The 284,551-nt window shown below is 43.6% G+C and overlaps 5 protein-coding genes and 2 long non-coding RNA genes across 26 annotated transcripts; 4 read left to right on the forward strand and 3 right to left on the reverse strand.

Annotated features, from left to right (window-relative positions):
• Window positions 1-12,891: 12,891 nt before the first annotated feature.
• On the reverse strand, window positions 12,892-29,215 carry EXD2 (exonuclease 3'-5' domain containing 2). Of its 8 annotated transcripts, none has more exons than XM_036385042.2 (9): window positions 29,148-29,215; window positions 27,406-27,810; window positions 26,199-26,455; window positions 25,009-25,135; window positions 23,932-24,257; window positions 21,711-21,817; window positions 21,331-21,466; window positions 20,260-20,616; window positions 12,892-19,512 (listed from the first exon to the last, which is right to left on the reverse strand). In XM_036385042.2, exons 2-9 carry the CDS (start codon window positions 27,742-27,744, stop codon window positions 19,296-19,298), a joined length of 1,866 nt encoding a protein of 621 aa, XP_036240935.1. In that variant the 5' UTR covers window positions 27,745-27,810; window positions 29,148-29,215; the 3' UTR covers window positions 12,892-19,295. The 8 variants fall into 8 exon arrangements, with proteins under 8 accessions (XP_036240935.1, XP_036240937.1, XP_036240934.1 ...); XM_036385044.2 differs by lacking the exon at window positions 29,148-29,215 and adding an exon at window positions 29,068-29,128; XM_036385041.2 differs by lacking the exon at window positions 29,148-29,215 and adding an exon at window positions 28,973-29,063.
• A 2,048-nt stretch (window positions 29,216-31,263) lies between these two features.
• LOC118687119 (uncharacterized) lies at window positions 31,264-38,035 on the reverse strand. Of its 4 annotated transcripts, XR_004980295.2 has the most exons (4): window positions 37,952-38,035; window positions 37,388-37,751; window positions 36,575-36,730; window positions 31,264-35,320 (listed from the first exon to the last, which is right to left on the reverse strand). It is a non-coding gene; the product is annotated as an uncharacterized LOC118687119 (long non-coding RNA). The 4 variants fall into 4 exon arrangements; XR_008508434.1 differs by lacking the exon at window positions 37,952-38,035 and having other exon boundaries at window positions 37,388-37,910; XR_004980297.2 differs by lacking the exons at window positions 37,388-37,751; window positions 37,952-38,035 and having other exon boundaries at window positions 31,264-32,903; window positions 32,989-35,320; window positions 36,575-37,365.
• Window positions 37,863-105,060, forward strand: DCAF5 (DDB1 and CUL4 associated factor 5). The gene is made up of 9 exons (XM_036383857.1): window positions 37,863-38,076; window positions 47,535-47,678; window positions 51,887-51,923; window positions 54,363-54,502; window positions 56,593-56,722; window positions 71,817-72,030; window positions 87,367-87,433; window positions 96,825-96,952; window positions 103,003-105,060. Exons 1-9 carry the CDS (start codon window positions 37,863-37,865, stop codon window positions 104,806-104,808), a joined length of 2,880 nt encoding a protein of 959 aa, XP_036239750.1. The 3' UTR covers window positions 104,809-105,060.
• On the reverse strand, window positions 89,974-128,285 carry LOC118687121 (uncharacterized). Of its 2 annotated transcripts, none has more exons than XR_004980298.1 (4): window positions 128,158-128,285; window positions 109,160-109,226; window positions 98,504-98,668; window positions 89,974-91,223 (listed from the first exon to the last, which is right to left on the reverse strand). It is a non-coding gene; the product is annotated as an uncharacterized LOC118687121 (long non-coding RNA). The 2 variants fall into 2 exon arrangements; XR_004980299.1 differs by lacking the exon at window positions 89,974-91,223 and adding an exon at window positions 97,273-97,375.
• A 9,869-nt stretch (window positions 128,286-138,154) lies between these two features.
• ACTN1 (actinin alpha 1) lies at window positions 138,155-224,287 on the forward strand. 7 transcript variants are annotated; one of them, XM_036383468.2, is made up of 22 exons: window positions 138,156-138,374; window positions 178,727-178,841; window positions 183,855-183,974; window positions 190,650-190,736; window positions 191,262-191,349; window positions 192,253-192,331; window positions 198,173-198,254; window positions 199,897-199,982; window positions 206,707-206,799; window positions 207,921-208,151; window positions 208,703-208,850; window positions 209,442-209,592; window positions 211,897-212,005; window positions 212,494-212,634; window positions 214,589-214,771; window positions 215,502-215,636; window positions 216,451-216,630; window positions 217,530-217,676; window positions 219,221-219,301; window positions 219,849-219,914; window positions 221,397-221,555; window positions 223,395-224,287. In XM_036383468.2, the coding sequence occupies exons 1-22, from the start codon at window positions 138,276-138,278 to the stop codon at window positions 223,551-223,553; spliced, it is 2,739 nt and encodes a 912-aa protein (XP_036239361.1). In that variant the 5' UTR covers window positions 138,156-138,275; the 3' UTR covers window positions 223,554-224,287. The 7 variants fall into 7 exon arrangements, with proteins under 7 accessions (XP_054371018.1, XP_036239361.1, XP_054371017.1 ...); XM_054515042.1 differs by lacking the exon at window positions 199,897-199,982 and adding an exon at window positions 201,336-201,421; XM_054515044.1 differs by lacking the exons at window positions 138,156-138,374; window positions 199,897-199,982 and adding exons at window positions 151,248-151,312; window positions 201,336-201,421.
• A 7,544-nt stretch (window positions 224,288-231,831) lies between these two features.
• LOC118686897 (serine/arginine-rich splicing factor 5-like) lies at window positions 231,832-247,353 on the forward strand. 3 transcript variants are annotated; one of them, XM_036383414.2, is made up of 8 exons: window positions 231,832-231,926; window positions 234,053-234,191; window positions 237,642-237,712; window positions 238,481-238,567; window positions 240,051-240,123; window positions 243,915-243,988; window positions 244,900-245,010; window positions 245,884-247,353. In XM_036383414.2, exons 2-8 carry the CDS (start codon window positions 234,066-234,068, stop codon window positions 246,173-246,175), a joined length of 834 nt encoding a protein of 277 aa, XP_036239307.1. In that variant the 5' UTR covers window positions 231,832-231,926; window positions 234,053-234,065; the 3' UTR covers window positions 246,176-247,353. The 3 variants fall into 3 exon arrangements, with proteins under 3 accessions (XP_036239307.1, XP_036239308.1, XP_036239306.1); XM_036383415.2 differs by lacking the exon at window positions 231,832-231,926 and adding an exon at window positions 232,257-232,481; XM_036383413.2 differs by lacking the exon at window positions 231,832-231,926 and adding an exon at window positions 232,532-232,550.
• A 28,615-nt stretch (window positions 247,354-275,968) lies between these two features.
• ZFP36L1 (ZFP36 ring finger protein like 1) lies at window positions 275,969-279,524 on the forward strand. The gene is made up of 2 exons (XM_036384772.1): window positions 275,969-276,177; window positions 277,001-279,524. Exons 1-2 carry the CDS (start codon window positions 276,121-276,123, stop codon window positions 277,949-277,951), a joined length of 1,008 nt encoding a protein of 335 aa, XP_036240665.1. The 5' UTR covers window positions 275,969-276,120; the 3' UTR covers window positions 277,952-279,524.
• Window positions 279,525-284,551: the final 5,027 nt, after the last annotated feature.

Consider the following 284,551-nt stretch of genomic DNA (forward strand, 5'->3'; position numbering starts at 1 on the left):
GCCCAGGAGATGGCACCAGCGTGCCCTCCTGCACCGCTGCCCCTGAGGGACTCGTGTCCGTACTGCCCTGGTCGTGCCCGTAAGGCAGGCGGCCAGCGAACGCACCGTGACAGCCCATGGCACACGGGATCTAGGCATCCGTGGAGATGAGCCCATCTCCCACTAAAGCTGTGGTGGTTGACGGGAGCAAGGCCCTTGGGCGGACAATGGAGCTGCCCAAGCACCCGCTCCCATCGCTGCCACGCGCAACAGTCACACACTGGCACTAGGGCTGGGCGCCTGGGCCACCGCCTCAGCCTCGAGGCCTTTCAAGCCCTGCGGCAGGACAAGCATGGCAGTGGAGAGGCGACGATGATACAATTTCACATTACCGGGCACTGCTAAAGCTGTAGCGGTAAAAGGCTCACTGAATCCAGCCCTGCGGGCAGCTTAAACACCAGAGCACGCAGCTTGTGAAACCAAGTGACATTTAGGCACAGTGCAGCTGCTGAGCAACCATGGCTTTAAGGTTTGTGGGAGGTACCGAGAAAACTTACAGGGAAAATAAATGTTTAGAAAACAAAGGTGGTTCCAAGGCACCTGATAACAGGGCTAGATAGAAAATGTGGGTGCTTCCAAGGCACCTGATGAGGGGATTCGAGTTTTTGCATTACAGTATGGAAAACGTCATCAGGGCTTCTAAATAACGTTTTGCCCTACTTTCCTCCTGACCACATGCCTCTAAGTGTAATTGCAACCTGCCCCGCTAAATTGCCCTTTGAGATTTACCTGCACACTGCTTGTTTCTTGAAGTACAGCACAGTACAAAATTCATTCGTCAGACTCATTCTGTGGGCACTCAGGGCAGAATGCTGTTTCCAGAACCAGCACCTCCCAGGGCTGCAGCACAGCTCCACATCAACCTCCTTGCAAAGCACAATTCATGCCCGATGTAGAAAATGTTAGAAAGCATCTCACATCCTCCTAGGTACATTTCCCAATGACCTGTCAACCACATGCAGCTTCCCAGGCTGACTAGTCATAGTCAGTGGCAAGGGGAAGGTTGAGACATTTAAAAACCAAAGTCTTCCAAGGGATCATCAAAAACATAATTAGTCTAAGCTGCCCAGTCCACATCCTGTGGAAACTGGACTACTCCCACTATTTTCAATCTCTTTCATAGTCTTACTGGAAAAAGAGCATCTGCTCTCCTGTGTGGGTTTGGATCCAGCAGCTGCCTGGGCTGCAGAGGCACATGAAGAGAGGCAGAGGAGCTGTACCAAGGAATCAGAAAAGAGGAAGACAGGAAGTAAGATGTATTCATATCCATGTGACAGCAGAGCCAGGCAGAGTGTCTTCTTTTTCACCACTGTGCAGATCACACCAGACTATGCTTGATTCCTTCTTAGTCTTTTCTCACCTTTTGGTGGGATTCACTACAGAAAAGCAAATCATAAACAGCAATGGAGACTTTTGTCTGAAATAGGAGAAAATCCTCTGCCCCAAGACTTGAACTAAACAGACTGCCTTCTCCTGCTTTTCCAAGCACGCTGCTTCCCTTTTCCACTGCAGCCATTCATTTTCTTCCTGTGTTGCCCCCCTCACCCCGCTAGCACACCCTATAAGCTGCCATGCAATCACCATTGCCTCTTAAGGGGTGCTGTGTAGGGAAGTCTCAGAAACTAGCAGGGTGCTCTGTAGGCAAGCTTCAGCAGGGCCCCAGACAGAAGCCAGGTCAAGAGGTCTTTCTTTCTCTATGGGGGCAGTTGTTTTCACTCCCCTCTCCCTGCAGGAATCAGCAGTAGAAAGCAAGGTCTGTTCCTGCAGAAGCACATTCAGAGTGCTGGGCAGGGAAGCTCTGCTCTAGCCCATAATCACAGTGAAGGGTACAGAAAAGCTGTGTTACCCACCCTCTGAGCTGGTGGCAGAGCAGCTCCCCATGCCAGCAGATCCAGTTCAGCACAGACAACCCAGATTTGCAGGGGTCCTTTATTTATGTTGCCTAAGCTTTGGGACCAATTTGAGCGGAAGAGTGTTAGGAGGTGGTTGGGGCACTAGAGCTAGATGACCTGAAGGAGACAGGACCTTCAACACAGCTCCAGCAGAAAAAGCATGTACTTACATATCACCAAGCTTCCACATGCTTTAAAAGAATGCAGCAATATTTCATCTCCAGGGCCCAGATACCTCACTGTAGGATTACCAGCTTGCAGGTCCAAGCTATTGGTACTGAAGGTTCCATTTTCTGCAGCCAAAACTTGCAATGATTTAATCTCTGACCACTGAGCTTTGCTCCAGAATATCATATTTCTTTTAAAAGACAGCACACTTCTAACCTTATATTCTGCAGGGATCTCTGACAATATAAATTGTTCTGTTCAGGTATAGCTATACTGTAATCTGCAATGCTGCAGGCAGATATTAGCACCAGCCCATCAGAGAAAAGAATACCAGAAGCAGTCTGGCATGGAGATCTCTACACCACACAACTGGCAAACTAGACATACAATGAATATTAACAGTGATAATAAATACTTCAGTGATGATCATTGCAAAAGCATCAACTAATTCAGTACATGCCCTAAGAGAAGTGACCTGAGAAACATAGTATAATAAACTAAACAAATCAAGATTATTCAAACTCCATAGCAGAATTATGGGATCTTATCACCACATTTGTTCTTTTTCAATTCCATCATAGAGATGTTAAATCTTTTCTTATTTTGTGACAAACTTTGTACAGTGGAATAAGGTGGCTGGTTTTCACAAGCTAAGTATTTGGTGAATAATAAAGATAGAGAACAAGAGGAGGAATATAACCAACCAAAAGGAAAATTTTGTGTGGGGTTTGAGAACTTTTTTTTTTTTTTTTACAAACACCAAGGCCCTAGCCAGCATCACCTTCAATGGAAAGAGATCTCCTAAGGCTATGAATATTAAAAGGTGCTCTTGAGAAGCCGGTTTTGTCTTTGGCTGACAGATTAGGTCACTCATCTAGGAGAACACACATGGTGTTTGAAATTGCCCAGATACAATTGAGATGATCATTACTGCAGCAGAAAAGACAAGCATCATCCAGATTTGTCTTCAGAAAAATGAAGTGTGGCTGCTTTATAGTTGTGGCGAGACACAGTGCATGTTTTTGCAGTCATCTGACTTAAAACGTGGCTGAGCTTTCAACTATGAAACATCTGGAGAACACCAAAAGGTTTTTTCTTAGCACTACTCTGATCTGAGAAATCAGGTCTGCTAGATTTGTGGCCTCCAGGCAAGGAAGTGCCATCTGAAATATCAACATAAGGTCTGTCTGGACTCTTGAAACTGTTTAAGTAAATTCATCCAGAGTTTAGTTAAGAGCATTTGAGGAAAATTAGCATTAGAGTTCAGGGGCTGAAGCAGGTCATGCTCCAGAGAGAAACAAGAGTAACCTGTTATGATGATGAGGTGGGATGAGAAGACTTGCTCAGAGAGAGGCAGCTCTGCCTCCCCACAGCCAGCCAGGAGCTGAGCTCCACCCTGCATCCAGAGAAGAGCACCCCCAGTTTAGGGACTTTTCAGGGATTTTTCACAAAAGATCACTCTTCAAAGAGCTCCTCCTGCATAGCCAGAGCAGGGTGTAAAGGAGAGGAGACATCTTAGGATAGTTTTCTCTGAACTTGCTGCTACCCAGTGACTCCTTCCTCTGGCCCACCCTTAGGCTGGAGACTCACCCTCCTTGGTGAAGCTCCTGATCTTTCCCAAGCAGGGGCAGTGGTTTGCTTCCAGGTCAGGAAGAGGTTGGTAGGAGTGGGTGAAAACAACTGAAGGGAGAGGACTCAAAGCTCATCCCTGATTTCAATTCAAGAAAAAGAGGGACAAGGGAAAATATTTGTTTCAATGGACAGAAAGAGCTGAAGTTCTTGCCCCATAATGGATGATAGGCACCTCCTACAGTCTGACCATGACATCTCACCATGCTCTTCATCCAGATCCAGATCCTACCCTTATAAAACCTCTGAGACACATTCACCCATACTCTAATGCCAAGATGACAGTGTGCACCATCATCCCTCACCACACAGCTGTCGAAAAGAAAAAGAAAAATGTTACCTTCATGACTCATCTACATTAGCCGAATTTCTACACTGCCTGGAGTACTCTCCTTGTCTGAAAAAACTTTCTTATACTGGTCAGAGGGCATGAGTGTGCGTGTGGGCTTCTGAAAATCCATATTGCTGTCATATATCATCCTCCTCATGCCTGGCCTCAGACACCACTGGGAAACCACAAGGTGCACCAGAAGTCCAAAAGCTTGTCTTGATCATGCCCTGCCTAGAGCTAGACACTGTTGAAGTAGTGTCCAGCCCTCTACTGCCACAGGTGTCATAAAAAGGCCAGTCAGATAAATTACTCCCCTAGGAGTGCCTCAATTTATCCTGATGCCCAGTCAGAATAGGTACACATGGTAGACGCCAGTTAGTTCTGCATTTAACTGAAGATAAGGTGTCTGGGGTGTCATATATGCTGACCAGGACACAAATGTGTTCTGGGCCCTTGTCTCTGGCCAGCATGTAAACGAGTAAGGTGGTGGAGGGCAGCAACTCAGACCCAAGTTAAGGCAAATAGTACAGAGTTAACTGGGAACCAGGATTTCAGTTGCTTTAAGTTGTACAATTAAAAATTGTCTTAAGTGCTTTTAAGGTCACTGTAATCTTAACATACTTCCATGAGCATGTTTTTTAAAGGAAAATGAGAGAATAAAGAAGACTTCACAATAAGCTGTAATTAACAGTTAGTTGCACTTGTACTCTTCAAGTATGAAGAGAAAAAATCTGCTAAAAGGCTAACAGTGGCAACATGAATCTGCTTTGACAGTGTTTAAGAGCCAGGAAAGCCTTCAGAGTGTTTGGCTGGGATTCAGGATGGGAGGTGGTGCCATTAATCCCCTCTAAGCCAGGTAACTCCCCTGCCTGTCACCACCAGACAAGGTGGGCCTCAGTGAGGAGTGGAGTTATGGTAGAATCAGGCAGGAGTGATCAACAGCCCAGAAAAATGCTCAAAGTTCATATAACCTTTTAAAAATGTAGAAACAAAATACATATTTAAGTAGTAATAATTACATATGAATACAACTTTTGAACTTGAAGATCCACATAGAATCAACCTGATTTATTTTATGAGCCTGATACAAATTTTTGCTCTCCCTCCTACCTACTTTTCTTCTTTCCTTTTCTTACCGCAAGTCATTTGCTTCACTCCCTTGCTGCATCTTTTCTAGGACAGAGATTTATTTCCCCCCTTCATGGTAAAGCACGTAGCACATTTTCTGGTGCTCAGAATTAATTAACAATAAAAATCTTTTTATTATGATCTGAGGACAATTTGCTCTCCTTTACTGGCATCCCATCACAGCCTTGACTGTGACTTGAACTGCAATTTAATCCTCATAGAAATTCAAAGATTTTACAGCTCAGTGTAGCTCCCAGGTTAGTGCTTGCAACAGTCCTCTTGGCTGCAAAGGAGAAGCAGTTTGAAATGCTCATCTGGCAAAATTATGAAACTCCTGTCTTCCACTACAGAGGAATTTCATGTGAAAACACAACAATCTGGGAAATAATCTGTGAAAAACATCCAACCCAGTTTCTCACACATCCCATAAAAGGAGCTTGCACCCTGCACAGCCGACTGGGTTTGAATAGAGTGCAATGAGAAATGTTTCGCTTTCCTAAAAATCAGAGCAATATGTTTATTTTTGAAGCTCTATCACTGAAAATAGATTGGATAATTAATGGAAAAGTTTCCAAAACATTCCAGCCCTGGCACTAAGCATGAGAAACTCCAGGCTGAAGGATGGCCAGAAATAGGAGCCACGGATCAGTCAACTCCAGAGGCACTGCAGTGAACCTGATGCCATAATCTGCCTACTGGGATCCAGTCCATCTCCAGGTGGAACCTGGAATCTGTAAAAAAGCCAGGAAAGGGGTTGGAGTTCAGAGGACATCAGATATCCCTGAAATGTCAGGAGCACAGTCCAGGCAGATCAATGTAATATTAAATATTTATAAGTTTCTACCATTTCCATTTGTGTTCTGTTGGAACATCTTTACTTCCAGGAAGGTGGGTGAAGCAGACATCAAGGATGGCAAAAGTATTTCTTGAAATGACAGCTGTGGTGGAATTGCAACCATTAAGAACTGCTGACCTGCATCAGGCCAGCAAGCAGCTATGTCAATCTGGAAGGCTTCATGGGGCAGCACACAGACAACTCTCTCAGTCTGACACCACTTCTGGTTGAAGAATAAGGTACACAGTCTGAACCTTGCAGCATTCCTCTCTATAAACAGCAATCCAGGTATTGCTAAACTTACACAAGCATGCTGCTAAATTCTTTTGAAGCTCTTGCAGAAATGGAGCTGCTGTCCTTTTCCTGACTTTAGAAAATACTTCTTTAAATATTCACATTTTAGGACAAATATTTTTATCCCCCCCAAAGGTAAATGCTTTAGATGTGCTGAACAAAATGGCCTCTACCACTTTGGCATAGAAGGGGGGATGGGAATTATGAAGTAAAAAATTTTACTCTTTAAAAAATTACCCCTAATTTTTCCTTGTAATTATCTTCAGTACCTGAATGTATGGTTTGGCAATGAAGAGCTGTCACTGTGGAGCACAGCAGCCAAAAAAAGGAGTGAGAAATGGCAGAAAATGCTTAAGCCACTGTGAATGGAAGTGGTACTCTGATTTGAACACTTGCATGTCAGCATATCACTGCAGCATTTTCAGATGCAGAGATACATCCTGACATGCATATACAGGCATGCACATGTGTTCCACACCCTTAGATTTGTTTCAAGTCTTAACTCAAGTTTGCAGCAGATACCACTTTCTCTGGTGCTGGCTGAAGATGAGGAAAATATCTCCCCCAGGAGCTAAGAACTATTGCAAGCCTAACCATTGCTGTTTGAAGGTTACAGCAAGGTCCAAGAATTGTGCCATATCTAGCAAACAAATAACTCATTCCTTTACAAATGTGTCCACTGCAGCATACCTTTCCCCATGGACAGAGGATGAAAAAGGCTCTGTGCAACAATTATAACCGTATTGCTTAATGGCATACTGAAGTACACTTAATGGTTATTTTACTGCAGTAAAATCTATGCACACAAAAATAACCATATCAATAGGTCAAAGTTTTAAAGCCCCATGTACAACACACGCAGTCTCAGCCTGCCAACAGTTATGCTACCATGCATACATGTCATACTGGTCTTTCGGGCTTTGCTGCCTGGCTTTGTTTCTGCTCCAAGCAGCCAGCTCAGCCAGGCAAGGCTTTGTCTGAACTCCAGCACAGACCAAGCTCAGACTCCACCATCACAGCACTCCATGGGCTCTTATACACCCTGTTCCTGCCTCAGCTGGACAGCATCAGCCCTTGTACCTGTGTCTCTAGAGATGGGAGGCAACTGTTCTCTGCTTGGCAGCCCCAGGGGCAGCTGAGTGCACCAGGTTCTCTTTATCATGTACAGGGAGGAGCTCAACAGGACAGATGTGATTCACAGGGATGTTTGGCCCCCAACAAACTCTGAAGGATGAGTTTTCTTTGATACCTTTCCAGCCCTCAGGAACTTCTGCAACCTCCCTAAGCAGGAAGAAACACATGCTCCATGTCTTTCCATCTCCCTCTGCCTGCCTTATCCTTCCTCATATTCTTTGTAAAAAAAAAAAAGCTTAGAATAATCCAAGTGAAAGAGTGATCAACAGTAAAGGAAGAGATGTGTTTTCTGCTTGCTAGCAGAAAACCAGCCCTAGATAGAAAACTTACATATCACAGGTGGAAGGCCCTCTGTGATACAAGGAAGTGGGAAATCAAAGCTCTGAACCAGTAAAGCTGAGAATGTCAAATGGGAATCACAATGAAAAATATCAGCTGGATCTGGAAATTAAAGTCCAGCCTCACAGAGTCTCAGAGGGAGGTGCAAAAAGAAACTGCTCACCAGAGGAATGATTTGGAGAAAACTAGAAATTCCTCAGTGAGGTGTCCTGTAGTTTGCAAGGAAAATTTAGGAGGCTGTTCCTCTCCACTCAGTACTGCATTGGCTGCTTCAGAACAAGTCTGCTGTAAAGAGGAAGGAGTCCAGTTACAAAAGCGAATAAGTTTAGTTGTATGGTAAGGAAGAAGAGGGAGAGCAGAAAGTGGATTGCTCTTACTGCAGATAAAACAGAATAAAGTACCTTACAAAAACTTGGTGAATCTGGGGTCGTATGGGAGAAGAAAAATAATGACAGACCATCTGTTATCTGGGGTGCAACTAGCACCATATTCATCTAAATCTGAAGTTGTTTTAAATCATCTGCAACAGAAATTATTTGTGATGACATCAGACTATTAGGTCATTGTCCATTCATCATGAGCTGGGACTCACCCAAATTTCCATCCATAGTCAGACCACCAGCCACTACAGTATAAATAACAAAACCTGTATTTCATTTTTGGCTCATATGCAGTTCTTTCACTAATAAAACATTGAAATCAGTGACCTGGCACTGTCCTGTTCAGTCCTGTTCCATGGACTGAACTGAGCAGACTGTGCATATTCATTTTTTGCCCCCAGACTGAGCAGAAGTCAATAAATGAGCTATAGCCAGTGCATTGAGATTTAGAAGAGTTTGATGGTACTTTTACTTTTACACCTCTGCCCTACCACCACCCCACCTGCTGAAGTATGAGCTCAGCTACTGAGGTGGCACCTCTTTCCAAGAACTTGAGGTTTTAGAAATGACAAGAACAGACTTTCCCATGGGAGCTGCCTGAAGGAGCAGTGATACATTTCCTGCATTCATTGTGTGTGTTTTGGGTCTCCTCGATATGAAATTAACAGGGAACAGGAGCAACAGCTGAAATTGTGAGGTCTGCAATGACTGAAGAGGTCCATTCCCTGCTGCTGCCTCTTACTCCTCTGCTCCTGCTGGCCCCCGGTGATGTGACAACCTTCCACCTCAGTTCAGTGACACTCCAGTGCCCAGTTCCCTAGCAGGCTCCTTTGTACCAGGCTGCTGTGTCTCAGCAGGAATCCAGGCTGCCAGCAGTGAAAATGCACATAGCCCAGAGCCTGAGGTGGAGACACACAGATGTAATGCCTTTTATTCTCTTTTGTCAGAAAAATGTAATTTATTTACTACTACTATACACTGTTAAAAGAGAGGAGCTTGTCAATACAAAAGTAATGCTGCTTTAGTACACTGATAGCATTAAACCAGCGCAGTTTCCTCAGGATGGACCCAGCTGCTGAATTCAAGGTGTTTATAGCACAACATTGCCAGGGGAATTAGCCATAAACACATAACAGGCCTTTGCAGCCCCCTTGACAGCATCAGGTGACATTTCAGTTAGATAAACAAAAGGACCATCCAGAACTCCACCTCCAATCAAAATAATAATGCTATGCAAGCAGGTCTGAATTTCTGCCTATACAGAAATACAGAGATAGATGCATCCAGAGGGTCCTCTCCAGATGGTCTGTACTAGCTCAGAAAATAGGTCCCTCAGTGCATCTCAGTGGGCATTAACAGGCCATAGGCAGTGAAGACCACTGACATTTAAGTACTTCACTGCTGAAGACACAGCCATGATGTTCCTCAAGCCTGAACAAATGGTACCTGTTCATCTGTCTCCTTGCCACTAATGTCCAGCTGACTCATCATCTGGCTACCTTGCAAGTGTCTCTACCTTGCAAGTGTCTCGTTCACACAGCGCTGCTGTTGATAGGCAGGCAGTTTCAGCAGGGGCAATAAGGACCACAAAAGCAGATCTAATGCCTTTTTTGTCTCCTTCATGTCAAATCTGCAGAGCAGTGAGTTAGCATGCATAGAATGAGTTTCTACTCCTCTGCCACACATTGAAATTGGGAAGTCCAGCTATGAGTTTCTGACAATGTTCCCCAACATCTTTTTATGTCACTATCACCACAATTCACTGATAAATACAGGAAGGAGGATGCAGAAGCCCCTTTCTTCCTTATCAAATCAACACACCTAGAGCACTGAATCTTTGGGGTTAAAACATGCAAAATAGCTTGTTACCACCCAATCTGCCTGAACACCATCATTTCATCCACAGACTGTACATTCACCATTAGTCTCTGCATTCCCCCCATCCTTGAAAGAAACAAAGTGTCAGCTAGAGCATAGAATACTTCAAAGTTCACTCTGCCTGAAGACTTTGAAGTTCTGCCTTGTAAAACTCTGTTAACTGACCCACAGTTCCTCTGTGCATGAGCATTTCTGAAGCAAACTGAAGCAGTATTGTATCATCAGGGACTTTCTCCTCCCTCATCAAACCCTAAATGCAGTTTGGGAATTCATGTTGGCAGAAAAAGTGCAGTCACTTTAGCTGACATTTTTCAGACAGGCAACTCATTGAGAGTCTACTCACTGCTGGGTGTTTAGAGAGGGGAAGGTGAAATTAAATCCTGCTGGCCATATACAGCTCAGCCCCACCAAATCAGGCACTGCCCCATATCTTGGTGATAGGAGGTTTGTTAAAAAAATTCTGCCTAGGTGTCCTCAAACTACCACAGGAACTATCAATCAGTTTTCACCCTGAAAACATGAAGTGTGAAAAACAAACTACCAGGGGAGAACCAAGCTCACACCACTGACTAGTAAGGTCAGTGAAACTGTCTGGAACTAACTAGACTTTGGCTTCAGTCCAGCACAGTAATTCCTACACATCTATCCTTGCCCTCAGGGATCATATGGGGTGCTTTTCTTGTAGTGTGCCTAGCACACAGCACCCCATGGCTTTTGGAATTCCCTTCAAGTTGATTGGATTTTTCAGGCTTTCTCCTTCATCTTCGTTCAGGATGCAAGTGAGAAAATCATGCTGGTTTTACTGGCATGTATTTCCCATCTTGATTCCAGTTCAATTTGTTTCTTTGTACAGCAGTTCCATTTAACTTCATGGGGTGGGGGTGGTGGTGAAATCTCCCCAGAAAACTCTCGGGAATTTTATAGAAAAATAAGGCTGGTGAGGTTACTGACTCCATTGTCTCCCCTAAGTGAAGTTCTGAGATTTTAAAAAAATGAGCACATACTTGGAAGAGAAAGTTTATTTAGGTCTGGAGTTCTGTTTTTGTAATTTTTCTCAAGGAAGCAGGGATTTTTTGAAAGCTACTAAGCTGCATTAAAAAAATCCTCATTTGACTTGTGTCCTTTTTTTGAAGTGTTTGACTGGAAGTGCCAAGTGTGGTGTTAACACATAGCGTGAGGAGTGAAGGGGAGGGAACATGTGCCAAGGTCACCTCCTCAGCAGTAGCCATGGCAAGCTTCACAGCAGTGATATAAAAACTCCCTCTGATACAAGATACCACTCACAGCTACTTTTTAAGAGCTATAAAAATACAGAGCAGGCACATATTAATTAAAGTAGTTCAGAGAGAAGCTCTGCATGTCTGTCTTGGCAGCGGGTGACTGAAGGGCAAATAGCACGTAGGGGAGCAGGATGTCCATGCACAGAGTTAGCAAAAATATTTTTGTTTTTATCACCTCCAGGTTTGTCAGTGGGCAGCACTGACAGATGGTTTGCAGCTGGGGAGCCAGTCAGCGTGCTGCTAAGAAAGCAATGTGACCTGTGTCGTGAAGCAGTGCATACTGTAAGGAAGCTTTTCTTCGTGACTAGCACAAATCTCTTTTGTTGACATTTAAGTCCATTACCTCCTGTCCTAGCTAGACTAGAAAGCACACCACAAAAATCCCCCTCCTCTTCAGAATGTTTCTTATTTACCTCTTTGTCCCTCCATTGTTCCCCCTAAACAAGACAAACTCAGTTCTTCTAGACTTTGCTCATAAGCCACACTTCCACACTGATGTTCCCTGCAGAGCACAGGACTCACCTTCAGAGTGGCAAGTTTTCAGCAAAAGAGGCAGTGATGAGAACAAGAACCCATTCTGGCTTCCCTCTGCTCCTTTCCCTTCGAGGTTAGGGCAAGGCAGGTCAAAAGACAACCAAGATTACTAGCTGAGTGCCAACCCACTAGCTATGGCCATCTCTTCCTTGTCCCTACTACAGCCCACCATGAGAATAAGCTTTTGCTGTAAACTCACTGACTGGACACAGCTGGCAGTGAAACACACCCACCAAAAGGTTGGTGGCTAGCAGGAAGTCTTTCTGGCTCTAATTGGTGATTATTCCAATTCAGATGAAAGGTGGGTGAAATACAGATAACCCACCTTTTTTAGTTCTTACGTTTATCTACCTCTATCTACCTCACCTGCTGGCTTCTTTGTCCAAAACTGGAGCAGGCCTTACACACTCCAGTATTTCACTATACACTGGAAACCTTGAAAGCAGCAGAGCATAACAGGGGCATGGAGCCAATGTGGCCAGACCTCAGTGACATTAAGAGTCCCAATGCCCATTTGCAAGGCAGGGAAAAAAGGGGCATTTGGGTATTCTTGAGGATCTAACATTCACCATCACTTATGGTGCACAAAAGATGCACTTGAAGGCAGTTTTCTCCCCTGTAAACACTTTGTCAAGAAACAGGCAGTCTAGTCTGATGTTTTCCAGAGCTCTGTAAGGATTTCTTAAGTTACAATTTTACTGCTTGGACCGACTCTACTTCTAGTGTGTAAAATGGAGCTGGTCTTCAAAACACCACAGTGCTTTGAGACATGCAGCTGAACAACATCTAGTCTTGCTACTCATATATCACAGGAGTACCAGAGGGGGACAGAAGATAGCATAAAGCTTTGAAAACATATGGAAAACATTATCTAAATAGCAAAAATATGACCTAAAACTATATACACATGCTTACAGCTCAGATGTGAACTCTCAATAGCCCTTGCTAGATAAGTAGGGATAATGATTTTTTTTATTCATAGTGCACTGAAAGGGAGTCCCACTCATATTTTCACACGCCCCAGCAGTCAGACAGTCTCCCTGCTTTTATTTACGGCTACAAGTCCTGGACAGAGTCGTGGCACAGAGGAAAAAGGAAAAGCAACTGGCAGATCTCAGCTAATGCAAAGTACTGTCTGACATTTTTCAAAGAACAATCAATTGCAAAGGACTTGCTGTTAATCACTGTGAAACAGATACATTTCAGATCCCCAGAGAGCATGATACAATGTGAAGCAGCTTCTTAGAGCAGCAGGGTTTTTTGTGAAGGGAGTTTTTCTCTTAAGCCTGCATTTCTGACAGCTGCCTAGTACCCTTTTCACAGGCTTGTCACATTTGTACTGAGATATATAAATGCCTTCTCCTTTTTTCCTTCTTTTTTGCAAAATCTTTCACTTTTTTAAGAAAAGAAAGACAGAAGCCATATTTTCTACCATCTATAGATGAAGCCAAATTTTTCCTGTACAAGGAAATGGCATCTTGTTATCTGAAGATGACATCTCTATTTTACAGTAAAAGCCTCCATCCTCTTTTTTTTCTGTTCTACTTACTCCCCCCGTCTCAAAGCTGAACTTATCCAATAGCTTGCAAAGGAAAGTAATAAGAGAAAGATGGTTCTGCTTTGTTTCCTGGTGACCAACACCACTGAGACCCCAGGTAGCATCGCACTGGCTAATTCAAGACAGATACAAGTTCCATTACAGTTAAGTGGCAAGGGATGACGCAGCACTAACCGTGGCACAGAAAATCCTTGCCAGAGCTGCCTGCTCTTCTTGGTAGAATTCACAGTGATAGAGGAATATGTTTTGATTAAGAGAAATTATGCTCCATGCATGTTTATTTGGCTTTTGGGGTTTTTTTTCCCTCTACTAAGCTTAACCATGTTGGCTCACTTGCATTATCCTCTTTACCTGTAAAAGCATTTAACAAAACCCCCTTGATGCAGGGCTAATACAAGAGGGCTCACTGTGGCTCCTTTAATAAGTCCCAGGGAAAGCTGGATATATCTTCTTTGCATTTAGCTCAAACTGCCTCTGCCTTTCTCCAGAACAATGTACCCCTCAGGGTGAGGAAAAGTCCTTATAACAACAGTATGGTATGGAGTAGAAGAGAGAGAAAATTCTTTGTAATGGCCCCTACTCCCAAAAAACATCAAAGGGGATGGCTGCCTGTGGGAATGAAGAAGGTCTTACAGGTCTGGACAACTGTGGGGGCCCAAAAGAAGGAGATGAAGGAGCGGTGATGAGAATAGACTTTCTGGTTCAGGCTAGAGGTGCCTCTAAATCCATACAGAACACTGCAGACAGGCAGGTGAGTCCCTGTTACAGAGTCCTAGTTCCTCCAAGACATTCAGGCACGGGGCCAAGGCAGTGAGGTGTTTCTCAAGGCAACCACATTGCCTTCATGGAAAAACTCACACCAAAACCATGTTACAGACAGTGCAGAGTCCAGATACTCCCTAAGGAGCCAGAGCAATAGAAATGCAACAGGAAGAGAGCTTCCCATGCCTGCCATTACTGAATACCAAACAGAGAATGCAAGCCCACAGGGATATGTTGTCTTCTGTCCTGTCAGTCACAGATGTGACAGCTGGGACCTTTAGCGACTGTCAAAAGAGGAAAACCAAGGCACTCCAAATGCCAAGACTGTCAGCAGCATAATTAACATGTCATGTATGGTCTGCTCAAAAGTGCAACACCTACTGCACCTCCAACAGACAATGTTGCCCAGCTGGTAAATCCTGCACCTTGCAATAATGTCTAAGTTACTGAAGAAATTAAGAAAAACACAAACTGTAGTGTTTAGAAAGACAGAAAACAGTTTGTAGCCCACGGAGGAAGGGTTTCAAGGGCATTGCTTCTCTCACTCCTGAGGCATGTCTTTGGAAATTCATACCCAGTCATATTCTTACAGAACATCTGTTTCACATGGGCAGAACATATGAAACAAAAAGGATGGAAGCAAGTTCTGCAGGAAATTTATAAGCCAAGACACGTTTGGGGATCTCAGCAGATGTGGTGTGCTCCCTGCTAACCTGCAAGAACCAGGCAGGTGGCACCAAGCACCAGGTAAAAGGGAAAATTTCTCTCCCCCATCTCTGGCAGCATACTTTGGACAGACTTAAAACTTAATGTGAAGTGACAAACAACAGAAAGAAAAACCCCATGTTGTGAAAGCCAGCCCATACAGAGAGGATTGCCAATTCTCCCCCTGCACAGATAAAATGGATGTGTGTGGTTAAGTGCAGGACTGTCCCATTTAAGGTAAAATACTTGGTGCAACCTAGATGAATGCTCAGCCTGAGAAAAATCTAAGGTTTCATTTGAACAAATGCAGACCTGTAGCCATGACTGACCAAAATGACCAGGCCAAGGACAGCACCTGAACCCACTATTCAAACATACCTGAGCAAGCTCACTATCCCACTGCTTAGAAGTACAGAATTGGTGCCAGCATGGGCTCTGCCACAGCTGATCTCTGACATACCAATCAGGGGAGGCACTGGAAAGGGAAACTTGGAGGGTGAGGTCCAGGTGTTACTGTAAGGAACAGTGGACCTGTAAGGCCGGGGTAAGACACAAGGAAAGAAGAGAAAAAGCAAGCATGCAAGAAAGGTACAAGAGAACTTCAAAAGTGATAAGTCTGGTAAAAGAGTAAATTTTTATAGAATGTAACAATTAGCAATGGAGACATACAAAGAAGTTTTATCTATAGACTAGTAGAAAATTTAAAATCATAATAAAATAAAGCCAATCTATTTCTGCATAATAAATATATTGCTCCCCCTCTTCTTTCAGATTGAATTAAAATTATGCAAGTTAAGGATATCTTACAAACAACAAAGAATCTTAGTTTAGAAAATATTTGTGAAGGAAGTTCTCCTCGCTAGTTTCTGTTTCTGAACAAATGATTTGGAAAAAACCCACTTCAATGATACCACTGGCTCCTCAAAAATAGAGGATCTGCAGTCCAGTTCTTGTCTCCACATTACTTTCTTGTCTCACAAACAGAAAAGACCTGACCCTGTGGTCAGCCAATCGGTTCCATTAAAGAGTTTGATCAGGAGTTCCTATATCAGAACAAATGGAGAAAAAACAAAGCAGAACAAAGAGGTGAAATGGACACCTTGCACTCCTGATGACAGAAAAGGAGTTTCTGAGTCACGCAGAGAGCTCTCAACACCCCGATCAGATGGAGACAGGATATAGCACTATCTGAACACATGCTCAAAATGCTTTGGAGAGAAGAAGTTATATCCAAACTGCTGCTGTAGGCAGGAAGGTCATGCTGGGATTATAATCAGCTGTGTGAATGAGCACAGAGACATACCACATTTGGCTAGATGATTTTTTTGTTAAGACTTGCCAGTGGTACAGGGGAAAAAATTGCCCTTATAATGAAAATTATCTCATTTGCAGCTCTGTGATAAATAGTATTTATCATGAATCTTTGATTCCTCATGCTGCTATTGCAGCTCCTCTGGGATGGCATTAATGTACCATTTCTCTCCATGGCTCCTACTTATCTCAAACAGCCTCTGCTACAAACAGGGTTTTTACCCCTGGCCTGTGAAATTTCTTGAATTATCTGATAAGGGCCAGTTTCAGCCACAGTCACAGCAGGTCCAGGATTCTGCCCAAATGTTATGAAAAAATTTGGGTCAACTGCACTATACACAGCAGTGTGAAGATAAGGGTTTTACTGAAACTTCTTTGCAGAGGCATATAAAAATTGAGCATAGCTTCATCATTCAGTAGAAGCACACTCATCTCATGCAATCAAAATCATCAAAAGGGATTGTACAGAAAGGAGTGTGTATTTTTAAAAAGTTATCTTTACCTAAGGTCTAGCACCAGACAAAAAAAGTGAATATTTAAGGAAGTTAGACAGCAGCACATCTTAAAAAACAATAATTAGCACACACTAGCTTATATTTTCAAAGCATTTTACAAAAACATGAATTAATTAAGCCTCACAACACCCTTGTGAGATAGTTAAGTATTATTAGTCCCATTTTAGAGACAGACAAACAGGCATGAAGAGAGTATAACCTGCTCACCACCACACATGTCAAATCCAGGTACAGAACATCAGATTTTCCATTTTTTGCCATGTGTAGTCAGATCTCTTAAAAGCTTCTGGTCTTTAATTTAAATGGTTTCCTCTCATCCCTTTTAAGACACCTGTACTTATTTCAGTCTGATATGAAAAGGTACTCACCAAGTGCTATTCAAAGAATCACTGAAGGGTTTGGGTTGGAAGGGACTCTAAAGAACATCCAGTTCCAACATCCCTGCCATGGACTGGGACACCTTCCACTAGACCAGGTTGCTCATAGCTCCATCCAACCTGGCTTTGAACACTTCCAGGGATGAGGCATTCACAGTTTCTCTGGCAAGCTGTTCCAGTGCCTCACCACCCTCACAGTAAGGAATTTCTTCCCAATATCTATTTTAAACCTAGCCTCTTCCAGTTTAAAGCCATTAACCCTTGTTCTATCACTACACACTCTTGTAAAAAGTCATAGGAGAGGTGCTCCAGCCATCTGATAATCTTTGTAGTCCTCCTCTGGACTTGCTCTATTATGCTGGGGGCCACAAGAGCTGGACACAGTACTCCAGGTGGTCTCACAAGAGCAGAATAGAGGGGAAGAATCACCTCCCTTGACCTGCTGGTCATGCCTCTTTTGATGCAGCCCATGATGCAGTTGGCTTTCTGGAAAAGTAATCAACTCATTCCAGGAACCTCCTGAATTGCTTATGCCCTGCTGTGTTGCCTCTTCAACAGATATGAGGTGGCTGAAGTCCCCCATGAAGACTAGGCCTTGTGAACACAAGGCTGAGGGCTTCATCTACTGTCTTCCTGGCTGGGTTACATGTAGCAGATCCCCTCTGTCACCTGTCCCTGCCCTCCCTTTAATCCTGACCCATAAGCTCTTGATGGGCTCCTCATCCATCCCTAGGCTGAGCTCCATGCACTCGGGATGGCGCTCCGTGCTCTCCAACCAATGACTGACATAGAAGTGACAGCTCCTCCTTGCCTCCAGTGCCTGCTCTCCCTAAAGGGCCTCCATCCTTCCATTCCAACACTCCAGCCACAGGAGTTATGCCACCCTGTCTCTGTAACAGCCCTGCATGCCTGAGCACACTGCTCACAACAAACAAGCAGAATTAGGAAAAACATTTTTTATAAACTCTGTGTTACTGGAAGCTGTTTAACAAAAGACTTGTCATCGGTATTTCCATACTGCCAGTGTCACTTCTCATCAGGCACCTGCCATCTGGAAACTTGCTGAGGCCTATCTGCAATGCTGGGACAGCTCAGAATCTGAAAAAAAAAAAGGTTTCTTTGCTTCTTCCCTACAAGGAATCTCTCTCTGGCAAGGAGTCTTCTCTAGAAAGAACTCATGAATACAACTGCACTGAAAGCAAAGAAAGATTTTTATCAAGAAGACCCTCACCAAATCACTAGGCTGGAAGAGACCTTCAAGATCATCAAGTCCAACCCAGCCCTAACACCTCAACTAGACCATGGCACTGAGTGCCACATCCAGTCTTTTTTTAAACATATCCAGGGATGGTGACTCCACCACCACCCCAGGCAAAGTATTTCAATACTTTATCACCCTTTATGTAAAAAACTTTTTCCTAATATCCAACCTACATTTCCCTTGAGGCAGCTTAGGACTGTGACCTCTGGTTCTGTCAGTTGCTGCCTGGTGAAAGAGACCAACCTCCACCAGACTACAACCACCTTTCATGGAGCTGTAAAGAGTGATAAGGTCACCTCTGAGCCTCCTTTTCTCCAGGCTAAACACCCCCAGCTCTCTCAGTTGTTCCTCACAGGGCTTGTGTTCCAAGCCCCTCACCAGCCTCGTTGCCCTCCCCTGGATGTGCTCAAGCATCTCAATGTCCTTCCCGAACTGAGGGGCCCAGAACTGGACACAACACTCAAGGTGCCTCACCAGTGCCGAGTACAGAGGAAGGATGACCTCCCTGCTCCTGCTGGCCTCAAGGTAAAGCTAAGGGCACAAATGTATGTCAGAAAAATCTAGAAACATTCATCTATTGTACTTTTGTTGCCTTTCTCTGAACTCACTTTATATGAGAAATGGTCTGGAGGCATCAGACATCCTGGGAGCAAGAAAATGATTCTTTATAGTCACTTTGAGAAGACAAGTTCCTTTATCATATCACTCTTGCCCTGAACTAGTAAGTGACAGAGTAGGATTAAACTTCCAAACTACCTGAAAGTTCAAAGATTTAACTCTACAAACCACCAAATTTAATTTTAACTGGCAAATCTGGCAGATCTACTGCTGCCTTTTTGCAAACCCAGGCCCCAGGTGTTAGTGGAGATGTAGAAATAAAAATAGTCTTTCTATCTTCAGTTACATATGTCCATTAGACACTATCCAGAGTCCAGGATGTTAGTTTCATGACAGCTTGATCTGAAGATCCTCCCCATACTTTTGGATCAACTTCACATGGTTATGGTCCACTGACCATTGCTCTGGGAGGTGTTTGGGCTTCATGCTGTCCAAGAAATGCTGCCGCCAGCGTCTTTCCAGCTGCATGAGAGAGCGCAGGCCTCCTTTAGCACAACACTGCACCACCTTCAGTCCATGTGGCACGTAGCTCTCATTGCAGATCCTGCCAGGACACAAGCACAATTTATTTTCGCACAAGCCCGCTGTCAGACTCCAGATCTGTCTCCAGTGAACAGCAAGACACTGAAGATACTTTCAGCTGCAGAGTTTAATTACAGAAAAAGGGTAAGCTAACCAAGAGGGAGAGTTTTAAGCTTTGCTTCAATGCCAGACTGGTTTCTGGAACACAGTTACACTGTAAAGCTGGTTTCTCTGACTGGAGAAAATGTTCTTCTTTACAGCAACACTAAACAAAGCTCTTAAGGTCCATTACAAGCTCCTCAGGAGACTGAAAATTTCTCAAGGCAGGAATTATATGACCCTTCAGAGTGCTGAGCCTGTCACTGAACTCCCTGCCTGGATGAGTTCTGAGTTACAACATCTGCACTTTACAAACAACAGCGAGCATAACAAGGAGAAGATACTCATTTCAAACAGAGACTAGACACTTGTTAAGAAAAGATATTTGGGGAGACTTTGAGAAAGTGAAGAAGACTTCTGATATGACTGTCCTTCAGACTCTTTTCCTGATCTGTCCTTCAAAAGAAGTATAAAAATGTTGGAGGAGAAGATGGAGAGCAAGAACAGAAGACTGGTGAGGAGGAAGAGAAAGAGGGAAAGAAACAAGAGCTGCAGTTCAGAGACCAATGGTGGGTTGAGGGGAGATGGGTATAAACAAAAACAAAACCAGTAAGAAATGCAATACAAACAACTAAAAACCTTACACTCAGCCTACATGGGCTTGCTATACCTGGTTTCCAGATCAGCTGCTGCCTGGAGCATCTCTGGAGTGACTGTGTCTGTGTTATAGAAGTCCTTGATGCCTTGCAGCAGCTCTGCCCTGCGGGGGTCAGGCAGGCTGTCTGCATTCAGCAGGGCGCGCGCCCCCGAGCGCACTTGCCTGCGCAGAGGGTCCTCCAGGAGACGCACGCCTTCCTCGGAGCCAATGGGAGCCCCAAACTCCTGGGCCAGCTGCTGCTTCAGGTGGTTGTCATAGTAATTGGAGATGGCATGGCAGGATGTGCAGAGGAGGAGCACATCGTGTGAGTTGTGGTCTTTCATCTGGATGGGGAAGTGTCTTCGGTATTCATGAGGAACAACATTCTTCCTAGAGAAGACAAAACAGGCAGCTCATTGCATTTGTCTGGAGCTGCTGCTACCCAGTTCCTCCTCTTCCTGCCCCAGAAAGGGTCAGCTAAAACTAGAAGTCCAGGTAAGCAAAGATTACCAGGACATGTAGTACAGAAAGTGATTATTTCTATTATTTTCTGCATTTCTCTTTTTTCTTTTCCAAAAATTCATCACTTTCAATTAAAGATCCCTACTGTAAAAAAAGAAAACCTAAAAATCGAGTAATGCACTATGAGAAGTATACTTCTCAACTAATCAGTAGCAGACAAAAAGACAAAGAGAAAACTCTTGTTTTTTTTGACCTCATCAGCTTTAGGCTCACCTAAACCTTTCAAAAGTAAAGGATTAAGTAGTGGAAGGAATAGTACAGCTCTTTTCGGATGGGTATGCCACCCACCCAGTGTGTGTCAGCACACAGCTGCCCCTGTCACTCAAACTGCAGCACATACATGTTCCACAGGCTTTGATCTCTCCTAGGATCAGTATCTCCTGCCTCTGTAAGAGGAAAGGCTGGTCCCTTCAGTGTCTCACACAGCCAAACAACTGCAGAGCACCCAAACAGTGTCCCATCCAGGACATGAAGAAGCATAATGTTTCAGGCCACTAACCAAGCCTCTGGATGCCAAAGTTGATGCAGACCTCAGCCCTGTTTTAGAAGATGCAATTTCCTCCTACCCACTAAACAACTCACCGGATATAGGATTCTCGCTTGCCACACACAACACAGAGGTTTTCTTTCACTGTCAGATAATAATCAACCTGGGACTCGGGACGTCCTGAAGGCTCAAAACGCAGCTTCACAACAAAAGGGTCTGTGCTAACTAGCTCTAAAAGGATAAAGGCAAAGAGAAAATATTCAAGACAAATTGTATTGGAGAGCTAAAATAACAATGCTACAATGTAAGACTCATCCTAGTGAATCCCCAACAGTACTTCCAATAAGAAAGGATACCAAAAAAATCATGCTCCATTAGGAAGATGAGAGAGAGGGGAGAGAGAGGAGAGAGAGAGGGGAGAGAAAGAAGAGAGAGAGGAGCATTTCAAATACCAACAGGAAAATGGTATGCCTACCTCCAATCCCCTTGTCCAAATACCACTGAGCCTTCTTGCGATCACAAGTGCACAGGGGCTGTCCATCTGGTGCATGCAGGAAGCAGTTGTCATACAGTGGAGATTTTCTATGAAACAAGGCCAGTATTACAGCGGCTATAATAGCATGCAAAAAACCCCAGAGCTTTCTATAGCCCTGTGTGCCACACTGCAGTTCAGGCAGCTTCCTCTGAATCACAGGAGTACCCCTAAACACAAACTTGAGGCTGCTGAGACTCCATAGTCTGCTGCTTAGGGAAGCAGTACATCTGAAAATTTATCCAGGGTTCACCAACTGACTCTAAGATATCTTTGCTCTCCTGCTGCCAACAGAATTGTAACTCTTGAAACCAAATTTTCAAGAGATGCCATCACTGAAGACAGCATTTAAAAAAAAATTGAAATAGAAAACAAAAGAGAATTGAAGTTACAAAAGATGATGAGCTAAGAGTAAGCTCAAAGAGAGCATTAACTTACAGGCAAGGCACTTTCAAGGATCAGCTTTGATTGGATTTTAGTGTTTTTTAATGAAAACTTTTCTAAAATTTAATGTGAATAGCAATTACTTTATTCACTCAAGAGAAATGCTCCAAAAACACTCCTGCACTGGGAACCTGAACACATGAGTTCAGCACTGGGAACTTGAACATATGAGTTCAGGAGAATAACATAGCTGAGCTTATGCCCTCAAACACAATCTTTGGCAGTGACAAGAAGTCCTGTGTGAGCAGTCTCTGGCAGATTGTGGCAGTGTGTGGAAGGGCTCTGTTTTGCAGAAAACATTCCTTACTCTGCCAACCTCCTTCAAACAAAATTGAAGCATGGAGCAGGCTGGGCTCAGAGAGGACCTGGGAGGAGCTGGCCAGAGATGTCACAATACACTGCAGAAAAGTTTCCTTTCCTCTCTACAGCAAGATTGTACAAATTAGTTCTCAGCAGAGCTCTACCAGTTAAAAAGGTTGATTCATAGGCTATCTCCTTCCACTGAGCATCCACAGCTCAACTCAGCCACAATGATAATTTCAGTACTTCCCAACTCCAAATGAATAAACATTAAAACTTAACAGACTTAAACAGAAAGGAAGAGTGAAAAAGGACTTTTGAAACGACATCCAGTGTTATCACAGACTAGAGCCAATTGCAGTAAATACTGTAAAAAGCAGTGAGTCTACAGATCTCTCATGAAGTCAAGCACAGTTAAAAACAAAAACTATACAAACATATATGGAGAGATCTTAATTTATCTTGGAATGTAATTTTGTTTAAATTTTAATCCTCCCATGAGATGCAGTCCTCCTGTTTTGTATTACACAGCCTCAAAAAAAAATTAAAATAAATATGAGGGTCTTGCTCTGTAAAACAGAATACTGTTAATTACTGCTAATGAAATCAATACTATTGACTACACTAAAATTTCTCCACTGCCAATCCAATAAACTGAAAAAAAGAAAACAAATACAAAAATTTATTTGTTTCCCAAAGATATTTTCATGTAATTTTAGTTATGTCCAATCACAAATTTTATTAGATTGTATCCTAACAAAAGCAAACATACAGATACCCCAGATCTTCCACTGCACTGAGCTTAAAGCAACTTTTCCAACTTGTTTTTAATTTAAAAACAACTGAACTCTTGCTAGTAAAAGCTCCTAAGAATTTAGGATTCACTCCAAAAAATCACCTGCAAGGATGGTAATCCTGAATCCAGCAATAGCCGTCTCTGCAAGGCTAAAGCATCACTTTTCTTTCCTCTTGCCCCCTGGCCAACAGATAAGGGCACTGCTTTGCTGCTACCGCAGGCTGTTCCTCCCTGTACCCTCTGGCTCCTCACATAACATGTCTTACCGCTGCTAACCTCAGCTTTCAGCCCTGCTATCTCTGTGGCTATGGTGACATGGGACAGCAAAGGAAAAACAACAGTCCACGAGGCAGATCCTGATGAAAGGACAAGCTCTGTGCAGTTGTCACATTTTCCTTGGAGAAGACAGGGCACAGCTGTTTGAGCAGCAGACTCACAGAACATGGCAAGTTGGAAGGGACCCCCCAGGATCATTGAGTCCAACTCCTAGCCCAGCTAAGGACATCCAAGAACAACACCTGGGAAGCCAACTGCCTCCTGCTAGGATTGTGCTCTCTTGCTAATGCTTCCACATGGGAGGGAGGGAGGGAGGGAGGAAGGAAGGAAGGATGCTCATACACTCACCTTGCAGAATATCCCACACCCAGAGGCTTTCGCTTCTGCCTCCGTGGATCTCTCATTTGCTGATTGCCAGAGGGTTGGCCGTTCACCCAAGACTTCCGATTCTTTGTTTTCTGAGGGGAACGTCCCTCTCCACTCTTCTCCTCTCCTGTGCTGCCACTCTTTCTTCCTCTAAACGGGATATCCACCAAGCCCTGGCATTTACCCCGGGCTTTCTCCCAAGCAGTGACAGAGTTTTCACCTTCAGATGTAGCAGGGAAGCTGGTAAATCCCAGCAAACAGAAGAACAGAGCCACTGAGACCTGGGCATCCCTAGCAGCATAGAGAACCTGAAGAAAAGCACAGAAATTAAGATACTGACAAACAGTAAATACTCCCAACATTATCAGTCTTTAGCACAAGGTACAGTAAAACCAGAAGCTGGATTCATTTCCTTTTGAAGTTCACATGAAGTTTTGCCAGTTGAGTGGCACTTTCATAACAACACCACATCCCACTACCTTGGGGTAGTGCCCCCAGGAACTGCAAGGGACTGAAAATGTATTTAGGTCAGACATCTTCACATCCCACCAATCCCTCCTTCATAAAAGTTCCCTTCTGGCACACTGGCTAAGAGTATTCAGCACGGTTTTTTGTCCTGTCACTCCCTCTGCTGGTCATTGCTTCTGCAGGCATGTGCAGCTTGACTAAAGAAACTGGGCAGTCGGGGAAAACTCAGTGCTCTAAAGAAGGTGAACAAGATTTCCAGGGTCTCTCTAATATTGCACTGACTGCTACAGACTGAAGAAAATAATAAAGAGGTGAGGTTTTGGAAACACTTCTTCAAGATATCTTGTCTCATAGATCTTTCAGGACTAAAGGAAAACAGGGTAAAGAATCCAGGGAGAATAGCAGAAAATGATCTTAAAGGAAAAGGAGAGGAATGCAGGCAGTGAGTCTGAAATTAACTTTAGGCGCTGTCACACATAAGGGTTTGAGGAATAATTTGAAAAGGCTCAGATCTCCCTGTTGTAAAGCCTCTTTTGCAACTAAGAAGGTTACTTTTCTTCCCAAAACAGTAAGTTGAAGTGGGGAACACACCTGATCTTGTGTCAGTTCTTCTGCTTCCCAGTTGCTGCAACGCACATGGGGAGATTTGTCAAGTGGGAAGTTCAGGACTTTTTCAGCTAAAGACTTAAGGCTAAGGCAGTTGTGAAGTAGATCCTTCCTTCAATTCAACAAAGAAACAAATATATTAAAAATGAAACTATACACTCATGCAAATTCAGATGGCCTCTGAAGAGAGCCTGTGAGAACACAATGCATATGATGCATGACTCAAACAGCACACAGCTGCCTCTCAGCTTTACAGGCCCTCTCATCCCCTCTACTAAAATGTTCTTTCTAGATTTAGTAATTATCTTGTGTCTGCAATATGCAAAGCAGGCAAGGCTGGAGTTAGTAACATTTAAGGCTGAAGTGTTTGGCTCTGAACTACTCCCTTCTGAACTAAAGAGGCCCATCATTCAGTGATGGACCACTTGTCCGAGGGATTCATGAGAAGCCCAAGAACCAGGAAGAATCCCGGCCACTGGAGACAAGAAGTCCATCCTCAGTGTTAAAAAGGCACCAATAGGTCAGCAAACGTGTGGCCCAGATCACTAATACCACATCCAGGCACACATATAATTGTACATGAAGAATATTTGCAAGTAAAACATCTTGTTTCAGGAAGAGTAAAAGATAAGAAAATGGCATCCATCACAAGTGTAACCTTTCCATAGAAGAATTGTTATTAAAAGAGAAAATTGGAACTGGTTTATTTAGTAACATTTCAAGAAATCTTGAAATTCAACAGTTCCATTTACATGCCCTGTGCACATTTAACTCACACTTCTTTTCAGTGTATTCAAACATCTGCTGACACAGTGTTCATTCTTACTGCATTAAATCACTGTGCCTGGACTTCTTAAAAGCTGAAGCATGGTACACAGAGAAGTCCACAAAGGTATCAGTCTGTGAGAGAAGACTAACGGACACAATTAGCAAATGAAATCCTCATTAAGATTTCATTTCCCTTAAGATCACAGAATAGAAGCATGACAGGCTCTTGGGCTACAGCTATCAATGCCCATTTTCTAAAGCCACCCTAAGAATTCCAGACATACCAGCCTGATATCATTCAGCTTATGCAAATCACCTAAGATACATTTCCAACTTTCCAACAAATGAGGCCTCAAGCAGACCTACCTCAGTGTTCAGGCACTTAACCTCTGTGTTCAGGCACTTACCGCTGTCTCATGGCTAAATACCGGAGATCCATGCTCCCTTTGACTGGAAGACCATAATCATGAAGCAATTTGCAAGCATCTTCCCAGCATCCTACCCCAACTTTCAACACAGCACTATCTGCCATGATGTCCACCAGGGTCTTTGGAAGAGTCTGGCCACCGGCAACAAGCCTGGGCAACCGAAGAAGAATGCAGAGGCCACTGGAAGAAGCCATCTGCAACAGGGATACAGGATTTGCTTTTCCCTCCACAGATACCTGTAATGAAATAAAAAATGAAAGTCCAGGTTATTGTATTATTAGTAATACCAGAGCTGAATCAAATTGCAAAAAAGGCCACTGAAAGCAGGAAATACTTATCAGTTTACACAGTATTGTATTACACAGTATTGTCTACACAGTAAAGTATTGTTACATGTCTCTAAAAATTCATGGCAAATTGTGTGCTCTTTTTCACAGTATTACTGTGCCCAAGCTACTTCTTGCCACATTCCCACATGACGATCTTTCCCCCTTTCACCCTTCCCCTTCATAGCTGAGCTGGTAGAAGAAATCAGAAACATTTCTGAATCCACATTAACACAAAGCCACCCACTATATAAATGCGTATGGCAAATACATTGCTTAGCTGTGGCTTCTACTAATGACTGTGGGGTGAGTAAATTTCCAGTCAAAACAATGGCAAAGCCAGGCTTTATAAATTACTTTAAGCCTGTTTGAGATATCACACATACAAATGTACAAGCAGAAGAGGAACTTTGTTTTCTGGTTGTCCCAGTGAGTTTTATCTATGTATCAGCATTATCCTCCTTTTCGGACTTAACATTCTTAAGATATTGTTTCTCAAATACGTAGCTAGATTTAAAATAGCGTAAGCCAAGCTACTTCTAGTAAATCACCTTTAAAGAGACATTACACCAAACACATAATGCTATATTTAGCCATACAACTGTTACTATATTTAGTAAAGTCGACTTATCACGGAACTCAGGAAACAAATACAACTGGTGAATCAAAAACTTAGCATATTTAAACGTTAAGAAGAAACAAAATTAGCATCTGCTTCACTGCCATCATGACAGACAATCACAGTTTCAATAGTCAACACACCGTGGTATCTGTTTAAGCAAAGAAATTGCTCCACCTTCAATGATTTCCCCATGCAATTTGCAATCTAAAGGAAGGAGAGGCGCTTCTTGATCACTCACCCATTCACAATCAATTCCAAGAACCGGCCACTTCTCCAGCTCCTTCTTCAGCAATGGTTCAGCATGATCCCACTCCTCCTGCTCTGAAACTATCACTATGTCTGCACCAAGGGTCCTCTCTACCCAGCAAAAGGTGGGAGATCTGAAGAAGGAAAGCACTTTCTTATCCTCTGCTTTAATGAGTTTCTCATCTCCTGACTTTCCTGCTGCTTCCTCTTGCTGACTACTGCAGCGTGTTTTTCCTTTCCGACGCTGGGTCGCTTTCCACAAAACCAGGCCCCCCAGTGCAACACCCAGCAGGGTCGCCAAAGTAATCGTCACAGCTGTTTGCTTGGCCATTTTTTATTGCCCTTTCTCCTCTTCACCTCATCCTCTCAAAACAGCATCGTGAGATTTCATCATGGCCTGCAGTGAAAAATAAGAGAGGAAGAAATTAAAGACAACTTAATAAAATGTGTTTAGAGATATTAAACACATGCAATGCTATCACAACAAGGTTCTAGCCATAACTTGTAATCCTGACAGAAAAAAGTTCCGGGTCCCACTTTGATAGACTGGGGGCCTGGGGACAGACTGCTGCAGTGATGCATTCGGCAGGAAGAGGAGACCGAACGCTGCTGTTGATCACACCACTAAAAACTTTAAAGGGAATCCATTCCATTAAACTGGTGCAACTTCCACAAACTCTGCTATTCCAAAAATAACCTAGTCACGGTTATTATCAACACCTTTAAGTTCAGTTTGTAAGTAGATCAACCTAAACAAGGCCAAAATGAAATTGCTGCAGAAAAAGCATGTCAGTTAACGCATTAGTAAATAAGAGGCATTTATTTGTCCATCACATTCACATCCATACTAGGGTCAAATGGTCTTTAGGCACTGAAAAGCCCTAAAACAGCAGCATCTTACTTAGCTGTCCCTCTATCATACAGAAGCTTAGTACCCCTTCAATAAACTGAAATCAGTCCTGCTCCTCCATCCCAGCCCATCACGTTGTTTCTAAAGGGCTGTCCTTGCGCTCGCTTCCCCACAAGAAGTTCGGGTGTCGATGCTACTCCAGCATCGATGCTGCACAGCCACTCCCAGCACCCCGAGCACGGCCCGGGCACCTTTCCGAGCACCCCCGAAGCAACAGGTCGTCCACGGCCACCCCATAAACTGAGTGCCAACACCGGGGGCATCGAGCCCGCCCGCAGCCCTCTCCCTCTCCCTCGGTCCAACAAGCCACTGCCCCTCTGGGAACCGGGGGTGCCTCTGATCCTTGTGCGGGTCCCCCGCCGAGGCAGGAGAAGCCCCGGTAAGACGCCCCGGCCCCCGCTGAGCCCCGGCGGCAGCGGCGCGCCGAGGCCCGGGGGCGGGCCCAGGATCCCAGCCGAGCGCTCCTCCGGGCCGCTGCCAGGCCCGCCGGGATGGGGCAGGCGGGGGCGTCCGCGGCTCCCCTCGGCATCAGGGGGAACGCGCTGCCCGCTTTAGGTTCGGTCGCGGTTATCTACCCCGGGAAGAGGCCCGAACGCCAGGAGCGAGCATGCGGGAGGCCGCGGGCGCACCGGACCGCGCACCGGGGCACCTGCAGCCGCAGCCGCGGCCTCTCCGGGATGCGCGCAGCAGCCTCTCCCCCGCGGCCGGCCCTGCCGCCCGCCCGCGGCCCCGCCGGGCGCCCACCGATCCGCCCGCTGCCTGCGTCCCGCGGAACGGCTGCGTCCGGCCGCAGGAACGCCCCGCGGGGCAGTCGCCACACACACCGGGATCCTTAGAGTGGCGGACGCTTCCTCTGTGGCGGCGGTGCGAGTGGGCGGCGGGCGCCGCCATGTTGTACGGCAGCTAGTGGCGGGGCGGCTGGGCAGGCGCCAGCGTGCCTTCAGACGGGCAAAATGCTGGCAGGAATACTGCAAAGCCGGCTCTTTTTAAAGCGGGTTTTGGAGTGAAAAGTGCGGTGTGTTGTCTGCGACTAGGGAGGGCTTGAGGAGCGAGCCGCAGCGGGCGTGAAGTCGCCCACATGTAGAGCACCGCGAAACCCCTGGGGCAGGAGGGACCAGATAGAGTGGGAAGTAAAGAACAAAGGCAGCCGGGAAAATAAATAGCAAAAAAAATAGCAAATAAATAGCAGCCACCTCCAAAGTGGCAAACTGGAAGAAAACAAAGAGGGAACAAATCAAATGGAGACTGTTAAGAAATTAACAGAGGAACATGTCACTTAATCATGACAAGTGATTGTTCCCCCGTGTGTATGGAAAAATATGAATGTTAGAAGAGTGACACCACAAAACCTGGACAGTGAGTATACAGGCAGATGCTGTATCCAGAGTTACGATCGTCAAGGCTTGAGGTCATCCCTGTTAAAAAGCAAACGAGTTTCTAGCACAAACTCCTTTCCAAAGAGGAGGATCTGAGCACCCAATTTCTTCGATCTGAGAGGATCTGAGCACCCAATTTCTTTGAATTCCTTTGCAATTCTCAGTAGGTCCCAGATTTTGTGCCACCGAGCTGCATCTATTTGAAGTAGAGACTGAACCCACAGAAAATACTGTGCTAAATCAATTTAACGGCATCAAACTCTGTTTTGTTTTAACTTTGCCACTTGTAGTCATCACAGTAGGAGGATCTCCCAAGCAGAGATTTGGTATTTAGCAGACCTGTTGTCCAAAGAGTGCAACAAAGTGGCTAATGGTTGGCACTGGCAAAAATCTTCTATAGAAGCAGTATTTTTCTCAGTCTGTAACTCATCTTTATTTCCCCCCTTCTTTTTTTTCTTAACTCAGGAATGAGGTACTCAGACATCCTGATAGCTCACAAGGAAAACAGGTGATTTTCAGAACACTTTTCTGAGCAAATAAGGGCCTCTCCTTATCAGGAATAAGATATCAAGGCTAATAAAGGTTAAGCAGCTACTTGTTCTAATGACCTGATCTATGCCAGCATGGTGTGGCTGTATCAGGTCTCACTGGTGCTGGGGTAGGATCAGAGTTTTGTTTTCCATTGACTTGCATCTGTATTTTGAATGTACAAATACAACATGTACAAATGTACAAACTCAAAGTTCAAATGTACAAATACAAAAACATTAAGTGTTTCTGCAAAGCCTCTCAGTCTTGCTCTACAGTGACAAGACATGGATCCATTTTCATATTAATTCACTGAGTTACGAAGCATTGCAATCTCACTGCAGTAACTCACACCTTCTCTCTCCTTCATTCTCCTCTAGAGGGAAGGTCTGCATCTCCCTTTCAGTCACACCCTGGCCCCAGCTTCTCCATCCATCCCTGTGCTCCAATGCACCATGCACAGCTGACCAGCTGAACTGCAGGTCACCATGCAGGAGCCAGCACGACTCTGAAGTTGCTCACATGACTTGTGCTCAGAAGAAAGGTGCATCATGTGCATGCTCAGGAGAGAAAGCTGGAGGGGTCTGGCAGTACCTGAGTTCCCACAGTCAGATGGACATGTTTTGCCAGTTTATCTCCCTCTCTCTTCCCTTCACACATATCCCTTAAGGTATAGTGCTTTGTTTTGCATGGTCATTGGAATCTAGCATAAACCTGGATTGCCACTTGGATGGATAGTCCCATGTTTCCTGTTGTACCTGTGACTGACTGCTCACTCCCTGCTCCCTTGCTCCAGCACCCGCATATCTGTAATGAGAGGGTCAGAAAATCATGGAACTGATCCATCTGTAAACTAGTTCAAGGACAAAAGGTGACACCTGCGGGCACAACAGACATTTCAAGGCCCAAGTGATTGGAAAGAGAACCAAGATGATGCAGCTGGGCTCCGGGATCCAACTGCCCTACTGTGGGGTAGGCAAGGCATCCTTAAGACAACTCTGTCAGAGCTCAAGATAAGCACAAAATACTGAACAAATCTGCAAATAAATTGTTTATTTTCATTTCTAAAGTAATTGAAGTGTAAAGTTACAATAGAAAAAAATTAAAATACCCCAATATTTATTTTATATAAAAGAAATAATATTTCTATAAAATAATTTCTATTTTATTACAAAGTGAAAACCTCACAGAGAAGATGCTAGCTTTTCTCCAAGTAAGAGGAATGTATCCCTGGTTGCATTTAAAGCCTTTATTTTTCATGGCATCACTGACATTGCAGAGTCCTGTAAGCCATAAGTCTCTTTAACACCTTGTCTTAAATCTACATAGCCATTTATTCAAGTATAAAGATTAAATTAAAAATAAGTAAAAGCAACTGATGCATGAATGCACTCTGGCAAAAAACCAAACCAAAATCAAACCAAAACCCAAAAAATCAACAAACCAACCAACCAACCAAAAAACACCCAAAACCAAACCAAACAAAAACAAAAACCCCAAACAAACAAACAAAAAAAACCAAACCAAAAAACCCCAAAAAACTAACAAAACAACAACGACAAAAAAACCCACCAAACAAACCAAAAAAGCCAAACCAAAACCAAACAAACCAAAAGTTCCCAAAACCTGATAGGGACGTTGCTGAAGATGACAAGATAACCAAGTGAGTAAACACCAACTGCTGGCTTAGCCTTACTTATAAGAAATCTGTTACAGCAGGTAAAGGGAAGCCTTTGTATGGTAAACAGCAACATTTACTTTTCTGTGTCTGTAGCCTGATGTGAGGTCTCTGTCAAAAGACTAATTTTTAGCCTGATTTCCTAAGGAAAGAAGGGTTATGAAATTACTCTATGTTGGTGTTTCTGCCTCTCGGTCCCATTACTTCCCCCACTTTCCTTGCCAAAAAAGCATGTTTAAACCATTGCTAAATTCCATCTAAATTTGTACAAAGGTAACAAGTGAAATGTAAAGCCAAATGGATGAAAAAGGTCCTAAAAAAGCTGTCACTGATAAAATGGTAAGCATGTGTAGACGCTGCTTAGTATACGTATGAGAATCCACACAGCAGTACCACATCAGGACAAATCCATAGGAAACCAGGCTTCACTTGTTCTGCTGATCACAGAAAAAAGAATTATTTTTATAATGACATTAGCTCATCCTTTAGGAGGGAGAAGACTAGGGTAAATGACTCAGTGTTCAAAGGAAAATCAATGATCGTGGAATATCAAAGGAGAGAGGCTCCAGTGAAGACTTAAATTGCTGGTAGCAGACAATAAGCAGAGAGCTGCATGTAGTCCCCACTAGATCATTAATAACACTCTCTTTGGGGCCCCATCCCAAGCTACAGAAAAAAGCCAAACTCCCATTTCAACTTCTAATGTGATTTATCTTCCTTCTGTCGATGCTGGTAACACCATGACTATATATGCAAACAAGCCATTTTGAGCAGGGTTTGTTTTAACAGGGTTGATACCAGGAAAGCAGTAGGGTTTCTTTCCTCAAGAAGTCAGAATGAGAGCAGTTTCAATCAACTGTGAAGCCCCATCCTAAAGATGGAGTCTCATACTGCAACCAGGTGGATAGAAGGTTTAGCTTCTGTTCAAAAGGCAGTTCTGCTTCCCCCTTCTCCCTGTCAACATTCTTCTCCAGCCTCAATTCTGCAAATACTGGTGCCTGCTTGATTCAAGGAATTAAGTGAGCAGAAAGCTAGCACAGCAAAAAACTGGGTTTTCTTCTGGTTTAAATTCCTTGTACTAACCCATCATACAGCCAGATCTCAGTGAAACTACGTCTTTAGCCAAAAGATGAGTCAGTGGTAGCTCACTGAAGGGATCTGAGTTTGCAGGTTTTGCAAAGAATCTGAAAAAAACTCAGAGGTGTAAAATGTCAGATAATCCCATGAGGATGAGTTGTATTATCATCAATCATCATCATCAATGTATTTCTTCCTTAATTGCCAACTCTTTTCATTGCTTATATAGAAAGAGAGATTAATTTCACAATTCCATTTCTTGAAGAGCTTACCCCAGTAGTTCAGTCCAGAAGGCACACTGAGTCAGCCTCACTGTTTATGGCAGCTAAGAATATGACATCCCCCATCTCCAAAACTCATCTCCCAGCTGGGCACTCCAGACTAGTTTGTGCTGATTTTGGCACTCATTGGGACGCTTCCATGAGCCAAATAAACACATGGCAGACAAGCAGGTCCAGTAAGTAGCAGCATCAGCACAAAGAAAGGGACAGAACACAGAGCCACAGAAAAATAAAGCCACCTTTAAGTGGCCACAAATCATTAGATTGGCTTAGCTGCATGTTAAAGCTACATAGCAGAATGGCAAGCCCCAAGGGGAGACATTTGAGAAAAAAGTCCTAGTTTTTCCTACCTTTCTGGTGTATTAACGTAAGCAAAGGGAGAAAAGCCCAGAAGCCACCAAATTCTTACTAGAGGGAATAAATTACAAAACCAAAATTATTAAAAAACAAATGATGTGGCTAAAATATGATGTAGTCTTCTTGGTTTACCCTTTCTTTCTATTGCCCCTCAAAAATAAAAAATATTGGTATAAATAAACAAATGAATAAAAGTCTTGACTCAGCTTCACTTTCCTAGTCATGCATTCATTCTCTCTGACTCACTCCATAGACATCCAACTATCAGTGTCCAAACTTCTCAGTTTCCACTCTGGATTAACCAAAGCAAATCAAAGGTTCAACAGAACCCCAAAAAGAGTATTTAAATATCATCCTTTCTCGCCTGACACAATCAATCATGCTTCACTTAAATCCTTGGTCTTCTGTTACCCTCCTACATTATCTCTGAGTTAGCTCTGGGGAAAGGAGCAGATCCATAAATCATCTGCAGAGAGATATTAATTTATTTGTATTTCAGATGAGATACCTCCCCCTGTCCAAACTCAAAACAGAATCTTCTCTCTTCTGTGAATGACTAACAGGAAATTAGAGCTCAGCAGAGCTAGAACTATTCCCTGAAAGCCCTCTTATTATCTTCTTTGTGAGTGTCCGTGGATAGCATCACCAGTTTACCTGCCACTCAAGCTTATTTGTCAACTGTCAGGTCTGACTGAAATGTCTTTGTAGATCCTACAACCCAGGGTATATACCACTTTGGCAGCTCCAAAACAGCCCTCCAAAACATCCTTGCAGCTAAGACCCTTGTTCTCTTATTGATATACAAAGACTGCCCTAATACCTCTCCCTTCAGTATTAACCAACACAGCTCCTAATACAACAGCCATTGACCAGTGGAAATGCCACAGGCTGACAACAGAGCAAAGCTGACCGTAGGCCTCCTATTAATGATCAAATACACCCCAGCCATCAAATGGAAACAACTAATGCAATTTAACTGATTCTCCTAATTCAAATTTGTTCAGAAAAATGTTGAAGGGATAACTTTGTACCAGTAGACAGTAAACACCAATCAGTTATTGTCAGTCCTTCCAGAGGCAGGACAAAAAATCTGTAGCATGGACAGAAGCTAATGTGAGTGTAAGGTGACACCATGGCCATACCTCATACAGATCAATTTAGTACTTCTGAGAGACTGAGCTCTGCACAACCTTAGAATTAACAACTCTGAAACTGCAACCCAAGATTTTTTACATAGATCATTAACCACATCACTTTTCTATTTTAAGGATTCTCCTAGTTCCCTGTTCTGTATTGCATCAAACATTACTTACTTACCTTCATTTCCAAGGGCATCTACAAGTCACCCTCCTGTTCATTATCTCCCATTTCCTTTCCAGTTGACTCCTCCACTCTGTTGCCTACTTGTTGAAATTCCAGGCAAAACATTTGTTGTGCTTGATTTCATGCTGTTTTTGAGACATGGAGGAGACTATGAACATGCTACAGAATTAAGCAGCTCAAGCAGGGTGTACAGACAGACTCTGGCTTCCTGTGCCCTTTGAGTCTGGCCACGTTCAATCCAATTTGGTCTGTGACAACCAGTCTCAGTACAGCACCCCCATGGTAACATGTCCCCCAGAACAGCAACTCGATGAAGTTTGATCTGTTTGACTAACTCCTGTCAGTACATTGATTCCATTGCAAGCTGCAGAATGTTCCTGTTAAAGGAGACAAAGATGCTTCATTGATGCTACTTCAGTATGACTCAGGACAACAGTCTATGTGCTTTGGAGAGATAACAGCACTCTGGCTTTATTAACATAGACACCAGTCATTTTCCAAGGAAGATATCACCCTGTATAGGCCATGGTAACTTCCTTAGGTGTTATATTCAAAATTAATTCAAAGAAAGGAATCAAGAGAGTGAAAAGAATGCTTATCAGTACAGTTTTTTAACCTATATGGCCATGTCATTGAGCAGAACAGATTGACAGTCTGCTATAATTTTTCTTTTAAATTCTGACTGCTTAGAAATGTGATTTAAAAAACACCACAAAAACAAACAAGCAGAAAAACCCCAACAAAACAAAGCTTTCCGAGAGACTGAATCCAGAATGTGGAGAAAAAGCACTGGAGATTTTATTATATTGCATATTTCTTTCAGTACAGAAACCAAAGGTACTCAAAGATATTAAACCTGAACAATACTTTAGGAAAGGGCAAAAAGTGAAATCTTGCTGAGTGAGCAACAGTTTCTGATATAATTGTAATGGTGCAGAATATCATGGCATGCAAGCAACAAAGATAAATGATTTTATAGCAATGTCTGAAGCTAAGGTAATAAACACAAACCATGATGGACAGTGTCTTTGCCTCTATATTGAGGGTAGGATAGACATGCTACATGGCAGTAGTTGGCCATCAACAACTGTAACTAGAAAACATCCTTATGTATAGTTCAGATTAGAAGAGATTAACTGCTTTGTTTTCACTTCAGTTGTGAAGCATTGTTAATTGTTAATGTTAACACTGTTAATGTAACTTCTTACATTCTTTTTTTACTCCCAATTAGAAGAGAAAGTTTTTTATTTACTTTTGTTATGTGTTAAAATAAGGGCAATACTGTTGTCAAATAAAAAGCTTGGTCTATGCAGGATTTGATGCTCTTTCTATAATCTTAACCAAGAAGAAACCCAAAGCACTTAACTGACTTTTTATAATGAAATAATTTCTATTTCTATGGAAAAGCTGTCACCAGAATATGGCAGCAGTCTAAGAGTACTCAGTCATCTTGCCACATCACAGTTTATGTCAGGGCGGGTTTTCCCCATTGCTTATTTTAAAGTTTCAAGACTCTTAATTCCCAGCAGATGCAGTGCTACACAAAGATGGCCAGGATGGTTAGGCTAATTCCTCTCAGCTTCTGAAAACTGTATCTTCCCAAGGTACTGGAGCCATGGGGAAATACAGACCTGAAAGTTCCAAGCTGCTCATTTTGTGCACAGACAGCATGCAGTCAGCTGCAAGGTGGGACTGGGGGTCTGTGCAGCACCTCAGGGACATCACCCTTTGAATGACACTCCTGTTGCCTGACATGGTATCAGATGTTACCTGAGAAGTACAGGGTCCTGTGAAAGAGAAAAGATATTCTTATTCCAGTAAGGTAAAGGTTGGGGTATTGTTAAACAGTGAAGGACGACACAGGTCACTTCCACCTGGTTAGTCCAGCTGCGTTTTAGGGGTTAGTTGACACTGCAGGGTAAGAGAAGAAAATTTATCTGTACTTCGAGCAGTCTTCCAAGGGCTGCAGGAAGGTCTACTGACTCACTTGTGATGGGGCAGCCCTCCTGTTTTCAGTGTTGCTCGGGAAGGAGCAGCAGAACGCAAGCTATGAAACCCATAATAACTATCATAGAGAAAACAACCACAACAACAACAAAAACCCCTTCAAACTAAATTCTAAAGCCATAATGCTTTGAATTCCCGTCGAAATCACTCAGCATTTACAGAGGACAAGCCCCACTGCAAACCGCCCCCGCACTTGAGCTGTTTTTCCCCTCATCCTCCCTCCGGTGCGTTGCCCGCCCGTTGCCCCCAGGCGGGCCGGCCGCGGCTCCGGAGCGCTCCCTTCCATTCCCCGCTCCGCGGGAGCACCTGCCTGCCCGCCCGCCCGCCGCCACCTCCGCGCCGGCCGCGGGGCTGCAGCCGGCACGGGTCACTCAGCCGGGCCGGCCGAGCGGCGGCGGGACGCGTCCTCCCGCGGCTCCTCCGAGAGACGGGCGTACCCGTTCCCCCGCAGCTCCTCCGAGTGGCGAACAGGTCCTTCCCCAAAAAGGTCCCCGGAGCGGCGAGTGTGTTCGGCCCCCTGGAAGTTCCCGCAGCAGTGAATGTGTCCTTGCCCCAGGAGGTCCTTGGAGTGGCGAACGTGTCCGTCCGTCCCCGGAGTGGCGAACGTTACCGTCCCCCCGCAGGGGCGAGGGTGTCTGTCCCCCGCGCCGCTCCAGCAGCGAGTTAACCGGCGGCGGCGCCACGCTAGAGCCGGGCCGGGAGGCGCGGGCTGCAGCTGAGGATCAGCTGCTGAGGGAAGCGGGGAGGAGCCAGCGGGATCAGGAAGCGGCGGAGTGTCTAACACCTCTCTGCCATGGCTGGCTAAAGAAAAATCATCATAACCATAACAAGGGGGGAAGCGGGGGAGGGGAGGCGGCGGCGGGGGAAGGGGCGGCGGGGGAAGGAGCGGCGGGGAGCGGCGCAGGCGGCAGCATGAGGAGGAGAGGCAGCCGGGGGGGCAGCATGCGGTCGGTGGTGGGGTTCCTGTCCCAGCGGGGCTTGGAGGGGGACCCCCTGCTCACCCACGACTTCCAGCGAAGACGCCTGCGGGGCTGCAGGAACCTCTACAAGAAGGACCTCCTGGGCCACTTCGGCTGTGTCAATGCCATTGAATTCTCCAACAATGGAGGCCAGTGGCTGGTCTCAGGTAAAGCGAACGCTCTCGTCCCTCGCCCCCTCCCGCCACCCCCTCCCCAGGAAGCATCTTCCTCCCCGGCCGCCTCCCCTGCGGCCCGGGGAGGGAAGCCGCGGCAGCGCTGCTCAGAGCCGTTTGCCAAATCCACCGGTGCCCGGGAATGATGTTTTCTCAAGTAGGGATCTAAAATGGTTGACAGGTTTTAAATTCTACTATTATCGGGGGGGGAGCCCTGGTCAAAGTTTTTACGAGAGTGTTTCCCGGGCGCTGGGGGTGGGAGCTAGGGGTGCCCCTTTATTTGATGGCTCGCGTGTCTTTCCTCTTAAAAGAGGATTTTCTTATTTTGGGGGGATGACGACGGGGAGAAGAAGCATCCCCGCGGCGCTCATTGTGGGCACAGAGTGACATTTGTCAACGCCGTGCCCTGGGCCGGGGGTCAGCAATCGCTGCCGGGGGCGGGCGGCGGCCCCGAGTTTGGCCGGGGGGGCTGCAGTACCACTCGGCATCGGGCGGGAACAGGATCGGTTTAATCGAGGGACTGGTCACTTTGGGGCCACCCCCACCCCATCTTGTTTTGGGGGAGGGGAGTCGGGTTTTGTTTTGTTCCTCCTCCCTCTCCTTGCAGGGCGCGTTTGTGAAAGAGGGGGATATATTTGTGGTGATGGTTTTTGGCTTAAGGTCCCCTCTGTTGCCTGCCCGGGGCTGAGGGAGCCATAGGGGTGGGGGATGCTGTCAGGTAGGAGGGAGGCGAGGGCTTGACATCAGCTGCGACACCGAGGACGGGGAAAAGCTCTGCACCCCTAGCCAGGGAGAGGCTGCGGGGCTCGGCGGCCGGCTGACCGCCTCCCCCCACCCCAGCAGCGCTTGGTGCAGGTGCCTCTTCCTGCTTCCCCGCCTCCGGGCTCCGAGGGGCGGCAGGGGAAGGAGGCAACTTGAGGCCGGGGCCTGGCCGGGCGCTGCAGGCCGCGGTCTCCTCGGGCGGCTCTTAGCGACAGGCCGGGGAATCGCGGGCCGATCCCGCCCGCGGCGCCCCGGGGGCTCGGCCGCTCAGGGGTCGCGGCGCTCTTCTCCCGCCAAGCCCTCGGACCCCGCGCTACTCTGCGAGGGGACAGAGACCATCGAGCGGCGGGGAGGGAGCTGCCGGCCCCGGAGGGACCGCTCGTATCGCGCCCCCCCGGGCAGGGCAGGGCAGGGCCGCCGAGCGCGGTGTCCATTGCAGGCCGCGGTCGGGGGGCGTTGTGTCCCGGCCGCCCTCGCCCCCGGGGACAGCGGGCTGCAGGGAGCGGCCTCCCCTGCCCTGCTCTCCCGCGGCTGGGGCTGCCCACAGGGGCCGGGCAGCAGCGGGAAAGGCCCGTTCCCCGTCGTGTGGGGCAGCTGCCCTCGGGGGAATCGCAGAGGTCCTTGGCAGCTCTGTGGAGAGTGGTCTCGCTTGCCAGGGGGTTGCTGACCTGGTTATTAACCGAGGGCCTCGGTTTTGCCTGTCTACCTTGTGAGCAGCGACAGGGCTACTGAGGAATGTGATGGGGGCATGGCTGAGCAGTACTGCCTTACCGTGGTGTCTGGGCAGAGGTGAAGTGTATCACACAATGGTATCAGTAATAACTTCAAAGAGCATTCAATAAAAAGTTTTTGTGACTGGTTACTTTTAAGCAAGGGCAGAATAGAAACCCTGTATAAACATGGAGTGGAAGCTGATACACTGAAACCTTCCTAAATTTAACATTTCTTACCTGAAGAAACTTCAAGCATATTTCCAGTGATTTCTGAGTGTCCATGAAGGATCTTAGTGTTACTGTTAGGGATTCTTTTATCTTTATGCACATGCTGCTTCTGAGATATGCATCCATTTAGCTTGTGAATATATGTGTGTATACATACATACATACACACACATATATATAAACATGAGTGTGTATTGGAAAGGGAATGCTGATTCACCCATTCTAAAGTTCCCGATTGTCCCAGTTGTTATATTGGTTTGTACTGGTCCTTCTTCAGTAGAAAGCAGAGTGATATATTTTTACTTATTAAGTGCTACAGAGAGCTCAAGTGTGTTTGCTTTTTTTTTTTTTTTAATTATTTTCCATAATAAGTGATGGAAACACCACTAGTATTTTCTGTTCTTCTTGCTCAAGAAGGCCTCAGGATGTACTTTAGGTCTTGCCATATCATCAATGCACTTACCTATATTGACATCCATTCTTTAGGCATAAGCATAAACAGTTCAGGGCTGAAATGGACTTTTAAGAATTAATTTTGTTCAAATTGCCTGAATCAAGGTAGTTGCAGTGAAAGAATGAAGGCAGAGTTCACATCTAGTGGATATCTTAAAAGTGTATGTAAAAGGAAGGCTTTCAAGCAATGTTCAGTTTTCTATTTCCTAGCTTTTCATAGAACTTCAGGATGTTCAAAGAGGGTAAGGTTTTCCTCCATATGTAGTATTTACATGGTGCTGGAGTTCTACCCTCCTAAAAAAAAAAAAAAAGATTACATGTGCTAGCAGTGCACAACTTTGGGACAACCAAGAACAGATGACCTTAAGTCTGACCTTGTACTGATGCCCTGAGAAAATGAAGAGCTCTAATTATGCTAACTTTCTTTTTTAAAAGCTTCATGCGATCCATGATGACCATAATATCTAGAATGCTTTATGGGCCATAGCAACAGCATGCAGGTGCTTTGTGCTTCAGTCAATAACAAGAAATTAAAAGGCAAAATATTTCTGGATACTCTGTTAAATTGGACACCATTATAAGACTAAGCTTCATTAAAATTATACTCAAAGCACTCCTCCATACTTGATCCTGAAGCTCTGAGAAATAGCAACAGCAGGAAGAAAAGTGATGAGGAAAGGAAGGGTGTAAGCAACCTCTACTCTGAAGTTTTGTAGAATACTTCCTTCTAAAGACTTCCATATAGAGATAAAGCCTTAGAATTGGTGGCATGAGGGTCTCTCATCCCTCCAAATAGTCAGCATAGAGAAGTAAGGATGAGCTGTTGGATGCTCCTAACCGTATATATTACAGCTGAGAGAGTCAACAGCTATATTGGAGTGCATGAAAAGGGAGAGTGCAAGCAGTCTTTTCAGTTGTTCAATCTTAAGTAATATGTATATTCTGAACCTAGAGAGTCTCCTTTGGCTGATTGACTAGTTAACAACATAAACCTTGTTAGAGCTGTTTGAAGTACAACTGGTACTGTGCATTCATAGTGGCTATACCAATGCCATTGAAATACTAGCCTGCATCCAAGTTAGTGCTGTTCTCATCACTCAGCTGGAATACTTTCCTTGGGTAGGTGTCCCACTTGTTTGGTTTTTTTCTTTGTTTTTTTAATGTGTCTCCCAGAAGCAAGTCTGTAAGGCTAATGATTACTGTTTCAGTAAACAATTCAAACTGCTTAAACAGGGTTTGTTATTGCAGTTACAGATAATTTTCCTGTTAGGATTATTGAGAGAACTTTGGTGTGGACAAGCCTCAGCAGGCCCTCCAAAAGCATGTTTGAAACTTTTTAGTATCTTAACTTCTTTAAATCTTGTATTGGAAAGTACATGTTTAATAGTATTTATTTTTGTTCTTAACCATGTTTCAAAGTAAAAATTTGAGGTCCACAGATTGAATTGGAGGCCAGTCTAGAGGTTCTTTCTGTGCCTGTGTGACACCTCAACAGTGTCACTTTATAGAGGGGAGGAGGGGCAGAGATTAATGTTTTGGAACAGGGGTGCTAGAAGAAGGGACTGACATAAGGACAAGAATTTTTAATAATTGAAATAATTGAAAGGAGAAGGTAGACAAACAGGAGAAGATGTAGTGTGACAAGCATAAAAAAACTACCTGTAGAATGACACAGGGGAAGAAGAAAGCTTAACATACAAACAATGTCAAAGTGGGTTGAAATTGGTTAAAACTTGCTTCTGGATGGAGTTGAATGATTCTATTGGGTAAAACGTGTCTTTGCAACACTTTACATACTAGGTAGTGTTTTTAACAGCTTGAGAAACGTGTGACTGTCCATGCATGGAAATTAAAATTACTGTGCAGTGGTATGCACAGTACCACACATTTGCCAAGCATCTCCTGCAATTTGACTTCTTAAAACTCAGCTTTACTTGGTCTGTGTAATAGTCTTCCATCCTTAGGTTTGGTGGATATGTTTTCCTGTTTGTTTATCTGACTGTCATTTTTCATGCCTGCTATCTTTTATAAACATGAGTATCTTTATCAGAGCCTCCCACTTTTTTTTTTTTTTTCATACTTTAAACTGCATGTTCAAGATAACTTCTGGGAAGTACTGTAATTTTCTTTTGGCTTTTTTTTTTTCCTCCTACCAGATAATGCAAAAGTTAATAGCTGCTCTAAGATCCTAAATTTCTGAGGGTGCTAGAAAGTATTGGCAATGCATCTGCAATTTAGTTTTTACATAAATCTGAAGGAACATGAGCCTAAAATGGGAATGAGGTGACTTTAGCAAAAGTTGTGGAGTTTTACTTCTGAATAAGGAGATTGTGTATCAAGTATGTTTTAAGGAGGAATGCTCTGATCTTTGTTTGTATGAAACAGAATTCTGTGTGAGGAGGAATATTAGGTTCAGTTACTACATCATGTTTTAATTAATGTCTGAGGAATTATAAAATTTCTCATGAATGATAGGATCAGGCAGCAATAATTTCAGGAGATAGGAGTTGAAATTCAAGTTAATTAAGATACATTACATGGGGAAAAAATGTCATGTGTTTTGAGAGGGACAAGTGCAACCTAAAGCACGTGAATAAAAATGGTTGACTCTACAAATACACCATGGAGACTAGCCCATAGTCATGTAGAAAAGGATCCAAATGTATAAATATCACAACATAAATATGATCAGACATGACAAAGCATGTGAAGTAAACCTGCTGTGGTGCTGTTGGGGCCTTAAATGGAGTGCTGTGCTCAGTTTTGGGCACTGTACTTTGAGAAAGATTTGCCCAGACTGAGAAAATTCAGAAGAGGGCATGAATAATGATCAGAGGCCCAGAAAAATGAAATGGTGAAAGAAAGGGGTCCATTTAGTCTGCAGAAAGAACAGCTGAGTAGAAATGCAAGTCCTGAGCTGCATAAAAGTGGTTTTAATTATTAATATGTGAAGTTGTAAACTCTTTTTTTTTGTCTAGTGGGAATAGGATGAAGAAATTCAAATTGGTCTCAAATTGTAGGAAGAAAGATTTTAGGATGCTGTTTGATCTTGCACTTTCTCTTCATCCTGTAACTCATTCACTTATTTCTCCTCTTCATTGTTTGCACTGTGGCACTTTCGTAATTTAAAGCCTGAAACTGGTATGATGGAAGCATCTGATCAGGGGGACAGAATAGGTAGGGAGACGTTGTTTGTCTGTCTGCTGCTTTTCTGTCAGGTCAGCTTCTTTAGTTTACCCTGTGCGTGAATGGCCGCTGAATCTGATGGAGGGGAAAGTAGCAGGAGCACATGGCAAGGGGGAGTGGGATTAAATGTAATGTCAAACTGCCCCCTTAGGCTTGGTATTATAATAGGCTAATCTGCCTAATGGCAGGGATAATGAAAAACTGAAAAAGGCTGCCTGAGGAAGGTATGAAATCTACCTCAGCAGTGTTTTTCTAAGAGCAAACTAGAGACTTTTCTTCTGGGAATAATTCTGACAGAGCCTGGCCTTTTGCCTTTGGCTAAGGCCAACTAAGTGATCAGCTTCTTGAAATACTGTCCAGTCCTGTTTTCTGTGGTTCATGCAACTTCTGAATTAGTCTTACAAGCAGTAAGACTAATCTTTTATGTTATGGTTTAGAAGTATTGCCCACTTGCCATGAAGGTTCTTTTAGCAAGTGGACCTGGTATATAGGAGATAAAGGGGTGTTGTGGTCTTGAGCTTTGTCCTCAATCAGCAAGGTTAATGCAATTAAAACCTGCAGTTTTTCAGTACTGACTGGTATGATTTTGAAGTGCTTCTGTTGGCACACAGGAGCTCAAGTGTGTTTCATGAGCTATGCAGATACTGTTTGGACTAGATTTACCTTTGGCAAGGGTATGCTCTGTCCCCCTTCAAACTATTCTAGGTCTAAAACGAGTAGATTTCTCTTACTGTGTCTCTGGTTTTGAAAGTTTCTACAGGTTTGACCCTGCTCCTGTAATGAGCACTGAAGTACTTGACTAATTAAATACTTTTAAATGTGGTTCCTTTCTGTAAAATAACTGTACAATGGCATTGTGTAGTTCTTAGCTGGGTCACACAAACTTTTACTTTTCAAATTGTCAGTCATACAGTCCTAAAACCATTGTCAGTCATACAGTCCCAAACAGAAGCTGCAAATAAGGCGAAAGTGAAGCTATTTCCACATTATAGATGTTGAACTTACTGTTTCTTGCACCATGGACTGAAAAATTACAAATTCTCTGTGGATCTTCAATTTCCAGAAAATCTACATGTGGAGCCTTGCTAAGGTATTTGAACATGAAGCCATATATCCAGGTGTTCCAGATATGATCATTGTCTATGCTCTATATTATTTTAAGAATGTGGCTTCCACTTCAGTTGTAGAGTTGATGTACATGCACAATAAATTCACCATAAATTGAGGGCACTTTAATTAACCAGCATTTGCCAATCTACTGCACAGAACAAATGCTACAGACTTGAAGTTTCCTATAATTCTCAGACTTGTAACTTATGTTGCATAATATGTATGTAGTTTGTGTCTGATGAATCATAGTTCCTTTCTACAGAGCATAAAAACTATATATTCACATTTTCTTTACTTTCTCCCTGTATACCTGCCCATACATGTACACCTCCCTCCTTTCTTCCCTCTTATGGTAAGAGTCAGGTTTGGGTGATGGAGATTGCATTTGCTGGTTTCTGTCACTTGAGACTTGCCTTTTCTTAGGTATTATTTGTCAGTGACTTAACACAGATTGTTCTCTTGTGTGAGGCTGTAGGGATTGCTGAAGTGTCTTGTTTGCCACAAATCCTCTGTGGCCCAACACATTGGGTAACTTTTTCTTTCTGGTGGAACTGGCCTTGAGTCAGAAGTATTTCTAGAATAGCTAAATTGGAATTAGAAGGGAACACACTTTCAACACAGTAATGTTATTATTTTGTTAAACTTTTATGTCTCAGTGGAATATGAGAGGAATAAAACTGAGCAGTGAGTAGGTGTAGAAGTTCCCAAAGACAATACGTAGAGAATACATAGATGGAGGAGGGACAACACTGCATGAGTGTGGAGAGCATTTAAAAGCTCCTAAGATATGGAATGTGCCACCACCAAAGTTTCATGGAAATCTAGATGTTTGGTAGAGGGAGACATTTGTATTCAATAGGAAAAGTAGTTTCCAAGGCAAACACGTACTAAGGTATAGGACTTATAAAATAGTTGGTAGTGGCAACTTTTCACACTATCAAACACTTTTTCTGCACAGGTTGCAAATTATCCTACACCTACCATGCTGTATGTGTGCTGGGAACCACAGTAATGCTTGTTTTATATAGATATCTTAATTATTTTATTTTTATCTGGACAGCGGTTGGTGGAAATGATTATGAGTTTTCTGTTAAAGTGAGACACCAAGATGGCTATGCTGTTAGGTAGGAAGATGCATAGACTTTCTGCAGTGGTTTTGCAAATTAGTTTGCTATAGTAACAAATAACAACAATATGTTACTATGTTTTGCCCTGAAATGTCTTTTATAGAAGGCAATAAATGAAGTCTGATAGAAGCAGTGTTGGCGTTCACCTGTGGTAAATGTTGCTTAAATATTTTTTCAGGTAGTGATAACAAAATGATGTGATGGTGGGCAGCTTTGGGAAGTAGTTACGTTCAGTGTGACAGTTATTTCTTGATCTTAACTCAAATATTGTGGTCATATGTTTCAACACTCATGTATTTCTATGTCTCCTTATTATAAGCTCATCTGCAATCACTAGAGTGCAAATACAACTTTCTCTCCTATTTCTAGACAGAAAGGAATATAAGTTTCCAACATTTAGTTGACCATAAATTACTGTGAGATTTTTGGATCCATCAAATTTGACTCGTTCTTAGTAGCTATCAAATGCACCACAAATCTTTGTATCATGTACTCTTGTTTGATGTGTGAAGTACAAAATCAGGAGGAGGAATGCACAATTTCATGGAGCATGGGTAATCATAACATGCTGCTGTACTGTCTATCAAAGTGTCATAAAATCTGTTAGGAGACTCAAAGGCTGAGAGACTGTTTACTTGTAGGATGTTTGACATAACTCAGTTCCACAGGAAAATTTCTTAATAGCAACATATGATGTGAAAATTCTAAGAAACCTGATTAACGGTAGTAATGAAATCTATTTATGCATTTACTTGTTTTGTAAGTAAACAGCAGGCCAAGTAATTTTGGTTTGTTTTTTTTTTCTTTCTTTTTGATGCCTTTGTCCTCTGGATAGCAGCTCAAAAGGCTCTGAGTTTAGGCTTTTGCTTGTGCAAAGAATAAGTAAAACGTTTTAACTGTAATCAGCATGTTTCTGGTGTCACTTTTCAATTCTGATGCCATTCTCTTTCATTTGTTATAAAAAACAGATACAAAAAATATTTTGAGTCTGACTTGGAGAAACCTTATTCAGATTTTGCATGTATTCAAAATTGCTGCTGAGAATGCTGACCAGTACAATAGTATCTTGATTTTTTTTTCTTTTACTAATAAATAATAACTTAATGCAGTTGAAGCACAAACAGTCTGATAGTTATTTTATATATAACTGTTTGCCATACAGAGAAGGAAGCACTTAGAGCTCTGAACTGAAACTGCATATAGGCAAACAATTAGGAGTACAGCAAGATGCAAAGCAAGAGATTTGAACTTCCTTTCCAGGTACTCTCTTTGTCAGGATTTCACCTCAGAAATAGCTGTCTTAACCTTTACAGGTCAGAAAACTGGTGTAACTGTGTGTGCTGAAGACTTCTGAATGCTTCAGTAATTTTTTTTATCTTTTATCAGTCCTGAGCCAACCTATGCTATGAAAGGTTTGCAAAGACTGCTGGAGGATATATAGTTGTCAGTGAAAGGGAGAAAAAGTTCATGTTTTGTGAATAACATAAGCAATGCTGGCAACAAGGAGTTGGTGTAGAAGCATATGTGGATTTGGCATGTAATTCATCTACAGCTTGCCATGGAATTTTACATAGCAGTAAGTTTCTGAGTTTCCAGGTTGCTATAGGTTGTCACTATGTGTTGGCAGAATGGCAACTGTTTAATTCAAACTTTTCCTGCTGATTGCTCTGTTGTCATTAATTTTAATTGAATACCTGACTGCATGACATCTTAATGTAAATGTGTGCCTATATATCCAAGAAGGCATATATTTTTTATGCTAATTAAGGTGTTAGCAAAGCTTTCTATGAATAGCTGCAGAGTTAAATAATTTGTCTATAATCAATTTACACATGGCTCAGGCAGTAATGTACATTTCCTTTATTTCTTCCAGGAGGGGATGACCGCCGAGTCTTACTTTGGCATATGGAAGAAGCCATCCACTCAAGAGTCAAACCAGTTCAGCTGAAAGGGGAGCATCACTCTAACATCTTCTGCCTAGCTTTTAACAGTGGCAATACTAAAGTGTTCTCTGGAGGTAAGGAAGGAAGAGCACCCCGATTTCACATGAATATGTATTCTGAATGCCTTGGAGTAGATGCCATGAGGGAATGAGTGAGATCTTGCCCCACATGAGATCTGGAAGGTGTTCTTAATCAGCAATTGTAATTTTTTTGGGAACAGGGAATCCTTTAGCTAGCTGAACATTTTCAATTTTGTCATGTGTTTTTTCAAACCCTGATGTAAGCTCATCCCGTCTTGAACCATCATCAGAATCCTGGGTCCAGTCTTCCTCTACTTGTGCTAAAGACTGTGGAAAACATTGTCTTTGTTACTCCCTCTTAACTGTACTTAGAGCAGACCCTGCATTCTCTCTGGCACTCAAGCCTGATGCTTGAAAATCTTTTCTGCTGATGTCTGATTTCAATGCACCCTTAGATGGCTCATGAAGGACTATTGCCATCTATTGGTGGCTGATATTTTCTTAGACCCTGTTTCAGTTCTTACTGGTAAGCCTCTGCCTTTTAGAGCTGTTGGCACATTGGGCTCTGATAACCCTTGATGTTCTCATTTCTTTTTAATATAAATCTACTTTTTAATAGAAAATATAATTCGGTCTGAAAACTTAGGTAAGGGAAGTGGACATATACTTGTTCTGGGGAAATAATTTCTGTAATTTAGATCCATTTCACCACTTGATTTTTAAAGTGTTGTGATAGGCAGGAAAATTGAATTGAGAAGAAAAAGGCACAAAAGTGTCAATGCAGTTGAGTGCCATTTTCTGCTGTACTTCATTTCCATGATCTAACATGGTCACAGAATAGGTGAGAATTTGTATCTTTTGTCAGTATGTCCATTAACATACAGCTAGACTTACTTTGGGTACTATGAGACTCCTGGGTCAAAGCCTTTCATTACCTTTTTGACCTAATATTTGTGAACTGTAAATCAATGCTAGAGATTGATTCTGAGTGCATGTGAATGGTGGAAGCTTCTCAATGTTGTGTTAAAATTATAATATCCCTTAGAAAAAGACATGACAAAGCTTAAGCTGGTGTCAAATTTCAGGGATGAAATTATTCAGTTATACTTCTCAGGTGGAATAAACCCCTAGACTCTCAAATAGCGATGCCTATCTTCTTATTCTGCGGTCTTGTGTTTGTTTTATGAGAAAAATAGCAGTACATGCTGTCTTCAAATGAATAATTCTGCACAAGTGATTCCAGGGAATTCTGGGCCAGAGTCTCTTACTTTAGTTTGAATTCAGAAAAATGGAACCTTACATGAATATTCAAGGAATGAAGAGTGCCAAATCTTGCTTGACCAGCTGGAGTGGTATTTTTTCATGTCCAACTCAGCCCTCTGTCCATTGGGCTTCGCTGTCAGAGGCTGCTGTTTTCACAGGAAAGGCAGAAGAGTGTCGTGATTGTACCTTGTTACTGAAGTTAACACCTGCAGTTAAAGATTTATATAATTGATTATGGTGGATTTTTGCTAAGATGCCAGGTTAGATGAGCTGTGACAGCTGATGCACAGAGAAACTGGCCGTTCTCATATCTTTTTCCTCCTCCAGTTTGCATAAAAACACTGTGCCTCTGCCAGAAATTATTTCCATTGGAGGAGTCAGGAACTCTTTCAGTTCCTCCATCAAGATTCAGTGAGCTCATCTGCAAGGGCTAAGAGTCTGACTCTTGGATCCCTTGCAAAGAGTCATTTTGCTGCATGGCTTAGATGTACCATCTGTTTTATGTCTGCTGGTAAAATGGGGCTATCTATATTTATTCTCTCGATGTTCTGGGAGATTCTTAAAAAGTCTAAAAGAATTGTGGGTTCTAAGATCTACTGATTGTCACACAGTCACCTGAGTTTGGAGTTGTATTTAAATCATCAAAGTTGGAATACTTAAAAAATAATACTTAAAAATCCCCAAAATTAAAAATTGGCATATGTAAACTAGCACAAGTCACATGGAACTCAATTTATTCTGTAAATAAATGACTGCCAATGATTAATGACTGAGGATCTGATGACCTTTCTCTAAAGCAACTCTTGATAATAGAGGAGAAGGGATTTTCCACTTCAGTACAAATTGGATTGTATCCAAGGAATTTCAGAGCTCTTTGCTTTGAAGGAGCAAGCACCCCATGTAGCCATTACAAAAAATGGAAGGCAGGAAGTGAGTGGACAATATTTTGCATGTAATCTCTGGAGGAAAAAACTGTCCCAAAAAAGTTCTCCTCTCTGGAGAATTTTTTTGCCCTTCTCTGTCCACACACACTGAGAGTACAGCAACATTTGAAATGTAAGATCCCTTCCTAGTAAACTGCATGGACTTTTTTTTTTTTATTTGCACTTAATGTTAGGTATATGAAAAGCTGAAATTAACCTACAGGAAATTGAATTTGTTTTTTTAGTGCTTATATGATAGATACGGGCTTTTAGGCCACCTTAACTGTGCTCCTCTGTATGTGCTCTGTGGTATTTCACTCTTACAAGTTTAACTGAAGGGAATGGCAGATTCTTCCTGTCTTTCTGATTGTTTTAACTGCAGTTATCAAAACAAGAGAGATTATAAATGACACAGTTGTGTACACAATTATGACCCAGTTAGTCTCAATAAAGAATGAATTCTCCAGTGTTAAAGTAAAAACAGTGTAAGTGGGAATCCCCCTCTGGGTTGAACAGCAGTGGTGTTTTCTGCAGGGATGAATCCTTACCAGAAGCATCCAGTTTGTTGCTAGATTTTTGTCACCACTTTCTCCTCCCACACACAGAACAGAGGAAAATAATGGTTATTCCACTCTCATTCTTTCTTTCCCATTTTGGAGCTTGTGATGGAAGGGAATTTGATCCCATGATGACTGGATGCCTGAAACCAAACAACTGGAATGATTCTTTTGTTCATACTGGGTGGAGACTGAAGAGTGTCTGCTGGAGGAAGTTTTGTCATTGGAGAAACTGAGCTGTGTTTTTCGCTGGTGAAATATGTAGGCACTAGAGTAGTTTTACTAGGGATAAGCAGTGTGTAATAAATATAATGGGCAGTTCTAAATACAATTAATGACCAAAGGACACTTGCACTTAAATGACTTGTTTATTGTACCTTGGAAAAGATGAGCTACTGCAGTAATCTAAGGCTGGCACGATTTTACTAGGAGCCTGGGCAAAGAGGAAATGGTTGTAGAAAATCTCATACCTCACTTGTCAAAGAGAAACTTTCTCATATTTCTCTGTTGAGACAGAATACAACTGAAATATGTATGGGACAAATGAAAATTGAGTCCATTGAACATTTAAGAATGCTCATAACATGAAATCTTGCTCCTTCTGAACCTCTTTCTTTAGTGTGCATTAGGAAAGCTTCGCAACTACAAAGATATACAGAGCATAAAAATATGACTTTGCTTTCTGGTTATGTTTTTTTTTTTCTGAATTAAATATAAAAGTGTGTGTGTCCTTAAATATTTCTAAAGAGGAGGTGCCAAATTTAGGTAATGAAATATTCAGCACATAGACTAAAAAAAAATATCTGTTGTTATAGCTTGAAAAACTCTGCATGAGCTATTGGAATTACCTGGTGGCTGTGACCCTCTTAGCCTGTGCACATGTGGTTAGTTTCCATTGTATTCAATTGGTGTGATCAAAGTGATATGATTGTCTGGTTACTTGGTTTGGTTTTTGTTACTTGGTTTTGGTTTTTTGTTTTGTTACAGAAAAAATTACATTGCCTGCCACGTTCATGCCTTCTCAATGGTTGCAAAACCCTGAGTGCTGGCAGTGTTATCTGGCAATATTTGATCGGGGAGCCATATGCATTTCATTTATGACATCCCTTTTCACTTTTCACAATCTTTTTATTAAGCATCCTTTGAGCAGGAAGAAAGATGTATTTTGATCAGAGTTTAAAGTCTTCCGTTGCTTTATGTAATGGTCTTTATTTCAAATCTCAAAACTTAAGCTCAAACTGGACAAAGAATGACAAGTAACATATTTAAATAGAATTATTTGTTGAGCAGTAGCAGATGAAACAGGTTGGTGCATTTGATCGTGACTGGCGATATCACATAGAACCTTTCATATAACTGAGCAGGGGTTAACCACATAGGTACTGAGCTGGTCTTCTCTGTTTCAATATTGGTTTTGAAATTGTAAATTTTTTTTTTAAAAAGTGGTTTGGGGTTTTTTCACAATAATGCTTTTTAACCACTAGAACATGGTGTTAATTGCTTATATTTCTCTTTTCAGGCAATGATGAACAAGTTATACTCCATGATGTTGAAAGGTAAATACACTGTTTCCACTGCTTCAAGAACTCCTTTAATGTCAACTCACTGGAGGCATTTTCTGTTTTAAATTAATGGTTTAGGAGAACTGTGTTTTAATACTGAAATTTGTTTTTTATTTATCTAAATTCATAACTGGAATGAAGTATTTCCTATCACCCCATTTTCTTTTTCAGCAGTTGGGTTCTGTATTATTTTGACCTCGGGAAAGAGAATGATTATTAAATATATATGCTCTCCTGCAGACAGCACAGTAGATTCTGAGTAGATTATTCTGGCACATAAACAACTGTTGGCACATACAGACTTCTTGTTTTTCAACAGACTCACCTGACCTGTGTTTAAGATGGCTAATGCTAGGCCTATCTAACTTCCTTTTTAAACTTTGGGTGCAGCTGCCTGATTCTCCACACTGACATGCAGAATATTGCTTTTGGCACTTACTTTCTACCAAAACTGTAAAACAGTTGGGAATTGGGCTTTGTAGTGCTACATCAAGATTAGGCTGTTATTCAAAGTATAATTAATACAGTAGTGGTAATATATTGAATTGGACTTCTCTAGACATCGTGTCTGCTGAGCTTACTGCTTTTGAAGTAAAAAAACTTTAGAATTTTGGTCCGTACTAATAACTTCTACAGATTTAAGTGTTGACTGTTGATTTAACATGAACTCAAGAAAATAAAGAAAAAGCAGGAAGAGATATATGCAAGAATGGAGGTATAAAACCTTACATTTCTTTGAGTTTCCTGAGTAACATAATGTGGACTTATTTCTTGATGTGTTTGTCGAAAGCCCTTTGCATTGAATTGTTCAGTGTATATCTGCCTTCCATCCATCATGCCTTATGTCTGCATCTTGCATAAGTCTTACATGCAAGCTGGGCAAAAGTAATTTTGTCTTCTGTTCTGATGGTTTGTCAGGAATATCATTGTTTAGGGTTTGGTTTGTTTGGTTTTTTTGGTTTGGTTTGGTTGTTTTTGGTTGTTTTTGGTTGTTTTGGGGTTTGTTGGGGTTTTTTTGTTTGGTTGTTTTGGGGTTTTTTGTTGTTGTTTTTAACTTTTTAGGCCTTTTGGGAGAGGTGTTTTGTTTGGTTTTTTTGGGGGGGTGTGTGTTTGGTTTTGGGAGAGTTTTTTTGTTTGGTGTTCTGTTTTTCTTGTTTTAATTAAGCGTGGAAATGTCAGTTTTAGAAGCTGGCGTTTATTGTGTTCTGACTTTTTAAGATTCTACAAGATCTTTGTAATTTTTGCTTTTCTATATAACACATTTTTTCCTGCTGTGTCTTGTTTAGATGTTTTGATAAGTCTTTTTGATATGTGCATATTTTTAATGTGCTTTTGTTATCAGTTTGTTTTTTTTTTAAATATGCTAAGTCCAGTTGTAATCCATACAGAATTCCTTCCTCTAAGGCTATTTTGTATGATCTTTCTAAAGAAACCTTAGTAGACCAAATTCTGATTGATTTCTATGGAAAGTTAATCTCTTTTTCATGATAACACTTGATCTGTCAACTGCTTTTTTGTAACTTTAAATGGCTTTTTCTGTTACTGCTTTCTTCCCCTTTTTTATTAATGGTCCCTGAGATAGAGTTAGTAGATCTGCCACTAGAAACATCATTTGCCATGTGAGCAAAATGCTGATTTTATGTGGGATCTCTTTGGTGCTGTTTCCATGAGATATAGGGATAGTATATATAGTTTTTTCCCTAAAGAAATAAAGGGACTTTTTAAAGGAAATGAAGCAGTCCCAGAATCTTCTGATTTAGTATTTCAGTTTTTGACCTCTCCATACCACTATTCCAGCTTTTTAGATGATCTGAAACATTGGGAAAAGACTGGAGAATGTGCATTTTCTTTTTTAATAGCTGTGGAACAGCTGAAATCTAGATATACTTTTGGGGGAATTATTTTTATTTTATTGGTTTTGTTGCTGTTCTTTCTACATGGAAAAATATAGGTCTGGTAAATCCTGAAAACCAAAAAAAAACTTACTGAAAAAGCCATCTGGAAAGTTGCTCTTATGCGAGCTTCAATTGAACTTTAGGACAAAACAAAAAGCTGTATTAAAGAATGAACTTCTGTCTTTTCCTTTTTACATTAAGTAGTAAAAATTTACTCCAGAGGTCCCAAGACTTCTTTCCCTTTCCTATTACATCCTCCCAAACTTAAATCTAATGCATCATGTGTTCTGTAGCCTCTTGCAGTATAGGAAAATTTAATGCTTGGGTTTTATTTTGAGATTTTTTTCCCCTCATAGCATGAAGTCACTATACATGGGTATTTTGTTTGGTTTTTACTCTAATTGAACACAAGGGTCTTCTTGTAAAATTACAGAAACTTTGTCACAAAGTATTACTAGGTAGATAAAGCAGTAAATGCTTTGCTTTCTAAAACAATAGCAAAAGAAGGAAGAATCACTATGTTGTGTCTCTCTTCCAGCACGGAGACCTTGGATGTGTTTGCCCATGAGGATGCAGTGTACGGCCTTTCAGTGAGCCCAGTAAATGACAACATCTTTGCTAGCTCATCTGATGATGGCCGGGTCCTGATCTGGGACATCCGAGAGTCTTCCCATGGAGGTAAGATCTCTAGAAGGAAAATAGAATTGATGTAGGAAGAATTCAGGTAAGGCAAGGAAGAGAGAAGTTATGTTTATCTGGGACAGTTGATACAGTGAGTCTTGGAGAAGGGTGAAAGTGAAGCATAATTCTTTTGGCCAGTGACTGGCAAGCCCTAGTCTTTACAGTTCTGTTACTGTCTTAAATTATAATTTTTATTAAATTATAAAAATTTATATACTTATAATTTTTATTAAAAATAGTGTTGAGCTGCTCCCTTCAGAAAAATGTTCATACTCCAGTGTATAAGAGCTACAATAGTGAATGAGCAAAAGGAACAATAGAAAAGCAATCCCCCCACTTTTCGTTAAAATGACTTAGTGCCTCATTAGTTTAGCTCCTGTAATCTTTCTTTGACAGGCTGAAAGGCAACTTTTGATATCTTAGAAGAAAACCATGGTGCCAATCTATTTATAATAAAGGTAGGAAGGAAAGCACCAGTAATTAGTGACTGATTAGTGAATGATTTGACTAAGGAAATATACACAAATTTAAAGTTTATTTTAAAACCCAGCCCCTTTGGCAATCTGATGTTTGTCTCTCCACTCAGCTGATGTAGGCCTTTACTTCTCAGTGGGGGCTGCCATTTTAATAACGCAGCCTTTTATGTCCCAGCAGGATTCTGATTTGATGATGCAAACATAGAAGGTCACTTTTGGTGTTAAACCTTATTTGGAGCTCCTGGCAGACCAGCAGCAATTTCTAAAGCCTTTGGGCAGACTGGCAGGACAGAAGTTGGCTTCTTTTCTTGTTTTTACTTTTGACTTATGTCTATGAATAACACCATGGAGCTTCATCTGTGGTCAGAGACCTTTGTTTTCATCACTGCTAAAGAAACACTAAGACAGAAAATGCCTGATGAAAAAACTTGTAATAGAGCATGGAAGGAGGGTACAGACAAGACAAGTAAATGTTAATTCTGTCTCATTTGCTTCATAGGCAGTGGTTTCATAAGGTATTGGGAATTTGAGAGGGTTGCCTGTTTAACCATGTTTCATATGTGGTAATGAGGAAAATGAGGAAAGAAAATCACATAGCTCTGGAAGTGCTTGTGGGGCTAAGGGTGCTGCACTGGTGGCTCAGACAGGGACAAGAACTGTCTCCCTAGCATGTGAATGACACAGGAATTGCACCAAAGCAAACAGTGAATGGGAAAGTCTGGCCAAATCCCTGGCTCAAAATAGAAATTGATTCTGGTTTCTTAGTTGATTTAAAGAGTGGCAGCATGCCACAGAAGATACAAACAAGAAAGAGAATTAGACTGTGCTTAAAGCTGTAAAGCGCACAGAAGCAGAGAGAGGGTAACAGAGTCAAGGCTTTTCCCCACTCTTCATGGAGACGGTATTTTGATGGAATAAATAAGGCAGAGTAGCAGCCCAAACACAGTCTTATGAGCGGAAGAGTCTGAATGAGCAGGTTTTCTACTCTGTATGTGAACAGCAAGAGCTAGCTGTTAACTTTTTTTTATGCAAGAGGAGCACTCTTCTTGTCTGCTAGTACAGCACTTAAGAGGTGGTAGGCTTCTTTTCCCCAGGGTTAGCAGCTTGCTTTAAGCTGAGTTTCATACAAATTTATTTCACTTCTTGTAATATTATTCTCCCTTAGAAACAATTGCTGCTACATTTATGGTTTGGGTAATCAGCAGGTGCTGTGGAAACTCTCAGGCATATATTACTAGGAAGCTTTCAGAAGCTCCTCCATGTATAGTCCTTATCAGATGAGCATTTGGTAATGAACCTTAAAAAGATTCAAGTATTTGATCTTTGAATAGCTAGTTTTAAACTCTGATAACCTTCCATAAAGAAAATGGTGTCTTGAAATTCAGTGTGTGTCCTTTTCCATATTTAGACAGAATTAATGTACACGTGGGTGGATTTTAAAACTTCAGGTTTTATATTGCTTTGGATGTGTCAGCTTGAGAAGTGGTTTGAACATGTCTCCATATCTTCAGATCTTGTTATGCTGTTTCCATATTCAGCTGCCAAACTCCTTGCATGAACAGTTGAATGCATTGTTTGTTCTTATGTCTGAAATTTCAACTTTTTCAACAGAGCCCTTCTGCTTGGCACACTACCCATCAGCCTTTCACAGTGTGATGTTTAATCCAGTAGAACCCAGATTACTGGCTACTGCCAACTCTAAGGAAGGTGTGGGACTCTGGGATATTCGTAAGCCTCAGAGGTACGGCTGGCTGACCTTCTTTTATGCTGTGTTATTTCTTTCCCTTGGGAGGTGATGACATGCTGCTTTTTTTTTAAATTTAAGTCAGTATATATGTTAGTAAGAAAATATGCACAACAAAGTTAATAGCAGTGTTGTTAATCAATTATTTTGCATAATTAATATTCTTCCTCATACTTTTGATCTAAGTTGATTTAAAATTGAGCTAGATTTTCAGTGTTAAGGTAAGTCATTTTTAAGGTAAGTCAAGGCTCCAAAGCCTGCTTGGCTTCACCACTGCAGATTAGCTTGGATTGCTGTGTCAAGTTCTCATCATTATATTTAGCACTGTCTTGGTACTACTGGAAGAAGCTGTGATGCCACTGCCTGGTTTACAGTTTGTTTTTCATGCCCAGCTCAGTTTTTATTGGCTGACTAGAAAGTGTGGTCAAGGCAGCTTTTTACTCAGCGCTTATGAGTTTAACATGGCTTCCTCAGAGATACAGACATCTGTATAATCATTTGGCTGTCTAATGTGCTTCCAGATATACTCAGAGTTTAAAATAAGTTAAGAGAATTAGGTTGCAGTTTGAAATATGGTTAGACTGGGTTCTAAAGTGGATGTATACAATGTCTGGTACCAGACTTTGGCATGCATGAGAGATTAAGCTTTTTCAGTCTTTCAGATTGTGAATGTTCATTTTTCCATCATAAAAATCTGTGGTGGGTTAAGTCTGGCTGCATGCCAGCTGTAACATAAATGAATGCAGGTGTTAAGTCTGCTTTCAGCTACCATTTTTCTGGGACAGCCGTTAGGTCTCCTCCTTTGCTTGATCAGAGATGTGTCCAAAACACAATGAGAAGGGTGTATGCTTGGCTTGGGAAAAGAAAATGGCTCTAAATCACTCTGCTGCCACTGCAGATTTTTTCCCCATGAAACTCTCAGGAAAGAGGACTCTTCAGAATAATATGTGTCCTGCTAGTGGGCTGCCAAAGTCAGAGTCTCTCATATTTAAATAAATTACGCTGGATTTTTAGTCTATTTAAAGTAACAGAGCATTTGACAAAACTTGTACTTGTCTCTGTAGAGCTAATTTGCTAATCTAGAAAGCTGGAATTTGTTTTTTAATGTATTTGTGGCCAATTCACTTTGTCATATGAGGAAAAAGAAATTAATTTTAGCTCAGTAAAGATACAATCCTCATTCTGGTGAGGAAGTGGAAGCCAGAATTTACACATCTATCTGTGTATTTCAGTTTGTTACAGTCTTTTCTGGAGAAAATACACTTAATTATCAGGGGGTAAAACTAGTTCTTGTTAAAGATAAAGTAATCCACATAATTCTGTAAGTACTTGTGGTAGACTGCATAAAACTGAAGTTGGTATATGTGGGAGTTTGTGAATATTTTCCGTATTTGTATTAATAATAAAGGATGCTGTAGTTGCAGGTAAGATCGGCCAAAAACACTTTGGTTGGTTACTTTTATAGGAAGAATGGGTTAAAGAGCCCTGAAATTCTCCATGATCTAGGCATAAACAGGAAACTGCCTTTGTAAGCATGCCACTAGCACAGCAAAGGAAGACTACTGTATCAGATGCTTTCCTCACTGTCAAAAAGGTCTGCTAATGGTAAAAATTCTTGCTTCCCTACATGTATGTAGCTCTCCTTTATACTGTCTTTGGTATCCAAGAGAATGTATTTCTTCCTGAGGTGTAGGAAAGATGAAGGAATAGAAGTTTTTGAGGGACAAGTATTTGTTTGATTGTTGAATCTTTGCTGGGATTGTTGAATAGCATAATGTATAAATAACTCTAGGGGGATAGGATATAGGAAGGTGAAGGTAGTGTAAAAAGCAATCTTACCCCCTAAAGAGTTGCAGCTGGGTTAATTATTAAAGATTAGGAGTAGGCCTGACTTTAACAGGCCACAGCTGTAGCCAATAAGAAGAGTGTTATAAAAGAGTGAATTGGTTGGTTGAGGGGACGCTGGACTCCATTGGCTACTGTGAGAAGAGTCAGTGCTTGGAGGAGCTGCCTACGAGAAACATTGAGGAGGTATGAGACCTTGTTGTCTCCTCTTGCACTAAGGAGACAACAATATGAAACCTTTGCAATAAAATGACAACAAATAACAACAGTAAACAATTGCTAGGTCTGTCTGTTTCTTCCCTAGTCTACTTTTTCATCTACATTGCTGCATATGATGTTCACCTGTGAGGGATTTTTATGCCTTAAGCCATCAAGGGAAATTCTTCCAGTCCTTCGGTATTGATGTAGTCCATCATAACACTGAGGCCACTGTGGAAGATTTTCACTCCTATCATTCTCCCATTGTGCCAATAGAAAGTACCAGATCAGTTCAACTTTGGCTGCTTTGTCACATTCTGTGGTAGCGCAGTTTTGATTAGAGGTTGAATAGGTAGTAAGAAAGGGAAGAAGTTTAAATACTTTTAAATGTTTACTGTGGATTGCCAAAATTTTAACTCCCAGTGGGCTAGGCTGGACCACAGCACTCTTCCAATATGGGACATGGTTACATGTAGTTAATAATTTGCTGCTGGTATAACACTTTCCGTAAAACTCATGGTCCCAACTACTGTCTGCTCTCAGATGGAGGCAGAGTTAGATAATGCAGTCACTACTTTTTCCTTCATAACTGGAGGCTGCTCTGGGGAATTTTGCTGCTGCTTGTCTGCAAAATCCAGCAAGTGAGAAGCTTGGAATTCCAAAGACTAGCTGTTTGTGGCCAGTAGCACTACTGTAGTTAGCAATACCTTCACATTGTAGTTAGCAATATTTTCACACAACACGTATTGCAGCCAACAGCACTGTGTGTGTTGAGGCTTTTTACAGAGATAGGTGAGGTTTGATAAAACACACAGGAATTGGGGGGCCTTTACTCATTTGAAGGGGATCAGGCTTGATGTTGAATATCTGATTTTAATCAGCAAAGACTTCTCAGAGGAAGTATAGTTTTTCTTTGATGCTGTTCAGCTTGATAATGGACTATCAGAAAAGGGGAGATTTCCTATTAACTTCTAAACTTGTGCGTCAGTGACTGGAATATGGCTAATTGTATAGTTTTAAGGTAATAGCTCTACATTTTAAAACATTGAATAGAGCAGTCATATCCTTGTAGGTTAGAGAATTCAGATATAGATTCCATTGCTTGACAGGAACAAATGAGCTGTATTTCCTTATTTATCCAGAAAATCTGAGAAGTTTTACAGCAGTATATTTTTCTCTGAAATACATGGCTCTTCTCCAATGGAGTTATGGGAGAATTTGTCTCAGCTTGCTGTTGTATGCCTCCAGCCAGGAAAATCAGTTTTGTCCACTTCTTTAGACAACATTAAACACCCCTAAAAATTTTAAATGGAATACTTTTAGGGCTAGGAAAGAAGTCCTGATTTTGAGTAGATTTTATTAATGTACCGTGGAATTGGTTAACTGTCTAATAGGAGGCTGGGTGTGCTTTATGCTTGGCTGCCACAGTGAAGGAGGTGATTGAAAAGCCAGCATTTCTTGGCATGCATGGAGAAATTTAGAGACAGTTGCACAGTCTGAATTGTGGAAAGTTTAGCTCACTTCAAATAATCATAATTTGATTAGTCTTGCTGACTGAGTCAGGATACAGAGGCGGATTCATTTTGCTTTTTCCCAAAGTTCATTCACAGCTTGATATCTCTGCTGTCTCAGATTTAGTGCAGCAATTGAGATTCCTCCTCTCCCAGTATACTAATAAGATCTGGATGTGGTGGATTGGCTCCTCAGAAATAGCATATGAAGTGTTATAAATATAGAACTAATATAATTCTACAATTATAAGCTGACTAGTGATTCTGGAAATCTTATTTTTCTATTTTTAGAATGTGTAAGTATTTCTATTCCTTCAGGTGGACGTTAAACTGAAACCATCTGTATTGTTTTTTCTTTAAAAAGAGTGAGTTGAAAAGCTTTAAATGTGGTTTTGATTGAGGAGACTGCTGTAAGGCATTCACACCACTAGATGGGGTCTGGAAGCTGTGCCTTTTTAAAAGAAACTCAAGAGGGAGGTCTGTGCTTCTTAAACTATTTACAATAAAATATGTATTAAAAATATTGTTACAGGATTGCTGGGGGAAACTCAGCAAGTTGGAGTACCTATATATCTCAAGCAAAGACTGTGTAATTTCAGCTGTTGTTAGGTACTCATGTTCTCCCTTCTCTTTTTCCATGCAGCTCCATGACCATCTCATTCTTTTTACTGAAATGAAAAGACTGCATTTTCCCTTAAGAAAATATTATCATTGTCCCCTTAATGCTTTCTTTTCCTATGTTCCCCTCTGACCCACCACTTACATCAACATATGTGGAAGTTTTTGAGATCAAAATTATATTGATTTGTCCTATTAATGACCATCACATGTTTTTAAACTGATCTTCATGCTTCAATAAGGCTGAGAATCTAGAGAAGCAAACTCCTAAGCTGTGGACAAGGAACACATGTTGTTAGCTATTAGTGAATCATCTAGTGATTAGCTCATTAAACAGTAAGCAAAATATAGAGGTATAGAAATTTCTTCCCTGTAGTAAACAAATTATGTTCAGGGGATCTTGAGAGAGGACTCACCTTAGCAGGTTTATGAATGTTGAGGTGTGTTGATCTTACCAATGTGTGGACGACTTTGAAGGTGTGGCTGCACTGTGCTGCTGGTCTTGAACTGACTGTATTTCCTAAAGCCTTGTCTTGAACAGAGCTTTTCTGCCAAGTGCTAATTACTAGGTGTTGAGCTTACTCATTGTACTGCAAGTAAACACAATCCAACTCTTAAAGCAATCTATGACGTCCATAACTTCTGGTCCACATGTATTGGAGATCATAGGTACTTTTGAAAATCCAGTTCTTGGCTCCTGATTGCTTTGACTGGTAGTTTATCTTACTTCATTGAGTTCCCAGCCTTTCAAAGACCTGATGAGTATTACCTTTTTTGGTTTTGTATCAGTGGTCTGGTAGCAAGAGGAAAATACAGATGGACATTGAAATCTTGCAGGTGGTATTAGATTGATATGTAGCTGGAAAAGCTAGGTTTAAGGTTTAGGAGGCCTCTCTCAGTATCAAAATAGGAGTGGTAGCTACCAGAACTACAGGAAATTTGAGAGCAGTTCTTCATAGTTTAGTTAAATGCATGTCAAGTAGATCAGCTTTGCAAGAGAGGACTGAATATTACCTCTGAATAATGGCATGGTTAAATCTGTTTGGTTTTTTTTTTTTTTTTTTGATAAGTGGATGTGCAAGGGAAAGGGAGATGAGTATTTGCAGCTCTGTCTGTACCACAGGTGATATTTGTAACCTGTTGCATAGAGAGGACTTTAGAAAATCTCTGTGGTGATGTTGAAGGTCATAAACACAGCATCATAACTGAGTACAAGTCCATAGATTGAGGTCTCCAGTGGTTGCCAATTTTAGTTTCTAGGGTCATACCTTCAAGGTATTTGATCCTTAGAGATCCCACAAGAAGAACAGAGATGGCAGTTATTTTCTGAGTAATGCTCACACATGTGCGGAATTTTTATCTGTCTAGCTTTCCTTCCTGAGTTCACTCTACAAAGTAACTGTTGCCTTTTTTTAATCTGTGTGTTACCAAGATGTCTGGTATGTTGGATTAAATACTGAGCTTCTGCAAGTGTGAGGGATCAGTATTGTTTGTGATTGTGTTGGGGATAGTAATTCAGGGACCAGACACAGGATTTGCTTCTGACAGTGAGCTTACTAAGGTTCAGGGCTCTTTCCTTAAAAGCTAGTGCTGGTCAATTGGGAATTTTCTTCATGTAGAATCTGTAGGTGATACATGATGGCAGGAATAGTATGAGGATATTTAAAATTTTACTTTGACTGTCTTACATTTTGACTTTTCATGTGAAGGAAAGAAGCTTCTGACTCATCACTTCCAGTGTGAGTGCCTTGGGATTCACAAAGTCCCTGCAGGAGGAACAGTTCACTACATCGTTGAATTGGCAAATACCTGTTTCAATTATTTCAGTGCAATAGAAGCGTGCTGCATATTTCTGTTTGGAGACCTTTATCAGTCCTGCTCTGAGCAGAGCACTGTATTAAGGACTGCAGGAGAAATGTGTGTATCTTGGCAACCACTTGATCATTGTCAGGCTTATAATTTCTTTCTCTTCCTAGTAGTGTGAATAATTTGGTGTGAATTTTGACTGATTTGATGTTGCTTAAAGTAATCCATTTAGGCTACAGTTTAACAGATTTTAAATGCTGTTTTGGAACTCACTAATATGGGTCAACCAAACCATCTCAAATAGTTCAAATAACTATTTGTCTTCTCTTGCAGTTCAGAAAATAGAACTCATCCCACACATGTACCATCCTCACATGTTATACTTCTGTGCTACTGAGGCAGCTCAACTGATCAGTTTCTCAACCTAGAATTTAAAGATCTAACCAGATCCAACTTGGCATATTTGCCCCAAATTACACAAAACCTAAACGTAGATGCTTTCCCTCCCTATTTGTGTTCCATTATTTATTAAAAATTCCCTTTTGAACTTTTAGAAAGTGAACTAATTATTGCTTAAATTCATGGGATGGAATTTTTCTGGGAATCTTTGGGATGTATTGAAAGAACATTTGAATAGTAAAGGCATATGGGGGAGCAGTAGTTTTTGGATGACTTTTGGCTTTGATTTCCTTACTGTAAACATAAATCTCAAAAATGTTTGCCACAAATTTAGCCAAATTCAACGACTTAATTTAAAGTTAGAAATATATAAGTATCTCTGCCTTTCCTTCTTTCTTCTCACTGAGGGGAAAAAAGGGAATACTTGCAAATGAGCCTTTTTTGTCTTTGGGCAAGGAGAGATGGTAACAATCATCAAGGCTTTAGTCATGTTGATGACTTTCCTGCCTGAGGAGCCTTTTTTTTTGTCGTTGCCATCTTCAGTCATTTGGTGCTTTTTTTTGCCTTTTTTTTTCTTTAAAGACAGGAGTGCAGCCTAAAGTTTTGAACTATGTAGATCAGTGAATTTATTATTAAACAATTTTTTTATTCTGAAGCAGTAATTTCTGTTGCTGGTGTAAGCATCACCTAATAGTCTGGAAATACTTAACTTTGCAAGTCTGCCAAATACTGCCTGGTATTTAAGTGTGTGAACCAGGTACTGTAGTCTCTTTTTCCCACCCTTATGCCTTGTCCTTATTGTGGAGTTTCCTGGGATGGTAACGTAGGAAGGGCCCTCTCACTTAGCTATATTCTAGATATACACACTCCATATTTCATTTGCAGTCCTGCTTTATGCATGATCTTGTCAGCCCTCTCGGGATAGAGGGTTTAGCTTAGGTTTCTCTGTTTAGTCTGGTGTCCTTCCTGGAGTGGAGTGTATTTAGAAAGATTTTTAGCTTTCCTCTAGGATCCCTGGACTTGTTGATCAGACACAACTGAATTGTGGAGAACTGAGGTTTAAATTGTATAATAGAAAGAGTGTTCTTAGTAGCTCAGCTTTTAATTCTTTGTTGTTCTCAGATAGGGCTATGGTCATTCTTCTGTTCGGCCTCTCCTGTCTTGATTGTGCTCTATCATATGCACTGGGATTTTCTGATTTGAAGATGAAACTTTTTCACACCTATCAGCATCCTCACATTAGCACTCTTGGTTCTGGCAGGCACTTAAACTCAATACTGTCCCTTTGCTCTGTTATTCAGGTTTTAGATATTCAACACTATGTGTAACTGTAAACAAGAAGTCAGGAAACCTGGTTTTGTTTCAGAGTGTTGGTTAGGTCTGTTGGTTGACCTTTCTTGCCCTCAGTTTTTCCTGTACCAAGAAAAGGGAAAACTACCTACTTCAAAAGCCTCATGGTGCTTAATCTTTTTGTTAGCTTTGAAATACTTTAGCACCCAGGTCTTTCTAAAGCAAGAATTTTAAGTGCAAGGTATTGTCCTTGTAATGCAAATTTTGAAAGTATAATCTGTTGCTCAAAAGAACCTCAGATTGAATGGGGTTTTGTAGAGGGCTTTCTTAAATAGTAATAGCAGTAATAGCAGTAATCATTGTAAATCTTGCCCTAATCACATCTATACCATCTATATCCAATTTAATATGGAGGGAATTAAAAGAGAAACTTTTTTTGTCTAAAAAGGAAAAAAGGAGAAAGGAAAATAAAAAAAATTGTTGACTGAAATTAAAGGCCTCTTAGTACATTTACTAGGAGAACATATGAAAAATTAGTTTAACCCTATTGTAAGAGAAGGGAATTAGTCTTTGAAACATCAGTCCAGGGGAAACTGTGGTAGAACCAACCTGTTGAATCCAAAGGTATGCCTGCAGTTATATTCACTTAGCTTTAGGTGAAAGTTTATATTCATCTTTTACCTACTAGAGGCAAAAGCTTTACTAGTTCAAGACTGGACTCTTCTACTGCAGGAGCATTTTGGATCTTGCCACTCTTCCTGTCAAAAGAAAGTCCTACTTTCTTCTTGCTGCTATTTTCTTTAATAAGTACTTGTGTAGTTTTTGTAAATTAAAAATTCTTGCAGCTTCACTAGAGGAAAGCAGGGAAGGGAGTGTGTGTGTGTGTATATATATATATTTTTTATTGGATAAGAGAACAAATCCGTGGCTGATGTTACTCATAAGCTTTCCTAATGCAAGACAACAATTGCAGCACAGAAATGTGCAGGAAAAAATCTATTGTAAGACTGCAGTATTGACATGTGACTGATTTTGCATAAGGTATGAAAATGGCTTCATTCTTCAGGAGGAATTGCCAACTTGTACACTCAGATTATTTTTCGAAGGTAACATTCTCTGATATCCATGTTCTTTGTGTTGTAAGGACTTTGGTGAGTGCTTGGTTTTGGGAACAAATCCTGCTCCTTTTTTTGGCCTAAAGGTCATTTTCCCATGCCATGTCTGACTGTATGTGTATCTTCTCTATCTGGTTATCTGATGGAACCTGTTGTTTTGTGTTTTGCTGGATTTAGCTGAGCAGTGTTCCCTGTCACAGTCTGTACTCCATCCTACAAGGTGCTATTTCTGAACAGGCTGCATAATGGACTCTGATCAGAGAATTTAGGGATTAGAAAAGGATGGAAAAGATCAGGTGTTTCAGCTAGTTTGTGGTTGTTGGACAGTTGCTTTTTACATTGTATTCTCAAGTTTTTGTTTTTGTTTTTTTTTAAATTGAGCTGAATTTTATTGTTGTTTGGTTAGGTTTTTGGTGTTTTTTCCCTGAAAAACTAATTGTCTGCTTACTAGATCTCATTTATTGCTTACATTACAGTAACACCTACATGATTCTAGCCTACATGAGAATAGGACACTCTTGTGCCTGGTGACCCACAGATCTGTGATGAGGGGAAACCTAGGACAGGAGAATGTGAACAGATGCGTAATAAGACCTAAACAAACCTTGGCTAGGGCTGGAGGAGGATGTGAAGCATTCAAACAAACAGGTTTTTTTTTCCCTGCTTGTTGTCTTTTGCTACTGTTCACTCTTTGCAATGGCAGATGTAACCTTAACTCCTGAAAGGATAAAAGTCATACAGATGAGGAGGAGAATTTAGCATTCTTTACTCTGCCCTTGCCATCTTCCTCAGAATACTGACATTCTTGAGCTGTTTTCCTGTGAATAAAGGCAGAATGCAGGGAATTACAATGCTTTCTGAAGAGCTGCCTGAGATCACTGATGTAGCAACATTTTCATTCAGTGATGCAGTTAGGTCATAAGGGCCAAACTAGGCAAGCCTGTGCTGTTACATTGTCGGGTACATAAATGGTGATGTTTGATGTTTTTAAGGCTCCAGTTTCTGAAGTCTGTTATCAGATAAGAATCTCAGTTATTTAAAAAAATTAAAACATTGCCCTCATGGTTTGGAGGGAACAGCAAAACTTCTATTCACCTTTGAGTTTGCCATGCAGGAAAGTTCATTAATGATGGGGAGATTCCATTTTGAACTAGTTTATATGTTTCTGACCTTAACAGTAAACAGCAAAGAAATGTCACATTCTTGAACACCCTGACTTCTGTACTTTTCTTATCTTGGTGGATGGAGTTAATTTTCATTGTACTTTCTTTTTGAAGGAAAGCAAAGATATTAGTTTTGCTAATAATACACAACCTTTATTTTATTTGGTTATTGTTTAATGTCTGAGCAAATACCCTTTACTCCTGGTAAGGATTCTTGGAGACAGTTCTTGTGAAGGTAGTAAGATAATCAGAAGTAGTGATGATAGAATTTAGAAAAATTAGCTTGTTTCTGAAAATAATAAAATCTTGAGTACAGCTTGTATACCTTCAGACATAGATGGACTTCCTTCACATTTGTTAACACTTAGAATACTTAAAATGAAATGTACGCTTAGACACAATTTATCTGTTTTTCAAAGAAACTGTCTTGAGATTTCTGAGACTTATAATCTACTTTTAAAAGGTCTGCATGATTATTGAGCAGACTGTGCTCAATATTGTGCTGACTTTTCTGTTATTGGTTAATTTGGCTCTTAAATGTTTATTTCAGACTCTATGTTAATTGTGTCCTTTTAAACACACAATAATTTTCTTGCAAATAAACCCCCAAACTTTTCTGCAGTTTTCTAGGCCAAAATTCTGTCTGCCAAGTTTCATTCCAGTTATTTTTTTGCACAGTTAGAAGTTTCTCAATTTTGTGGTTACAGAATTGCTGACAAACACAGTTGTATGCAATGGTGTATTAGTTACAAGCATTCAGTTCATTCTTTCCTTTTAAGGTCATTCTTTCATTAACTTAGTCTCACTCACTGCTGTTTATGATACCAACACTTTTCCCTTGCTTAATTAATTTCTTTTCTTAAAGGACACTCTTGTCCCAAGGACAGTGTCTGTACTGCAATGCAGTGATACTGCTCCTTCCCTTGCTCCACTAACTGCCAGTTAACCAAATTATTTACATTAGTGGTGCTGCTGGTGGATTCAAAGCCTTCCATTGTTTGGCTCAGCTGTGTTTAGTCAGCCCTTGCCTGCTGCCTGCGTGCTGCATATCCAGCTACGGAAATGACCATATTGCATAGAATCGTCCATTCTCTCTCCTCAGCCTCCCTCCAGCTCCAGCATGTGTGTTTGGATTGCAATGTTCCATCTGTGGACTAAATATTTCTCTTAATCATACAATATGACTTTTTAAAAAACTCAGAAGTGCATGTGTCTCTCTATATTGCTTCCAGAGCTGGTAGGCAACATCAGCATTCCACAGCTGTCTGGGTGAGCCAAATTTGGAAGCAGAGTAAATCTGAGTAGTCTGGCTTTGGATTCATAAAAATAATGCCTCTGGCAGAAAGAGCACTCATCTTGTTCAGAAGTGTCCTTTTAGTACTGCCTTCAGATTTCTCACTAGCTGTGGTGGTCTGTGTCTTCAAGATGAGAGTATTGTTTCTGGAGTGCTGCATCAGTAAACTTTTAGTAACTGCAACAAGGTGGTGCCTCTGAAACTCCTTTGTTAGTGCATGCAGGAAGTGGCAGTTCTAACATGAGCAACATATCCAAACATGTCTACCCTGCCCCACGTAATCCTCTGTGAAAAAATCCAAAAGTAACACTGACTAAAAGTACAGCACAACACCCTGGTGCATATAGTCATTGGAACATGCTTAAACACAGCACTTCTCTTCCTCTCCCCTTCACACTCTCCAAAAAAGAAGTGCAAAAGCTCTCATTCTGATTAATTCAAAGGTCTTTAGAGCTCCTTGATTCAGACATTCTCTTTAGTACTAATGAGTATCAGTATTGTAAAAAATAACTTCTGCTGGCTTCTTTCTTGGAAAGGGCTGACTGCTTTTTTCCTGCAATTTTGATGGAGATGGATACTCTAGAAGGCATCTCGGGCAATTATTATTTTTTTCCTAAAATTATCATGATTGTTCTAAAATCACCAAAATTGCATGATGCAAATTACTGAAGTCTTAGGGCTCCTCAGTTCTCAGTACTGCTACCATGTGCACTGCCTGCAGTATGAGGCAGAGAAAGAGAGATTTCTCAAATCCTTTATATGTCCTCTGTTTAGAACTAGGTGAGCAGCTTTGCCACCAAGATAGAGCCATGAGCTGCACTCCCTCCATACACATCCCCCCCTCTTGTTTGTGAACATATCTTAGATGTTCTGTCCTAGGAGGAGAGAGAGAGAGAGCAAATATTTTTCCTCTGTTCGATCAGGAAGTGGATGTTTGGTGGGGGTTTGTGTCAGTTTGTTCACCTCATCCCCACCTGACTACTTGCTGCCTCTTTTCAGTTTCTTAAAGGAAAACACTGTGCAGTTAATTTAATAAGTCCTTTCAAAGAGGCAGAGAGGAAGCAATCAGGACACAGCAGGTTGGGGAAAACAGAAAACTACTGTCTTGTGATTAGTAACACAAAATGCTGCACTTGGAGCTATAGTGTCAGGCTTTTGGGGCCAGAATTAGGGCAAATGGGGGAAGTCGTTGCTCTTACATTATAAATGAATGGCAAACAGCTATTTTAGTATTTCTTTCTGTATCAGCCAAACTAGCTCACTGCTTTTTTTGTTATTGAGGGGGTTTCATTTTTGTTTGGTTTTCTTTTTTTTGAGCCAAATGTTAAAAAAAACTGCAGCAGGAACTGTATTTCCATCACATGTGTGGCTGAATTGTGCAGAGTGAGGGTCTGAGGCAGGCAAAACTGTGTATCTTTTGAGAAGTATTAACTGTGCAGCTCCATAATTCTAGACTTTTCACGTGTGGATATTTTTTTCTGAAGTTCTAGTCTCTCTTGCTTCCTTTAATCTCTGAAGTCAAACATTCTTTTGGAGCTTTGTCACACTGAAGTTACTGCAGCACAATACAGAATTCAATTCCAAGTTTTGCTTTGGTACCTTTGACTGCTGTAGGCGCTTAATGAAACATCTGTAAGCAGAATGGAAGCCAGTTTAATATTGCACTCCTATTGCTATAAAATATAAGCTCAAATGATATCAGGCAAGGCATAATACTAGCAATGATGGAAACTTTGCTTGAAGACTTGAAAGGATGGGGCATCTGGTAGGCTCACTCATGTGCAGGCAGGAGAGAATTCTGGGCTGTGATTTGGATTAAGGGGGAGAACTGGTAATGAGGGGAGAAACTTAATCTTGATGCAGCGATGGTTGCACCTAAACATTAAGTCTGGTTGGTGCATGTTTGTTATGACCTTCTTATTCATGTTGCACAACTCATATTTTTTATTAAAAATTAACTTTTCATAGCCAAAAAAAATCTGGAATTGTTCTTCTGCCTGTTTTTTGTGTTAAGTCTTGGTTGGGTTGGGGTTTTGGGGGATTTACAATGTTTTAGCTTACTTATTTGTCCTTTTTGAAGAAAGTGGAAAATTCCATAGAAAAAGAAATGGCTTGCTAAGACCTATCAGAAAAGAGGAGGCAAAAATATCATATATGTTTTGGTTATCTTGTTTTGTTTTGATTTTTAATGCCTGAGTATTTTGAGGTGAGTACTTTATTGATCTCAATTAACAGAAAAAAGGGCTGATGAGAGGAATCCTAAATCCTTGTCTCTAAGCTTACAGTTTCTACTATTAAATTCTCTCTGGTTTTAATTAAATACCTTGAACATGATTAATAAAAGCTTTGCCTTGGAGGAGGAGAACATGAGACACCAGGACTGTTCACGCTGATAAAAGTGTTGTGAAGTTTTGGTGCCCAGCCTTAAGAACTTACTAGTTAGTTGGCTTAGAAAATGTGACTTCTGGTGGGTTTGTGGCACCCTGGCTTTGACTGCTCAGTGCACAAAGAGTGTGTGTATGAGAGAGCAGCATATTTCTAGGGCATTCGTTATGCAGAATCTTATATTTCGTGTTGGTTTTGTTTAACTCTGGCTTAGGAACAATGTTTTTTTAACTCCATGGTATCTCAGGCAATGATGCATGTTTCAACCTGCATGGAATGTGGCTTCCCATCCATGTGGAGTGACTCAGTCTTCACAGTTGTTGGGGCAAAGGCCTATATCAAAAGGTGTTATGCACTTAAATCTATGAATAAACTTCCCTCTAGAATTTACAGATTCTGAGCTGGCATGCTCTTTCTGGTCCAGAAGGGGCATAAAGGTTACAGCTCTCAACAAGATTTGATGGCTATTGCTCAAAACAGAAGTGTTCACAAAAAAACTGAGCTCTAGTCCTGTTTAGGAAGTGATCACTGAACAAAAAAAGAGATGATGAAATGTCTTCCATCTTTGGCTCGCTTTCCATATACGCAATCATTTCAAGTATGCAGATTGAATGAAGTCCTTGAAAAGAACAGAAAATCTGTAAAAGTTGCATTTAAGGTGTGCTTTGATTAACTGTAGGTTGCTTTATGGAACAAATTCCATATTTGTTACTTTTTTAAAGACAGTCTGGAGACTTGTGAACCTTTGGTTTTGTTTTGTATATGTCAATAAGAATGGATACAAATACTCCAGCTCTGAATATACAGCCTTATATGGGACAAGGAAACCAGCTAATCCTGCCACATGAGAGTTTTAGGTAATAATGTCATGTGATAACATAATTGTCTTGCCTACTTGGCAGTATTTTTAGATTAAGCTAGTTGAAGATTAGCTAAGTAACTTATTTTAGCATTTCTTGCAATAACATGTTAGTAAGATGTCCTTTTATTTAAGACATCTGGAACTGATTGTGGAGTTTAAACATCCTCTGATGCCCTGTAGAGATATAAATAGAAGCAGGAGAGAGAGAATGGCCATCCTGTCTAGATTTGGAGAAAATGTCATCTGCTGCCAAAGCAAGGGAAAAGACTGCTTGGTTCAAGAACCAGCTAACAAAAGTAAAACGACAGCCTTTTTAAGGCAAAGTGCTCTGTCCGACTTTGCTAATGTATTTTTTATTAACAAAACTACTCAGAGTCTTTAACTTCTCTCTTCTGAAGACTTTATAAACATAGCATTTTGATAGCTTGTCATTCAGGTTTCATATTAAGATTTTTCAGGAATTGAAAGTAGAAACTAAATAAGATTATAGTTTCCTGGACTTGTTTGTTTGAAAAGCCTCAGTAAGATTAAAGAGAGTTCTATCTCTAAGTAGTTGAGTTGGTATGTGCAGCCCATCTCACTTAGTCCCACCTGTCTTTTCCCAGTTCCCTGCTCCGCTACGGTGGGAACCTTTCCCTTCAGAGCGCCATGAGCGTCCGGTTCAACAGCAACGGCACGCAGCTGCTGGCGCTGCGGCGGCGCCTGCCCCCCGTGCTCTATGACATCCACTGCCGCCTGCCCGTCTTCCAGTTCGACAACCAGGGCTACTTCAACTCCTGCACCATGAAGAGCTGCTGCTTTGCAGGTGATCGGGATCAGGTAATAAGCAAGCAATGCTGCCCTGAGTCTCCAGAGTTTCCATGACTGTTTGGGAACACCGTTGTGAGGGTGGCTTCTTTCTGATTCAGCAGATAATGCAGGAAGCGGGACACGTACAGGCTTATTCAGAACTGTTTTGCAATGCGGGCTCTGAAAGAAGGAAAACATATACCAGAACACATGAGAAGTTTTACCTGTTGTTTGATGTGATCTTATACTTACTTGGAAGATTACATGCAGAAGAAAATATTTGCTGTTTTTTTAGGTCCTATTAATACAATCTTATCTACTCATCTACATATGATAAGGAAGCATCTTCCTTGCATTTCAGTTTTGTTACAGAGTGGCGTAGAGGCAATTCCACAAAATGTAAATATTGTGTATTTATAGAGTTATTAATTCTTATTTCAAATTATAATGTTTCTCTTTTAATACTTGACTACTAGATCAGGTAGAATAGGACTTTGTAGTCACTGATCTGTAAGTGATGATGACAGGTGGTTAGAAAGGAATAGTCCATTACTTCACTGAGGCAGGGCTCTGTCCCTACTATTGATCACAAAGAAATAGGTCACACATAAAGTGGCTAACAGAAGTTCATATGATTCTAGAGCCAGATATTGTCTTTGGACAGCTGTATTTAATAATCACAAGCACTGTTTAAGGACAAAATATGTATTTTCAAGCTATGATAGTATCAAACTATGATCTGAAAATTTCTTAACTGTCATCAGCAAAATTCCTGCGGTCAGAACTTGATCACTAGTTCTATCGCTGCTGCTGCAGGAGGCAGAGTTGAGCTTCTTTCAGATTGCAAGAAGGAAATACATTCATGTCACTGAATTTGAGCAGTGTTCCTTAGTTCTGAATATTTTTTGACAAGAGTGTGAAAATGTGATAATGAAACTCATTTAAAATAATTGAGTGGCTTACTTTAAAGCATTGGAAAAACACAAGTGTTGGTTAAGAAGAAAACTACTGACAATTTGTGGTCCATTATTTAGTCAGCCTAAAGATAATACACTTTTCTCTTCTGGAACTCAGTGTAGAGCTTAATTTATGTGTACACTCTGACACATAATTTGGCTTCTCATTTGTTACTAAAGATGTAGAGAAAAGTCTTAGTATATGCTGCTCTGCTTTCTAAGGCATTTTCTGATGGGTATGGTGTTATTTTAAGAGGAGGAGTATGTCTGTTCTGTATCAGGCTGATGCGATACTTCAGGAGCCTGCATTTAAAAAAACCTTTATATTCTTGTGGCTTGACAGACCTTCTGTTCAGATAAATAGCAGCAGGTAATGCTGCTAATGAGTTGGAAATCAGCAAAAGACTATTATAGTCTCTCGTAAAACTATATGAAGCTAATAGAGAAGATGAACTTTTCTATGGAATGTTAGAGAGATGTGGAATTTGACATTTAGATACAAGCTCATACCCATCTTCTAACTGGAAGGAAAAATGATAATGAATTCAGAAAATGCCAACACATGCTCCAACTCTGTCTGAAACTGTCCAGTCATGTTCAAATTCAGTGGCTAAGATTGTCAACACTAGGGATAGCCTTTATAGGGACTGCCTTTTGCAGGGAACCCAATTGCAGTTGCAGGTATATCTAGAAAAGAAGATTAGAGTTGGAACCTACTTTAAGATAGACAAAGTGAACAAAATAATAATTTTTTTGAGTTTCACCCTTCTATACAATGAGTATGCTTTTGTATAACGTATGCAAGTCTTCACCCCTGCAAATCAGAATTCATCAAAAGAACAAATAGTTCTGTATCCAGTTTAATCTGGCTCCAGTTGCCTCACCCTTTTAATATTGCTGTTCTTAGCATTTACAAAGAATGTCTCATTTGAGATCCATGCAAAGTAAGCTTTACAGAATACCTTGCTTGTATTTCCTCAGGATCAAAATTTTGTGTGGGCTAAGGCTCATTTGAAGGGACTTGTGGCTTAGCAAGTTGCTTTCCAATTGTGAGTGGCACTTGTGGTAGGAAGGCTTCTTTAGCAATTTTTTCACATTGAACCTCTGATTTTGTCTTCGATTCTTCTTTTCATCTTTATTAAACTGCCAACTTGATATTTTTTTCTGTTTTAAGCTTTCTTAAATAGTTAGGTTGTGCCTTTCTTACAGAGCACAGTAAATTAAAAATGGAGTCTCCTGTGTTCAAAAACTATTATGTGTTGTCTGCACAGGTAATTCATTTCATAAAGTTGCATTTTTATACTATATTCTAACTCTGATAAGAAAGGATTCTCCTTAACTCATCACTGTTTAGAATGCAATTGCATTGGGAAAAAAGTGAACTGCTGAAAGGGGGAGGCCTTGTCCAGCAGAGGTAATGCAAGACCTTTCACTGATACCACTTCCTTACTTGGCAGCAGCATTTACTTATTTTCCTGGGTTAATGACTTGTACTGACACTCAGGGTTCTGACAAGCATTTGGATGTGATATAGGGATCAGAAGATAGATGGGAGATGGAGAGATGGCCTTTCAGCTCTGTAAGACTCAGCTCCTCACAGAACTGTAGCCTTTGCTAATCTTCCTCTGAAGTTTGTACATAGCAAACCGTTTGCTCACAGGAAGTTTTTTTGTAAATTTTGGCCATCAGGGTTTAAAACCCTGTAACTGCTAGTTTTGGGTTGCCTTTGGAAATTTGTTTTGATACAGTGGTGAAAATCTACAGTAAAGGTAAATAACACCCTGTTCCAAATGGATTGCATTCTGATATGGCAGAAATGAGTAGATTCTGAGCTGCAAGCACACAACTTAAGAGTTTTCTTGGAGATTGCCTTTATATCTTAAGAAGCCAAATGCTTAAGTTCTCAAAATGACCAGAAGTGTTCTTACTTGGACAAGGTATGTGTATTAAAATGATGATATTTTTTTGCAGAAACAAAACACAGACTACTAGTTGGGGAACAGTTTGATTGGTTTGTCTGTTGATGGGGGTTAGATTTTCTAATATTTTCTCAGTATTGTTTTTTTAGTGCTCACAGATGGTGATAGGTACTCAAAAGGACTTGGAGCTAGAGCTCCTGATGTGTCACTCTAGAGGGAAGCCTGCTACCAGCCGGTGTGCAGTGATCTGTATACCACCTCCTTTTACTGGAGCATCTGAGATGCAAGTAGATTGAAACCTCTTAGCAAAGAATGATATATCATTAATGCTTTAAGGTACCAAATGCAGAAAGACTCACTTGTTAACTACAATGTTTTTGTTTTGTTTTCTTCTTTTTTAAGAATACATTCTGAAATGCTTATGTGATTTTGAGTTGTTGCAGGTATTGTGGGTTGCAGCACAAGCTAAGTGATGGGGATCTTAGAGGATGAACAGCTTTTTTTCTCTTTGTGGCCTTGCCAACTATTGTTTGCCTCCAAAAGCATTATTGTCCTAGTCCTTGTGAGCCTGATTTCAAAGTCAATGAGCAGTGTGTGTGTGTGTATATATATATATATATATATATATATACATGAGCAATTTTCCTAGAAATGCCACATCATGCTTTTCTTGTTTCTTGCAACTACCAAAGCATGAGAGGCATTATTTACCTCATATTTTATTTGCACCCATTTAAACTTACCTTTGTGTGCTCCTCTCAGAATTTTTTCTTTCGTCCTTGTCATTGGTGTAATGACCTATTCACATGACACCAATTTTTCTACTTTTTGAGGAAGAGCTCTGATGTTGAGTCATAAACAGGTTCAAAATGATGTGGTGTTTGCATTATCCAGGAGCTCACTTCAATCATACAGCTGTGAAAGAGAGGAAGGGTAAGATAGGCTGGATGGATCAAGCATGACTCTCAGCTTCCCACTGCCTTTGTTGGCTACAGAGATTTGTGTGAGAACATAATTTATCCATTCTTCTGGGCATCCAGGTCCACAATTTTAAAAACAGTTTATTTATACACTCAAGTCCCACTGACTTTAGTATGCACAAGTGTTTAATTATATACAAATATTAAATGTGTGAGACTGTCTAGTCATGTCACAGTGCTGGGTGAGTTTCTATTCTTCTTGTCAGCATTAGAATTTTGGAAATATTGATCAAATACTAAGGATTTTTAGTTGCTAGACTGGTATAGAAACTATCTTATATCTGAGGATACAGAAAGTATTGCAGGACTTTAGGTACCCAACAAAATGTGTATTTAAGTGTAGGAGCCTCAGGGCTATAGTGATGGGCAACAGCAAAAAAAAAAGGCCCAGAAAGAAACCACAAAACACTACCACTCTCCAAACTAAAATAGTCCAAAAGGTTTTCTTGCTCAAGAATTGTTGCCTGTGTCACAACGATGAATGCTATCGGTTCATTCCTGTTTCTCCCTGTGTAGATAATGTGAGGCTCTATAAGGCTTGTGGCTGTAAAATCAACTGCATATTGCCTGTTTTAAAAAGGCGGGGGTGGGGAGAAATAACTTGTACCCTGTGAATCAAACAAAAAGCGTCTTGACTCTGGCATGCCCTCAGACATTACATCACCACTCAGCCTTTTCTGTTGACATTACACTGGTAAAGGAGAGTTTCAGGAATGCACTGCTCATGGTACTGCAAGGCTGCTCCAACTCCCTATAAAGTTACAGTCCTCATTATGCTGAAATTTGTGTTCTGAATAGCCCTGGTTAGGGACAAGCCAGCTTTTTGCAGTACAGAATTATTACATGAATGCAACTCTTCCAAAAACAAGGTTAGCTGTACAGATGCTGGGGGTCTTGTATGGTTGTATATTGCCTTTATAAAGAAAGAGAACTTTTCTTCAGTGGTGTTCTTTGTGTCATCTAATTTGAAGGTCATTTATCACAGGAAGTAATGCTTATCAATGTCTAGGTTTAAGAACTAGCAAGAAGAAATGCAATTATTCTTTTAGAGAATACATTTTAAGTTTCCTGTGCATTGAAGACTTCCTAATGAATAGTAGCTTATTGCAGTCAGCATTTCTTAATATATGAAAAGCATTCAGTGTGCAAATATGTTGCTGTGCTTGGATAAAAAGAAAATTGATGTCTTACTTGGTCTTAAATTTGGTTTCTTCCAAGAATTACTGATGACGCTGTATTTTGGTGTTTGCTTTATCTAAATAGCAGTTTAAATTCTATCTATATGCGTAATACATACATATAAAGTCCATGCATGAGATTTATCTAGCAGTGAAATTGCTTATTCATTTTCCCCCATTTTTTTGGTAATTGACATTGGGAGGGTCATACTGAAAATGCCTCTTTGGAGTCAAGGTGTCAACAGCAGGAGCTATGAGTTTTCTTTAGCCATTCTTTTTCTGATTGCCTCTTCCCCCATTCCTGGTGCATCCTGCCAGCCCCATTTCCTGTCTCCCTTTTCTGAGTTCCTATAAGCCCTAGGGGGAGGATTTTAGACATCTGCACAGCAATACATAAGCCCAAAAGGACCCATATTGAAATTAAATTCTGGTGGAGTAGAACTCAAGACTCAGGAGACTTTGAATTTTGCAGGCTTTGTGTTCCTCATAGTACATCATGGGAGATCTGTAGTTAGTAGCATTTCTCATATGCTCAGATAAACTTGTTGATTTCTTTGTAATGTAATAGAAGTATTTTCCCTGCCATAGAAATACTCGGTAAGGATTTTTAAGTTGCTTTTGTTAATTAATAAAATTCCTGTTTTGGCCTTTCTGCATTACAAAAAGGCAGCTCTAAAAATGTTGATGGATTATTCTCAATGATGCTTCTGCAAGCATTTGAAACTGTCCCACACAGAGTTGGCTGCTTCTAAGAGTAGGGATTTAGGGAGTGAGAATGCAAATTTTTGGCTTTGAAATTTATGTACTAGAAGCAATTTGTATTTCTCCAGTCTGCTGTGTCTCACTGCTTTACTTTTTCCAGTTCATGAGATAGGCATGCCTCTTACTGAGGAACAAAGCTTCTGTTGTTAAAAAGCCTTTTGGACTCACCTGTTTGATTCTCAGGCTGAGATGGAAAACTTTTAAGCTCTGTTTTGTGCCAGTCTCAGCCTCTTGAAAAGCAGTCTCAAGGAGTACAGGGTAGTATGTAAAGAGTACAGGCTGTCCCGGCTGTTGTGAAAAAAGATGTCTGTTTTAACAGTGTTGTGAGCCTTCTTTGAATTTGTTAAGTATTGAAAAAAAAAAAGCAAAAACCGAACTGTAATTTGTGCCCCAGAATTTATTATCAAGTAGAAGATAAAAGGTTGTGTGTGTAGATACTTTGTAGGCAAATTATTTTCTTAGCTGTAAGTTCTCCAAAACACATCTCAGAGAGAGCTTTCACAGTTGTCTCCTCTTACTTTAGGTTTTTTCTTTGAAAGAAGGTAATAAGAGGTTAGTGGCTTGCACAGGTGACTGCTCATTATTTTGTCATCTCCTGGTTAACTGCTGTGGAGAGAAGAATCTCTAGTTGGTGACAGTGAGAGCTGCTACAAGGAGGCAGCCACTCTACCTGGGGCTGCAGTTTGAGGTACCAACAAGGCAGTGTGCCCTTCAGGGGACATCCTGTACTTCCCCTGGGCTCTGCTGGCACCCATCTGACCCTACAGGATCTGGCTGAAATACAGAAATGGCAATACTATATTGAATGACTCATGACAATTTGTATGAGGTTTTACTGCTGCAGCTACTGAATCAGACCACTGCTGTTAGGGGTTCCAATGTTAGCAGAAGACATGTGGGTGGGAACAGACCTGCTGGGGAAGTCAGCCAGTGATGAATACAGCAGTCTTTCAAGCTGTACTCAGTGGGAATTCTATACTAAAAACCTAGATTTATCAACACCTAGATTCATCAACATAAAAATACCAGCCTTGACAGATCAGGGATCTCAAAGAAATGGAAATACTTGACTAATTGACTGTTGTCCTTAATTGTTTTGCCCTGTTGTTTTCTTGCTTATTTCTTTTTTGATTCTTTTGGAATAGGAAAATGTTTTTTCCTCCTCCATAGTTGTGTCCCTACCTTGTTTCCTATCTGGTTAGTAGATACTCTAACAATAAAAATGAATTGAAAGTAAACCTGTGGGTTTTCTACCTGCAGAAAATGCAGACAACATGAAATTAGGATCAAATTGTAAATTGTCAGTCATTTTTTAAAATGGAAAAATAGCAGGGGAAGCTTTTTTTTATAAGATGTGTAGAGCAGTCTTGACACCACAAAAGGTCTAGAATCAGCTCTAAAAAAATTTTGTTTGTGTTCTGTCAAACACCTCTCATACAAAATGTAACATATAACAAGACTGGTGTTCATGGTTGTGGTTTTTTTGCACATACATTTATATATACACACATAAAAATCACACACAGATATACATGTGTCTATGAGGGCAGCTTTCTTATTATTTGCTTCTTTTTGTTTATAGCTTGCTTATCCCCCTTGAAATAGCTCCATGAGAAGCAGATTGTCATGTTCACTCGGGGATTTTCTTTGGTTCAACCCTTTGGGGTTTCCTGATGTTTAGTTAGTGGGATGTGTCTATGATACTGCTTAGTTTTCAGTGGCTACTTACAGGGCATCTCTCTCCTGTCTGTGTGACCGCTGCCCTTTTGTAAAAGAATATTTCTGTAAGGTCCATAATTCCAGAAACTTCAGCTTCTTCATTAAATTTGAAACTGGCTGTTGGCCTTAGAAGTTCTTGGAGACAGAGAGCTGTCACAAAGAACAAAATGGCATAAGCCCTGTTTACTTAGGAACCCTTTCCTCCTTGGATAAATACACCCTTTCCTCCTTGGATAAATACACAGTTTTTATATTCTTCATGTAAATGGATTCCTTTTCCACAGCTGATTGCTGTGAATTCCAGTCTATTTTGGACAAACAATGTTTTTCAGATTTCAGTGATGCTTCATGTCAAACTGTGTTTTCCTCAATGCTTATCAGTGTATATTCCACCACAGAAGTGATGTGGGAGTCTCGAGGAATTAAGACTTGAGCCTAGCAGACTGCCCCAAACCAGATTCTTTATTTGTTATCTTAGGAAAAGAACCAAAAGTATACACCCGGCTAATTAATTATGTTATGTTACAGGTAAAATAAAGGGTCTATACATCCTGTCTCTTAAAGGACATATGCAAAGCACCAGCCGAACTGTTTCAAATTTGGGTGCCTCTGTGCTTCTCTCCCAGCATGTGGGTTTTGCACTACTTGAGGAAACCAAGGGGCAGCTCACTAAAACCCTGAGAAAAATTCTGTCTGCTCTTATCTTTTCTGCACCAAGTTTCATTGGCCCCTCTGAAGAAAGGGCAGACATGCCCAAGTGAGTGGAATTGAGATTTAAGAAGTTTAGTCTCTTTCAAAGCTGTAAACAGCAGCATGAAACTCAAATCTGACAAGCATTTTCCTGCTAGTAACTTAGCAGTACTTGCTTTTAAAATGGTTATAATTTCTGTGCCTTTATCTGTTGTTTGTGCATGCATATATATATAATATATATATAATTAGATGATGATAGTGCTTTTTGATTTGTGCATTTAAGACAGGCTTCTATATTCTTCTTGTTCTCCCCTACATTAGGAGGGCCATTCAAGAGACTTGAAAAAATTATCCATGTCTGTTAGTCCTTTATCTAGGGCCAAAAGCTCGAAAATCTGATATAGGTCATAAGCAATATGATATTTTATGGGAGCAGAAAGTGTGGATATTGGAGACTGAAATAAGATGCAATTTAGATAACATTTTATTGAAATAATCCATATTTAGTAGCACTGAGGAAATGTAGCTTGTGGGATTTTGAAAGCTTTCAAACTGGCAGTGCTATGAACAAAAAATAAATTCCCTAGAGTGGTAGTACTCTGCAAAATGCAATGCTAATGCTACTGTTACTAGACTACAGAAGCAGATTAGATCTTCATTTATTTATATCAACTGCTGTAATTTCCTTAGGGAGAGAGAAAATGAGAAGAGTTACAGTGGAATGAGTGGGGAGTGCTAGTCCAATGTAATTCTTTCAGATTCCTGATGGTGCTTCATTTTAAGCATTTTATGTGTACTTGAAACCCAGATTGAATTGGTGTTTTCTCCCAGGAGCAGACTCTAACCATGCCTGAGAGTTTTCTTCCTTCTAAGGCAAACTTCTGAATCAGCAGCTCATAGTCATCTGGAAGCCTTTTCCTGTCATAGTTGCTAACAGCTAGGCATAGAAGCTGACTCTGTCCTTCAAAAAAAAATTCCAGTATTAACAGCAAGCATTTTTTCTGTCTAATCTTGTGGTTGCATGAATATTGTAAATGTTGATTTCTGAAGTCCTGGTCAGATACAGCAGCAAAAAGGCAGACAATTAATCAAGTGGGTTTAATATTGGTCTGTTCCCCCCAGACATCTGAGCTCCCGGTGCAGGGTCTGGTTTGATTCCTAATTCAGCACTGCAGTGGTTCTTGAGGTTATGTTCAGCTTGAGTCTGTCTTTAGGGGGGGGGAGGGTGGAAGGAGGACAGTGCTTGATGTCTGAGCTATTTAGTTGTCTCTGTGAATGCACGTTTTTGCCTCCCCCTGGCTTGCCTCTGTGATTTGATTATCTGGGCTTTTGTTCTTCAAGTGACTGAATAGAAGGTACTCTGCTAGAGATCTATCCCCTCAGGACCAAAAATCCTTGTTCACAATTAAAGTGGAGCCTAACCATATGCAGGATGACATTCTTTCATCTACCCTTCCTCAAGCCCTTCTTTTTTTTTTTTCCTTTCTGTTCCTTCATTTTAAGAAGTCTACTCCATTCTCTCAGGATTTGAGCCTTATTAACTAGAGTTTGGTGAACTTAATAGTAATTATTTCTTTTTCTAGTAATAGGGACTGACTTCTTAGTTTTCTTAATTCTTATTCTACAGCTGTGAACTAGTGCAGTGAAATATTGGTTTATTGTTATATTAGTAATGAATATATCAAAGAAAACTTTTCACAAATGGTCCTGTAAATGTCCCAGTAACATCAGTCCAGCTGTGCTCTCTAGAGGCCTTAGGTTCTGATTGTCTTGTGCAGGGAGTACTAATTGGAATTGAGGATTGTTCTCCAAATGTCATGCGTTTTGTGACTTTGGCAGCTTGGGTGTTCACCCTTGAAGCTTCATGTGCACATTGTTCTTGCAATGGCTGCAGTCTTGGGGTTCTTCTGGCAATCTCTTAGTCTTGACCAGAAAAACTGCTTTCTACTTTTCAGACCCATATCACCTAGTCTTACAGGAAAAGACAAATGCATTTGGGAATTCAATCCTATGTTGTGAGAACAGCAGGAAAACATGTACCCCAAAGGTATCCTTACAGGGAAAGAGAGCAGAAAACAATGCTGGCTGCTACAGTGGTGGCAGTGTAATGGCAGATACAAAATACTTGGATATTTTGTGGAATATGATCAATTTCTGCTGATTATTGGCAGACCTAACCATCAAAATGAAATTTAATTTTATATTAAAAGTTCACTACTCATAGCACTTTGCTTACAACATGAAACTTGTGTACATGACTTTATCAGTTAATGCTTTTGGCATTTACTAATGGCTGTTTTGTGTCAAGATTAAAGACATAAGTAGTTTTTCAGCTCAGATCCTGAGCTGAGCTTGTTCTGTGGCTGGACATAATTGCATTGCAGATGTTTAATTCATTCCTATTTGCTTTCTCTTAATTCACTCCAGAGTACTTTACTGTCATAGACAGGTAGAAGAATTGTAAAGGAAAGCCCCCTCCCCCCCTTTTTTTTAAGTTATTTTAGGACTTCAATTCTTGATACAAATATACAAGACATCTCTGCTGCTAGACTTAGAGGAACAAAAAAAAGTAAGGAGAGCAAAAAACAAACAACCCACCTCTCAAAACCATTTTGTTTTCAAAAACATTTGAGAAAAAGAAATTCTGGGAGATATGTTGTAAATATGCAGTTGAATCAAAGATAACCACCAGATAAGCAAGGCCTCCAAGCATAGAGGTTAATTCAAGCCATGTAATACTGCTGAAACAGACCAAAGTAAAATACTACAGGAGTTAAAACAAGGGTTTAATCTAGAACACTTCCATTGACAAAAACATTTCAAATAAATTGAAAGATACATCCTTGTTACCACCTGTGTACATCCAAGGGCTCCAATCACTGCACCCCACTGCACTGATGCCTGTGTATAACACAGGAGAAAAAGAAGCAAGGCACTTAGCTCTTCACCATGTGTTTCAGTGGACTGAAGATCAGACCCTCCTATCCCTGTTGCTTTGTACCTCAGTGGCAATCGGCTTGCTCTAAAGTAACTGAAGCCCATCCATATTAAATTACAAACTCTTTTACAAAGTATTTACGTCTGGTTTGAATCACAAACCAAACTCAACTGTTTTGAGGAAAAACCTAAATCTAAAAAACTTGTGGAAAAATAATGAAGTGGACAGTCCTGGATCTTAAAACAGGAATTCGGGAGTTCCTTCATTTTTCCTACTGGTGCTAGTAGCTTGTTAAAGGTTTTTCCCAAGCTACATGATCCTATAATTAATAAAAATAAATGGAAATTAAAAAATCATACTTATTGGCATTAGGTAACAAAACCATCCCATGGGATCCTTTGGCTCGTCTGATTCAAAGCGAGCGCAGAGCACTGACATGTCTAATATTCCCTGCCTGTTCCTGCCTTGTAGCCTTTCTCTATACAGGGATTCCTTGTAGATGGTAAACAAACCATCCAAGAAAATCTGATGAAAATAAATCTATTTCCTCAACACAAATAAATCCACTCCTGATGCTTGGCCCTGTTGGGTGAAAGGTGCTGCAGCACCTGCAGCTTTTTTTTAATTCACAACTGGACTGGGTTAGCTGCCATGTAGTGCAAGCTATGGTGTACAGCGCAAATGAAGCATTATTTTTCCTCTTTGCCTTTAGTCTTTCTGTAGACCATCTCTCGAAAGCTTGCAAGGATTTAATTCTCTCGTTTCCTCCTCTCCTCCTGGTTGGAGGATGCCAGAGCGCTCCTTTCATCTGCGCTGTAGGTCTGGTTCTCTATACACACGTGCGCAGCTTCCATGCAGCGCTGTCTGCTGCCCCTCATGACATAACCAGAGCTCTCAAACAATGCAATCTCTTCACTTGTCAAGCTGATTTCACCTCTGTGGGGAATGCATTTCCCTGCTGTTAGGTACTCTGCCATGGCTGCACCTTCACTGGGCAGGAGGGCATGTCCATACTTCAAAGGCCTGTCATCCTGAGATGCATGAGTCCTGGCAAGTCAGCTCCTAGGTGGCCCTGCCTGAACAGGTAGACTGGACCAGATGACTTCCAAAGTTCCCTTCCAGCCTCATCCCTTCTATGATTCTGTAAAACATTTTAAGGTGCTTCATCAATTTCTTCCTTTAAGTTCCCCAGATTGTGATCACTTTAAATTATGCAAGTCCATGTGCTGAGCTGCAGATCCCATCGCTGTGGCCTGTCTTGCCGTTAGTACTTTCATGATGGAGCGTAAAGGTTTCAGGCGGGTGTTTTCCTGACACTGTTCATTTCTCATCTCCTCCTTCCTCTCCCCCCTGTAACCCAAAGCCCAAGCCTAGTCCACCAAGACAATTATTTCCCTTTTCATTTTGGCAATCTTTGAAAAAAAAACAGTCAGAAGAGAGCTCTGGAGATCACCTGACTTTAGTTGCTTCTCAGATCCGATTGCTCAGGGAATTGTTCAGGTAAATTTTGGATTTGCAAGAGTGGAGATTCCACCATCTCTCTGGGGCTGAGTTGCAGTGTTTGTTATGCTCCTGAACTTGCTGTTCCTTTGTGCTCAGCTGGAATTTCCCTTGCTGTGACTTGTGACTGTTGATTGCTGAGTATCCACTGCTGCATGCCTCTGAGGAGAGTCTGTCCCTGGCTGCTCAGTATTCCTTTGAAGAATGGGAAACTGTTGAGGTCCACTCTGTCCCTTCCCTTTCTCCTGGCTAAACAAAAGCAGTTCTCTTACGTTTTCCCTGCAGGGCACAGGCCTTCAGCTGCAGCGGCCCTCTTGTCCGCTCTCTGTCCAATTTGTTAATATCACTCCTGTACTGGGGGACCCAAGCCAGACACAATACCCCAGGTGTGGCCTCAAAAATGCCAGATAGGGGAAACAATCACTTGTCTTGTCCTCCTGTTTGCACCCTTGACAGTGCATCAAGTATATTGGTTTCTGAGAGCAGTGACACATGACATTTCCTGCACAATTGGTCATTGAGTCTTATGGGACATAAAGAGTGCTCCTCTGCAAATAATTTTGGAAGCGGGTTTGAAGGGTCTCACAGACACTCCATTCCTGGCATGTACATAACATGTTTTTTCTGTCCTGTGTGCCTCATGCAGGATAGCTGAAATCTGTCACTTTGGGGCCCTGTCATTGTTAGTTTATGATATGTGGGGAAAGAAGAAGAAAAAAAAAGATGTGGTCATAAATTCAAGATACTGACTTTTCCAGGTGTTTTAATTGCAAGTCTGTTTTTAGTCATGTGTCCTTGGCAAATTAGTTGCTGCTTCAACAACACAATTTGTAATAAATAGTAACAATTTGCAACATTTCTATACAAATGAGACTTTTTTTTCCATGTAGCATTTCTTTAACAAAACATATTAGAGGGGCTTTCTTTCTAATTGCTGGGATGTTTCCTATATAAACCCTAATCCTTGCAGTTTTGGCACAGCAGCTCAGCCTGCTGTGGGCTAACATTTTATGAGCAGTCAAATGAAAGGGGAAGCACATATTCCTGGCACTATCAGGTCAGCTTGGAAGGTAAATTGCCTAAGTGCTTGAACATGTTGGCTTGTAGAAATAACTTTCTGGCTTGGAAAGTATGGGTTTATGAGTGATTCTGAACTAGTGTGCACAAGCTTTTAAAGGAGCTTTTGTTTGATCAGTGCTTCTTACCTGTCAGAAAATGAGCAGAATTGCATTCATAAGTGCTTACTCACATCCTGCACTCTTAAAGATGAGGGGGAAAAGAATGGTTGGATTATGATAGCAGGAAACCAGAGAAAGGATTTTAGTGGTTCGTTACTGCATTTTTGTGATAGGAAACATCCAAACAATGCACTAATGTAATTAGCATTGCAAACAGAATATGCAAACAAATTGCAAACAAATTGATAGCCATTTTTTCTGTGGTAGTGTATATTTTGTGTTTATTTGCTTCTGAGTCCTGTGTTATTCCAGAACTTGTCTCTTCACTGCTTGGTGTTACTTTGCCTGATGATTTTATGTTTCCCTGGAGAATGAAAGGCAGAAACCAGTTATATTTGAGCCAAGCAAAACAGAATTTGTCTCCCATCAAAGGTTAGAAAAGGGACAAACTGGGTCTATTTCTTTATTTTTCTCCCTTTTCCCTTACCTAATAATAATTAAATGAAAAACCCAGCTTCTTGGCTGTATTGATTAAACTGCAGCCTAACATTAGTGGAGAAATAGAGTTTTATTTACACTGTCTACACCAGTATAACTGGAATTGGAATCTGCCATTGGTTCCACTGTGTGTCATTTAATCTCTAATTTGGGAGAGAAATAAACTGTACTCCCTCTCATTTATGGGAGAGTAAGTATTTGGAGACAAGGCACAATTTGTGGCCTCTCAGAGCTGCGAGGCGTAAGCTTTTCGCCACGTCAAATGTCACCTGTCATTCCAGTGCCTGCTTGTAGTATGTTAAGCTACTTTAAATTGCATATTGCCTGAAGTTCTGCACAATAAAGACATTGTTAATCATTTGTGTACTGCTGAAAAAGGTCAGCCTCCCATCTCTTCAGAGTAACTATGACCAGGAAAAAAATAAATAGTGTGATAAATGGGGCGGAGGGCCATGGCTTTAAACCACTTGAGACTTGCTGACAGTGAATGTTTAGCTTTGTTTTTTGTTTGGTGTTCAAGATTATTCTTAGTGACTGAGTTTTGATGGTCTTGGTAGACGTGTCTGGATTAATGAGTAATAGACATGCCAGTGTGTAATGGACATGGCAGCTCCCTTCTTAGGTAGGTGTTTGATGGAGTTTTCGTTGGTAGTTCGGGACATGAGGAAAGAAGCTATCAAAGGCTTCAACATCAAAAAAAGACCAGAGTTACAGGTTGAAAAATAGAGAGTATGATCTGGACATAGACATGCTTATATTAAAGCTAACCAAAATTCATAGCATTATTTAGCAAAGCAAACATATACTTTGGGCAGTAGATATTAGATATATGAAGTATGCTTTTCAATTTTGGTCCATTTATGCAGGCAACGTTTTTGTGCTGGTACTTCATCCCCATTTAAATGTAAACTGATCAATGAGGTGCAAAGAATTATGCAAATTATTCTTTTTTGCTCATTTTTGGTTTGGAGGAAGTAGATCAATTGTATAATAGCATCATTCAGGTGATACTTTGATAAACTGCTTTTATTTTTGTTCTTAACAGTACATCCTTTCGGGCTCTGATGACTTCAATTTGTATATGTGGAGGATTCCTCCAGATCCAGAAGCAGGTAAGTGTTGATGTTGTTTTAAATGGGGAAGGAAGAGTGGGGGGGCAGGTGTCTGACAAATACTAAACTGGTATTTCAAAATAATTGCTGTTCTCACATTGTGAATCTAGAGCAGCTCTGAGGAAAGCTGGATAGGGAGAGTTTACAAATGCCTGATCCAATGTCTGGATAACAGAGGTCAATGCCATTTGAATGTTTTCTCATAATGATTTTCTATTTTTTTCCCTTCTCATGTAATGATCATTCCTCCCATAATAAAGCTTGCAGCATAAAATGGTGCTGGGTTCACAGGGTGCTCCTTACAGCTCCACTGCATTGACCTCTTTTCCCCTCTCATTCCTCTTATACCAAAATCTTCCCACTGATTTCTAATGCAGAGGAATTATGCTTTTTTACTTTCTGGGTGGAGGAGCACTATCAGCTGGTGGAAAAGGCCCCTTTTGACTAATTTCTGACCCATTCCCCTGCTGGGGCAGACATGGTAAGCAAACAGCAGTAGCACAGCTCTGTATGGAAATACAGGAGAAGGATGTTAAAGGAAAGCCAGCAGTCTGGGGGCAGTGTAACAATCCCATTGTGAATGCCACTGTTGGTCAGTGTCTCTTTGATGTGGTCTGCTCAGGTATAGGGTTTGGCAATATGACATTCTAAGCCATACAACATCAGCATCTCTCTTCTGTTGAAACAGATCACTGCACTTCTAGAAGGGTGTTAAGTTTTAATTGAAAGAGTCAAGACTTTCAAAACTGCATTAGTGTTTTCATTTTTAGTGGCTCTGGCTCTTGAAACTGTACACTTTAGTGATATTAAGAACAACTGAAGGCTATCCTGTGGTCTCAGACACTTTAGCAATAGTGAGAGAAAATTACAAGCTATGTTAGAGGTAAGATGAAAATATTTTGTTTCATTTTCAAAGGTTGTTATTAACAGCTGTGTAATCCACAGCTGAGAGGATGAATAGCCTTCAGTTAATGGCAGGGTTTTGAGGAAAATGACATTCTAATTTTGGGGTTTTTGCTTAGTTAATCAACATTTCATGTTGCAGTCCACAAACCCTGAAGATGGTCCTGCTAAATGCCAGTAGCTTGGCCTTCTATCTTTGCATAGAGTTTATAGAGATATCTCCCTGCTTTTCTTTTTATTTGTGTGATTTTCTTGTACATTTGACACTGATTTACTACTACTTATGGATTTTTTTGCCTTAGTTAAAACAAAGATTACATACATTAAAATTAGTTATTTATTTGTAAGTTTTATTGTGTGGACTGTAGAATTATATTTTCTGCATATATCACCACACTGTCCTGACTTCCTTTGTAAAATCTGGATTTGAGATTTCTGTTTATATGGCTGTGATGCTCTTGAAAACTTTTTTCCCAGGCATCTGCACTTAACTAACTTTTTATCTGGGGCTTTTGCACAAGGATGAGAGCTAGTATTTGTTGCACCTGTAAGCAAAATAATTACTAAGTAAAATAATCTGTTTCAGAGTAGTTGTTAAGGATGCCCCTCTGTAAAAAGATATATGCTTGCAAAAATAGTTGCTATTTACAAATAGGTGATACATTTTGATCAAACAAATTTAAAATTTATTTTGTGATTTACCACACAACAATATCATATCTGGTTTTGTCAGGTTTCTTGTCTCTGGTTCTTGTAACTTCAGGAAGGGTGTTAGTACACTTGCAACATTTCAGTTACAAAATTAATTACTTAATATCAATTGCCCTCAGTGGTTGCCTAACGAATCAGAAGATCCAGGAGTAGTAATGTGTATGTCTTAATGTCTTGTAACTTGAGCAGTTCTCTTTTTGAAATATTTTAGCAAAACTCACAAGCTTGGTTTTGTTAGACCCAGAGGTCTGATTCTGTGGAAATAACTAACTGGGCATCCAGATCGCCTGTGATAGCCTTATTGAAGCTTTGCTTTTCTTCATTCAGCTCTTCTTGAAGGGTTGTGCCCATTTTGAATGTGATGAAATGCCCTTTCTTAAATCTTATCCTGCTGTTCAGAATAATTGCCAGAGAGATGTTGCTGTGCTTCCTCCTTGGAGAAATAGTCTTGCCATAGGGATGTATAGGAAAACGTTTGCTTCGGTGGAAAACTCCTTGTTCTTATGTTCTAGCTAAAATAAGAGTGCCTTTGGGTTTGTGATCTGAGAGAGTGGAATATGGTCTTTCACTTAAAATAGTGTGCAAGCTAGACAGGATGATGTAATGTCCTGTACTGTTGGTTGGTATTTTAAATAAAAATATCTCTCTAACTGATTTCTGCCTTCCGGTTGAACTCGGACATTGTGTTGCTATAAATATTTATGATAAAACTCCCTTAAATTGTATCAATTATTTGAAAATAGGGAAGTTTTTTTTTAAGCTTCTATCTTTTTTAACAGCTGCATCCTCAACAACAGCTCTGAAATTATTTTGTTATAGGTGCACCAAGTACTGATTATCCAATGGTTAGCAACATTAGTGAACAAAAGATGAAGAAAGGTGAGAAGGAACATACCAGTCATTGCAAACATATTTAAAGTTGGAGAAATGTGGTTGCCTGTACTGGTATTTTGCCAGGAGAATAGAACAAATTCTGCTGGATTTTTTTACAGATAGTCATAGTTTAGAAGTGTCCTTCCAGTAGGTTGCTTTAAATCTTTCCCATAATCAGCTGGAATCTGCAAGCAGTTTTGTTTGGTCCAATAATTAGGCAAGATTTTTGCCCCCTTTGGGGCAGGGAGATTTGTGGAAAAAAGTTATTTCCTATATTGCTTAAGAAGCCTCTCTGTTGAAGAATTTTACTGACTGTGTCCTTCTATAGTCTTAGATTACTCTGAATAGGCTGGGATTTCCTATGCCAGAAGGTTGGTTGCTTTTTTACCACCTTTTGTGGTTTCTTAAAGATGGAATAGTTTGCTCATTTTTCCACTTTCATCTCCATCCAAGTACTATCCAGCTTTCCACTGTGCTTTAGAAATAATTGCCAAATGTTTCATGAATTTTTTTAGCCAGTTTCTTCTTTAAAGTAATCCATGGAAGTATCACAGTTTTTTTCAGAGGCAGCTTCTAGCAAAGCTAATATATTAAGTTTGGCAGAAGAAAAGCAGTCCTGAGTTTCCACAGCCTTTACTTGACTCCAATGCAAGCTGGAAGTGAGAAGAGACATCAGTCCTACATGACTTGTCCAGCAAGCCTATTAACATATGAGCACTTAAGATGTTATTAAACCTAAACATGGTCTATTAGCTGGTAAAGAACCCCTGTTCAAGACAGAACCTGACCTGTCTTGTGGAGTAACAGGGTTTAGTAGACTAAAAGTTTTCAAAATGGAGTTTACATTCCTCGCTCATTACTCTGAATCATCTATGCAACTTTGCTTTTGGAATATTGCTCAAAGCTGGTGTGTGAAGGGTATGGTATTATTTGTGATTGAGAAGACAGCTGGGGATCCTTCAGTTCATGTGAGCAAGCTGTCACCAGGTTCTGCAAAACTTTACTAAATCAGAACAGCAAACTGCATTTCAAAACTTCTTTTTAATTCTGCCTTTGACTGTAACTGCAAGCAAGAAAGGGCTGGTCATTGTGGTCCAGTTACTAAACTAATTGCACAAATTTCCAGCAGAACTGAGGCAATTTTTCTTCCTTTTTTCCTTTTCTTCCTTTTCTTCCTCCTTGGTCTTTGTAAATGCTGGCACTTCTTTGGGCTTGAAGAATACAGGAACAGCTCTTTTCAGAATATTTGAACAGGGCTATCTCATTGGAAACAGCTTGTAGTTTAAATTCTCAAAGTTCTGGGCTGAAAAATGAAGATGAATAAAAAAATTATTAAGGGTTTCTTATTATCTTTAGCTATTTTGGAGATATTTTATATATGGGTACATATGCATATATGCATACCAGTTAGTTGGGGCAGGGGAAAGCCATCTTGACCCAGTGGGGAGCATACTCTGGAAGGTTTATGTTTTTTAAAAAATTATTTTTCTGAGGTGTGGTCTTGGGATATAAACTGTTTTACATTTAGGACTGTAGTTTGTCTCTTTCTTCAGGTCAGTCAGTGTTGACCAAATGGTGCTATGGAACAGTTGTTAGATTAACACAGCAAGTAAGTGCTGGGTAATTGTAGAAAAGGTTTTGTATTCAGGGGAATTGGGACTGGTTTCTGTGGCATTTTGCTTGTGATAATACCATGGGCCTGTGGAATCTATCACCAGGTGGCCAAGTGGCATCTATCAGAAAACAAGGTACTGTTGGGTGCTTTGTAGTGCTGTAGACAAATGAAAGAAGATTCAGCATCCAGGAGTGTTTCTGTCATCAGCCTTAGTATGTTAAATGTCTAATTTGGGAATAGAAAGCTGAAGATAACACTGAGCACTGGGAGAGGCTGGAGAAGCTTTAGTTCCTAGCAACTGGCCATCTAATTGTACCAAAGCTCCTTTCTCTTGTCGTATTGAAAATGTTTGCAGTCAGCCGTGCAAAGAAATGCACAGCCAAGTAGTTTACAAAAAAAAACCCAACCACAAAAAAGCAAACAAAAACCCCCAGTAGACAGCTATTGGTTGTGAGATAATTTCACTTATTTTATATCTATTACACTCAGAAAGCATAGTTGTTGGTGGTAATTTGCATAGTTCCAATAACATTGTGAAACCTGTTGCAACCTATGCCATTAAGTACAGCAAAAAAGCAGTGTCTCTCAGACCAGGAGGGGGAACAGAGTGTGAAGGTGTGCTAAAGTTTATTTCTATAGTAATTTTTCTTAGCTTTCATAGTGTTGTTCAGCTATACTAGTGATAACAATAGTGGGAGAGTTGGGATAGATAAGGTGTATGGCAGATATTTAGAACCAAAAAAAGAAGGGAGAAAATATGCATCCAAAAATAGCCACTACCACTACAATTTTATGCATAGTCTTTACATGTTTAATATTACTTTTCTCTTTGGCTTTTGGAACCTCCACAGAGGTACAAGACCACTGTGGGGCTGGTTCTAGGCATAGGCCAGGCAAAGGAGTTGATTGCCTGAAAGAGCAAGAACAAGAGTTGTCTGAGGCAGAGGCTGCTACCAGCTGACTGCTCCCTGTGCTTTCACTAAAGCTCTGCAAGGCCCTGCTGATCCTTTCACCTCACCTGGAAGCTGGAGGGGGGATTCACAGGTGTCAAAGGAAGCATTCTGCAAATGGAGTTGAAACTGCTTTCTTATGAGGGGGCACTTGGAACTTCAATGTCTCCTTTTACCATGCTAGGAGGAGAAGGAATCTTGGCCACCCCTTCCTGTTCTCACTCCATATTTAATGGGACCAAAGTCAGCTGTGCTTGTGCTGCTGAGAAACCTTCAGTAAGTCTGGCTGCTGCCACAGCTGGAGTCAATTCCTGACCCCAGAAGAAGGGATGCTGCAGGACCCTGTGCTTTTAGGGAGAAAGTGCTTGTGTTAAACCTAGCTTCTCTGCAGATGGGTCTCTGAGGAGCAAAACCAACTACCTGCATCCACTCTATGAAACAAATACAGGTGTGTGAATGACCAGAGAGGCTTTTAAGGTACCTGAACATAATCTGCTGCACTGAAGGCAGAGGCCCCATATGCTATGCACATTTGCTTGTATTGTGCTGTGCATTTGCTTTCCAAACTATGGTATCTCTCTTTGTTAACGCATTATGATCTCATAGGATTCAAATGCAAAGTAGTACCCATGTCTAAATGTACCCTGGATTATTACTAATGAAAACTAAATGAAATTTAAATGAGCTACTACTGTAGTGCCAAGTACTGCAGTGGAGTGGTATGCTATGGCACACTGGCACACAGCTGCAAATATCTGGTTCTTCTCAGGAGTTTTCAGCACTTTGAGTAATTCACAAGGCTTGTATGAAGTTATGCTTTAGTCTGTGGCATGTCTTTCTACCTTATATGAACAAACAGTGGGATTTCTTTTCCAGTGTCCTAGATAGAAAAGGCTTCTGAATGAGGTCATTTAACTCCTCTGTTACAGTGGAGGATAGTTCCTTATCCCAACAAGTTCTCTGGCATTTTGACAGGTTTTTTTAATGTTTGGAACAATGCAGCTCCCATTAGTTTGGAGACTGTTCTACATTCCTACAGGATTTCTGCACTAGAACACTTTTCTCAGTAATCTATCACTTTCACTTTTTCTTTAGCCTTCAAATAATTTATTCTGGCTTTTTCTAAACATTGCTTCTTGTTGTAAAACTCATGCAGAGGAAGTCAGGTTAATGTCTAAATCTGTCACTCTCCTTTGTTACAATTTACTAGAGTTTTTAAAACTTATTGGGATGGGGATTTCAGCATGTTTGAAATATGTCAAATCATTCACATCAGTATTTACAAAACCACATAATTAAGAAGTAGTTCATTAGCCTAACATTTAAAACATAAATTTATAAAGCAAACCAAGAAGAAATCACTTTGGCAACTTAGAAGACATCAACTACTTCAAAACATTGTATTATTCTTTCCTCTGTACAGGAGCCTGTAGAGAGGCCTTGTGATGCAAAAGTATTCTTGTCAAACATGTACAGGAAATCTGTTTTAAAATGTGCACATTAGATTTAGCCTTTACTAAGCTATGTCTTTAAGCTGATCAGATATCATAGTAGGATATTATTTAAAGGACTTTTTGAGATTTTGTATTGCTCTTCTTTGGAACACTTATTTGCAGGGTATAAATTAAGGGCGATTTTCTTGATATTTCACTTTGAGTATCAAATAAAAGAAGACCAAAAAAACCCATTGACCAGCACAGCTAGAACACTAAACCACTACTCAGGACTGTCTTAAAGCATGACAATTTTTGGGTAGTATTGCAAAATCAGCTAGAACATACCCATCTCTTCCCTCCAGTACTTAGAGGTTATAAAATTATAAACCTTCTAAAATTGGCGTAGTCAGCCTCTGAAGACTTTAGGATTTACTTTTTTATACATGATTAATAACAGATATGTAAGCTAATGACTTCTGTATGAACACTGCCTATACATGTTGGAGCTAGCTAAGAATAAAGAAGTTGCCATACTTAAAGAGTTGCAGAACTCATGCATGCTACTAAATTTAAAAGGAAAAAAAAAATAACACCCCTGTCCACTAAAAAACCCCAAAACTCAAAAGAAAAATTTGAGTGGTTTTAGGATAGCAGAAGTCAATTCTGATGAAACAATACAAATAAAAGTACTATTTCAAGGGGAGACAGCAAAAGGAAATGGAATTCATTACATGGAAAAAAGGAAGATATCGTCAGGAATTTGAGCAGTTTATGGCTAGCCTCCACTTAATAAACAGATGCACTTTTTGTTGGTTTTTTTTTTTTTGCTAGCAGAGATGAGTAAACTTAATTCACACTCTGAGAAGGCTAAAGGCTTTATGGCTGCAGCTAAGCCTCTGCTGAGAGACATGGGGGATTCCAGACAAGTCTGGACACAGGCAGTTTCTGCCGTGCAGATGCTAAAGTAATTGTAGTGGTTTTGGTGAATGCCTCTCAAGCAAAACTACCTCATTAATATGATGACAGCTGTGATGGGCTACTATAAAATAGGGGGGCTGCTCTCAAGATAAGGATGTAGAAGACTTTGTATTAAGAGCTTATTTAAAGGTGTCACTTAAACACAAAGGAGTTGGTAGACTAAAATTGCATCAAGCAAGGGTTTGCCCAAAAATGAGGTTCTGGGACAGTCTGTTGGATTTGACACAAAGATTATCAGAGTATTGCTGGAGTCAATACTTTCTTGTTTAAATTATTGAAACCTCCCATAACACTGGTAAAATCTCACTGCTAAGATTTGTACCTCTCCTGGGGCAATTTCTTGTAACTGGTCCGTTTTTTTAAGGAGCCTTGTGAGGAAGTTCACCTTCATTTTAAGAGGGAAGTATTTTCTATTACTATGCTTTCTCTGAATTTACTGATAGCTGCTTAAAAGGAGTTCAGGGGAACTTCAATATTAAATCAGAAAGCTTTGGAGTTCTTTAATAGAATTATAAAACCATAGAATCATAGAATGAGTTGGGATGGAAGTGTCCAAAGGCAGGGATCTGTCTCTGGATTTTTAGGACTTGGATGACACCTCTTTTCTAGATCCTTATCATGGTTTGTTGTCCATGTTACACATCAGTCAGGTCTTCAGAGTGCAGTTATAGTGAGTGAAAGGGACAGAACCTTTCTAAGAGGAGAGGGGCTGTACACAAGTTCAGTGTTGTTTCATCATTTGTATAACCTAAAAAATGGAAGGTGGTATGGGAATGGCATTTTCTTTTTCATTTTTTTTTCCTTGAACCTTCTATCTTGCTACTCTTCAAAGGTACAGCAAGTTTTTGTTTAGGAAGTGTGAATTACAGGAGAACTCTGACTCTGTTTTAGAACACAAGTTGTTCCACACAGGGCTTAAACCAGCAACTGTTTCAGCTGAAATAGCTCCTGTTGGGGTCAAAGGAAGATAGCAAACATTTTCAACAAGAGGAACATAAAGTTTGTTTAATGTAAAGATTACTGTAAGTAGCACAGAAGCTAGTGAAATTATTTTAATTTTCTGTAAGGTGCACTTACAACATATTAAGTTTTGAATAGCAAGTTGATTTTCATCTGAAGTGATTGTCAGTTTTTACTTCCCAGCATTTAAAAGTTTTGTTTTCTTTCACTGAAAATGTTAAGTCATAGCGTGTTGATGGACACTTGTTTATTCAAATACACAGCTGTGCTGTCTAGCAAATTTGTAGTTTTAATTGTGTGGGTCAATGAATATAAAAAAAATACTGTGGGACTGTTTCTTGCTTTGGTGTATAGACCTAGTAAGAGTCAATGAGCAAGCAGAAAAGTTAATTGGCTTCTGGTTTGAGTTTTACCACTAGCACAAAAGCATTCCACTTTGGCTAATTCACTGCCTTGTGACAAAGAATGATATAACCCACTGCTCAGATGTGTTATTTCAGGTCCTTCCTACTCATCAGACTAGAGTCAACTGTGATAGTAATAAATTGCTGATTGAAAAAATAAATTTAAAAAATAGTATTGCTGTTAAAAGTCAACCTTTTTATTTGTCTCTGCTTTAGATTCACAAACTGTGTCATGCCTTAGGTTTCACTGGTGATTTCATTATGTGTGTTGTTCTCATTTGCATATTTGTCATATTAGGTTAAAACCTTGATTGTTTGTTTAAATGAATCAAAGCAAGCCTCTAAGTCCTAATTTGCAGGAAGGATGCTTTTCATCAAACTTGCAGCTTCTCATAGGGGCATTGCTCATAAAATTGGAATTCTGTAGTCAACACAGGCCTTAAAATACTGCAAAATAAAGCTGAAATGCATTGTCAAATATAATAAGACTTTAAATGACTATGACTGAAAGTAATATGAAGATTTAATTACTCATGTCCACATGTTCTTGTTTTCCCCTAGGTGGCATTGGCAGGGTTGTCAATGGTGCCTTCATGGTATTGAAAGGTCATCGGTCAATTGTAAACCAAGTGAGGTTTAATCCTCACACCTACATGATCTGTTCTTCTGGTGTTGAAAAGATTATAAAGGTAAGATCAGTTACCAGAAAAAATATTCTTTTAATCTTTCAGGAAAAAATGCTTTGTTTTGCTCAGCATCATTCTGGTCCACACCCACTCTGTCTTCTCTTAGTGTTTTATAAAATGTTTTGTCTTGTTTGCTCAGGTGAGTTTGGTTACACTTCTAATGTGATCTCCTACAACTTGTGATACTTTGGTCTAAAATTTAATAAAAGTACCTCCAAAGAGATGAACCTTAGCCTAGACTGACCTGGCTGAATAATGCCTCAGAAGGCCTTCAATATCTTTTGTACGTATTTGTGCATTGAATCAATTCAACATACCTTTTCTGTGACTTCCAGAGGAAGAACTCTTAATACCCTGCACAACATCTTTCTGAATCCTTTAACAATGTACAGTACTTTTAGGAAGTTTTTACCTTTTTCTGTGGAACTGAAAGAGATAAGAAACTTTGTTGGGTTCTGAAATTTTCTTTCCTTATGGAAAGACAGTCAATATTGTGGGAGCAAGGCAAAACCAGTTTTGTTATTTGAGGGTTGGGAAGGCAAAGGATTATGCTACACTAATGTGATTTGCATTCTGCTGCCATAGATAGTTTGCTATAACTTAGGTCTACCAAGGGTATAAAAACCACAACCATTTAATTTTGAAGTAGGATAAAAAGAACTGCTGTTGATCCCAACTACTTTTTGAACGACTTCATGAAAGTCTTACCTGTTTATGGCTATAAATAATGTTGTTAGAATTCTGCAAATGCTTTTGTCAGGTACAAGCTGACAGCGTGAACTTGTCCTGCAAAGGAGTGTTTTAGTGATGTACAAGTTATGAACCAGAACTGACCCAAAATCCTGGGACCATGGCTCAATGCCCCGCTGCATTGCTTGTATTACAGCTAGTACCAGCATTTGGGTTCTGACTTTCAGTTCAGCTTTTTCCTTCTCTTCTCTCTTCCCCTGGTACTGCAGTCCTTTTCTCTTCATCTCTGCTGCCTGCCTGACAGGTTTGATCACAAATATATTAAATACAGGCTTTGAACAAAAGTGCATTGAACAGTCTTAGCAGCTCAGTGATTTTTCAATTTCCAAGCAGTCAAACTGCCACTGTTTAACAACAGTTTTGCCAGTGGCATTTCTTTTTTTTGCTTTGGGAACTTGATTCATGCAGCTTGAATTTTCCCTTTTGGATTCTAGATCTGCTGACCCTTCATCCTGTGAATCCTTCCTGCATGAGTGTGCTTGGACTGTTGGATTAGCATTGGTATAAACATCCCCCGTGTTGCTTTTGTGTACTTCTGCTAGGGTTTTGGCAGGGCATTTTTTTTGCCTAGTGATTAAAAGGTTAGTTTGATTAAGGCTGCAGTCACAGGTTGTGTAACTCTTTCAAAGACACCTCTGCTTGAGCGCTTCCTTAGAAGAGAACTCCTGTGGTGTCAATTTGTGTGCAGTGGAACTTGTGCAGCTGCTTTGAAGGAATTGAATTCCCCAGACATTTCAAGCTAGAAACAAATTAAGGGAAAGGTGTTTAATGTATTAAGTTTATTGGCCAGCCAGAACTTCTTACCCTTTTGTTGTGTGTCCTTTTGTCTCTGCTTGTAATGTGCCTTGTTTGGGGCTCGGGTTGTTCCAGTGCTCATGTCTTCATTCTGTAAAGGTGATTTCACTCTCTAAAGGTACTGCTTCAGTGCACAGCAGTTTGCAGGTGGTTTCTTCTTCATTCCAGCTACTTCTGTGGATAGGTTGGAGACTAGTAACTGCCACTAGCAGAAGGGCAAGACAGGAAAAACAGCACCAGCCATTCTGAGGGGCCATTTATTGCGTTAAAAACTGCTGGGAACACAAGTCTTTCCTTTGCATGGCTATCTTTCTTTCCCCTTTATAAGTGCTTGATGTGCTTGCTCAGAGAAATTGAGATGACAGGAGAAGGAATCATAAATAAAAATCATAGTTAAATTTTTTATGTTTTCTTATTTTATTCCTTTTTGTTTATTTGTTTTAATCACTTGCTTAAAAAGTGTCCCTCTTTTTATTATCCCTCAAGTACCTTCTAAAACCCTTTCTGGAATTAAATCACAGAAGATAACTTCACTGTGGTTGGTTGCAATTGTAGAAACCATTGTAGAGACATGATGATGTGTTAAAAATGTGGATGCAAGTAGTTGTTTGTCTGCGCTCTTAATTTTTAGAGTAGCTGGCCTAAATTTAGTACTTCAAGAAGGGAGGAACTGATAGCAGCACCATCAAGCTATTCAATAATTACATGAGCTTCTATCAACACATTTGCTATTTTAATGCTGATTGCAAATGAGATACAAATTCATCTCGGGCCTACAGAAAAGAGTAGTATTCACAAGAATGATTTTGATGTTTGTGGTGATTTTTTTTTGCTTTAGTTTTATTTTGTTGTAAAGCACCCTCAAGAATACAATTCAGCAATTCAATGGTTTAGGGTTTGATTTCTGCTGGGACCAAAAATAAGACCCAACAGTCTCATTAACAGAAGATATTCGGAACCTTGACTCCAGCCAGTGTGTGGTGGACACATCAACCCAGATGAACTGTTCATTGCCCTTCATTCACTGAACTTCAGTAAAATTGTATGAAGAAGTACAGTCGCAAACTAAAATAATCATTTGCATCAAGCACTCACCAAAAGGGCTAAAGCAATATTAAACAGAAAAATACCACTTTCCCTTCAGTTAAGTGTACAAGACATTGGAATGTGCTGTCAGGAAAACAGATTGCATTGCAGAAGAAATAAATGTGGCATTCCCCCGATGTGTTGGGCTTAGAGAAGGGCCATGGGGAATTATGCAGTTAGGAGACAGTTCCAGGAAAGATAAAAATAGATTAAATACATAACAATTTTCAGAAAAAAAATTCTGATTTGTATTGAAAATGGAATATTGTGTAACAGAGCACAACTGTTGTGGGTCCCATTTGTTTAAAAATCGTGTGTCGGAAATAACAAAGTCTATTTGCACATGTTGCTATGGTGACAGATTAATGTCATTGTGACTATCTGCCTCTGCCTAATCAGATAATCTAATATAAGTGGTTTTAATTATTCTCACGCTACAGGCATAACTACTTTTTTGTTTCAAAATTTGGGGGTTTGCCACCCTGGAATACAAGTAATTCAAAGATGCTGTCAGTAGATATCTACTGAAGTAGAGAAGCAGTTTTATATTCTCATTTTCTGTTATTGTTCCTATTTTTATATCTGTACTCAGGTCATCAGTGAGTAATATTAATCTCCTTAATCTTCTGACAGAGAAAGAACTTTTTAATATATTGTTGCTTTAGAGGGTTGATTTGCCAACTTTTCTCCAGTTTGATTGCATTATTCCTCAACGTGGCATCAGTCAGAGGATGAGAAAAAGGCAAAGGCATTCCATTTACAAAGAAGCCCATTTCAGATGCTACAGAGAGCACTGGATCAGTTGATAACAGTTTAAAGACTTCCCCGTTCTGCCAAGGATAGATTCTTAGTCTGATTTTTTTTCTGTGACTCTGGCAGGCCTTCACACTCCCTCATAACAAAATATCTAAAATGCAGGGATATCATTCTCCAGAGACAACTGATCCCATACAAACAAGGTATTCATCCTGAATTCCCTTGACTTCTCTTTATTACTTACTTCTCTGTGAACAAATCTCTCTTGGAAGGGAAAGCCTCACTGGACTCTTTGTAGCTGTTTTTTTTCTATATTTTATACTGCTCTGTTTATGCTGATGCTTGCAGTGAGAGCAGGAAGATGTGGTGGTGCTAGCAAGGATGTAGAATATCTCTGTGCATGCTTTTACATACCTTTTTAGATTAATTTCATTAGAAACAGACCTTTCTCAGAGAAACTTCAGAGCAGACTACCTCTCCTCCACTTATATTGGTTCATACCAGATCTAAGCATTTTCTAATTCTCTTGCTTAAAAAATAAAAAAAGCCTTTCTAAAACCTAGTGATCAGTCTAACACTGCTAAGATTATTTGAGGAAGGGGCAAGCCAGCCTGCCTGTCTAAGCAAGTAGAGTTCTATTTTTCTATTAAAAAACATGATGTATCCACAAATCAATCTCTCTCATGGATTCATTGAGATAATGCTCTTTCCTATGTTGTCTTTAGGAAGTGGAGCCTGGGAAATTGAGGATGAAGAGTGTGATTCTTTCTGTTCTCTTGAATAGTTCAAAAAGGTCAAGTTTGGTTGCTGAAATTCTGTATATAGTAGGCTTAGATTGGGTTTTGTTATCTTCATCCAAACATGATGATTGTCCTTTGGGTTATGTGTCTAGTAAGTGCAGTGCTGGAACCAAGCAACAAAGAACTGTCTTCATTCTGGTTTCAAGTGTCATATTAAAGAACTGCACTGTGAGAGAATTTGGTGAAGTATTGCAAATAATAAAAAAGCAATTAAGTACCAATAAGAAATATACCTTGATGTTGAGATCTTCCTAGAAACAGCCTGATGTAACACAACATAAAGTTCCTTTCCCTTTGCTCTGAAAGGCAGCTTGATGATTGTCTGCAGAAGTATATCTGCAGCATTTTAATTTTTGAATAGTGTTTCCTTTATCAATCTAGCCAGATCATATGTGGAAGCTCTGTTAACCATAAATTACAGAGAATGCAAAGTAAAAGCTTTCAAATTTAGGAGATTTCCAGAATAAAGTTTACTTGTTCATCTTAAATCCAGCTGTTCTGGACAAATAGTTGCAAGGTAATTTATTTCATTTTGCTTTAATTATTAAAGGTGTATGGTTTTTTGGTACACTGTTGAAAATTTCAGTGAAGACAGAGTAATTGGCATTCTTGCGGGCTTTTCTTATGTTGCTTGTTGTGGTAGAATCAGGTCATGTTGCATGTGTTAATTAGACATCTGTAAGATGAGTGCTGATTATGTCATTTATACATGCAAACACTTTTTGTTAGCAGTCTTGTCTTTTGGAACAAAACTTAATTTCTATTGGGAAAATTCTTAGATTTTTTTTCCCAAAGACTATCCCAAAAGTCCAACCTGGTATAGAGAGCTGGGATAGAATTTTTCCCCCTGAGCTTGTTAGCATGATAAAACCAAAGCATGGCTTAGATCAGGTCTTTTATAAGCAGAACATTAAGGCATTGTTGTAGATAAGATACATACTGGCTCTGCTTACAGTAAGGCATTGTTCATTCCATTAACCATTGATCTAAAATGATAGTGGTTGTCCACAGAATGTCATAATCACATTACCCTCAAATCTGCGAGTAAATCTGAGAAGGGTGAGGATATCCAACTATTATGTTTGCTACGGATTACCAGTTTTTTAGGGATATTGGTGGAACTTCTTTTGGAGCTTTTTTTTTCCCCTTTTCCTCTCCATACCAGGAAAATTGACTGAAGGAGAGATGGACAGCATAGTCAAGACTGTTGCTGTTGATGAAATCAGTAGACTTCAAAAGTAGCTTTCAGTAAAACTCATCAACTTCACCTATTAAAATTGCTGCTGTGTCTTCAGAGGATGTTGAAAGATTTCTTTTCTTTGTAACTGTTTCCTGAAGGGAGTAGTGCAGCTCTACTTTTCACCTCCATGCATTCAACTCCCTGCCTGCTGATCAGGTGGGATTGACTACGTAGCTGGATGAAATGTTACTCTACACCACTAGCACCAGCAACTCTAGTTTCCTGGGAAACAAGTGCCTTCATTAGTGCTAAGACTGTATTGTAGGCAACAAACTATTCTTACTGCTAGTGAGTAAGCATTCCTTATTACATAAAAATAGAGCCCTGCAATTTGGGAGAAATTATCACACAATGAATTACCAAAATTATGGATAATTTGCAGTGTGAGAGCTTTTATATTCTGTATGGGTGAAGTAAATGCAGAAAAACCACATTTGTGAAGGGGAAGAAAAAATACCACAGCTCTGTAATACTTGTAAGTATGGTACAGAGGAATAAAAATTAATAAAAACAATCTGTGACCTGCAGCTATTCTGGGTATTTGAGCTACTGTTCCATTTCAAATGCTTATAATAGTTTATGAATTCAAAGATATATGTTTGGGTTTTTTTTATTTTCTGTTACAGATCTGGAGTCCTTACAAGCAGCCTGACTGCACAGGGGACCTGGACGGTAGAATTGAGGATGATTCACGTTGCCTCTACACTCATGAAGAGTACATCAGTCTTGTGTTGAACAGTGGTAGTGGTTTGTCCCATGATTATGCCAACCAATCAGTCCAGGAAGATCCACGGATGATGGCCTTCTTTGACTCTCTGGTGCGCCGGGAGATCGAGGGCTGGAGTTCTGATTCAGACAGCGACCTCAGTGAGAGCACAATTCTACAGCTCCATGCGGGAGTGAGTGAACGCTCCGCTTACAGCGAGTCTGAGTCCTCCACCTCTCTGCATCACTCCCCACCACACGTGGCTGAAGAGTCTGAAGAAACTGCCTATAACTTACGGGCCTTAAGATCAACTGCATCCCCCTCAGCCAGAGAAGACGTGGCTTCCCGTCAGCAGAGGCTCTCTGCACTGAGAAAGTATCAGGACAAACGTCTCCTGGCCCTTTCCAATGAGTCTGACTCTGATGACAATACCTGTGAGGCAGAACTAGATACAGACCTTTTCCCACGGCCACCATCTCCGAGTCCTGAGGAGAATGAATCCAGCAGCTCCAGCAGCAGCAGCAGTTCAGAAGATGAAGAGGAGCTGAACGAAAGACGCACGTCAATGAGGCAACGCAATGCACTGAGGCGCCGACAAAAGGTGCAAAAGGAGGAAAGGACTAGCACTAACACAGAGAGTGTAACCCCTTACATAGGTGAGGACATATATGATTACCCCCAGATCAAAGTAGACGATCTTTCTTCCTCTCCAGCTTCTTCACCAGAAAGGAATTCAGCCAACAAAGAAGTTCTTAAAGAAAGGACGTCCCCTTGTTCAGACAGTGAATCGGTGGAGAGAAAGATTTACAAAGCTTACAAATGGCTCCATTATTCTTACATATCATATTCAGCTAGTAAAGATGGTGAATCCTCTAGAGGAGATGGAGAAAGTGATGAAGGGAAACCAGGAACTAGTGGAAGGCACAGTGCAACATGCTTGCTAACCAAGGAAGATGCTAGGAACTCAAGTTCAGTAGTTCCTCAGAGTTCCTCAGCTCTTTCTGAAAACCATAAGAGAGAAAATTTAAAAGAATGTGGTGAAATAGAAAATTCTAGTAATGGTCAAGCTCATGAATGTGACAATCAGTGGCGGATGGAGGGTCAAGAAAACACATCAGAAGACACGAGCAGTGGAGGTGTAGAGCATTCTTTTGAGACTAAAAAGCTCAATGGTAAAGCTAACTGCAAAGGGCTAAATAGCTGTACCGAAGAACCTTGCATTCAGACCACAGGACTTGTGGAACAGAAAAATAGTCAGAACTGTCAACCAGCACCAAGCCATCATTCACTGGTCCCTCCATTCTCCGCTGTTGCCATCTGTAGCATGTCAGGTCACTGCTCCAGAAACCAGACTGATGGCAGTGAGGAGAGGAGCTTAGACCCCTCCTGTGTTAACCACAATAATGGCCACTTGCATCTTCACCCTTCGTGCTTCAACAACGGACAGAGTTTTGGAGAGCAGGAGTCTGTGACGCAAGGACTACAGGTGCACTCAAATGCTGATAATGGCAACCTTGTACAGGTGGGTGTGACCTTGCACAGAGACTGCTGCCTGTCTGAAATGGACTCCAACAGCTACAATGTGAGCACAAGAGAGGATACTGCTGACCTGCATCCTGCGGGCAGTGAGAGCACTCCATCTCTTGGAGGACTGAAAAGACACAGAGCGGAGTTGGAAGATGCAGATTCAGAGAGTTCATCCTTAGAAAAGAAGTTAAAAACATGATAAATGCAAATGTCTGTCGTAGTGTGCACTCTCTCAGAAAGAAAAGGAAAAAGAAAGTATTAAAGGCACATAGAGCTTGGGTCTGAAACATTGCGTTTGATTCTCCATTCCATTCTTCAGTGGGTCTGTTTTAGATTGCCAGTGGTTCATGCTGTATAAAAATCCAACTTGCTCCTTAATAAGACTGAGTCTAGTGTACCCATACAAGGTTCTGTTTAAAGTAAATCCTTATTAAGATGGTTGACTGAATAATTCGTGTGTGAACATGTGTCATTTGTTCAGCCAGCCAACCAGGATAACTCCTTTAAAGTCTAATTGCTCTTCTGAAGAGGAAGTTTTCCATATTGACACTACATATTGCAGGCGGAAGAATGGTGGAATTAGATCACATTGCTGGTAGGTCACACAATTAGGGTGTGTTTCTTATTGAGGAAAACAGGGAAGAAGTGTTTCTGGGCCCTTTATTCTGCTTCAGAAAGTAAAGAAATGCAACCATTAGGGAGGATATTTTCAGAACTGGATGGTATCTTCAGAGATGATACTTCATAAAGCACTTCTGATACAGTTCAGTGACATTTTTTTTATGCCAACAGAAAAGCTATAGGAAATGAGCCTCTTTCCAAAATCAACTTTAGACTGTTCCCATGGTGACATTCAATTCTGTGGGCTTTTTTAAAGAAAAGAGCTGAATAACACAGTGTCATCACTATATAGAAGTATGACTGTTGGCAAGAGGCAGGTATTATACTGTAGACCTCATTCTAACCAAGGCCTTTTAAAAATCAGGCATTGAAACATACCTTTCTATGATCTTAACACAAAGACATTCTTCTTCCTCATCATTATTATTATTAAGAATATGGTTCTGGGTGTTGGAATATATCTTGGTTCTTCCCACCCTTCCACCATCTTCTTACTTTTGGGAAGCAGTAAGCCAAACAGAAAATAGCTGAAGTATGGATAATGTAACTGATTCATGTTCACAGCAACATTTGGTAAAGTCTGAAAAATGCTTTTTTAGCAGTTTTTGCCACCCAAAACAGGTTGGGGTTGCAGATTGGGGTTGGTTTTCTACCACTGTACTGCTAATATTTGAAACTGGATATGGATAGATGTATTCAGCAGTTCTGCATATAAGGGAGAGCTTCAGAGAACCATCCCCACATGTGGGGAGCCTGGGTCTTCAAGTCTGGCAATCAGAACTTGAACAAGAGAACAGCTCTTCCTGCCAAGAACTGGAGTACTCTGTGGTGGACAGAGAAGTTTCTTGCCAGGGCACTGTTGAATGGAGTATCTGGTGAGTCATCTCAATTCTGGCATGCTGGAATTGGTGGAATTACGCTTGCTTCCCTAGCAACAAGGTAAGAGTAGTCACTGTGTGAAGGGAAAACAAACCATCTATACAGGACACAAAAACTACATCTATGTGCAACAGAAGAAGAGGCTTCTTTGGACCCCAGTCACTTTCAAAGGCTTTCAAGCCCAGTGCTGAGGATGGGTTAGTTTATTTTAAGGAATTGAAAATGTTTGCTTTCAATACAGTAGCAGTACATTGCTGTAGAGCAGTGGCCTCAGAATAATTATTTCATATCCACAACTCTCGTAGGTACCTTAGGAAAGTAGGAAAAAGCCCTGTTAAAACATGATGAAAGTGAAGGAGCACTTCACAAGAGATGCTGTGAGGGATATGTGTGGGAGGGAGAGTGAAGAACATGACCTGAAACATTGTCTTACAACTATTGTAAGTAGTCTGTCACAGGCTGTCTGCCCACACTGGGTCTGCTTTTCTAGGTGAGAAAGGCAAAGGGATGTTTGCAAACACAGGCAAAAGTGGCAATAAGAGCAAGCTCTGATACATTGTTACTTTATTGAAAAAAATTGTTCTGCACTTACTATATTGTACATCCCTGCAATCAAGATCACTATAGGAGTGTTTTCATAAGTTGTACAAACATCTTACTGCAAATTCTGGGGCTTAGCAAGATCTTGGCATTGCCAAGTCAAAACTTTATTATGTTTTAAAAGTTCTTTACATTTGAAAATTTTCTCATCCCTCACTTCTAGTGAAGGAGCATCTCTACTCTTCTTTGACATGGTTGTCTTTTCCTGGTGTCCTCCCAAATGCCTGGTGGTCTCACTTTCTATTTCTTTTGTTTGTTCTAAAAAGCAAAATAAAAGCTCCCAGATTTGGTGTTCCAGAATCACAGAATGGGTAAGGTTGGAAGAGACCACTGGAGGTCATCTAATCCAACCTCCCTGTTCCTGTACAGGCTCTGGGCTTAAAGGATTGCTGTAGTTTCCCCATAGACAACCTCCCATGCTGTCTGCATTCTTGTTATTTCTAGTTTCTGTCAGGCAGGAGGAGGAAGGCAAGCTGCAATCTTTGCCTTTTGTTCACAGGAAATTTCAGTGCACACAAGAACTGCAGCTTCTGAAGCAGTGCATTCACCTCCTCACATAAATAAACATTATCAGCATTAGGCAGTTCCATTATGTGGTAAAGAGCCCCAAAAAAGCAAGCCAGGAGGCAGCAGCATGTCCCTTCCAGGGAGCCAGCACTGAGAGAGGTGCTCTGTGCAGGTTGCTTCACTCTCTCATTGATCCTGTGTATTTGCTCTCCACCCCCACACTGGGTTGCTCATCCTGCTGTGTGCCCACAGTTTCCATCTGAGTTTTGCTGTGTACTTGCACTTGTCACTCCCTACTTCTGAGGAAAGAGTAAACTGTTGGGTGGAAAATCTTACTAATTTATCGGAAGAGATTTTACCTTCACTAATAATCTGTCATGTACTTAAACCCAAAAAGGTTGTGTAAATATTGAACTACCCTGTTAGTCACTATTTGCTTACCATGCAGCTTGTTATGGCAGGAAATTTGCAAGGCCGCCTTATACAGTTCATGTCCAGAGAACCTTACCAGTGGGGAAGAAAAACCCTCCCTTACATCTCCCCAGAACATGTTAGACAGAGAAGTACTGATTTTTAAACCAAGTTCTTTCTTATATTTCTACAAGGTCACAGACTGTATTTGCTTACTTCAGCTCTCTCTAAAGCTGACTCTTCCTCTGAAGAGCAAGCAGGAGGCTTGTCTGGCCTGGGGTATTAGCTGCTTGTAGAGATGCAGGAGGATATGAGACCTATCGACCAAAGTTCATCTGAGGTTTTTCCAGCTCTCCAGTGAACATTTTACCAAAGCTGGTGAGTCTTCTCCAAGGTGAGTGGCTCAATGGAGATGACACTTAGCTGTTTAGAAGCAGCTTTCACAGACTGAGCATGAGCAGAAAGACACAGCTGCCTGGAGAAGGCAAGAGCACAGGTTTTTACCAGTTGCTTGCAGGAAATTCTGAAATCCAGCCTGTTTCAGCTGGAGTAATTAATGGGAAGGACAACTTATTTCAGAACCTTTTCTCCAAAATTTGCAGTGGATTTTTTCCTGCTAAGTTTCATAATAGAATAAGTGACTGAAACACGATCCTAATCTCTGCTTATAACCTATGTCACTTCATAGCTGGGAAGTTACTATTCCTCCAACATATATAGCAGATAAATGTGGTTAGGTTCTCTTCTGAGGTCTTGTACTTGCCTGCATTGTCACATCCTTGTGGTCTCTTGCTCACTGTGGCCATCACAAGCTGATGTGGCCTGATATTACTGAAGTCTTGGGCTGCTTTCATTTGCAGTTAATTTATTTTGCTGCTTGTGGAAGAGAGCAAGACCAGACTGTTGTTATTACCCCACTGAGTTAAAATGCTCTGTATTTCATCTCTGTTTTACAGGCACTGGTACTGGCAGAGGTACCCTGTACACCAGATGCTTTCTCTCATTTTCAGCCACTCTGATTATCTGTGTGTCTTTGTCAGACCTGGGAAGCTCAGGGCTGTGCTGCAGGATCTTGAGAGTACCAGAGAAATGCAAATAGCTGCAACAGCTGAATTACTATGTGCACATGCACATGGTTCTTCAGGAATTCTTCAATAAACTAATCCTAGCACATAATTTATAAAACACATCAGCACACTCCTGCAGCTGTGTCAGGAAGCACTAATTAGCCCAGCTAATGCTCTGCTCTTATGAGCAAGAACTCTGTTTCAAACATCTGAGAAAATGGCAGTTCTCTAGGGGAAAAAAAGAAAAAACCACCACCACCACCCCTGTCTCAGTAGAAAACCCACACCAACATCCCACTGGTTATAGGAGGCTCCAAGTTTGCCAAAGTTTTCTTCAGTGGTTGTGCTGATCAAAAGCAAAGAAATCCCAGATGTCAGTGTGCTCTGTGATCAGAGGAAATAATTTGAATTTGGTGTTTCTACTTCACCTGATTGAAGTCAAGGACTTGAACTTGGGCTTCCTACCTTTCACTTGAGCATCCAAAGCATCAGCCTACTGCATTATTCAGGATGGGGTTTGTTCCTCTTTTGTCTGAAATGCAAAGGGAAAAGGAAATAGAAACAGTTCCTTCCATAGTTCCTGAGTTCTAACACACATGCACCTGGAGCAGAGCCTTGAGCCCAGCCCTGCTGGTTTATGGTTTGGTGAGAAAATGCTGGAGGACCTTTTCTCCTTTCTCCACCTTGTGTGGTCTCTGTTCCAGAGAGCAGATGGAGATGCTGACACAGCTCTGCGTTTACCATTGTCTTGAATGTGGGAGAATGGTCCTTTCCAAAGTGGGTGGTGTGGGTATGATTTTTTAAAATATTATTATTTTGTTGCAGACACATAATACCTACCTCCTGAGCTGACTGGCCAAGTCAGTGAGCTATTTGTTCTGGGATGTGGCTGGCAAGCTCAGCTTTTCTGTCTCGGGGATATTTTCCCATTAAGTTCTAGTCCTGCCTGGTCTCACCAGCAGCTCTGGCATTGCTTTGCAGATGTAGGTTGGCACTGTTGCAGCTTTCAGAGCTGATCAGAGTTGTGCCTTTGCTGAAGCTGCTGTTTGCACTTTGGCTGCTTGGAGCTATGTGGTGCAGATGAGTAAAAATGCTCCTATAAACACCAAAAAATGCCTGTATGGGAACTTTTGAAGAGCGAGCAGGGCCATTGCAGATGGACGATGCCCCTGCCTATGTCCAGCACTTCTGTGATTGGATGGTACAGGAGTTGCAGGTTTCCAGGCGTAATGTAGTCCCAGGACTGTATTTTACTTCACAAACCACAGCTACTTATTAGCAGCATTAACAGCTCCTAGGAACCTCCAGGGCTCACCTTCTGGCCATTCCTAAATGGTCAAACCACATGATCTTTAGGAAGGTCCTATGTGTCAGTGTCCTGCTTCCAGAACAAAGGCTGAAACAAAAGTTGCTTCAAGGAAAGCCTAATGCATATTTTCAAAGAGCTTTGGCTTTAGTTCAGCATTTGAGGTTAAGTACTCATGAGATACATTTTGAACTCTTTAAAATTTGGCTGTGTGGCAGAAAAGGAAACAGCATTCAGAGCTTCAGAACCAAATTCTGTCAGGAAATAGGAAAGGAGTTGAAATGTATTTAAAAACAAACAAGCCCCTTATGCCCAATTAGATTTTGAATAGAAATTCGTTGCCTGCTTCAAAGAGTGACTTCTAAAAGCCTGAGCAATGAGTTGACAGAATTGACTTCTCACTCTTGAGCTTGACAGCTCAGACCCACTGATCTGAAGAAGGCAGAAAGCCACGGCCAGGCCTCACATCGCTCTCCGGATGGGCCTGCCACACATTGTTACCCAGTCAGGGTCCCTCTGCCATGGGCAGCCAGCGTGGCTGTCAGCAGCAAGGCTGCCCCAGGCTCTGCCCAGCTGATTCTGTCTTGTTTTAACAGCAGCTGTCTGGTTTAGATTCATATTGTCTGGGATGTGCTGAAGAAAACCCAAAGTGCTTTCCTCTAAGGACCTTAGTTGATGTCTGCCTTTGGATCTTGGAGGGAAGGTCTGGGGCTATGTTTCAGGATGATCTTTATGCAGCCTATTAAAATGAGGAAAATAAATGTATCCTTGCAGGAGGAACAGAGGAGTACAAGACATGAGCCTCCTCTGACTTACTCTTTCCCTTCCTGAGATTTCTACGTCTCCTCCAGGAGTCTTGAACATTTTTCTCATCTCTAGAACCTGGAGAGACTTCCAGTGTTAGGTAGCTAGAAAGCTACCCAACTTCATAGCTCTGCTTCAGTGACACTTCCAGTATATTATGGCCAGACCTGGCATTTCCTGGCTTGGAATTATATCCTTGAATTTTGGAATTATATCCTACAATTTTCTCCAAAGCATGAACAAAGTCTGTTTCCCACATATCCAAGCTTTGGAGGGAGACAAAGGAAAGATGGTCTAAGCTCCAACAGTCTTGGAATTAAAGGATGTACATGTTTAAAGCTGGTTATAAGCCCCCTATTCCCAAAGTTTCTATTACACACACACACACTCCAACTCTGCAGTGCACTTATCTGCATGCAGGGATAACAGCAGAAGTTCTCCATCTCCTTTAATTCAGGGGCTGAGGGTGCTTCAGTCTGTCCGACAGGGCAGATCTCTAGTCTTTCCATAAATAAGCTTTTTTTAGCTCATACATGTTTCTGATGATGTGGAAGATTTATTTTTGATCTGGGAAAGTCTGTAGCAATGTTTTGAATTCCTGAATGGCTGACTGAATGATAATCTATCTGAGGAACACTGGAAGCAATTTGCAGCCTTAGATGGAGATTTTTATTTACTTACACATACTTTTAAAGTCAAAACTTTTGCAGTTCGTCATCCAACACAAGGGCTCTTCACCTTTCATCTCCCCTCTGTTTTCCAGCTTTCTCCTTCCCTCCACTAATAACCTCCACTAATGATACAGATGCAAAAGGTACAAATCATTTGTGACCCATCTGCCCAACAGTTAATGAACCTGCTGGGACAGTAGACCATCTTGCTAGAGACACACAAATAGCAGCAGACAGCAGGAAAAATGGCTCATTAATCTATGCTCTGAAGTTGAAAATCTGCAAAAACATGGGAAGGTCTCAGTCTGAGTGACACATCTTGAGGTCTCCTACAGTTAGGACTGAAATACCTTTGATGTTTCTCCAATTTTATGCTATAGTCTCCAAAGCCAGTGTTTGTTTCCAGCCCAAGGGTAAGCCTACTCTAATCTTACTCTTGCCAGATGAAAATTATTTCAGAACTTAGTCAGTGTATTGCTTAGCTGATTACATTTCTGAAGTTTAAACCAAATTAAATACTCAGCTGATCATACTATACAATTATACTGCCTAAAGGGAAGGATTTAATTTGTCTACAGCTGGGAAACAAAAAACCAACCCAAGCAAGCAAACAAAAAATCCCCAAATATTTTAAACTATAAACTCTGAGTAAAAAGGAAGCTGATGGTTGCATAAGCAGCTGAGATCTGCTAGTATGAAACTGCTGCAGAGGGGAAACCTCCAGGACAGAGGCAGGCAGTCCTGTGCTGCTATGTGAACCAGTTCAACTTCCAAAGCCCATGGAAAGCTGATGAGTTTGTACTTGTTGACTCAAAAGGAAAGCCCCAAAAGGAGCAGCAGGAGTGTTTGGTGGTAGCCAGGCTCAAAGAGGGGTGCTGTGACTCCTCCTGTCATCAGTGGCTAGTGAGGGAGCTCTTAGAATCACAGCATGGTTTGGGCTGGAAGGGACCTTAAAGATCATCTCATTCCAACCCCCTTGCCATGGCCTGGAACACCTTCCACCAGACCAGGCTGCTCAAACCCCCATCCAACCTGGCCTTGAACATTTCCCGGGATGGGACATCCACAAATTCTCTGGGCAACCTGCTCCAGTGCCTCACTACCCTCACAGTAAAGAATTTCTTCCTAATATCTAATCCCAACCTACCTTCCTTCAGTTGAAAGCCATTACCCCTTGTCCTATCACTACATACCCTTGTAAAAAGTCCCTCTCCACATTTCCTGTAGCCACATTTCCCTTTAGTTTCTGGAAAGCTGCAATAAGACCTCCTCAGAGACTCTTCCAGACCAAACAACCCTAACTCTGAGAGTTTCAGTCTTTCCTCATAGGAGAGGTTCTCCATGCCTCTGATCATCTTCATGGTGCTCCTCTGGACTCACTCCAGCAGGCTGAGTACTTATGCTCAGAACCCCAGAGCTGGATGCAGCACTACAGGTGGGGTCTCACCAGAGCAGGGTTGGGGGCGAGAATCCCCTTCCTCACCCTGCTGGCCACAGTACCTGGTAACTCTTCCACAAAAGCATTGCCTCATGAAGGAGTGATTCAGTGGGAAACAAGGGGCAGGGAGTTACCAGGACTTCAGTTCTCTCCCTCAGCAATTCCACTTGTTATGGCATCTTTGCTTGTGATATCAGGATGTGAAGAGCCCATTTCACTACTGCTGATAGCAGCATATAATGGAGCAGCTGTAGCTTCCTTCCATCCAGCCCTGACTTTAAATGGTTTTAGGATGTTCCCCTGGAAAGTCCAAATACCACACTGAGACAGTTGGGTACTGGTGATCTGTAAATGAACTTGGGTTCAGGGGCAGTAAATGCACTAATGAAGCAGGTATTTACAATTAGCAAACAGTGAAATAGGGAAGTTCACTGCAATAACTATGAATTAGAAATGAGGAAATATGGGGAAGCAATGAGGGAAACAAACATCCTAAGGAGGAAAAAAAAAAAAGAAGTACAGGGCAAGTAAGAATGTTTGGTCAAATTCAGATCAGAAGGAACCTGCTGTTTTCCCAAGAGCTGAAAGTGCAGTTTGTCTGCAGTAGCACAGGATGGGCAGGACCCTGAGGTGAGCCACCCTGCCCCAAGGAAGCCAGTGAGCAGCTATGGCTCCTGTTCCTTCAAACCAACAGGAATTGACAGTTTGCACTTGGGAGTTTTCAGCTAACCACACAGAGACACCTCTGAACTGCTAATATGGGGGGGGTGGGGGGGTGGTATTAACAAGACTTGCTGCTCAGGAAAGCTCTGGGGGTCTGGGAAGCAGCCATGGAAACAGGATGACCTAATTCCAGTCCCACTGGCTTGCTTTCAGTGCCAACAGAATGAAGATTTGACATGAGGCAAGTGCTAAAAGAGAAGCAAGAAAATATCATCATGGCTAATTAAATAGTACAAACTGATAGGGAATGGTGTAGGAAATGGGTTCTGTTGACTAAGCATATTTTCAAGCTCAGCTAATAAATGTAGAAATTGCAATAATACTTGGGCTACTGGAGAGGTGTTTTCAGTGTCCTAGGGCCCAAGCATTTTCTGTTAAACTACAGCAATCCACATTCAGTGCATTCATCATTAATCAATATAAAGCCCAAGCAGCAAATCATTAGTGACACTTTTAGTGGACAGCAGGGCCTCAAACAAGTATTGATACATCTATCAATGTTTTTATTAATGGCTGGACAACATGCACAAGGGTGACTATGTCCTTTGCAGCCTGTATTACAAGCAGAAAAGATAGACAGCGAGAACAACATGGCTCAGCAGCCAAGCAGCCTGTCCCAGATCAGGCCCCAGATCAGGCCCTGATAAACCTGGGCCACAGACAGAAAAGCAGGGATTTGTATGGTTGAGGGATATAAAAAAGACAAGTCAATGTTACCTTTTCCTGACACCTTTTAGAATAATTAGGTGAAACCTGACTCCAAGCAGTTTCCACCCTCTGTGTGTTTTTCATTGCTATCTGTTAATCGGTGCAGCACAAAGAGCTGGGGACTTCTCCTAGAGGGAGCAGCTTTCCCACAGCTCTGTGTCTGGGTGGCTGTGTGATGCCAACACTTCTGCAGGTGTTCACTGACACGTGAGCAGTGCAGACATTTGTCCCTGTAATCTTGTACTGGACAGCCCCACTTCCTTCTGGAAGTTAATGGTGCAGTGCATAATGCTCTGCAGAGGTAAACCTGCACCTACCTGATGTACTGGAGAGGCAAGCTGAGAAGCTCCTGAAAAAGCATTTAAATTTTTTTTTCAGATACCTACTCTGCATGCATCCTTCAGAAGCTACATTAAGCCCACATGTGCCATTCCTAAAGTACTGCAGCTGACTGGTCCAGTTTCCAGCTTTCTAACTGAAGTGAAAGCCATATTTGCCTTGTGTACAAAGACAAAAGCCCCTTTCATCTCTTTGCTAAGGCAGGTTGTGATTCTTTGCAGTTTCTCTCCACTGTTCCCCTACCCCTTGTGCTGCTCAGCCCTGCTCTGCCGAGCAGGCAGCTGGAGCCATCCGTGCCAGCAGCACCCTGCTGGGCAGCAGCAAAACCTCACCAGTGCTAAATGGCCAGACAAGGAGATGGGAAAGAGCCCAGTATCAGGGCAAACATGATCATAACATCATTGTGTCCTTCCCTGAGGAGCTGCTCGGGGCACTGTGCTGAGACCATTTCTTGTTAGCGCCATCGTAAATGTTTCCAAGTTTATGAACACAAACAGCTCTTTGGAAAACAGGCATGGAGGCATCCAGTTCTGTGTGGCAAGAGCAAGGAAGGATGGGATATACAAATATTTTGGCTTCACAGTCTGTTCTCATATACTTATGTGGTGGCATTTGAGCTCTTTGAGAATTAATAAATGAATTCACTAAACAGTCGTGCTGTTGTTCACTAGGTTTGTTATCTATGAAAAGTAGCAGCAGCTTGAGGATTTTGCTCCGAACACTTGGATTTTGCTTAAGGTGGTTCTTGATTACCTTCAACAAAGTGAACTGATTTAAGTTCTCTTCTTATGAAAAGTATGATGGGGGAGCTGATTTATTCAGTCAGAGAATTCATCATTGCATAAAGAGAGGAAGAGGCTGAATTAGCATTAGTGAAAGATCTATGAATGTTCCTGGAGAAATGTTATTACTTGAACTCAGAGAGTTGACTCTGGGGCTTGGCTTTTTCTCTTTTGCTTTGTAGGAGTTTCCAGTGGACTGCTTTGTGATGAATAATATCTCAATTGTTCTTCTTTTCTTAAATAAATCTAATTATGCTTTTTCCATGCAGGAAATGGAATCAAATTATAGGTATCACTCATTCATCCTTTTATAACTCCTGTAGTATTAGCAAGACAATGTCCTGTAATATTAGCAAGACAATGTCCGGTGAAGAAAGCAGTGTGCTTGGCCCTGGGCAGTTGGTAGAAGATACAAGCATCTGATCAAATTACTCAGCTTCTCAAAGAAATTATTTTCAGAGGATGTTGATGATTATAATTTCCTTACCTTGTTCCATCCAGCTTGTTCCTAGCCATGGAAAATCACCATGGCAGAGGAGTGATGCTGGACAGGAGGATATGGCTAGTGCTGAGCACGAGGATGCCACCAAGGCAGCCAGCTGGGATAACTCACCAAAGCAAGTGCTTGGTAGTCTCACACATATTTGGATTCTTCTGCAGGGCTTAAAGCATGTCATCACATAGGTCCTGAATTATGTATGAGCTGCTGATTGGACGTCGCATATCTGTGTAAGCACAGTATTATCCCCCCCTGCCTCCGCACTGCTGGCTCACCAGATGGGAAATGTCTGCTCCTGCACAGCCCAGCTGTGCTCTGTCTTCCTCCTGTGTCAGACATCCCACACTGGGGTGGCCTCCCTCCCAGCAGAGGTGCTATAGAAGGGGGGAAACTCAGGTATGAGCATCCCACTGGGATAAAAGTGTTTCCATCTCTCCATCCTTCCCCTGGTGTTTAGTACCACACTGGCCCTGGGGGACAGGTGGCAGCCCCAGAGCATCAGGGAACTGCAGCATGGTAGGTCTTGGACCACAGTTGGTCACAGGTAGCTGGCAAGGATGGTTCCTGACTCCCCCATTGGGGGGGCCTGGCTGAGGCCTGCTGGGAAGCTGCTGCTTGTGCTTTTATGCAGCTGTGGTAGTAGGAAGGGGGAGAGGCCTGGACCACCAGCAGGGTGAATTGGTAGCAGGGTGGGTGCACATCCTGTGCTCAGTGCTGAATTAGCATGATGGTCCCCCCTGTCCCTTGGGCAGGCAGGATTGGGGCTCCCATCCCCAACACCTGTATTGGTATTTGAGCAAGTGTGACCCTTTCACCCCAGGCTCTCTGCAGCCTGTGTGCCACAGTGCCATCTGCCACAGGCAGCTGGGAGCAGTGGGCTCTGCACTCAGGCTGGAGCACACAGACTCTGGGAAAACAAATCATCACTGGCTGAAGGCTGGGCCTGGTGTCTTTAGAAGTGGGTTTGTGGAGAAGCAGTGCAAGGCTGCACTCATGGAAATGGATTCTAGGCAACAAATGTGGTCACAGTCCAAACTCCTCTCCTCACCTGCCTGCAGTCAAAAAACATCAAATCTCCTAGATCTCCTAGAGATCTCTACCTTTATTCCTTGTGAAGAGCTCCCTGCAAGTCTGTAAAATATGTGCAGGACGGGGGCTGCCCGAGTTACCTGCAGGGCTGGTGCCCTCAGCTGTGCAGACTGACTGCAGCTCCATGTGTGCTCAGACAGAGCATCACCAGCAGACAGGCTCTGCACCCTCTTCCCAAGCAGGGGACTCTTCCTTGCTAGTCCCTAGCCCTGGGGAACTGACCCAGCCTCCCCCCAGTTCTCTGTTTATTTCAAGTGTTATAGCTTTAGAAAAATTCCTGTCTGATGATCTAGGTCCATTTACACCCCACTGCTGTGTAGAAACATTCCACCAGTGCTAAGCAATATTTCATTCAGGGACTAAACTTGCTGTCTGAGTTCAGAAGCTCTTTATCATTGTGGGAGCAGATCTCTCAAAATCTCTCTTAAATATTTATCTATTGCATCATGTCCAGAAAATTACAATCTGGATCTCCTTTTGGACTAGAGAACTGTGAAAAACACTGCCTGTTCCCCTGGGCCTCTTCTTCACATGTGGCTAAACTCTGTCCATGTCCCTGGGAACTGCGGAAAGTCTGGATAATGGTAATGATGGCAAAGAGTTACAGCTTTGTAAACAAGGACATGCAGGGAAAACAGCTAAAGGTAGTTCTAGAGATCTGCTAAGAAAAAGGAGGGATTGGAGTGCTGGGGCATTCCCGAGGCAGCTGCTATGGCTGTTCCCATCTGTAATGTAGGTAGTCTGGTGTCTGACCTCAGTCTCTGCTGGACAAATGTCTACAGCACTGGGCTAAGAAGAATCTTGCCTTCAGTAGGAGAGGAAGAATGAAAAGTCTGGGACTGGTAACTTAGGTAAGAAGATTGAATACAACATGGGTCATGATAGCTTGAGAGTTTATGAGATTCAGGAAACTTCACAAAAGAACAAGACTGACAGTATGTGATGGTTTCACATCTGCCTGACTACACGGCTCTCCACTTCCCTCTGAGCTGCTGTGCTGGGGCTGCTGCCAGACAAGGTAGACCTCAGGCTTCAATCAACATGGTAATTCCCTTGTCCCTTCTGCTAATCATTTTCCACAGCCCTCCTACGTCCCTGGCTATCAGCCTTGTCAAGGAAGACAGGCTAGATAACCTGCAAGGACTGAGCACCCACTCCCTAACTGCTGGTCCTCCCCCACCTCTGCCATCCTGGCTCCTCACTGAGCTGGTATCAATGGAGTCTGAACTTGGGCAGATTCCTGCCTAAAGGGAAAATGTCTTTCTCCACAACCAGCTCGGACACCTCTTGTCAGCAGCAATAGGTAACAGGTAACAGCAGTAACAAAAGCCCACAGCTGCACTGCAGCCCTGCTTCACACGGTCTGGTGCAGGGCTGAGTGCCTGGGGATGGAGCTGGGGCTGCAGGAGAGCAGTGTGTGCCCCGTGGGGTGCCTGTGAGGCTGCTGCTCCCACAGCCTCGCTGCAGGAATGCAGGCACAGCCCCCTGTGCTGCCTGGACTCTGGCCGGGGCCAGCTGCCAGCTGGTTCCACAGTCTCCCTCAGCTGAAAGGGTGTGAGGAAATCACAGAGGATCTCTGTGGCTGTGCCTGAAAACTTTTTCTCTATCTGATGTTGCCTCCTTATAGAATTTGACTGGTCAATACTGGTTAGTATGCCTGTGGTGACAGCATTTTAAATGGGTGTTGAAAACTCTTTTATGGAGAATTTCCAGCCTGCTTATTGCTCCAGGTGGGAGAAGCCTGGAGGAAAGCCACATGCATGCAGCAGTCTAGACATGTTTGATTTCTTTTTGGAATTAAAGAACAGAAGTCCCATAATACCCTCTCTTTTTTTTAGCATTCATACAAGTAGCCAATGTAAACAATTCTCTCACTGCCCTGAAATCTGGAGTTGCTCACAGGATGAAGCAGTGACCTACTGAATCTCTGGGAAGAGTAATATTAGCCTCTGTCTGGTGTGCTGCTGCCTTGGCCTGGTGCACAGCCCTGCTGCCTGAGGCCCAGAGCAGGCACTCCAGTGCCATGTGTCTCCAGGCTGCTCCCATCCGAGGGGCTGCTCCCATCCAAGGAGGACACTGAAGGACTCCCCTCTACTCAGGCACATAACAAACCCTCTGCCCCTCAGACAGAGCAGGTTCCCCAGCTTTGCTTCAATCCACCTGGAGGGCTAAGCTAGCAAGGCCTTGTCCTGGGATCTGGAATCAGCATTATATCCCATGTGTTATATGCAGAGAACATCTTTCCATCACACCTGAGAGCTGCTGCTCATGATGGATTTGGAAGAGCCTGCAGATACCTGTTCATGGCAGCAAGCCTCCAGGCTGCCACTTAAACTGGGGTGACTTCTGAGGTTGCCAGTGCCCTGGCTGCATATTGGCTTTCATGCACAAGTGATGGAGTTTCTTGTCACAACATGAAACATTAGGATAAGTCAAGGAGGCTCAATTATTGCACTTGCAATCAAGCAAGGATGAAGGCTGCTTGTTCTTCTTGAACTGGTGGTGGTGCTGCTCCTTTGGGCTTCCCTAAACCTTCTGCCTACTATAGTGTTTCCTGGCGTTCTGATGCTGTTACTTCTCCAAATTGTTTTATACAAATGGATATTTTCTTCTGGGTTTTCTGTGCCTTTAACTTTGGTTCTGCCTACACACCCATGGTTGGAATTGCATTGAAGAAGCACACAACAAAGAACATGAAGCAGCTGCCCTTATATCCTGCTCAGCTTCAAATGCAGTGGAGGAGATGACAGCTGCCCAGGCTGGACTCCTGAGTATGGAAATGGCTCAAAAATGGACAAAATCATATTGAGTGAAAAGATATACTCAGGAGTCAGCCTCTCTGACAGCACAAACAGCCAAGAATGGGGTGTCTATATTTTCTCTGTAGTGGTAGCATGAGTGTGAGGGACATAAGAAATTATTAAATGTGATGAAGGCTGTGTTGCCTTTCAGCTAAGCTCTTGTCCTTGCCTTTTAGGACTTCAAGATAAAGAACTGGGATTTGGATCTAATCAGGACTTAGAGAAACAGACAAGCTGATAACATTCCAAGGCTTCAAGTCCTCTGGATTAATTTTGGTTTAATCCCTGTGTAGTTAATTTTACATCCCAAAGATGTTTTGCAGGCTCTTGTTGCAGGCTTTGCTCTTCTTCATGTCCCACCTCAGGCATACGTGGTGCTGATACTGGTGGGAAACTTTATAGAGGTGCTGCATCCCACCACAAGCTTCTAGGTTGACTGACTCCCCTGTGCCCCATGAACTTAGGAAGGCAACTTGGGGTCCCCAAAGGTGCAACCCCAAGTTGTGAAACAAGCAGTTGCTGCAGTTATCATGGCTGAAAATTCCTTGGGTATTTCTCCCTGTGCTTCGTTTCCTGCCTTGCTCTGGCAAAGCTCCCCGTTTCCATGGTGATGATTTATTCCTCTAAATAGTTTCTATTCAAGAACAATATCATGGGTCCTTCTCTGTTGTTAGTTTAATTAAAAATAACCTACTCTCCTCCTGACATCAGTTTTGGCTGAAGCAGTTGGAGTTGGACACTGACCTCCAACTTCTCTAATCTGCCCTTGCTCCCACACAGAGATGACCTTTCTGCCTGCCTGCCACTCAGTGTAACCCTTGAGGACTGTCCTACTGCTCCCGACCTGTCCTACTGAGAAATCTCCCATGAGTGCAATAGAAGGAAAATGCAGATAGGAGGAAAGGAGAGAGCAGCTGAGTTCTTGCAGAACAGCGCCACACAGTCCCACGTCTGCCCAGGAGTGAAGAGGAGCATGGCACCCTGTGCAGCTCTACTCTTCAGCTTTCCCTTCCATGAGCAAGGAGGCTTGTGAGAAATAGGAAGCCTTATGAGAACAGCATGGCCCGTGATAAAATGGCCTGTAATGCATCCCTCATGATCACAGCCTGGATTTTAAATGAGCTGCCAAAGAGGGAGCCTCTCCCCTCCTCCCCAGTCCTTGGTTTCCAAAACAGATATTTTTTTACTATGAGTGGAACAGGGACTTGTAGCCTGAAAACTGGAAACAAAAATGAAAGAAAATTAAAAGGCTGAATTACATATTTGGTAAATCTTAAAGTGTCCATTTTATTGCATAAAAGTCTGAATAGGCAGCCTGGTCTCCATACAACAGGTGCCATTTGGTGTTTCTTGGGACGCTTCCTTCTTTCTTTGTATAATGAAAGAGACAGAGCATCTGGTTTCTCTGCTTCATTTTAAATGCCAGTGCTTATTGTGTCAATACATTTACATTCCAACTTTCTTCAAATGTAGTAAAAAGGAAACGCTCTGAGGTTCTTCTACATGGAAGCACATTAATGTGCTTGATTTTTAGGCACCAGTAGCAGATGTACTCAGAGCCTGGAGTTCAACCATGGAGTGAGGAGAACAGACTTCAGGGAATTGAAAGCAGTTCCTGATTCAATGAAGACATTTTCTGACTTATTCCATTAAATGCAGCCAGCATCAGCTTGTGCTGGGAGATGGATGAAAATCTGTTGACAAAAAAGTATGGAATACTACCTTCCAAATGGTCTTTGCTCTGGCACACAGAACAGCATGGCAGGAATGCCAGGTTGCTGGCTAATCCAGAAGGGCAGGTACCAGGTACATTTTCTTCTGTAATACTCAGGCTGTGAAACCTTTTAAAGCAGTTGCAGCACCTTTCAAACACGCAGTGGAACCCATCCTTATAAGGTGGGAAAGCTTCATGTTCTGCTGTTAGAAGATAGGAATGTGAGCTCGGAAAGGATTGCTTCACGTGAGCCCTTTATCTGAGAAACTGGTGATAAAACTGAAGAAGTTCACGTGACACTTGAAGAAGAATGAAGAAGAATTTCTCCCTTATCTAAAGGAAGCTGGAGATGTCAAGTCAGAGGTAGAATACACAGGATAAGTTACGAGGAGGAAATGATGTAAAGGGGCCAGACAGTTTGGAAATCTGCCTGCTTGCCTGTGTCCTATTTTGTGCCTTGGAGAATTATGCTGACATGAATACAATATCAATTTTAAAAATAATTTACTGGAAGCTTGACTCTTTTGGCTGTATGACAAAATGAAAAAAATCCAAAGTCCTTAGGACCCTCAAGTGTGCCGTCTCTATTTTTGACCTCATCTCTCTTTTGACCTCTTTTTGTCTATCTTTGATATTGAACTGGGAGAAAGCAAGGGAGGATTTTGAGATAAGCCTTTCAATCTGTCAGTTGTCACTTCCCTCATACAGTTTTTCTCTGAAAGTAGCACCCTCTATGCCTCTGAAAGTTCAGTGGGGGAAGATGCTGTGCTATCAAAACAATTCATTTGCCTCTTAACCAACACCCACAAAGTTTGCCCGAAAGAGATTTTTCAATCATTTAAACCTTGTTTTAAGATGGTTTGTCTCCTTTAAAAGCAAAGAGGAAAATGCTAACTTCTTGGCATAGAATATAAGCATGCCAAGTGTTAAATTCCATCTATTTCCTCCACACTCTATCCAAAGTCTAGCTAGAAACATCTTGTCCCATTGTAAGAGCCTGTGTGGTCCTCAGCTTCTCTTGACATGTCACTTCAGGCAGCGTCTCTCTGCATGCTCCCTGGTTAATCCTGCCATCAAAATCCTCCTGCTTCCATCCCTCATGTTCCTGCCTATTTCATATTTTACCTCTTTACAGCCTCTCCTTCCCCGTGTCTCCTTTTGCCTGGTCTCAGTGCTTGCATCACACTTTTCAGCATAGTGTGATGGAAAGCCAAACACCAATCATCCCTTGTCTAGTCTGTGGACCCCAGAAAAAGCAGTTACAAGGCACAGGACTCCCAGTGAAACCAGAGGGCTCTGAGGGAAGGGCCACATACTCACCTGGTCCCCAGGAAGCATGGACCCAACACACTCTCTGTTTGGCCAGGACATCTCCAAAGCAAAACCCAGGTACCACAAGAAGAGGTCACCAGCAGTACTGCAGCTGTGGTGCTGTGAGGCCATGCTATTCAGGCATGGCTTTTTATCAAGAAGCCTCATCCTTCATGAGAAGCTCAGACCATGTTTTTTTAAAGAATAGCCCTGGGTTATTTTTATCAAAGACAATGTGGCCACTAGAAGTAGCATAATGGGGATCACCATGATTTACTTTTTTCCAGGACAATGGGCATTGTTCTGGTGGAGCTGAGGACGGTTTGGGCTCTTATCAATTGCCATTTTCATATAAACCAGGGCAAAAAGCAAAACGGAACCTGACTCCTCAGCTGGGCAGAGCTGCAGTGGTTTCTCTATTGCTAGTGTAACTAAAATATGGTAAAAACACAATCCAGTCTCTCAAGCCAACAAATAGGATGAAAAAGAGAGTTAGTGGAATCCTGCTTTTTTGGCCTGATGAAAACTGGCCCTGCTCTGAGCTGGCATCTGGACCAGCTGTCCTCCCAGAGCCCCTTCCAAACTGGATTTCCTGACTGTGCTCAAGAATGACAGACTTCTATTGGCCTGCACAAAAATTTGAATTGAACTTCCACAGACAATAAATCAGAGTGAGATGCAAGATCTTAATTCCATTTTGAATTACAAGCCCAGGACTAGCTGTGGTTTTCTGATTTTGTTTTTCATCAAGCCCAGGGTATCCCCTGGTGTGGGGCTCCCCAGCAGCCAGTCCCCTGGCCTAGAGGTTCAGGGAGTGCCTCCAATCTAGCAGTCCATGCATGTGCACATCCTCCCTGAAAGCTACACCTTGCAGTGGTAGCTCTTTCCAAGACTTCTATCAGAGGTGGAAGGAATGAGAGATGTGTCTGTAGCTATACATCCAAATGCAAGGCTTGAATTTTTCTCAGTGAGACTACACATAGAGTGAATGCTGCTTCTGCTCTCAGAGGGAAGCTGGAAGGCAGATACTGGCCCTGTTCCTTCTTCAGAGCATCCATCCCAGGCTAATCTGAAAATAGAGACCTACGCTGGGACCAGGCTGGTCTGAATGCACCTAACAGAAGAGCATGGTACCAATTGAAGGGGTGCTCACACATGCAGCTCTGGGCTGTGCTCAGGGGAAACACCCAGATCAATAATGACCATGGAGGGATGGAGGTCTCTGGCTTGTGCAGGCAGAGACCAGAGGGAAACAGACCTGCTGTCAGGAAGGATGAGTTTGCTCCATTGGTACTTCTGCTGAACCAGACTGGAGAACAGTGGCAGGAATTTCTCATTCATTTGCTCCCACCTCTAACTTCTTCCACCAACGCTCCAGCAGAACTGAACTCTGCTGAAGCTTAAAAAGCCCTTGGAGCTGGTTTTTTCTCTCAGGGTGTTTTAGATGTATGCAATACACTGTGACTACGCTCCCAGAAACCTGTTGGATGGGCTGGATTTTGGAAATATGAATGTTAAGTCACAGATAAATGAACAAAGCAGATAAACAGGTACAAGAGAAAATATTGCTGTAAATCCAAGGTGTGCCTTCTCTGTAGCTTTAGTTGGGAATTAGGAAGAAACCAGCACTCAGTCCCATTCAAGATAATGCTAGTTTTGGTATGGGCATACACAATTTGGATGGGACCCAGACCTTCTTTCTCCCTCCTTTTTTAATTGCTCTTGCCATAATTACCACTATTGTTGTATATAGTTGTGTTTTTTTCCCTTGTATGCAAAAGCTATGATGCAAATGGAGTCACTCCCAGAGAGTGCCCAAGGGCTGGGATGCAACTGCCCTGAGATGGGTCATGCTGCAAAATAATAAAGGTCAGGGATTCATTCCAAACCAGATGCCGTTGGCAAACACGTTGTGCCATTGCTGTGCTCCAAAAGAAGTGCCAGAGCCCTGAGCCTTGGTCATGCCCAAAAACATTCTGTGCAGCTCGGCTGGAACTCACCTCTCCTCTGTTGTGGTCATACAGGAGGGGTTGGACTTTTTCCCCCCAGAGCTATTTGAAAGTCCTGTGCAAACAAGGAAACTGGCCCTGGACAGGAAACTCAGCAATTGCACAGTGCTGACAAATGTCCAGAGACTATAATCGACAAAAGCATGGAGAAAATGGGGAGCCTTGTGCTCTCCACTTTGTTTTTCATGTGTAGGGATCTCAGGTGCCAGTCACAAAGAGACGAGATGTCTGCAGACAAGCCCTGATATTTACATTTATTTTTCGCTAAGGCAATATAATTTGTGGCTAATGTCATGGTTTAATAAAACGGAATCAGAAAGGAGTGAAGCTATTTATGTCTTTCAGCAAGACCCACACAGCCTGTTCCAGCTCTGCAGCCTCAGCCTAAGCCCCTGGGCAGAGGGTATGGGCACAGAGATGACACAATGCTGTGAGCTCTGCTCAGCTTTACTATTAGCAGACACTATTTAAGCATGTTATAAAGTGGTATTCCCATAACCTTAGGCTCATACACTCTCTGCTTTCCTCTCATTGAAGTGAGTGCTATGATGCTAAGCTGAACTCAGCACAAGGGAGACCTGGGCATTTTCAAAGTCCAAAATGGAGACTTACTTGAGTCAGGTGATGAAGAAATACTTACATTGATTTTCTACTGTATCCATTGTGTACTTTTTGCTTGTCACATTGTCTGTCCTTCAAAGAATGACAGTTGGGGGATTCAGGGGGATTCAGGGGGCTGTTTGGTTACTTTCTTTGCCTTATCAGAAAACCATCCTTGAATAAAGATCCCAGTAACATTATTAACCCCAAAGCAGTATGTTCCAGAAATTATGAGTATGTGGAACAGAGTCTATGCACACATATGATGAAAATTATTTCCAAATTTTATCTTCTGTCCTGTCACAGGATACTACAACAAGGTGCTGACAGGACAGGACTTAACCATAACTTTTCAACAAACCCCCTCATCAACCAAGGTGATATATATTGGTGTAGTGCTAGGGCTGAATTCGGCACTGCCTTGGCAAAGGTTTGCAAAAGTGTAATTTGCATGTAAGTTCCCTTGTGTTCTTAGTCAAATATGCACACCTTTTGGGTTTTGATTTCCATTATTCTTCAGGTACCACATACTTGAGGTACCTGAGGTGCACATATGTAGCCTGGGTCTGAAAGAAACTGGGATTAAAAGATGCTTCATTAGCTGTAGGTAGAGGTCGTTCAGCAGGGAACTAGAAATGTTTCACATAGGGCATATTTCTGGCTCTGTACCTGAGATGGCTGTAACCATTACTACTATGCATATCAGTAGTTGTAATGGTTTGTAGTAGAAAATAATATATTTCACTGTATTTCCCATACAAATATTGTCAGTCCATTTCACACAATTCACAGCTCTCTGAATTTTTTCCCATTTTTGCCTTCAGAAAATACTTGCCATTCTAAAAGGAGTAAACCACCTTTATACACAGACAGGCAGACTATGCCTCAAGGGGTTTTCTTTTATGTGGGTGTTGCTATAAAGAAAGATTATAATATAGGTCTCTTGCCTGGGGCTTATCTTGAGAATTGTCTAAGTTCACTCATACAAGTGGAGGATATGGAATGGGACTTCATAAGAAATAACCAGGATATTTCACAAAATCTCAATATCTTGGCATTTTGAATTCCTAGTCTGCTAGACTGCAGTGCTGTGAACAGTGTGGTCCAGAGATGTCAGGTGTCAGAGGGGTGTTCAGAGGAACTGGACAGTGCAAAAAACTCAGCCCCAGAGCTGCCAAGTCTTATAGTAAGACCAGGTCACTTTCTTTTTCTTTCCAGGCTTTTATTTTCATCACTACTTTTCCAAGTCCTGGCTGATGCAGTATTTTTTTCAGCCCAATCTTACATGAGAGATTCGAGAGCCCCTGTGTTTCTTTACCACAACAGTACAAGGAAGTTTTCTGAGGCTCATGCTTCATTAGCTCAGCTTCTCCATAACCTTTTGGGTACAATGTGCATAACCTGCATAGTGATTATGGCAAGAGAAAAATCCTTGATGATCTTTTCTGCCCCATGGTCTGCGCACTGCCACCAACAGTGGAAGGCCTTCTGCTGTCCCTGACTATAACTCTATTTCCCAATACCTGCAACCTCAGCTATCACAGAAATTACTGCAGTAAAAAACAACCTGTGAGATAAAGAATTTTTTTTAAAAAGTCAGAGATGAAGTAATTGAGAGAAAGAATCCAGCACACTGCCCTTGTGGCTCATTCTCGTCATCTCTCTTTTCCCCAGATGGGGATGTCCTTACTTCTTGTCCAACAACTTTGAGGCAGCGGTGACTGCTTGGGATCAGCTTCTCAGACCTGTGGCTACAAGCAAGACATACCAGGCTGCGTATCACCAAAGATAACGCTAAGATGGAGAAGGAGACCATGCAACAACAAGCATCTTAGCTGGAGGAATGGCCTTCACTGAGTGGAAAAATGCTGGATGCACAACAGCCACAGGGCTGCTTCTGCGGGTGAGACTGGCCCTGTTCTTCCAAATGACAGCCAGCTGCCACCTCTCTCTGTAAGGTTCATTCCTCTGGAAGATATGACTGCCATGAGGTAGCATATTGCTGCTTGGGATGGGGAGATAACACTTCAGCCTTTAGCCTTTCTCTGGCAATTTGCATGAAAATGGATTCCAACTCTTTGCGGCTTGAAGAAAAGCGGGTGTTTGTCATCCAGTGTGTTTTGAGGCAAGGCTAGTGTGGGTCAGATGAGATAGGGCCAGTGATTCAGTGTCAGAGGAGATGTACTAGGCACCTGCCAGGACTGAAACCACCTCTTCCCAAGTGGGTCCAAGTGGAAGTAGGTCCCACTGTGTCAGCCCCAACTCCAGAACCATTCTGCCTGCGATGAGGCTCCTACTTCACCCCAAAGCTGTCAAGCTCTCCTACAGCACTGCTTTCAGAAAATATATAGGGTCAGAGGCCAGGCTGCTGTTGCTGTGAAGGCTGCCTCCCAGCCAGTTGAGAGTGCTGAAACCACATCTACTGCTCGGTGAAGGGGATGGGGTAGGGATGTTCAGGGTATTTTTGGACAGGAAGAGTGATGGTAGTTTGCTGTTGGCCAGAACACAAGAAAAAAACCATATCTTCCTTTATGTTAACAAGTGGCTCTCCTTTTTCAGCAGGGGAAGACCCAGGGAAGCTGTTAGGGCAGGTTTTGCTTTCCAGAGAGGAGAGCACCACTGCTTTCTGCCAGTGTCCTGGAAGGCAATAAACAGCATAACATCTTTACCTCGACAGTCATTTAAAGAGCGCACGTCTGAAGCGATGAGCCCAGTCCCAGATTCCGCATTCGGTGTTTGTCCCTCTCGTACTCGGTCGGGGTTTGGCCCTGCATTTCCCGGCTTAGGCCCCAAGGGCCTCCGCTCCGGCTCGGGAGGCGGAGCCGAGCGCTGCAGCGGCCGCGGGCGGAGCTGCCCCGGGGAGCCCGCACGGCCCCGGCGGGGCCGGGCCTCCCTCGGCCGGCGGCACGGCTTCGCCCCCGCTGCCGCTCCTCACGGGGCCGGACGTGTTCCGCCTCTCCTGCACGGCGGCGAGCGGCCCGCGGGAGCCAGCCTGGCCGCCGATGGCTGTGGAAACCTTCGGGCTCCCGGCCGACGCCGCGGGGCCAGGCACGGCCCAGGTGGGAAAACCTGGCGGGGGGAGCGGCACGGCCCACCAGAGACTCTCGGCTTTCGTCCCTGTTGGGGCCGGGGACAGACAGAGTGACCTGAGGGGCGTCCAGTCCAGCAGTGCTGCCGGGACCCGGCTTGTGTGCATCGCTCATCCAGGGGACCCAGTGAGGGTCACCGACTGCTGGGCCGGACAGCAGCCGCGCTAATTCTGCTTAAAGCTGCCATGTAAAAAGCCTACAGTTTGATTCGCAGACATGCCATGGAAATGCATCCGTGCTTCCTGGGACAGGAGCACAACTACAGGGAAGGCCTCTGCTTGATGCCTCCCCTGCCAAAATATTAAATAAATAAATAATAATTTTTTAAAAGGAAGCAAAGAAACATGTACTGATTCATTGGGGTTAATTTGTTGGTCCAAAAAGGACAAAAGAGACAGATGTCTTGACATGTGGACTTCAGGCTTAATGTGAGGTCTGCTCCACCACTCTGTATTATTTATTACTCCTCAGCCATTTCATCTCCCTCTCTGCTATTGAAGAAATAGCTTAGGCTTTCTCACAGAACAAAAAAAAATTAAAAGTACAATATATAAATGGAGAGCAGAATGCCCTGGGAAGGGCTCCTAGGGATGGAAGAAGACCTGTTTGTGGGACAAACTCTAAATGGTAAAGATGACCTCTGGCCCTGCCTACTGGGCTACAGCCACAGAGAGCAGAGGTGGAACATGCACACAGGCAGCAGCCCAGCCTGAATGAGGTGGTGGCTGGGCTGCCCTGAGAGCCTCCTTGCTTCGGTCTGAAAGTGCCACTGTCTGCCTTTCTCACATCCCTCTTTACTTGCCATGTATCAAAGCTAATTTTATGAGAGGCTTGCAGGGAAGGCATAAGCGGGTAGTCATGGCTCAGAGAGTCAAAGCACTACAGGGGAGTGCAGGGCTTGCACAGCTGGTTTGGAGCCTCCTCTTAGAGAAGAGATTAAAGGAAGCTGGGGAATCAGCTCACCTAGTTTGCCTACTGAGGGGCCGTCCCTGCTGTATGCTGTTAGGGCTGCCCAGCAGCATCCTCCTCACTTGTCTTATAGCACTGGGCATACTGCTTCACAAGCGTCACCTTCCTCAACGTGGAGCCACTGCAAATGTAAGGGTATGGCACTCTCTGCAGCTTTCCAAATAAGGAGCTTTCTGATACAAGAGGTAACTTTGCACTGTGCAGTTTGATTTCCAGTAGCTGTGCAGAGTTGCTCCCATTGTACAGAGAAGAAACAGCCATGAGCTAGTTAGGAGACAAGAATAATGAACATGAGATGACTTTCTGTACAAAGGCATGCATAACCCATAGCTGCTTCTGTGAACAGTTTTTGCTTAAGGAACGCAGAAGCTTAACCTGTTTTGCAGAGACAGGCAGGCTGCCAACCACCCAGGTGCTCCCTGAACCCTCCAGAGAAGTGGGATGAAGGGATTTCTTCAAGCAAAGTCCATAGCCATGAAAGGCTAGCTTTAGGCTCCAGGAAGTCTATTTTGGGAAGGCAAGCTAATGGAGCAATGACTTTAGGGTCAGTGTGTGGGTCCTGCTTCAATTCTGAGAAAAGTTTGAATGTGGATCCCAGCCTCACTGACTCAGTATCATGTTCCCCACTCACTGCTGGAGCACTGTGTGCTGAGAACAAGCTGACATGCCTGGAAGGCTGTTGGTATGTTTTTTCAGCTGTACCAACTACTTTTCTTAAGGGAGTGAGCTTTTCCTCCACACCATGCTCTGCTAAGCTGTGCCACCTCTGCTGCTAGTGGAGGCAGGTGGCTTGGCAATGTACAGAAAAACTGAAAATCTCAGGTGTTTCTCCCAGATCTCTCAGGGCACCCTTAGGAGCACTAGATGATACTACAAGAGCCTTGATTAGCATCTTAAAGACAACAGGTAAGAATCAACCAACTTCCTCTGCACTGAGTTTTAGTTTAGAGCATTTTGGAGCATTCATGTCCTGTTGGTGCACTATGATGAGGGTGGGCCTCTCTAGAGTGACATGGATCTGCATTTTCTTTGCCCTTTCTGAACTGTGATTGTGGCTCCATACCCAAGCATGGATTATGAATATAGTCTGCAGTTTGATGACACTGTGACCCATCTCACTATTGAAATAAACAATTGATGCTACAAGCATGAGGAGATGGAAGGTGCACTTAAAAGCCAAAACCAGGAGTGAAGCATCTCCTGTTAGCATTTGGAGTGATGGTGAGTTTTGCTGGTAGCTGTAACACAGGGAACTGCCACTTCCTTATGAGGCAGCTGGAAGTGGATTTAAAGTAATTGTTGCCCATGTAAGTGTGTAAAAATATTTTTTTTTTCCCACAGCCCCTTTCACCTTACTCAACTCTTTCAGCTGAGTGAAGATCCCACAGCAGTTGTGCTGCAATGTGCTTTACATATGGGTGTCTGATGAGACTATCTAGGTCAGGGTCCATATGTCTGATTTTACATTTTTATTTTCCTACAGCTGTAAGGACTTTTCTTCAATCATTAATCTCTTTACAATCATATTGCTTCATAGTACTGTCTTAAACTCTGGAGCTGATAGTATTGCACAGTATGAAACAAAGTTGGAGAGTTCACCTTCCAAGCTCATGATTGGGTTGATTGTCCCTAATGTTTGGTCTCTCTTATAACTGCCCTACTGGTTCTTTAAAATATCCAGCAGTGGAAATTCAGCACCTTCCTTTGGTGGCCTCCTCAAGTTCTTTGCTATCCTGACTGTTCACAGATTTGCCAGTGGCCACAGCAAATGATGTAATGTGTTACACTTTGCAGTAAACTTTTACGTATTTGAGGACTGGTACTGTGTCTCACTTAAATTTTTTTCTTCCCTAGACTAAACAAAGCCTGTTTCTTCCAGTCTCCTTTCAAAGGTCGGGTTTTCTAGACTTCTGAGCCTTCTTGTTATTTCTCCTTTGGACTCTCTCCAACTGATGTGTATCTGTCTTAAAACCTGGCACCCAGAGCTAGCCACAGGACTCCATCCACAGCCTTACAAATGCTAAGGGGGACAGAAGGTTTGCTTTTCATGTTCTACAAATGACACTGCTTTGTACATGCACTTGTGGACACGGATTTCCTAGGAAAAGGCCTGAGAGAGCTGCAGCTCTGGCATTACCATCTGCCTGCATAGCACTCATGCCTTGCCGTGCTGCTGCAATTGCACAGCATTCCCTGGCTGCTGGCAGTACAGTCTGCTCCAGATCTGTTGATGTGTGCTCTTCTGTGTTTGCTCCGCATAAGTAACTCACACAGCCTCAACTCTCACACCATGCACTTCTCCACAAAGAATTAAAGACTGCAGTACATGCTTGGCCTGCTTGTATCACATTTTGCAGTGTATCAAATTTCTTCCATCCATCACCCTCCATGGTTTCCCCTACAGGATTATCCTAGGCCTGCATCATTCACGGAGCAAAAATTACGAGCAAGTGAACTTCATGCATGGTCAGGTCTTACATCAGCTCTCTGCAACCTGTCAGGGATGATAGGGCTATGTGACCTCTGAGCACGCTGGCGATGCATTTCTGTGGCAGCATCCTGCAGATCTTCCTCCAGGAATGCTTCTTTTGTGCAAAACTATCCCACGGATGGAGTCTGGGGTCTGCAGACAGCTACAGACCCCTGCAGCAGTGTGTGAAATCTTGAGCAAGCATCCTCAAAGTGCTTTGCTCTCAACATATCTGAGTGCAGTTGTGGGTTTGTTCAGGCAGGGACTGCTGACTCACTATTGAAACAACTGTGACCTACAGCTGCATGCCGTACCCAGCGCATCCCAGAGCAGTGATGGGTGTCATAGCAATGACTATGGCTGCTCTGGTCAGTATTAGAGTCACAGGTTTGTGGCAGAGCCGTGTGGGAAAGAAGCCAGGGCAGTGTGGTGTAGCTGAAGTATAACGAGGCAGCTGCCTTGCTCAGAAGGAATTAAATTTTTGTTGGCTTTCTCTCTGGAAAGTGATTCCAAGCCATGGCCAGAAAAGGGTTCTGCTTGAAAATAGTCTGAAGATACCACTGTAATAATGATATCCTTGAATATGGGGGAGGGCTGGTTTTTTTTCAAGCATTTTACTACAAAATAGTAGACTTGCAATTATGGAGAACATCAAAGTGAATGGATTTTAAGTGAAGTTTTTAAGCTGGAACTAAATAATGATAGGTCTGAGAGCGCAGTGACTCTTGCATAGGAAAAGGTTTTCTGTGAAGGCAAGGGTGGAGCCCTGTGCTTGCTATTCTCCTACCATGTTGCAGCTGTTCCCTTTCCAGAAAAATTTCACAATATTTACCTCCAAAGCTTGTAACGCCTTTCCCATGGTCAGTTTCGGTGCCTGGGAAGTGGGAGAAACAATAAATTCTGCCTCTTGCCTCTTTAAGCTACGGGCACATCATCAGGCAAGATCTGTGCAATCAGAAAGTGAGAAAAAGAGACTCAAACCCGAGTCTCCCTCTTGGTGGCAGCAGGAATGAGCTATCTCATACTTAATTTGCAATCTCCAGAGGCTCCTGCCTTCTTGCTACCACGTGGAAGGCACTGGTTGACTCTGCCTTTCAGAGCTCTGCACATGGAAGTGTGTAGCTTCTGCAGCAGCTGCTGCACCATGGCTTCCTCTGTGCCTCAGGGCAGCATCTTCCTCTGCTTCCACCAGGAGAGATGGCACTGAGCATGGCCTGGATCAAGCCTTAGGTTTGTACATGGATACACCAGTTGTCAGGGATTTGTGTACTTATGGTGTCCAGTTTGAAGTGTGCTCGCTTCTAAACTTTAATCCATTCCCTGTCTCTTGTAGGAACATGGAAAATGTTATTGTCTTTATCTTCTCTGGTTCCTGAGTCTTTTTATTGTTTGGGACAGACAGAGATATCGTGTCAGCACTGTGAAATGGAATGTCCTTTAAGGACTGACAAAGAAAACGAAAAAGACAGAGCAAAAAAAGCCTACACAAAGACCTGCCCCTCAGTAAAGGGTAACTTGCAGACAAAACATGAGAAGTACTAACCCTGGGTGACTGAAGGTCTCTACGGCCCATATCATAGAATAAGGATGGTAACCTCAATGAGGTGGTCATTTCACTGTACAATGTGTTTCACAGTCATCTAACATGACTCTGTCAGTGCCACTGGATGGTTTTACTCCCTATGTCTGTCCCTCTGCAGAACAAGCTCAGCAGCTGCCCTAGTTGCTTTGGTTGCATGATGCTCCTATGCATTTCTGAGCAGCAAATACCTTTCCTTCAGGGATAAAGTGAGGGAGCAAAGGGGGCATTATATGGGCAATGTTGGTCAAGTAGTCCTTGAAGGATGAAAGTAGATAGGGATATGTGATAACAGGAATATAGGACTAGAGATGTAATTCCTGATTCTATTGTTGTTTAAGTGACACTGTGAAAGCAAAGGGAACAATCTAGGGTATCCTCTGCTAGAAAAGTAAAATCAGGCTTTTTACAGGGAAAAAAAAATCACTGTCACAAAATGACCCGTATCAAACAATATTAGCAAATATATATAAAGACTGCTCTGTAAGTCACTGGTTTTAAAGCTCATGCTCTGAACAAGCGTGGTTGACCTCCAGTCAGCAGAAGGAAGAGATAACATCCTCTTCAGGTACTTGCACAATCCCACAGTTTAGGGTGAAGGACTGGGGAGCCAGTTTTGGAAGATCAGATAATTGGGGAAGTAAAGGGAAAGAGGACTTAGGATGCTAGGGTCCCAGTAGAAGGGGAAATGCAACTTGGGTGAAGAGGCCTTGAAGGACAGAAAACGTTTTGTACTTAGGAGCTTCATTTGGGCCTCTTTTTCCTTTTGTCCAAACACAGCATTTCTACCTTGGTTGTTCCTTTTTTTCCCACCTATCCATGGATGACCGTGGCAGTTATTCCATGACACTTCTTAAAAATGTAAATTCTACCCAATCCCTGGGCCCAAGCCCCTTCCTCCCTAGATTCCATGAAGCATGGTATACCTCACTTAGCTCAATCAAATTAATGCCTGCATTTCCCAGGGCCTGAGCTGGGAAGTAAGGGAAGTAAGTAAGAGCTCTTACTTACCACTGGTAGTCTGTCCTGAATTAGTGACATAGAAATTAGGAAAAAGAATTTAACTTGTTGAATTCTCTACTGTGACAGCCCAACACACAGTTCAAATTTAAGTGCCAAATCTTTGAGCAACAAAGTTTTTGTGCATCTGCAGAATTTAAGTGCTGAAACTTGGCCGTGAGACTTCCCAAAACAAAAGTCAAGGGCCATTCCAACACAGCCTTGTTCACTGTTGTACAGTGACTGAGCTCACCTGCCGGGCCTCATTACAGAAGCTTATGGATGTTCTTGGCAAGAAAACAGATATGTCCCCAGGGAGGCTTGTGACCTGTAGCTAATATGCAAAGCACAAAGAGAATGAGCAGCACACAGTAACCAGAAATACCCTAATGCCTTCGGGCTTGTTCCTCTTTTCATCTGTTGCAGGCTGAAGAAGCAGGGTGTATGTCCAGCTGTTCTCATGGTGACTCTGTCCCCTGCCCTGCAGAGAGGCCACTCTCTCTTCATTGGATCAGAAAGACTTTACTGGAGACCCACTTGGTCCAGCGGGGTGGGAATAATGCCCATGGTCAGCAGCAATCTTGTACAGAGAAGAGAACTCTAGGAGTAATGACGGAAAGTAAGGAAGACCAGAGTACTTCTGGGGTTAGAGGTACCTCTCCCATCAGTAGCACTGGGCTCTGTGGGTCCTGTTGCTGCTGTGCTTCCCTCTCCCATTGCAAGCTTGTCTCTTCCCCTTCGTGGTGCAGGGGCAGAGGGTCAAGTGGATCTGGGAACTATCCCAAGTTTGGAAACAGTCTTTTTTCACCCCTCACTATTGCTCGTAAATTCATAGAACTGGCCAAGAACACTCACTTCCTTTTGTTAAGGAGTTTGTAAAAAGCTAATGGTTGGGATGGGCTTAGGAGTGAAAAACTAAGTATTTCCCAGAAATCCAAGAAAGAATTTTAGAAGCAAGGATGATGAAGTTAGAAATACAAACGTCAGAGACAATTAGGAGAGAGGCAATAGAAACCTCACACTAGTTCTTGATTTTATAATAGTTTATTGCACTTATGTTGTCTATTAAATTGTCTAATCCATCCTTTGCCCTGTGCAAGAAGAAATAGGTACATGAACAGGATACTGGCAACTAAAAATAGTTTTCTATTTATAGTATCATCAGACTCTGTAAGAGATCACTGGATGTATTTCACACAGGTAAGAATAGTAATTTTATGAATATGGGCACAGTTGCTTTGCAACTCAACTCCAAGTAACCAAAGAGGCAGCATCTAGAAGATTCAGCCTCACAGAAACCTACTGCATGTCTCAGGGCTTAGACCTCCATGGTGCTGAGCATTTCCTGGGAAATGCTGAGAATCCCCACAAACTAAAAGGCAGTTGAGACCTCTCACCACATTTGTGAAGGTCTGAAAAGTGGCTTTCAATAATGGGCTCTTAAAATATAGGGGTGGTGAAGCAAGTAGGACCCCCTGCCTTAAAATACAAAGCTTAAGACTTTTTTCAAGGAATATGTTTGTTTCCCTTCTCCTTTTTTCTCCCCAGATCTCTACCAATTCCCACACTCTCCTGGATTCCTCAGGTGGAAAATATCTTCATAAATAATGAAAAGGAACAAAACTTTTAGACATCTTTGTTGTTTGTCTATCATCATGTTGTTTCTCTATCCGCCCGTGATCAGGCTGTAGCTGTTGGTTCACAATTTCTGTTACTGGGGTTTCACTGAATGGTTGTAAAAAATAAAAATTGGCCCTTCCTCTTCAAAATTATGAATGTTACTGTACTTACATATTTAAATAATCTTTCTTCATCTTGAGTGATGCATGGTAGAGTGAATACAAGTCTCTGAATGGTGCAGAACTGTTAAAATTCTGATAATTATATTTGTGGTTTTGATATCTGCAAGTGTACATAAAGGTACATCATATGACACATGAAGACAGAGTACAGTACAGAGTACCATTATACCATACATCTGTTCATTATAGACTGCACAGTTATTTATGCCAAGAAGTAAAGAATATATCCAATTTCACCCCCAATGTTTGTTAAGACACAGGAAAAAAAAAAATTTCCTTTTCTGCAAGTGGAGCTCATTGGTGTGATTTAGGGCTAAATCTAGCTTGATGTGGAACATTTCAGCTCAATTCAACCTGGTGCTTTGCAGCATCTTTCTAGTCCATTCTCAGCTACCCCCTCTCTCCCACATTCCTGGGCTCCAAACTTCTGCTTCCTCTTAATCAGAGGAATTGGGACACAAGCTCTGCCCTGCATGATGCTGTGGAACGGCATTTCCTTGGGCTTCCTCTCACTTCTGTGAGAGATGCCACAGTGCTTCTCAGCGAGACTACCAGGGGAACAAACAAGGCTGCTGTCCTTTTCCCCCTCTACTCGTTTAACTGACGGAAGCCCGTGTCAAGTATTTGCGTGTTGGTACACTCCTTAACTTGTGTTTCCCTTCTAGGAAGCTACTCGATGAGCCAAACGCACTTCAGTTGAGCGTTTTCCTGTCGAACAGGATATTTGTGGGCAGACAGCAGCAGGTGCTGTTGTCTGGGAGGCCCTGGCTGTCCCTGGCCTGCAGCACGCACCTCGGGCCCTGAGGGCTCCGGCTGCCAGTGCTGGCAATCCCAGCCTGGAGCAGCGGCTGCCGGTCAGGAGCAAGTAACACTGCCCTTTCTTTTTGCGTCCTGGGTGCGGGCGTCCTGCACAACGCCCAAGCTGTGTTTTGAGTCGGGCAGCAGGACTGTGGGGCTGTCACTGAGCACTCAGGTCGGGGCCGGCAGGATGGGCACCAGCTGTGCCACACGAAAACATCCTCACAGTGCCAGCATTTGATGCACCTGAAGTTGTATCAGGGAAAGTTTAGGTTGGATATCAGGAAAAGGTTCTTCACCCAGAGGGTGATTGGGCACTGGACCAGGGTCCCCAGGGCAGTGATCACAGCACTCAAGCAACGTTTGGGCAATGCTCTCAGGCACAGGGGTGACTCTTGGGGTGTCCCGTGTGGTGACAGGAGCTGGACTCGATGATCCTTGTGGGTCTCTTCCAACTCAGAGTATTCTGTGATTCTGTGACAAAATGCCGCTCGGATCCGCCGGTGAGGACACCCCAGCACAGGCTCCCGCGCCCCATCCAGCCGCGGAGCCGTCAAAAGAGAAATGCTCCCACAGAGGCGCGGAGCTTCCCCACATCACATCGCATGGCACGGGACGGGACGGGACGGGACGGGACGGGACGGGACGGGACGGGACGGGACGGCTCGGCTCGGCTCGGCTCGGCTCGGCTCGGCTCGGCTCGGCTCGGCATAGTGCACCCCGCCGCGGCCTCCCCCCACGCCGGAGGGGTGGTGGGCAGGGCCGCGAGTAGGGCGGGGCTGCCGCGAACTGCCTACCACGGCACACGGATCTTGTGACGGACGGCCGTGAGACCAATGAAACAGGAACTCACACTCGGGGTCCTGGGCTCGGCCGCGCGGATGGCGGCCAATGAGCGGCGCGGAGGCGGGTGGTGGGCGGGGCGTCCCGCCCCCGCGCCGCTGCGCGCGGCCGAGGCAGAGAGAGGTGGGAGCGGGCGCCGCCGCCGCGCGCTCGGGCTGAGCGGCCGCGGGGCCGGGACGGACACAGCGGGCAGCGGCACCGGCGGGGCGCGACGCGACGGGCAGCAGCGGCCGCAGCCATGGATCACTACGAGCAGACCAATGACTACATGCAGCCGGAGGAAGACTGGGACCGGGATCTGCTCCTCGACCCAGCCTGGGAGAAGCAGCAGAGGAAGGTGGGCGCACCCCCGTCCTCTCTCTTGGCGTGCATCCCGTGGGGCTGCCGGGACCCGGCCCCGCCGCCCCCTCCACCGCTGCGGCGGGGCCGGTGCGCGCCCGGCCGGGGGCTGGCGCTGTGCGGCGTGGCGGGGCGAGGCGGCGGGGACGCGGGGGCGGGCAGGTGATGGCGGGGCGGGGAGGGAGGTGCCGGGGCGGTCCCCCCGCAGCAGCAGCCGCCGGCCGGGTCACGGGCTCCCGGCCCGCAGGTGCGCCCGGGCGGGGCCGGGACGCCGGAGGGCGGTGGCGGGGCCCCTCCGCATCCCCCCCGCACCCCCGGCGCCGCCCGTGCTCCGGCCCCGGCGGCGGGACAGTCACTGGCTGCTGGTTTGAATGGTGTGGTTTAGGGCAGGGCTTGCGCGGAGCTCATGTCCAAAAATGGTAACATTCGGCCCCTTTTTAAACCGAAAGGGTGGCGGTGGGGAGGGGAGCTCAGGAGGAGCTCCAGCCTCGCCGCTAGCTAGTTATATTTTTTTTCCCCTCCTCCTTTAAACCAAAAGCATCCTGTATTAGATCACTCAGGAATCCTAATCCCCGAAATATTTCCGTTTTAGTCACTCCATCAGACCAGAGTAAAGCAGAATTTGGAGCGGCACTGATGCTGGCATAGCAGAGGCACTTCGGGGTGCAGCAGGCTCCCGCTGGCTTCGCAGCCAGTCACTGGCTCATGTTTTGGATCTTGCCTTGCTCTCCCCTTGCTGTGAGCAGGCAGGAGAACCCCAGACCTTCCATGAGAGAGGGGATGATAGTGCTTTTTTAGCACAAATGATATATTAACATATATAATGTAGTCTGAGGTGTGGAGCTTTCTGTAGAACTGGGAACAGTTGGGAAGGAGAGCACAACAGTGGGAAGATGATTATTTCTCTTTAACCCTTCTCCTCTTCCCCTCCTCCACTTCCAGATCAAAGGTTTTCAGGTTTTCCTGCTCAGAGCTGTCTGAAATGGTGCCACTGAGAAGTTTTTTCCCTGGAGTATGATGAGTTGATTGAAGGTGATAGCTACAGAGCTGCTGTCCGTGGTTTCCTTGCTCAGGGATTGAGTGCTAAGAGTGGACAGCATGAGAACTAAAGTACACAAGCAAGGGCATTTACTGGTGAAAGAGTTGATGGTGTGTGAGGTTATATTTCGGCAAAGGAAAAGCGAGGAATGCAGTCTTAATCTGGGCTGTGAGTGGTGGATGGCTTATTGGAAGTCAGAGCTCTGTTCCTTTGTGGAGTGAAGTTTATTCCTTTTCAGAAGATCTGCCTGGCTGCAATCTCTGTTTCCAGTCCTATGCCTGTATCTGGCCAATGCATCTAGAAACAGCTACTGGGGCCCTGAGCAAGATCACCAGCCTTGCTGACGGCTGTGAAGGGAAATGATTGTTACGCTGTAGGGGTTTTTTGCCTTTTATGGTGCTGGCTGAGGTAAAATATTTTATATATAGGGGTACACTGGTTTGGTTGTCAGAAGCAGGAGTGGAACCTTTGGACTCAAAAGCCTTAAACCCAGGGTTGTTGTACATGCTGTAAATGTCATGTTCTTTTAGTATTACCTCCTTCCAGGAGATTTTAAGTCCTCTTGGTCCTATCACAAGAGGGTGACAGAGAGCTGTTCTGTTAACGTGGGTTACTTGTGCAGAGGGAAGAAACCAAGAGGGAATTTTAAGTAATGAACCCCAACTTCTTGTGCTGGTCAACAGCTACCAGTTGAATTTGTTGTGGTGGGAGTCACTCTCCAGCTTGCTGGACTGGAGTTAACTCTGTAGTTAAATGTCTGTTGCTGGTGGTGGGATCACTTATTGTTCCTCTTTCTGCTGATGAACAGCTGAAGCTGTTCCCTTCTGCAGCGAGTGCAAGCTCAAAGTTTTATGGTGACCCCCCCCACCTCTGTATTTTGGAGGATCAGGTCTGGGAGTGATGGCTGTTCCCAGTTCCAGCATATCAGGCTAATATCCCCTCGGAGGGATTAGTGTTTGGACCCCAGCCGGGTCAGGCTGTGCATATATTGAGGGATTTCTGGGGGTCTGAATGTGACCAAAAGCCCTGTTGGGGTCTTGGGGCTTGCTTCCTTCAGATGTAAGAAGGTAACAGTATCTACCAAGCAAAAAGTGTGGTGTAGTAAAACTGTCAGTCCTTCTTACCTGTGAAATGAAATCACTGCCATAATTACGGTTGAATGTTCAGTACAGTACATGTTAGCTAATAGCTTACTGAGTGTGATAAGAGAGATTGATGCCTACCAAATATTCCTGTAGATACTTTTCAGGCTCAGTCTTTTCTTGTTGACTCACATATTTTAGGTTTTTCTTCACCTAAGTCTGATTTAAGTGCTATTGAATTATCATCATTATTATTATTTGTATCACTGAGGCCAGCAGTTGAGGCAAACTCTAAACTTTGCATTTTGGGCCCTCTCTGGGAGCAAGGACAGCATGTCTAAAGTGGTGGCACGGTCAGTAATGCAGCAACAAATGTCTATGCAGGAAGTGTGTTTCCACTGTTTCCAGCCCAGCCCCTGGTGTCCTGGCTCGGTAAGGCTCTCTAGGCTGTGGGTAGCTGTGCCACATTGCTGTCCTGCCAGGTTTTATGCAGCTGGGACTCATTGAGACTTGGGAAGCGAGCAGTCTAGTAATGTTACTCAAATGTGAATTTAATCCAGCTCCCCTTCTCCTGGATGCATGGGCTCAGCAGAACTCAGCAGACATCAAAAGTGGGAAGATTACTGAATTTTAGTAATGTCTTCTACAGGAGCATTATAAGGACAAGTTTGTTGAGCTTTTGGGAGCTGATTTGCAGGTTTCCTGCCTGTGTTGAGACAGATATTACAACCTTTGCTGTCTGGAATGTTGCTTTGAAATGGGTAAATAGGCAAACTGCAGAATGAATTTCATATTTGAAGGGTGAAAGTTGGCCTCTTGAATGTGATACAGAGGAGAAGCACTGGTTTCACACCTGCCTACCTGCCTCTTCCTGGGAAGCTGCTGTTTTACAGTGTAGGGATAAAGTGACAGTTCTGGGAAGAAAGCAGCTTTCCATATGAAGCCAATTTTTCATGTCTATCAGAAGTGACTCTCTAAGAGGTTTTAAAGAGCTCATCACAGCATTGCTGTTCTTAAGCAGAAAAAAAATAAAATTGTGCAGAACAAATTCAGCTACTTTTCACCTGATACAAGCCTCTGGACAATCTTTTGTGCAGGAGCAGGGGTCTGTTCTGGGGATTAAAATGCTTTCTCCTTTGAACTACATCTCAGTAGTTTGAACTGTTGAACTCATCTCAGCAGTTTCTTGTAACAGCTTTTTTTTTCCTCTGCCTTCTCTTCTTTCCTGTCTGGAGTCAAGCCTCAAAGTAGCGGCAGCTAAGGCATAACAAGATTGATCCTGCAGTTTCCCAGATTTGCAAAGCAAAACTTGCTAAAAGCCATTGCAGTGGACTCACCTAGCTGTCAAGATTAACAAGGTTGCTTACTAAGAAGTACATCTGTGGGTGTTAGTGGCCAAGAGATTGTCATTTGTGCCCACAAGGACATTACTACCTCCTGATGACAAGTTATCAGCTGCAGCATTCAGACTTTTCCTGGTGGGTTTGGTGTGAGGGACTAGGTTAGCCAGGTGGTGTTCAGCCTGCCTGGCTCATCTTCACAGATGAGGTGAAGGGTGATGATGAGAAGGACAATCTCCAGCTCCTTAGTGTCAGGAATAACACTGAGGTGAAGCTGGGTTTGTTTGGGGGTGTTGGTAGGGGTCCAGCCTTCAGGTCCTCCATACAGCAGGCTCTCATGTGGGCCATTCTCTTTTAATGAGCTCGTTGCTCAAGGTGCAGCTCCTTCAGGTTTATTTTAAAATCTTGCCCGAAGCAACTTGTCTCAACTGTAGAGCTGGCAGGGAAACTTTAAATACCAAATTGCTTTTTGACCTGACAACTGCTTTCTTAGGAGTAGGAAGCAGTGTTCATTTGCAGTGTGTAGAAGATAGCCATATGCACCTTTCATGCTCTAAGGAATTATAATAATGCTTATCTTTATTTAAAAAAATAAAAAATTATGAAAAAATTAAATTGGTGAAATTAATGTGCCATGTGCTTTACCCACTCTTGCTCTGCCTTGCCATGTTGGCATCTCTGACAATGTGGCAACAAATGATATCTCTGGCTTAGAGAACTGGACTGGTCAGATTTATGGTGCTGCAGAAGCAGTGATAGCACAGACTTTGGTGGCACCTTTTCTGTGCCAAGAGTATTGCTTACTAAGTACAGTTGTTCATGAACTTACAGAAATTGCCTGTTAGAAACCCAAGTCTTCTTAAACGTCTCTCACTGTTCTGTGTCGTGCACTGCATGTAAAGATACACATAAATACAAGGGTAAAAAATAACCGCATGAGTCTCATGGCCCTACTGTTGCATCCTCCAGGCCTTACTGCATTTATGATTTGAATTTTGCTGTTCTAATCACCTTTCTGAGGTGGGGTTGCTAATGACAGAAAGTTGCTAATGATAGAAAGTACTCATTAAATAGGGCCATCATAGAAACACCCCACCTCCAAGCCTCCTGGTAAGCATGCTCTAGTCAGGTGGTATGAGTGTGATTATTATCTCTGACAAAATGTAAAAACCACAATCATAGTTTCCGTTTCATTTGGGTTGAGTGTCCTCTTGTTCAGAGAGGGTATATTCTGAGAAAGGTATCTAAACTTCCAGAAAGCTACGGTTGTGGTAGCTGCTGTGGACCCACAAAAAAGTGTGATACCACACCTAAACTGAAGATTGCTGAAATTTCTTTCAGTGCCATCATAGATTCAGCCATGAGGTAAATAAATGTACACTGTTGATGAATGCACTACACTGGGTTGCTTTGCTGCTGCTATGACCCTGTGTGGCCACGGCAAGGGATGGTCCTTGCACGGTCTTTGCAGTGTGGGTGTGCAGTGGGGAAGGTGGCCCTGCTGCACCCAAGTATCCCACATGCTTTATTTCACACTGACCATTATTGATGCTGAAGCAGAATGGTGAAATTTGTAAGGATGCTTGCTCAGCTGCTCTTTTGCAGGCAGGCAATATAGGTCACCAGATATCTCCTATCTTTCAGATCAAGCTTTTGTTGTTTAACATAGGTATCTTGTTGCCAGATACTTTCTTTTCAAAACATTAAACTCAGAAGTTGCTGTAGGTAACTCTGGAAATATCTGGCTTTGTAGATCAGTTATTTGTCCTTGAGTGTGGGAGCTGCCTCATACTTTCTATGATCAGGTTTTGTCAGGATGTGTGTGCTTGGTTTTTTTAACAAGAACATTATTATTCATTGTAACCTCATGGTGGATGATGAATGAGGCGTGTGTGTTTTGCTGTGACTTACCCTCCTGTTCAGAATTCTGAGTAAGGGGGCAGTCTAAGGAGAAAGCAGGCATGGGTTAAGATGGTGACTGCAGATTCTTTCAGGGGGAGTCTATAACAGATCCCAAGGATCAGTTTATGAGAACATGGTACTCATCAATCTGTACTGAACTTATCCTTCCAGCCCTCTAGGGAAGGGTGAAACACCTCAAAGGCATCCAGCTACCAGCCCAGTGATGTGAAGTGTGTCTGTCTGGGGAATTTCTTGCTGACTGCTTCAGGCGACCGGTTTAAATTCTTGTACATGTGATTTAGTAGTGACATTGTTTCAATGCATTGAGTGCAAAGGCTAGAGAGGATAAGATAACATTGTTTTCTGCCCTGACCGCTTGAGCTTGGGGCATGTGGCATGCTACTTAGGGTATCCTTAAGAAGAAGCTGTTTGGAAACCACTTTTATTGTGTGTTGGGCAAGAACTTGTCCCAACTCGGAAGCACATGCTTTTGTATGAGATGGTGTTGTCTGTATAATTCAGGTATAACTGGGTGGTAACTGAGAACGTGGGGCAGTAAACCTGCTGGGTAAAAGTGGTCATGAACACTGGAGTCACACTTTTAGAAACTGTATGTTACAGTAGCAAGCCAGTGACTGTTCTTCCTAGCCCTGAGGTCCCAGTTGCTCCTGCTGCAGGCACTTTACTCTTTTCGTGTGTGCTCTGTGAGAAGTGCGGCTCTCATGCACTGTCAGGTGACAGAGGAGGAGCAGGGTTCATTTGCCTCCCCAGCCAGTTTGTGAGCCTGTGTGCTTTTCTGTGGCTACTCACTGAAATCGACTAAAAACATTGACCCTGGAGTTCTTAAGGTTGGCACAAACAGCAGTGACAGAGATGGTGGAAACTGAAGGACTGAGAGTATTTTCCATCTGGCTGTGGATTATCACTGTCGTGCCTGACACTTAGGCTGTTCTCTGGGGTGCACTTATGCTATTGGAGAATGGCTGTGCTCTTTCTGACAATGAGGTGCAGAAAGCAGTCAGTGTAGAAAAGAGGCTGGAGAACTGTCTGGGGAAACATTGGGAAGCTGCAAAAATACTACATACAATGGACTGGTCTCACTTGAATGTGTTGTGTCAGCCCCAGGGGCTTGCTGGATGGATTGCTGTGATTTTTAAAGGTATTTTATACAGTCTGAGAAATGGTGTTTGAGGAGGATGGAAGACTGTGCAAGAGTTTGCTCTTCTTCTGTATGAGAATATGAAACTGATTTCTTGCCATGTGTGACTGTTGGAAGCATGATGGTTATCATAAGGAATATGCTTAGCACGACTTATATAAGTCTTCTATAGCAATGTAAAACCCTGTTATCCCATCAAAGCAATATGTGAACTGTGCCTGAAGGGGGAAAAAGCAGGTATAGTATGCTTGACAACTGCCAGGGTGGGAAAAACATAACATCAGCAAGAAAGGCAGTCACCTTTTCTTCATAGAGACATAGGATTTGCTCTAACTCTGGCGTTTTGGGGCTGAAGCATTGTTAGTCAGAGATTGAATCTGTGGGATGAGTTGGTGAAGAGTGGTGGGATGGACTTGTCAGCAGCAGTACTGTCTGTCTGGTGTTAGTCATGCCAGAAAAGCCTTCTATTGAAGTCTGTGGAACCACCCACCACTCTTTTTGACCTTGGTGCATGAGACTGACATACAGGTTCCCAAAAGTCACTCAGATCCCTGAGACAGAACTGGGGACTTTTTGGGCCAATCAAAAAAATGCTTAGGTGAACAAAGGCACTAGCATTAAGATGATTAATTTAAAAATTAATTAAGAATATGTTTAATTAAATTACTTCCAATTCCCTTCCTGCCATTGCCTTCCCTGCTCTCATTCCCCTACTGTATGAGAGCAGAACTTGGTCATAGGATGTGGTGTGGCCTGGTGCCAGTTTAACCTCTTGGCTCCCTATTAGGTGGTAAAGCAGAACCATTTTTTCCCCATGCTGGGTTACTGTCGTTGTGTCTTTGCCGTTCAGCTGGCAATGAGTGTATTTTACTGGTAAGGGCTGGGTCAGGCCTTTGAAAGCCAGCTCTCCTACGTATTGCAGCTTGCTCTCTTCATGCTTTTACCTGCAATATTCCTCTCTTATGCTGCTTCCAAATCCATGGCTGCTTTGAAGCACTACAACATGGATGAGACTCTGCAGAGACATTCTTAACCCTCAGTGATCTGAAACAGATCCCCATTGGCAGGGCTGGGGAATGCGCCCATAAACAGAGGGGATTTTGGTCTTTCATCCAGATAAGTCTTTGACTTGTCATTCTATCTGTGTAGACTGGCAATGTGTTCAACCCTGTGCTGTGAGAAATGACAGCAAACCTGTCATTTTTCTATGGTATTAGAGCCAAGAAGGGAAGTGTTGGCAAGTGGAAAGACGGTGTCTTGGCTACACTCACTACAGTGAACACCACTAATGTGTGTCTCTGTATCACCTGTCAGTCAGATTGCAGTGGTTTCAAGTAGGTCTCTGAATACCAGCAATCCAGGGCTACTGGAAGCACCAGTGTGGATAGTTCATAGGCAGGTGAGGCTGCAGGGCCGGCTTCTTAAGCAGCAACTTTTTCCACATCCTCCTAGATAACTTATGTGGTCAGTGGGAAGGAAGGAATGACTCGAAGGGTCAGCTGATTGCTGCTTTGTCAGTCTACCCGACCTGGCACTGGCTGTGCACTGCTGCAGTGTGGGGCCTGCCCTTCTGGACAGCACAGGTGGGCTCTGCTCATGTGTCCTATGCATGGCCCTCATTTTTCAGAGGGACCCCTGTGAAATCTTGTGTGTGTCACACAGCATAGTGTGAATGGGCAACTGGTTTGCTCTGCTCCTTCCATCAACACAGTGCTGGATGGCTGGAGAAATTTCACACAGAATACTGATGTTTCCTTTTATAATGCTGAGGATGACCCTCATGTTCTATAGAGGTGCTGAACCAAGGCCAATTTGCAGTAGAGGCAGGACTTCTGCTTTCCATGTCCTTTGGATCAGGCAGCCAGGGCACTTGCTACTCCTCACTCATATGATGCTAAGCATTTGAACTTCACTGCTGCTGTAAATGGAAGTTGTGCTGTTACATCTTCCCTGCAGGAGCTTGCCAGTAAAGGCCTCTGAGAGATGTGAGAGAGTGAGAGAACCATGTATGGTCTCTGCATCCCAGCTGAGTGCTCTTTTCTTCATCATGGAAAATGATGTGTACATCCTAGAGCCCTGTTTCTTGGCCGGATTCCTTGGCTCTACAGCAGCAAAGTTTATCTTGCTGTTAATCTTATCTTAGCCAAGTACTTGCTTACCTGTAATCCCCCTCACTCACTTTATTTAAATCTACCCTTCAGTACACGGCAAGTTAGTTCTGCTACTTAAATGTATTATCCCCAAGAAAACTGTAAAAAGTGACTCCATGATTGAAAAAAAAAGCAAGCTAATTTCTTAACTGCTAAGCAGTGCTGAAAAAGGAGGCTGTTTGAAGCTGTTTAGAGCGTATCTATGCCAGGCTAGCCTCTCCCTTCCCTCTAGCCCTGCTTGCAGTATTGCTGTACAATAGGAGCATCTCCAGAGGAAGCACTGGTCTTGGCCCCACCTGGTTCTGCACGCAAAGCCAGAGACCCTGTGCTTCATCAGGGCTTGCTCATCAGGCCCCCTTGGGAGTGGCGCTTGCAGGCAGCTGTGCTGTGCATGGAAGGCTGGCTGGGTGCAGCCCCATAGTACAGTCATGAGCACCCGTGTTTCAGGCTCTTTCAAAATGGTCAGCGTGTGGAAACTTGCTGTTTCCCAAGGGTTTTGTTGGGCCGTTGGGGAGCTCTGGCCAGAGAAGAGACTATTTCCAGCTGTGGTGAGCCAAGTGTGAACTCACTCTGGGCAAGATGCCCAGATCTACTGGTTTTCTCTTGCCAGAAATCCTCGCCCTCCAGCCAGCGATACCAAGCTCAGTTTCCGCCAGTCCTCAGCTGAAGACCTCTGAAGGGAAAAGAGAGTAAGGAAACCAAGCAGAACGAGATACTGCTGAGAGGAGGCAAGGGGAATAACTGAAGAGCTTTTGCAGGGGTACAATGGTGGTGTGTTACCATGGAGGGCTGACTGTTGTGGGTGAGGGCCAGCAAGAGGTGTAGAGACCTGCTTTTCCTAGGGCGAGTAGAGATGTAAAAGTGGCTGCTGGTGGTGCAAGGGATTGGCTTTTCTTGGTTAGGCAGAGCTACCTGACCCACAGGGCCATGGCATACTGCTGGCTGGCTGTACCATCAGGATAGTCACCTGTGAATGAGTATTGTTGCCTTTATTGTAGTTTCAACACACTGGGGATTTCTTCTGTAAAGTAGGATCTTGCTTTCCTGTTTTGTGGAAGGTGCCTTTCAAGGTGGGGAGACTGTGTCTGGTAATCTTGCCTGCCTCATATCTGGGAGTCTTGTCTTTCTCAGAAAAGGGATGGCCACAAAAAACTTTATCTTCCAGAGCTGATAATCCCCCTTGTTGCAGCGTCTCCTTTGGGATAGGACTTCTTGCAGGGATCCATTAGTCCAGTTGCTTTTCTGCAGACTGCTCTGTAGTCAGGGAAAGAGTGAGGAGGTGTATGTGTCAGGTGTGGAGGGAGCCTCCCTGCCCATTACTTGTATGGATTTCTGGTCCTCCCAATGCTGGCAGCAATTGCTAGTAAAAGGAAATTGCTGTTCTTTTTGGTGAGTGCCTTTGGCTTTTGGCAGTGTGAGTGGTTGCCTTTAGCTGTTTGGTTCAAGCTAGCAGGTCTCTCTTAAGACATTCTAAAAGGCCTGGCCTGTATTCATGACTTGCATGATGAAATAAAGCATTTCAGGCATGATACCATGTCAATAATGTAGCATGCACACACCTGCCTGCATCGTGTCTTTTGGGTCCAGTCATAGAGAGGTGTTGGAGCACATGGGGTCAGCACACTAACAGAAGACCTTCTGTTCCTGCAAACACACCTCCTCCAACACTGATAATTTTCATGTGCCAGCATATCATTTAGTGACACATGACACAGCTCCTTCCTGTTGCAGCTTGTTGCAAATAGTCTGACCTAGCCAGCTACTAACAGCCTCCTACAGGGTGGACTGCTGAAATCTTTTTCTATCCTAAACCCAAAGGAGTATTTCTCTCCCCCTCCTATAATGGCTTATTTCTTTAAAGCTGTTAACTGGCCATAATCCAATCATTACTACTGTAATTAGTGAACTGCTTACAGTAATTAAAGCACTTGAAGCAGAATATCCTCTGATTGCAGAGCTTGGAACAAATTCTGCCTGCAGTCCTGTGAGAGGTAGTTGCTGCTGATGTCTCAGAGGGATGCAGGGGGCACAGGGCAAGCCTGGCACAGCTGCCACTGCCTCTTGTGCCAAGCCCCAGCGGGCACCATGTGGCCTTTCCACGGTGGGGGGATGCCTCAGAGCCCCATGGGTGTGAGCTGGTGTGCCTAGCTTAGGGTGGTGCTGTCAAAAAGGAGCCTTCTTTTTGCAGGCTGTGGCAGAAGATGGTGGCCTTGGGTGGAACTCCCAGGGCAGCAGGTGACAATGAAGATGTGATGTGCTGGTACTTAACATTTGGTTTATACAGGGTAGAACATCACTGTCACAGCAGGCTCAATGTCTTCTTGCTGTCAGGGACCCTCTTGTCCCAATGTGTGGTGCCTGTGCTCTCCCTCCACCTGCCAAAGCACTTAATTCATGGGCAAGGCCAAGGGACTTCAGCTTTTGGCCCTGTAAATTCATTCCTGCAGGGTTTCCAGGCAAACACATCGCTTGCAGCTTTCTTCAGCCACTTCTCTTGGGAGCAATGAGACAGCTTTCCTGAGGGCTTCACCTGCCCTCCCTCTATACTCTGGCAGGAGGGCAGTGTCAGCATGCCTTTGTTACCTTTCCTCATGTTTACCTCCTGAGATGAAGCTGTTGTAACTTGAGCTCTTCCTTCTTGAGGAGGAGAAGGGCCATGGTGAGGATCAAGTGTGGGCAGCTTTTGAAATGGAGGGCCCTGCTGGATGAGGAGGAGTGAGGGTGGGTGACTACATGCAAGTACAGCAAGGAAAGGCTGTGCAGTGGTAAAATTCCTCATTGTCCAGCTGGCAGGCATGCTGTACTCAGCAGCTGTGGAAGGTATTTGTTGGCAATATTTGGCCTGTGATGGAGTCAGAAAAATTAAAAATCTTTCTGGCCTAAGGAGGAGGTTTTTAAAAAAACCACCACCACTAGCAAAACCCAAACCAAACAAACACGATTACTACTGCCACCCTCAAAAAAACACCCCAAAATAACACAAAATGCATCCATCCAAAACCCACTCCCATTGCAGTGTTTTCATTTTGCTCTTCAGAAATTATTGTCCAGTCTCCAGGCTTTATTCCTGTGTGGTGCTGGGCAATAGAGGCAGGTCTGCACCATGGCCCCTGGCATGTCAAATGGAGAAAAAGAACTTCTAATGAGAATGCATTTCTTCCATGTGCTCTGGATTTAGCCTAGGACAGAAGAGATGTTCTTACCCCTTTGGACCATGTGCATGTTGTCAGCCTCCACCGCTGCTGTCCTACAGCTTAACTTGTTCAGAGCTGTGTGGAAGGTTGAAAATGTATTTATTGCCATTCAGGGCAGAGTGGTCAGTAAGGTGGGGAGGAAGTCCTGGGGTGCCAGTGGCCAGAGGTGTGCCAAGATCTCTGCCTGCTGGCCTGAGCAGAGTCTGTCTGTTGCCTTGCACTCTGCCTGTGCAGCTCCCTGCATCTTCTTGCACTCTCTTATGGGGCTTGTAGCCTGCAGGATAATTGGGGAAAGGGACCATGTTTCTGCTGTGTTTGTACACCTGCCTGCACCACAGAACTCTGATCTGTGAGCGTGGTTCCCAGATGATGCAAGGCAACAAGCACTGAAAAGATGGTAACTGACTTTAAATTTACCTTAGTTTTTGTTGCTTTTAGGTATTACTTTAAGACCACTTGTGCTGATTTCAGTACTTCCTGTATGTGATGCTTGGGTGTAATGCACTTGATTCAAAGATATGATTTTCAGTTCCATGTTCTTCTGCACTACCACCATGTGTTTGACTTGGTTTCAGGTATTGGTGCAGCCACTGTCAGCACACCCTGATTGAGTGCTCCCAAGTGTCTCTTCAGGACCAAGCCTAGTGATGGCCACTTCAAAGGGGTTCTTCTGTGTTTCTGTGATGTGTAGCTTCAGATATTTGCTTTCACTACATCGCTACAAATTTGCAATTACATATCCCTTTCTTAACGCTCTTTCAACTCTTCTAGTGCAGTAGAGCAGTATTTGGTAGTGTGTTTCTGATGTGGGTGTAACCAGAAAATAAAATCACCGCATACTATATTTTGTTAAATTTTGCTTTGAGTTTAAAGCAATCTTATAGTACTCCTTGATATCTTTTTCTACCTGTATATCCCTATCCCAAATTCTACCTCCTCCTCTTCTTCCTTTCTTTTCTTCCCTCACCTTCGTTAACAGGCGCTGGGAAGGGAAATGTGTTCCCATCTTATTCTGCCATTGTGTTCAGTGATCTCACGTGCTTTGGATTGAAGATTGCTGTTCTACTTAGGTGAGTTGCTGGCTTTCATGGTCTGATACATTAACAAAATTATGTGCTGCTGGAGAGAGATTTTGAAACTTTTTGTTAGTAAGATTTTAATAATTACCTTTATCTCTTTCATCTAGAGACTATTTTGGTGGTGCCTCTGTCCTTCAGAGGTTATTTAGAAGCCCCCCCCACTGGGAGTGGGCTTCAGCAGCCTCTGAGCAAGCATTGCTCTGCTTCTGAGTGGGGCAGCAGTGGGGTGGCTTGAGGTAGAGGAGTGTTTGTACTGGGCACAGTCAGGCTGTGGGGATTGAAGGTTTGTATTCAGGGTGCACAGCCCATCCAAAGGAGCATCTCTCCAGGCAAAGAGCAAAGTTCTTCATCAGTGCTGTACACAGTAAGAGGTGTCCTTTGGGTAAGTGTGCCTCTGGGAATGAGTACTGTCCTCCTGCTATCATGAAGAGTGAGGCATCTGCAGAGCTCACTTGGGTTTCTGTTCCACTCTGACTTTCCTGTGTGGTGGATTGGTAGGTCATCTTCTCCTTTGACCTCTTCTCATGTGAACCCTTAACACAGTTTTTAAGGATGCTTATTTGTCATGAAACTGCAGTGCCCAGAACAACCACCACCATTCTGATCTTAGTAGAAGAGAAAAGAATAAAAATATTTACTAGACATGCTTGTTTCTATCAAGCTAACTGGGATCTAATTTACCCTCCATTTGCTACTTGTTTTGCTTTCCCAAGAAGATATTTGTGGTCAAAATATTTCACATATGTATATTCAGGATAATGCACTCCAGAGATCTGAATGTAGTTTATATAGTGCTTATCTGCTTTTTGACTTGTTAACTTTGCTACTTCTGCAGCCTTGCAAAAAGGGTGAATAAATGTATTGTGTAATTGCTGTCTGTAAAGTGAATTCTAGAGAATTTGCCAGAGGGTGACATAAAGTATATTCGAATTTACAGTTCCTGATGATTCCAAATACCTGCCAAAATCTTGTTTCACACCTAATTTATTTAACTTTGGCATATGCAAGTGCTGAATGTTCTCCCTTCCTCCATTTACTTGGGACAAGACTAACTCCAGATGCAGTTTCAGAGTCTCTAGTCCAGTCAGACTGTGCTTGTCTGTCACTTTTTCTCAGTTGGATGCATCAGTACCTGAATGTGCTGTGGAAAAGTGAGCTTTGAGCCAGATCAGAGTTGATCACCGCTGAGCCTAAGGTAAAGAGAAGGAGGTAGCAGGGTGGGGGAAGTGAAGGGTAAGTGCAGAGAGTGAGACTGCCCACTTAAATGGTGACATGCCAATAAAGTGGTCGATGTCAGCCGTGAAACCAATCCCTTTGGAGCTGCAGCAAATGGAGAGGGCACCCTGCTCCTGGCAGCCGAAGGAGCTAGAGGTTTGTGCTTTTTTCCAGGCTTCTGAATACCTTTTGCTATGTTGGAAAGCAAGGCAATGCTTTCCCACTTTATTTAAGCCCTGCCCAAATTCCTTGAATTTTTGCACCTTGGTCCAGGTGATAGTTCTAGTTTGCATGTGAAAAGAATGAAGTGTCTGCCAACTCTCCATAGGTAGGAATGCAGCTTAAAACTTGCCCACCTCTAGCCATGCAAATATCTGAGATTGAGGAAGGGTTTTGAAGTAGGGAATGGAAGTCTGCCTGACACAAGTAAGTCCTGTTGGAAGCAGTGAGACTGTGCTTACTGCTTGACAGAGTACGTAGGCTGAACTAGCCAAAGCTGCCTGAGAAATAGCTGTTTGTTCCCTGCCTTGCAAGGCACAGCCTCTACATTGCTCCCACATTTACTACTTGGGCATGAACTGTGAGCCAGATGAAAAATCTTAATTGGTGTTAAAATTAATTTACCAAAACAATAAGAGGAAGAAGAGTTAAACTTAGATAGCTCTCCACAGTGAAGGAGCAGCAGGAGAATGGGAAAAAGCTGGAAAGAGTCTAAGAAAAAAACAGTTTGGACTGTTTTTCATGTGGAAATAAATACTGACACATCTGTGTTCTGAACATCACATTGCCTGATTCCCCAAGCATTGGCCCTGGACTGGGATTTGGCATCTGTCTCACTTTCAAGTCCAGTGCAATCTCCTGCCTTCTGGAAGCGAGTGCTTGGTGACTGGTCAAAGAGCTGCTGCACAGCAGCTGCTGGGCTGGGAAAGAGGCTGCTGCTGTTAACTGGCTCCTGTTAGGCCTGCAGAGATTGCCAGAGCTCAGTGCAGCTCTCATGAACTCAGTTGCTGAAGCTTTGAGGCAACAAAGCTGCTGAGCAAGTGCAGTATTCCAGCCCTCCAAGACTGAAAGCTCAAAACCTGAAGACTTTGCCATGCTGCTTTGCAGAATATCAGACTTCTTCCATGAACAGGTACCAGTAGTCTGATCCCCCATCTTTAAATGGGGGCCAGAGTGCTGTAGGGAGCTTATGGAACACAGGGTTGTACTATGGGCTGGCCCCTCGTGCCTGGGAGCTGGTGCTTCCCTTTGGGTTAATACAACAGGGCTGGTTGCTGCTGCAGTGGGAATTCCCTGTCAGCAGGGAGATGCTTTGCTGTAGTGGCCCCACTGATGGGTGCCTGGCTCTTTAGCCCGTATCCAATGCATAGGGCTCTGATGTGGTCTGTTTTTGCTACCCTGTCACTGTTCATATGAACATCTATTGTTCTGCTAGCTGTTGCTTCAAATGTAGTTCAAAGTCAGCAGCATGAGCATGTCAGGGCTCTGTTCTGAGGTAGACCTCAGCCTACAGCAGTCCTAAATACAGAGGTGCCACACAGAGAGCAGGAGACAGGCCCTAAATTATCAGGGTTGGGTTCTTAAGCATCAGGAAATCAGGAAAAAAAAGTGCTAGAGTAGCCTGCTAAGCAATGCAAGTGGCTTAGCAGTTTTGGCAGCTGAGAAGGGAAGAAATAAATTCTAATTCACTTAACAATACCTTACCTGTGTGCAGAAATGAGCTGGCTGGCTCATGGCATGGGAGGCTGTCTAATGTGGAAATGACTAACTTCCTCTGGCAGTACCAGTATGCTGCATAGGATGTAGGAGGTAGGATGTGAGGAGGTCCTGGGCCACTAATAAGTGTAGCTAGGCTTGTTAAGTATCAAGTTAAATTTAATCTGTGAAAACTCTTTCTGAGTTGAATTGTCTGATTTCTGCAGGAAGAAAATATTTCCCTTACAAGCACAATGCTGTGTGGCCATCAGACTGTGTAAGAGGAAGTAAGGGTCTTGCAAAGGTTAGCTAGGTCCTGCGTGCCTTGGTAATAGCATATGTGATCCCATGGAAGGGCAGAGAATCCCATGGGAGCAGAGGATTGAAATTCTTTACTTACTGTGTTCTAGCCTCCTGGTTCAGGTCACTTACTCTCCCCAGCCTGTGGTGGTGCTGGTGTTGGGCTGTGTGGCCATTACTGTGTGATGAGTGGTGTGGCAGCAGCTGGAGGGCTGCCCTGTGCCACATGCTTGTGTGGCAGCCAGGGTGTCCCAGGGTGATGGCCAGTGCCACCGGAGTGTGTGACAATTGCCTGATTGCTTGCTGAGGAAAGACTTGGGACAGCTATACCCTTGCCCTTCCAGCCCACCCACGGCTTATTCAGCATGTTGGGAGTGAGATTATTTCTTCCTGGCCCACAGACAGGATCAGCTTCAGCTTCTCACTGAGGCATCTTAATTACCCATACCCTCTTCCCTGTGAAGCTGCAGGCAGTATTGCCCAGCCATGTGCTTGGGTCAGAGCAGGGGAGATCACCAAACATCACATGTCCAGGGGGCTGATTGTGGTCGGAATTGCACACATCCTTCTGCTACCTTCTGTTGTGTGGGTGTGGCTCTTCAGAGGAGACAGGGGCAAGCACCAAGCTGAGGACAGAAGGCCGGTAGGTTTGTGGAGACTGTTTTGCTGTTCCCACTGCAGCTTTGTGCTGACGTGCAGCTGCCAGCAGGAAGAGGGTTAAGCCCGCATATCACATGACATGATTCTGTTTACTACATATTTCTCATAATCGGGACTGGCATCCAAATCCAGATGATTAGCACTTAACCAAAGACCCTGAAACAATGTGTGTCATGTTTGTATTCCTCTGAAGCTATGCAGTCTGCCATCATGTCTCTTGCAGAGACATGATTCTCCCTGCAGCCTTCAAGGGAGCTATGGAGAGAGCAGAAAATGAACAGTGTTATGATGAAGACTGGGTTGGACCAAACTACATTCATTTTAGTCTAAACTTGAAGCCAGGTGAATTTTGCCAGAAATTGACTTAGACCATAACAACCTGATCTCTACCAAAGGAGGTTCTTGCCTTACCCTGGTCTGAAATTAGAGCACCGGCTCGACAGTGACAGTCAGGAAATGAGACTGTGCCCCTTGGCTTAGGGGTTTGGGTGGGTATTGCTCAGTGCTGAGTACAAGCTGTGATGGTGGAGAACTAAGTATAAAATTCACGTTAGTTTTTGAGGTGTGGTTTTGGATAAGAGGAAAGGTGTAATTTCACAGCACAGTCTATACTTTATTCTTGCTATCGTCATGGGCATTACTGTAGCAAACTTCCATGGGGCCCAAGGCAGGTTGTGATTTACCTTTCTATTAGTCCTTCTGCACAAGGCAGTTCTCTCTGTCTCTTTCTCCCTCCTAACAAACTTATCTCTGCCCATACACAGCACGTGGCTTTTCTGTTCTCCGGTGTGGTAGCAGGTCATTTGTCCTCCTTAGAGCTTCAACACTTGGCAGCAACCTGCATTGCAGCCGTTTCTGAAAACAGATTGCAGAAATCTGTTTTTTCCCTCGCTTCTTCTAAAGGTCTTTTTCCATCCCCCCCTCTTTCTGTCTTATCTGAAAAGTCACATCATCATCCATGGATAAAATTTACACAAAGTAAACATGGGAGAGGAACGATGAAGAGGTGTACCTTTTCCCCAGTTCCCTATGATGAATCCAATGCTAATGGAAAAAGGATTTCTCTTGACTGTCCTGTGTGTTATTGGAGTCTACCTGCTTAGGAAACTCTTGGGCTGAAGAAAATTAGGAGAGGTTTTCTGATCTAAGCACAGGCTTGAAATAAAACTATCCATATGTCTGCTAGTAGTGTCAGGAGGACACTACTTTTTTTTTCTCTTTTTTTTCTCTTTTTTTTCACTTTTTTTTTTCTCAGCCTCAGTGACTCTTTACTCCTTTGTACATCAGGAGGAAAGGAGGTGAATTCCTGCTTTCTATTCTGTTGAGTGTTGGCTGTGGCTGCTAATGTATGGTACCGTTTCTTAGCCATGGATATTAAAAATATAGCACATTGAGTCTATCTTGAATTATCTTTTTTATTATGGTCTTACACTTAACTGTGCTGTTGAAAGAGAAAGCTACTTCCAGCAATACTGTCAAATTCCTCTAATTAGAAGACTTGTGGTAGATGTCTTAGGGTGCTAGCAAGGTACCTATTTTCAGTAGATATTGACAGATCTTGTATGGACATTTCTGAAATACAATATTTAGGTCTTCTGAAACAAGTGACAGTAAATGTTCCTTGACTGTTTGTACCAAGTTAATTTGACTTCTGCATAGTAAGTTACACTGCTGTTTGTTATCTGCGTGTACCTTGCCTTGCTCAGAAGATTCTTTATTTGAGAAAACAGACAGCAAACATAATGGCAGTGATCAAGACTGCACATGAACTGCATGTCCTCCATTTAAGTTATCTATTTCTTGTCAGTGGTTTAGAACCAGACTGAACAGCCATGCATTTTTTTATGTGTAACCATTAGGACAGCCATCAAGTGTCAGTTGTGATACTAAGCTGAACTGCAAATGTTTTGCTTAGCAACTGTTGCAAAGGAAAATTGTCAGGCAACAGCAAAATTAGGAATGGTGAGTATGGAAGGCACTCTTTGTGAGAGATGAGCTGTACTCTGACGTGTTATCTGTGACTAAGTGATTTGGCATTTTCTTACACAAACATGTAAGAATATGAGCGTTTCCGAACAGGCATCAAAGCAAGACAAGTCTAATCCCCTAGGTCTGCCAATGCTCCTGCTAGCCTGGCTGTTTGTGTGTAGTAGATATTTGTATGCAGTTTACCAATAAAGGGCAGCAGGGTTGAAGAGCTTGACGTGGTGGTAATTTCTGCTGCCAATCCTTGGGCAGCAGTGAAGAATTTGGGTGGCTATCCAACCATGGTAACTGAAGAAATCTGGTTGGCTTAGTCATTCTTCATCACGAAACCATACCTTTTCCCCTAAAATACATGATTTACCTGAGAGGACCGTGACCAATGCTGTATTTGAGATTTCCCTTCTGTGGGATTATGCCAAGGTTGATGGTGATGTAAGCACAAGTGTGAATGAGGTACTGGCGTGTCCACTCTTAAATACAAAGCAAGATGGGGCAAAATGATGAGTCACCCTGTGTAGTGTCTGCAGAGGTCCTTGTTCAGTACTACGGGCTGTGGAGCTGGAGGGTGAATCTGCAATAAAGTAGATTAATTTTGTCATGTGTGGGTGTGCACATATTATAGAGAACACTGTGTTTAGTCTCCATGAAGGGGGCTAATCCAGCAGTCTTTGGGCATAAAGTCTGAAATAAGAAATTGGTACTAAGCTAAACTGCTTTAATCATTCGTGTTAAGCAGTGTCTGTGTTCACATGTCTCCTGCCCTTACTGCTGTAATCTTAACAAGAGGCTGTCTGAGGAGAGGCATATGAGCAGCAGTTGGGTATCAGAATACAAATACTGTCAGAGTAAGAGCACTTTCATTAGGTGTTACTTATTCATGGGAGAAACGATTAAAGGCAAAAGAAACCTCCCTTGAACTGGCACATGTGATGCACCTCAGTGTGCAGGAGCCTTTCTACTGGGTTATATGTGAGAGGGTGCTTGGCATATGTCTTACACACTAGTTTTTACTTGATTATTAAATTCTATGCAAAAAAAAGGATTAAAAAATTATGTAAGGAAGAGTCAAGGTACATCTTACATCTTAGTAGTAGGCTGCCCAGACTGCTTGCCCAGTCTTGAAGTAGAGGTTTTGTTTTTCCCAGTATCCTGCTGTTGCAGTGAGGTTTTACAGTACTTCCATTGCCTTTACAGGCCAGGGCTCAGTTGGAACCTGAGCATGCTCTCCTCAGTACCTGCATTTTCCTCCTTTCCTGTCTCAAATGTGTATCACGTGGCAGGGGGAATTGCTGTTTTTCCTGGGTGACAGCACAGCTCAAGCAGGAGCTCTCTGATATGAGAACTTCCATGTTTGAACCAGGCCATGCAGGAAACTGTTCTCAGCAAGGTGTTATCTTTTTCTGAAATTTGCTTCCTACCTGAGGCCTGGATATTTCTGCAAGTCCTGTCCTTTATGATGGAAGGATATGAGAGGTGATGGGGAGAGAGGACCCATCACTGTGATGGGTCTCAGCAGATCTGGTATGAGCACTGGTGTACCACTTGCTGTGCTTTGGGCTTGCAGTTAATGTCATTCTGTCTGCCCCATGTGGGTTTGTGTCCTCTTACCAGGAATACTCATTGTTGCAAGCTTACAACTAAAGGCAGAGTCCCTGCTCCCTCATCCTACTCTCAAATTAAATGTCTTGTGTAAATAATTCACCTTTTCCTGAGCAGAGACCTCATGTTTATCCTTCACATCAGAAGTGGGAGCATCTCCAGCCTCATTCCCTGCTGTACCTATGGAATTTCTTTCAGTCATTGTAGTAAGGGGTCTGTGTTGCTCTGTCACAGAAATAGTGCTGTCGTTGGTCCCTCCTGTATCTCTTCATCACCATGCATATGAACATAGTGTGAAACGGGCCCTGGGGTTTCTCCAAAGCTACTGGAGGAGGCAGGTGCTGCTGGCAGACACTGGAGAAGCCTGTGCTGTTGTTGCTGGCTCTCTTTTCCTTGCAATTAATTAAAAAGACTGTTGTAAAAAAATAAGTGCTACTTGGATGCACCTGCTTTTCCAAAGGCTGTGCAGCTGGTGGAAAGCAAATGGTGTGTAACAAGTGAATGGGCTGTGTAAGCAGGCACCCTGTGTAGCTTTCAGGGCCTTTGCAGTGCAGGCAAGAGGGTTGGTTTGAATTAGATATAAGAGGGAAGGTTTTTACAATAAAGGTGATAAAACACTGGAGCAGGTTGCTCAGAGAGGTGTTGGGTAGAAATATGCACCTGGAAAGATTGGGTGGGCCTCTGAGCAACCTGGTGTAGCTGAGGATGTCCCTGCTCACTGCACTGAGAGTGGACTGGATTAAAGGTCCATTGCAACCGGAACTATTCTGTGATTATCTGCATCACAGAAAACAAGGTGTGCCTGTTGTCCTGGTAAAAGTAGTGGTTCCAGCTACCCATTTGCAAGTATAAAGCAGCAGGCATCCTTGTACTTTGTTCTTCTTGACTGCCAGCCAGACTGCAAATAGCTTCCTGTGGTCAGGAGCCACATCTGAGAGTTTCAAAGGCAGCATATGCTGGCTGGGGACCTTGCAGCTAAAAGAGCATACATTTCAGATGAGATCAGAGCTTACTAGAAAGGAAGAAAAAACTCTGAGGAAGGGTATGAGTTAAGAGATACGATTGCATGTGTACTCAGTCTAGGCAAATAATGTGTTGTGATGATTCACACTGGTTTTGATGCCCTGTTTTGTGGGGGATGCTGAGGACTTTTTGAAGCAGTCCGGTTCTGATATCAACCCAAAATTTGTATTTTTGTAAGACTATTTCAGAACTTGCAATACACAAGGTACAAAAGTACTCCAGCCTTTGCATGGTTTCACTTTTCTGTATGAGAGAAGGGCACCTCCCCATGCTGCCCTCAGAGCTGCTATTGTCACTGGTGGTTAATATGCAACTGTAATGTCCACAGAAAGTCTAGGTTTCCACAATTATTTCTGTACCTTGACAATGTCTTTTCCAAGAGTGGCAAGGGAGGGGCAGGAAAGGAGAGATTTCCTTTGTATTGCCTTAAAAGAGCTAAGCAAACTAACTGTAGGCCACAGAATATTGATCTGACCTTCACTTAAGTCAAACGCTACATAAAATCTGCTGTAAATATATGGAACAATTGCTGTGTAATTCTATCCTCCTTTTCCCTACTGAACTGTAAAACAGAAATACATTGAACACCTCAGATGATTTAAGGAGTTTGCTTACAAAAATGTTTTGTTCCTGCTGTCTGGTTGTGCACGTTCAGGACCTCACTGTGCTCTGCATGCAGGCTCAGCATGAGCAGAGTGCTCTTACTGTTATGTCCATAATTCTTGTTCATACTGTTCTTTCCTCACCTGTACTTGCAGTTTCACATATTGGGTACTGCTCCTTGTTAAGGGCATGAGTTTTGTCCCAGTTTATTTTGATTTAATTTAGGATTCAGTAAGATGTTTGTGTAGTTCCAATACAGCTGAATCCTTGAGGAATTATCACCATTACTTTTGTTGTCGTTGTTACTCACCTGTGTTTGATTAAATCTAGTTCTTCACAGCTAGGATTTATAAACCAAAGTATGTTTACACCTTACTGATCATCTTCTTTTTCTCTATCACTGGTAATTACATCAGGTGATATTTGCGCTTGTATGAGATTTTGTGTAACCCCCCTACTTAGTTCTCCCCCCAATTGAGACTGGCCACTTCATGCTTTCATTTTCCATCCTTTACCAAGTTTATATTCCAGAAGAGCTGTTTCCCTGTGAAAAGTCAATTATGTCAATGGAGAAAATAAGTCAAAAGTTGGGCAACAAAGAGGAAAGATGCAAGCTGCATCTCGTTCTTAGAGGTGTGGCATGATGGAATGAGCCAAATGGGTTTGTTCCTTACCTAGACCCCAGCACACTGGGGTAGTGTAGGGAGCCAGAATTCATTAGTACTGCTGCTTCCTGAATGGCTCGTTATCAAAGAATAAACAAGTTAATGTTTGACTTTGAGGATGAAGCATTACTTTTCAGGAAGAGCTGAAACCGATCAGGAATTGAACACAACTGTATGTAGGAAGATGTGCACTGGCATTATTTTGCATCTTTCAAGAATGGCATGTTGTCTGTTTCATTACTAGTGATTTGTATGAGTCGCCAAGGACAGCTGATGTTTAGAGGCGGTCAGTGGCTAAGGCAGCTTCCTGGGAAAAAAGCCCTACTGATAACCAAAGCAGCTGTGGGTTTTGATAGCCCAGCAAAGGGAAGAGGAGCCAGGGCCACAGCTTCCACGATGCTGCAACTTGATTCCATTTTAACGATTAGCCATGATCACTTAAAAAGCCTTCACTAGGAAGGTGGTGCTGGCTTCATGCCTGTGGCAAGTGCAGTCACTCAAGCTCTGCTGTGGTAGTGGGCACATTGGAGTGCCATGGGGGTAGTGCAGGTGGAGCCACTGTCTGCAGGGGCACTGCTCTTTGGGTGTTGTCCTCCCCTGCCTCTGAGACAGGCATGCGACAGGATGTTCTGAAGCAATGGATTTCCATTCCTTTGCCTCAGAGGCAAGGCCTGTGGTTGGATAACTATCATTTTGGTCCCCTGGCTAGAAGGCTGGTGGATTGCCCTTGGATTGCCCTTGGCACTGTAGTTTAACTAACTTCTTGGTGGGGCTTTCTTGGTGTTCATCGGGCCTGGCACAGTTTTTGAAAGCAAGTACAAAACACTTTGTCTAAGTGGGAATCAAGCTCCTGTGTTGATTCTACCACATTACTCTTCAGAAGATAAAGACCTGAAGTACAGTTTATATCAAGGAGGAGGAAGCTTTTGAAGGGCCATGATTTCACCTGCAAGATTCCATTTGTTCTGAGATGAAAGGGTAGAGAAGCTGTGAGGGGTCCTGGCCCAGGAGTTGGAAAGCTAGGTCTCAGCTTTCAAGACCTTGTGAAGAGCACGTGTTTCTCAGGGTGGCTGAAGTGCACAGAGGGTTACTGAGTGCTGTTAAATTCAAGCAAGTGGGATAGAGATGAAGAGAAGCGTACAGGCCCTTTAAGAATAAATTGGCAAAAGAAGAGCTCAGTATTTAAATTTAGTGCAGACGAAGAGGGAAAAAATTCCCTACAGCATCTGGTTTGTATTACTGCTCTCTGCCTCAGTAGAGGGTGTGTTTACAGTGAGCTCTCTGGTGCATAATGAGGGGGGTGCTCAAACTGTTTGTTTCTGGGGAGCTCTGATTTGAGGGTTTGCCTTGCAGCCATCTCCATGTGCTCCCTCTGGCCTCTTTTAACTAATCCCACCTCAGCTGTTGAGCAGAGCAGAGGGGTGCCCTGTTGGGGAGTTGAGGTGTCTGAGCACAGCACTCCAGCTTTTAGAGTTCTCTAATACTGCTTCTTATTGTGGCTTCTTCCCATTCTGCTTAGCCTGGAAATGGAAGCAAATATAGAAACCCTTATAAGGAGTTTATGCAGACATATTACCAGTGGCTATGTACAAGGACTAGAACTGCTGATGTGTCTGTGCTCCAGCTGTTTTAATGCTTTGAACAGAGCTGGTCACTTTGGATTTTTCTAAATGCAAGTTTGAAGCTCAGTGTGGGAGGTGGAAAGAGTAGAAGGATGGCTGAGTTTTAGTTGTGGTGGAATTTCTATTTTGTGTGTATGTGTTTTGTTTATTAAAATGTGGTTTGTGGTTTCTGAGCAGTTTCTGCAGAGCCCAGTGCCAAAAGGAAACCTGAACTAGTAGCAGTAGTGGGGTGAGCTGCTCATCAGAATGCAGCACAGCTTTAAAGAGACCTGTGGATGCAACCTGTGCAAATGCTCACCTCCACCAGTAGCTTGCACATCCTGTAGAGTATCTCCCTAAGGACTGACTGCACCTGTGGTCATGAATGCTGTAAATGTACAGCTGGACTCACAGTGAGCTCCTGTGCTCTGTTTGACAGGGAGGTTAAAAATTAATTTGTTTTACATATCACCTGATAATATATCTCGTATTGCAGGATTTCGTTATGTTCAAGGCTAAAATACAAATTTTTTTAGGTGGAAATGGAGTTCCTTGCTCACAGAGCCAGTGAGCATTTCAGTGTCTGCCATTTGAAACTTTTGGGAATAAATGCTATATGCTTCCAGGAAAAAGGAAGAGAAATGGAAAATTCTATATTTATGTTCATGTATAGTAAAGATTTTTCATATGGTCATTTTCTCTGGACCAAAGCCTGTTGCCACCACTGCCAGACTGAGGTTAACTCTTGTAACACAACCCTCTCCACTCAGCTATTTTTGCAATTTCTCTCATGCAAGAATACATAGAACTAGAGCCCCCCATCTCCCCTTTTTCCTCCTCCTGTTCCAGAATGAGTCAATAACAGTTATCATCTTGCAATTTTCATCACCTCTTCTTTTTAAACAGTAGCAGAGGCAAATAATAATTAATCTTTGCCTGACCCTATTCAAATTGGTCACCTCAACTATTCATCATCCATCTCCCTACAGGTGAATTGAAATTTAAGCCCTACCATTGCCTCTCAGCCCTCCTCTTTCAGCAAACCACCATCTAACCACCATCTTGTGAGCTGCCACGTTCACTTCCCAGTGGCTGTCCTCCTAGAGACAGCCTGCTGTCACTGCATTGAGGAACTGCATGATTGGTGGCAAAACTGGCAGCACTGTGTGTGTGCCCTGTGCCTTGACAATGCTTTGGGGAATGCTGGTGCCTAAGGGGTCCATCAGCAATTCCTCAGTTGTATCTGTGAGGTGGTTTCCAAGGGGAATTACATCTCCCATTGTGGGCACCCATTAGACCTCTTAAAGTACCACCCTACTGGGTAGCTTATTGTGGACAGTGCCTTTAAACAAGTTCCTGCAGAACTCCCACTTTCTTTCCACAAGAAAGGGGGAGCATAATGCATCTGAACTACAGTTCCCAAGAGATACCACAATTCCACTGCTAGAGCAAAATTCTGCAACTTGTAGCGAAATATTTTTATTATATGCACCCTTGCTGTGAACAGACCCTTTTCTGTAGAGCAGAAAAAAGGCCAAATTGTCAGAGCTATCCTGAAATTGGCTTTTCTAAAAATGGGGAATTTGCAGCCATCAATTGGGAACACTCACAATTTAGGAAGCAAGTATATGGGAGTATGATTAGGGTTGAAATGGAGCTACAGTAAGGAAGTGAAAATACTACAAATAATGTAAAGTTGCCTGTAAAAATGTAACTTTGGTTCTGTTGGGATTTTACTCTTCTTCTATCTTTGCTCTTTTCTAAGATATTTGCATTAATACACAGTAACTTGGGACATTTGTCAGGGCAAATAAGAATTATTCCAATCCTCTTTGTTCCAGCTGGTTTAAGAAAAAAAAAAGGCTATCTAGTGCTCTTTATTAGAAATTGCTAGCACACCATAAACTCAGAGGTATATTCATTTTACTTGATGAAAATATATGATTTTTTCTTCTCTCTTTCAGTCCTCTGTCCATCTGAAGGCTTCTCTTAGTGAGGGAAAACATTGGAGATTTTCCTCCTGTTCCTTAACTGAGCTAACATTTTCATACCCAGAATGATGCCTCCTCTGGTCTGATGTAGAATGCACCTTTTATACCAATGGCCTCTCCTATAAATGGAAAGGCTTTGGATATGTGTGGAGCACAGGAAGAAAAAAAACCCCTGCATAGTTCTGGCACTCACCATCCAGTTTACATCATATGTCCTCTCTTGTGGTGAGCTTTCTGACCTCATCTCCTAGAAATGGGAAAATGCAAGAATTTGACTGTGTCTGTGGCTAGTGCTTAAATCACAGTGTGTCCTCAGCCACTGGAGTTGCTACAGATTCAGCTTTTGAGTTCAAATATTTCATGTGCTTTCCTGGCTGCCCTGTGTGCCAATTTCCCAAGCCAGACCCAGTAGAGTGGTGTTAGTAATACAGGTTACATTTGGGCTTGTCACATCTTTTCAGGGGGTGACTGTGGAGCAGAGCATGACTTTAACAGAAGGCAGTCCTGGGCTGGTCCCCAAGTCCTCGCCAGTCAATGGCAATGTCTGTTTGGCCAGGACATTGATGCTGGGATTTGTGTCCCCATGTCCCTTTGTTCTCTGTCTCTCAGAGAGCATAGTTTGAAGCCTCCAGCATTTTGACATGGAAAAATAAAAAAGAGTAAACATTTCCTGATGGGCTGAACTGGCTGGTTAGCAGTGTTTTCCTCCCAGTTCCTCCTGCAGCGTGTTTCCTGCTATGCTCCCTTAGGCTTTCCTGTCATCAGGATGGTGGAAATCTTGCTGCTAGGTTTAAAAAGAGATCAATTTTTCCCCAATAATATCTGGTAAAGTGTTCTGCGTGACTGCTTTTAAATAACGCAGCAGCTCCTTACGGCTCCTTTGGATGTGGTCAGAGTCATCAGACTTCTTCTGTCATTCTGCCACTCTCCCCCACAGTGCCGGGCCTGGACCCAACTCCCAGCAGTCAGTGGAAACATTCTCCTTGGTAGCCTTTGGATTAAGTCCAGAAAGTTTGCTGCCTTTCCCAGGCTTTACCTAGGGCAACTGTTCTAACAAGCTCAACACCCTCCCAAAATATTGCAGATCCCTGGTGCATGTGTCTTTAAGTCTTGCTTCCTTTTTACTTTTTGTTAAAGTTTTGGAAAATCAGACTATAAACCTGTAGCACAACCTTTTAAAGTAGCAAACAATACTAGTAGATATTAGCTCAGAGCTACTGTGCTCCTAAGAACTGGAACTGCCTTTGCTAATGGTTCCTGTTGAATAAAAGATCAAAGAAAGAAGACAAAAATACCCAACAAACTGAAATTATTCTCTTTTGGTTTTAGTCCTTGGTATCAGTCCCACGTCTTACTTCATTTAGATAGTGTTTCTTGCTTTGATAAACTACATAAACAGTCTCAGGACAATATAATTAAGATAAAAATAATTAAAAATACAAGGTTTTGCTCATGAGATCAAGGCACTCTCTAAAGATTACATCCCCTTAAAGTTAAGTATATTGTCCCTAGACTCCCAGCCTGAATTTTTGGTGGCTGTGGGCAAGGCCAAGGAGCATGAGTTTGGAGCAAAGACAGCAAATTGGAGGACGCACAGGAGAGTGCTGTGCTGTCCTCAGCCAGATGTTATGTTGGGTGAGCCAGCATTGCCTCCATCACTCTTAATGCAATTGCTGGTCTCTTGGGATGTCTGAAACATTGAACCACAGCAGTCTGGAATAAAACTCCTGCTGTAATTATGCCCTATCATCATTTTTTATCTTAAGCTGTCCTTTTTTCCTTACTTTGTTTTAACATCTACATCCTGGTCTGAATGCAACATGCTGGGAAAATGTGAACTCCCCTTCTTTTCTTTGTTGTACTACTCAGCCTCAGTTCCCCTGTTTGCTGGGTCCCAGTCTCTGTGGGGGACTGTGCCCTAGGTTCCTGTTACAGCCCCTATGTTGGATAGTCATTGCTAAGCTGTGCTGTACCACCACCAGTGTTTCTGGTGCCTTGGCTGGGATGCTTTACACTGCTTTTCACTGTGCTGTCCAGGTGTACTCACAGATTGCTCAAAGCACACCTCAGTACCAGTCAGGACTATATTTACTGCATGAAGACAGAAGATCCCATCACTTGTGGTGTGTGTGGTGTAAGTCAGTGCTAGAAGCTTGCAGTGGCATGCAGGTGCCTTGAGGCCCATGAAGATACTCACTAATTAGACCCCTCCTGGGCTGTGATGTTCACTGAGAAATAACATGCTATTCAGTGATATTGTAGAGAGCTTAAATCCTGTTGTAGTCTACTCTTAGATGTCATATTTATGCCTAAGCACAGAATATGTCTTAAGATTCCAGAAAAGACCATCTTCATAATCTCACCACCCGTAGTAGCTTTTGTACTTTTGGTATCCAAGTAAAAGAAAGTGACAGTACAATTCAATTTTAAATATGGCCATTACCATAATAAATACTTGTCCCTACAACCACAAGACACAGAGACACTGATCTATTTAATTTTTTTGTTATTAGTGGTTTCATTTAAACTAAGTGAAAAAACTGTTGAACCTACAACTGTGCAAATATGTGAGTGCACCTAAGAGTTAAAGCCTGGGAGGCAAAATTCCTGTGGTCAACTCCCAGCAATTCACTGAGGATCTGATAATCCTGACACTGCTTGTCTGTGCACTATTGAAGGCCTGCAGGTTCAATTAGTCATGGGATGGACACACTGGAAAGCTTGTGCCACACTAAAGACTTACCTGCTCCTCATTCCTGAGAAAGTGTAGATCTCAGTCCCACCCCAATTGTCTGTGCTGGCTTTACAGAGGTAACAGCAGTAAAAGGTCTGTTTGTGCAGGTGAAAGGAGCACATCTGCTTGGGGGCAGATGGATGAGCAGTTCCACCTTCTCAGTCTCTGTTGCTCTGTGTTGCAGGAGGTGGAGGTGGGAGGAAGAAGGGATGCTCAGGTGGTCACTTTTCAGTGTTCCCAAGGCTCAGTTCTGTATTTTGCACTTCAGGAGACATTTACTGCTCACGTGAATTAGCAGTGAGACTTTTTTACAGTGCCTTCATGTAAACATTCAGTGTCTTGCCTTCGCCCAGATCAGTTAAATCCTTTTATCCAACAATAGGTGTGACATTCCCTGCTCTGACCTGACATTTTATTTATTCCAGAATGGCTGATGAACCTCCATGCAGCTCTCACAAAGACTCTCAATTATCTTATGTTTGAGTAATGGCAATTCTTTTTTTTCTGACCTCCACAAAGCAATCCAGTCACATTCACCCAAACAACTGCAGCAGTAATTTTTGTCATCCATCACTTTTAAACATGTCCTTCAGTTCATGTCTCTTCAGTACCATCCATTTCTTCACCTTATTAAATATGAGGTACCTGTGTTTAAGGCCCTATTTCAGCCTCTGCTGTGAGATGTCAGCCTGCACTTGTACCAGCCCCTGATGCCAGCTGTCTGCTCATTGCATTTCCAATTGTTTTCTTGCTCTTGTTTGTGCTGCCTGACTTGCTAGGTGTGATCTGCTGCAGACTGGCACAGTTACATTGTTTCCCTTAGGTTAGGCTGGCAGCACCAGCAGCATGGACCAATGCAGAGCCGAATGCACTGTATCATGGATGTGGCTACTGAGAACAACCTGATGGCTCCAAGCATTGGAGAGTGGGGGGGATTCAGGCACAGGGGGCTGCAGTTCAGACACGTTTGTGTCACTTGTAGGGGTTGTGAACCGTTCCTTTTTCGGAGAGGATCAGTCTTTGTGGATCAAATCTCTAGTTTACTATGATCTTGATATAGAAAATGACAAGAGGTAGGCTGTGGGTGTGCTGAGACCACTGCCAAGCAGCCTGACTAACACTGCCTACTTACTTCCATCCTCATCTCAAGTGTCACACTGAAGTGCTTTGGAGCACAGAGGAGCTTTTCACCCTGTGTATGGTAGTTCCTAGCACAGTAAGATCCTTGTGCATCTTCAGGGCCCTTACTTCTTTGGTAGCACATGTGAATCAGAGTCATCTTGACCCAGGAGCAACTTTCTTAATTTTGGAAAATCCTATTTCAGGTGAATGACCCCTAACAATTGAAGACCTTGTTCAAAAGGCGCCTCTTGTGGAGCTGGGAATGACCCCTCTGGAGCTGGGAATTATGCATTTTCACAGTTGCAAATGACTCTGACAGCACATTGTGTCAGGGACAGCGATGGTGGCTAAGGAGATAAATGTAGCCAAAAATCTTACTTCTTTTCTGTATGTTTTATCCAAGAGTTGGTGTTACTGGTGATGGGAGTGAAGCCCAAATACATAGTACATCTATGCCATGTAGCCTATCCTTTCTGATTCCTTGCTCTTTGACAGGGACCTCTAAGGCTTCAGGCCAAACACTGTTCTGGAGGCCCTTTATTGCTTGAAATACAGCTATCATTTCTTTTATCCAAAACATTTGCCCTTAGAAAACCAGATTATTTCAAGATTTTTATGTTCTAGAGCTCCAGAATCCCTAAACTTTTACCAATGCTTTGTGCTAGTTTTGCAATGTTCGTACAGAGCAGTGGGCAATACATTCAGTTGTTTCAATTAGTCAACCTGTTTACATAGCTCTGTATTTAAAAAACCTGGATAAATGAAGCGGTAACTTCCTCTTCCTCCCTTTCCCATCATCAGCAAAGTAAACAGCCAAGGAAGAGCCCCAGAAAAAACACCACCTGTGAATCCTCCCAGGAAGCTCTGGGCAGTCCCAGATGTCTCTGAACCTACACTGCAGAAGGGCTTTTAGCCAGATCAGCTCCTGCACTGTTGGATCTTTGGACTTAGAATAAACTACCAGGCCCCATACATATTCCTTCATGGCAGGAGCAAGACAAGTCTTCATTGGAGCAGTTGAGTTTGTGTCTGCCTGTGAATCCACCAGAGGGAAGGTGCTTCCCTGACCTGCTTCAAGTTGAAAGAAATCTTGTACCTTTGGCCCATGCTCTCAGATAGGCCAGAGCTGGAGCAGAGCTGCATGTCCTGCTTTGTGTTACAGTGCCAGGTGTTCTCTGTCCTCCCCCCAGCCTTTTCCTGGGACCAGGTGGGTGACACCTCACCTTCACCAGGAAATCAGTACTGGGTCTGAATAAACCTGGATGGTGAGATATAAGGTGCAGGCTGCCATCAGGAATATAAGGCTGCTTGTGCAGGCTTTCATCCTGGTGTCTTGGCCCTATTCTGTGCTGAGCAGTTGGAGTTCAGCTTCCAGGAATCAAACAGTCTGGCATTCAGTGGTTTGCTGCTACTTTTCAGTCCATAAATAGTTGCATTCTAGTGTGGTAAAGTGATTTCTTTCAGTATATCTTGAAATGCTATAAAGCATGTGGGAAATTCAGCATATAAAATGCAGAGACAAGCTCTGTTTAATTTTTGTTACGAGAGAGCTTGGAGGCAAGTTGACATTTATGAGCTGATTTCATAGGAGAGAGGAGTATAATGAAGAGTCTTGCTAGTCTGAACCTCATGGTAAACTTTAGAGGACCTTACTTGTAGCCAGTTGATATCCTTGTATAGTTTTGGGTTTTTTTTCATTGTTTTTGCATGTTCAGAGACTTCTTGTGTTTTCCTAGCTATTAGTGCTCTCTGGTAACTCAGGAATAAAGAGAGCTTATATTTTATTGGCCTGAAATACCAGCCAACTCATTGATTTAATGGTCAGTAGCTTTCAAATACCAGAAGCAGATTCTGCATGGAATGGTGCAGCTTTGTAGCAGAAGTGGAGTTAAAGGCTCCAGAGGCACAAATGTAGAGGAGAACAAATATTTACCCTGTGTTGGACAGGAAGTGTGCTGGATTGAGATTTCTGCCCTCGCCACTTTAGCCTGTTGTTAGCTAATAAAAGGGCGTGTTCTGGCTCCAAAGCAGTTAACACCATGCACTGGGAAACCAATGTGGAACAGACTTTGGGTTTTTCCTTTTTTGTCCTATCTTCCAGGATATGAGAATTAAAAACTATGCAAGACGCTGAGAACTGTATTCCACTGACCAAAAATGAAAATTCCTGCCCTGAATTTACTTGGTGCTTCTTGCAAGCGATGTGTTGCTGATTCATTGCCAGTGTCCAAAAGGATGAATTGGCTGTCAGAAGAGTTTATTTTCTCTGTGCAGCAGCTCCTAGCTCCTCTGGACAAAGAGAGACTTCAGTGGAGAACTTCACACTGCCAGTGACATCCAAGCTGGCTTATGCTGTTTCCACTTAGGGATGGAGCTCTTACTGCTGTACTGTTGTTCTCATCCTGAGCTACAGAGATGGGTTTTGGAAAGTGATTAAAAAGTGACTGAGTTCTGTGTTTCCAAACTGCAAGGGCTGTGCCCTGGGGTTGGTAAATGCAAGTAGACTTACAATTTGCCTTTTCACCTTCAGTAAGTCTTTATGCAGCCACCAGATGGTTCTTTGAGCAGATGCTGGTACTGCACAGTACAGTGTAATGATACCTCCCGTTTCCAGGGCGTAGCACTTCAGAAAGTAGTGTGGGCTATATTAGAACTCAGCAGCTGCAATTAAGCCAGAACAGTGCATTAGCACTGATGCTAGTAGTACTGAACTCCTTTTGTGGAGGTGGTGAAACTGTGCTGTGAGTGTCTGTAATGATTCCTTCTGAATATCCATGTAATGCCTTCAGCCCTTCTAAAAGGCCAACTCTATTGGAAGGCAAAGCTCTTCATTGTGCAGCCTACTTCTCATTGAGCATCATACCTGTAATTCTTTAGAGGTCAGCTGCTGATAATGTAACTTGTCAACACAAACACACACCACCCCTGTGTCCTGGAGGCTGGGCTTGGAACATAAATACCAATAGGGCTTATCAAATGCCTTTCTTCTTTTCAAAATTGGAATGTGGCTTCCAGTGCAAAGCAGCATGTAGTGAAGGTATTTCAGGTTGGAAGATGAGATTGGGGACTATGGCAAATGGTGACTTTTCTCTTAATTCAGATTTGAATAAAAGGCCCTTTGGGTGGCTCCGTATAGTTGTGATGAGGTTTGTGTAGAGGATCTGCAATTCCTAGGGCTCCCCTGAGGGAAGAGGACAACCATTTTTGAGTATTTTTGGGCATTCTAGCAGATATCCAAGCACACCAAGGAGTAATCCAAGAGGTGTAGTATACAGAAGTAAGGCTGTAGTAAGTCTGCACTTCCTCCATCACTATTAAAAACCAATAATATGTATGTGTATAAAGCTTCTGTCACATGCAGCATATAGGCAGAGAAAATACTCCATGGTTCAGTTGTATCTCATGAACAGCCTTTTAATGCCCAACTTTCTTCACTGGGGTGGTTGGTGTGATCTGTTATGTCCAGCCATGGCCTTTCTTTTGCCAGGGTGTTGACAGGATGTAGGATTACTTTGTACTTACTGCCCAATTAAATGAGCACCTCCTTGTCAGCTTATATCACAGACTTGTGCAGAAAAAGAAGCTGCAACCAAGCCTGTCAATTGAGTCTGTGTTGAGTGTGGGGAGAGTGTTAAGCAGCCACCCACGAGACCCCAGCATTTCTACCAAGTGCTTTAAGATGTGAAAGGAGGATTCAGAGCAGTAGCATTAGGAAAGGGAAAATCACATGAGACCTTGAGAGGTAATGCTAGTAAATTAGTTACTGCTGAATGAGGGGAAACTGGAACTGGATTGTTGAGCTTTATTTTTCATGGCCTCCCCAGCCAAATCCTTCCAGTTAGTAAGTTGATGATGGCCTGGTCTCTCTGTTCAAGTAGCAAGAGAGAGAGAGAGAGTTGTGGTGGCCATGGGCTAGCATCCTCCTTAATTGACATAATATGTTCAGCTTCCAGGCTACCAAGGTGCAAAGGATACCATTAAGGGGCAGCTGGACTGCTTTATTAGTAATCCTATTGCTTAAAAAAAGCTCTGTGTGCAGTTTTCTGCCTGCTATAATAAACTATTAAATGTTATTAGATGATTGCATCAGTCCTTGTTTCAGATAATTTAAATAAAATTCCTTTCAGCATGGAGTTGGGTGTAAAAGTTGTTGCAAGAATTAGCTGCTTTGTCCCAGCAGTGCTGTAAGGAATGTGTGGTGTTGCAGTAAACAGGAGCCTCAGAGGGTTTGTGTCAGGCCAGGCAGGGAATCCAGCCCGGCTGTGCAGTCAGAAGCCCGGGGTGCTGCTAACTGCATGACTAGCAGGAGTGCAGCTCTTGCAGCTGGGTGCAGCTCTTGCAGCTGGGTGCAGCTCTTGCAGCTGGGTAAATTGATTTTGTTTTTCAGCCATGTATGAAATATTGTTTGAACATCCTGCTTTTTTTTTCTGGTGACTGGAAAGGGAGTCCTGCTGTCATTTCCCCTACAACACTAGAAGAAAGCCTAGGCTAGCACCCATAGCTTTCAGCCCACTCAAGACTTCCCTTTGCAGAGCACATGTGTAGACAGCATCAAACTGTGCCACTAGGTTGAGATTTGTGTGCTAGCATCTCTATCCCCTCTTAACAGGAGCCAAACCTTAGTGGACAAATCTCAACAGCAGAGCTGTGTTGAAGTACTTGATTAAAATTCATCCCCAGCACAAATACCAGGAATGAGGGGTGCCCTGGTGGCTGTGAACACTGCTGCTCTTTGAGCACAGTGGTGGTGGTCTGGAGAGGCAGTGCTCCAGTGAATTCTTCTGCTACAGCCAGACCTTTCTCCTGTCAGAAGAGAGGCAATGAGCCCTGCTCTGGCTCAGTTACAGCTTCTCCAGGGCTGTTACACAAATATGGCAGTCTCTTGGCTGTGTCCGAAAGTTTACATTGACCCATGGAAAGCAGGGCTGTGTGGAAGGGTTATTTAGCAAGGGGAGAAGTAAAGAGCATCTGGAAAGGTCAGATAAAGCTGGAATGTCACTGTCACAGCCACAAAGAGATGAAACTGACCATTTATTTATTGTTTTAGTATCTGTCATTTATGTGGCTGTGGTAGCTTTGACATTTACACTGCTAAAATTGCTCAGCAGCCCAAGTGCCTTATGACTGCCTTCTTTCAGCAAAGAGCTCTCTAGATTTGCTCCAAGTGGTATTGGTGCTGCTGCTTTTGGGGCAGAAACATTCTTTAAACTTAAAATGTTCACTTACTGTTCTGCTTCCCTAGGTTTCAGGATTTCTCCTGAGCCACTTTGGTACCGGAAAGGTACTCAGGTTGGAAATAAGTGTGGAGGGGAAAGGTTATTGGCTTTCGGGAACAAAAGCAAATGTTGGGGAAGTGCAGAGAATACCAGAGAGTGCATGTGTGTATGCGCAAGTGGTATGGGTAGGTTTGCAGTTGGCAGGGCTGAGAGACACCTGGAAGGATCTAGCTGAAGATGGTGTCTCATTAGAGTTTTGGTTGCAGGACTAGCTATCACCTGGCTGTTGTTTTAACTAGCTCGTGACTGGGGAAGGGTTAATACAGTGAAGAAGCAAAGACTTCTCATGTTGTGTCAAGAAAAAGGGTGTGCATGACTATTAAAATAGGCGTACAGGTAGCCTTGCAGAGGATACCCCAGCAGTAAATATACTGAGGCAGCAGAACAGTTAATCATATTTGCTTACTTTTGATATTTGTTATTCTTTTTGTTATCTGACAGGTTGTATTGTGGTAGAATACCAATGTGCTATTGCTCGTGCAGGACCCAGCAGCCAAATAGCAAGAGTTGATCTTGTTGTCAGGGATCTTGCTTAGGCTGGGATGTAAAAAGGAAAAAAAATCCAAAACCACAAACAGAAAAAGCTACAAATCATAGCTAGATAGGAGCAGGGAGTCCAGAGAGCACTGATGAGAAATGCATCCATGTACATGCAAACACACGTGCTCCTTCATCAGACATCTTCCATAGTGAACAAGAGGCAGACCTGCAGGGGTATCTTGGCAATCTGTTGTGTCCAAAAATAAAATTGCAAGTACAATATATGGAAAGATCCAAGGGCCAAGAAACACAGCTCTGTTTGCACCTCTTGTGCAGTTGCCACAGAAAATTTATGGTGTGAGGTTTCTGTGCTATTATTTAACAGTAAGTAGTTTTCCAGCTCTAAAACTTCCATAAGCCTCAACGTTAACAGACTATTTGTTTTCTTGTCTTTGGGACAGGGAGTTAGAAGTAAGCATGAGAATAATCTCCAGACTTTGTGTCTGCAAACAGCAAGGAAGAACCTCTGCTGTTTCTGAGCAGCTTCTTGCCTGGCAGTGTATTTTTGCCTTCTGAACTGGATGCAAGTCACCTCACCGCAACAAATGCAGGTGTGGTGGTTTTTTGTGGTTTTTTCCTTGCCTGACTGCTCCCAGGCACAGGCCTGCACCAGAAAGGTGACTGGCTGCTTTTGACAGCCCTTTCCACTTTTGAGAACTTGTTTGCTGGTGCCAGGCAGCACAGCAGGGCTTAGCTGCCACCGAGCTGATTGCCACTGGTAGCTGTGACTCAAGGCGTAGGGAGGAGTGGCTGTACTGCCCAGAAGGTGGCTGGGGTGAGTGGGAGGTTTCAGTAGGTTTCCTAGAATAACAAAAAGGATCCTGTGCAGATGCATGAAGCCAAGTCAGTAAAAATGGCTCTAAACAAGACTGCCAGGATTGCAAGACTCAGTGGACAGCAAAAATTTCAGCTCTCCTTTCTCTTGCTTCCCTCTGCTTTTATGACTTCTCCAGGCTTCCCCTATCTGTCAGATCTCTTTCCAGTTTACTGCTTTGAAGTAAGAAGGTGTTTTACCCCTCTGTAGTATGTACAGCAAATGCAACATAAAGCTGTTTTCTGAAGATTATGTTTTGATAGATTTTGTTCTGGGTTGATCTGTGGTGAATAGAGTTTGTGAGTCCCACTGCAGTTATTAAATGCATTCATAATCCTGCTTTCTTTTAAAATGGCCTAATGCATCCACACTGGGATGCTGGTTGTTGCTGTTCACATATGCTGTTGTGCTGCTTATAGTATTATGCTTGTTGGAATTCCTGTGGGACCTTAAGATGCTTTGAGAAAATGTTTGTGCATCTGGGAACAGTCTCATGGAAACTGTCTGTGCTCCATCCATTCACCCTTCAGGGTCCGAGTTCTTGAGAAGCTGAAGTGTCCATTCTGCCACTCATGGCTAATGGCAGTGTTCTGTGGGATTGTGTCACTCAGCCTGTCTGAGGCCATGATGAGATGGAGATGGTTCCAGCTGAGAAGTTGGTGCTGGCTCTGGGATTTTGTTTCCCACCAAGCCCTAGGTGACTCTTGCAGCAATAAAAATACTCTCACTGATCTAGTTATCCTGCCAGGCTTTTCAATAAAGCAAAGTTTAGAAGATTTGTGGTTTGCATTTAACTTCATCTGTGTTTCTTGGAAGTGTAGAACTGGTGACTCTCTTCCACCCTCAAACTGTGCAGAGAGATGCCCTGTAGAACTCTATTGGAATTATCAGTGATTTAAAGCAGAGATGTCTGATCTGCGTTGGGCTGATGGAGAACAAAGCTGAAATGACTTCAGAGAAGTCAGACAAGAACTAAAAGTGTAGCCTTGTAGCCTGTGAGTTAGCTCTCAGGGTTCTTCCTCAAATCAACATGAATTCTGTAATGTCACCGAGGTCCAGACACTAGCTCAAGGTATTTTGTCCACATATGAGAAGGAGGTTCATGGACATCCACAACTTTTCTGACAAAACTTACTCTCATACTTTGATATGTGATGATGATATAGCATTTGAAAGCATCTCTGCTCTCATTGCCCACTCTTCCACATTGGAAGAGTGAAGTAGCTTGGCTGCAAAAGGGAGCCAAATAAATTAACCTCTCTTCTTGTAATACAGCTCAAGCAGTAGAATGAAGAAAAGAGAACCAAAAGGATATACTTCAGGATATAGGGCCCTTTTCCAAATAAAACCATTTTTATTCCAAAAAAAAAAACCAACCCACCACCTCTTTTTTTTTCTCAGGGGATTAATAATAAAAAGCAATAAAAGGTGCTTAATTACTTACTCTTCTTTTTTCCAAGCTTCCAAATCTGGAAGAAAACCAGGCCATTTTGAAAAAAGAGATCCCAGACTTTCACAATACATGCATGTGTCCAAAGGGCCATTGCCGTAAAAGTATTTACAGCTGTGCTGTTGTCCTGCTCCATTCCACAGTCCCAGTGGAGAACAAGGCCAAAGCACAGCAGTGGAAGCCTTGGCAGCTGTTGAGCAATGCTTTTTCCAAGGAAAGATTCTGCCGCACTATTTGTGGTCTGGTGAACTCAAATGAGAGCAGGTTAGTAGTGAAAGCCCAGCTTTGAGACACTGAAGAACAATCCTGTTGTCATTTGGAGTGATCTTTCTTTTGAAATCCCATGCATAAGTAGTAAAGCCTTTCTGAATTTTTGCCATGCTGTGATTCAGTATTAAATGAGTCCTTCCTTCTGTGGTTCTCCAGCAGCTTAAAATGGCATGACTGCTGTGGTCCACTCCACCCTCCTGCTTGGCCCTTGTGTGCCCAATTTTTTTTGTAGAGGCTTGTTAAAATTCTGCTGAACTGCCTCCATGCACTACTGAGCAGAAGACCAGCCTTAAGAAAGTAAACAGTTTTCTTTGCCTGGTCAGTGAGTTGAATTGGCTCCAGGACCACATCTGGGAGAGGGAGGGAAGACTTTCCTTGTGGTAGCACTGGGCTTTTGGATACATTCATTTTTGAGTAACCTCAGACTTCTATTTAGAGAGTGATAGAGGGGTTATCAGGTTGTACAAAGGAAAGGGTTTACTTGGTCTGCTATTCAAACACTGGCAAACACATTCATTAGCACTTGAGCAAACTTGTCTTCCTGGTTGCTCCCATTTACTCTTCAAACAGTAGTTTTGTGTCAGACAGCTTCTGCACGTTCAGATGAGATTCAGCTCTTTGATTCAACTATCTAAGTCTATGCCACACAGAGGTGTCTGAGATGTTTTATATTTGCTCCTTGTGCTTTGATCATCAAACTTTTCTTTTCAGACTAGTTCACATGGTACTCTTTTGAGATAACTCCTGTCACATCTCTTGGAAGAGATGGTCTCTCCCCTGTCAGTGCCCCACATGCCCATTGTTCAGAGCATGGGCTTACAGATTGCAACCACAAAAAATGTGTTGTCATCTGTTGTGGTGAAATCAATTTCTCTCACATGAGAGATACTTTTGTCTTTACTAGTTGAAGTCAGAAGGTGCTTTCAAAAAAGAGTTTTGTTTAGCCTGCATAGAACTGGCTGTATTGTACTTTGGGCCTCAGTCTGTCCTGCACTTCAGACTCGGATTATTATTCCAGTGGTGGTGCATGGTATCACTAATTACAGAGTGGCTGTGATTTTATTTTTGAGATGGCTGCAATGGTGCTTCTGCCAGAGGCTCTCAAGTAGTGGGAGTTTTGGGGCTGTGCTAGACAGTAGTGTCACTAAGTAATGGTTACCTGTATCCTTTCTAGGACCTGCACTTCTACTGGGTGATATTATCCTCATTCAGAAAGTATTTACTCTTCCATGTATGTGATGGGGGAGGAAAGGTGGGATGATCACAGGAAAAGGAGGTCTGCTTAGCAGTTAGTCAGTGAGAATGGATGCAGCAGGACAGACACTACTGGGATGTGATTTATGTGCCTGAGGAGCTCAGCAGGCTCTCCTTCAGTGTCTAAGGGTTGCTGGGGATGGAGTAGATCAGAGTGGTTGAAGAATGGTTCTGTTTTTCTCTCAAGCACCTCTCTAGGGACAAGATAATCTGGAATGCTGTTCTCTGTTCTCCTTCATAATAATATGTGCTATCTAATACCACTGGAAGTCTTCAGCAATCTGAGCACTTAGCATGCTTAAAAATCGCTTTCAAGGTATTCTAAGCCAAACAGAAAATGAGGAGCCTCTCCAGAACATCAGATGTGCTGGAGCTGTGAAATGACTGTCTCAGATTCCCTCTGCTACAGAAACATCCTGCATCTTCTTTGGGTTTTTAGAGGTGCAAATGCTTGTGCTCCACAAGGACATGGATGGAGAGATGAGAACTTGATGAGCGTTTGTCATGGTACTTAACAGCACTGATTTGGTTGCGAATTGTTGTTTGGTTTGTGGGAAGATTACTGACTGCCTTTTTTTTTCCCCCCCTTTCCTTTTTTGTGTTTTAGACATTTACAGCATGGTGTAATTCTCACCTCCGCAAGGCTGGGACACAGATTGAGAACATAGAGGAAGATTTCAGGGATGGTCTTAAACTCATGTTACTTCTGGAAGTCATTTCAGGTGAGAGAGGTTCTGTGCGGTGCTGCCCGTGCAGGATGCTGATTGCAAGGGCTGTGATGCTGCAGTTTTTGCTGAAATGGAAGAACAGCTGCTTCCTGATTCGGAACAAATTTCTCCCTAACAAATATATGTCTTCAGCACTGGCCATTTTGGAATGTACTCCAAAGCTCATGGCCTGTGCAGGCTGCCTATTGCATTCCTGCTCTGGCTTTTTGGCTTTTCTCTGCCTGTCAGGAATGCACAGCCTCCTGTGAAGATCCAGGCAGTGGCTCTTACTGCTTGGCAGGGCTGATGAAGCAGCTCTGGAAAGTGTGGGAATGCTGCACTAGGAAATCATGGCAGTGGGAGTATGATAGAAGTTACTGGAAGAAGGGAGTCAAACCAGTAAATCTTCTGTGTCATTCAGTTTCAGCCATGACTCAAGTTGTTCCGTTCTAGTTTCAATCTGAGCTTAGTGCTCAAACCTTCATGGGGAAAAAAAATCCCTCTGAAATAAAAGCAGTGGCATGAACAAGTTAGGTCAGATTTGTTTTTATTCTGTGTCACAATTGTCCCACTACTAGACAGATATCTCTCAGGGATTATTTCATGTAAGCAGTAATCCCTTTTGATGTGCTCATGAAATAAATACGTTACTAAAGTGTTGTAGGAGGGATTGAAGGAGGGCAAGACTGTATTTATCAAACTGGGATTGTTCACCCCAGCTCACAGACTTTGTTTTGATGGCTTTTGAGCCAGTTACAGCAATCCAGTGACTTGAATTCCTGACCTTGGTATATTTTTCAATTAAAGGGCCATGATAGTAGCACTCAGACAGATTGTCCTATGTCCCTTTTCTTTCCTTACCTTCCCTTTTTCCATTTTGTGTAAAGATTCTGTCAGTTTATTGGCAGTGTTTTTCAAGAAGTTATGAATATAGAATGAAATCTCAGGGAGTTTGCCCATGCTGGTGGTTTGGAGGGATCTGAGTTTGAAACACTATCAAAACTTTGCGGTGTGCACATTGTTTCTGCAGTGCTTGTAAGAAATGAGGTAGCAGAGTCCTGTTAGTGTATTTTCTGTATTTATGTTCCCTCAGAGAGGACCCTGGGGCAGATGGGCCTTGACAGATGGGCTGAGCTTCTAATGGCTGGGTTGGAAGATAGGGAAGAGAAGGATGTGCAGGAGAAGGCTGATGAGGCTTGGTGCTAAAGCAGGGATCTTGTATCTCATGCTGCTTCGTTTCCTTGCATCATCTCCCACTCTTCCTCTGCTGTTGTCCCTTTGGTAGCTCACTGGCATGTCCTGTCAGATCCACCTCTGTTTGAGAAGAAGTCAGGGGCTTCCAATTGCAGTGTCACAGGCATGGCATGTCCCTGTCCCAGTGCAGAGTGGCTCTGTGCCTGCAGCTGCATGACCAGGGGGCACAGGTGTGGGGGACAGCTGGGAACTGCATCCCACCAGAGGCCATGGTCCTTCACTCTCTTAAGACTGAGCATCCTCTCCCTAGAGGCAGCAGAAGCTACGGTACAGCTCTCCTAAGTACAGTGGCAAAAAAAGAGAAACATAGCACATGTTTTCCTCATTTCACTTCCATCATTGCAGTTCCCTTATCCATTGTGAGCCCCAGTGCTCATGCAGAGCCTCTTTCAGCTACCAGCTCCTCTAGCAACCCCTTCAGTCCATAGCTGGGGCAGTAGCAGCCCATATGGGGAGCAGTGTATGAGGGTCAGGAGTCTCCTGATGTTTGGCAAGGGCTCACCTGTATTTTTTTGCCATGGCCACTCATCATCTGCCAAAATGGTGAGTCTCTGGGTGGCTGGTAGCCCTCCAGTTCCAGCTTCTGGCCTTTCCTTTCAGCTCTTGGCTCACGCTTTCCTCTTCACATATTTTGGGGGACTGCAGAGCTGCTGATGGGAATTTGGCATGGGCAGGTTTTCTCTGTGTCAGGCTGATCTCCTCTAACCCAGAGTAGGAAGCTGTAAGAGCTTTCAGCCATGAGAGTGCTGGGTCAGCTTGGCTGAGAGCCATGTGGAGCTGGGTGCCTCCTCCACCTGGCTGGGAGCACTATCTCCCTCCCTCTGCCCCTGCTGCAGGGTGCCTGCTGCTGCTGCTGCACTCTGCCATGGCTGGAGGGATGGAGCCTGCATCAGGGAAGCTTCCTGAGACCCTGGGGTGGAAGAGGGACTGCCACTGGGACTGTGGGAAAGCTGTTTCAGGGAGGGAGACCCTCACAGGTGTCCTTGGGAACACATTGGTGCCAGGCATCTGGGGCAAGTAGGAAGCAGTTTTCCCATCCAGTGCAGTTTCCCGAAGTATGGGAAGCAATGATGGTCTGCAAGAGGAGAGTGCTTCAGTTTTACTCGGTGCGGTACCTTCTGGTGGTGAGCTGTGCTGCTGACAGGTCCCCTTTCAGCCCCACAAGAGCCCCTTGTTCCCAGTCACTGTACAGCAGGGGAAGTTCCATGGACTGTCCTGGGACTTCTTCATTGCAGGTCCTCTCTGATTGGCCTCTGTGGTTGGAAGTAACAGCTGCAACCTCCTGCCCCAAAGGATACACTTTCATTTTTCACCATATATGTTTCCTTCCCCTGACAAAGCCGTTTTAAAAATAATACAAGACTGAAAAAGGCTGAACTTACATTTAGTACTTCTAAAATAAAGTTGTAAGGTGCTTTTGTCCTCATTCAAACAGGCAGAGTCACTAACTGAAATTTTTCCTAAACAAATTTGCAGGAAACAACTTCTATGCCATCACATCCTTGCATTGCTTGGCTTTTACAGCACAGCCTTGGGCTACTACATGAGAATCAGAGAATGGAAGCAAGTAGTAGACCATTTTCCTTTGGTCAGCTAGGAGAAGTACTGAGAAATAAAGCCAGTGATGCCAGTAGCTCAAAGTAGAACATTTCTAGCAGGCTTCCTTCTAACAGTCCACATCATTAATAATGTATGGCGTGGAACCAGATGATGCTTTTTTCTGGAAATCTAAGTCTCTAATGAAGTCCAAGTCTGAAGGAAATGGTCATTGGGTTTTGAAAGCTAAAAAAGTTCACAGAGAAAGGATTAGAATCTGAGAGAGGTTTGCCATCACCATCAGTGACTTGAGGATCTCATGGCTGCCAGGGGGAACAATCCTGCTCTCCCCAGCCCCAGGGAGAGCAGGTCAGATGCTCTCCACTGCACTGGCATTGCACATGGGCCACGAGGTGAGTTGGATCAGCTTGCTATCCCAGCTGAAACCTAATCACTTGTCTTTATTTTTCTTTTTGCAAGGCTAGTTTACAGTCACATTGAACTGAAGGAAGTGGCTGGGTTTTAGCTGGCTCAACCCATTTGTTGACATTTGGCTGCGTAAGACTGCTAAAGTCTATTGTAAAATTACACATAAAAATGTCATTGTGAAACTGTAGCAAATAACTGTCACAAAAATGCTTCAGCTTTTTCAGAATGACTAGCATTATCTAAGTGGAAAAATAAAGCAGTGTACTGTGGCATGTACTTGAGGTTCCATTAAAGCAAAAGAGTTGGGGTTTTCTTTTAATCCTAGGAAGGAGGCAGTACCATAAAATACATCTTTTTACTTAAATTGTCAGACATCAGTGTTTTCTTTTAAAAATGAATCTAGCTTTATCCTTTAGTGTGAGAGGTAATGGCACCAGTTTACAGTAACCCTGAAACACTTTTAAAGGATTGTAATTTCCAGACATTTTTCCTTTAGAGGGCATGGTTGTGGAGATACTATTTTCTTCTCTGTTTTAGCTTTTCCTCACATCTGTGTTAGGAAACAAGCCAAGTACTTTTCTTTCTCACACTTAAACTTCAAATAAAGTGTTTGAGTCAGCTTACATTGACTTAAAAATTCAGTTCAAGATATAGCAGGAGACTTTTGGAACTGAATAGGTCAAGTGACTTGCCTGGACTTGCCTATTTGATCTCCTTTTAATTACACCTTTTTTAAGTACAAAACCAGCTTGGGTTTTCTTTTGATTGTTTTTGTATTCTGGAGCTTGTGATCTGGAAGTGGATGTTCTCTTCACTTCTAATGTTGTCATATACAGGTGGTTCCTGAAATCCCATCTAATTATATTCCTGTTAGAGGTTTCTTTGGAAGGTCCACCTGTCCAAGCTTTAATTTGCTTACTCTGAGTGTTTGGGTTATTGTAGTAAAAGCAGACTGTAGTTACAAGCAGCCCTATCAAGAAGGGCAGGACTGCACTTTATGTACCTCTTTCAAATAAATAAGGTTGGAAAGTGCTTTTCCAAATCTACCGGCTTTGTTGCAGTCAGGAGCTGGGTGTTATCCTAAGACTGATTTTTATCAGAGATTAACCTGTTCTAGGCTGCTTCCTTCTTTGTGCCTCAGTATAAACATTTAAAATGCACCTGTGTAAAAGACCTAGTATAGAGTTAGAAATACATCAGACTTTATGGAAAGGAGTTGATGTGATAGTTATAAAACCACTTTGCCAAAGAAGTAATTTTATTTCCTGATACAGGCAGTTTTGGCCATTCAGTGGAGAAACTAGAGAGGTAGGAGATTTGAATCTTGGCTAGGGGAAAGAAAAGGCAAGGTACAAGATCTCCCTCATACCTGACTGTAGGTAGTTCCAAGGAGAGATTTGCTATGTAAGTTGGGTGTTGGAAATGCTGGAGGAGAGCTCCTCACCTGTCTTTGTAAGGGAGGGGGGAGTTTGTGCTCTTCCCAGGCCTCGTTATCTTGTGGCTAGAGGAGGTTGGTTCCATTGCCAAGCTCAATGGAGACTTAACAGATTTTTTCCTCTCTGGTGCAAAGGTCCTCTGAAAAGGACAGGTTCTCTGTTACTAACTTACTTGGGATGCATCAAAAAGATCCTTTTCTGTCTGATTTTTTCTGGGGGTGCTTAAACGGTGAGTGTGGCTGTCCTGAAGGGATGCAGGGAAGTCTCTCTGCCAGGCTGAACACTGGGAGCCACACCACAGGAAACATGCACGAGGGAAGAGCAGGTTCAGAACTGTTTTCTAATACTATTTTTTTGCCTCTTTTCTTACTAGGAGAACGTCTGGCAAAGCCTGAAAGAGGCAAAATGCGAGTGCACAAAATATCCAATGTGAACAAGGCCTTGGATTTCATTGCCAGCAAAGGAGTCAAGCTAGTATCCATTGGAGCAGAAGGTAAAGGAACCGTCCGATTTTTTCTGAGCCCAAGCTGTGCTTAGCCTTTGCCTTTCTTTCATAGCAGCATGTCATTTCCCTTCCCATTTCCTCTCCCTAGCCCTACTGTGTTCTTGTAGAATAAACAACTGAGTTAAAAATGGGATATAGTAGGTTTTTACTCTGGATTTAAATCTGATCTTCACACCAGGCTGCCAAACCTGATTTCCATTTGGGATTATTGGTCAGGTCATCCTGCTTTTCTCCTGGTTCTCATGAGTTAAGAAAAACTTTGAGCAATGGCAGAAACAAATTAATTGAGATACTTCTTTTTCAAATGAAGACAGCTCTGAATTGAAGCATAGCAGTTATTTGTATTTAGCTTGTTTCAGAGCTGCTGGAGAAGGATCTCTTGCTGGAGGACATTGCATGGGTCAAAGCCAAGTGCAGTCCCCAGCATAGGACAAGGACCCCAGAGATTCCAACTTTCATGGCTTCCAGGCTTCTGGTTGTGCACCCTACATAGCTGGATGCTCTGGCTGGAAGCCTTTATCACTGTGTAGAGACCAGTGTGGGCAGCATCTGGGATGCCCTCAAGAACTTGCAGACCATGCAGAAACCAGGCAGCTGTGCAAGGTTTTTGTCTTTTTAGCAGAGGTGGTGGGTGTTTCACAGGTATGTCACCCAAGTCTGAGAAGGGCTTACAGGTTTTCATGACACTTTTCTCTGTTCTGGATCTGTTTGTAAGTCCTTCCTATGGATTCAGGTTGTCATTGTTGCTGTGGAGATACTCTGCTTCTGAGATATTTCTAGGTTTGTCTTTACAGTGACCATGGAAATTGAGGGAGGTTTGTTATCTCCACCTTGCAGATGGAAGTACTTGGTTTCTCTAGGGAAGCTCATGACACAGCCAGGAAATGAGCCCATGATACAGTTCTGGATGTGTATTCCTTCTTTGGGAGAGTCCTGGGGCTACAGGGCTGAGCTCTGCCTGTTCTCAGCTTATGAGGTCAGTGCAGTCTTGGCACGCTGTCCCCAGTTCTGAATTTTCAAGCATTCTCTTGGGGCATCTCCAAGACCTGTACCCATCCTATGGTTCATTTGTTCCATGTCAGATCAGGCAGATTACCTCAGCCACTGCAGGTGCTTATGTTTGCCTTACCAAAATCTTTACCTCAGCACACTGCTTTAACTTCATGGAGACTTTGGGATAACTTAGAACTAATGTCAGGGACATTGCAGATGCCTCTTCACTGTCTTTGGTATTGAAGAGCAAAATACAAGAGATCAATGGCTGAATTATACTGATATTTTGCATGCAAAACTTTCCTTCAGATTTCTCAGCTTTTTCAGCAGTAGCAACCTGAGGCTATTGTTGGCTGTGAATATTGTTTATGGAAAACAAAAACACATCTAAGGTCACTTTGTGCCCTTACAAAAAGACTGATGCATCCAGTGTCTGATACAATAGTCCATATCTGTATAGGACCCTTTTCAGACTAGAAAACTGGAAGCTGGATCTGGACCTAGATATGGTCTACCTTAAATAGCTCCTTCAAATTTTCCAGAGTATAGCTAACCCTATCTTTCTTTCTTCCTAAATTCCCCCTTTTTTCCCCTTTTGATTCTGTTCTCCATGGCACTAGTTTCTTTTCGTCTTCTTCTGAGGGATTTATGTTTTTAATCTCCCGAGTCCTGTTCCTGAGTCAGCTGTGACTGCATCTCACAGCACTTAAAAGTCATTTGCAAGTCAAGTGATCTGTGACCAAAGATCACCAGGGCCCACTTATTCAGTATGGACTGACAGCAGTCACCCTGTTCAGAAACAGGCTGTGAAGTGCCATTTTGTGACAGAAGTATGATCCATATCAATCTGAATAGGGATCTTGAAGTCCCCTGCCAAATGTTTCCTGGCTTTCCTTTGTCCTGGTGCCTATGCAGCTATATCGACAATACATATGGCTTTCTTTAAACTACCAAAGGTGGCAAGGCACTGCAGTTTAGCCTAAGGTTAGTTCTGATTTTTATACAGAGTGCTTGGGCCTGTGCTGTGATGCCTCTCAGGCCATGTGAGTGTGGTCACAGCATGGACTTGCCTGCCCCAGTGCCTGCCCTGGCACACAGAGTGAGCCCAGGCCACTCTGCTTGTCACCAAGGAGCACAACCTGCTGCAGGGACTTCTGCCCAGCCTGTCAGCCCAGGGGCTTGCTGGGCAGTAAACTGCACATCAGCTATAAAAATGGAATTTACTTTGGACAGCACAGAAGTTTATTCTGTCCATGAAAGGGATTATGAACCTTTCTGAAGCATGAATTTTAGGGACTTTTTTGGGGGGTTTGGTTTTGCTTGTTTTAATCTAAATATTTTGTTAGCCAGAGTCCATAGAATCAAAGTATGTTGTGGCATACAGCAGATCTGTGTAATCTGGATCAAGGAAGACTTTAGCCAAATGGTTTTCATCTGCTTTTAAATCTCACTGTCATCTGACACCTCAGGATCCTTCTTTTGCTGTAATAGATTCCATATTCATGTCAAATGCTCCTGGGACTTAACAAGATGAATAGGTCAAGTATGTCACCCTAGGACTGGTTTATTTTTACCTTAAATCTGCATAGAAAGTTGCTGTTTTCTTAAACAGATCTTGCTTACTTCAACATACAGATAACTTTGGATGAACTGATCCCTATTCTCACCTGCACAAGTAAAAGGAGAAATAAAGCTGAAGGATTTCAGTGATTGCAAAAGTCCCATCATAAAACACCTACTGAAGCACCAAGCAGTGCACGGATACATTTATTTCACTATTAAAAAAAGGGGAAGGTAGGGTCTCTCTATGTCAGTGAGTGAAGCATAGCATTTATTTGTCCCTATGTCCTGTCCACTCTGTTAGGGACTTGAAAGTTACACCCTCACTAACAATGCCAGCTGTCTGTCCTAAATCAGACAGGACCATCAGGAGCAACATGCTTTCTGAAGACAGGAGCATGATAGTTGTCCTGCTGTATTTGGCTTTTGTTTGAAAAACGAAGTGCAGAGCAGCCTTCATGTTGTCACCATTGTTGTTGTAGGTCTCCAATTCCCAGATCATAATGCTATCCTGCCAATTGTTCATGCCCTGCAACTTCTTCTCTCCATGGGGTAACCAAAGGCTCTGCTCTCATGGGCAGCTCAGAAGTATCTAGGAGGGGATAACAGTTTCTGTATTGCTGATTCTGCTTCTAAATATCCATGGTAGGAAAGGAAGCTTAATAATTTTTGCATTTTTCAAAATGAGTTCATGCATTTAAAAGAGGTGGTGGCATTTCAAAAGGCACGTCTCTGTGGCCAGCCAGTACTGTAGTTCTTGCCTACTTGTTACTTGGTGCAGTGATAGGAGCTGGGTGGAAGCATATTCACTGGTGCAAAAAATTTCCTTCTAGTGGACGCAGATGCTTCACCAGCTTTAGCCAGCAATTGATCAACCCTCAAGTTGAATGTAAATCACATTGATAGCATGTGCTTGTGCTGCTGTTCCTTCAACAGCTGCTGGTGCTGAAGTGCACACAGTGCTTGCAGAGGCCCTGCCTAGAAAGAGCACTTGGAAAGCAGAGTCAGGCTTTTAGAAAATACTGTATGATTCCAAGCTTTTTAATACGTGAACTGCTCTCACATTACTGAGTCTTCCTTATATCAGCAGGGACCAAGCATACTGTCTTTAATTAGACATTAGATTGTTCTGGCTTTATAGTGTTGTATTCAACTTTTTAACAATTCTTGTGGAGTTTCTTTTTCTTCATCACCAGGAAGCAGAAAGCTTCATGCAAACCTGTTTTGCAGCCATGTTTTTTGCTTTTGTTTCTTGGCCTATCCTACTGTACTAGAAAGAGACTGGCACAGATGCAGGGTGGTGAATTCTGAAGGAAAAGGAGGTTGGCAGTAGGGAGTACTGGGATGGAAGATCAAGTGAGTGAGGGCCAAAGAGCATAGAGTCTTCTGATCAGTTAGGTTGACTTTGTAACCAGGTTTCCAGGAGAAGATTTTTAGCACTAGACCATTTTGTCAAGTCTATTTCAAAGAGCAACAACAACAACAAAAAAAGACAGAGGATTGTGTAGCTTGTTAAATGTGTATTCTGGGATGGATCACTCACTAATCTCACTGACTTCAGTAACTACTTGGTACATGGTGGTACTGTGTAAAGTAAGATGACATGTAGAGATGAAGTAGTAGAAATATTCTGGATTTCCTCCACAACAGCTTTGTTTTGGTGCACTGCTAAAGAATATTCAGATATGGGAACAGGGAGCACATCTTTCTTTTTAAATGAGTTGTGCTGTGAAGAAGACTGGGAAAGAAGGGATGCTTCCACCTTAATTCCACCAGCTGACTTTATAAAACCAGAATTTTAGAATGTGACCAGAAGGTAGTGCTGAGTTCTTCTGTGATGTTAGCGACTTTACACTGTCGGTTTTATATAAGTGTCTGGACCTTTATTTCAAATTTAAATCCATGGAGCAGTAATATTAATTACCTGTTTCAGCTCACTGATTGATTTATTACTATTCATGAAGCATTTTCAGCATTAAAGTATTGTCATCAGATTTTAATCAAGCCCATTAAAGAGCTCCATTTAGTTTCAGGTCTTAAATATATCCTAGAAGAGTCCTGCCAATTGTTGGGGGTTTTACAAGCACTGGATTTTTTGATTTTTGAAGATCCCCGTGATTATCAATCACATTAACAAAACAAACAAGCTGAAAATGCAGGTACTTTCTTGTATATTTTAGCTGCAGTATCTCAGGTATTTTTAAAAATAGCAAGGATTCTCCTTCAAGTTGATTGCAGTGCTTTACTGGAGGATTGAAGAATACAAAAAGTACAGAACTGAATACACTTGCCATCGTATGACATTTTCTTGCATCAGCCTAGCAGACAACCCCCTGACCTCAAAATGTCTGTAAAAAATTAATTTGCGTGAAAACCGTCAACAGGCAAACACAGTTTTTTCATGCCAGCAAAATAACTGTAGATTTTTTGTACTGAACTGAAAAGTTATTGGCTGTTTAATTCTGGGCAAACTGATGACCCAATAAGAGATCTTAGTACTCTGAAGTTTAGAAAGGAGCAGAGACAGAGTTTTACTGCAGTAGAACAAGGCTGCATGTCTTGCTTTCTGTCTTCTGCATCTGTAAATCACTAATTCACATGTATGTCTAAGGACAGTAGAGCTTATAATTCTGATTTATGCTGGAAGTTGCTTGACATGTATCTCTAAATCACAAGTTTTCAGGAATTTGGACACAATTTCTGAAAATCTATTTCTGGGGTGTGTGCTGCTGCTCTGTTGGTTTTGAATACAATGAGGTTCACATTTTGAATTTTTTTCATGAGAAGAAAAGCATTTTTTAACAGCTTAAAAGGAAAGATTAAAATATTGTTACTTTTGTGGCACTATCCAGACAGGCATCAATTGCCTATACCACAAATTGTGCTTGCTCCAGAACCTAATTCCTGCTGGGCAGCTTTAGGAAAGAAGTGGCATGGAGGAGTCTACAGTAGTACAAAAATGGTTTCTGACAGTCTTCTTGGGACTTGAATTATTCTACCTCCAAACATTTTCTTACTGAAAATACTCTTGTGACTTGTCATTTATTTGTGAAAGATCCTGCCATATAGGGACCTGTCAGAGAATGAGTAGGAGAAAACAGCTCAGCTGGTTTCACTATCCAAAAATGTGAAGGCTGTAAATTCTGTAACTGTGTGTGTGTGTATATATATCTGTGGAATTTTTGTAGATGTTGAGGATCAGTACTTGAGACCCATCTGCTCACTGTTTGGCTCTAGTCCATACATGATGGAAGCTTCTTTCTGGGCCAGCATTGCCCCAAGCACTTGTTGTTCTCAGGACCTTGATCCTTCATCCTAAACAGATCATAGCTCACACACGCAAACAGTTGCCTTGTAAAACCTCCAAGTTGTTGACCCTTGCTCATTTATGCTGTGGAATCTAATGAGCAGTAAAGCACAGTATGCTCACAGTCATGGTTTATGTTGTGTTCTGTGCTTATTGGTCAGCATGAGTTCTTGGTTCTTCTTCCACCAGGATGTGTGGACATTGAGAAATTGTCCTTTGGCAATTACATGACTGAAAGAAGTCCTGTACAGGAAGTGTGATGTATTTAGGCTTGTTTGAAATTAAAATGTTTATGATGTATGGTTTTCTTGGTTGTATCTTGTTCACAGGACAAAACCAGCTGTCAGAGCTCATCTGCTCTGGGAATTGTCACTGGTTCTTCTGGCCTATTTATGCTGGTGCAGTTCTGTAGGTGACTTGGAGTAGATATGGGATAAGAGAAGTAAGGCTTTTCCTTTTCCCAGTTTGGCTTCTCTGACTTCTAAGTAGTAGTAATTATACCTGAGGAAGGTGCTTTTAGGTCTGTGTGGGAAATTACACTGATCTAAATCAGTGCTTATTCCCAATCTTTAGGATCATCTGTGTCTGTTTTGCTCTCAGCATTGTACTGCAAAATCTGATTACGGGGTACTGTACCTATCAGCAGAGCATCTGGGAAGGCAGGGAAAAACAGTTTTTAGCAGGAATTCCGTTCCTTCCATCTGCAAAAGGGAATGTTCCCCAATGCTTCTGTTTTACAAGGATTTGCAGTTGCAACTTTATGTCTATTTCTTCTCTTTCTACCTTTTTTTTTCTTCCCACAGAAATCGTGGATGGCAATGTTAAAATGACCCTTGGAATGATTTGGACCATCATCCTTCGTTTTGCCATTCAGGATATCTCAGTTGAAGGTAAATTTTAGTTCTTTCCTGACATTGTTCAATAATGGACAACTGGAGTAACTAAATGGCATTGCCACTTAAATGGCCCAAAATGCCCTCTTAAGTAAGTCACTGAAGGATCCTTGGGAGCTACCCTTCCCAAGCTGCCCTGACTTCTCATGAACATTTATGGCCAAGCTCAGGCACACTGAGATGAGTTTTTCAGATGCTTCTCCTACAAGAGATTTCAAGGGTAGCTCAAAAGGATGACTAAGCCTGAAAATAAACTTATCACTTAAGAGTCCTACAAGACTCTGTAGTTCCAAAAAGCTATCTCCTTATTACTGAACTTCATTAAGAAGATAATAGTAACAAAACTATCCTAGTAGACTTTTCCAAACAAGAAATTCTCTGACAAGTGAAGTTTAATAAAGTACAATTTAGTGCAGTCTCTACCAAGAGGATTTGGTGATGGCTTTCTAGCATATGCTCCAGAGCCTCCTGTTTTCTAAGAAAATTAGTTAATTGATGTGTTTTCTTTCTTTCTTTCCCTAGAAACATCTGCTAAAGAAGGACTTTTGTTATGGTGTCAGAGGAAGACAGCCCCCTACAAAAATGTAAACATCCAGAACTTCCATATCAGGTGAGTTACAGGCAAGAACTTAGCTTTACAATCTGTGTTATTTTCCTACGTCTGTCAGTATGTTCAGCAAGTTTCCTGGCAGACCTCCCACGGCAAAGCACGTGCACATTACACAAATAACAGTGTGGTCCAGAGAGCTGCCTAGGAAGCTGAAGGCAGAGGTTCTAAGAGATCCAAGTACCTCATTCAGGTTACAGTTGCTCCTTTCATAAAGTTCTTCAGGGCATTAAGTCCTCCAAGAGCAGCATTTGTGGCATGGGCTAAGCAAGAGAGCTTTTGCTCTGTGAAAACTCAGAATGCTTTAGCAGCCATGACAAAAGGAGTGCCTCCTAACTTCTGTAGTATGGCAGAGCTGGGAAGGAAGAAGAGGTTCTCTTGCTCTGCTTTTCATATTTCCAAGCTGGCAGATGTTCCAGTGAAGATTCTACATAATAGTGTTTTCTCCAGCACATCTTGGAGCCTTGTATGAGCCATACAAAGTAAAGCACTTCTGAGCTTAACTGCCATCAGTGCAGCTGGCTGGGGACATCTGCCTTTTCCCTAAGGAATGTCCTTGTTCCTCCTTTATGGCTTGGGTACACCTTTTTTCAACCTCGAGCTCGTGTGCTGCACAGGACACGCACAGAGGGTTCAGCACAGAGAACTGCCAAAAACAAGGTCCCAAGGTCCTCAATGGGCAAGTCGTAATCACAATGGATTTTTGGAGGGGTTGAAAGGAATCTTTATTGCAGTCTCATGCACGTACAAGATACCTCTCATTCCCAGCACTTACAGAAGCACTCTTAGTTGGAAACTAAACCAGAAGTAGTTGTCTCACTGCCTTGCTGCCTTCCCTCATGCTCACCACTGTGTGTCTCCGTGGCTGAGCAATGTTCATTGTTCTCTCTTGTGTTTCTCTCATAGTTGGAAGGATGGCCTTGGTTTCTGTGCTTTAATTCATAGACACCGTCCAGAGCTCATCGACTACGGCAAGCTACGAAAGGTACAAATCCATTTGTCTATCAGACCAGATGCTTGGCACCTTAGAAGTAAAGAAGGAAAAGAATTAGCTTGATAAACATAATTGGAGAACTTCAGCACAAGCTGGCAGTTGCAGGACTGGGGGGGAAGGAAGGAGGGATGAATCAGTACATTCAGGCTTCTTGGTGAAGCGTGAACTTAATGAGCTTCCTGCTTGACTTTCCCTGCTTTCAGACTGCCTTGTATGAGGCACACGTGCCCCAGTCCCAGCTGATGAGCAAAAGCTGGCAAACTCAGTAACACCAAATGTGAGAATAGTTCTCTGCTAATGTCACAGACTAGTGAGTCAAATCAGGCTTAACATTTCTGTGGAGAGCTGGATAGAAACCAGTTATCTGGTGTTCAAAATGCTCATTGAGGGGTTTGTGTGCCCTCAATGGACGCTGTCACATGCTTCCAGCTTAGCACTGAGTCATCTACAGTGCTTCTGGACTTCTCCTAGTATGTAGATATCAGGTGCCAAAAAAGCATTTGTCAGAAAACTTGATTTTACTTAAATACTTGTTCTGGTAGCATGATACCAAGCTGCTCCAAATTTTACTCCCTGTGTGGTTTGGAGACAAGATTGCTGAATGGAGGATTGCAATAACCACTTAGTGGTTTATGCTGCTCCCAGTGTCTTGACCCAGCAGTGCAATAGAAGATCAAACTGGGTTCTTGTCCTACTGGTGTTCCTGAAGTCTGCTGAGATCCACTTTCACTGTATCTGTGCCCATGTCACCAAGAGCATAGTTCATGTACCATTGCTGGGGCTAACACAAAAAGCTTGTCCATCAGGTCTCCTGCTGGACTGTGTGTTTTAAGTGCATGCGTGCTTGGTATTAGCTAGGGAAATAAACATCACCAGCAGACCTGGGCTCCTGGATCACCATGCAAATGGACAAAGTGTAAATGACCTAATCAAATTAGCACCCCAGAGGCCATAAATTGTACAATGCCTGATCTACTTTTCAATAACCTTATAGATATTTACTGTCTTCCAGAGCAGTCAGTTTTTCTGATCAGTTTTAGTGTCTGGAGTCAGCACAGGGGGTAAGACTGTACCTGTTTACACAAACAGCAGCAAGAAGAAAAGGAATTATTAGAGTAACATTTCTGTGCCTAATGTTGGGAAAATAACACAGCTAAGCAATGTGTGCCTGACAAACCCAGGCAGGTAAATGCTGCAGCACACTCTGTCACCGCCAAAGCCAAGTGAAAACAGAGTGAAGGAAAGTGAGTTATTGGTTGATATTGACTACAGGCTTTTTAGGGTGAAAAATAGTGTGATTGTTCTAGCCAAATTCCATGTACATGAGAGGGGATTTTTCCTATTTGGAGTAAGATTAAATGGAACCTGCATCTTTTGATCTCTGCTTGCTTTTGATTCCATCCTTCATCTGGTTCCCTCCGTCCTTCTGAAGTCTTCTCACACTCTCTGTATCATTTTTATTGTTGTTCTGCCTCAGTTACTCTAAAGAGGTGAGATTAAATGTATGTTGGAGAACTCTACAACAGCTGAAATCTTGAGCAAATAGCTGGGAGGAACTTAAGAGCCTAGTCCTTAGCTATGGCAGTTGATGTGTGCTGAAGGGAAGGTAACCTTTGTTATGCTAGATATTTGAAACCAATTGTGGTATATATAAACACAGAGGAGGCTGCTGAGAGGCAGCCACTGCAGTGGATAGTAGGTTAGAGATCCACCTCAAGTTCTCTTCCAGCTCTAGGGAGCAATTAGTGGCATCTCAGTTGTGTGTGCCTTTGGCAATGCTGTGTGTGTTTCTGTGTATACACATACACAGAAATCTATGAGATAAAGAGGTGAAATCAGTCCAAGCTGTCCAGAGTTCTGCACTGTACTTCTTGTTTGGGCAGCATTCTTCTGCAGCTTGTGTTTTCTGCTCTGTCACAGGGGCTGTGTCTAGGCTACAGGCCTGTATTGGCAGTGTACTTGCAAAAGGTAGCCAGCCAGTGTATAGCCATGTATTTTCCCAAAATTTAGCAACTTCTTTTGTCAGCACTCTTTTGTATTGAGTTTGTTCCTGGCTATTTTTCCCATTCTAGCTGTATTAGGAATAAGCACAATTCTTTTCTGCATACAGGCACTGCCTAGCTAAAGTTATTTGTATAGTCCAGGCCTCAAAACAACAGGGACAAGTCCAGCTTGGTGTTGGTGATTGCCTGACACCCCAGCTAATTGGTTAGATAGTGTCTATTTAGTGCAGATCTGTCTGCTATTATTCAGCTCACTGTGGATAAGGTCTTGGGATTCAGCTCATGGTCTGCAAGTGAGAGGTATGCAGAGGATGGGGTTTCCCTTCCTCCTTTTACCTTCACTGTAGCTCAGCTGTGAGCTACATCTAAGATACTTCTGTCAGTGTTGACAGTGATTGACTGCTGGCTCTGACACCCCCTCATATACCACAATATGTATAGAACTGTGGTCTGTGTACTGCTGTGTTATATACAGATATTTCTGAAAACATGAGTTTTGGATTTCTTTCTCAGTGTCTTCAGTTCTGGTAGATATGGTAAGTGCTTGCTCTCTCTGAATATTCCTTTCCCTCCATCTCCTTTCCTGATTGCTAGTTAATAGATGATGTTTTTTATGTTACATTGCAATAATTGCCTTGGCAACCTTGTGGGCTGCAAGGACTTGGAAATAGCTGGAGGAAGAGAGGAGTCCCTGCATGAATTAGGGTTGAAAGATGAAGAGCCGTGATAATCTTTAGTCAGCAAAAGCAGAGGATGAGCCAGGTTGGCATCTGTCTAGGGCAGGTTTGCTGTCTGCCACCACTAAAACAAAATACCTCCTCCATGGTGAAGCTATAGATTTCCTTGTGGCTAGCTCAGCTAGAGTCTGGCAAGTTATTGTTCCTTTTCATGCCTCTGCCATTGCTATGTTCATGTAAATGGAATTGCAACCAAGACACCTCCACAGCCTCATCTGGGTCAGTGCTCTTCTGGGTGTGTGTTTCAGCTGTGGAAGGAATCAGGGGACAGGTGGCTTGTCTTTTGTTTGATCTGCTGTGTTTGGGTCCCTAAAGTGTGCCTGCAGCTGTGGTGCTTCAGTGTGAGGCTTGGAGCTGCCTGGCCAGTCTTTATTACATTGCCCCTTTTCACGGGCATCAGCTGAAATAGGTGATTTGAAATAATGATTAGCTGGTGTACAGTAGGATGGAACTGAAAGTGGTGGAATTGGGAGGAATTTCAAAGGGCTTGAGACCCTAGTCTTGGAAAAGCCCCGGGGAACCCTAACTCATGCACGAAGAAGCAAAATTGTTGGGATGAGCTGCTCCACTGCTCTTGAGGGGTGAAGTTTTTCCTGCAGGGAGCAGAGTCTTGCTCAAGTGTAGCTCTCTACTCGTCTCCAAGTTAGTCTTGGACTTAAGTAGCTTGCTTTCAGTAGTGCTATCTTTAGTTTCATTCCCTAAGAGATATTGTGATCACACATCTTTCTGCATTTGAAGTTGAAATCTGCAGGCTTTATCTAGGTGAGTCTCCAGTTTCCCACGTGTTAAAAATTCCAGCCCTTCCTTTGGGACTGCCCAAGCTCAGTAAGTTTTCCCATCAGGAAACCTCTCCCAGCTTTCAGCCAAAAATTTCTTTTTAACCTTTGGCAAGAGTGCTCCTGGTGTTGTTACTTGCAAACTGATAGGAAAGCTATCTGCAGGGAGAAATTTGCTCCTCCTTTTCCTCCAGGAGAGGCTGGCAGATCTTCATGCAGCTTGTTCAGATGGGTCTATGCTAAGGAGGGGTTTGTGTTAATACGAAACACTCTGTCAGGGTGTTAATAACCCTGATGGTCACGGTCAGCATGGGGTCAAATGTGCTACACAGTGGTGACATTTCTACAGAAATAGAAAATGGCGCATGTACTAGGGGAAGACTGGCAAGGGAGCTGCCACTTGGCATTTCTGCATGCTCCTGCATTGAGTGAAAGAAAATCTGTTATTTTTTTTCCTCCCTAAATGAAGCTAGGGCTATGTCTACACTGAGTGAACAAAGTAGGTTATATACCACCTAGTCTCACCTCCTCAGATAAGGCTTTTGCTTATGCTGTGGGTTCACAGAGGTTTCTCCACACCAGGCACAAAAGACAAGTAGGTTGGAATTGAAGTGGTTCCTCTAATTCCACGGCATAGGATGGTTCCTTGTAACTGGAGAATAGTAAAAATCCACTGCTCAGCTCTGAAGAGGTGGATGTAGATATATCTGATGTAGTCACCATTGAAGATGTATTATATAGGAGTATAAGGATTTGACACTATATCATACTGTATGTGACAGCTGCTGGCTTCATCACAGCATGCCTGTGCAACATTACCTTGCTTAATAATGACTTGTTCCAGTGGATTTAGTACAGATCACTGTCTGTTTTAGTGGCCTTTCTGTGTGATTTACTTTGATAGGTGAAACATTGTCTGAGAGAGACATTCACCCAAAGGAATATGTTGCTGATATTGGATGCCAGTCTAATACGTGCTTGATTCCTAGGAAAATGCTGCAGGAAACTGCTTTTCAAGCAGCTCAGTTTCCTAGTTCATGGAGGCTGTAATCTGAGGGCTACATAATGACCAGTGCCATAAAGGAAGTTTTATTCTTGCCCTTACCCTGTCTGCCCAAGCCTGCCTAGCTTCATCTTTCCTGCTGGGCGTGTTCAAAGGAAGCTGCCTATTGATTAGAGTTGAGGCACAGCTTAATCTTCCAAGTCACTGCAATAAGCAAAGGCACATGGTTCAGATAGAAAATAAACAGAACATGGATGCTACTCTAGAAAGAAGGTGAAATAATTTTACTACCTTTTTCCTGGTTTTTTATGTGGGTCACAGTGGGAATGGCACAAATGACAATATGGAGAGTAGCACCCCATCTTTCCTCCCTCCCAAAAAACACCAAACAAGATGGCTGAACACTAGCAGTTTATGCACAACCTTTCCTCCAGTAGAAGCCACATGTCTCAACAGTAGGAACTGATAAAGCAAATGTCATTTGTCACCTATGAAGTGGATTGATCCTTCAGAATAGTGAAGTGTCATGGTTGTACAGAAATATAGGAACAAGTTGCTATGAGAATCTTACACAGGTTGGCAAGTGTCTTGTTGCTGATTATTATTATGTTTGAATGCTGGACACAATTTTCAGAGTCTTTCATTTTCAATGGCATTTGTTTTTCATGTTTTCTTGTGTGGCACTTTAAAATCTGCAGAAGGTTTATATAGAGAGGAATAGAAATGTACTAGGGAAATTACAAGACCTGTGCAGAAGGAAAAGCCATACTCAAGGCAAAATGGGTACTTTTATATGTATTTATTCTGTAGACATTTGTTGGAACATTTCTCTTCCTCCCACTCAACTAGTGTTCAACAAACTGTACACTAGCTAAGGACAGCACCCGTTGCAGATGTTGTTACTATTTTAGTATTGCTTAGATGTTCTAACAGATACATGGCTCTGCAGTTCTTTAAAATGGAACTTGCAAACCCAATAGAAGCATGAGATGTAAATGTGAGATGTGGTCTCATCATTTACTATCAGTATGATATGAAGCTAACATTACTTATAGCTGGATTCAAGACAAAACGCATTATTCTTTTTTTTTTTTTTTTTTTGCAAGTGCATAGACTGTATGTTGATTATCATACCAAGAGTCCCCAGGCTCTTCTTTCAAAAGGAAGCTAATTGTTTCATCCTGCTACATGAGGCTTCACACCCAATTTTTGTCTGGCAAGCACAGTTGCCTGAACCAAAGCTCTTTCTGAGAGAAATGCTGTGTACCTTGTTAAAAGTTGCTGCTGACGCTCTTCCTCTGTTTCTTTCCCAGGATGATCCTCTCACTAATCTAAACACAGCTTTTGATGTGGCTGAAAAATACCTGGATATTCCAAAGATGCTGGATGCAGAAGGTAAAGTAGATTCCAACAGCTTTTAACTTGTTTTTTCTCAAGAAATTTTCCACTCTTCTAGGTGGAGTCCTTTTGTACAAGATTCCAGTAACCTCTGAATGTTCCCTGCATGACTGTGTAGTAACTGTATAGGGAAAAAGTTAAAATGGAATAATGAGTCACATATTCTGCTTCCCTCTTCCTCCTCTGTCCTTCAGTCTTTCGAGTCTAGCGTGGAGATCTTAGCTTGGAGTTGACACACGAGGCAGAGATGACTAACACCTGTCATCTGCTGACTGAAGTGTTCCCTTTCAATTATCAGGCCAAATACTGAGTTAGTGGATGGTGTAGGCCTGTGTTCCTTTTGCTCCAGGGTTTTTTTTCTGTGGTCTTTCTGACATTGCTGGTATTTTTCCTTCAGAGGGCATGATATTATTATCATTATTATAGACTGCTTTTTCTTAACTACTCAGAAGTGTTTAGCATGAAGATTCTTCACTGACTGAGTCTGGAGACCAAGACAGAATTCTATGTTGTTCAGAGATGCTTTTGGTGCTGATTACAACTGCAATCCCTGAGGCCACTGGGACAGCAAGGATTACTTTTCAGAGCCTTGTCAGGACCAGCTTGGCAACAGATTTTGAAGACTGTAACTCTGGAGTACAAACAACAGCCTGAAATAGTTCACTGGTTGTCGGCTGTTTGCCTAAAGCCAGTGGGCTTCAATGGTAGAAGCTGTATTTCAGACTTGAGTTGGACAGGGGAAGCAGTTAAACATTTTTGTTAAATCAAGGAGTGAGAGGAGCAAAGAGGAAAGGTGGGAATAGGACAGCCAAACCCGGTGAACCTGTATTTTAGTAACTAGGATGTTCACATTCCTAGAAGGTATTTCCCATCCCCAGAGATGAGTTTTGCTTTCCCTGCATTCATCATGCTGAGGTTAAAAAAAAATCATGAGGATTCCAGTAAATTCAACTGTTTCCTGCCATTCTGTAGGAAATACAGATACCTCCAAAATAAGCGGATCTAGCTTCAGATCTTAGCAAAAGTAGCAGTGATGAAGAGGGCCCCTGGCAGGAGTTCTCACTGCTCTTTACTGATTTCTCTCCTCCCTCATGGAGTCAAGCTAATGTGCATTCCCCCACACCATTAATTCTGATCTCTGGAGGTGTTGAGTTTCCACTGAAACTAATGAAAGGGCCTTTTGAAATTCAAGCCATCATTGTGTTGAAATGGAGGAGGGAGACGTGGAAAAGAAGGGAGAAAGTATCTTTCCAGAAGAAGAGAACTGCACGGAGGAATTGCAATGTAATATGTCTATAAAAGTCATGTCATCCTGATGCCAGTTTGGGTTGATTCAATCCACCAATCACAGTAATGTTCTCAGGACGGGGAAGGGCTGTGACACAAGACATGCTGACATATGGCTGCCTTAGCCTGGCCAGACTCTGGAGGAAATTGTATGATGAGGGAGGGGAACCAGAAGGGTGATCCTGGGTTGTGATACACACACATCTCCTGGGGAACGCCGGGAAGCACTGTGAAATCGCTGTGACACGCCTGCGCCGCAGCAGGCCTCCTGGACAGTTGTGGTTCCACTACCCCTCCTCTGCTTTCCTCCCATCAGTTGATTGTGCTCTTAACGTGAGGTTTTTTTTGACAGACATTGTTGGAACTGCCCGTCCTGACGAGAAGGCCATCATGACCTATGTTTCTAGCTTCTACCACGCCTTCTCAGGAGCCCAGAAGGTATCGCAGGATCCCAAGCTCCCTCCACAGAGCACACCTGGTGCCATTGCTAATGTCCAAACCTTTTTTTCTTTCTCTCTCTCCTCTCTAGCTACGGGCATCTTTATTATTATGTTCGTGGTAGAGTTGGCTGTTGGTTCAAAGTGGTGCCCCAAATATAATACACGGGGCAAGGAAGCCAGGAATCCCATTTCCCTCTAGTCAGCAGTACTTCCAGTGGCACTTAGGTATGCCACACTTTGGCACACATGCAAATTTAAGGGAGTGGGGAGCTCTGCCTTCTCCATTTGCCTTGTGAACTGCTGCCCTGATGGCCAAGAACCTGGACTTCTTGATCCTGGTAAATCTGAGCTAGAATGCTTGGTCTTAGAAAAAGTAAAGACCACCACATAGATGCTCTGCCCAGCAGGAAACTACAGCCTCCCCCCATGGGAAATTACAGATACCTATTCACTTTTTTTTTCTTTTTTTTTTGTCTTTTCCAAAGATGGAGAAACAAAGCTGACTGAGGTTTTGTGAAGGGTTTAATGAATGGCCAAAGCTTTATCTTTTGCCTTATGTATGCTGCAGGTTCCAGCACCCTTGCTTTAAGGTCTGAACTTGCTGCTTTCTCAAGTTGTGCCGCAAATTCAGTCCCAGTTCACCTGGGGCTTATAAAGCATGTATAACAAGTACATCCACGGTGGTTTTGTAAACCGAGCATTGTTTATCATGGCAGAGATGCCTGTTTTTGTTCATTTGTTTCCTTTTTGTCCCCTCTTTTCTCATCCATGTTGGAAACCAGGCAGTTGAGTCCTCGCTACTTCTGGCTTAGCCATTTTCCTATTGGTAATGGAGTCACTTAAGGAAAACATTTTGTGGGTGAAACCTTGTACACGTCTCTTGCCAAAACCAAGCAGCCTCCTGTACTTGAGTGCCGTAGAAACAGGCAGTGCACGTTGCAGCAGAGCAGCTCCTGTGTAGGAAGTGCACTGCGTGGGAAGGCTCTGATCTCCAGCTCCTTGGCGTATGAAGGGCCTCGAGCGCGGGCGTTCAGATCTCCAAACAACTTGTTTGCATCCTTGGGCCGGGCCCCCAGACTGCAGCTGTGAAGGTGCAGAGCCCAGATCCTCATCTCAGGAGCCCCCTGGATTGGGGGGTAGGGAGGGGTGCCGCTTTGAGCCACAAGCCAACACTGCTAGCCACCTTCTGGTCCGAATTCCCAGCTCTCCGCATGGAAGTCTGTTTGGCCTGTCCTGCAATGCATGATGGGAAGTTTTCTCCCCCTCTCTCACGCCACCCATGATTGTTTTGTTTTATCCTATGTGCTGCTTCTTACTTTATCCTTTCAACCTCTTTTCCTTCTCTGCACAGATATTATAGGCACGCTAAGGCCGGATGAGAAGGCCATAATGACCTATGTCTCATGTTACTACCACGCCTTCTCAGGGGCACAGAAGGTGAGACTTTACTGCTAACAACCCCTCCCTTCACCCTGCCCTGCCCATCTGTCCTCCAGTGAGGAATGCCAGACCCCCGTCCGCCCCAGGGCGTCTGCAGGGCAGCCAGTGCGTCCAGTGATGCATTTGGATATGCCATCTGTAATCTTGCTGGAGAAGCGATGTAAATGTCCTTTTGGACACACTTGAGCTGCTCCTTCCCTCCAGTCTCACAGCACAGGAGAGGAGAAAGCATTAGGTAAAGCTGGCATTGGAAGATGAACGGATGTTTGCTCTGACAGAGGCAGTACCCTTTCAGTAACTAATGGGCATTGTCCTGACCAGGCAGTGCACCTCCAGAACTACCACAGTCAAATCTGCCCACTCCAGGAAATCACAGCCTGTCCCTCTTGGGCTGCCATCCTGCCTTCCACACTCCACTAGGTCAGTGGTCTTTTCCTAGGCTGAATCATCCGTGAGCTGGTTACATAGCACTTTTGTGCTCCAGCCGTGAAGTTCATTTCTACCAGGCCTTCAGCTTTCCCAAATTCATTTCCATTCCTTGTTTCTCCCTTGTAATTCTCCTGTTTCCCAAACCACCTATATGTCTTTTTTATCTTTCCTCTGCCTTGCCCATTTCCATAGCTTCAGGCTTTCCTTCTTCCTCTGATTCCTCTTTACTCCAAAGTCTCTTTGCCTGACATCAGGATATTTTGAACTAAATATTGCAGATCATTTTTGGGCAAGCAATTTCCCAGCAGTCCTTTGAATGAAGGAAAAAGGTCAATTCTTTTCTCCCATGTCATTACCTGCCTGGGCTGTGGCCCTTCCACAAGATTACTGCTAGTTTCAAATAGGAGACTTTAGATCAGTAAAATCCAAAATCCAAGACTATGTTCTTCGTGTTACAGACAGGCCTTTTCTATTTGAAACACAGTCTTTGTGTTGCCCAGCTTGAGGGCTAATCTGACTCCAGGAAGATTCTGTCTCTTTTGTGCAAAGCGGTGCTGATGGTCCCAGCATTGATTCAGTTTCCATGCTGATGCTGGCTTTCAGAGGGTAAATGCAAGCAGTAGTTTCCAGGGAGCAGCTCTTTAGTTCAAGCTTTTTGTTCTTTGCCCAGTTTCATATAAATTACATGATACTGTCTTGTTTCCAAGGAACTGGGAATGTGTTCCACGGCAGTGCAGTAGACTTGCCCATTTGGCATAATTGGTGTAGTCATGACTTTTCTGCTAGGATCCTGTGGGTTTTTGTTCAAAACACTCAAGACCAGTCTGCAAGTTCCAGCCAGCTGATACTTGCAGGAAGACTGTAGTTTCAGAAATCATGCCAGCCTCATGAAAAGGCCTGATGTTTGCCAGGTGCCCCTGAGGGACTGCTCCATGCAGTCTGCTTAACCTGAGGAGCTCCAGATGAGGAAACATCAAACCACAACACGAGGGGAGTTGCAGCCTGCTGCAGAAACAGCCATGCCACTTACCAATCTCTTCCTTTTCTCTCTGCATCCATTCCATGATTTGGAAACCTGTTCAGCAGGTTCCATGCTCTGATCAGCAATTTATGTGGATGCTCAGTCTGCTGGGATCACTGAAAACAGTCTTCTGATTGCCTCAGGACCTGAACCACGTAGCTGGGGCAAAAACTATACATGAACTGTCTCAGTATTAACATTTCAATCCCATGTAGTCCAACAGACTTACAGGGACTTACATGATTCATTTTTTAGCAGTCCTAATGGGCCAGCAACTCAACTGTGCCCTGGCAGGAGGGGTACAGCTCCTTTTTGGAGCTGCCCTGGTCATAAATTAGCCAGCTGCTAAGTGACACATACTCAAACCCGCAGGCAAATGCAAAGTGGTTGCTGAGCACAAGCCCCTGCCCAGATGTTACTGTGTTGCCACCTCATGCAGGGTTAGGTGACTTACTGTGATATCGCTCAATTTTTCATCCAGATTTTTCATTACTGCCAGCAGGCCTGAAGGGAGAGTCCCATGAACCGCTTTCTGCTTCTTTCATTCTCTTATCCTGAGCCTTTGAAGGTACAGGGTCCCCAGCCTGACTTGTGTATGTAGATGGCTGCTTTTTCTCTATGCCTTTTTTTAAATATATATATTTGTAGGTATACTTGCTTTGGTTGGTTTGCTTGTTTTCTAACTGCTTCTGACTTTCACACTAAATGCATGCGACTACTGGTTGGCTTAATATTTTGTAAGCTTGTGGCAATTTCTAACTAATGTTTTACTGTTTTATTAAGAGATTGTGTTTGGTGTATAGTATTTTGGAGTGGTCCTCCGAGGCCAGAGGACAGCAGCAGCCAGGCATCTTCCCCTGAGGCTAGAGGACAGCAACAGGCAGGCATCCCTACATAGTGCACTGTGGGAATGCCTTCCTTCATGGTCCTCCTCAGCAGAAAGACTTGGATCCATGAACTAGAGAGACTGCAAACTCTACACTTATCCTCAGCAGTTCAAGTTATGGTTGAGAAGTACAGAAAAGACAAAAGGCACATAAATTCCTGCCATTCAGTTTTTCATTTTGATTCCACCAGACAGCATGTGCATCGACACAGCAGCGTGGTGTCAAGCAAAATGAGCTTGCCCTCCCCAAGACTCTGAGTGCAAGCAGTACAGTGTGTCAGCACAGTGCTGCACTGAAGCTGATGAGCTCACACAGGTTCTCTGAGAATAAAGGTGTGCAGCTTCCAGAGCCCAGGATTCTGCATCTTCTCAGTCCAGCCCTGTGCCTTGTGGGCATCTTGGCTTTTTTGGAGTCAGCATGAACATCCTAAATGCATCGTTGCCTTTAGCAGTGTGGGGAAGCCAAAACAGCTTTTTCCACTGAACTAATGAAGGTGTAGGGGGAGCTGCCTTGGCCTCATGTAAACATCTTGGTGTGCCACTCTTCTTTTACATGAAAGTGTTTCACTTTAGTTTTGAGGTTGCCATCACTGTGGATCAGCTCATTAGCAGTAGTGTGGAGGGTATTTGTGAAGGTTGCCTGAAAGCTCTGGCATCCTTTTGTCCTACCGTGCTCAGAGCACAGTGTAACGTGTTGCTTGTGATATTAATGGTGATTGTGGCCACCAAGAGCCTTTCCTGTGGCTGCAGCAGCAGCAGCACACTATTGCCTGGAGCAGTAGCAGTTCCAAGGCAAGAACCATTGGGACGCAAGTACTGGTGGGGGAAAGAAAGCTCTACACTCCTGCCATTAGGATAACACAAATAATGTCGTAACTGCTGACATTCTTGGGGTCTTTTTGTTTGGACAGTTGTTCAACACACATATATACACACACATATTTAAACTTGGGCAGCTGGAGAAAGTCTATCATCAGATACATGTAAATATGCCTCAGTGGAAGTGGATCCTGCCTGCACAGCTGGCTGCTGCTGCAGTGAGCTCATGGGGTGTAAAAATAAGAAAGTTAAAAGAACACCTCTCCTGGAGTGATTGAGATAAACATTAGGTACTGCCAGTTCCCTGCAGTCACTAGGCATATCATGGTAGGGCTCTAGCAATGTCTTTTTCCTATACTATTTGGTCCCATGTCTATAGTTTTCTCTGAATATCAAAAACTACTCCATTAGAGTACAAACTTTAGTTAAAAATAGGTCAAAGTACAAGCTTTCTTAAATGTAACCATTGTTTGCACTTTTTGCAGGTTTCTTTTTAAGTGAAACTGCTCCTTTTTCTGTACAGGTCTCTCTGATGTGTTTTAAATTAGCTGATAATCTGTGTATCTCATAGCTGGTCCACTTTAGTGAAGGGGCAGATGACTGAATAGATGTTTTAACAGCTCCATTTCATTCTACAAATGAATAAGATTGCTGTGTCCCCTGGGACCTTAGCAATCCATACATCACTGTGCAGCCTATGACTTTATTGCTATTCTTGCTGCTTCACATCAGCTGCAAAAATTAGAGTTTTTTTTCTCAAATGTCCTTGAAGATTGAATAAACAGATAATAAAAGGTCTTTTAAAAATAGAAAAAGGTTGAAACGTACCGGCTATAAACTCAGCAAAACTTATTTTGGCATCAGTTCTAAATGTAGTTTTGAGGCAGGACACAGCGTTCACAGTTGGTTTGCTGTAGTGTTGCCCTCTCCTCCTTATTTGCACTCAGCCTCTCTAAGGAGTAGTTCTCCCAAAGGGGCCCGTGGGTACCTGTAACACCTTCCTCAGGCACCACGGTCACAGCTGCACTGTGCTGAGAGGGGTTTGAGGAATCCCCTGATGCATCACAGGGGCATCTCCTCAGGCTTTGTGGCATGGTACACACCATGGGTAATGATAAAGGAAGCTGATAACCCACAGATACATTCTGTGCAAGGATCAGCCTGCTTGTATGTCCCCCATGCCAGACACTGCTTCTGATTTCATAGCAGGGATTTTTCTGCTCCTTACTTTCCAAATTCATGTTCTGACATGTTGAGCTCCCTGCAGAGAACCAGGTTTTGGTCTCACAGTGGAGAGAAAGAAAGAAAGTAAGAAAAAAACTCCAAACCTAAATAGTAGCAGTAGGATATTTTTTTATTGTGAGACTTGTTTTGGAAGAGTAAGCAGAAAGATCACCCAGAAAAGTGGGGGGGAAAGAAATCCTCTTCTCAGCTGGATCATAAGACTCTGAATATATGGTAGGTGTACGCTTCACCACGGAGGTGGCCCTGTAATCAGTGCCAGAAATATAGTGAAAACTGGAAGACAGTTCTGCTGGGCAGAATTTAAGATTAAGAGGAGTATCTACCATTTTATCTTCCAAACAAAATTAGGAGTTTTCTCATAAGTCTAGGTTATGGCTTAACTCTCTTTGGGTAGTTCTTTCCTGGGGTAAAAGTATGGAGACAGTCTCATCAGCTTGACATTACTCTGTTACTGCTGTTCCAGCTCAGAATGCTGGTGTGGGGAGTGGAGATAGCAGCAGAAACCCTACCTGTCTTTGTGAAGAGGTAGCCAGGGTCCCTCTGGTAGGAAGCAAACAACAAGGCCCTCTTACAGAAACAGCTCCAGAAAAAGCATAGAAACATTGGTTGTCCCACAACATATAGGGTAGAATCAGTACAGCTGAGAATCTCTGAAGAAGGGAAGAACCAAATCATTATAGAAGGGAAAAACCAAATCATTATAGAAGGCCAAATGGAAAGCAGAGAGGTCAGGACGAGATGTCTCAAAGTGTAGATAGGTTGAGAGGGCTAAGGGTAGGAGATTTTACCTGCAGGTATGTAGCAGGAAGCTAAGCTGCAGGTTTTGGTTTGGGTTTTTTTTTTCACATTTTACCCTTCTTCCATTTTTCTTCTCTTTGTTAGGCGGAGACAGCAGCAAATCGGATCTGCAAGGTGCTGGCAGTCAACCAAGAAAATGAACAGCTCATGGAAGACTACGAAAAACTGGCCAGTGATGTAGGTGTTGTTTTCTGAGTGGTGATATGCAGAAAAGAATTGCATTTAATGCTGATAAGTAATCTTGGGGATTGCTATTGAACCACTGCTATTTTCCCTGGAAAATTAGTTTTTCCTCTTCAAATTAAGGACCAAAGTTACCTTTAAGACAATCTACTTTAAAACAAAAGATTTCCACAGAGAAGCGTTGAATTTCTCAGTTTATTAGGAGCCAACCCAGAAATGCTAAAATGGAAGGAAAAATCAAGTTGGTTTAACTTGAATTTGTCAGGACTATCCAAGATCATTACATCTTCCATACAACTTGTATCTTAATATACTGTAGAAGTCAGGAGTTGGATCAGAGAATAAAAATTAGTGATACTTGAAGAAAGAAATACGCATTTACTGGTAATGGAAAGAATGTGTCAGATACAAGCTGGAGGCTGCTTTTGTTAACTGAGAAGGCTGACAGACTGACAACAGGGAAACTACAAGAGACCAAATGTGGACTGGAGTATGTTTGTGGTAGATAAGTAGGGAAAAGATGGACAATAGAAGGGCAAACATAACCCATAAGCCTGGTTTCAGCCTGATGTGAAAAGCATAGGGCACTTCTCCACTCGCACTCTAGACAGCCTATTGCATTAGCATTTTGCCAGCTCTCCAGATGGATTTGTTATGGAGGTGTATTCAAGGAGCAACAGTGACTTTGAGGAAGCTAGAGTGGGAAAAGTGTAAGGCTGAACTGAAGGCAAGAACTTGATTTCTCCTGTCAGATTCTTCTGGAGATAAGATGCTTACAGCATCTTTTAGTTATGCAACAGTCCAGCAAAATTCTTAAGGCTTTAACATAATCTGAGGATATAGTTTTGGTCCTGCTTGTGCAAAAACTGTGCCTTAAGCATGTTGGATTGGCACTGCTGCAACTAGCAATACTACTTAGTGTGGTAGGGAATGTGCTGCTCATTAAAAAAAAGTACTTCCAAAAAAGCTGGCCAACTTTCCTTTATGAGCCCTGCTGGTGGCAGAATCTTTCTGACAGCAAACATAAAAGTAAATGGTCCCTTATGAAAACAGAGCAACACCTGCAGTTTCAGCACAATTTTCAGTTCAAGGCTTCTTGTCATTGCTCCTCCCAGCTGCTGGAGTGGATTCGTCGCACCATCCCCTGGCTGGAGAACCGGGCCCCGGAGAACACCATGCAGGCCATGCAGCAGAAGCTGGAGGACTTCCGGGACTACCGCCGCCTGCACAAGCCCCCCAAGGTCCAGGAGAAGTGCCAACTTGAGATCAATTTCAACACCCTGCAGACCAAGCTGCGGCTCAGCAATAGGCCGGCCTTCATGCCCTCCGAAGGGAAAATGGTCTCGGTGAGTGTGGGTGACTGCTTCTGTATACCCGAAACATGCCTAAAAAACGAGAGCTCCTTTCCTCCCATGGGTGGGCAGAGAATGCCCACCTTCATAGTGACATATTCTCTGAGAAGAACTCTGAAAAATACAGATCAGGGAGGTCATGATAGGAGAAGATCAAGTGATTGTTGCTTCTCTGTGTCTAAATCAGACTCTGAGACTCTTCACAAGTTGCATGTCTTTATGAGGAGATGTCTCGGTGGCTTTTGTTCTTTCTGATTCAGAAACGGTTGAGTTTTGTTAAAGTTTGATGTAGGGGAACTTTAAAACTCCAGAGGTTTTTAGAGAGGCTTTTCTTCTGCAAATGGTTATATCCTGGGCTTCTAGTCCTGCTTGCCTTAAGTCTGACACTTTGTCTCCCTGACTTGTCTGCACAGCGCTGTGAGATGAAAAGCCCATGCTCACTCCCTCCCATCAGTTGGAGCCATATAGCTCACTGAGACTAATGCTGCTGAACATCTTCCCTCCAGCTTCTAACTTGCCTTTCCTTCTCATGTTTCTGTCTCTAGGATATAAACAATGCCTGGGGTGGCCTAGAGCAGGCTGAGAAGGGCTACGAGGAGTGGTTATTGAATGAGATCCGGAGGCTAGAGAGGCTGGATCACCTGGCAGAGAAGTTCCGGCAGAAGGCATCCATTCATGAGTCCTGGACAGATGGTAATGCCAACCTACATGCTTCCTGTAGCCTGAGACAGTGCTGACTGTTGTGTAGGGAGGAGGAGATGGATTGTGCATGGGTCCTTCCATGAGAGTTTCCTCTTGAGAAGGCTAGATTTATTTCTTATTTTATTAGAAAGCAGTGTATGGAAACCAGCTTATTCTCTGTTCTGCATCATGCAGTCAACATTAGCATTTCCTAACTGGCAAAGTGAGAACTTTGGCTAGAAGAGAGCAGCCACAGAGCAGAGGAAAAGTTCCTGTACAGTAAATGCTGCCATTGGCTCTAACAGGATCAGCATAACCCATTTTGCACATACTGAGACAAGTCCAGTGTAAACTGTGACCGTGCTGGCTTAAGCTACATTATGGGCCCTTCTGTGTTGTTAATGGCAAACTCACACTTCGTGGTTTGAAAGTGAGCACTGAGCTTCTCTAGGCCAGCAGGCTTGGGGACAAGCCTCGGGTGGGGCAGCTGGAGTGAGGCCGATGCCCTTTTGAGGGCCCTCGAGGGTGCCTGGGTGGCAAGAGCTGGCTTTGGCCACCCTGGGTCCTGTCCTTCATTCTTCTGTCCTTTGGCTCCCTCCCCAGGTAAGGAAGCAATGCTGCAGCAGAAGGATTACGAAACTGCAACCCTGTCGGAGATCAAGGCCCTGCTGAAGAAACACGAGGCCTTTGAGAGTGACCTGGCTGCACACCAGGACCGCGTGGAACAGATTGCTGCTATTGCACAAGAGCTCAAGTACGGCACCCCAGCCACGTCCCATCCTTGGGGCCAGGGAGGCTTAGTCAGTTTTGCCCTTTGGAGAGCAAAAAATCCATCCCCATACAAAAATGCTGGGAATTCCCAGTGTTTCCAAACAGTATCTAGGATACTGCTATCCAGTATCCGGACACACCAGAAAAGCAGGCCAGAAAATGGATGAGCCATGGGTGCTGTTGAGGAGGAGGCAGAATTATACTCCTAAGCGAAGTTTCCATCCTCTTCCAGTTCATTTTGCTGTCATGAGCCCTTTCCTAAAGAGTCTGACCTGCTGCTGGCACAAGCTGTATTTAAGACTTGTTATACTGTCATACTTCTCCAGGAACAGAAGGAAAGAGCTCATTGTGGTCTCATTCATTCCCCCAGGAGTACCTGCACTGTGTGCATTCTGTTCAGCACTTGCTGCTGGGCATCCTTGCAGCAGATCAGCTCTTTCCCTGCTTCACTCCAGCTTGGAAACGTTCAGCTCCACTCCTTTTCCTGGAATAATACAGGTTACCAGGAGAAATGAGGGGCTCATCAGGATTGCTAGAGGTACCAGGCAGGCAAAGAGCTAGCAGCTGCAGCACAGGGAGGTTTTGAAACCCTGCATGTTTCTTGGCAACAAACAGTCTAAAACTACTTGGTTTTGACTCTGTTTCCTATTTTTAAAAGATTTATACATCACACTGGCCTATCTGGAGTCCGGGCCAAGATCAGTCCTCTCAGGCTGAAGAGCTGTTTTTCTCTAAAAAATTAGGATTATTGGATCAAGATCATTATCTTCTTTAACAACAGAGATTTACAGAATTGCTCTTTTCCACTGGAGGATTGACCTTGGAACAGGAGGAGGATTCAAGGCAATCCTCCATGTCAGTAAGATTAAAACTGAGTCTGTCTAGTCAGCAAGCATTACCTGACCTGCCACTTCCAAAGTGCACACTGCATGTCAGCCAAAGCAGCTGCAGCTCTAAGAGCAACAGGGAAGACTGAGGCTTAAGCTGTGGGAGAGGCTATTTCTTCTCAAGTGTGAGAACAGCAGGCTCTGCTCTTGTTGTAGAAGCCATCTTCCATTTCAGCAAAGAGGCCATGCCCTGAAATATCATGGCAGAGCTCTTTTCTCCTGCAGAGACACACTTACAGAGAGATGCAGAGGGTGTGGAGGAAGCCACTGCAGCTACCCATGGCAGGAATATTTGGGGCCATGGCACGTTGCCCTCCCTGGCTGCAGTGGTCCAGCACAGGTGTGTTAAAGGTTAGGCTTTCAGAAGGAGTTCTTTCATCTGCAGTGCTGGCTCTGCAGCAAAGTAGATCAAGCAACTGATCTGGATTAAAAACCCGGAAAAGAAGTTATTTTTAGCCCCCATCAGTTACCTGGCTAGTTTACTGGAGGACTCCACCAACAGCTGTACCCACACACCCCAGGAGGGCAATAAAATGGCATGAAGAAACAAGGCTGGGGGGGGTAAGAGTGTAACCTGCATTGCTACCTAAAGGATTGCTCATCAGATGGCTCAGGGTCACTCAGTGATTTATTCCCAGTGATTTATTTTGGGTTTTTCTCTCAAGGCTGACACTTCCCAAATTGGCTGGTCTCCCTCTGCAGATTTCTCCCTCTTTGCCCATGTGCAGTGCGTGAAGCAATGCAAGGCTACAAGCTTTAGTGCGTCCCTTTGTTCTCCTTTCCCCAGTCATACTTTTACCAGCCTGTGTTCCTTGAGTGTCAGCCTATAGACATGTCAGCAAAGCGCTTCTTGTCAGGCATATAGGAGAGAAACTACACAGTTATTTTGGGATTGTCCTAAATAAATTTACTGGGTTATGTAATTTAGCTATTCCTTGCCACCTATACTATGCAATTCTTAAGGCAATCTTAAGCAGTTTCTTAGTGTTCCTAATAAAATCTTCTGTTTCCATTCTGATGTATAAGACACAGTTTGTTAGACTGCATAATGTTCTTAAGCAGAATACAGGAGCAGATTGCTCTCATCATAATCTGCTTATTTCCAGTTTGAGCAAAAGTCTGTGCTCCCTCCCCCTTTTTGGCAAGTTATTCCCACCAGATAGCCAGCCCCAGTATTTGTTGAGGCCTTGGGTGGTCCTGTCTATGCTGTTTGGTTCAGCATAACATAGTGTCTCCTAAACTAGATCCTGATATTATCCTGACTTGCTTTATTTGCAGTGACCATGAGCTCTTTGTCTGAATCTGTCTTCAAGATGGATGAAGATTTCTAACATGTTTCTCTTATTTCTGTGCAGGGTCATTATTTGACTTCTTGTCATTTTTTTCCCCACCCTTTACAGTGAGCTGGACTATTACGACTCTCCCAGTGTCAATGCCAGGTGCCAGAAGATCTGTGATCAGTGGGATAATCTGGGTGCCCTAACCCAGAAACGTAGAGAAGCCTTGGAGGTGAGACATGTCACAAGTTGGACCTTCTGGGTAGTGCATTCATGGGGGCCAAGCTGCAGTGGCCACAAGCAATATCAGCTCACTTGTGAACTCCTGGAACATCCTGCACTGTAAACATGGCCTACATTTCAGTAGACTTAGGCTGCTTTTCTTCAGCACAGTTATGATGCCATTTGTTATCTCAGGCTACTGATTTATTTTTACTTTTTAGCGTGTTTTGTAATTTCATTCTGCCTGAAATTTTGCCTTGTTTTGTTTTATTTCAAAGGACCTTGGATTTATTTTATTTCCCCTAGAGGGAAAAATTCTGTCCAGTGTGTAATCTCTTAACAGCAGAGAGATTTTTAGTGACATGCCATCCTGGGAGGGAGCACCAAGGAGGTCTGAAAGGAAGGAGCAGCTTAGACAACCCATATATCTATGTGATTATTCTTCCCCAACCATCTCTCTTGATTTTCTTTCTTTTATTTCTTTTTGTGCATGCACAGAGGACAGAGAAACTACTGGAAACAATTGACCAGTTGTACCTGGAGTATGCCAAACGAGCTGCCCCTTTCAATAACTGGATGGAAGGGGCCATGGAAGACCTGCAGGACACATTCATCGTTCACACCATTGAGGAGATCCAGGTACAGAGCAGTCATTTGCACCAGTTAGGTGGGGACTGTGAGAAGTTTGGGGTCTCCTGAGTTGTATGAATTCAGAGTAGTATGAATTTATAGGTTATATTTTGGTGCTTCTGCTCTATTGAGTGAGCCTTATCAAGATAAACAAAAATAAGTATGTTTTTCCTTTATTTTCTCCAAAAACTTGGATCTGAATAGGTATAAAGCATACATACATCATCCTAGCTGGACACAAAAACTGACAACAGATTTTTCAGAGTAACTCCAGAGCCATAGTAATGGAAACCTGAAAACTGAAACAACCTTTTAGGGTCTTGTGGAATTTTTCTTAACCCACATGAGCAAAGCTTAGTGCTGCTTACAGGGTCTGCAGGTCAATTCCTACATGGAATGTTGTGTCCAGGGTCATTTGGTCCTATGTGATAGGACATACCATGAGGACAGTTGAGCTACTAGCTGGTTTCTACTAGCTGGTTTTTGGTGCTGAGCGCAAGAAAAACCAGAATTGTCCATTTTGTTGCTGAATAACCATTTGAAATCAAAGTTGTCTTGCCTTCTCCAAGACAACAAAGACAGTATCTCAGTTTTTCCCCTTCTGAAAGGATGTTAGGAAAGCAACTTGAGGTATACACAGGTAATTTGCAGACCTTAGAGAGCAGGAATTACTCTTTCCTGAATTGTAGTGGGGACTTCTATTTCACCTGCCTGATGGGCTTGTGAAAAGAATTCAAGTCAGGTCTTTGCCAGAATAGCTGACAGAAGTGTGACCATCATCAGAGAGGCAGCCTACAGGGAGACCTACAGGGAACAGGACAGCCAGGACTGCGAGGCAGTAGTGACAGTTACTGTGTGACAGTTACTTGTTTCTTCCATCCTTCCCTTCTGGACAAAGGGGTTCATTAAGTCTTTCTTAAAGCAAAATAATCTAAACAGCACTTAACCATTTCCATCGTCTCCTTGTGAGTGTTTGCAATGTCTTTCCCAGCCCCCAGACTTGTATTGCATCTCTATGGCCACTACAGCAGCTGCAAAGCAATGAGTCACCCTGTAAGGAAGGAATTTTACAGAAAGTAGTTAACAGTGTGTGTTGTGAGAGAGGGCAGTCAATCACATGGTTTACTTCATTCCTTCTTCTGTCCACACTGTTCCCTTGCTTATCCCTGCGCACACCTCTGTTTCCCATGCATTTTCCTGCCTCTTTCCCTAGACTTGATCTTCTAGGTTTCTGGGATGAAGTACCTTAAAGGCCTGTAGAAGCAGTGGGAGATGAGCCAGGACCAGCTGGCTTGTCAGCTGGCTACAAACTACCAGCAAGCACGCCCCAAACTTCAGTCCTTGGAGCACAGCCCGGGCACCGCAGCGAGATGGGGAGTGGGAAGGGCCTGTTGTGGTCAGGAACAAGGAGCTGTTTTCCAGCAGCAGGAGCATTGATGCCTATGCAAGTTTGCAGTTGGCTGGAAGACCTTCACCTGGTTCTGACTCTGACCAAATTGAATCTGACCTCAGTACTCACCTGGAGTTACTTTGGGTGTAGAAATAGTGCATACCTAGTGGGAGAAGAGCATACAGCACATTTAAACTAGTGAGACTTTTTTTAATAGTAATTCTAGTAGTCAGCTCTTCTTCCCCAAAGAGGCTAACAAGCAGTCACTGAGCAGTGTTGGAGAAATAGTTTCCCCTAAATTATAGCCATTATTATTCCTTTTTTTGGTATGTGATCTCTGTCCCTGGTCAACATGGGACAGAAAGAGAGGGAAAACAAGACTTCACATCATTTATCTACTTAAAACTTCTTATCTAATGATACTGAGAGAACCTGGAAAGTGTAGTAGAGTAGCCTGCATTGTGTCCTGGGAATATGCTAGCTTTTGCAGTCACTTCAGGAGTACATTTGCTGAAGAGGCTATTCCATAAGTAATGTTCTTACCCTCCCTTTGCTGCTGCCTTCCTTCTGCAGGGATTGACCACAGCTCATGAGCAGTTCAAAGCCACCTTGCCAGATGCAGACAAGGAGCGACAAGCCATCCTGGGAATCCACAATGAAGTCTCAAAGATTGTCCAGACATACCATGTCAACATGGCAGGAACGAATCCTTACACTACAATCACCCCACATGAGATCAATGGCAAATGGGAACATGTGAGTTCTTTCCAGCCTTGCAGGGTAGTGGAGGACAGTGTCACTGCTCAACCACTGTGGGCCCAGGAAATGGATTAATACTCTGCAGTTACCGTCTTGTGCTTACTGCTGAGTTTAGTGAGGTTTTGTCATTTGGTTTTGGCTCTGTTGCTGTATACTTGGAAAGTGGAAAAGACACTTGGTACAATTGCCTAAGGCACAGACCCCCTTTTACATGCTAATTTTAAATGAAAGTTGCTAGATTTGAAAGCTTTGAGGGTTTTAGTCTTCAGTAGACCTACAGGTAAGTATAGCATGTGAATCAGTATCCTTTGTCACCATTCAGCCCCTCTGATGTTCTGTCTCTGCAGCCAAGTAGCCTTTCCCTGCTGTAATCCTAAAAGAGCAGCTACTGTCCCTACCCGTTGTGCTTATGGTTCTTATTAACAAACAAAATCACCCATGTGAGATCTGAACAGAATCCTGCAACTCAGTTATCATTAGCCACCAAAATCCCAAATAATGAATGGAAGCTGCCTCTGGTCTTCCATGGCCTAACACGAGTTTGTGTGTATCCTACAGCAGATAGGATTCACAATCTGAGAGCTTGCCCAGTGTGACTTAAACCATATGACTGCTTGTATTCAGTGCAAAGACCCACTCCTCCCTGCCTTGTGGCAACTTCTGCATTTCCTGTACATGTGCCTTTGTGTGTCTAAACTGCACACTGAGTTGTTACTCCTTGTTGTAGGTGCGGCAGCTGGTTCCCAGAAGGGATCAAGCTCTGATGGAAGAACACGCCCGCCAGCAGCAAAATGAACGGCTTCGTAAACAATTTGGTGCACAGGCCAATGTCATTGGACCCTGGATCCAGACCAAGATGGAGGTAGGGCTTTGCAAAGTTTGAAATACTGTTTTCCTCTGTGGTCTTCACTGATACTATTATTCATTATTTCTGTTGACCACCATCACAGCCATTCTTTCTTCAAGTTACAGAAGGAGAAACATCATAGAAAATATCAAGAATTCCAAGATTGATATTAGTTACTGAGGCGCTTGTACTTTTCTTCCCCTAACTGTAGTACCAGAAAAAATTACTTACCTACAATGAGGAGCACTAGTATTTTAAGATTTGTGTTTATATGCAACAAACTCAAAATCCTAAATCAGAGACAGTTCGTGTAATTGCTGGCACAGCAATGGTCTTGATACATGTGACTAAATAAATACAACTAATATACCAAACATCTGTAGAGGAGACATTTTTAAGGGAGATCTCTCTTTAGGTAAGATGTGAATTAAAGTCATTGGAGTTGATAAAATGTAAAAATATGAAGCTATTACTGATGGCAGGAGCTGGAAAGAAGAGAGCAGTTACAGAAATGTCTCTATGAAGAACCGTACACCAGAAAAAGATTCTGCTTGGTCGATTACTAGCTTATGGTCTGCAGCTTCCCTTTCTTTTGTATCCTTGTATTAGACACATCTTATGTGATTCACCTCACTTGAAAAATGTTCATTTAGCACTGTGCTAAATTTTTTGCTGACACTGTCTCAGCTCCTGTGAAGTAACTGCTCCATGAGATTATTTTTTTTTAATCATCCTGCTGTGTGAGAGTGAAATTGCTGCAATAAATGTCAAGCATGTTGGGGCTTGTCCTTTCAGTGGAGTCTTAACTCTTTTGGCTTTGCTAATGCAGGAGATTGGCCGCATTTCAATAGAGATGCACGGGACCCTGGAGGACCAGCTCAACCACTTGCGGCAGTACGAGAAAAGCATTGTGAATTACAAACCAAAGATTGACCAGCTGGAAGGAGACCACCAGCTGATCCAGGAGGCGCTTATCTTTGACAACAAGCACACCAACTACACCATGGAGGTAAATTCTGGCAGCAACTAGACAGCCTCATCTGCTGTGGCCAGTTAGTGTTAGCCACATGTAGCTCTGGCAATGTGCTGTGGTTCTCAGGAAAACAGAGAACTTGATAATATGGCCAAGCGTGCAATGACATGTCACTGAATTTCATTTTTGCCTTACTGTACTTCATGCCCACCCATTCCAATGTACTTCCAAATATAGACAACAGAAACAACCTGAATCCCACGGTGTTCCTTGAAAAATTGACAAGTCTCATTTCTCCTGCCACCTGATTGTGTTAGCTGGGATTAGAAAGGGAAGCACTGATGGTTTTGAGCTGCCACTACCTGGCAGAAGAAACAAGTTCAACAGAAGTTTTTTTTAAAGTCAGAGACTGGCTTCCTGTTGATAATGTGAGGCTTCTTGGGAGCAGTCCAAGTTCAAAATTAGTCCAGCTGAACACAGGCTTTGAAATTTGTTTTTTTGTTTCTGGCCATTTCCATTAAGCAAGAGCCAGAAGCAGGGGAGCACCAGTGTCTTCCAAGCACTGTGTTTTATTCAGTTTCTTGGTTAGGAGAGTCCTCTGCTTAAGTAAGTCCTAGAAGCACTGTGCTTGCCTCTCATTTGTGTAAAAGGCCTCCAATATGCTGCTTTGATGAGGCAAAGGAATTTTGCAATAGGACCAACTTTTTCTTAAGAAAGACAAAGATCAGAAATTAGCCTCTTCAGTTTTTTCAGTGAAAATTCAGGTTTTAAACACCTGCAGATTAGAAGGAATCTTTTCTGAGGAAATGGACACCAGGGACTGCCTTGAACACTGGGATCATTTAATTTGCAATAAGTAGCACATCTGATCCACTGGCCTCAGAAGCAGAAGAGCGACTTCTTAATTTTGATATTGTCCTGACCTCTTTTACTAGCATATCCGTGTGGGCTGGGAGCAGTTACTAACAACAATTGCTAGAACCATCAACGAAGTGGAAAACCAGATCCTGACCCGTGATGCCAAAGGAATCAGCCAGGAACAGATGAATGAGTTCCGGGCTTCTTTCAACCACTTTGACAGGGTAAGTCAGTGCTGACTGCAGCTACAAGCTCCCATGTGGACTGCACAGTGCAATAAAAAAAAAGCAGTCACTGTGATAAAACGGGGTCACAGAAGATGTTTCATTCTTAAAAATGCCACTCCTGTGGATCACTCATTTCTGTGAAGACTGCCAAGTGATTGTTAGCCTGGGAGAGGTATGTCTTCATAGGAAACTGCAAAATTTCCCGATAAAGCAAGACTATGGAGAGGTTTGAACTCTTTTTTAGGCAATTAGACTTTTATCCATTCCTCTACAGAGAGCAAATTATTATTTGGTTTATAAAATTCTTGGGACCATCTGTTCTCCATCTTCTATACCATCTCTGCCATATCTGAGGACAGCCTGACCTCAGAGATTGGCAATGCTTTTAAATTGCTGAACACTGGCTATTTCAGCCCTTCTCTAGCTATCTAAGAAAAATAAACCATGGGTTCTTTTCTTAGGAGAGGGACCCATGAAGCCCTGTAGATTTTATTTTTTGACCTTCATATCATTTGCCCCTTCCTTCACAACAGCCTGAATGTTAATGCAGACAGAACAGGGGTTTCCTACTTTCAACTATTTGATTATGAAGGCTTAACATTAACTTAAAAAACTGTTTTTTCTTGAAGAAAGGCACTTGAAATTGGCCCCATCATCCTGTCTGTAGCTTCGTTGATCTGTCCAGAGGTGATGGTAGCAGGCAGGGGCTCTTCAGTGCTTTGAGGCTGTTCTGAGCTAAAATTCTGCAGGATGGATGGGGATTCTTAGTTCCTGTAGTAGCTTGTGTATTATTTGAGGGGTACATCCAAATACTGGGGGAACGGGCAGTGAGCAAAGGGAGGAGCAGCTGCCAGGCTGTGTTGTGCTGCACTGTACATCTGTGCTGCTGGCAGAGCTGAGCACTTGAAATAGCTTTGCCAGTCAAAGCTCCTCCCCCTGTGCAGGTCTCATAAATACAGCCATAACGCTGCTCCCCTGAGCTTCAGCTGGTTTTCTTTGTCTGTTCCTGGGATGCCCTGACAGCTAAGCTTCCTTGGGTGTGTTGCCAAACATACCTGCCCTCACCTACTCCTTTAGTGGAACTGTTGACTATAAGATTAAGGCAATGCTTCCCACTGCCTCTGCCTGCTTACCTGCACTCTGGGTTACTAGTGAAACACAGGGCTTCTGACACTGGATAACAAGCAGTGATGCAAGTAATTCACTTGGGAGATTGAGATCTTGAGGCTTCTGAGCATCAGCTGTTTTTGTCATTCAAATGCTCTAAACATGAGCTCTCTGAGAAGGAACTGTTCCAAGAGCATTTTTAGCACATCCTGAAATGTCATTGTGATATCTAATGTTGTACACTTTTTATTTTTCTTCCCTATCTTTCTATCTGCATGTCATTCTTCCTGTTCCTCTCTCCTCACCCACTGCATGGTGCACCTGTTCGTTGTCCTTTCACGTGCCTTTGATGTCCTGTGTGTCCCCTCCTCCCGCCGCACACCGTCACCGCACTGGCACTGCATGTCCTGCTGCCTGGCACACCGCATAACCAGGACCACTCCGGCACACTTGGCCCTGAGGAGTTCAAAGCCTGTCTCATCAGCTTGGGTTACGATATTGGAAACGATGCACAGGTACTGAAAGCTAGTGGTGAACACAGCCAGATATTAAACTGTGAAAAAATAACAGGTTTTTTCCTTTCTTTTCTTGTTTGTCTTAATCCATCTGTTGTTGTTGTTCTTGTGTTTGACTATATATACATCACTTTTCTATACTACTTCCTCTCTAAATGCACTTTGGTATCTATTCCTTTTTAATTCCTTAAATTTTTGTCTTGGGAGAATTTCTTTTATGTCTTCAAACTGTTCTGTTTACTTCTATGTCACTTAAAACTCCTTTCATTGTCCATTCCTCAATCTATCTTGCTTAATATCTTCTTGCCCTTTTTTCATCACCAATATGTTTCTTGTGTATAAACTATTCCATGTCCAAAACCACCTTTGCTTCTTCGTGGTTTCACAAACTACCTTTCCTCTGTTAATTTCATTGTCCTGTAAATCCTTCTTCTATCTTCTCCCCCTTGAAACTCATTCTTTATAACGTCTCCTGTGGGTTCATTTCTCCCTGGACTGGTCTCCCTTTTCTCTTTTGCTTTTTCCATCTTTGCGTCAATCTCTGTAGAAGAAGACTGGTATGATGGATTGTGAAGATTTCCGAGCCTGCCTTATCTCCATGGGTTACAATATGGTAATGTAGAGCCTCTGTCACTCCTATTCAAAGTGATTCTGTAGGCACCTTCAGAAATACAGGGAGAATGTGTAGTGAATGAAGGTAAATATAGCTTTATTTTCCAGAATTATCAGCAATGTTAAATCTAGTCTTAGTTGTACATGTAAAACTCTTGTCTCACAGCTCTAGCCAAAGGTACAAAAATAGAAATAATTGTCTAATTCCTGTATGTTTCAAATAAAAATTATATTTATCAAACTGTGTAGCTACTAGTAGAAGAAACAGTAAGCTTCCTCATATTGGTGCCTGCTCTCTGCATAGCACACACAACCTTCCCAGCCCTGAATATCAGTTGAAATCATTCAGAAGTATATGTGACCTCACTTCTGAATGCACTCAAAATGCTGCTCCTCCCATTCCTGCCATTTGTTTCACATCTCCTTTCCTGGACATGTAAGTTCAAGTTCCAGTCATTCTCCCTGTAGCTTTTTCCTCACCAGAACACCTGAATATTCAGAGCAGTAACTTGTGAAACCTTGAGAGAGGCATGACAGCTAATAGGAAGAGCTTCACCAAAGACTGATGCTCATCAAAGGGCAGGGGAAGAGCACAGTGCAGGCATATTCATCTGCACTCTTGGTGTCTTTACTCCTGATATCAGGCAAAGTAGTGTTTAATCATCTTACTCATCAGCCCAGTATAAATACAGACTCTTGGGTGTAGTGTGCCAAGACTGTAACATTTGATTAGGTATCTTAATTACTCTTGAAGGTATAATGTTCTGAATGTGTTAGGAGAGCCTGTTCCCAGGAGAAGACTCTTCTTTGCTCTTCCCTCCTCTTTACCTGGGGAGGAAGGAATCCCAGAGATGAGAACAGATGACCTTTGATGTAAATGCAGAAGGAAGTGAAGAAAACTACACTACAATGTTTTGGTTTTTGTAGCAAAACTTCTCTGTAGGATCTTCCCTGTAGAGACTGTTTCCCTGGGCCGCTCCAGATATGCAAGTCCTTCTTTGCAAAGCCTGCTATTAAAGATGAGTACAATACTATGAAATATCCCAGAGATATCTCTTCTGTTCTGTCAGCTGAAAAAAACTGTAGAAGTTCTCTTTTAAGTAAATGAAAGTAAAAGGATTCGAGGAGTGTATATCTTCAAATACTGCTACAGACATCTAGCACATGTATAGAGAAATTTGGGTCTTCCTCTGAAGTCAGCTGGTATTGTTCCCCAATAGGAGCATTGTCCTAGATCTGGATGTTATCCTCAGGCATAGCTGGCAATGTTTTATTCCAGAGGACAAATGAGTGGGAAGCATTTGTACACAACAGCAAGCCAAAAAAGAACATCCTGATTAAAAAAAAAAAAACCAAAAACCAGAGGTGTTTTCTATTTGGCTTTGTTTTCTAGCCTGTGAGATGAGCTGCTGAACAGTTTCTCCTCACTTTGGTAGCAGTGTTGCCTGAGTCCCCAGGCTGACATGACTCTCTTGCTCTCCAGGGAGAGGCAGAGTTTGCCCGCATCATGAGCATCGTCGACCCGAACCGTATGGGTGTCGTGACCTTCCAGGCCTTCATCGACTTCATGTCCCGGGAGACGGCAGATACAGATACTGCTGACCAGGTTATGGCTTCCTTCAAGATCCTGGCTGGAGACAAGGTCAGGCTCCACACCTTAGTTTCCTCTATCTGCTTAACTTCTGCTTTCTTTTTGCTCTTGTCTCTGAGAGAAAGTGTCAAGGGAAGCACTCTGCCATGGGAGGGTGTTTTCACAGGAGCATTCTGTAGTGCTGGAGGAGTGCAAGGTTAAACTGTGGGTTAATGAGCAGTCTCTTAAGGCACTCAAAAGCCTTGCTCAGCTGTCAGAACTTTGCAGCCCACTCTTGCTTCAAAATTTTAATTAAGAGCTTGGTCGTAATTTGTTATTTTAAAATTAACAAGTTCAGCAGATGGTTTTGATTAGTCTTGAAAACTGTTCATTACTGACATCTGTAAACTTGAGATAATCTTTCTCAGATCTACATGTCACTATCAGTTGTTACACAATCAATAGATTTTCATTGAAGATATTCAATCAATAGACTTTCATTAAGGACATGCTGTATCTGCAGGGGGGACATCTTTTAACCATAGAAATTGGTTGAATGTAGGAAAACTTAGGGAGATATGAAAAGTATTAATTTTTGGAATTTACATCATCAGGGGAAGCAGCTGATAAAATATGTAATCTTATTTTTCTTATATAACAATGCCCGCTAATCTGTTATGTAACTGAACAAATAATATGTACATGTAATATTAATGTATCTCTTTATTTGCTAATGATTTTAGTTATCTCACATGAATTATTGGATACCATTTCTCAGATTGTAATGAGTTATCCTTCAATCCAGTACTGGTTTCCATTTTTCATTAAGAATCTTCTTTTAATCATAATCTAAATATCCATGATACCTGTCCTTTAGACATATACCTGACAAAAGCCAGTTCTATTGTCTTTTGAGGCCAGAAAATTCCATATTACTCAGATAAGCTAACCACTGAATAAATAGGTACTTTGAGATGCAGTATTACTTATTAACTTGTTTACTCTGTACAGTACGTTACATATACTTGTCAGTGTTTAACATGCTCTGGTGGCTGTTACATGAATTAATATTTCATTATGAAGAAAAGTCCCTCGTACCCCAGTCATTAAAGTGAAAGGGAAAAAGAAATTATAAGAAGTCACAGGAGAGAGAGGGATGGTGTGAAACCTGAGCTATTGCTGAGACAGACTGCAAATGGCCATGAGTGAGTTAGCTAAAGACAACATAGTGATTATGATTAGCAAGCAGGCAGCTACTGTTACCTGCTGCCTGGAGGGAGGCTGAGCTCGCTCAGCTCAGCACAGTGAGTCTCCAGAAGCTGAATTTACGTAAGTTTTGCCTGCTCATTAAAAATGTCCACAGTGAAAAGACTGTTGCTGGAACTGTGGAAGCAATACAAAGTGTTTGCTTGTCTGCTGCTTGTATTGGTGCACTAGCAAGAACTAGTGGGGATTGGCCCTTTCCCTTTCTCTGAAGGGAGGGAATGGCAGCTCCCAAGGAGCACAAGCAGCTGGCTACCTCCTGCTGGTGAGCAACAGCATCCAAATTAAATTTCTGCTTTCTCCCATCTACTTTCAGCAGGACCTCCTTTGTCAACAGGAAGGCACATTCTTAACACTAATAACTTGCCTGACTTATCTCCAGGTCTTTCTTTAGCTGCACCAGCATCTCTCATGCAAAACCAATCTTCATTGTAAAAACCATTCACTTGTCTAAACAGTAGGGAAGGAGTGCATGTCCTCCCAGGGTGTAAGAGCAGAGAGCTCCCTGTGTGGGTGTACAGGTCTGGTTGCTGGGATGCTGTCCCTGAGTGTTGCCTGCTGCCCTGGTGTGACAGGGGGTGATTGTCCCTCAGGGGAAAGTCAGTTTCCAGGAAGTAACGAGTGCCTTAACCTTTGTCCTCATTGCAGAACTACATCACTGTGGATGAACTGCGGCGGGAGCTGCCTCCTGACCAGGCTGAATATTGCATTGCTAGGATGGCACCCTACAATGGCCGTGATGCTGTACCTGGTGCCCTGGACTACATGTCCTTCTCCACAGCGCTCTACGGTGAAAGTGACCTTTAACTTTTTTCTGTCGCACCACACGCTCCCTTCCCTCTCCCCCGTCCAACACACCCTATTTTCTCTTTGCAAAGCAACCTCTGCTCCGCTCTTTTTTGTGTTTTCCTGTTTTGCTTCAGATAACAGATCACATTTTTAAGTGGGGGGGAGGACATTGACACGGGACCGCCTACCTTGCCCTTGAAATAACAGTTTACAAAATTATTTTGTGCAAAAAAGTTACGTTTTAAAAAGAACAGACATATTTTATTATAGAAAAAGGTATTTTTCTCCACCAGATTGAAACTTAAAAAGAAAATGTTAAAATATTGCACCAAATATTTTTTGTTGTGACATAGGAAGTCAAGCACAATGTTACATTCCATCCTTTCCAAAAAGAACCAAACTATGGCAAAACTCCACTTGTTCTGTTAACTATTACATTTGCGTATGTCTCTCTCATCACTTTTATCTTGGGAGGGGGGAAGGCACACAAGTGCATGTGTTTGCTGGTTCACTCATTTCATGAAAATATTTTATGATAAACTTTTGAAATTGCTGTGTTTTCTAGGGAAAAAATAATGTACACAGCTCATGTTTTCATATTTAATTAAAAAATACAATATGCCTCCTATGTTTATCAGTGCACAACTTTTTTTGTTGCTGAGAGTTGTCTGGTTTCAGAACATGAAGCTTGAGAGTTGATAACTTTGATATTGCTTGTCACAAATCATATTAAAAACTTCTTGTGATAACAACTCTAGACTTTATTCATTTGTATAGTAAAATAGTATAATCCTATTTGGTTAAACATGGTAAGGAGAAGTAAGTTACACTACATTTAAAGGTATATTCTCAGCCCCACAGCCTTTTCGTTCTTGCTGAATAATGTTGAAATTGTCACAGCTTAATGACCACTTTAAATCCCCAATACACCCCTATCTTTAGAAGCATTCTTGTTACTCCTTACAAGCTAGCACAAATTAGTTACTAGAGCTGTACAAACAACAACCACCGTATCTTAAACCATTCATGAAAAATTCATCTACTGTTCCATGCTCAATATTGAACATCTGACTGATTTTGATCCCACATCTTCTGATATCATAGATTCCTCCAGGGGTCATCTTTCTACTGGACATACAAAAGAAAGCAGCCTTCAGGACAACTCCTGTGGGAGTTTTATTGAGTCATAAAGTAACACACTCATGCATGTATCCAGAAATCGGCAAAGGGAAGCAGCCATCTCATATTACAGGTGCATTTCCTGCCCTCCCACAACTTTCTTAGGAAACACAGGGTTAGGAGAAATAACATTAAAATAACATTACTGCTTCATGACATGTTTCAAGTAAGTGTTTTATAGGTATAAGCAAATACCTCTGTCTCTAGTCCCAAAGGCAGATTGTATTTTGAAGTAATGACTGCAGGAATGGTGGATTTGTGGCCGGATTCGCCAAGAGCTTCTTGGTTACATTGTCCTCTGTTCCCCAGGACAGAGCTGAGTCCTGAGGAAGGTATTGTACATGGCTGGGTTCAGCATACCTACCTGAGGAAGGTATTATACAAGGTGGGTTGGGGTTCAGCACAGCTTTCTGGTCTATTCCTGACCTCCAGTAGGACACAATAAAAATTACAGCAGCACCTTGTGATGTATCCCAACATGACAGTATCTGCCTACTGTGTGGAGAAGGGATGCTAATGTCTGCTACCACACTTCTTTCCAGCATACACCAAGATCTGCATTCTCCTGCAGGCTGGATAACACAGGGGACATGCAAATTAATGCCATTTAGCTTTATACATAGACACAGTTTGTCTTCAAAGGAGACACTGTGCAACTTAGCTATCATTGTGTTGTTAATGGAATTGAGCTGAAGCCTCCTGTGTTGAAACCCATGATACTAAGAAGCCTGGAGGGGTTGATATGAATTGTCAGTAATGTAGGACTTGGAGCAATATTTAATCCACTTGATTTTTCAGCTATGTCACTACTATGTTGCTGCAAATGGGACTGTCCTCTTCAAAGGTGTGGTAAACTGATTCCCCTTGCCATGTTTCAAAGTATATAGCATAGTACTTGTCTATTTGAAAGCTAAAACAGCAGAGAGGATGACTAGAGGCCTGAACAGATAATTTATATTGAAGTTTGCCTCTGAATATCCATTGCCCGTGCTTTGGTAACCCTCTTTCCTCTTCCACAGTAGCTACCCTGTCATTGGTTTGCTGCACCTAAAATGGACATTTGCACTGTCAAAAAAATTGATTTAAAAAAAAATTATCTCTGTAGGTTGTACCTCTCCCAGAAGATGCAATGATATTTTAATAAATTTTTATTTGCTTATTTAAACATAAAACTGGGGTGGAGGAGAATGGGAATATCTGTTGGGCTATTAAATGACCACTGTCTGGAGAAAAGATCCATATTATTTTGCAAAAGGGGTAGAAAAGAGCATAGCTGCTCCTTGGGCCATCACTTTGGGCCCAGGTCTACCACCACTCTGAGAACAAAGCCAAATTATGTTGAATGATCCTGGCGACAAGCACACTGCAAATCTGTACTTGGAGATTCTAGAAGTCTTCATAAAAATCTTTTTTCTGAGCTGTGGCAGTGTTGCAATGTGTGACCAGCTTTTACAGGAAACACCAGCTAGGTGTAAGTATTCCTAGTTTTATGACAGAAAGCAGGTGGCTCATCCCTGCTGACACTACAGATTGGTGGCAATGTGTGGGCTCCAGCCTTGTGAAAGTTGGCACCCCAGCACTGCTTTGGTGAAACTGAGATGTCAACAGCAACAGAAGGGTCTGGCCTGTGCTTCTGAGTACTTGAATACTTGAATAGGGTAAAAATATTGGCAATAGGTGTGCCTAAAATATACTGGCGTGTTTCTTCTCGGATGGCACAGCCTCCAACAAACTGGCTAGAGCTTACATGACCTGCTGCAAGACATTCACCTTCCTCATCTGCAGCACAAGATTTGTCTTGCAATTGTGTGGCCTAACAGTCTGTGGCACTTAATATGCTGAAATGTGAAAGCAGCTTTTGGTATTAGGCTCATGGTTTTGCAGCTAGCATACCATTCTTTAGCCAAGGCCTGGCATCAGCCTTGCAGAAATTCCTCTCTGGAAGCAGTTGTTTGCAGCTCAGCAGCTGCCCCTTTGTCTGCCAGGAACAAAAAAAGTGGACAATCCACTTCAAGCTCGCTCCTTCCATCCAGGGGTAAACCATTTCTGTCAGTCTCCCATCCTGACTATTTCAGGTGTGGAAATTGAAATACTTTTTGAAGAAATTAACCAAGAAATTATTTTCATGACTGTTGATATCTTTGGCTGCTGAGATCTCAATGACCTGCCTTATTCAGCCTGACTGTCTGATAGTACAGGGGCAGAAAACAACATGGGTCTTGTCTTGCCTGCCAGAATGTCAACCACATTTCCCAAAGCCTCTCAAATCTTGTGACTGTTGCATGTCTTCAGTGCTGCCAGCATCTGGTTTGGAGCAGAGTGCAGGAGCAGAGCCAGGAGTCTCAGAAGACAATGAAAGGAAACTAGTCTGCAGCCTTGAATGAACTTGGTTTCAAAGAAGTATTCATATATCCATGGAGATTCCATCCAGACGAATCAGACTGACTGGTCTTATCAGGGAAATAAAGGAGTGGGTGGGGGGTTGTAATGGCTGTGAACAGGAACAGCTTGAACTAAAATGTCTTTGTTAAGAAAACAGAATGCAAATATAATTTTCATACCACAACATGAGATTATTTGTACAACATTACTTGCACTACAGATACTGAGGTAGCACAGATTACGAAATAAACTTAATCCTGTTGAATTAATTAAACCCTCGAGGTGACTCTGGCTCCTGAAAGAGTTGGTACTGTGCAAACCCTTAAAATCCTCTGCATTAGCACTAAGCTGCTGGGAAAGTCTTAGCATAGTAAACATAGATTAACAAAGTCTAGGGCATATCCTGGTGCAAACAGGTAATCAGAATATTCCCCAGCAGACACTGAGAAAATGTGCTAAGTGCTGTAGTCAGTAGAGAAGTCAGCCATTGCAAAGGATGAAGTTGGATGATTGCATCTGTACATCTCTAAGGCTATTGCAGATAGATTTAAATCTCAGCAATTTAAACCCACTGAAAATGACAGGAGAAAAATAATCTCTTCCATATTCTGAGGGCTCAGAGCTACTACAGACTAGATCTCACCAATAAGATATTAAAATAGGTTCTTCCCATCTTTGAATACCATGCAACAGCCAGAAAATAGGGTCTCAGTTTTGTTCTCTGCTTTGACTTCTGGGACATACATGCATGAAAATATGTTGGTACAAAATGCACTACTTCCTGTCACTACCTCCCCTTACCTCTTCTCAGCAAGTCTCTTTACAGCTGCTTTCTATTAGTAGTTCACATCCTGGTGGCCAAGCCAGCATTCAAGCAAAATATTGAGGACCTATAGTTATCATCATGCCTCAGTGACCCCGACCCTCAGACTGTCTGCAAAGGCATGATCTCTCACTGCTGCTGCAGCAAACACCTAGTCTTACTCCACTGTGCACATACAGAAGGCACGGGGAAAAAGGGCTAGATGTTACTAGAAGGTAGAAATATGAAGCCTTTATTTACAGTTGCAATCCAAACTGGTGTTCAAGTCTGGAGGTATTGCTCACTAGGCTTTTCCCTGTTGCACCTAAACATTCCCTGCACACATCTGTTTCTACTTCAGGGCATGTCTGGAGTTGGAGATTGAAACTGTTGGATACCTGGTCCCATGGGATAGTCCCTTTCAGAGCCCAAGCACCCCTCTTGCAAACAGCCCTTATCACCAGGGGCCACAAATCTCACCTCATGTATAAAGAGCATTACAACCCAGCAAGTCTGGCTGCTTCCTTTGCCAAGTTTCAAGGTGGGTTTGCCACCCATTTGCTCCATAGAAGCTTAGCTGCCTAAAATATCTTCACATCAGGGGAATAATGCAAATTCAACACTTCATCCCTCCTCAGGATGCACATCTTCTAGCCCTACACCCTAACCAGCAGCAAACCTAATGGCTGGGCCAGGGAGCATTTCCTCAGCCCTCACTCAGTCTCTCCCTGAAATAAGCACTCAAGCAATAGAAGAGAAAGAATGAGCCCATATCCCCATGGTTTAAGCAATGGGTTTGCAGAAAGAATGCTGCATTTCTGTCCCTGACAGAGGTATCTTTAGGTATTTTCTATTGAACAGCCACAGGATAAAGACCCTTAGGATGGGAAACAGGCCCTAGCACACCTCTCCCAGCACCCCAAGCACTGGGCCTCCCTCTCCTTGCACTTGTCCTCCCTCAGCTGTCTGCTCCACAGTGGCAGAATTGAGTGAGAGGAGCCTCCCTCCTCCACCGGCACAGGCTCACCCAGAGGTTAGGACATTCTGGTGGGTGGGAGCCTGAATCTTCAATCTGAGGAAGACAGCAAACCTGAGCTTCCAGAGTAATGAGTGTTTCAAATGATAAGCCATTCTACAAAATACAGCTGTTGGTCTGTACGTATCTTTTGGCAGCCAAAGAAAAGAGCAAGCCCTAGTTAGTCCCTGTTACAAACACAAGTTGGCACTCTTCTTGGAGACAAGACCATCCCTTGGATCCCAGGTGGAAGAAGGCTCTGGCACCAGCTGCAGGCAGGTGCATTTGTGTTGAGCAGGGGCAGGATATTCAGACCTACACCTCTCACCAGTGCTTCCTAGCAGCACCTCACTCATTCGCATTTTCATTTGCTAGCATTTTTGGCCTCCAAATGTCCTGTACAAGATCTAGCTTTACATCTTGGCTTGGATTCTCTCTGGATGGCTGGCACCTTGTAAGGGTGACTTGCCTGTGGTGCTCAGGAAGGTTCATGGTGGAGAAATGAACTGGCCCAGCTCTGTCACCTTCCAGCCTGAGTGCTGCAGTCATCCTACTTGCTTTTCTCAGATCATCCCCTAGATTTTTTATGGCTCTTGTGGCTTTTTTATATGACCCTGTGGCTGTCATTGTACAGATTTGCCTAAAAATAAGGACTACTTTAATCTTCAGAGTTAAGAAAGCATTTTATACCTTTATTATTAAGCACATTCAATCATCATCATCACCATCACTTTAATGAAGACTTTCACTCCTTAATGAATAGGACATAATATTTAATCTGTGGTGCTGAGCCACAGTATCCTGCTTTCTGGGACAGAGAAAATAAAATTTCTTCTTCAGGGAAGTGAGAAAGCAGTTAATTTACCCCAACAATAAACAGATTGTGGTTTTTAAGTATTCTGATTCCAGAGAAATGTTTGTTTACATCTGTAGATGTGCAGCCAGGACAGTAATAGTTCCCAGTGGGCTTTCAGATGTGTTTCTGAGAGACCAATCTTTCAGTGCAAGCAAAATAATGAGGGAGCTAAAACACAGCATTATTACTAAAGTTGATTTTGCACGTGATAGCTTCCAGAAACACTACCCACACACAAGAGGCAATGCTGCAGATTCTCCTACTGATGTATTTCATGCCTTTTACCACCCATGCAGGGTGTCCAAGAAAGGAAAGCAGGACTCCAGGCTGGCTCAGGCACTACCAGAGAAGCAGTGCTGTGTTCCAGATGCACAGCTGCATTCTTCCCTGCTGACACCATCCTAGAGGCTGAGGAGAAGCAAGATAAAACCAAAAATCTTTAATTGGGCTTCTAGCATGACTTATCTTCATTACTGCGAGTAACTCCAATCCCTATTACATCCACACCATTCCAAGACTGCCACTTAAGGAGCTTTTTTCTGCTTCTGAGCTTCTTAACAGAGCAGCTGAAGCACACAGTCACACAGAGACTCTGCTGCTGCTCCTGTAATAGTCCAGCTCTGCCACCTACACAGAATTTGCACCAAAAGTCACAGCACTGCCTTTTGAGTGTCCTGGACTGTCTTATCAAATAAAGCAGCCTTACAACTACACATTGTATTCAGAGTTGTAAGACATACTTGCACCAGCTATAGCTAGCCACATTTTCTACTTTAACCACAGCTAGCTCTGTTCTGTAGTCACATTTCTCCATTTTCTTACCAAGTAAGAGTTCACATCAGCTACCTTGTGGCAACAGTCACATCCTGGGCTGCACTAGCTGCACTCACCAGGACACCACTGGAGGGTTGGGAGAGGCGATTCTGCCCCTCTACTCAGCACTGGTGAGGCCACATCTGGAGTGTTATCTCCACAAAAGAGACGTGGACTTACTGAAGCAAATCCAGCACATCACCTCAAAGATAAGTGTGAGACTGCAAGCACTTCTCATGTAAGGAGAGGCCAAGCGAGCTGGGACTGCTCAGCCTGGAGAAGGCTGAAGGAGTCTCAATACCTGAATGGGAAAGAATGAAGAGGATCACTTGCAACCTAAAAGATTCTATTTATTATGTGGATGTTTAATGTCTAGGTTATCTCCCTCCTAGAGAGGGCAAAAAATTCGAATGATGCCTGAATCTAACATACAATATCATAAGGGCAAGTTAGATTTTTACTTCAAGTTAAAACAGGAAATCCAGACACGATGCTGTCAGACAAGGGGGTAAAAATGGGCAAACCAAACTGTAGTTATATTTTAAGCATTGGGACAGCGAAGACTTAACAAGCTATGCTACATTGACAAAATATAATTTTCATCTTGGTCATCATACTGTAAACTGTCATTAATTACACTGTAAGAAGTCCATAAAGTCATATATCTGACTGATAAAGCAGGAGTGTGCTGTTTATTCATGGAAAAACTGCTTCTGCCATCCAGGCCTGGATGTTCACTAGACGCTTTTCCCCAGCCAAGGTTTCCCCCTGGTGTCAGCGATTAACAATAAATATTGCGGCGTTGTCCAAAGCGGTGTCATTCTGTGTGCCGAAGAGAAAATGGTATTGAGGGGCTGGCCGCGGCACACGTGTGTTGGCAGGACTGAGCTGCCGAGTGCATCACTCCGGATGAATTCTCCGCACGTGTGACTTTTCTCCTCCACGTGTTAAGCAGAACTGTTATCTATCTCTTTTGCCATGTCTTAGACAAAAAGTCACGGGCAGTTCAGCACGAACAGGCCGCCCATGGAAGCTGTGGATGCCCCATCCGTGGCAGTGTGCAAGGCCAGGCTGGACGGGGCTCAGAGCATCCCGGTGTAGCGGGAAATGTCCCTGTCCGCGGCGGCGGGCGGGAGCGGGATGCTCCCGGAGCCCTCCGCCATTGCCCCCCGCGCCTACGTCTCCCGTCGTGCCGCGCGGCGCGTTGCGGGCGGGGCGGTGCGCGGGGCTGTGCGCAGGCGCAGCTGTCGCGCGGCGGTCGGTCGGTGGAGCAGCCGGCAGCCATTGTCGCCGCGGCCGCAGAGCGGTTCCCTCACGGCCAGCAGGACTCGCCGCTCCGCGACGGTGCGTGGCCGCCCCTCCACCGCGGGGGGGCCGGGGCGGGCGCGGGGAGCCACCGGCGGGGTTCTGGCGGCGGTACCCTGCGGCGGGGCGGGAACGGGTCGAGGCCCGGGGCGGCGGGCGGAGGCCGCTCTGACGCCGCGCGGCGCCGCAGGCCCGAGCGCTCGGCAGGGCCGCGGCCGGGGGGGAGGAGGGGGGGGGGGACCGCCATCCATCGCTGCCCCGAGCTGGGAGGGCTGATCCCAGCGGGATGGCCGCGAGGAGCCGTCGCGGATTGGAGGCGAGCGCAAAGCTTCGAAGAGCCGCAGGGGCCGACGCCGCTGCGTGGGCCGGCGCCGTGATGGCGGCGGGCCTGTGAAGAGGGCCCGGCCGCCTTGGGCAGGCCGCGGGCCTGGCGCAGTCCCGGATCCTCACGGCTTCTCGAAAGGAGGGAGGAGCAGATGGCCGCTTGCTGCGGGTCCGTGCTTCCCGAGGGCTTTTCCGCACCTACTGAGTCGTCAGCGAGCGAACTCCATTTCATTGTGGTAGGAGCGACGCGTGAAGCTCCGCGCCTCGCAGGTGTCAATACAGATCTCGCATCCATTGTGCTCCTTGATAATGAGTAAATAACGCGCGGATGGGTTGTTCGTAAGTCTTTCGCAGTATATTTGACAGTTTCAGTGGTGATCAGTTCCACCCACCCACCCCGTGTTCATTTCCTTTTGTGATTCTTCTCCCCACTTTATTTTTCTAGAACTAAAAATATCGAACAGCAGTTACGCTGTCATTTTAATCTTTCAAATCTCTGTTGTTCCCAAAATGAGCGCTGTTACCAAAGTAGCTGTTCTTGCCGTGTTTTAAAGCATACAGTTACGTAAGGTTGTCCTTCCTCTACGAGGGCCTGCCTTTCCCTTAATACCCACGGCTGGCCTGGCCAGTGTTTGTGCGGTAAGGGTGCGCCAGGGAAGCCGTGTGTTGGAACACTGGGCACTCCGCGAGGGAGCTGAACCAGCCCCCTGAACTGGATTTCCTTGTGGGCATCAAAATGCACGGGTGAGCACAAAGGAGAGAATGGCTACAAAGGGCGCAGCGTAGGCTCTTCCGAGGTTCGGGGTTGAAGCCAGTCTAAGTAAGTGCTGTTGCAGTTCAGCCCCTCGCCCCATAAAAAGCCCAGTAGCCAGGCTTCCAAAACTCCAGCACTTCTCTGACGGCACGGTAAGTCTGAGTAAAGAAAGTATTCAGTAGAAACCTAATGGGTGTACGTTAACAGAGAAGGTAAATCACATTAATTCAAAATACTGCATCCCGACTGAGGGGAATTATTTTCACAGCTGACATGACATGTCGTCTTTTTACTCTGCGTGCATTAGTGCCCAGTATTGTGCAAGATCACGTCATATTTCCATTCCTTCGGGCTCAAATTCTTTGGTTTTTTTTCTATGACAGCAGGCTCATTGAGTGAGACACATAATTAATATTTTCCAGTTATGGGATCTTAAAAATTTTTAAACCACATAAATTGAAAAAGTGACACCTTAAGGTTAAAAATAGAGTCTTACATAGAATATCTCAAATTATATATACTGGATTAGTGGATAGCTTTAAAAATTTGAGTGCCTCAAATAGCCTTTTTTATTTTCGCCATTGTTGAAATCTCATAATGCAAAATTCTTCTTCACAGCCTGATAGACTGTTGAAATAATATTTATGGTTACTGGAAATGAAAATAATTTGATGGCTACCATTTATCGTTTGTGTGCTAATAAAATTTTATTGAAGAGATTTTTCTAGATAAAAGCAAAAGTTTTAAGAATGTTTTTTGTTGTTTGTTGTTATTCTCATTATTAGCATACGATTTTTTTTCCCCAGCAGCTGCTAACCCAGTAAAATCTTTGAAATTACAGATTTGGGATTTTAAGTTTTATGATTAAAAAGTGCAAAACTGGAAGTTCTTTGTGGGTTCTGCTAGAAGCCAGCAAAACAGGATTTTATCCTTTCTCTGGCTGTAGAGAATCAGGCTTTTAACATGTATACCTGGAGGGCAGTAAAATCAAATCCTATTTAACGAAGATTTCTGAGGTGTAAAAGTGATCTTAATCACCCTATTTTAAGTTTGTTAATCTGATAAACGGTGCTGTTTTCTTTTTTAGCATCACCCTTAAGATGAGTGGCTGCCGTGTCTTTGTTGGACACTTGAGCTCACGAGCTCGTGAACGGGATGTAGAGAAGTTCTTCAAGGGATATGGTCGCATACGAGAAATCCATCTGAAAAATGGATTTGGTTTTGTGGTAAGTAACAGCTTTGTTTTCCTTGCTCTTGCTTGCAGGTACTAACCTTGCTAGGATGATGTCAAGGAAAGGAAGATGTTTAAGATAATATTTACAGCGGGAAATGGAAAATATTAATAAACATTTCAGAAGGCTTTTCATAATTTTGGATTACAGTTTTGGCCAGGTTTTGCTCAAAATTTCTGTAATATTCCAGCTACATTAAATACATTGTTTGATCATAGTCTTCCGTGAGTTTAAAATTCACCCCTCATTTCTGAAGACTCTATTCTGTTATGGCAGTACAAAATTTTGCAGTCTTCACCCAGAAGAAGAGTTTATAAGAACCACTTAAGTGCCACTCTCAGCCCTTGCAGTCTGCTTGGTCATATTTCTTAAATAATGGCCTGACTTAAAAGCAGAGTAGTTGGCTAAGACAGCTGGTGTAGTGGGTGCTGGCTGGTGGATCCAAGCAGCACAGCTTTGAAGTCTTGTGCAGCTGAAATTCAGCATATTCATCATCAGTACATGTTTGTAGGGCATATATGCTTGTCAGACTATGAAATTAAATAGACAGTTTATTGTATCTCAGTTACCTACCACTGCTTTCTAGAGCTCTGTGCTCCTAAGTGTCCAAATTTTGCAGCTTTACAGATCGACTCAGAATCAGCCTGTGTTTTAACTTATCTCATGAGAATTGAGAATTAGCTGTTGTGCAGCACTTAGTTCAGACTTGAAAGGCTGATACTGCCCTCGCATAATGGCAGGCTTACAGGTCACTCTTTCTGCCAAGATCAATCCCTTGAGTGAAGTTATTGGAAAGGAACAAAAGGACAGGCTTTGCCTACTTTAGTTTCATGTGAGTATTGCTCCTTAACTCCTACACATAGTGGTTTCTGGTTCCCTTGCATTCTGAGCTGCTTGTTCACTGCCAGCAGGTAAATAAATACCTGTCTCTTAAAAGTCTGGAGGTAAGTGGCTGATGTAGACATGAGCCTGAGTTTATATTTAGAGTGCTCTTTACAATTGCTGCTATTTCTCAGTCCCCTTTCCTTGAGTGTTCCTCTTCTCTTCCTGGGCAGGGCTGTTGTCTCATTCAGGAACAGCTTCTATTCAACTCCTGTAAGCGAGTCAGTCAGTCCTCCCTCCTCTCTAGTTCCTAGGTGGAGCCATTTTCTTTGCAAAGATCACTAATAAGATTGAATCATTGTCTCATAAATTTATATTAATAATGCAATTGTTCTCAGAATAAAATGCTTTTTCTTTGCAGCTAAACAACTTTCCCTCCCATACTTGTCATCCTATCATTGTGCACCCATATCAGAAATCACTTCCATTGTTTGTGTAACTATGTTCTAGGTTTTGGAAGACTGACTGTATTCCCTTGAAGCTGCCTTTTCTTCCTGCTGAACAAACACAGCTCTCTCAGCTTTTCTTTGTTATACAACCTTCTGATGAATTTTGGTTGCCCTCTGCTAGTCTCAGTCCAATTTTTCAATGTCTTTTATGAGCTGGAGAGACCAAAACTTGACACAGTGTTCCAGGTGTGGCCTAACAAATGCCAAGTGGGGTGGAATAATAGCACCCCTCGGTTTGCTGATTGTTCTCCTACGGATGCAGCCCAGGATACAATTTGCTGTCATTGCAGCAAGGCCGTGCTGCTGACTCATGCTTAGCTGACTCTCTACAGGATTTCCATGGCCTTTTCAGCAGAGCTGCTCTCCAGCCACTCAGCCCCCAGCGCATTCTGCTGCTTAGGATTGTCTTATGCCACATGCAGCACGTCATGGAGTATCTTTCATTAAGATTTGTCATTCTTGCTTGCTTAATCTTTCAGCCTATCAAGGTCTTTATGTAGGATGGTTTTTCATTCTGGTAAATTTATTTGTCCTCCCAGACACAGAACTGCAGAGGCTGTGCTTGATCCTGTCATCCATGTCATTTATAAACACATGGAATGGCATTATCCTTCATGGCACTTCATTGGCCTTGTGCTATCAGCTCATCTTTATTTTCTGTTATTTAAGACTTGTGTTTATAAAACTTATTACAAAACCAAGTAAATATTGTTATAGTGCTAAAAGCATGTTTTGTTGTGCTTGATTGAAATCATTGCTTAATCTTTGAAACTAATTATATTTACTTTAATTTTGTAGCTTTCAGAACATAGTGCTTTCAAATTTCAAACCATAAAGCTAGATAGACTTGCACATGTTCCGTTTGTTAGAAAGTAGTTGACATAATGGGACTTGTAGTTGCCAACTACTGATACTTTTAAAGGCTGGACTTAAATTATGTGTCTTAAGATAATCTTTGCATCATCATGCAAGGATGTGTGATGTTTCACTTGGTAGTGAAACAAATTTCAGTGCAGAAGGGGGAAGATTGCTTAAGCCAGTATTGCTTCTGAAAAGCAGTTTATAGTTATGCAAACACTTTGTTCAACTTGGGAAGCTGCTTCTCTGTTGTTCGTTCCTTGCAAGCTGCAGTTCCACAATTTTTTCTCTCCATCTGCCCTGTTGCTGCCAGCAGTCCCTAGCCAGCTGCTTGTTCTCTCTGCTTTATTTCTTTCCTTTGTCCCCTTGCCTCTCATGGTGTTGCTGCAGTTATCCAGCCACACATAATGAACCTACCTGGGAACCTGATATGATTGAAAAATAACACTTTTTGACCCCCACCTCCTGCACAAAGTGGGCTGTTTTTTCATCTGGGTAGGTTTCTTGACCTAGTTTCCTGCAGAGCTGTGCAAGCATCTTTGCCAAGAACCAGTAGGCTGGATAGTGGGCAGAGGCTACTCAGGCTGACTAAAGCAGCATTTCTGCCAAAAGTGAAGTGACAGATTCCATTGCAACAGTAAAGGGAATTATGCTTGTTATAGCTGATCTGGACCTGCAGGTGGCCAGCGCTGAAGAAGGGCTTATGTTTCATACTCTTCTTACATGGGCATCTTTTTGCCCAGCTAGTGAACTGAATTCACTCTGAAAAAAATTAGGAGGGCTTTTTTTTCTGGTTCACTCTTTCTTTGCTGGTTCAGTAAGAATTTAATCTTAGGAGAGTTTTGGCAGTGCACAGCTCTCCTGCATTTAATCAGCTCATGCTGTTATATTCAATTTTCCTGTATGTGGAGCTGTGTTTTAAATTATATGCCTTTAAGTAGTTTCCCCCGCCTCTCCCCAAAAGTATTTTAGATATTTCTTAGCAAACCTGGTAATGTAATTAATAAGTCCTGCAAATAAGTTATACTGAAACAACTGGGGAGGCAAAAGGAGTTTGTGGGATGGAGGGAGAAGAAATCATCATGACTAGGAACATCTTGGCTTTTCAGTCATAAATGTACTAGGAACTAGTTTCCTTATTCAAAGTTCTTGGTGATACTTGCTGTAGAAATGTAAAATTTATAAAGAAGCATATTTATTAGTATTTGCATATACTGTGAGGGAAAATACATTTTTATTTCTATTTTCTTCTTAGGAATTCGAAGACCACAGGGATGCTGATGATGCAATTTATGAACTAAATGGTAAAGAGCTGTGTGATGAAAGGTAAGTATGATAGCATAATTTCCCTTAACAGAACAGAAAAAGTGCTTTGCATCTAAATGCAGTGCATCATCTTGTGCTCTGACACCCATTTCCTGTGGTTCTATAGTGGGATATACCTTCCATAACTTTAAAGATATTCATTAGGATCCAGTCTTGTTTAAGGCAAAGATTAGTTTAGGACTGGAGGAGGAGTGGTTTAGAGCAGGGCTGACCGTTTTCTCTACTTGTACTTAGTTCTCTTTCAGAGGTAACTCAGGATCTTCTCATTAGGAATATTAGTAAGAGTGAATTGAACTTATTTAGTATTTATCTGTCTATTGACCAGAAAATAAGCTGATGATAGCCTATTATCATTTGGATCATTGCACTTCAGTTGGCAGCAATGTGAACTATAGTCATTGAATGTTGCAGTAATTTTTATTGTGATTATGGAAGCTGTATGTTAGGTCATTAGGTTGTTGTTGGTTATTTTAGTATTCTTTTCTCTCTGTGAGTACTCCTGGACTCTGGTTGAGCATATTCAAGTGTTTGTCTTAATTACAGACTCATGACAATTTTCATGAAAATCTGAGGGAGACCAATGAGAAAAAACACTGGTCTGGCTCTTTAAGAAATGCCAGTGGTTGTGTTATAAATCGTTTCTAGCAAGGGCAAGATAATTCTTGTTTGTGCACATTGTGCACATTTGCTTCCAGTCAATGTCAAATACTTTAAGTTTGTTGTTTTAATTTTTTTATGTGCTTGGGGTTTTTTTGTTCCTGTCAAAAGGGTCACAATTGAACATGCTCGAGCCCGAAGAGGAAGGGGAAGATTCTCACAACGGTTCAGTTATTACCAGTCGCAGAGTGGATCTAGGTAGGTGGTCTGAGCTCTCTGTCCTTTTCCTCTTCCAGTCACAAAAGAACTGTGTCCTTTTCTTCTTCCGGTCACAAAAGAACTGGAGTTTTCTTTCTGTGATTTAGGGATCCAGCTCTGGTTCCCTGTGTAGCTTCACAAAAAAAGTTTTTATGTTCTCGAACCTTGCAGGTTCATTACTATTACTTGCCCTCTCAGGCTGAGGAGAGTGGGGATTTTAAAGCAGTTTAACTGTCTCAGAGAGGTTCACAAACCTATTATGAAATGTGCCTTTGCCATATTGTAGGCACTACACTGGTCTTGCTTCCTGCTGTCATGTAAATGACGTGAAGGAGTATTGCTGCAGTTGGATTGGCTGATTTTAATACTAAGTCAAGAGAAATGCAGAGCTTCTCTATTGCAGCTTTTGATTTTGATTCACCAAATTGAGCTTACCTGATAAGTAGGATATTGTAGAGCAGTAATTCAAGGTATTTACTGTCTAACCAAGTTTTCACATTTCCAGTTGTATGATTATCAAAATGCTTATTTCAGCACAGCCTAGAAAAGGAGCAGTGCTAGGGCACAAGATAAACACTTGTGCATGTGTTAGTAAATACCAGTTGACTAAGTTTGCTGACCAAGCAGGAGAGTCTCTCTCCAGTGATGGAATGTGCAAACCAGGACACAGCTCATCTCTAGAATACCTCTAGAGGACATGCAGTATTTGTGAAGTTGTTCACTTTCAGTGATTAGAGCCAGTGGTGAACTTTGTGCCAACGTGCAGTGAAAGTTCTGCAGATTTGCATGTATTCTGCCAGCCAACTACACATTACATCTTTTCACTTTATATCTACCTGTGTGAAGGAAATATGTGTGGAAGAATTTACTCTGTAGAAACATTCATAGCCGTGGCCTGTGCAGAGTAGAGTTTGGAAGAAAGATGAAGATACATGGGACATAAACCTTCATATCTCTTGCAAAGTCAGAATTGCTGCCAGTTACCAACCAATGTCTGGAACATCTAATTTGCATATGCAAGTGTGTTAATTAGATTTTTTTTTACTTTAGTGCCAATAACCTTGGTGTGGTATAATTGGTCCAAGGTCCAGGCTACAAGTGAACTTTCAAAATAGCAAGTTTGTTTGATTGAAGGTCGTGGGCATCTGACTTTGTAGTCATGTTCATGATGTCAGACTGTAGTCTAGTACTAGACAAGAAGAGGTTTGCAATAATGGAAAAATAAGAGTCATCCTGCCACTTTCATGTCTCTGAGTCCTCTTGTTTAAATACTTGGCAGATCTGGGTGTTCTGAAAAAACTTGGGACACTCTTCTAGTGGAGTCTTAAATATACTCTTGACTAAGAAGAATCAAGTCTGCAGTCCAGCAATAAGCACATTACTTAAATCTTTCAGCGAACTGTAGAAAATGTCAGATTTCTTAAACTTTACATTCCTTACACTGGAGATTTGTTTCCTTTTTGTCCCCTTTGAATTCTTCCAGCCGGTATGGGCCTCCTGTTCGTACTGAACACAGGATCATTGTTGAAAACCTTTCATCCCGTATCAGCTGGCAGGTGAGTTAGCATCTTACCTTCTCTTTTTTACACCTTATTTTACTACTCCGTAAGTAGACTGTGTTCAGTCTAATTTCTTAATAAAGCCATCATAAATATTTAATGTCAACAAAAAATAAGAAAAATGCTTCAGGGATTGGTGAAAATTAGCATTCAAGCATTTACAGAAGTCCATTGTTTCAAAGCTGCGCAAATATTCTGTAACTAGATTTTGTAGTTGGGAACAGATTCTTAATTCTATTTGCCATCTAATAAAACTTTAGAAGACTCTAAATTGTTTCTAAAATATTGAAACATTGCATTAATTCAAACTATGTAATTCTTTTGTATTGTTACACCTGGAGATGCATGCCTTTGTTTTGGTTGTAATTTACAGTCTTTTCTTATGTTTTGCAAAATATTTTTGTGACCCAATTAATGATTGAGAATTCTGGTAATACATCATTATTAGAGGAAATTTTAAGAGAGCTACTGTGTGGAGTATGCATATTGTAGATAGTTTTTTTTTAAACCCAAACTTTCAGTACTTGTAATTTGAAGCTTTCTTACCACCTTTCTTTTTTTTGTTGGTTTTTTTTCACCTCTTGCTAATGTTTTGCTAATATTTAGCTTGCTTTTAACAGAATAGCCATGTAATGAATTCTTTTAGTTATGTTCTGTGTAGTGTATAGAAAGTTCACTTTGTAAGGACATAGCAACAGATGCTATTTACAAAAGGTGAGTGAATAGTGGAGTTTAGTCTTGTTCGTTAAGCTATATATTCTTTGAATAAAGAGACTTTGATTAAAGTCCTGAAAGATGCAGTAGGACATATTGAATGTTCAAAGCCTCGGCCTTGGAGCTACTTCCCCACAAGGAGGCTTCTTGGTTTGCCTGGAGCTCTGCTGATGTGTTTCGTAAGAGTTGGGTGCAATCCATGCAGATCAACGGTTGAACTCAAGTTTATCTTCTGCATGACAGGTTCAAAGGGTTCGTAACAGAACAGTTGTGTTAATTATTGAATAACTAAAGAAAACCAGCTGAGTTGAGGTTATCATCAACTGGATTTAATCTAAGTATCTTCTGGGTTTGCTACGCGGTTACATATATGAAGAGATTGTCACTTGGAAACAACAGTAGGGACCAGAGAAGTAAGCTATAATGGAGTGTTAAGGAAAACAAATCCTATAAGACTTTTTAGTGTTAAATGCATAACTTGAAAAAAAATTAACATTTTTGTAACTTTCTTTTACTTGTGAATATTTATAATGGCTTTATGTGTACTTACATTTTAATCTGAAGCCCACCCAATTCAGATTTCATACTGATGAATCTTTTAGTATTCTAATGAAATGTTTTAATGTCTCTTAAATACATGATAAGTTATCATAAGAGACTTTTCGATACCTGCCTAAATAGACATCATTTGAAGGTAACAACCATATGCAAGCTACATTTACTTTTGAAGTTGTACTGCTTTGGTACTAACTCTGTAGTGTTTTAACTTCTAACTGTGCTACTTAAAACACATTAAAATAGCTAATCCATTAACAGTAGTGCCATTATTCTTCCCTTCTAATCTGTGCTAGGAAGCACACTCGTTATGGAACCTTGCTTTTAAACTTGCACACAGAATTTAATCTTTGGTGTGCCCAGATCCCCATACTTTGAGAACATCTATCTCCCTTAAAAGTTACTGTGTTGGGATATTTAAACATAGAAAAAGCCAGAAATATTTGTATTCAGATCAATTTCCTCAGATTGTTGACTATATTGTTAATAGATAATCCCATCTCTAAGTAGTAGACAAACTGTTAGATGCTCTCCTTTTTTTTTTTTAGCAAACATGTATTTCTGCATGTTTAGAGCTTTCCAACCACCCTGATCAGTTTCCCAGTATCAAATTTTCAAGCAGTTGAGAAAAGTAGGTCTGTATTACATCAAGATATATTTTCCTACTTATGGTTGTCCTACACCTTATTTCTCTCTGGTGCTAAGGACAACAGGGTTTTCTTGTTCTATTTAAGGTGACCCAGAACAGTAAATTTAAGATAAAATTTGATCGTTCCACTGGTTAGGTGATACCAGGTAACTTCTAAAACACTCCCCTAATTACAGAATGTTGAGCTTTTATAACACATGCACACTTCCTCTCTTTTGAGAAGTAATGTTGGCGTCTTAATCGTGTTGACATTGCGATTACAAATAATATTTCATGTTGACGTTTCTTAGGATTCAGCACGTAATGTGGCAGGATTGTGGGAGCCTCAATCTTAAAGCCTAAAGTTACTGATTTGGGAAATAATCGTGTAGATTAACATTTTTTAACTCCCTTTTGACTTACCAGTCCTGGTCAGGTTAAAGTCTCATTGACTTGAGCAAAGCCAAAATTTTGTCCATCATCTCTAAATTGAGATAATTTGAAGTATTGTTTTTAATAGTACTAATAGGGACCAATTTTCATTTGCTGTTAGGGTTTCTTTATATTAAGACCTGTGAAACAAGGAAAATATCTACTACTTTCCATGTATCAGTTTTTATCAAAAAACTATTGAATCGAAATACTAGATAAAACTAAGCTTTTTTATATTCTGTGGCAAATGTTCTAAAGTTTTTTCTTGGCTTTTTGTTTTGTAGTCTTTTGTTCCTTAAGCGTATTTCTAATTCTAACCAAGTGCATTTTGAACTTCTTCTAACAACCTTGATTTGGTTAACCTTCATTTTTCTTGTGTGGAAGAAAAAGAACCAAAGATTTGGGGGTTTTCTAGTGGCTGAAATTCTAGGGTTTGGCCTGTTCTGAATTTTCCTTTTGGTTCCTATGACACTCCTGTTTTTTGGCAGTCTAGATCTTGGTTTGCCTGGGTTTGATCTCGATTGGCTAGCACAGATCATCCTCGGGTTCTTTAGCCACTTCTGGAGACTGGAGACTATGTCCAGTGCTTTCAGGGCCTCTGGTACCTCCGTGAAGCATATTGCTATGAGCCATCACTGCCTTTCTCATGTAAGAGAGTTCCTCTTGGCCAGCTAGGTATTGGACAAGCAGCTCTTTGCTTAAGGTACCTTCTTATATCACCTGCCACTTGTGGTGTGCTGCGGTAAGTAGTGTGGGATTATAAAATACCAGATACTGTTGGGTAAAAGTGCTGCCTTAACTTAGACAAATGTTTAGCTTTTTAGTGACCTCTTGCATTATTTGTTTGTACTTTCCCTATTGCTGAGCAAGTAATTTTACTTGTCCATGTTTAGCCTCTGTTAAGTTTAAGACAAGGATGTATATTGATGTGACACTGTAGCGTGACGGATACTCAAATGAAACTTTTAAAGAAAAATTCCTTTGTAAAATTTTTAATTACATTGTAGTTAGACCTTTTGGCTTGTAATTTTGCTTTGAAGCTGGGGGAGGTGAGCATAAAGGTTGAATTTGTCTACACTTTTTGGAATGTCATTTAGCTGGGGCGTTAGTTATGAAAATCTGGATTTAATACTACCGCACTTCTCAGTTCTGATTTCAGGGGACATGTTGGTTTTTTAAGTATTGCATTGTGTTTTCGTAACAGCTGGTTTTGGGATGTAGGATTATCTTGAAAGCAGTGTTTTATTCACTGTAGCTGTAAAATGATGCATCCTTTCTATATGCAGCTGCTATTACATAAGCTGTTTCAGAAACTTTTTCTAAATTATATATATTTATTTTTTTATATATAGAAATTAAAAAGCATTAAGCAGTTTCAGCAGGGAAAGTTTTAGGGGAGTATTCTGCTACCTGACTGATTTGTGTCCCGTTCAAACTAAAATGTTAACTTTTGCTGTAGGACTTGAAAGATGTCATGAGAAAGGCAGGGGAGGTCACCTATGTGGATGCACACAGAAACAACAGGAATGAAGGGTAAGTTCATTTTGTGTCTTCGTGTGATATGATAGCTGAAACTACTAAGGGCATGATTTTTCCTTTAATACAGAAGAAGTGAGATACAGATCTATAGGGTGGCTTAGATGCGGAAATTTCTCTAGTTAAGGAACCAAAACAATCCAAAACATGAACTGATAGTAAGTAGGAGTTCAGTGTCTATTCTCTATCATGAAAGCAGGAAAGGAAGGGAGAATTCCTCTCAAACGTTAGGCCCTACTGTCTTATTTTTATATAATCATTTATGATCTGAGGCCTGAGGCTAAAACACCTCCTGTCTGTGGCTGCTCTACACTGGTTCAGCAGTCAAAGTCATGGGAAGTGAACATAACCAACTTCCATGGGGAATACCTACCTGCCCACTCTCTGTTCTCAGTTCTACAGACTACAAAGGTCCTGCACAACAAAGCAGGAGGGAAGGAAGTGTGAATAAAGTGTCTGTGCTGGCAAAACTGCTCTTGGGCCACTGCAAACCAATGCAGCATAGACCCTGTTTTGAGTTCAAACTTAAAAAAACACAAAGACTGGACTTTTCTATTCACTGTTAAAATTCTTGAATAAGTCAGAAGAGTCTGCAAACTTGTTTTGTTTCATGGGCAGCTTTGGGATGCAGTTTAGTGGAGGACTGAAAGGTATTTCCTCAGCTGATGCAGGTTTATGCAGCTTTCTGCATTTTCTCCATCTCCTTGCAGATGGCAGTTCTGCTATTGTTTAAGTAGATGTGAGAGGTATGGATAGCTAGGACTGTTGGTGTCATATTTTCTTATTAACCATGTTAAAAACTAGCTTTCAGAAGATGAAACAGCTGTGAATCAACAGATTAAAAAAGATGTGCTTTCCTTATTTTTTGCTTCTCTGAAACTTTTCTTTCATTTCATTATGGTATACAGGGTTGTGGAGTTTGCATCTTACAGTGACATGAAGAGTGCTCTGGAAAAACTGGATGGCACTGAGCTGAATGGACGCAGAATTAAACTGACTGAAGACCACAGAAGGCATAGGTATGTCACCTGGCATGATAAAATTCTGCTGAGGGCATGGATTTGGGTAGTATTTGTGCCAAAGTTTGATTATGTAGTTTTTTGGCCCCAAGCTAAATATCACTGCACAGAGCCACTTTTGAGCAGTGTAAACAGATAAGGATAAGAACTAACTTGCTTAAACAGGGTAAATAGAACAGTTTTGGATGTGGGTAAAATTTTTTTTAAAGACAAAATGTGGTATTATAAAGAAAGAACTTCTTAAAACATGAATTTTCATATTAAAAATGTTTCATTTAAAGGAAAGCTGTTTCACAGTCCTGTGAAATATTTCTCAAATAGTTGTGAAAGCCAACTTGTTCATGAGAATAAAAGAAAATCAGTTAGCTTGCTTGCATTATTTCTAACCAGTTCTGCTGTTCAGTCATAAAAATCATGTGGGCTGCAGCTCTTTCATTATCTCTTTCCATGAAAAAAGGGATGCATTACTAGTGAAGGTAAGTTCCATTTCTGTGTTTTTCTTGATAAACTAAATGATACTTCAAGGCAGGATGTTTGCAGACAAAGAGTTGTTCTTTGATAGAGATTCCCCTGCCTAAAAATTGGTTTCTCTCCTCCTGGCAGGAGCTGGGGAGAGGCATCTTTTATTAGGCAGTTCATATTGTGCCAGTAGCAGAGAGTGTCAAGGCCAGCAGTTCCTGCTGGCCTTCACCTAGGAAGATGCTGTCATGATGGAGCAGAGCAGAAATCTAGCAGCCCTGTGAAATGGCTGAATGCTGTGAATAGCGCTTTCACAGGTTCACATGGATGGGCCATGCGTACAGAGTAAATTTTACATGATTGTTTTAAATTTAGTAAGAGGTGAGACTACAGTTTTTAATTTTGTTTTTCTAGAAGCAGATCTCGATCAAGGAGTTACTCAAGATCTCGCAGCAGGTCCAGGTCTACAGGATCTTCCAGATCGGACAGCCGGTCCCGCTCCCGCTCCAGGTCCCGCTCCAGGTCCAGGTCTCGCTCTCGATCCCGCTCTCGCTCTCGATCCCGCTCTCGTTCTCGCAGTCGTACTCCTAAAAAGAGTTACTCCCACAAAAGCCACCGCTCCAGCTTGATAGCTTCTTCCCCCTCTCCCTCTTCTTCTAAAAGAAAATCTCGTTCTAGGTCGAGCTCTGCTCACAGCCGTAGTTAACCTGCTTTGAGAGATGTATTAATTAATTTGATTCAAGTTTCTTCAAGACTTGAGACAAGTTATATGTGAGATCTGGGAGGGGAAGAGTTAACATGATGAAAGGGTGACCTCCTCTTACATTGCCAAAGTGCCTGTCATCAAATAGGCCATCTCTGTGAGGAGGGGCTGGCTGTCAGCTTTCTTCTTTCAGTGAAGTCTGGAGTGGGAAGTCTTTTTTATTTTTTCCCCTGCTATTAGTAAACATTTCTATCATAGATATATTATGTACACGTAATGCTGAGGTAATGGGATGAGACAATACGCTGCTTTCTCCCTTTCTTGCCCCTACTTTCCCCTCCACCTCCAAGGCCTTTGACTTCCAAAATACTATGTTAGCTTTTGTCCTTGGTATTAAGTCTGAGAACAGGAAGTATAGATTTAATTCCTTTAAGGTTCTGTGGCTACTTTTCTGTGCGAGAATGAATGGACCAGATAAAATTAGTTTAGAGTTCCCCTTTTTCCCTGTTGCTTGGCTTAACAGGCTGTTTAAGTTCCAGCTTTACATGACCTTGACAATATGCTTAATTTGCAAAAGACTTTCAGGAATACACATTGGTTAGTTGAATATTGCTCACTTGGATAATGGATTAATACAATGTTAAGCAGTAATGAAAGCTGGAATTTTCTGTTAAAATGAGACATACCATCCAGATGTCAGGTTTATTGGGAATCCATTATAATAATTTTACAGTAATTCACTAGTATGTGGTATTGTATGTATAGGCCTTATTTGACAGGTGACTTCATAAAACTGCACAGAAATGTCAATATGCATGTCCATGTTTTTGATGTTTATTAAAGTGACATAGCTTTCATACCCAAAAGTGTGATACTGAATAACATGTGTATGACTAGCAATAGTCTTGATGGAAAGGAAGGTTATTTTAGTAATGAGAGCAGCAAAAAAAATTCCCAGGAAAAGTGTAGTCTAAATCTCCGGAATGCACACTTGTTTTGATTAATAGAAATTTCCACTGCAAATACTGTTGTTCTTACAATTTGGAATTAGATTTTTTTTTTTAACTTCTGTATTGTCAAAGAAGGGAAACATTTTTGGAAGAAATATGTAAATTAATCCCAAAGTCTTACATGTATTTAAATGTACCATTCCTAATAAAATCAATCCTTTTTCTGGCTTATTTTGCAGTTTGGTTTAATTGTTGCTGTTGCTCACTTCAGTCTTTCTGACATCAGAAAGAAATTTATTTGTAGGTATACCTGTATAGAAGCAAGAAAATGGAAACTAGAAACCAGTTATAAGTGACCAGATGCTGACTAACTGGAGGACAGCTTAGGATTTTACTGTCATGGCCAGCAGTGGCTGTTTGAATAAATGGCAAAAGGATTCTTTCTGCAGTCCTTGCAAACAGGTTTGTGTGATACCGTCTGCTCTGACACTTCAACAGTGGAACCAACAACCAAATGGCCATGGGTATTGGACTCTTACTATAGGTAAATTCATTTGCCACTTCTGAAATATTGTACTAGAGATTCTCAAATTGCCTACACAATTTGTGTACATATAAGGCTTCAAGGCTAACACCCTTTGTAAAGCCAAGTTGTTGGTGACCCTGCCATGGCAGGGGTTTGGAACTAGATTTTTAGGATCGCTTCCCACCTAAACTATTCTTTCATTCTTTGCAATGTTTGGCCACAGGACATTTTCCTCCTAGGGGAAGGAAGCCTTATCCTACAGCATGCAAATGATTGCAGCACAGGGTACACCCACCGGGAACTCAAGCACTGCAATTATTTGCATTTCAGCAACTGGCTGCATCATCCCCCCAAAACAGAGCACTTCTTTATTACTAATTACATTTTTGTCAGTTTAACACACGGCTTTTCATCATCCAAGGGTATCCCAGTGGTTCATGAAGATAAACATTATTGTGCTTGGCCACATCACATCTCTGCTTTATTGATGAGAAAAGGAAAGCGAGCGTTGTGTGTGTGCTCAGCGGTGGTTGCCAAACAAAAGGAGGTGAGGAGGAGGAGGAAGAATATTCCTGCCAGGAAGGCTAGGATTCCTCACTGAGCAGGTTTGGCTCCGGCTTCTGCCATCTACTGGCTGTCCTTGTGCCAATGCTCCTGGGACTGTGAACGGGCTGAGAAGGGTGTGGCCTCTGTTCGAGGACAAGACATTTGTCTTTCAAAACCGCGCTGAAGGAGCAACGTGATCCCGAGTAGGAACAGCCCCAGGATCCGTACCTGTATCGCTCTGCCCCGCTCCAGCAAAGGGTCAAGGGCCTTGAGTGCCAGGGCTGGAATTTCTCCACTCTGCCAGCTCCTCCTGCCACTCCCCAATCTGAGAGCTAACTTGTACAGCTCCTAAGTGGAATTAGTCTTCTTACAGAGGTTTTGGAAGCATGTAATTTCCCATCTGTTTCCCTCATTTCCACTCCATAGCCATTGTTTGCTGGCAGACTAAGTGCTTTGTGCATCCAGTACCTGAGGGCACATTTCCCATTTCTCCAGTCCTCCAGTCAGGTCCCCCTTCACCTCCTCTCTCTGCAAACCTGCTGGAGAATTGTTAGCCTTTCACCCCGGGTGATTTACTGGGACAATAACAGCTGAGTAGCCAACAGTTACACCTGGCAGAAGGCTCCATGCCAGCCTAAAGGAGGGGATGCAGCAGAAACATCAGGGAGCTGTTCAGGCCTTAGAGTCAGCACCAGGAGGAAAGTGCAAGGGTTAACAGGCTGGGGTTAGGAACAAGGCCAGTTATATGCTGTAGTGGAATACCAGCTAATGGCAACTCTGTCTGGGTAGTCTCAAGGTGTTCAAACGATATTCACTGCTATTGATTTGCTGGGCCTAAGACCATGAGGGAGTGATGAGGGAGGGAATAATGTATGGCAAAACTTGTTTTTCAAGATTAACAAAGGACTCAAAATAGAGAGTTTCACTGGTAATGAATGATATTTTTGTGTAGTGTGATGGCAATTTCTTGTAACCAGGGATGAACATGGTCTTTACCAGTTGTCTCCTTTTCCACTCTAGAAATCTCTTGTGCTGGAAAGATCCAGATCCAGAGCAGATGTTTCAGTTCAGACTTAGAATTTCTCTCATATGTGTGTATGTAGGTGTGACACATCACTGGAGACCCTGAGATCAGGTTCAGCAGGGTCCTACACACATGCTGGATTTGTTTTACCCAACAGCCAGCTGTCTGGTGTTGTATGGTAACTGATTTCTCCTCAATCAGAGTCCCATGGATATTACTTTGTGGTTCACAGAGGTAGGATGCTCCAGGATACTCTCTTAAGGGATGTGAGCACCCATTGGTATAGCTGAAGTTAAAATCTGAAAAGGCTCTCAGTCTAGAGCCTTGAAAAGAAGAGGTACCCTAAACTGTTAAAATTTGAGCCAGATGTTAGGGGACAGAGTAGCAGTGGTGCAGCATATGCTGGCAAGCAATGACAAGAAGGAGACGTTGGGGAAACATACAAATAAAAGAAAGGAAACTGGATGAAGTCTTTGCAATCACGAGACTATGGATGTAGGCTCCACTGTGACTTCTGGTTGGCATTTTCCAAGTGCCTCAGGCTATCAGGAGTCCAGGCCAGCAGCATTCCAGCTACCAGACAGATCTCTCTCTTCAGAGCAGACTGTGCTTAGGCCATGGGCAGTCTCTCCTTCTGCTGGTACCGACCATCGCACAATCAGTATCTGGCCTCTCTTGACAGCCTATCCCTTTCATGCCTCCAGCCAAAAATGGAATTTACCAGACGTTGACTTAAATACCACATCTAGTGCTTCAGTCTGAAGTGTTGGTGTTGGTTGCACTGGTTTTGTCCCTTCTATGTATTTTTTCCAGTAAAGCTTCAGGTCACGCTGGCTGTTTAACAAGAAGTATAGGCAAGCAGCTCTGCTGTCTCTTACACATACAGCCATTGCCATGTTCCCTGCATCACTGCCAATTCCTGTGAATGCCTTAACTGAAAAGCGATGTGCTCAAAAACACACAGGTTTTCTTACATGTTTAAAAAGTTTCCCTGTTCTTTTCATTCAAATTGTCACAGCCTGTTTCTAGCGCTGTGCAAGAACCATTACTGATCATGTAGACTGGTCCTCCAGGTTTGCCAAAAATGCTGCAAAATTTCTGCCCACACTTGCCCTCTGTTTGTTTTCGTTTACTTTACCTTTCCCCAGTTCTGGCACTTGGATGGTCTAAACCCCACATCTGCTTATTCTACACACTCTTGAATTTCCTTTAGTCTAGCAGCTCGTCTCTCTTACCTGTGAGCACCAAAATTATTGCACTACACTGTATTTCCCAGTGAGAATCAATGACACTCAGTATATTTTGAGACCCCAAATCTCACCGCAAACACCTCAAAACCTGAGTGAATTTACTTAACCCTGCTAAGACCTCACAAACTTGTGTTGTGCACATCCCTGCCCTCCTACAAGCATCTCTGCTACCTGAACGGCAGCACTCGCAGTGCGTGGAAGGGGGGTGTGCTGGGAGCGGCTTATGCGTGTGCTTACGGTGGAGCTGTGCTGTGACGCAGCACTCAGGGCTGCCTTGGGCTGGGCTCTGCGGCTGCCCATGCGCTTCTTCACCGTGACGGTGCTGTTTAGGTGACAGCGGGGTCTGCCGGCACGTCAGCAGCGCCATCCCAGCGGGAAGTGCCATCGCTGCTTCCCACGGGGCGGATCCCGGGAACCGAGCGAGCCCCGCGCAGCCCCGGCCCGCCAGGTGGCGCTGTGGCACCGCTTCATGGAAACCGCGCTTCCAGAAACTCCAAATTCGCATCAAAATCGCCTCAAAATCTCGCTGGTGACCCAGAGCTTTGCCTTTGCGGAACGCCCCGACACACACAGATACACACAGACACACAGACACACACACACACACAGAGCTCTGCCCTCGGCCTCCCATGCGGTTTTCAGCACGTTCACCTGCCGGGGAGCAGAAGGAAAGGTGGAGGAGCGGCGGGGGAGGCTCAAAAATCAGCCATGGAGGTGAGCCATGTGCAGATCTCCTGAAGGACCTGTTTGTTGGAAGGCACGTCTGTGTGTGCAGATAATCTAGGTCCCGTCATTTTGACTCCCTGGCATTTCCTCGAGCCCTTGGAAGTCTCTTTGTCATGACGGCCACGATGAGAAATGCTCTGAAGGGCTGTGGACCTGTTTCTCCAGCCCAGTGGTGGTTCCAGGGCCGCTCCCCCGATCTCCGCAACATCTTATTAGCAACACAGACCGACAGCTTCACCAAGGGTCGGGCTGCCCACCTTTGTGAGCTCCGGCAGGGTGAGGGAGGGAGATGGAGAGATTGAATTAAGATCCAGGTATGAAACTGCAGCCACCCAGGAAACCTACACCCGCTAATCTTGAGAGTGGTTACACAGGCTCAGAAGTAGTGAGAACTAACAAATGCTTCTCTTCTGCACTAGAGTGAGAAACAAAACTGTCTGCTGAGGAAGCTGCCACCCCCATGCCCATCCTCCTCCTCCCACCTCATGTGTACCCACAGGAGCTGCCCGGAACGGGAGCTGCACCCCTCTGCCATGGCCAGTTTCTAGACAGTGGTAGGTACATACTGAATATTGCCACTCCTCCAAAGGAGACTGCTGACAAAGACGCTTCCGGAAATAACCTCTGGCTTGGTCTGGAGAAAATTTCTTGTTGCCTAGGTGTGACTTCTGAGCAGAATGGCTTTCTGCTACGTTTTACCACCCAGTGCCTTCAACAGGGCTGTAACTCCTGTCCTGCAGGCTGGCTGGGGGCTCCTTCCCTGCATTCACCTGAGACCTCTGGCCCCTACCAATCAACTCCTCAAGGCAGCGTCTCCACACTCCAGTCCCCTTCCAAAGTCAGGGCTACTCCAAGACAACATCCACAGCCCCTGCAGAAGGAGTTCAGGTCTTCTTCATCATCAGTCTTTTTACTTCAAGGAGACTCAGCTGGCTTTCTTGGTTCACTCTTGATACCTAGAAGCAGAATCAGGGTCTGTGAGGTTTCAAGATCCCATCCCTCTGCTTGAGATGTTGAGACCAGAACAGCCAGACTCCAAACTCACGGAGGAATGAATCAGCTCCCAGACTTTCTGGACCCCTGTCCAGCAGCATGGCAACAAGGTGGTCAGATGCTTAATCATCTTGTGGTCCAGAGAGGAAGGCAGAGCTCTGGTCTTGGACTTCCCTGATCCCTCTTGTCTCTCAGGAGTCCAGCATGTTCTGCCTTGCCCTTTCTGTTACCCTGCTGGATTGAAAAACAGGGAAAACAGAAATGTTAGTGATCTTTCTGTTGGCCCAAAATCCCATGGGTATTACTTCCCCAGGATCTGGAAATCCTTGGACAAACAAAATGGGTAATTTTCAACAGTCTCCATTTCACCTGGCTTCACAGACTTTGTTGCTTTCGCAGCTTAACAGTGATGCCCTCCACTCTGAGTTTATCTCTCAGGAACAGCACCAGCAGAACTGGCAGCACTCTTGCTCTTCCTGTAGCACATTGCCAATGCACCTCCATATTCCAGGCACTGCCATCCAGCATGCACACAGCACCACTGGCTGTCTAACAGCCACCCCCTGGCTCCAGGGATGGGGACACCTGAGTCTCAGATCATGCAGAAGGGCTCTTCTTCACATCCCATCCTCTACCCTGGGTTCACTTGTTTTCCTTTTTACTCCAAGAAGCAGGTTCAGGTCATTTTCAGCTCCAAGTCCTCCAAGAATAAGTGCCACAGTCAAAAGGCAGTGTTTGGGAACATTAACCCAGGGTAGTCAAACAAACACTTTCCACCATTTCATTTACTGAGAAAACCCTCCACTGTGGAAAGATTTTCTGGTCTTCAGTATCTCTGGGACTTTTAGGGTGAGATTGTCACAGGGACTTGCCCCACTTCTCCTTTGAGGGACAGGTAAAGAGGGCAGGGGAAGTGTTTGCTTGCAGCAGGGTGGGAAGGAGCTGCCTGCACTTCAAAGCTCCTGGGGCTGTCCACAGGCAGGAAGGGCTGGCGGTGACGCTGGGGCGTGAGGCAAGCCCGCCACAAGGAAATGGCGAGGCCAATGGGATGTGAAAGCTGTGCCTGTGTCAAAGGCAGGATGGAAATGTAGGGGTAGCCCTATTTTTAGCAGCTTCTTGCAGAACTTTGCTAGAGCTTGCTGGAGTCAGTGGCTGCTTCCTCTTTCCTTTATGTTAGCAGCACTGGTGAGGTTCAGATCTGTTTTTATTTAGTCAATACAACAGTATTGACAGAAATGTCCCTCCAGGCCCCTGGGCATAAATCACCCATGATCAGAGAGTCTTAGGTAAGGAGAAGAGAAAGCGAATCACACATCCCTGTCTCCATTTCAGGGCTGTGAGAGGTGGAAACTGATGCTGAGGCCGCAGAACGTGACTCTTAGTCACATCAGCAGGGGATTTTGCAATGTGGAGGGTGCAGGGCGCAGGGCAGGCAGCGTGCAAGCAAAACTGAAGTGCTTTGTGAGGGCCTTTGGTTGAACCTCTCCAGCTACAAGACCAGGGTATCATTGCCCTGCAACCCTCACCTTCCAACTCCACTTCACCCTCCTCGTGTGCTCAAGGTGTGTGGAGGTGGCAGGGTTTAACACACCTCGGATTAGCATGGGGCACTCTGGAGAGCAGTAGGCTGCCCTGAGAGTCCTCTGCCTGTTTCCCTTTAACATTTGTCAGTACTAAATGACTCCTACACCTGCTGTAAGGAAATGCATAGGGAAGAGGTCATTCCTAAGCCAGATGAGAGAGAAGATGAGGCAGCAAAGTAGAGGAGCAGCCATGGTAAAGAAGCAACAGCTAAGATAGGACTTTTCTGAACAGGCTGTAACCACCAAAACAGACTGTTACAGACTGGCTTCAGTTGCCAGGGGTTCAGATGGGTTTGACTTGCAGCGTTCAGTTTAGGAACAGGTTGCGAAGGACAGTGTCCGGGCCTAGGCACCCAGAGCTTGCTCCTGGTCACAGCAAATCTGGTTCCCCACCTTATTGTCAGAGAGGAATGAGATCACTGTGGGGATGGGAGAAAAGCACATTCTGAGCCAAACCAGATACAGTTCTGGGGCATTTTCAGAGCAAACTCTTCCAAAGCCTGGCAATAGTAAGGAGTAACAATGGGATGAGCAGATGAAAATCATGCCTACTCTGGCTATAGGGCTTGATGTGCCTAATAGGCAACACAAACCCTGTCCCGTGCTTAAGTCTTCCTGCTAATATTCCCAGAAACCAAGAGTTTCTGGGAATCTCTCAAGTATTTCTGCAAGATTCTGAATCTCTCAAGTATTTCTGCAAGATTCTTCTTTGTATCTCATATTTCATACTGTCTTTCATCCCCATGGCAGACGCATCAATTATCTACATAGGCTATTCTTGAGCTGGATTGATTGAGGCAGTCTATGCAATCCTTGAATGAGAGACGTGGATGGAGAAATGCTTTGTAGTGTGGCACTTTCATTTGGAAATGGGGAATCCTTTATGGGTAGGTGGTGAGGAGAGCAGCTGATGGCCAGTGACGGCTGTGCCAGGGAATGTGCTGGAAGGTCACTCTGGCCTCTAGATGGCAGCCCCATTGCTTCCCCCCAGCGCACCGGGAGACAGAAACGCCCTCCTTTCACAAGTGGGCCATAAACACGGGCCTCACACTACCCAAACCTAAGGGCACTCAAGACTGCATTCTAACAAACTCTTTGGGTTTTTTCTCTCTGGAAATCAGAGCGATAGCAGCTCCTTTAGGCCTCACACTTGCACACGCTTCTTTGTGCTCTGTCTGATGCACTGGCAGCTCTGCTGGGGCAGAGCCAGTCTCCTCAGCACATTGTGCTTGACCTCTGGGGATACAGGGCTGTGAACCTAACAAGAATCTAAACCCTACTTTGCCAAAGCTACCTGTACAGTAAATTGCTTTAATAGTTTCAATAAAAAACTACAGCCAAGCATTTAATGGCTCACAGCCACTGCGACTCTCTGCAATTCCATTTTAAGGTTTGAATGCTTCTATTATTTTTGAAGCATGGGGACAAAAAGGGAGAGTTAACATAGTTAACATTGACCAATGAATCTTCATTCTCTCTCTATTTTAAATGAGATAAAACCCAGCCTTCTGAAGGAGAAGGGTCATAAATATTTCTGTATTAGAGATGTTGGCAGTGGGAATCATGGGAATCTACAGAGCTGGCTATTAACAGAAAATGTTAATAAATTGTCTTTCTGATTAAAGTTACTTAGTTAACTTACTTGGAAGTACCCCATTTCTGTATTTCCTGAAGACTCATCATCATCATCACTTCTTGCATCCTCACAAAATCGTGAGAGCTACGTACTGTATCTAAGAGGTGAGTGAGGCTGTGACCCAGACTGGAAAGGTGTTCAGTACCTACAGGTGGGGACTGGGGTATAGTTGCCCAACCTGCACTGACATCAAAAGACAGCAGGAGCAATGCCCTTTTGAAATCCAATTAGACACTATGACAGCATCTTCAAGTGCCTTGATTCCTGCAGCACTACTCCTCAGACGATTCATGGGAAGTGTGCATCAAACCCCTGCAAGAACAAAGTGTGCAAACAAGGCAGATGACATCCACAGGGTACAGAAATCTGACATTTTTTAATTGATAGCTTGGGAAGGTGATAATAAGATAGGAAGAACGTCCTCTTGGTGTGTAATTCTCTTGTGCTGGTGCCTGGTAGGAGTGACAGGCCTGGAAGTGGAGCAGGGCTAAGGCAGTTCTGCAGGGCCCACAAAGCTGGGGGCTCAGGAAGGCGTTTCTCATGTTAAGGGAAGGTCTCGGATCATGGGCCTGTCAGAGGGATGTGCTTTGCCCAGTGCCAAGGAGCGGAAAGGAGAATAAATATATAAGAGAAAGGGGAAACTACTTTTGAGATAGTTTTCTAATTTGGTTGTCTGGGGTTTTCTTCTGCTGTACTAAAGCAAAAGAAAATTTGCAGGAAATTTATGGTCTGGTTTGAATCCTACTAACGCTCATGGAAATCCCTTTCGTGAATACTGGACCAGGTCCAAGAAAAGCAGGTTATTATTCCCTTAACTTCTATTCATCCGTAACAGTTCCCTTCTGCATGCAGTTTTGTTAAATCTTGCCAGTAGATTCAGTGTGAGCCTCATCAGCAGTGGGCCTGGATAAGACACTGGGATCAGCTGCCTCTTAACTCTGAGCCAGTCTTTCAAGGACAGTGGTGGTAAAGGAGGATGCCTTGACTACATGGCAGGTAGCTGTAACCTTGGCTGGAGCATCCAGGTAGGATCTCTTATGGTAACACCCAGCTGGGAGGTGTGACCTCTCTGTCCTGCACTGAACTGCTCTGCCAGGTGGGTGATTTTAGCACAGCAAAACCAGAACAGCTCAATAAAATGGTTTGGTTGTAGTCAAAAATGCAAAATAAGACCCCTTTGGAATAGACAAATGGCCTGATGTTGCCAGGACTAGAACATGGCCAGGCACCTGGAAGCAATCTTTCCCCTGCTCTGGGAGACTGGAGATGAGAGGAAGCAGGTTCCAATCCCAGCTCTACCAAAGACTGGGTACTCTTTTTAATGTGCCACTGCTACAAAAGAGTTCAATGAGAAAACTCAGCTCTTGTTTCATTGCCCTAGGGACAGAGGAGTGCTTTGGGGGAGTTTTGCACTTGCATCACTCTACACCTGTGCTGTCCTCAGCAAACCAGTTTGAGTTTGCAAAGCCAAGAGGTTTGAGCCTGGAGTACCTGTGCTGCTGGTAAGGACATCATTTCTACATGGATCTGGATTTTTTCTGCTGTTTGGAGAGTAAGTCTGTGTGTGGAAGAGGTGGTATGAACACTGAGTTTGGGCTCGAAACTAAGACTGAACCCTCAGTTGCCCATATAAATATCTATCAACACTTGGAAATTCACATTGAAGGTTATACCTACAGTACGTCTCCACCCACATTTAAAGGATGGAAATATAACTTGGGATAATTTGCTAGCCTTCCTTTCTTTCCCTGTCCTGTTTCTCTGCTCTGTGACTGGGATTATCATAGGGAATGTGGGCTCAGCCTAGACTGAATATGTTTTGGGGGTGTGGTTTTGTGTTTTGAGTCACAGGGTACCTATGACTGCTCCTGGGGAGGTGGAACAGCCCTCACACATCCCACCAGCTGTCTGTCATTCTGTGATGCTTTACAAGGAGTAGACTGGGAGCCTGTCATGCATGCAACCACCTCAACAGAGGTTCCTGTTGAGGCACAAGGCAAGGAAGGTGGTGGTGTGCCACCAAAAATAGGGAACAGGAGCTGCACCCTCCATCCTCTTGGACTATAAACAAAAAAGCCCCACTTCCCAGGTCCCAGGAAGCTGAAAGCTGCTCCAGATCCACCCTTGTGTGAGAAGAAAACACACCCCATGCTTTGCCAACATGTGGCTGCAGGTTCCTCACCGCAGCCTGAGCCAGCCCTCGCTGATGATGTGTGGCCCTAGGGTGGTGTGACACTGTGCCTCTTGGGAGCAGGGCTCTCCAGGCTGCTGCTGGAGCAGGCTTCCCCAGCTTCCCCTTCTGCTGGCTGCTGCCCCTGTGAAACAGCCTCCAGCCATCGGAAAATGCACCATGGCTCTGTATCTTCCACAACAAAGATTTTGTTAAGCAGTTTTATTTTTCTAAACATTACACAGCTCTGTTGCAAGCTTCCCAATGCCTGCCTCAAGCAGCTCATCTGAGCTGTTCCTCCCATGCTAATCTCTGTGATCTGTGGCATGCATATAGCATTGATGGGAACAGGACCTCCCCTCTGCTGCACCATATTTGCCAGAACAGGCATAACTCAAGATAACCAGATTTGGAACAATCAGAGCAGGAAGCAGCAATAACTGGCCTGGAGGAAAGGCAGGGAGGGAGTTGCCCACATTTAGGGGGCAGTATTTAGGGGGGTGCCTGATTTGTGGTATCTGATCTCTTTTCACACTCTAGCCTCACCTACAAAGGCAGGATGTAAAGCTTGCAGGATCATCCCTCATCTCCCTGGCTTGAGCACTTGAGTTTAGATCTCTACAATGTTCTGTTTAGCTGCAGTGTTTTGTGTGCGGGTATTGACCTATGCTTGTGCATGGCAAAGAGCTCCAGAGCCGCACCTGGTTCTGACATCACTCTCTTCACTGAGGATGGACAAGGTGGCAGACATTCATGTTACTTTTTCTCTAGAGTACGTGGTCCCAAAGGCTGGTGCTGGTGCAGCAGCTGATGCTTCCCAGGGTTTGCACCCTGCAGTCTGTACACAGCACACACAGCAGCCTCCCAGCCAGGACCTACCCACCGTGGGGGTCAGGACAGGCCGAGGCAGGTCTGCAAGCGCCTTCCCTGACGAGCCGACGGCTTAGTCACCAGGGCTCTCCATAAAACCCTGTAAACACCACCCACAGTTCCCTGCAGGACTCCTTGCCATGGGGCTCTGCCAGAGCCCTGTCCTCCTGCTCCCTGTGCCAAGGGTCACGAGCTGGACCAGCAGCTGGGTGCCAAATGTGGGCTGCAGCTCAGTGCAGCCGGCCTGCTAGAGGTCATCACACGCCCCCTTAAGCAAACAGGGATCCACGCCAGTTGATAAATCATTTACGAGAAGTCAGAAGCAAAGAACTAGATTAACCAGGTCACTGGGTGTCCTGGGGGAATGACGTGTCAGTGGAGCTGAAACAGCAGATCCCACAGTTGCAATCTGTTGCCTTCTTCTGTCCTGACAGCAGTTCATGGAAATCCCTGGAACTAGACACCAGATATGGAAAAACCCATTAGCTCATCCCAATCAGCTCACTAGTTAAAGGAGTCACTCCCACCGTACGTTTTCTGGCAAAGTTAAAAATGTCTCAAGAGAGGGGATTTCCACCAGCTTCTTCTCAAGGGGAAACTATTCCACCTATCAGGAAGGCTGCCCTGTGGTGATATTTTTGTAAACCAGAAGTAACTCCAGAACCCAAGAGAGAAAAAAACAAAAAAGGATTCTGCTGCAGGAACTGGGGCAGTGATGTTTTTCTGCCTGAACAGATACGTGCCACATGGAGCACGTCTCCAAATGGAAACTCCATGGGTACACGTGTTTACACAAAGCCACCGAGGTGTGCTCATGTGTGTAAATACACCCGTGTCCCCCCCCTTCCCAAGGGTGGGATGACCTTGTGCCTCCAGCACAGGCCGTGTGTTGTAGTGTGATATCACACCCAGCTCACTTTTGTGCAGCCCCGCTGACAGAAAGGTACAGCACATTGCTCAGAGGAGGGAAGACTCACATGGAACACAGGAGGCAATAGCTGATAGTGGTGCTCCAGCACCCACTTCCTCTGTGAACAGGGAGAAGTTGCTTCTCCTCAGCTGTGTCAGAGAAGAACAGCCCCCCTCCCCCCACTGCTGGGGGCTCTGAGGCTTGGCACATTAAGGGCTGAAACCCAACATGAATAGGAAAGGTGGTGCAATGTAGAGCTGTCTTGCTGAGGTTGACAACAAAGGCCATGAAGATTTTGGCAGCTAAGCTTTTCAGCACCTGGGAAGCACTTTGGGACAGTGGGGAAATAAATTAGCTGTGTGATGGCATTTAAAGCCTTATCATTAGTTTCAGAACTAATTCTGCATTTAGATGAATGGGTGTAGCACACATTGCTGAGCTGGAACCTGCAAGAGATAGTGAGGATTACTCCCTGTTCCCATTTAGAAATTTTTTGGCCAGCAAAACTGTACCTTGCTGTCTTGGTGGATTAGGTCTGGAGCAGGGGTCTGTGGCTGGGGTAGGCACAGCAGTTACACCAGCAGCAAACGAGCCCCGTGCTGTTCAGGGCTCTGATTACCTGTGCCACTGGGTGTTGACTTATGCTACTTAGAGAAGGTGGGGTATTACCTGGGTGTTTGCTCTGGATTTGTGACTCCTCAGCTAGTCATTTTATTTGCCTCTCACAGCTGGCACAGCTGCCTTCCCTACTGGGGACCCCTGAAATGTAGGTGCTGTGTTTTGCACTGTTCTAAGGACTGGAGTTCCCTTCTCAGCAGTGGTGCTGACGTCTGTTACTGCAGGACAGCTGATGTGCCAGCCATACCTAGCTCTGGCTTGGGCTTTCTTCTCTGCAGGGCTCTTACCTTGTTCTGTTCAGCACAGAACACACGGAAGCATGAACAGGGGCTATACAAGAACAACAAGAACTGTGGAAAGGATCTAACCAAGGAGGCACAGGTCACACTCCGGGCCCCGACCGGGTCCCTGCAGCTGCTGTCAGGTAACAGCCAGCTGACCTACTGAGCCCCTTGCCCCTTGTACTGTGCAAGGATAAGAGCAAGTAGAGCCCAGTAATATTTTAACTAAGAGATTAACTTTCTGCCAGTTCAACAACAATGAATCTTCTGTTTCTGTGGATGAACGGTGCTGACTTGAGGCTCTTCCACATGCCGGTCCAAGCTCTCCTGCCACTGGTTGCTCTGCCATCTGAGGAAAACCCACATTTAACACCCAGGCAGGAAAAGAAAGCTCAACTCCAGAGACAACAGCCCATAAAGGTGTTGCCCTGACTCTCTACAGCTCATGTCTCTGGCACAGTGTGAGTGGCACTTAGCTCCTAAAGGAGGGCCAGAGGAAGAACTACCCATCTGCCTTCTAGATGCTCAAGACTCATGCATTTCCCTACAAAGCCCCAATGCACCTCAAACCCACACATGATGGTTGAAAGAGGTATAGAGAGGCCTCTGAACAGTCCTGGCACTCAAATACATTCCCTTCCCACTCTGAAGTACTTTTGAGTACTTTTTATCTCTCACACCTTGAAATTTGTGGACGTTTTGCCACTGCTCTCAACAGGTACAGTAGCAGCCCCTGAAAGACAGGTCCCAAGCCCACAGAAATCAAGACGGATCTTTCTACAAATTTCATCATGGCAATGCAAACAAGTTTTGCATGTGACAAGGCAAAAAAAGATTCGCTGAAATGACACCAGATTCACTGAAATGACTGATTGCAAAGGTTATATTCCAAAGATGAAAATACCAATTGCTTTATTTTAAAACAGAAGTTAAGATTTATGCAAGGAAAGCTGACCTCCCGTTCAGGAGCATGAAGCTGGGTGCAGCAGCATCAAGTCCCAGCCAGCCAGACCAGCCAGTCTCTGAAAGGGGAACTGACTAATCTGAGTCGTCTGCAATGAGCTGGGCATGAGTGAAATCATGCCCTGTGTAAACAGTGTGAAAAGCAAAGGAAGATGATAAGGAGCTGGGGTTTTTTATTATTGTTGTTGTTCTTGATTCTGTGTGGGAGAGGGTAACAACATGGGTGAGGATTTTAAATAGCAAAGCAAAAGCAAACAGCAGTGGCAAATGTGGCCCTGGATGTTCAGCTGTGATGAGACACTGAAGGCTCTGTTTCCCAATGCTTGTAGTGAACCACTTTTAGGAGGCTTAGTTTCCAGTAAGTGCTCAGCACTTAAAAACAACTACCCTCACAAAGAACTGGGGTCATGATCTTTGTTTCCTGACCATGTGCTGTGAGAGCCATTTCCACTCCAGAGGCAAACATTTTCCTTCCATCTCCTCACAGAGCCATCTTTCCTCCCTCAGATATTTGCACCAGGACTGTATGGGCAGAATTTAACCCAGGCCCCAAAAGAGAAGGTGGGGAGACCCTGCCCAGCACGCAGATTGCTTGCAGATCCTTGCAGTGTGGTGGAATCAACCAACACCCTGGTACAGGGTGTGTGCCTGTGATGTGGTGGAGGAGCACATGGCCACTGATTTCCAGCTGCCTACCTCTGTTCTGAGTTTCAAGCCAATAACATCATGATATCATAATGATACATCGTGCTCTGGTGACAGCACCGCATGCAGTGAGCCACGGCAATCTGATCTCATTCTGCAAGCACAGAGATGAGTGTTACTGCCTCACAGCACAAGTGGGTGGCAGGGAGATGGAGCTGGCTCTGCCTAGATTGTCAGGCCTGGGTGGGAACGTGACCTGCTGGATTAAATTAGGTGGCTGGGAGCTTAACGCCTCAGCTCTAAATCAGCCTCAGCGGTTAAGGGTGAGTCACCAGACCTATCTGCATTCACTTCTTCCATCTGTGAAATGGTGACAATAATATTTCCTCACCTGATGGGGGAGGGAAGGCAGCATGTGTACAAGAATGAATAAATGTTTACAAAGCACCTTGTGAGCAGTGCACAGGCTCTGGATGTGCTTAGAAGGAACCTGCCTTTTTCCCCCTGCTCTGGGCTGCACCATACTGTGAGCTATAAACACTCCCCTCAGAGTCAACAGTTTCAAATGAGAGCAAACAGGATAATTCCTCAGTAGAGAAACTTCATGTGTTACCAGCAATTTCAATAAATTCCATTCAAGGAAAAGAAAAGTAACTTTTAAAAGATAATAATAAAGCAGAAAAACAAATGAGCTGTGACCAGTATTTCTTTTGTGATGGTACCATGACCTTGGGTTTCACTTCTCAAATAGGAACCAGAACAGAGAAGTGAATCCCCTTGAAATAAAAGTGAAGTCAATAACGGGACGCCTTTAGCTCTTACCACATCCTGTGTATGCTGATCACTCTGCTTGTAGCTGGCAAGAGCACTTCTAGATTTTTCTTTACCATGTTAATGCTTTGCTGAGTCAAACCATGTTGTATAAACAGTTGGGAAAAAGCCTTCCTGCATCTCCCCTGCAGCACTGCAGTGCCACGCGCCCTGTCCTGCTCCCTTCCCGTGTGTGTGGGCGCCTGTGCCCACACAGGGCTCCTCTGCCCTGCTGCCAGCACAGACCCACACTCCCCACGGCTGGCAAAACCTCTCCGTGAGCTCTCACAGTGAGTGAGCACTCACAGCCCTGCTCACCCTTGCTCCCTGTCGTAGCTCACACTGTTTCTGCCACAGTTTTGAGAGCTCACATGCAGATGTGTGATGGCCACTCGGTGTCTTGCTACGTGTTCACTAGCACTTGTTCTTATGCACACCTACAATTCCTTAAGCCAGCACAAGCACACACGAATATGCACACTCTTCTTAGTCTAGTATGTACACAGAACCACTTATTGTTTGCTTTTTCTGGTACAAAAGAGAGGATCTGCCGAGGGATCTGGACAGGCTGGATCATTGGCTGAGGCCAGTGGTATGAGGTTCATTAAGGCAAAGTGCTGGGTCCTGCACTTGGGACACAACAACCCCATGGAGCTGGGGGAAGAGAGGCTGGAAAGCTGCTCAGCAGAACAGGACCTGGGGGTGCTGGTCAACAGATGGCTGAACATGAGCCAGCGTGTGCCCAGTGGCATCCTGGGCTGTATCAGCAATGGTGTGGCCAGCAGGGCAGGGACTGTCCCCTTGTACTCGGCACTGGTGAGGCCACACCTCGAAACCTGTGTTCTGTTCTGTGGCAGTGGAGCTGGTGAAGGGTCTGGAGAGTAACTCTGACAAGAAGCAGCTGAGGGAGCTGGGGCTGTTTAGTCAGGAGAAAAGAAGCTCATGGGAGGCCATATTACTCTCTATAAGCACCTGAAAGGAGGCTGTAGCCAGGTGGGGGTTGGTCTCTTCGCCCAGGCAGCAAGTGACAGGACAAGAGGAAATGGACTCAAGCTGCACCATGGGAGGTTCAGGTTGGACATCAGGAAGAATTTCTTCACTGAAAGGGCTGCCAAGCATTGGAATGAACTACTCAGGGAGGTTGTGGAGTCACCATCCCTGGAAGCATTCAAGAAATTACTGGATCTAGAGCCTAATGCTATGGCTCAGTTGACATGGTACTGTTTGGTCAAAGGTTGGACTCAATAATCTTGGAGGTCTTTGCCAACCTCTGTGAAATGTATGCACTTCACAAATGCAAACTGGTCATACAGATACACAACTCAGCTATGGGACAGAGCTCCAGGCCTCTCCATAGCATCATCATTGCAACAACCTCCTGCCTGGGATGAGCTTTGGAGCTGAGGGTTCAGGAGATGTGGATTAGTTAGCATACTAATTCACCAGTACAGCTAATTCATTGGTCTGATTTAGGCTGAACACATCATTTGGTGCATTACTGGCTTTTGCTGCTGCTTTTCATTCTGCTTATACTATTGGAAGTGACTGTAGGATCCTCCCTCCATCAGCAGACTTCCTCTTATGAACAGTTTCACTAAGAGAGGCTTTACCATCTAACACCCAACACCTGTTCTTCAATGGGTCTTCAGCATTTTAATGACACTTAGAAGTTGTGGCTTGCATTTTGGAACAGCTCCATTTGCAACAGACACAGTCACATCCACCACATCTTGAACCTGTAGGATTTTTACCCATTGATTTACCAATATCAGAGGTAACAGACTGGTCATCTTTGAGCTGCACATCTCAAACACAACTGAACTTGGGAGGAGGGGCAGAAGTTTGCCCTCCTCCAAGCATCCTGGCATTGTACTGGTGGGCCAACCAGCTGCTGACTTCAGTGACAGTCAGTGGGCATGATTTCTCAGCTCAGTGTATACAAAGTGAAAGGCACTGAGCTTTGCAGTCAAAAGATTTCTTAAAAATTATTTTGATATGTCTAACAGTTCTCGCTCTAGTAGGCCTGGAGATAGCAAGTGTCCATCCACAGATAAATAAAGCAGCACTGGCTAAACTCATTTCACACAGGACATCAGGCAGCCTTGAACAGGCAGAGTTTCCTGCTGCTATGAGTTACCACTGGACCTATTATCCAGCTGGACCAGCCACATGCAGGAGACCGAAAGAGAAAAACTGATCTGTTTTTCTCCTTGACCATCTAGGGTGCTCCCAAATTTCTGATTATGCTCTTGGTACTTGCCAAGTATCACCTCCCCCTGAAGAGCTGTAGGCTGGTATCTTGGCATTTCCCAAGTGGCACTAGAGGGCCCACATCCATGCCCTTCCAAGAGAGCTAATCCCAAATGCTTGACAGACAGGTTCCAAAATACTGTCAGTCACCTAAAGAACATAATTAAGAAAAAATAAAACCAGTAATGTTGAATTCTGTACATTTGCTTTTGAATCTAGTCTTTGACTCACACTTCAGAGTTTTCATGTTTTTCTCTGTGCTAGCTAACATGAACAGCATGCTTTTCTTAGCTGAAAAATTAGATTCTCTTATGACCACATGATGTATGGAACAGAGACTTAGAGAAAAAAAAAAGAGTAGGAAAGTAGGAGGATTAGCCTTCCCCTTTTTTCAGCCCCAGTAGGAAGCAATCAATGTCTCATGTGTCTGCCACACCTTTTATCCCCTTACAGAAAGTAAAGGATTAGTAAGGAGATAAGGAGGTAAGGAGGAAGCATCCTGCTGTGGATCTTCAAGGCTGCCTGGGCTTCACAACACCGAGGAAACTGCTCTGGAGCAGGGCATCACGTCATCCCCCCAGTGCTCACTACCTGCACTGCACGGTAGCCCAGACACCAGGCCCAGTGTCTCTGCTCTTGTCAGGAGCCGGATTAGCTCCTCTTTGATGACAGTAATTCCATGTTTTGCTTTTGTTTCTCAGCCAAAAGCCTACTTGTCTTGTGGATCCATGGCCCCAGCACAGCACTGGCAGCTGGGGGCACCCAGAAACCCTGACTGAAATAGTGACAAGTATCATCCAGCCAACCATTTCCCCTCCCTGGTCATCCACACAGCATGTGGCAAAGCTCCCACCTTTCTGGCTCAGCCACCTGTAGAATGTGTGGCATTTCTCCCTCTCTGGTTTCTCCACAAGGGTTTCTGTATGCAGGAAAAGTTGGAAATTCAGAAGGGGTCTGTCCCCTCCCAGCCCAGCTGCCTTGCCACACACAGGGGACAGATGCCTTTGTTCTATGTCACTCCTCTGGTCCCTCAAACTTATTTCAGAATCAACATGGTTCTTTAGTAACTTGATAAAAATAAACAAGGGCCTGATAGCCACGTCATACTAGTAAATTATTTACACACAGACCCCCCCTTCCGTTTCTTATTGCATGGCTCTTGGTGTCACCACCAGGGACCACACTTGGCCCTGCAGTGTAGTCCCCACTCTGTGACAGCTGGGCACTGATGTTAGCAGGCTTTCAGTGCACAGGCAGGGCTTCACCAGCTGCTGCCCAGGGCTGGAGGTTGCCCACAAGGCAATTGCATCCAGTGGGTGTTGGCAGCCTCTCCTGAGCCAGTGCACTGCTCCGGGTGCCTTGGCATGCAGGGGTGGCTGAGTTCAGGCCAGGTATGAGCTTATCAGCACATCACATCCAGCTGGGAACACTACTGAGAGGCAGTGGCAAAGCACTAACTTCCTTGCAACTATTTTTAAAAGCACCTTTACATCTCTCTTTTCAACTTGCAGAGCACAAATAAACCAAAAGCATCAGCCAGTTGTTGCTAAAGAGAACTATTGAATGTAGCCTTCCTTATCCCTGTTGCAAATGAAATAATATTATACTCCTCAACCTCCCTTCACAGGAAAGTCCCCCATCCAGCTCTCCATTTGATCCTGTTTCTATTCTTCCATGGTGCCTTTGATGGACTTTTGATCTTGACTCAGTATGGTCCATCTTAAAATGGTTCTTTAGGTCCTGCTTCACAGTGGGCAAGGGCTGTGGTGGGTACCCAGGTTATACCATGACATGTTTTTCATGCTGACCCATGGTGCAGGTGTCATATGTGTGATGCTTGAACACTCATTGCTCCTGTCCACTGCTGACCCACACAACACAACTTCTAATTCAGAGTAAGAGGCTTGCCCAATTTCTTCTAGAACAGCTTGCTTTGGCATTTGTGTGCACTGAACTTTCTCCGTCATGGTGGTTTGGTTTCCAGGTTTAGTTAGAATCTTCTGGAGTCCCTCCCAGTCCTGCCAAGACTTGCTTGCATTTATAATGCATGGTTCTCTGTTGGCAGCAAATGCTGTTACCTTTTTATCCTTCTTCGTCTTTCACTGATTTTTGTAATAGTATTCAGAGGGCTGCTTTCGTCTCTGCTAGGCATGGTCCCACCACCCCCTTCCACCTAGTAAACTTTTCTTCGCCAACTGGAACACTGGCCTTTTACTTGTAATGGATTTTTCCCCAGTTTCTGCCAGTTCTGCCAGTTTCTGCCAGTTCTGACTCAATTTTCAATCCATTCTGGGACTTTTCATACCATGGCTAGCTACCAAGTTTGTTTCATTCTTGGAAAGGCCTTTATCAAAAGACCTTTCGAAAGCATCAATTACTATAGTCCCTGCTTGTTCCTGATGAACTATTTCAGAAGCTCGCAGAAGTCAACTGACTGACTAGTGGGTCTAGTGCTCTATCAGTGCACCTTCTGCTGGGTGCTGGTCCACCAGGGTGACCAGCACAGTCCCCATTTTTCTGGAAGCCTCATATTATGCCCTGGGTAAACTCCTTGAGCCCAGGTGTCACACAGAGCAATGCCCTGTCACTGGTACTGGCAGCTGTGCCAGGTGCTGAGGATGCTCCTCTGGGCTCTGTCATCCACCCCTGTGTGCAGTGCAGGGGCCACACAGGGTTAAGGCTGCAGGAAACACCTCAGACCCTGCAGGACTGCCCAGGTCTCCCTGGGGAAGGCAGAATACTGCAGCCAAAACACCAGTTCACCACGCCCCAGGGAATGGCATGTGGCAAAGCCATTCAAAAGCCACCAGAGCAGCAGCCCTGGTCCTCCCTCACCTTTGGAGCCCTTGTCCTTTAACGCTGAGGGCTGGCAGCACCTGCTTGCCATGTGGGGTGCCAGCATGGCCCTAGCACTGTCCAACCTCACCCTCATGCCAGGATGAGAACAACACAGTTTAACTCTCCTGTGGCCAAATGTGCCAGTTAAGCTGGGGTGTCTTGTCCCAGGAATGGTGGGCACTGCCAGCCCATCCCATCCTCTGCCCTTTGCTGCTTTCCCCTGCAGTAACACTGAGATGATGTGTGTCAGGAGACACATGCAGAAGTGGGCCATGGACCAGGAGGTTCAGAAGTGGAGGGGCCAGCATGCCCCCAGGATCAAGGGGTAGGTGCAATTGCCTGAGGTAAGAGTCATGTCCAGCATATTTGGATCTGGGTCTTGTTCTAAAATTAGTTTAGTTTCCCAGTTCACCTGTGATGTGCTTCAAAGGGCACTGAAAGAGTCTGCAAAGGGCAGCAGGAGCATGAACAACAGCTGAAGCCTGAGGGAAGGCTCTCAGGCTGCCGGGGCAGGCTGCAGTGGGAATTTTATCTCTGACTCCTAGATGAGCAGAATTAGGTAAGCACACAAAGCTTTCCCAATCTGAGTTCAAATGTATGAATTTACCATATCTAACGCCTCCCTGAAATCCAAACAGACTCAATTACATTCTCTTTCTGTAATGAATCAGTAATTATATTGAAGAACACTATTATTTGTTTGGCATGACCTATATAAACCCGACTTGGGGAGTGCATAGTTGGTGTGGTGCCAGTACCCTGCGTATTATTGCCTTATAAACACAACCATTGTTTGAATTTCAGATCAAAACAAACCGAGCCACGTCGCTTGTCAGTTATTAGATATCTTTTTCCCAAATGCTCACCCAGGCCGTATTACAATAACAATAATTATTATTACATACTTCCTTATTGTATGTTTGTGCCGAGGTAGCACATTTGCCTTTTTCCCACACATTAGTTGCTTCTCCTGACTCTTATGATTCACTCCTGCCTATTTCCCAATGTCCATGAGGTCTTTCTGCATTCCCAGCTGCATTTTGTCAAGACATGCAGATTGGCACATGGAGTCATGGTGCTGTATTGCACCAGCCTGCAAAGGGTTGCAAAGCAGCACAGGGGCTTTGCTCCTCGAGGGAACATACAAACTAAAGAAAGATGTGGACCCTGCCCCCAGGTGCTTTATAAATATTTAACTTGGTCTGATAATGTGATAAGGGCTGATAATGTGATTTGGACAGACTAAAACCCAGCCCTGCTTGGGCAGGGCTGCAAATGGACCTTCTGTGGGAAACAGGGTGGGAGGGGGCCAAGCCAGAGCAGCCAAGTGGTGATGCTTTCCACAACCACTGCCACAGCTGGGAGAGGACTCACCTTGCCCAGCCTGGAACACTCAAAATGTAGCTGTCAAATCCTCAGCAAGTTGCTGATCTGCCTTTACAGTCACAGCGGAGAAGCGGGTGCTTGGCTGTCGGTGAGTCAGCCCTTCTCAAGATAAACTCCAAGATATGTGAAATGAATCATACACTAGAGGTGCCTATTTGTCTCCATTGGCTATGCAGGAAGCCTGTCCAACTAATTAGGTTTAGACACCTAACTTTTAAGCACTTAAAAACAGAGGAGAGGAATCCCATCATCATTGACATTCTTCATTACTGGCCCGACAAGGGAGGCAGTGGGAGAGGCTCCCTAGAAATGCCCTACCAGATTTGGAGCTAACCAAGCTCCTCTATCCTCTGTGCATGGGAATGTGCAAAGCCTCACCTCCGTGTCCTCCCCCTTGGAGCTCTGATGGGCACAGGGCTCTCCAGCCATGCTCAGCTGGCAGAGATGAAAACATGCTCCCTGCTGAGGTCTGAATGAGGCAACGGTCTTGTGGGAAAAGATATAATAATGGAGCTGAAGTCTGTATTATCATGTATTCAGAGCAGGCAGGAGGAACAAAAAAAAAAAAAAAAGAAAAGGAGACTTGACCTTGGCTTCCAGCCTGGTGCTAAAAGTGTGTTTTGATGGAACGGGATAGGCGGGAAAGCAAGCTGCCTCCCTAATGCAAATATCTCACGGAGCTGTAAGATGTGTGGAGTGCAACCCATGTGTTTGAAAATAAGGTTATGACAAGCTCCACTGTGAAAGGACAAAATGGTATTTTTCAGAGGGTTGCAGCTTAGCCTATTGGAGGTAAGTGGCCACCAGCACAGCAAGCAGCACCTTCTGACACCAACACTGCATGTCACATAAATGTCATGATCCAAGAGACTCCAGAGTTGTCTTAGACTTTCTCAAAAAAGAAAATAAAAAGATGAAAGCATTTTGTCCCAGCACTCTTTTTTTTTTTTTGAGAAAAAAAATCATGGAAACATTCCACTGGTTAATGTCTGCTGAATAGTCAGCAGCCAGGGCTGCTGTGGCTGGAAACAGGCAGAGGCCAACAAAAAAACACTGTGCTGCATTATCATCTTGCTTGTGTATCAGCTCAGGACCATGGATGCAGGATTTGAAAGAACTGATTTTGTCCTGTTTTCTGAGATCTATGCCTTTCCATGTCCCCAACCACTTGTTACATGCATTAATCATCTTGTTGATACAAAGGTAATTGCTGTTTTGATGTGCAGCAGGTGTCACTTGTTTCTTTTTTTCTGGAATCTCCCAATAGCCTCTTTAAAGCTTCTGGCACGTCCCTTAATCTGAACAATTTATTGAGGTGAGATATATTTGACTTCCCTCTGCCCTGGCAGGCACAGAGCCCTGTGCAGATTAGGCCAGGTTAAGGGCACCTATTTGAAGCTGTGCCCTTGCTGCACACAATAATCTGCTCCTGAGGTTGGGCCCAGCAGGGATACTGGGGACCTCAGGACCACCATGTGCCTGGCTAAGACATGGAGGAAAGAGGATGCTGGCACCTGGCTGCACAGGCTCTCCCCAGGGAGGGGATGGGGACCTGCAGAAGGATAGAACACCAGTCTCCCCAACAGCAGCTTCGTGCCTCTGCTCCACCACTGATGAGAAACACATGTTGCTCCATACCTCACCTTGCTGCTGCAGCCAGGCTGGGCACTTCCTCAGCTCCCATTAGCACCCTGGCAGGATGGAAATCCCTTCTCTAGCTTCACGCACTTGCAGCATGTTCAGGGAGGAGACAGACGAGTCTTGCGCCTTGCCCTAGAGGGTCTGCAGCTTCACTGAGAACAGGCACACCCCTAAGAACAGGGAGGTTTCTCTGCAGGAGGTGGTGGGTGCAGCAGCGATGGGCAGCAGGGAGATCTGCGGTGCTGTGTGAGGAGGCTGTTGGGCTCTCCTGCTTGTCCCCATGTCCAGACAGGATGTGCAGACCCCAGCTGGGCACTGCACTGCCATGGAGCTGGGGTAAAGTAACAGCCCCACACCCAGGTCACAGGCAGGGAGACAGATGTTCCCGGTTGGGCACCTTCACTTTCCACATCTGGCGATGGTCTTCTCCTCCAGCCCCTCAAACCTATTGCCACACTGGTGTGTTCCAGCCCTGCTCCTACCCTCAGCACAGGCTAAGGGTGTCTGGATGCAGCTAGACAGACCCCAGGATGTGGCTAGGCCAGCCTCCTGAGCAGTCATGACAAACAGCTAAACACTTGCATGGGCTTGCTGTCCTGCTGTGTGGAAATACATTAATTGCATTAGTATTTCCACTGGAAATTATAACTTAGATCCATTAACTTCAGCCAATTTCCTTACCCTGCGTCTGCTAAAAAGGACATCTCTGCTTTTTCCACTGCAGTGCCTTGTCAGTGCCACTGGAGCTAAATTTGTGGCAGGCTAGTCACATCCATGTGACACTTCAGAAGAGGCCACACATTACCTCCACCTCCTGCCTTCTCCTCACTTCCCCCAGAGGTAGTCCAACTTCTGAGCTACAGAAAAACAGAAAGCCCTTTTTACGAACAAGTAAAGCAGATCCCAAACCCCATTACTAATTAGTAAAGATGTGCTGTAATTTAGATCACCTTGGATGGTCTTTAGGTCATTCACAGGTGTAAAGTCAGGAGGATTAAGGGCTTATAAAATTTGTCTGGTACGGCTGCTACCAATTCCAGCAAAAATAAGGGAGCTAGCTTCTTGGGTTTCCTGCCACCACAAAGTACACACATGCACACACTCTCTATTTTATGAATGTTTACATACCCGAGCTGCCAGGAATCTCACTCCCGTTGCTTCCCACCACCTTAACACACTTTCCTGTATCTCTGTGAATTTGTTTTCTCACCGAGCAGCTGGTAATATCCCTTTTGCTTGGGAGCAGGCAGAGACCTGACTTCCTCGGGTGCCAGAAAAGCCTGGCAGAGGGCGCACCTACAAGCTGTGGTTTCCATCTCAAGCCATTTACACCTCCCAGTGGCTACCCAGAGATGTTCCATGGAAGAAGCGCAAGGCCAAAATAAAAAGAAGCATTAAAAAGTTACAGACAGGTGGGGAAAGGCCACGCTGACATCCGCCTACTCCCCCTGAAAGGCCACAGAGTCTGAGAAGGCGCCTGAAACAGAGGAAACATCTACACCCACATGCAGAGAGCAGCAGAAAGGCACTTCCACACCTACACCTCCAGGGTCACAGCCAACAAAAATAGCATCAGACCCAAAAGACATGTATAGAAGAGTGACTACAGAAAGCCTTGGCTCATTTTACACCCCCAGCAAAAATAAAGTCAGGAGGTTTGTCCTTCCTCTGTTCCCACCCTCTGTACATAGGAGCACCCCTGCAGACAAGACGTGTCTGTTTACCTGAGGATTCCCATGGGAGCAGGGGAGTTAAATGCCCAACTCATCCAAAACTCACAGGGGAAAACGTTGCTTGTGGCAAAAGCACTTCCCTTTCCTACCTTGAAACTTTAGGAACTGAGTGTTAGGAGGGGGAATAAACCAAAACACCCCACCCCCACCCTGTTTTCAACAATTCAGGCTTTTTCGTACTCAAGTTCTTGCTCAGTAACTCTGACGCAAGCAGATCTGCAGGCTTCCGACTGCCAAATGGCTCCAGGTGAGGGGAAGTGCAGGTGTCTTAAGGTAGCAACCTTGTTCTTTTGCCACGGGAGCTGCACCATCATCAAATATATTTGTGGCAAAGCTGGCACTTGGATTCAGTTTACACTCAGTGCTCAAAGTAACCTCTTATTACCCTGGCGGGGAGTTAAACTGGGCGAAGAGTGCAGCCAGCCCGTGACACTGTCCCCAGCCTTCAGCAGAGGCCAGCGTGTGAACCCGTGCTCAGCAGCTCGGGGACAAGATAGTGCTGATTTGAGCATCCCAGTGCCAAACTGGATCAGACCAAAGGTCTGTTGTAGCTTTCCTCTTACCTCCAAGAGCAGCCAATGCTTATGGGAGAAAATGGGGATGAGAGAGTGGTACTTTTGCTGTGCATTGTCCAGCAACAAGTTGCAGAGGTCTGCCTTTGCCTTTAGTAAACCTCCAGGGACTTTTCCTCCATAAATTTGTCAAATTGCTTTTTTGACCCAGTTTATACTTTTGACCTCTACAGCATCATGTGCCAATGAGCCCACAGTTTTATACACACATGCAATTGGAAAAAACAATCCTTTAAATCTCCTGCCTTTATAATTTCATTTGCTGCCCCCTTCTTCCCCACCTTCTGGCCAATCTGGCCTGTTTCAGCTCTCGTGCATGAAAGTGGTTCTTAATTCCTCTGCTAAATGTGGGCACAGGTCTAATGCAGAATCTTATCCCTCTGTATTTAGTGACAAATTTAGCATCTGCTTGCATTTGACCCAGCGAAGGAGAGGGCTCCAAAAGTGGCTCCTGTGCTGAGGACAAGTTTGAGAAGGGCTTGGGAGGTTCTGGACATTTTTTCCTGCTCCCCAGGCCCAGCTGTAGTATCCCAGCTGGAATGTGCTGGGCCTGGATGGACTGAGTCACACAAGAAGGCTAGTGAGCATGGCACTGCATTCATTCACTTTTTCAGTAATCTTCTTTAATAATTGACTTTCATTTATTCATTTACCTATCTTTATTCATTTGCATCTATCCAAGTTCTGGCACGGCTCTGGCGGGCGGTGTAAGGCTCCAATTTTTTCATTCCTCTGCTCGGTGTGAATTCATGCCCACACAAATTCCCACTCCGGCCCGGAGGGCTGTGACTTTTAGCCACGAGGTGGGGTGAGCAGCTAAATTCCTGAGCTGAGCGTGTGCGCAGGCAATGCAAGGCAGACCACCATGGAGTCGGGGTTTGCCAAGCTAAATCACTGGAAAAAATTCCTTCTCGGCTTCAGCCTTTGCCACTTGATCCGCGGAAATGTGCAGTCTTAAACCCCAGGTTTCCAAAACAAATGCACACGGGACAAGCGAATAGCAGCAGGGGCAGCGGGCTGGGCTTGCGGAGGGGCTGCCGGCCCCGGGCTGGCCCCAATCCACTCCGAGATCAGCCCCGTGCCGTGGCTGGACGACAGGAGGCACCGGGCAAAAACCAGGCTGGGAGCGACTCGGTAGTGAAAGAGTTATCTCGGCTGGCTCTCTCCGTAACTCTTGGAAAGTCCCCGAAATGACGTTTCTAACTAACAATTAAAATGGGTTTAATTATAGAGAGGCTTAGAGCCCTGGGAACAAGCACCATCTACAGAACGAGTAAACAACTGCAGAAAATAATAGGCTGTTTGCTCCCTGTCTACTCCTCACTTCTGGCCAAGGTGAGGGAAAAAAAAAGAGACTATAAAGAGAAGGAAATTCGAGGAACCTGATTGCTCTCCTTAAGGAAATAATAATAATAATGATCATAAAAAAAAAAATCTGGAATAGCCCGAGCCTGTGGGCATTTCTCTCGGTTGGTTATTTTGGTTGTTCTTGAAGACCAGAGGAGGAGAAAAAAATCAGCCGCCAGCGCAAAGTCCAGATGCCGCGACTCCAAAGCAAACAGAGGAGGAAGTGGATCATTTGTTTGAAGTTTCGGTGCGATGGCCGCTCGGGTCAGTGCTCTGCAGCCCAAGGCAGGGGTTTCTGTTCTCCCAGCCAAGGCGGAGTGCAGGGAAGGAGCAAGAGCCTGCAGGGCCGGGGCAGGGCCCCCCTCGCCCACCTGCGCAGGGAAGTGTGCTCAGATGCCATTGCTCAGCCTGGGATGAAACACCGTCTGAAGTTACAGCTGGGGCTAAGGGGGATAACTGGGCAGAGACTGAGCACTGAGGCACCCTGGTATTGACAAGCTTTCAACAGTTGGGCTCATTTTAATTTTTATACAGAAACTGCCACCATTGTCCCCCTCATCTCTGCCATACCAAGATCAGTATGAATCATTGAATCATACTTTATCACTAAAACCTGAAACAGGTCACCTGCTTAGAGACAATTTCTTTTTTCTTTTTTTTTCTTTTTTTTTTTTTTTTGAGTTTTAGAATGTTGAGTCCTGGGGACTGGGAGAAAAGGCAGGATTTATCCAACAGCCTTTTAAAGGCAGACACGCATTTTAACAACTTAAATTGCTGGGGATGTGAGCTATTTCCCCTTGCAGAGCCTGCCAGGTTTCAGTAAAAGTTTGAAGGAAGGAGCAAGGCTCCGCGGGAGGGGAGGAGGGGGCGGCGGGTGGCCAGCACAAAGCCCTCCGGGGCGCACGGACGCGGCCAGACGCGGCTCCGCGGGGTTTGGGTTTCCCGCTTGCCGCGGGAAGTGTCCGCGAGCCGCGGAGCCGCCGCCCAGTGCGGCCGTTGGGCGCGCGCCCGCCGCTCCCGCCGCGCGGAGCGGAGCGGAGCGGGACGGGACGGCCGCGCGCGCCGGCGGAGGGGAGCTCGCGCGCGAGCCCGTGCCGAGTGAAACGCACGCGGACACACGCGCACAACGTGGACGCACGCGGACAAGAGCGCGGGCACACGCGCACGGGGGCGCGAGCAGAAACGGACACGCGCGCACAGGCGCGCGGAGTCACTCTGTGCGGCCGCACAACCGCCCCCTCCGGCGCAGCGCAGCGCGGGGCAGGGCAGGGCGGGCCCGGCCCGGCCCAGCCCAGCCACCCACCCGCCGGCCGCTTCGCGTTCTTTTCCCCCCTCCCCCCTTCCCCTTGTCCCTCCCCCTCTCCTTCCTCCCGAAAGTTTTTTTGGGCCTGCCCGCCCGGGTGATTCAGTCGCAGTGTCAATCACCCTGCCCTCCTCCTCCTCCTCGTCTTTCCCGCCGCCGGCTCCTCCTCCCGGGGGTAAGTCACAAACTTTATAAGTTGAGCTTTCCGCGAGCCCCCTGGAAGCGGCGAGCGGGTGCGGCGGCCGGGCGGGCTGGTGGCGGTGTCGGCGGCGGGGGGAGGCTGCGAGCAGGGGCGCTGGAGGCTGTGCCTTACCCACGCCGTGACTCCTCGTGTCCAAGTGCCGCTGCCCCCTCGCTTCTCCCCTCGCTCGCCGAAGATGTCCACAGCCCTGGTGTCGCCCACCATCTTTGACTTGAGCGAAGTTTTATGCAAGGTAAGGGCGCCGGCGGGGGTTCTGCCGCCAACTTCGGGGCTTTTTAGGTTCCTTAGGGTTCGAGTTCGGGCTTCCCTCTTCCCCTCCCCCCCACTTCGTTTTCTGGTTGTGAGCGAGTTCTGCGCCGGGACCGGAGGGCGCAGGGCGGGAACCGAGCGCGGCCACCCTGTTTCGGGACGCTGGGGTCTCTCCCGCCCGCGTTTCCCGCCTCGGTCGCTCCGGAGGAGGAAGGGTGGGGGAGCCGCCCGCGCTCCTGGCGGGCTCAGCCCCGGCGCCGAGCGGGGGGGCCGGATCCTTCCCGTGCCCCCGGGGCCGCCGCGCTTCAACACGCCCGGGCGCGGCGCGGAGGGCGGCGGCGCTGCCGCGGGGCCGGGCGGGAGACGAGCGGGCGGACGGGTGGGCTCCCTCCCCGGGGGGCTCGGCCGCCCCTCGCCGGCCGCGCTGCGGGAGCGGTTGGGCGGGCGCCGCCGCGCCTCGCGCTGCCCTTCCCGCGCGCCGCCGTCCCCGGGAGCGCCCCCGGGGAAGCGCTCCCGTTGCGCGGGGCTTCGGGCGCCCCCCCCCGCGCCGCGCGCTCGGCTGGCCCCGGGAGCGCTCCGCGCCGCGGACTGGGGGGGCGCGGCGGGGGGCCCGGCCCGCGCGTGGGGCAGCGGGGGCGGCCGCCAGATGCGGCTGCGGGGGAGCTGTCGGGGCAGGGCGGCCGCCGCCGCTCCCCGGGCCCCCGCAGGCGGTGGGTGCCCCGCCGCGCTCTCGGCGCTGCGTGGGGATGTCGGAGGAGGTGGTAGCAGTAGCAGTGACGTGACCGGCTCTTGCTTTGTCCCCGCAGAGCAACAAGATGTTGAATTACAGCCCCTCGGGTGTCAGCGGGTGCCTGCTGGACAGGAAGGCGGTGGGCACCCCGGCGGGCGGGGGTTTCCCTAGGAGGCACTCTGTCACCCTGCCCAACTCCAAGTTCCACCAGAACCAGCTCCTCAGCAGCCTGAAAGGGGAGCCGGCTCCCATGCTGGGCCCCCGCGAAAGCCGCTTCCGGGACCGCTCCTTCTCCGAGGGTGGCGAGCGCCTACTGCAGCAAAAGCAGCCCGGGGGACAGGTCAACTCCAGCCGCTACAAGACGGAGCTGTGCCGCCCCTTCGAGGAGAACGGTGCCTGCAAGTACGGTGACAAGTGCCAGTTCGCCCACGGCATCCACGAGCTGCGGAGCCTCACCCGTCACCCCAAGTACAAGACCGAGCTGTGCCGCACTTTCCACACCATCGGCTTCTGTCCCTATGGGCCGCGCTGCCACTTCATCCACAACGCGGAGGAGCGCCGCGCCGTGGCGGGGAGCCGGGAGCCCGCCGTCACCGACAGACCCCGCCTGCAGCACAGCTTCAGCTTCGCCGGCTTCCCCAGCACTGCTGCCAGCGGGCTGCTGGACAGCCCCACTTCCATCACACCGCCGCCCATGCTGAGCGCCGACGACCTGCTGGGCTCCCCTACCTTGCCTGACTGCGCCAGCAACCCTTTCACCTTCTCCAGCCAGGAGCTGGTCAGTCTCTTTGCCCCCAGCATGGGGGTGCAGGTGCCCAGCGGGAGCTCCCCCACCACCTTCTTGTTCAGGCCCATGTCCGAGTCCCCCAACATGTTTGACTCGCCACCCAGTCCTCAGGACTCCCTCTCTGACCAGGAGGGCTATCTGAGCAGCTCCAGCAGCAGCCACAGCGGCTCAGATTCCCCTATCCTGGACACCTCAAGACGTCTTCCCATCTTCAGCAGACTCTCCATCTCCGACGACTAATCTGGGGTTATTCTTGCCCCTCCCCACCTCTATTACGATGTTAAGCTGAACTCCCCCCACCTTGTCCCCAGTAGCCCAAGCTGGATGGTAACATGTCCACTTGCCTGCCTGATACCCACTGGCTTAAACCTTAAGTGCCAAAATTACGATGAGAAGCAATAACGTTTACAAAATTAGTGCCTTTTAACACTTTTCACTGTGACTGTATTACCTCTCCAGCTGCAGAGGGCACCAGCAGCTCTGTGCACTTCCAGATGTGCAGGAAGTGTCCGAATCCGGCTCCCTCCACTGGCCACGTACTGCATCGCCCTCTCCCAGTCCCTTCCCGACTGGCCAGTTTCTGCTAGGCTGCAGGCATGTGGGCAACTGTTAACATCCAGCCCTCTTTCTCCCCTCCCCTTAAAAGACTAAATCTTGCCTGGATCCACTCAGGTCTGCGGGAAGAAAAGCTGAGAACGGACAAAGATTGTAGCATGAATGGGACTTCGACTGGGAGGAAGAAAACAAAAGAAAAGCAAAAAAACAGATGGACTATGAGAGACTTGATTTTGGTGCTAAAAGTTCCCCGTGTATACATGTGACATCTTAAAACAAATAAAGAAATAGAGGGGTGGGGCTAACAGAAGTCATTCCACACACACAAGTTCGTGTAAACAAAGTTCCAGTAGACATAGCTTTAATGGTTTTGCTCTAGAGTACTTTAGACCTATCTTAGAGCACTCACGCCAAGCTTTTTATTATTTTTTTCTGGGTTTTTAATTTTGTATAACTTTTCAGAAATTGGAGAGCAAATTTTGCTTGTCACTGCACAACAATATAAAAAGCTTATTTAACTTATCAAAACGTATTTATTGCCAAAACCTTTGCTTTTTAATTTTGTTCATATTTATCGGGATGATGAATCCATAGAATATATTCTTTTATGTTTAAATTATGATCTTCCATATTAATCTTAAGATTGTGAAGTGTCTTTTCCTTTTTTTCCCCACAGTTTAATATATTATACTACAATGACATTTTTTGTAACTTTACACTTTTTTTGGTTATTTTATTTTAAAAAATGAAAAATTAATTTAAAAAAATGCAAAAACTGTGTTTGGATTATTTATTTTAGAACTCCCTCCCCCTTTTTTTGTGTTGGACTGCAAATGGAGTTGTTGTGCATCTTTGCCTTTTCTCTTCTCCTTCTCTTCTCCTCTCCCGGGTCTTGCCTACCTGGGCTTTAGAATGTACATACCTGAGCTCTGTTGCGAGACAACGTGGAAGGAAGACCTTTTTCTTCCTCTTATTGTATAGATTCTTCAAGGAGAAAAGCCTTGGGCTCAAAGTGCCTATCTGAAGACATTCCAAATACAGTTTGTCTTTGCATTTCTGTATTCCAAGTTTGGAGTTTCCCTTGCCAAGGTGAATGGGACTGGCACAAAGAGAATAATGAATGTAATTTTTTTTTCCCCCTGTTACTGTTCGCTACACTGCTTTTTCTTCCTCTTTGTGTGAGTTTATTTAAAAGAGAATCTCTTTTGTAATGACTGTTTGCAGTTTAAATCAATAAACCCCAAGTTTTTTCAAGAAACTGACAGTGGAGCTGGTTTTACTTGGAAAAATTGAGGGGCTGGTTTTAGACAACCCCACAAATGCAGGTGCTTCCCTTCTCTTGACCCTTGAAGTGCCCGCAGTGTGCCCAGGTGTCCCTCCATCGTTCCTCACTGATGCAGCGGGTCAGCTGTGCAAGTGCTTGGGAGCAGATCAGTGGCAGCAAATACCTGGTGTGACCTACCCTGGTGGCCTCTAACCTTCTCGGTCTCTTGTGGAGTGCTCGAGTCACTCAGTCTGTTCCTGACAAGCTCTTTCTGATGAGCACGGCTTAAACCTGGGGACTGGCTTTTGTTGCTTGTGTGTTTTGTGTGTTCCTGCATAGCTGCTTTCTCTTCAGGGAGGGCTTTATGTGTGTTTTGAGTGAGGCTAAAGTGGGATGTCAAAGTGTTAGAGGTACTCCAAATCTCAGTCCTGGCTTCTTGGTGGTACTGGTCTGCTTCCACAAAGGGGCTCTTTGGTGCTTTGTGGAGGAGAGGAACATGAAGCCCCAGTGAAGGCTCAAGTGTACGCACACATCGCATTGCTATCGCATTTAAGTCCTTACGTCTTGAAGTATCAGCAATCCCAGAAACTTCTCAGGTCATTGGTTTTGTTTAGGAACACATCCTTGCCAGCACTGCTCGTGGTGTTAAGTCTCATGTTTTCACCTTTGAGCTCTTCTATGGAGCAAGCTTTCCAGAGGCTGAAATGTTGCTGCTGAACCACCAATCCTTCAGCTGTCTTAACATGCCTCAATGTTCAGATTTCCTAATTCATGTTGGAATAGTTCCTGCCAAACAAAAGCTGTAGGATACCTCAAGGCTTACGCCGGTGAACCAACCTTCTCTGCTGTTAGCTCTATGCACTTGTGTGGTCTGGCACTAAAGGTGAGTTGGGTGGAGGAAAGACAGAGGAAGAAGAGTGTTGCTGATGGAAGCTGCTTCCCTTGAACACTGCAAAAGCTATATGGGGAGTTTCTTTGGCAGATACTGATGTAAATTACTGCAGGGTGTGGTCTGCATGCTGATCCCCAAGAGAAGAGCCTCAGGCACAGCTTCAGCACTGCTGGCCTTCAGCAGTACCTTTGGCTGCAAACTTGCTCCTGGGCATAAAGGCAATGAGCCCTACGTGAAGGATGGGTTCTGCCTGGGAAACTTGTGCCCAGTTGCAGCAAGTGCCCAGGTGTGCCTCCTCAGCTGCTGGGAATCAAGCTGTCAGCCCCTGAAGAGTGAGAGTATCTGATCTGGAGGGGATCCCAAGTCTATTGCAGGGCACACTCATGGAGCTTGAAACTGCCTGCTTCCTTTCTGGACTTTCAATGCAGCTCTTCAAACAAATAGTCTTTGACCAGTTAATAATTGATGAAGAAAATAGCTGTATCAGTTGCACAATGCTATTGGTATGACAAGCAACCAGGAAGCTGTGCTAAAAGTAGCTCTTTGCCCATGGTACTTGGGTACTTCCCTTGCCCTTCAAGTGCACTGATTCCGGGAAACCAGCACTGCTTTTCTTCTGTGAGTTTATTAATGATATATGCTTGGTCACTCTGTGTTTTGCTTTTTGAAACTAACCTTGAGCTGGTTCATGCAGGAGATAGAGAAGAGCCAAACAGGATGCAAGAGGCTTCAGCAGTGAAAGGATTTACCTGATCTGATACCATTAGGATTCATTGCAGCTTTGGTGTGTGGCAGCAGACACTCTAGAGAGCGTCTCTCCTTCCTTGTATTTACCATGGATGAGTTGTTCATGCTCTTTCTCACAGGGTTAGCAAGTTCACCTAGTTGTTGTTAAGGTGAACCTACCATGGCTGGTAATAGCCTAGGCAAGGCCCAGAAAAGTATAAATAGCCTATTCTGACATGATAGTTTTGCGATACACATTCCTCTGACTTGAGGACTCCTTCACTCTGGCTTATTGATTTAGTGCATGGGACTTTCAGAGTGGCCATAAAGTAGGGCTGGGCCTGTGCATGGGAGCAGCTAGTCCTGGTGTGCCTGCTGTGGCAGGGCAGAGAGAAGCACCCATAAGAACAAGATGCCTGTGAGGTGCCATGGCAAAGCATGCCTCTGTACATTGCACAGGTTGTGCTTAGTTCTTACTGTGGGGCAGGGGGACACCTATGGTGGCTGGTGCTTCTCCTTGCATACATTTTGTTGTTGTCATGGGTGCTTGCTGTGGAAGGGACTTGGTCCATCTCTCTGGGCTACAAGCATTTGCTGTTTTTTGGCTTTGAATTTAGGTGTGTCTTGTGCTATCCACCCTCAATATGTCTTGGAAATCAGAGCCATTGTGTATGGCTGGCCGTGCCAGTTGCCTCTTGGTATGGAACAATGTGATGACTGATCTGCAGAGCTCCAGGTGGCTCAGATCCCACCCTGGTACCTGCCTCCCCCTTCCTAATTCCTGCAACAGCTGTATGTGTCCCAGAGACACTGATGACTACTCACTGCTTTGCTATGGACTAGCTGTGGCTTTGGTGCCAAAACACCTTCAGTTCTGCAATTAGGGCCTGTAGAAGCAGAGGCCATCTCATTTCCTGAACATCATAGGAGAGAGATGAAAAGTCAAATTTAGGTTCTTTGTTGTTGTTGATGATTTTGTTTTTAAAGGCAGTTGGGAACTTAACTGTCTGATTTTGGCCAACTTTTGTTTAGTAACACTTGTACATAGATATGGTGTGCCAGATTGCAAGAGATGAAAAATACCATTTAAAAGGAACCCTGAAATTTTCCAAGTTCCTGGTCCTGACAGAGTTTGTCTCATCAGTATTGTCATGAAATTGGGAGGCAGAGAGGGAAAGAATGTGGAGAAGAAATATGCTTGGAGGGCTGTTACCAGCTGGCTCAAATTTTTAGTCCATATGGTTCCCATGCAGTAAGTGCAGTGGTCTGTGGATGGGACTTTGGGCTACTCCTGCAAATCTCCTCGGGAAGAATGGGCTCTGCCAGGCCTTTGCACAGCAGAGGGGTCATGGCAGTGGGGCAGGAAAGGATGGGGTCACTGTTGGAGATCAAGAGCCAGAGATTGAGCCCAGAGAGCATGGGGATAGCATGGGTGAGAAAGAAGCCATGCTGTCCAGAGTCTGAAGACTACTTCTGTTCAAGTGCATAAAGGCCAATAATCTGGGTCTGTCCAGTGGGGCTCAAGAGCATCAAACTGAGGGGAAGGTCTGGGTGGTGTAGCCTGCTGGATACTATCTGATGACCATGCCCAAGGATATGAATGACTATTAAGATGCAGTAATAGAGGCAAAAACCACAGCATGCCCTTTACACTTGCTAATTGCTGCAATTTGTGTGGTCTGTGTTGGGGAAAGCTAGCATGTGCTTGAGTCTGGAGAAAGAGGCTTTGGGAGAAGGTGTTGTGGTCAGTGTGTGAACAAAGAGGCTCCTGACTTCGGTGCTGGGGGTGTTGTGGGGGCTGGAGGCTGAAGACATGCCCAGGGGCAGCGCTGACACAAAAACACTGCCTGGGAAGGAGAGAGAGAGAGAGAGAGACTTGTGCTTCAGGGAGGCTCCTCATGCCCTACATTACAACAGGCAAACATGAAGGTGTGAGGTCTGGTGCCATGCAGGGGGGCTGATGAGGCAGTCCGACTGCAGAGGGGTGGTGTGCTGAGTGACCACATGCTCCAGCAACAAGCAAAAGTGTGGTCAGTGAAGTGAAAACAGGCAAAAAAAATTAGGAGTGAAGAACGGTGCCTTTCTTACCTGGGCCCCATAGAAGAGGGGTCAGGAGGAGCTCATAGCAGAAGCACTTTGAGGGGCATGAACCAGCCACAAACAGGAAGAAAGCAGCAAAACCAGTGTTAGGAAGGAGTTAGGTGGGAGGAAGGGGTGAAGGAGTTGTAGAGGGTCTCTTGAACACAGGGACAGATAGTGAGACTGGCTTGGTGAGGACACTTCAAGAGTCTGCTGGGAACTCACAGAACAGCTCTTCCCCTCGAGGCTGAGTCCCGTCCAAAATGTTAGAAGATGATTCTGCCCTGGTGATGTAAAATGTCTTTTGTTTAGAGACTCTTTGGCCCATTCAGCAACGCCTTTTCCTCACAAAGCCGATGCTTATTCCCTAGAATACTTACAGGGAAGGAAAAAAAAGGTTCCTCTAAGACACCCTAAACCAATACCTGCTGTGACTAAGCCCTGTGGGCAGCTCCGCAGCTGATTTATATCCTCCTCCTCCAAACTGGAGGGGTTAGAGTGGAAACAGACGCGGCGTTAAGCGTAGCCGAGGGCAGCGAGGAGCGGGCGAGCTCCGCGATGGGGCGGGAGCAGCACTGGGGGCTGCGGGGCGGCTGCTGCTGCCAGGCGTGACGCCGGCTCGGGTTTCCTCGTAGGCAGAACAGAGCTCCTTTTGGCTAGTGCAGCTTTATGGGCTCGCCTGGGTTTATTATACTGCAAATGTTTTGAATTCCACATGTTAATTTCCAGAGAGGCTTTGTTTCACTTTTGCTGCTTCCACCCCCTCGCCCCGGTTTTTTTTCTTTTTTTTTTTTTTTTTTTTTTTTTTATTACCACTGCCCTAACCTCTTCTTTTTGACTGGGTTTTGGTAATAGCTGCCGTTTTCTGAGCAAACAGAGGACTGGAATTCTCCCTGCCTGGGCTCCAGCTGCAAATTAATCTCTTTTCATAGTTTCGTTTTATGTCCGCCCACTATCCCCACCACATTAACTCAGTCAACACATGGAAGTGAAATTTTTCCATCCAGGATCCTGCGGGTTGTAAGGCTGTTGTGGAGCACGTGACTGTCAGCTCCAGAGTTTTCTTGCACCTCTGGGTGGAAGGAAGTTTTCTCATCCCCCACATATGCGAGCGGTTGCCGGTGGGATGTGAAAGGTTTTAACATTGGAAACATTTCAGGGTTCAGCAGCATTGCTGTGTGTGTTTAAAGTCCCGGCGCAGCAGCCGGGTGGAGGCACAGCCTCTGTAGGTACCGCACGTTTGCAGCACCTCCGGTGCCACCAGACACTGCTCAGCGAAGGAGCCGGGCAGGGGCTCTCCATGGAGCCCTGCTCTCCCCACAGG

This window comes from Molothrus ater, chromosome 6 (genome assembly GCF_012460135.2).
Source record: "Molothrus ater isolate BHLD 08-10-18 breed brown headed cowbird chromosome 6, BPBGC_Mater_1.1, whole genome shotgun sequence".
NCBI classification, from domain to species: Eukaryota; Metazoa; Chordata; class Aves; order Passeriformes; family Icteridae; genus Molothrus; species Molothrus ater.

What these genes read in the sequence shown, in the direction of transcription:
- EXD2 (XM_036385042.2), bottom strand. Translation starts at nt 27,744, where the DNA reads ATGGCCAAGCAAACAGCTGTGACGATTACTTTGGCGACCCTGCTGGGT. An exon ending in TTGGAATTGATTGTGAATGG is followed by an intron (nt 26,456 to 27,405) that starts GTGAGTGATCAA and finishes ATTTCATTACAG; the next exon opens with GTATCTGTGGAGGGAAAAGC. An exon ending in TTTGGACAAGGGGATTGGAG is followed by an intron (nt 21,467 to 21,710) that starts GTAGGCATACCA and finishes TTATCCTTTTAG; the next exon opens with AGCTAGTTAGCACAGACCCT.
- DCAF5 (XM_036383857.1), top strand. Translation starts at nt 37,863, where the DNA reads ATGAGGAGGAGAGGCAGCCGGGGGGGCAGCATGCGGTCGGTGGTGGGG. An exon ending in TACTAAAGTGTTCTCTGGAG is followed by an intron (nt 47,679 to 51,886) that starts GTAAGGAAGGAA and finishes TTCTCTTTTCAG; the next exon opens with GCAATGATGAACAAGTTATA. An exon ending in ATACTCCATGATGTTGAAAG is followed by an intron (nt 51,924 to 54,362) that starts GTAAATACACTG and finishes TCTCTCTTCCAG; the next exon opens with CACGGAGACCTTGGATGTGT.
- ACTN1 (XM_036383468.2), top strand. Translation starts at nt 138,276, where the DNA reads ATGGATCACTACGAGCAGACCAATGACTACATGCAGCCGGAGGAAGAC. An exon ending in ATCCAGAACTTCCATATCAG is followed by an intron (nt 191,350 to 192,252) that starts GTGAGTTACAGG and finishes TTTCTCTCATAG; the next exon opens with TTGGAAGGATGGCCTTGGTT. An exon ending in CCGAAGGGAAAATGGTCTCG is followed by an intron (nt 208,152 to 208,702) that starts GTGAGTGTGGGT and finishes TTCTGTCTCTAG; the next exon opens with GATATAAACAATGCCTGGGG.
- LOC118686897 (XM_036383413.2), top strand. An exon ending in AAAGAGCTGTGTGATGAAAG is followed by an intron (nt 237,713 to 238,480) that starts GTAAGTATGATA and finishes TCCTGTCAAAAG; the next exon opens with GGTCACAATTGAACATGCTC. An exon ending in AGAAACAACAGGAATGAAGG is followed by an intron (nt 243,989 to 244,899) that starts GTAAGTTCATTT and finishes TATGGTATACAG; the next exon opens with GGTTGTGGAGTTTGCATCTT.
- ZFP36L1 (XM_036384772.1), top strand. Translation starts at nt 276,121, where the DNA reads ATGTCCACAGCCCTGGTGTCGCCCACCATCTTTGACTTGAGCGAAGTT. An exon ending in TGAGCGAAGTTTTATGCAAG is followed by an intron (nt 276,178 to 277,000) that starts GTAAGGGCGCCG and finishes TTGTCCCCGCAG; the next exon opens with AGCAACAAGATGTTGAATTA.